This window comes from Spinacia oleracea, chromosome 5 (assembly GCF_020520425.1).
Source record: "Spinacia oleracea cultivar Varoflay chromosome 5, BTI_SOV_V1, whole genome shotgun sequence".
NCBI lineage: Eukaryota > Viridiplantae > Streptophyta > Magnoliopsida > Caryophyllales > Amaranthaceae > Spinacia > Spinacia oleracea.
The window spans coordinates 2,112,225-2,347,883 of NC_079491.1; the positions used below are offsets into that span (position 1 = coordinate 2,112,225).

Below are 235,659 nucleotides of genomic sequence, written 5' to 3' on the forward strand. Positions count from 1 at the left end.
CCGTGGCCTTGGCGCGCGCTGGGCCTGCCTTGCGGTAGGCCTGGGCGCTGCCTTGGCTGGGCTTGTGGCGCGCGTGCTTGCTGGGCGATGGCCCGGCTTCGTGCTGGGCCTTCGTCCGGCAGGCCTCGTCCGATGCTAATTCGTACGATACGCTTCCGATTAAATTTCCAGTTCCGGAATTTATTTCCGATACGAACAATATTTAATATTTCCGATTCCGGAATTAATTTCCGTTTCGAACAAATATTTAATATTTCCGTTTCCGGAATTATTTTCCGATTCCGGTAATATTTCCGATTCTGACAATATTTCCGTTTCCGGCAATATTTCCGATTCTGGTAATATTTCCATTTCCAATAATATTTTCCGATACGTACCATGTTTCCGTTTTCGGCAACATCTACGACTTGGATAATATTCATATTTCCGATACGATCCATATTTCCGTTTCCGGCAATATCATCGTTTCCGGAGTATTCATTTCTTGCCTGTGACGATCTTAGCTCCCACTGAAACCAAGATCCGTCGGTTCCGAATATTCATAGATGGAGTATTTAATACCATTAAATACTTGATCCGTTTACGTACTATTTGTGTGACCCTACGGGTTCAGTCAAGAGTAAGCTGTGGATTAATATCATTAATTCCACTTGAACTGAAGCGGCCTCTAGCTAGGCATTCAGCTCACTTGATCTCACTGAATTATTAACTTGTTAATTAATACTGAACCGCATTTATTAGACTTAACATAGAATGCATACTTGGACCAAGGGCATTATTTCCTTCATTATATCCGATACATAAGAATTCGAATGCTATGAGAAGGTATATTTGTTTTTATATTATTTTGTTAATTTATTATTTACTTCAATTAATACTAATATTTTAAACTCACTTTTAAAATACATTTACCGTCCAGCGAAATCCGAGTAAATTATAGGATATGATGATCAATCAATCCCGATACAAAATAATTGTACAAATTGAAATGTCCCGACCGATAATGAAAATTGAGAGAAACCTAAACATGTTATACGGTCTAGCTGGTATATTAACCTATGTCATCATATCAACAATAGATAGATTTGAAAACGATTTTAATTGAAAATTGAAGATTGATTTTTTTTTAATTTTGAAATTTCAATTAAACTATGTTATGACAAGGTTCAATTGAAAATGATGTATATATTGTTTTAAATAATGTTTAATGCGATATAAAACATCTAATTGCAATGACATTCAAATGAAACAAATTCACATTTACTAAGCATCCATATTCGTAGACATTTAATATTTTTGAAAATAATTTCGTAAATGATTTCGGGTAATTTGTCAACATATTTGGTTTTATGTCATTCACTAATGTAAATGGATTAGAACAAAAAAACGTACAGTTCACTTTTTTTTTTTTTTTTTTTGAATTTGAAACGTACAGTTCACTTTGCAATGAATGTAGTTGGTTTTTTTATCATTAACATGCGGTTTGTAAATTCTGTTTTAGTAAAGTTTTTAGTGATTTAAAAAAGAATAATTATTATTTTAATTTGTGATTGAGTTGCTACATTTAATTTCCTTTCAAAACAATATACTTTTATTTTACAAAATGTTTGACTACTATTTTGTGACAACAATTTTTTGTATTTGTCTAAAAAGATACAGAGTAGGTTTATTTTTGTTGTTCAAAATTGTAGTTATTATGACCCTAACTATTTAAGTAAATTGTGTTTAATTTCCCTAGTTTTCGCATCACCCTTTACGAGAACAATATTTGCTGATAGCGATTGCCTATCAGTCTGTAATTCTCGCAATTATAGCCGATTCAAAATAATTCAATTTCTATCAAAATGTATATGTTTTTTTATATTATTTTGTTAATTTAATATTTACTCTAATTAATATTAATTTTTTAAGCTCACCCTTGTATGCCATTATCGTCCAACGGAAACCGAGAAAATGATTGATCATACGGTCAATGCAATATGCTATGATGATCACTCAATCCTGATACAAAATTACTAGACATACAGATTGGGATGCCCGGATCGATAATGAAAATTGAGAGAAACACAAAACTTTTATACGGTCCAGTTGATATATTAACCTATGCTCTCATACCAACGATGGAGAGATTCGAAACCGATTTTAGTTGAAAATTAATAATTTCTAAATTATTATGGAGTATTTTATTTTTATAATTGTTTTCTCTACCTTTTATTTTTATTATTGGCAACTTTTTGTTTTATTTTTGTAGGTGATGAATTAAAAAGTGATACAAAAGTGCACGGTGTCTGTTGTTAGCAGATACTTAGCAAATACGGGTCGATCGCACAGGGACACAAGTTCAATTAGTTTTTTCCCAATGATATAAATTATTTCAATAAATGAAAGTTGATTTTTGATTATTAACTAATAAAACTAAAGCAATAATGTAAATGAGAATTTATCAATGAATTAAAAGTCCAGGGCGTCTGTTCGGTTCACCATGCTTATACCAATCCAAGAACACAAATCAATTCAACAATGAATAAACTAAGCCGAGTAATTAAAGTACGTGTTAATCCTACGGTCGGGTCTTAACACTTTCAATCCAACATATGCAGTACGGTCGCTAACATAATCAGAAATGTCAATTGCACCAAGCCTTTAAAAATACGATCTTTCGATTCTAATTCCTATTAGCTAGATCATCAATCCATGATATTGGCCAATTACATGAATCAACAATTAAGAACAAATCAATTAGAATTACTCAAGCATAATCTATAAATTAACAAACTTTAATGCATAACAATCATGATATAAACATTGCTTCCTTACTTAGCCCTAGAAAATGACTAATCGCTCATGATTAAATTATCAAGCATGAAATAAATAATAAAGACGAATTTCATAATCAAATGACAAATTAATCTAAGGAACGATGAATTAAAGCAAGAGAAATTATGATATTACCTCTAGATTAATGAATGAAAGAAATAAGAAACTAGTGTTCAACAATGGAAGAAATAAAATAAGAATTAACGTCTATTGAGAATTCTAAGAAAATAAAAGCATGAGGAAAATAAATTAATTCCCTTAAGTATTTATATTTTCTATTTTCCAAAATAAAATAAATAAATAAATAAGAAAATAAAAAATAGAAGTCGTCAATGATTGGTCGATGGAACGATGACGTGGCAATGAAACCCGATCACGACCGAACCGCCTAGACCACGCACAAGAGTTGACGAGGCATGGCAGCGAGGGATCTCGCACACCATCCCTCGCTGGCCTGGTAGGACGCGAATTGTAGCAAGGCGAGCGAGGGATCTTGCGCACCATCCCTCGCTGGCCTGGTGAAGTGTATAGCAAGACAAAGCAAAGCAGGGAGGCAGCGAGGGAGTTAGCGAGCCATCCCTCGCTGGCCTAGTGAGGTGCAGAGCAAGCAACAATGAAGCAACGAGGCACAACGAGAGATGCATCAAGCCAACGAGGGATCTTGCGAACCAACGAGGGATCTTGCGAGCCAACGAGAGATGCAGCGACTCTATGCACAAACGATACATGCATCGAGCTAATCATCCTGATTGACATAATCATTCCCGGAAAGCTCGATTCTCCGATCAAACACTTCGTCTTTGACTCAACCATCTGGTGATCATTCGACCCACCTCCAAACACTTCGAAAGCATCCAAATGATTGTAAAATCACATGAAATATAAAGGAAAACACAAACGGAGCGTAATATAGTACAGTAACGACGACTTATACAATTATGATTTAAATGCAACTAATATGAGACAAATGCCTAGAAATGCAACCTAAATGATCCTAAAATACCCTATACAAATATGATTCATCAGTAGGTTATGGAGTTTATGGCGTGCAGAAGGGAAAATATTGGTTACTGCCCAAAGAAAATGAAGTCGCATTTGAACAACACTTTATTGGCTAGAGAAAGAAAAATCTTGTAAAAATCAATTGTATTAATTAATTTTTAATATTAATCTATATTATTAAAGCAGAGTGGTGAGGAATGTGAGAGCTCCAAAACCCCAATCCTCACCCCTCATGCTTCGTTATTTAAGGAAACTTGGGAAATAAATAAAATTAACAAATCAGCAAAACCACCATACACACAATTAATGGGGACACTAAATTGGAAATAACAGTAATAAAGGGTAATTAATGGACATGAAAGAATAAAGAAATAATTTAGAATAATTATTTACTTTCAAATTTCATGACAAATCTATGGTACAAAATGAAAAAGTTAGATGTTTTAGCTTCTACCAAAAAAATAAAATTTAACATAGTTTAGCCACGGAAGATCGAATTCTACATAGTTACACAATACGAAAATAAAAATAAAAATATTTTAACTTTGGCAGAATTATACATTGAAAATCAAATTACACAAAATTACTTCATAGCCTACATGCACAATTGTACATATTATCAATAGCTCTGCATTTTCCACTTGCCGCGACATTTTAATTTCCCTACTATTGTAATATGCATGTCTATTTTCTACCAAATCTCATGCCATTCTAATCAAATTAAATCGGCGAACTCCAACAAAAAGGGAAAAAAATAACACATAAGAATATGAAGAAGAAAAAAATATCAACTGAGGATTAGATCAATTAAAAATAAATTTACAACTAAAGAAAACCTGAATAAGAGGAGCTAGAACTGAGAAGTTGTTAAATCTAGAGAAATGACGTTTCTCGATAGCAAATCGCCTTTTCAACCATCGAAGTAGAATTGAAACATACCCTTAGAGGGTTTTTTTTAAGGGAATGCTCTTAGTTTACCAAGAGTAAAAATATGTGCAATTACACAAGTCAACAAACCTATTAATTTTGTTGGCGTAAGGACGAGTAATTGTGTATAGATTGTTGAATATTGAAAGAGAAAACTTAGAAAGAGGAGAAATAAGAAATCTTATGCTTAATAATTTGAGTTAGATGTCATTTGACTAAACTTGGTATACCACTATACCACATAGATTTTTTAACACATGAAAAAACGATTATATTAACAAAACATTAAGGTAGGTTCGGTACAAAAACCAACTTCCTTTTTGGTGAAGCAAATATCGATAAGATCATACCTCCCTTCTACAAAATATCTCAATAACCTAGATAAACTTTGAGGCCACAAAAAATCTTGGTTATCTATACAAGCAAAAAGATGAAACACTACTAAGGCACTTGAGATAATTAATTGTTGGTGGTTCTCCATCTTCTATTTCAACAATGGTAATCAGATTATCCACTGTTGAACAGCTAACAACAAAAGGACTTAAGTCATTTGCCTTTGAAGAAGTGTCTTCTGCACATTCGAGTCCTTTGAAACCTGAATGGCCTCCTAACTATCGTACCAAAAACTATCTGAGACACATTTGACGTAGTTGCCACTTTGTTGGTTACTGCAGCTCTTGCTACTTCCTTTTTAATTTAATTTTGTTAAATATATGGCTACATTATTCTCGAAGAAACAATTAAGCCTACCTAAAACATGATCATTAATATCATAGCCAACTAAACATTAGTAAATTTGCGTTAGTTTGGGATGAAGGAATTATAGTAACGTGTGGTTGATATGATTAGAAAAAATAATATACTCCATTCATATCTAATAAATGGTGCACTTGACCGACAAAAAGTTTAAAGATGGTGAGTTAATTTTATTAAAATAAAAATACAAGTGGGTAAGTGAGGGTATTAAGGTATTCAAATAATGTAAAAGGTAATGAGAAATAAAATTAAGGTATTCAAGTCCCTTTTGTTGAATAGCCATTTCAAAGATAAAGCTCGAACATTCAATTATTTATTGGCATTCACGTCTATTGGCGGTAGAAATAATTGGCAACACCGTTAATGACGGTAGAGGCCCCTATGTCTTCCTCATAAGTGGTAGTAATCATCATAAATTGGGTCTTTAAAAGCCAAGGAACTTGCTAAAGTTTGCGTAATTGTACATTTATGACATTGATAATGAAGTTCAAAATCGCATGCATGTCGTAGATGGTTCTGAATCTTCTATGATAAGCCCCATAATCCTATATAAAAGGACTACAAAAATATTTGATAGTGTAAATCCATATGTTGCGATGTTTCGGGATGCTCGAACCATGTTGCTTGACCAATTTAAATATCGAGATTTACGGATTAGGATTATTCGGACTAGAGAAGGTAGAATATGTTCACATTCTTTTAGACTCTCATGAGTCATGAATCTATAACTTAATTTTGAATACTTTTTTAGTTTCTTACTTCTGGTTTTTTTGTGTTGCATAAGCGACATACAATATTTAGAAACGTTTTGATATTGCCAAATAATAAACATTGTAATTAACATAGTCATTTAAGAGTTTCTTTTTTATACTTCGTACTTTTTATAGGTAACCGTACAATAGCACGGGAACATACTAGTATTATATTAATTAAGTTTATGTTTGACTTTAATTCAATATTAACCTTTAGGGTTGAAGAAGAAAGAGTTGAAGGAATTGAAGGAGCAAGTTGAAGAAACATAGAACCTGATACTTTCTTGTTGGGCAGTTAACGTTGATCTTTTATTTTGAGATTGCGTTTTGATCAAACATTATCCTATGATCAAGCACTTTGTTAATTTGTGGGAACAAATTTTCCAAGCCCAAAATACAAATGAGGTGGCTAATACAAAATGGTTATTCAATTTATCACAAATTAGCCTGAACTTATTATAATAATTCATCTTTCATTATAAAACTTACCAAAATACATGTTTGTTGCCAATGAGTCAATAATCATGTCCTTAAAAAAAATGTTCTTTATATTATTATAGTCTCTCAATTATAATTCTTTGATGGCAAAGTTAAGAATGTTGTTGTAGTCCTTGCCTTATGTGCATTTGTGACCACTCTATGTTTCACACTTTTTAGCTTTCCGTTACTTATAACCTGCAAAAATAAATAAATAACGCGTACCATGTCAAAATAATAACTTAATTAATTCATTTAACGGTATTATTTGGGATTAAAAGGGGTACATATGAGGATGGCATTGGGCCAGACCGACCCGACACAACGAAGTCGTGGGTTGGGTTCAGCACGTTCCCCCCCCCCCCTAAAAAGCACAACAAGCTAGTCATAGTCTGCCACAACAAATCGCGTTAAGTTGAGTGAATGTAGGCTTAGGAACTACGACTCAACCGGACACATAGGTTTTGGCCATATTTCTTAACTTTTCGGCTTTTCTTAACCGGACCTGAATGGGCTTCACACAAGCCCAACCCGACTCCACATCCATCTTGTCGTGGATAATACTCCGTATAATGCGAAGTTCAAAGGACACCTTATTATAACTTCCAATGACGTCCAATAAGAGTCAATAAGATAAGTTCAGATAAGATAAGATGAGATAAAATAAGATATGTTAAAGGGTAATAAGATAAGATAAGATTAGTTCAGCACCAATAAAAGAAGATAAGATAGTATAGGTGAAATTTAGGTGAAGAAAACATTGTGTAAGTTAAGGTGGCAGAGGCTTATTGTATACTTTACCATTGTTTACAAACTTTGTTGAAGATCAATATATGTAGGAGTAATTCTAAACCAACATCTCTAAATTATCTTTGATCTTGTAAGGCTCCAAAATATTTTCAGGTTCCCCATGAGTGAGGGCTTTGAAAGTCTCCATAAACTCTGTGTATAGAAATTGCCTATAAAGTGGTGGATCGTCCACATTCACAAGAGCTTTCGCGGGTTGAATGATGCAATCTCTCGAGGGCAAGACGAAAAATGATACAGTAGTCCTAGCCTTATGTGCATTTGTCACCACTCTATGTTCCGCACTTTTTAGCTTTCCGTTACTTATAACCTGCAAAAATAAATAAATAAATAAATAACGCGTACCATGTCAAAATAATAACTTAATTGGTTTACCCGGTATTAGGATTGAAGGGGGTACATATAAGACGGCATTGGGCTGGACCGGCCCGACACAAGAACGATGTCGTTAATTAGCTGGGTCCAAACCGCTTTTTTTTCGAAAAATACGACAAGCTAGTCATGGTCTGACATAACAAAACGTGTTAAGTTGAGTGAATGTAGGTTTATGAACTACGGCTCAGCCCGACACATAGGCTTGGGCCATATTTCTTAACTTTTCTGCCTGTTTTGGCCCAACCTTAATGGGCTTCACATAAGCCCAACCCGACTCCACATCCATCCCTCTTTGGGCATGTAAAAGTCTTCCATGTACATCAATTATTACACAAAAGATATGACAAATGATAAATTCAAGAAAGAATTTTACTTCTTCCAAGGAAATCAACTTAAAAAAATGCGAATTTTTTGGAAGAAGTAAAAATTTCTTTGGATGATATATACCTGCATTTGGTAGCCGATGTTGACCATAAAAGCAGCTGGACAAGGTTGAACAATGAGCCATTCATTATCAACATAAACTTGAAGGCCAGGAATATCATCTTGAAGAAGCAAGGTAATTACATTAGGTCATTAGGATCACAATGTTTTGGTAACCCTAAAGTCAAACTTGGGTCAGGACATGGTGGATAATGGTTCACCGTTAAGAAGAAATCTTCATTGTAACCATTTGCAAAAAATCCAGATTCAAGTTCTAAACCTTCACCTATTAGGTCTAGAATTCTTGACCCGAGATCTCCCACTTGAGTTGAATACTCCTCTACCACCTCTCTGTGTGACAAAAAAAAAAATCAATTTTAATCAGTAAAAATCAGGTGAATAGAATATGACCTTGTCAGTTGTCTTTAAAGATGGTTGTAGGTCGGGCAAAAAAATCTCGTCCCGACACGAGTACGAAAAAAGAACGGCACCGCAAGAGCACAAAGTTGTGGGCCGTGGGCCTGGCCTGGGCCGAGTTTTTTAGGAAAAAGCACGGCACGAATCGACTTGGCACGACAAAACACGTTAAATTTAGTAAATTAGGCTTAGACACGACGACCCGACCCGACATGACAGCATATGGGCTCGGTTCGGGCCTGGGTCATGTTTTAAACTTTTCGGCTCGGCCCGATTCGGCACGAATCACGATGCAGAGTGGGTCTTGCTTGGCCCCGACCCGTTTAGGCCCACAACCCATGGACTCGACCCGAAGCCCGACAACCCATGAGTCCGGGTCTGGCCTGGGTCATGTTTTAAACTTTTCGGCCCGGCCCGACTCGACAAGATGCAAAGTGGGTCAGGCTTGGCCCCAACTCGTTTAGGCCCACAACCCATGGCGGCGACCCGAAGCCCGACCCGTCCCGACCCACGACCATCTTTAGTTGTCTCTTCATCATGCATTTGATATTACAAAAGTACCCTTTTTCGTCAAATTTAAAAGGGCAAATTAGCCCTAATTAAGTAACTAAAGATTAATCGAACAATTAAGTATAGTTTACCTGTATCGAGCAGGGTTTTGGGGCCAATAATGGATGCATTCTTTAAAAGGAGTACAATCATGGATCAAGCAATCCCTCCAATAGTGAATATCTTCAGTTGCATAATTATGACTACTTGTATAAAGTCTACACTTGAAATTACAATCCTCAGAATACAAGTGTGATTTCTCTTCATAAGGCAACTCAAAGAACTCCTTAAACACCTTCATTGCATCCTCCATTACTTTTTTCGCAACTCCATGGTTAATCACCTGTTTCACAAATCACAATTTAATCAATTTTTTTTAAGAAACATTCGTCACATTATTTAGAGACCACAAATTCTTATTTACATGGGGTGTACGATAAATATTGTACACCGAAGTTAAAGTTAACGCAAAATGCTTAAAAGTTACCCTTAATTATATACGTAAAAGTTATCTATTTTTTACTGATAAAATTTTTCATTTTAATAAAAAATATTTCTTCAAAATCACTAATAATGTATAAAATTTATCATTTAGCTCTTTAAAATGTTTATTTATCAACTTTTTTTTTTAATTATATAAAAGTTAGAGAAAACTGGGTAAAAGTTATATTGGTGTACAAATAAATTTATTGTACACCTTGTACATGCAAGACCTTTTGTTTAGAGATCTACTACGTAAGATATTACAAATCGATATAGAAAAGTACTACGTAGTACTACGTTACACATATTATTTTTGTTACATTATTGATATATATATGTTTTCCACATTAATAATATCTCATATCTCTAATACATTATCACTTACTACACTTATATACGTACGTAGTATATGTTATCCTGGTCGATTACGAGGATGGTACGTAGTAATACGTGTAACTTCATATCTTACATATATAGAAAAGTACCGTACTACGTAGTACTACGTTACACGTATTATTTTTGTTACATTATTGATATATATTTTCCCTATCGATAATATCTCATATCTCTAATACATTATCGCTTACGATACCTATATACGTACGTAGTATATGTTACCCTGGTCGATTACGAGGACGGTACGTAGTAATACGTGTAACTCATATCTTACATGTATAGAAAAGTACTACCTTACACGTATTATTTTTGTTACATTATTGATATATATTTTCCCTATCGATAATATCTCATATCTCTAATATACGTACTATCACTTAAGATACCTATATACGTACATAGTATATGTTATCCTGGTCGATTACGAGGAGCTACGTAGTAATACACTAATACGTGTAACTCAATAATTTAACAAAAATAAAATGAAATTCATTTTAAGGATATTAATTTTTAACAATATTAATTATGGGAAATTAAAATTAGGGTAAAGGAAAAAAAATACCTGAAAGAAACCAAACTGTTTAGCAGCTTGCATAATTTGCTCGACAATCTTTGCTCGATCATCACCATTTGTTTTGAAGAGATCAATAACCGGAATTTGGCATGTTGGAAAATAATTATTTCCAGGTCTTTTTTCTGGAGGAATAATATAACTTTTAGGCAATGATTTTCCATTAAACCAGCTTGAAAGTATCGTTTTCTCCATTTAAATTTTCACTAAAAAGAAAATATTGTATATGAATATGGATATGGATATGGATATGGATATGGATATGAATATGGGTTCAAGTTTATATGTAAAGAATCATTTCTTAATTGTAGTATATATATACACGCATGAAATTAAAAGGAGTAACTTCTATTAAAAAAGAGAAGAAAAAAGGAGTAACTTCTAAAAATAATGACTATTCTTTTTACCAATTTAAGAATATTGCATTAATTAGGCTATATACCCTCCTAATTAACATTATTTCACCTATAAAGTATTCTTTTTATAAATTTAGGCTATGTTCTATTAAACTTATTTTTGACTGAACTTGTATTATCTGAACTTATTTTGTCTTAAATAAGTCAAAAAATGTCGAACATAACAGAGCCTTAGTGTGGACCAGTAATTGAAATGGCATTCCATTAATCAGGGTATATCCTCCTAACATTTCACTTATGACTTATCTAACGCAAAAAAAAGGTTAGAAAAATTAAAGATAAGTTCCGATAAGTTCAAAATAATAATTTAATGCTAATATATAAGGGACTACCTATTATACAAGTTGCAACTAATTAATTTTCTATCAGACTGTAAGGTACTTATTTACTCCGTAATTGTTAACCATGCCTAATAGTATGTCATGCCCAGGGCCGGTTCTGGGGGTGTGCGGGGTGAGCGACGGAACAGGGCCCCCAATTTAAATTTTAAATATAGGGTATTTAGCTTCCTAAATGTATACAAATACTAAAATTGGAGTATTGATTAAGGTGATGAGCAAATATGGCAACAACTATGGTTCGAATCCCATAACTAATAAATTCTATTTTGATTTTCCCAAATATGACAGCTTGCTTCGACTACTTTTGTTTTTGGTTTTTTACAGTAAATTATTTTTAAGATTCCCATGTACAATGGAATACAAAAACCACCAATACATTCATGATTCATCCATTCTTCATTATTTCTCATCCAAATATCGAAAAACCTTTCATATTCAAATTGCTTATCAAATCTCGTTTTCAACGACTAAATTTTTAATGTTACCCTGATATGTTGATAATATTATAGAGTTGTTTCTCTCTCTAATTTCATTGTATTTTCAATTTAATTTTGCCAAAATTTTAATTAAATTATGCAAATTTTCATTAGCTTTTATCCATATTTTTCTTAATTTATTGTTGAAATTTTCATTAGTGTTTTTCTTTTTTATGTTTATCATTTCCGCAAATTTTATTAATCTAGTGAAGGTTTTTTGTTTAATAAAAACTGAATATTCATTAAAGTAATAAATACAGGGCCCTATTTTGGAAAATTGCACAGGGCCCATTATCATGTTGGAATCGTAGCCCCGGCACTGGTCATGCCATATGAATGTTAGATGGTACGTAGCTTAATTGTCTTCTTTCAGATCGTCTAACACTTATTTAATTGTCAAACTGCGAATGCCTGATAGTTTTCCATATGAATATACTATGGTAACTAGTCTTTTATCAGACTGTATGGTACTTATTTACTCCGTAATTGTTAACCATGCATGCCTAATAGTATGTCATGCCATATGAATGTTAGATGGTAGCTTGTCTTCTTTGAGATCGTCTAACACTTATTTAATTGTCAAACTGCGAATGCCTGATAGTTTGCCATATGAATATAATATGGTTAACTAGTCTTCTATCAGACCGTCTGACACTTATTTCATTGTCAAGCCATGACTAATACGAAGTAGTATCTATCTAGATATTAGATGGGTGACATGGCAAATAGGAGAAATTTGTGCGAATAGAACGCTAGCAAGACCTAATGCATGCAAGTTTAATTGGTCACGACTTAATTGTTTTTCCAAAACATTTCTGTGATAAACTATATGTCAATTAACAATCTAGGATATAATATACTATTTTGGTTGTACTTTTTTCAATCTAAATGTAGTATATATAATTACCTCATTTTCCCTTTTAATTTACCCATTTTGATCCAATAGCACATTTTTATTAGGATGACGTGAAGTACATTATATATAATTTGCAATTAATGGGTAACATTTTATAAATATATCTCATTATCACTTTTGATAATGACTAATGACAATGCAACTTGGAAGTTGGAAGAATTGTCCTAACTAAATATGGGAATTAATTCATTTTTATGCATTATTGTACCTTAAAATTTGAATCGAATAGATAAGGTTCAGCAATGATAGTGGCATCCACTGTGTCATAGAGAAAAACTGATGTAATTATATTAAGATACTTCAACTAGCCATTTCTAAATATGCAATGAACCAAACTTAAAGGAGGATTAAGAAGACCTGATCAACCAATTGCATGTTGGTTTAAGCTGCGTTCTATTCATCTGATTTTCACTTATTTTTTCTGAACTTATCTTATCTGACTTATCTGAACTTAACTGAACTTATCTGAACTTATTAAAACTTATCAAAACTTATTTTATTTACAAATTGTACTTGGTCAAACCTTATTTTTTCTGAACTTATCTTATCTGAACTTATCTGAACTTATTTTTCCTGAAATAAGTGGAAATAAGGTGAACAGAACATGGCCTTAGTATTGATTTGGGATGAACTTGGTAGGGAGAACCGCATGTTAGATCCCCGCTACTAGGTGTGTTAATCGGTCCAAACCCGGAAAGGACCGGACTGGACCGGACCGGACCGACCCGGACCGGACCGAACCGAAATTTTGATATTCAAGACCCGAAAATCGGACCGATCATGCTTGGACTGAACCCGGACCGGACCGAAAAAATCGGTCCAAAACCCGGACCGGACCGGTTTAGACCGGTTGTAAACCTATTTCTATATATTTTTTATTTTTTCTACAAATTATGGTAAAAAAAGAAAAGATATATATAATAAACCAATTGTTTAAGGTCTTTTTAAGATAAAATAAGATATATCACAATATGGTAATATTTACAACATAGCTAGTAAAGGAGAAAATTAAATTTTTGAATAGTTTATATTATATTTTATTAAGGAAATATCGGTCCGGTTCAAAACCGGGTTTTGGACCGGACCGGACCGAAGATCGAAGTTTGATATATCTCGACCGGAAGACCGGACCAATTGCCTTCGGTCCGGTCTGGGTCGGTCCGGTCCAGTCTGGATCGGTCCGGTCCGGTCTATTTTTTCGGTACGGACCAAATTTTGCACACCCCTACCTGCTACTACAATTGGAAGGGGACTGTAACCTATCCATCAATAATTTGCTCCGAATCCGGATTATCCCTAAAGGTGAATCGGGTGGTAACACCAAACAAAAAAAATGACCTGATCAAATGGCGGGCGGAGTGGAGCTTCGGCCAGGCTACATCAAAAAAATTCATTAATTACATTGGTTGTGCCGCTTAAACATCAGGCCAATTTGCGGTTCCCATAACCCACTATTTTGAGCCAAAAGAACGGGTTTTCCGAGACATTTTTAGATGGGATTAAATTTAGAACTATAAAATTTTAAAATCGGGTCGAACCAAGTATGAAACGCTACAAGAAATTGTACAATTAACGACGGGAAATCCCGTCGCGAAAGGCCAATAATCGTTGATTAACGACGGGATTTCTTGTCGCGAACCCGTCATGAAAGGGGGCCGTCGTTAATAGAAAATCTCGTCGTTAACCCGTCGTAAAAGACATTTGCGACGGTTGTTCCCGTCTTTGTTTGATTGTTAGCCCCATCGCAAAAGGCTTTTACGATGGAATTTTTAACCCGACGTAATTAAGTTGTCGTTAAAAATACAAATTTTTATTGTGAAATATGGCATAAAAAAAATCTGCCCAAAGCCCAAAATTTTTCGGCCCGGGCAGCACATGATCAAGTGTAGGACTTACCAAAAATGTTACTTCTTACTTTTATATCCTCAAATAGGGAAAGAAAAACAACCAAAATATTGCAATATTCAATAATATTATATTCGTTCCTTGATGATGTTTTCATTTTGAATCTTCAAAGGTTACATTGCAAATGAAATACGGCGTATAAGAAATAACATATTTATCAATTTATGCGCAGGGGCAAAGTTAGGATTTTTGAGATTGGAGAGTTTTTATTTATATTTTTTTTTATAGCGTAACATTCGTAGAAAATTAGAAAAAGTTACACTTTTAATTTAAAATGAAAATGTATATGGTCATATAAATCACATGACTTAAGAAATGCGGCTTGCATAGTAAACTCAATAAGAGTTCAGTGGGCTTGGCCCATTCTTATGCACCAAAAAAAATAAAAAAAAATAAGAAGAGTTCAGTGAAAATTTTCATAGTAAAAATACTTTTTCTCAAGGGCGCATAAAGTTGCGTTCCATTCACCTGATTTCCACTTATTTTTCCTGAACTTATCTTATCTGAACTTATTAGAACTTATCAAAACTTATTTTAGTTATAAATTGTACTTGGCCAACCCTTATTTTCCTGAACTTATCTTATCTGAACTTAACTGAACTTATCTGAACTTATTTTTCCTGAAATAAGTGGAAATAAGGTGAACATAACAAAAGGGATGGAAAATTGTGTAGCTCCTATCCTTTAGTAATACTTAAAAGGCAAAAACATGCTTGATATAAGAGGTTCATTCCCGAATCTTGCCATATTACAAATCTTTCAAAAATCCCATTACCACATTACAACTCTTGCAAACAATTAACTTCCGAAATTTTGGTGCAGCTATTTGTATTTATCATTTTCGTTGTATTTAATCTGTTCTATATGAGGGGGAAATTAATTAAGAAAATACTTGAACAGTTGGACACTTGGACGTACTCATCCTATGGAGTAATATTTAAGCATGAGATCTTATTTAATTCATCTCGATTAATATTTTAAAGTATCAAACTTTTCAATATTTACAGTATAAAGATATTAATACTTAAATGTTAAATACGAAACTTTGAATTATGAAAAACGAAATACAGAAACTAGATTAGGACGAGTTAATCTCTGTCCTTAGGATAATATTAGCCCCCGCTATATTGCTGATGGGATTCAAAGCCAATCTACCCCCAGGATTCCTAATCAAGAACGGATTACAGCAAATTAAACCATTCTCCATGAACAAGTATTTTTGAAGAAACTGACATTGTGATAAAATATGAAGGAAAACGTAATTAACATAATCAATGTGAATTAGATTAAATAGGAAACCATATGACAGTTACTAATAACCGCCCTTTGTTATTATCCTATTTAAAATAAATAATTAATTAATATCGAAATATTAATTAACTAGTAACCGCAAAAAGAAATAACTGTGCGCGTGCCGCGTGCTAAGTGCTAAGTCTTGATTAGTAATACATAGCTATATTACCAACCAAATACTAGCACACCAAAGCCCAATGCTCCATTTGGCCCAACAACTTAACCCACCACATATTTAATATACTATGCACATGGGTCTATTTAAAGACATCACAAACTTCATATTTCTTCCGTGTGGGAGAATACTCCCACACTCACAAATAGAAGACTATTATCTAACATTAAATTATGCATTAAATATAAAGAAATTTCCCCAACTTTTTTTTACGACCGCTTCTCCCCTCTCTTCCTCCTTTCTCTCTCTTTTTAGGATTTATAAAAATTAGGGGTTTTTAGGGTGGAAATAACCCATTTTTTCCGAAAATTTGGTTATTTCACTACAAAATTTTGTATCTTTTATGACAACCTAATAACGACGGGTTAACGACGGGATTTTCCATTAACGACGGCCCCCTTTTATGACGGGTTCGCGGCGGAAAATCCCGTCGTTAATCAACAATTATTGACCTTTAGCGACGGGATTTCTCGTCGTTAATAGTACAATTTCTTGTATTGTTTCCTCCCCTTCTCTTTCAATTATGTTGTGTTTTTTGCGTTAGATCTCAATAAAACTACATAGTTTCAGTGTAGTAAGTACCTCTATGGTGTGTTTGACTGTTTCAATGTAGTAAGTACCCATATGGTGGGTTTGTTTTTAGTTAAGTTTTGTATGTTTAGTTTAGTTCAGGTTGTTTCTTTGGTAAAGATTTATGCGGTATCGAAAAGGATGTCAATCTTTCGACTACAATTAGACGAATCAGAGGGAAATCATATTTGTCACGGCTACAACAGATCTATAGACCCGCTCGTCAATGAAGGCTGTAAATCACAGCAATATAAAAGAGGGTATACAGAATGTTTGATATACTACGATCGTAGCTATGGTGAAAGGAAGTTTTTATTTGATTCGATTGTTATGTATTTGTTAGATTTAAATCTTTATGTAGATGTCGTATGACTTTTTATCAATGAATTAATTTGTTTATAAAAAAAAATATAAAGAAATTTCCCCATCAATAAAAAAAATAAAAATATAAAGCACTCTATGTGCACGTATTGATCACCACCCCTTTTGTATAACAACTAGTTATTGCCCCGGGCAATGACCCGGTGACTATATGTAATTTGAAAATTAATCTTGATAAAATTTGAGTTAAATAAAAATAATTACAATAGTTTGATATTAAATACTTACATATAACATGAGATAAATATTTGTGCATAATTTATTTTTATATTTTATTTATGTAAGGGTAATTCAATATAAAATTTGGTTAAACATTTTAGTAAACTAAATTTAAAATGTAGTCTTTTGTTATGTGTAATACTCTTTTTTTATTGCTCTAGGTAAACTAACATGAACTGGCCTGCTAAAGAACGTAATTATAAATGAACCTAAATGAAAATGTAAATGAAAAAAAAAAATTAAGTATAGTTTAGTTTCATAAGAAAATTATTAAAATGTATAATTATGGTAGGCATTAACGTTTTAATACAAGGTATTAAACTATTAATAAACATAACTTATATGTTTTCGATTGCTTAAATATCATAAGTTTTATTATTGGATTAGTGGTTAAAGTTCTAACTTATGAACATGAAGTCAAGGGTTCAAACATTGATATTTGCATTTCTTCATCTTTTTGTAAGAAAATATTATATGTCAATGTGGCTATGCCATGACACTTGCCATCTAATGGTGACGACATGTATGTCAATGTGGCTATGTGTGTCACTTGCCATCTAATGACGACGACATGTAGCGAGATGGCATGAAATGCCATTGAGATTTAATAATAGTATAGATAAATAAATCAAGATGTTCCTTTTTATTTCGAGGGAATAAATCAAGATGTTCCTCTATGTGCTTTCACAAATTCTTATTTACAATGGTTGTACAATAATTATTGTACACCGGAGTAAAACTTAACTCAAAATACTTAAAAGTTATGCTTATATATGTAAAAGTTATCTAATTTTTAGTGATACATTTTTTCATTTTAAGAAAACTTATTTCTTCAAATCACTAATAATATATAAAATTAATTATCTAATTAACTTTTTTTTACTAATATAAAAGTTAATCAAAACTATGTTAAAGTTAAAAAAAATGAATTAAAGTTATTTTGGTGTACAATAAATTTATTTTACACTTTATGCGCGCAAGACTTTTGACGTACTTTTATACGAAATCAATCCAGATATTATGATCAAAACAAAACAAAATCAGTCAAGATATTATCCACACACAAAAAAAAAAATAAAAAAAAATCAGTCAAGATACTCTTCTAGGTGCTTTTTAAATGGAAACAAATCAATCAAGATAGGAAATTTATCCATTAATTACTATTGTTGTGTGAAAACAATGATATCTTACCAAAAAATCGTTACATCATCATAATCATGAAAGTTTCTTTGTTACATAAATACTAAGCAAATGGTAAAATTTATTTTCTCACAAATGGCAAACCTTCTCTCAAGTGGCATTATCGCAAATAGAGAAATTCCTAAAAAGTATGTGGTTCCACCTGGAAAAAGACATGGTTAGTATCAACTTTTTACAATTTTTATTTATAAAATAAATTATCGATGTTAATATTCAAAGTTATGCTTTAAAATATGTTTACTTATTCTGTATTAATTAACTAAGATGTGCATAATTAAACTCGTTGAGAATTCTTTTATATTATTTTCAGCTCAAGCAGGATTCATTGAAATACCAATCATTGATCTTCAAGACCAAAAAAATTCAACCCAAAACATTTTGAAGGCTAGCCAAGATTTAGGATTATTCCAGGTGAATGCTATCACGATATTAGTATACTACCTCCGTTTCATAAGATCTTTATATTTATTATTTGTACAAATATTAAGATAAGATAAGATTAGAAAAGTTGATTTAATCTAATAGAATATGGGATAAAGTAAGAGAAATGTGTAAAAATGTGGGTGGGTGTAAGAAAAAAAATGAATAAAGTAAGAGAAAATGAGTGAAAGCTAGTAAATATTGTGGGATAAGAATGGTAAGGTAGTACATTTTTATGTCCAAAAATAGAATAAAGAAAAGTGTAAAGAACATTATGAAACAGACTAAAACGGAGTGTGTAGAGATCATTTTGAAACGGATGTAGTATAACAATTAGAAAATGATTTTGACACTCCAAAAATTGATTTCTGCAATCCATTTCCATTCAGATGTAGGTGTGTCACACTACAAGAATTAGTATCTTTAACGACAACCTAATCACGACGAGTCAAAAACAACCAAACAAAGACGAGAACAACTGTCGCAAATGTTTTTTACGAGGGTTAACGACGGAATTTTCTATTAACGACGGCCCCCTTTAATGACGGGTTCGCGACAGAAAATCCTGTCAGTAATCAACGATTATTGGCATTTAGCGACGGGATTTCCCGTCGTTATTGGTACAATTTCTTGTAGTGTCAAAATCAGAATCTATGGCAATTTTTTAACTATAGTTTATTTTCCCTAAAGATTATAATGTTAATATTTTTTTATATCCATAACTCTAATTAATTAAAATAGGTGATAAACCATGGAATTCCAAGCAAGTTAATGAATGATGCAATGAAAGTATTCAAGGAGGTATTTGATTTACCCCCAGAAGAAAGATCGAAAATAAACATGAAAGAGGATCTTAATCAAGTGTGCAGAATTTATACGAGCAGCTACAACTACGATAGTGAAGAGTTTCATTTTTGGAGGGATGTTTTGAGGCACACTTGTAACCCTTTGGTGGAATGCATCAAGTTCTGGCCTCAAAAACCTGAAAATTATAGGTAATCACTCGTTAACCTTAAACTATACTAACTCCGTTTCATAAATTTCTTTACAGTTACTATTTATACGGACTCCAATGCAATATTTAACTACTAATATATCAAATTTTGTATGTGAAAAAATTATAAAAAGTTGATATTCTGAAAATGCACACCGAAACCAATCTAACAAGATCTTACATGTAACGTTTTGATGTATATAATAGTCGAAATTTACGGTCAAAGTTTTCATACTTTGGACACATTTTTCAAAGCGTAAAGAACTTTCAGAAATGGAGATAGTTTAACATTAATGAGGTCTTGATCTAGTGGTTAAAACTGACTAACTGTGCATAATAGGTCACAGATTCAAATCCTCCGCCCACATTTGTAATTTATTTGTTTTTGTGGCTCATTGGCAATAAAAGTATAACGTCTAGGCATGTGTGTTTACATGTGCGCATATGAAAGTTCCCCGTTTTAATACTTTTCATCCGTTTTTTTACTTGTACAATTTGTTTACTCTATTCACACACTCTGTTTTAACAATTTTCTTTTTGTGATTTATACATAATGAAATATATAGTCTTGTAAAGTTGTTAGATTTGTCTCAATATATATTTTCAAGTATCAACTCTTTATAATTTAGCTACTGTATAATTAGATATATTAAAAGATTCGCGTGAAATATCAAATGGTACAAAAAAAAAGGGAAGGAAGTACTCCGTATAAGTTAAACACTACGGAGTACTAAAGATTGATGTGACTCGGGACTGGCTGGGATTCGGGCTGAACCCATGTACGTGCTTTGGGCCTAAAAGGGCCCGCGCGGCCGCACCCACACCAAGCCTACTTGTTACTTGTCGTGTCGAAAGTTTAAAAAATGCAGCTCATGTCTGTCCAAGCCCACATGCCCTATTGTCGAGTCGAGCAAACCGTAGCCCCTAAGCATAATTTTATTCAATCTAAAGTGCTTTGTCGTGTCGGGGTTAGGCTGTGTCGTGCCTTTCTCAAAGGAATGTGGCTCGACCCCAGCCAACGACCCACAACTTCATACTCGTATCGAGTCGTATTTTTTCCTTGTACATGTCAGATCGTGCTTTTTTCGTGTCTGATCATGCCGTACCTTGAACCGACAAGACCAGAACCATACCATCTTTAATTAATTAATTTTTCAATTAAATTTTCAGGGAGATAGTTGGAGAATATGTTGTAGCCTTGAAGGACATGGGAAAGAAGATCTTAGAACAAATAACCCAAGGGCTTGGGTTAGAAAAAGGCTATTTTGCAAGTGAGCTAACTGAAGATAACATCTTAACTATAAATCACTATCCAATATGCCCGGATCCGAGTGTAACTATTGGACTACCCAGGCATAAAGATCCGACCCTTATAAACATTGTTCAAGCGGCACCCGTTAATGTTCCGGGGCTCCAACTCTTCAAGGATGGGCAATGGTTCGGGTTTGAGACGGCTCCTAATGCATTTCTAGTCTTTGTTGGCAATCAACTCGAGGTAATAAAAATTGTTCCAAATCACACATTGGTTTTTTTTTTTTTTCTTCTTCAAAATGATCTTTATATTTTTAGTAGATTAGATTATGTAAATACTCTAATTAATTATGTATACCATATATATTCTACCGAATATATAATTCAATATTCTACAGAATATATGCTATACATAAATTAATATAATTAGAATATTTACATAATACTTCGTATAATATATTACTTTCTGTTTTAATCTGTTTCATAATGTTCTTTACATTGTGTTTTATATAATTTCCGTACATTAAATGTTATTGTCCTACCTTTCTTACCCCATAACATTTACAAATTATTATATCCTACTATTTTCGTACATTAAACGTTATTGTCCTACATTTTCAAATATCTTTTACTTTATCCATATTTTATTATATTCACTCACCTTTTTACATACACTTCCTTTTTATCTTAATAATTTTGCAATAGTAAATATAAATATCATTTTAAAACAGAGGTAGTAGCTTTTATTTGTTTTTCAGATACGAAGTAGCTTTTAGCTGTTTCATTTGGTAAAAATTCCAATATGTGTGTCTTGGTAAATGACTTTTTTTTTTCTTGGCTTAAAAACCGACTTTTCCGTCAAAATCCAAAAGCCAGCAACGCTAGCTTTTTTTATTTTAGCTGTTGCCTTTTATATTTTGCTAATTACAATTTAATCTCTCATCACTGCCCTCTTATACTAATGTCCTTAAATGTTGTTTTGTACTCATGTAACAGTCCGTAGCCAACATTCAACTTTACCAAACACTTTTCTAAGAATAAAGCCTACCATCAAGAACCAACCTAAAAAGCCAACAAACGATCGTTCAAACAAGTCAAGTGAAACAGTCAAACAACCACCAACCACCGACGAAACCAATTGCCATATTAAACACCCCCATTTGTATTGTTACATTCTCCTTACAATATCCCCTTATTTCTCTTTACAATATCCCCTATCTCCTCGTACCAAACGCCTAATCATTATGTACGACTTGATACCAACGATGTCTTGTCCTAATAGTTAAGAATGAGAGCTCTGCGTACGATAGATTTCAGATTCGAATCCCACGACCCCATTTGTAATTTATATTGCTCTTGTGGCTCATTCAAACAACCACCCGCCACCGACGAACAACTAATTGTGAATTGCCAAACTAATCATCCCCATTTATATTGTTACATTCTCCTTACAATATCCCATATTTCTCTTTACAATATCCCCTATTTCCTCGTACCAAACGCCTAATCACTATGCACAACTTGATATCAATGAGGGGTCTGTGTATAATAGGTCTCAGATTCGAATCCTCCCGGCCCCATTTGTAATTTATATTGTTCTTGTGTGGCTCATTCACACCCTGATGCAGGTTGTTAGCAACGGGAAGATGAAAGCGGTGGTGCATCGAGTGGTGACAAACGCAAGTAAAGCACGAACAACGGCGGTGTTCTTCATGAGTCCAACAATGGATTGCATCGTTGAACCAGCTAAAGCTATTGTTGAAGCACAAGATTGTGGTCCTCTTTATAAGGCATTTCGATACAAGGAGTATTTTGATATCCACACTGGCCATGATGGGGATAGAGATACTATTCTTGAATCTTATAATTTTAAGATCAAACAATCTTCAATCCCATAGTTTATATTATAAATCTAGCTTGTTAATTATTGGATTGTATTTGTTATATGAAAACCCTGCCTTTTAATAATAATAATAATAAAATATTTGGATTTTATAGAATTTATGGAATTACAACTCTTGGTCCGACAATTTCTTATGTACATTTCAAGCTTATATATGATACAACCGTTGATACCTTATAAAGTTATAAGATACAATCAACGCTATTTTTTTACTCATTCAATGTAAGTTTTACAAGAATTGTAGTACGTTGGAACTTTACTAGTTTAGTACTCGTACAGGTATATAATTTCATCATTGTCGATTTTTATTTCTCTTTATACAACTCGTGCATCAAACAGGCCAATATTTCGGTTTTGCTGAAAAATATTATAGACGAATCTCAAAGTCCTACACACTTGTGGAGTTGTGGTCAATAAATTAAGGATGAAAGAGTAACTTTCATTTGCTCATTCGGAGTTCTAATAATTTTTTTTAATAAGTTCATTAAATAGAAATAAATCTTGTATAGGACTGTTTTATACGGAGTACGAAGTACTTCGTACTATTAACACAAAAATTATACGTAGTAACTATGGAGTATTTAACAATAAGAGTATAACTATCTAGTTATAAAATATAACTAATTGATCATAAAACGTAATTTTATATTCATAAGAGTCTAAGACGGTCTTAACTAAAAAGTATATAACTAATACTCCCTCTGTCCCTTAATACTCGCACCATTTTGACTTTTTGCACTATTCACATAATTCACTTTGACCCTATTTTATTTCTAATATATGAAAACAAATATTAGTATATAATATATTGTTGGCTTCATCTTAATATATATTTTCATAATATTGAAAAAAAATAGGTTTTTATAATATGTAGTTTAAGATATTGGTAGTCAAAGATGTGCATTGGCAAGCGTGTCCAGTCAAAACGGTGCGAGTATTAAGGAACGGAGGGAGTAATATATATAAGAGAAATTGCTTTTAGTTCTTCTAAGTTACGTAGTATAAAACGTAGTTAATACTCCTCTCTTCTTTTAATTATGGAACAATTTTTACATGTGTGCAACTAAAATAAAATTACACACAACCTTTAATTTTAGAAATAAATTATCAAGTTTGCATTAAAAAAAACAAAAAAGACACAAATCAATTCATTGAATTATCTTGGACTTTGCTACATCGAATAGGAAAGAAATCCCTATCAATAAGGATTTTATTATAACATAAGTATCAAATTGGATGTTATTATAACATAATTAAGTATCAAACAGATATTGATTTCATTTATAACATTGTGAAATAGGAAACATATCCATGTATTCACACTCTTTTTAATTGGATAAAGTAATACTCCCTCCATTTCTAAATAAGCGCAAAAATTTAATTAAAATACTACTACGTATATTATTATAACGTCTATATATTTGTATATATGTATATGTCATTACTCATTAACCAGACTTGAACCACATCAAAATTCTACAAACTACACCAATATCTTATTTACTAAATGGTGAACCTCCTCTCAGACTGCATTGCTGCAAATGGCGAAACCGCGAAAAACTATGTGTTTCCACCGGAAAGAAGACCACGTAAGTTTGTAGAATATAAAACGATTATTGAAACTTCAAATGGTGCAATTATGTAACAAGCCGAAATAAATATTAGGCAACTAACCTAGCTCGTTATTTTGTGTCTTTTAGCTACTTCCGGGAAAGTTGACATTCCGATCATTGATCTTCAGGAAGAGAATTCAACCAAGCATATTTTGAACGCTATCCAAGATTTTGGTGTATTTCAGGTTTCATATTTCAATTTTCGAAAACAATTATCTATAAGAAAAGAAAAAGAAATTTTAATACTTGCAACGTTTGTACTTTTTAAACTCTTCGCATATTCTACTTTAACTATTGTTTGAGATTTATGTTTAAGATAAAACATATTCATATAAGATCTTGTTAGATTCGTTTCAAATCTCAATGTTTATTTTCAAAATATAACTTCTTATATTTTTGCTTAAAAAGAATTAAAGATATTAATTATCAAAGTTGTGCATTGACATGCGTTAAACTGACCTACGATGTGAGTAAAAACAAACGGAGAAACTATAAGAAAAGAAAAAGGAATTTTATTTAATTATTTCAATTTTCTTACTTTATTGAATTTTTAAATTTTATTTTTTAAATTTGGAGCAGGTAATCAACCATGGAGTTTCAAAGGATATAATTAGTGAAGCAATGAAAGTGTTCAAAGAAGTATTTGAGTTACCACCAGAAGAAAAATCAAAAATAAATATGAAAGAGGATATAAATCAATTTTGCAGAATATATTCAAGCAGCTACAACTTTGACAGTGAAAAGATTCATTACTGGAGGGATGTGTTGAAGCACCATTGTAGTCCTTTGGAGGAATGCATTAACTTTTGGCCTCAAAAGCCCGAAAAATACAGGCAAATTCGCGCATTTTTTTTTACGATCCTATAATTAACTTCACACTTGTCTTTTTACGGTCTTTCAAAAATCTATGCAGGAAAAGTTGGATAAACTTTGACTTAAAACATTCACGCACGTGTGAAATTAAATAAATCTATACATAGTCTATACCTATCGATACCTAGTATTTTAAAAGGAAATTCATTGATGATTTGATGACATGTGTCACCCCCCATCATTCATCCACATAGGCAAATGCGCATATTTTCATTTTTTACTATCCTATAATTAACCTCACACTTGCTTTTTCATGGTCTTTCAAAAACCAATCCAGGAAAAAGTTGACAAACTTTGACTTTAAACATTAACGCACGTGTGAAATTAAATAAATCTATACCTAGTCTATAAAAAGGAAAACCATAGATGATTTGATGGCACGTGTTACCCCCATCGTTCATCCATACATTTATTTTTTGTTTTTTAAAATTTTTTCTTTTGTTGTTTGCTATACGAATTATTTTACAACTTTAACACCTATTCCACTTCTTCCTCAATATTCATCAATTCACCATTAATTCATAGATTTATTCAACTTATTTCACCCATCAATTCAACATCAAATCAACATTAAACATCAAATCAACATTAATTCATATATTCATTCAACACTCAATATTAATTGATCACCATCTCATTTATAAAAAAATTAAATTTTCAAATTTCACCACTATATAAATCATATATTCTCACTAAAATCGCAAAGGCCCTCAATAAAACTAGCACTTTAAAAGACGGCTTAACAACCAGTATAAAATTGCCCATTCATTGAACAAGGTCAAAAGCTAGTTATTATTAAAACGAAGTCGAGAGTATTATTAAAATGACAAGTTTAAATTGTCTTTCAGGGAGAAAGTAGGAACATATGTGACAGCATTGAAGGATCTGGGATCAAGGATTCTAGGGTTCATATCACAAGGAATTGGTCTAGAAAAAGAGTATTTTGCAAATGAGTTAAGTGAAGATAACAATTTGATTGTTAATCATTACCCGCCGTGCCCTAACCCGAGTTTAACCCTTGGATTAACTAAGCATTCAGATCCTAACCTTATCACCATTCTTCAAGCAGTGCCTCTTCATGTCCCTGGCCTTGAACTCTTCAAGGATGGTCAATGGTTGAGTGTTTCAACTGTTCCTGATGCATTTGTTGTCTTTGTTGGCAATCAGCTTCAGGTATATATTTTTGGATTTCTGCATATCAAAAGTTAAGTTTGTCATGTGAAATACAGTGATTAAAAGAGGGAAAATAAATAATGCAGGAAATTGCTACTATAATGACTTATTTTGACTTATTTTAGACAAAATAAGTTCAGATGATAAGTACATTTTCACACAAATAAGTTTATTTCAAACATTTTAACACACAAATAAGTTCATTCCAGACATTTTCACACACAAATAAGTTTATTTCAGATATTTTCACACAAATAAGTTTAGATAAAAATAAGTTTTTTCGGACATTTTCACACACAAATAAGTTCAGATAAAAATAAGTTTTTTCGGACATTTTCACACAAAAATAAGTTTATTTCAAGTTCCGATAAATCCAGATAAGTTCAGATAATATAACTTCAGACAAATAAGTAAAATATTTGATGCAGGTTGTTAGCAACGGGGAGCTGAAAGCTGGAGTTCACAGAGTGAGAAATGCGAGTGAAGCGCGAACAAGTGCTGCATTCTTCATTAATCCATCAAACGAATGCATTGTGGAACCAGCAAAAGAGCTTGTTCAAGCAGAAAATAATCCACCACTATACAAAGCTTTCAAATATGAAGATTTCTTTAAAGTTTACACAGGTCAGGAAGGGGACAGGCATACTATACTAGAAGATTTTGGTTTTAAGATAAAACCTTAATGTTAGAATTATCTGAAAAATTCTGATAATAAAGTAGCTGACAGTAGTCTTTGAAGATTTTGGTTTTAGGATCAACCCTTAATGTCAAGACTTATCTGAAATTTTGAGAATAAAGCAGTTGACAGTAGTCTTTGAAGATTTTGGTTTTAAGATCAAACCTTAATGTTAGAATTATCTGAAATTTTGAGAATAAAGCAGTTGACACTTGACAGTAGTCTTTGAAGATTTTGGTTTTAAGATCAAACCTTAATGTTAGAATTATCTGAAATTTTGAGAATAAAGCAGTTGACAGTAGTCTTTGAAGATTTTGGTTTTAAGATCAAACCTTAATGTTAGAATTATCTGAAATTCTGAATAAAGCAGTTGACAGTAGCCTTTGCAGTTGAAAGGGAGGGGGTGAAATGTATTTTTACATCAATTATAATCAAAATAACATTATTGTCAGGCAGTAAATAGCAAGTAATTAAGCATTAAGCAGAGCTAGCAGCAAAATATTCACAGTATTTTCTCAGATAAGGAATAATTATATACTGCAAAAGTGCAAATAATCACAGTGCAATAGAATGGAAAGCAGTATTCAATCAGAAAAGGAATGCTAACATAGTGCAAATATTCACAGTACCTTCCAATGTAAGCATATGTCTTTGTAGGTTTGAGTGTTTGACATGTCTCAATTGAGCATACACGATTAGGGCCAAGCTAGTGAGACATCGATGATGTTTTCCTTTGCAACTGTTGTGCTGTTCACTGCAGTCTTTCCAACTGCAAATAAGCCACCCCCAAGTAGTTGTAAATATAACCATCTTCAAAATGCTTGGAAGTTGGAACCAAAACTCTCTTTTGAGGTTCGAGTAAGGAATAACTTGTCGCCCTGCATAACCTTACCCATCAACTAGTGGAGTGACTTCCTTCAGAATGCTGATCTTGAGCTTCTCAAGCAGCAAACCATGTGCTCTCTTTAGCAAAGATTTTGCAGTTTCAAATTCATTTTTATGGCTCGTATTGTATAGATATCTCTACATAAGCCTCCGAGACTTCTAAGGATGCGTTTTATTCACCTGATTTTCACTTATTTTTTCTGAACTTATCTTATCTGATTTATCTGAACTTATTAGAACTTATCAAAACTTATTTTAGTTATAAGTTGTACATGTTCAACCCTTTTTCCTTAAACTTATCTTATCTAAATTTATTTTTCCTGAAATAAGTGGAAATAAGGAGAACAAAACAAAGTCAGGGCTTCAACTTTTCCTACTCGTCTAATATACCTGAAGCAATCCTATAGTCTAGACACCTCTTTGCATCAGAAAACTTCTCTAGACTAACCAATGAGACCCTAATTCCCTATGCTTTTTTCTTTCTACTGAACAATGCCCTTCAAAAATGTATAATCAGCATCAATCTCAGTCAAAGAAAATCAGAGCTACAACCCTGATTTTTCAAATTTCTGAGTTAGGTGCTTCTGCTTGAATGCCTTCTCATGCTCTCTATCCCAGTATAAATAACACCAAAAAACCGCCTATCACGAGCAGCATCTACTGAGTTATCCCTCAACAGTTTCATGAGCAACTCCAATGCGTTCAAACAATATGCCAAGGTTTCCTAGAAGTTCAAAATTGTAACACAAGCTTTCACCTATAAGCATTTCCAACTTCTCTTTCTATCTTCATCCAACAAAAACTCCTAAATCTCTACAAACTTCCCTCAAGATATCCAAACTCTCCTCTCTGTTATCCATAGTAGCCTTAGAATTAGCCAATTTAAGCTGAACAACATGAAGAATAGGTTTTAAATCCTTGGTATGGAAACTAGCCCCTTCCTCTAACCTACCCAAAATAGTATTAGCCTTATTAGGAAACATAAAAAAAAAAATCAAGTTATAACTTGTAGAACCCAAAAGCTGTCAAGTAATAGCAACTGGCAACCCCATACGGAGGGTGCGACAGCCATACTCCCCACACCACTCATATTCCAGGCCATCGTACCAGCTCTACTACACACCACAACACACTATATTCACCTCTACTAACCTAAACATGCTTATAAAGTTATCCAAGACCTACCACAGTTAGTTAACATACATTACCAAATTTTCAATGTTTAGGGAACGGAAAACAACCCACCAAATCAAATTAAAATATGAAAAGTCCAAAAATCTAAAATCTGTTATGTTACCAATATTGATCATAGAATTAAAACTACTCACATTATCATAAAGATCCCAGGTGATCAAAAGACACATTATTTGGCAATTTTTATAATAAAGACAGGGAATGATTCTCATTTAATTCAAATGTGGTATTAATCTAAGAATGTTACAAAAGTTGGATTTATCTTTGATTATTTGAAGAAAAAGGGGTTTGAAATAATGAAATGTATTTTGTATCTCAATTGTTATCAAAATATATTAATATGGAGTTCCAGGCAGTATTAACTAAACATCAAGCAGATCTTTCCGCAAAATATTAAGTGATGCAGCGGTTAACATTACCACAGGGGCAAAAAGAAAATACAAAAAAGATTGACTTAATCTAATATAGTTCATCTGAACTGCACCTCATTGCCTTGTACGAGTGTTTGGGGAGTGATTAGGCTGCAAGCTTCTAGTAGGATTGCTATTCTGAGGCAAGGGCAAGGCCTTTATCGGGAACAATTTGGAGGAGCCACCGAGCGCTTTAACCTTCAACTGGTCCAGAATTCCGCACGCTTCTCTAAGCTCATCTTCTGCATTTTTCCCATGACCACTCCAAGCATCAACTGCTTTTTGCTGAAATTCTATCGCAAGGGCATAACTGCAATTCAAAAAATGCAATCTATGAATACAGAGGGAAATTTTCCAGAAATCAATTCAAATTGAACAGCTCCACTTATACCAGCACAAATCAACTACTTAATGCCTAAAGTTAAATGAGTACATCAAAGTTTTGTAATAAAGAAATAGCAGTTGACAATTTTGTATGCTCATTCTTAGTTTTGCAGCAGTAAGCTTATGTTCCTCCCATTGAACAGATGTCCTTGAGAAGAACAGTTTCAGCATTTGGTCACCCACATTAAGACAGGAAGAAATTCTTCAAAGATAGGTCTATTTCATATAGAACAGATCATGAACCAGGGTGCAGTGGGCCAATTTTGGTCTAAATACACATTCAGGAGGTGACATATTGGAGCAGAGAATTCTGCTCGAATAAGACCAGGCAGTTTTTATCAGCTCTATTTTCTAGTTAAAGCGTACTTTCAACATGGTTCTTTCTCATCATTTAAGTGGTAAAGGAACATGGTGTCATGAACTAAATAGTAAATAGTAAAGGTTATAATGGGTAGTGCAAGTAGTATTAATACTAGTATCCTTAGGAAGAAGACAAATTAAGTAGTTAGAGTAAAGAGGATATAAATAAGGGCACATTAGGTTATGAGAGGCATGTGGAGAATTAGGCTTTGGTGAACAGGTGACAAGGATTATTGGGGTGGTATGGGACTTTAAAGTTAATGAATGTAATTGGGAAACTACTTCCATTAAACTTTCTAATAAAGATGAGCCTAGTTGGATAGTTCCCCAGAAACCATACATTTGGCAAATGGTGTACCATGTGTAAACTTGGAGGCGTAGGCTTTGGAGAGTGGTGACCTCAAGTCACTAAACTTGGAGATTGGTGGCCTCAAGTCACTACTTTCGTATCCCATTTTGTGTCAATTCATCTATCAACCAGATTATTGCATATTCTGCCATTAATTTTCTGCACCAAAATCTCAGTTCTTTACACATGGTACACCATTTGCCAAATGTATGGTTTCTGGGGAACTATCCAACTAGGCTCATCTTTATTAGAAAGTTTAATGGAAGTAGTTTCCCAATTACATTCATTAACTTTAAAGTCCCATACCACCCCAATAATCCTTGTCACCTGTTCACCAATTACATTAATTCTACATTGTAAAGAGCTTACACTTGTAAGGGGCGGGCAGTTTAGGCAACTCTAGGAAGGATATTGGTGAACATGAAAAAAGGTATCCATGAAAGAATATTCTGAAACTTAAAGAATATTCAAACAATTCTACACCGTAATTTGGCTCATTCCCTTGGCTATTAACACATCCAAACAGCTTATAGAATCTACGGCATGTTTCTTGGTGGAAAGCCAACAAAGTTCCAAAAATGAGCAACGGTTCAAATTAACAGAACATGACACTTCTTGACTCTAAATTCACTATTCAAGTATTCATTGTACCTTTCCATGGAAGTTCTTTCAAGGAATTCCACATTAATTTATTTACTTTTACTATAAAAAACGTATTTGCTCAAGATAAGGAAAGCTTAAAACTGCAAATATTCATTGTACCTTTCCATGGCAGCATATGCTTTTGAGAGGTTTTGACATGCCTCAATAGAGTCAACATGATGAGGGCCAAGTGAGACATCCATGATATCCTTTGCAACAGCAAACATCTGTGCAGCTGACTGATATCTTTCCAACTCCAAATAAGCCGCCCCCAAATTATTATATATATAACCAACTCCGAAATGCTTAGGACCAAAGCTCTCTTTCAAAGTTTCAGCGGCACTCTCCAAGTACGGGATAGCTTGTGTAACCTTACCCGTCAATAAAAGTAACCACCCAATCCTAGCAGAAACACTACCTTCAGAATGTTGTTCTTGAGGAAGCTTCTCAAGCAAAGCTTGTGCTCTCTTCAACAACGATATAGCAGTCTCAAATTCATTCATTGTCTCATATTGCATAGATATCTCCATATAAGCCTCGGAAGCTTCTAAAGGCTTCGACTTCTCCTTTTTGTCTAGTATACCAGAAGCGATCTCTAAACACCTCTTTGCATCAGCAAACTTGTCTTGACTAACCAAAGCTTTAGCCATTGTAATAAAAATTAAAGCACGATTCTCACTATCCTTTTCTGTTTGCTGAACAACACCCTTCAACGTGTTAATAGCTGAATCAAACCTACCAAGAGCAATATGCATATTAGCTGCATCAATCTCAGCACGAAGCAAATCAGAGCTTCGACCCCAATTCTTCAAAACTTTCTGAGACAACTGATTCTGCTCTAATGCCTTCTGATACTGCTCCATCCCTGTATAAATAACCCCGAGAAGCCGCCTATCATGAGCAACCTCTACCGAATTATCCCCCAACAATTTCGTGTGTAACTCCAACGCTTTCAAACAACACGGTAAACCTTCCTTAAAGTTCAAAATCGCAACACACGCCTCCGCCAAATCCCTATAAGCATTACCAACTTCTTTCCTATCTCCCCCCAACAAAAACTCCTTAATCTCAACTGACCTCCTCAAATTCTCCAATGCCTCCTCTCTCCTACCCATAGCAGTCTTAGTATTAGCTAATTCAAACTGAACAGCATAAAGAATAGGTTTCACATCTTCAGGTCTAAAATTACCCTCTTCCTCTAACCTCAACAAAACTTTATTAGCCCTATTAAGATACCCTAAAGCATCATTGAACTTTTTTAAGCAATAACTAGTAGAACCCAAAAGCTGTAAAGTCATAGCAACAGGTAAAGAAACTTGATTCTCACTATCAAAAACAGCTAAAGCTCTAATTGCATAAGATAAAACTTTTTCAGGTTCCTCACCTTCTTGGTCAAGTTTAAGACCAATTTTCAAGCAAGCTAAACCAAGATCTCTCTCATTAAAATTCGCCTCCATTTCTTTGAAAGCTTCAAGCATATCCTCTGCTGTCTTCGCCGCCTCAAAATCATCTTCAATCTGGGATCTTTCCTTGATTTTCCTCTGCCTAGAAGGCAAATTAGGGGGAATTTCAACTTGGGTATTGAAATTTCGAGATGGGGTTTTCTGGAATTGGTGGGTTTTTGGGGGTGAAAAGAGTAAACCCTTGGAATTGGAGCAAGAACTCAAATGGGTACATGATGATTGGTCAGTTGAACCTAGGGTTGAACAGATTTGGGTAGTTAAGTTGCGAGAAATTGGTGTGAGTTTGGAGAAAGAGAGGAATTTGATTGTTGCCCTTCTCATTTTGGTTGCAGATTGAAATGATTGATATGAACAACGGAGAAGAATACCTTAAACCCTTGCAAAACCCCTCTTCCTGTGATTGGCTGTGAAGGTGTGAGTGAGGAGAGGAAAATAAGCAAGTTTTAATTACATGAGTTTGATCCAATTTGTTTATTTTATGCATACAATTACAAACCTAAACCCCGTGATGTTGTTGGGTACATCTAATAATTTGATCGTGTACTAATCGTCAAGCAAGATGTATTATTATTGACTCGAGACAACTCTCTTTTACCAAATTATTGTTCGCTTACAAATAATTCACATTTGATCAACGATTTTTTTATCGGCTATTATTGAACGTCCTGCAAGATGTATTATTATCAGTTTATCGCACACTCGTGGCAACTCTCTTGTACCAAATTATTATATGCTTATTTCACCTTTAGTCAATTGTTTATCAGTTTATTACTAATCGAGTAATCGTCAAGCAAGATGTATTATCACGGGACTCGAGTCGTGGCAGCTCACTTTGACCGACGTATTGTTTACATTCAAACAAATCACCTTTGATCAACGATTTGTCAATAGCTTATCGTCAAGCAAGATGTATTATCACGGACTCGTAGCAACTCTCTTTTACCAAATTATTCGTAGCAGCTTTCTTTTGCCAAATTATTGTTTACTTATTTCACCTTTAATCAACGGTTTATCGGTTCAATGCTAATCGTCAAGCAAGATTTATATCAAGAGACTCCTGACAACTCTATTTTACCAAGTTATTGTTTACATACAAATAAGTCAACTTTGATCATCAATTTGTCTGTTTACTATTGATTGTCAAACAAGATGGGTTATCACGGACTCATGGCAGCTCACTTTTACAAATTATTGTTTACTTACAAATAAGTCACCTTTGATCAACGATTTGTCAGTTTATAATTCATTGTCAAGCAAGTTGTATTATCACGGACTCACTCACTTTTACCAAATTATTGCTTACATACAAATAAAGTCACCTTTGATAAAAAATTTGCTAGTTTATTTACTCATCGTCAAACACAGTTTATTATTCATCGTCAAACACAGTTTATTATTCATCGTCAAGCAAGATGTATTATCTCGGCCAGTAATATATGGGGTCAATATGACCAATTCACCTGTTATTTTCATTAGTGAGCACCAAATTGCATATTTCCATATGTACAAACCAAAATCAGGATTTTGTACAACCTAATTCAATGAAATTGCAAGTTATTTTTCTTTGTACATTTTCCAGAAAGAAACAGCAAGGTCGATTCTAAATGCAACCTTTTCATTGAAGCCATGAATTATGTACAACAAAAGAATTTCGAATTTACTGTTCTTCACTTCTCCTTGTACCAAAACAAAAAAGAAGAGAATAACCCTAAAAAACTATGTACGAAATAGACCCAATAAATGAAATTTAACAACCAAACAGCCTCTCATTTATCAAGGATCAAGAAATCAGCTCACATGATATTTATCATGGTCTAGATTCATATTGGGAGGTTCAGAAGGTTTATAAACATCATCAAAATGGAGCTTAAATTCTCCACCAAATTCATCTGGATCCGTTGTTCGAGATAACTGGTTATAATTCCCCCAATCCAAAGGTTGTTCGTCGTGTTCATCATCGATGCTCCTATCCGAATGGCTTTCACAGTAATTATCAGCATTATGATGGTTAAATTCAGGACTGTGTCTGAACATAGGAGGCTCGAGAAAGCTGGTTTGTTGGGGCCCACCACGGTGCTGAAACTCAGTAGGCTCGAGAAAGCTGGTCTGTTGGGTCCCACCACGGTGCTGAAACTCAGTAGGCTCGAGAAAGCTGGTTTGCAGGGGCCCACGCCCACCACGGTGCTGAAACTCAGTAGGCTCGAGAAAGCTGGTTTGTTGGGTCCCACCACGGTGCTGAAATTCAGTAGGCTCGAGAAAGCTGGCTTGTTGGGTCCCACCGCTGTGTCTGAACATAGGAGGCTCGAGAAAGCTGGCTTGATGTGGCCCACCACGGTGGTGAAACTCCGGGGGTTCGAGAAAGCTTGCTGCCTGTTGAGGGTCTGCACTGGTGGTTCCACCACCACGGCGGTTCCACCAGTGGCTTCTAGCTGAAGGAAGCATGGTGCTGCTGGAGTCGTTATGCCGAAGAACACTTTCCTCCTCCAAGAAGACGGGAGATGACGACGTGGAAGCTTCCGGATGGTTCTTTGACCGGTTGTCTAAGAAATTAGGCCAGCTTTCTTCTCCTTGGTTGTTGTTGTCTTCGTTATTTAAGGACGGCATCCAAAAATCATTTGTTTGTTCATTGTCAATGTCCAGAGAAACTGACGGGCCGTCGTTAGTGTTATTACCGATAACATGTCGGGCCCCGGACACATAAAACCAATCAAGAAGATAAGGGTGAGTCTTCGGGTCAGTTCCAATGAGCCAAAGAGAGCCCAAGTGACAGCCCGGAGCTTGACCGTTGTAGGGTGATTCCCTTCTGAAGTAGCTGTTTCGGGAGCTATGATCTCTAAAACGTGGACTCTGCTGCTGCCATCTTCTGGGTGGTGAATACGCGTAACCAGGAATAGGCCCGCGCAACTTTTCGTTCCGGAATGTTCTGAGAGTGGTTAGAAACTGCATCCCTTGAGCGTCTGGTTGCCAAGAAGGGTAGCTGGTTTGAAAGCTGTAGAGAGAGCAGATAAACAAAAAGGTCAGATTATCCCGATCAATTATAGCCCGGCCCGAAAAAAGTGTGGGTTTGGGCAGCCACAAATACACATTTTTGGACCAAAGCATGAGCCCTACCCGAAAATAACCCGCTTGGGCCAAAAAGCCCGCACAAAATTATGGGTTTTGGGCATGAGTTTGTGTTAAAGCCCAGCCGGCCCGAATTTTGATCACCTTTATCTCAGATTTAACATGAAAAACAAATAACACTAAAATAGGGTTCAAAACAAAGACGTCGTGAAAATTAGTTCAAGACGCATTTTTGGACCAAAGCCTGAGCACGGCCCGAAATAACCCGTTTTGGCCCAAAATCCCACACCAATATTTGGGTTTGGGCATGATATGTGGTAAAGCCCAGCCCAGCCCGGCCCAAATTTTGATCACCTTTATTTCAGATTTAACATGAAAAACAAATAACACTAAAATAGAGTTCAGAACAAAGACATCGTGAAAATTAGTTCAAGAAGAGAAAACATGCCTCAGAAAAGATTTTTCCATTTTCCCTTGGGAACTCCTCCGAGTGGGAAGCGAATTGTATGGTGAAGCGTAATTTCCATTGCCATGCTTTTGAAAATCAAAGACACTAAAGCTGCAGGGGAAAATGAGATACATTAGGTAAAACAGAAGAGGTAGCATTTCTCAAAAAGGCTAAACTGAATGTAAGTTGGTAGAAAAATTAAACCTGCAAACATCACCAACTCCGTCAATATATACCGTAAATTCAGTGATGAACTGCAGAATGTCATTCACTTGCTGCAGTAAAAAAAACAATGTGTAAGCTAAAAATTAATCCAAACCGACTAAAACACGAGTGAAGTAGTTAAATGAAAATAAGTTACAACCTTTGGGACAACAAATATGAGCAAATAAGGAGTGAGGAATATAGAGGCAATCTCCTCCAGCCACATCATTGCTGTATACTGCACAAATGCATAGTCTGTTAGGCGGCGTAAATAGTGATTGCCTATTTTACCCTTTACTAAAATCAAAAAAATCAAAAATAAATTAAACACAAAAAACATTGTATATTACGGAGTACAATATAAAAGGGAGTCAATTTAAAAGATATTTACTCAAATCACCAAATATTAAAACTAAGGAAAAAAAATATGCATAAAAGGGCAAAAAGTAATTAACCAAATAAGTATATCGTATGTGCTTTTTTTAAATTATAAGCACGCATCGTGTGCATAGAAAACTAGTAATAAATAGTCAAATAAAGAACACGGCAAACAGCATCATATTCTGGCATATGAAATTACCTGAAATAAAGTTTCAAACTCTACCCGGACAAACTCTGTGTTTTCTTTACCACGCCATCTCTTTGGCATGTGATGCGTATGCTGAACCACCAAGGACATTGTGCCATCTGGGTCAAGAACAAGAAGCTCATCTGTCACAGCTGCCCGGCTGATAGCCGTAATAGTTCCAAACACAGCAGCATACCAAAACAAATTACGGCCAAATATCTACAACAATTATAGCAAATATGTAAATATGTATGAATAATTGATTGTTTGCAACTGTAGCAACATAAGAAGAGTTTTAGATGAATAAGAAAGGTAAAAAAAACGAAAAAGAAATTACATGTCCCTCCAGCAAAGATTCATCCAGAAATGCAATAATGATCAACACAGCCGCAAAGCCACCGGATATGAAGGAGATGAATTTAGCAACAACTGAAATTATGGGAGATGGAAATTGTCTCAAGTAATCTGAAGCATGTACGATGCTGCTGTTTATGCGGTGCCTAAAGAAGTGTTCCACCTGGAAAAAAACCCAAAAAAAAGGTTTTATTTTTTTTAATTTTTTTTTGATGTAGGAGTGGCAAAAGTCAAACATCAAGAGATAATTGTACTAAAATATGGGAAATATTCGCTTAATATCTTGGAAAAACATTTATTAAGTATCGGATCAGGAAGTTTTTACATTTTCACTTCTGCTCATTAGCTAATTTAGCTTCTTTAGTGTCTCAACACAGCTCTTTAGACCCAAGATGAAGTTTATATTTCAAGCATAGGAGTCAATTAAAGCTTCAATACATCTTTTTCTTTCCTCAATGCTTCATATTTGATCTATGCAAACATGGACAAAACGGCCCTTCTGCCAGCTTAATAAATTTATTATCACCATAAAGTGATCCGTCTCCCAGCCCCCACAAAAAAAAAAAAAAAAAAAACTGGTTTTAATGGGCGTTACGTCATGAACAACATTAAGTTCAAGAATAGGTTCTCAATTATGCAGCTATCAGACAAATGATGCTTCCTTTTTTCATGTGTTAGTGTATCATGGTTGAAGATTTGCTATCAAGTATGATTTGCAGTCTTTTTTATTAACATAGCATGAAGGCAAAGTCAATCAACTGTAACACCAGCACACCACCAAGCAGGCAACCTCTTCCTCACTTGCATGTAGTTGATATACGCTCCTAACAATCAGTCCCTTTTAAATTGAGTAACAATACTCCCTCCGTCCCTAAAAGATGCCCCATATTCCTTTTATGGATGTCCCTTTTAAGTTTGCACCATACCTTGGTAAAATTTTCCACTTGTTCTCTCTCTATCTCTCGCCTCATGGGCCCACACTACCAACTCATCTGCATATTTTACACCCAATTCTTAATAAAGTGATTTTTTTTGCTATGGGTCAATCTTTTAGGGACGGAGGGAGTACTACCTACAGACAGTCCAGGCAGTAAATTTTATTTAAAATTACTTTCCAACTAAAATCGCAAGAGCTCCATCTCAAAGGTTTGTCTCCAACAGAAAATAAGCATTGCATCACTTGCTTGTGAACTACAACTCACTTGAGCTGCCTACTACTGACCAATTCTTCTTTTCTATACTTGTTTAGCAACTTTATTACCTAATAGCTATCAGCCTATCATAATTTATTCTCCCTGACCAATTTCAACAAAGTCAAAAGCCTACTAATTGGCGATCTTTCACCTTTTTTTTTTTACAATAGTATGAATCAAATGTCTCATGGAATTGCAGCTGACCTACATTTATTTGTGAAGAAATAGGCAGTTTGTTTCTAATGGACTAATGGAGTAACAACTAATAAAGACCTCCTTTCAATTGTAAGGATGGGTATAAATACATATAATGTTAAAACAGGCTGAAAATTGACATTCCGATTGTTTGTATGTTTAAAACAGGTTGGTTTTCCTTCCACTTCTTAGCACCCCAATCTCTGTATACCACTTCAATATTCACAGATTTTCAATACAACCTCATTTTAACCATAGCAACAAAACTAGCAACCTGCCACACCACATACAGAATCTAAGGGTGAAGAATAAACAGTAAGCAGCTAAACGTAAAAGTATTAAACATCAATAACGTTGAAAGGAGCATGATAAAGGATCAGCAGGTAAGCAATTATGTAACTATGTTCTACAATTCTATAACTGTGTTTCAATTTAGCCGTAGCAGTAATGTACCACATTGCAGAACACAATCCTTGTGCTACATGATCTGCAATTCTGTACTGCGTTATACATAGTACTTATAATAAACTATAAAAGGATCAAAATGTTAAGCAATAAACCCCAACCATACTTATCGGTTAGCCTTCAGTATAATTCTTAGATAAGTACAGAGTATAGACACAACCTATAGCCTACTCCAAGGGACAGTAATTTAAAACTAAATCAGTTACAAGTATAAACAGTATAAAACAAGATAAAAACTAAATAGATATCTTATTTCATCCAGAATTGCATCAAAATGTTCTCCTTGCTACTTGATTAGTACTCCGAAGCTCTATCCTATATTGTTCTCTAATTTTACTTTTTTGAAATCGCCAAAAGATTAGTCAAGTTTCTATTATTAATTTATTAAACACTAATGAACTTGAAGCTTCCATGAACCAAAATGGCAACTCTGTTCAAGAAAAGGCTGTGGAGAAGACAATGAAATAAAATATGTTTCCTTATAGTCTTTATTTTCCTAAAATGACATAATATGGGGTAGGGGGGAGTAATCGGAGATTCAGAGTATGTCCTAAACTAGTACCACAATTAAACTTACGTACGCAAAACGATTAGAACAAAGAAAACATGCCACGGACCAAAACTCCAAACAGAAGAAGTACTTGCCTCGTTAAATTCCCTAAACATCCACTTTGACAAATTCGACCATCTTCGAGATGATGCTGTAGTTGGATGGTTATAGAATTGTTCAGCGTGCCTCAAGAATAGATAAACCAGCATAAATATGACTAGAAACGGAGAGAGGAGAAGCATTGCTAGTCCAACTACTACAAGTCTTTTCCTCAAAGTAGCAGGATTTGAGACAAACTCCCCTCTGATACAGAATTTTCTGCAGGTATAAAAGAGTTTATCAGCAGCTGAATCACGAGAATAGCCATGTCCAAAGCTTCTCTTGTAAAGGAAGCTTGATATGGAAAGAAAAAAAAACACAATCCAATATACTAGCCATCTTAATAGATTTTTTTCCTTTTAAGTACTCAGCTTAATCATGCTCACATTACATCTATGTAGTTCACAAAAGAAAATTGCTATCATATGAGCAAAATAAAAACAGGAGCAGAAGTTTCAGGCCCGAAGTAAGTACCAACATCTACAAGCAACTTATCGTAATAACAAACAGATACACAATCAATCATCAATAGAAAACAGGAGCTAAGTTTACTGTGCATCCAATCATCTGCTCAAATGCAGGTAGTCTACCAGAACCAATCAAGGTTACTAGAAGCTAGTTTCCATTAAAGATTAATGACACAAATTAAAGCTTAGTAAATTTGTGCACACATCAGCAAGCAAAAGAAAATATATCCACCGATCAAAGAAGTGTAACATGATTTAATTAGACCAACATGCATAAGATTGACCAGTTAATAGCTAGTGTACTTCTATACCAAGCGCGAAGAAAATTCCTCATGAAAATGAGGGGACAAGAAATGGATGTAGGATTTTAAGGTTGTAACAGTCAAGGTTTTTATGCACACGATATAATTACGATAAAATAAAATAAAATAAAATAAAATAAAATAAAATAAAATAAAATATAATTTAGCTTGAGGAAATTATCACCTGTCAAACATGCTCTGCAAAATGGACCAATTTAAGGTCCACTCAAGCGTCTTTGTCAATATGAGGCGTTGACGACCCCTATTAGGGCCAGACTTGACAGTTGGACCAGCACCGGGGATCCACTTAGAGATAGGGAAAGCAAGAATCCCTTTGTTGATCATGCCAATCAAGTAGTTTTCCTTCCGCATCAATCGCATTACAATTTCATGAGCTGACAGATCCTTCACCACGCATAGCTTCTGTGAATTCTGAACACGAACCACTTTCTCGAGAATAGAAGGCCATGGCATGGTCTTCAACTCATCATCTGTAACATGGAGACTGCAAAGAACATCATTCCTCAATTACTGTAATTCCAAACAAAAAGGCATAATTTGAAGCAATATGAGGCGTGGGAGATTGAAGAAACAGTGTGGAATAAAGGAAATACAGGGTGGTGCTTCTATAAGCTTACCAGTTGTAATAAAAGTGGCGTATCCTGAGAATTTCCTTTAGCTGTGCGAAAAACCTTAGAAAACAGAAGATCCAATATATGGAGAAAATACCCAAATACCCAAGAATAATAGCTTTGGGAAGCGTGAGTGGGGTTAATGGGTGCGCATGCAGAGCTTCTATTGCAAGGTCACAGGGCTTAGTTCCAGATTCAACCGCATCAATTCCACATTTAGCGTTGCGAAGACCATCCCAGTCAACATATAGTAAGAAAAATCCCGAAAAACATATTGTGAAAGCAAGACTCAAGAGTTCAACTATCCACTTAACAATGATGCACCAAAGCCCTTTATCACAATAGTAGCTGTATAGCCTTTCAAAGAACAAGTCCAAATCAGCAATAGGTTCCACTTTCAGGCTCTCCCCGTTAAGTAGCTCAGAGGGGCTTTCACTACCAGGACTCGGTATTCTTCCATAACCGGATAATTCAATCTCAGGAGGGTTATCATTGAGTAGGCCAATGGAAAGAGAAGGATCACCGGGTTTCTTCCACTTAAATATGCTCAAAACATTCCTACCCCCTTGCCAACCGGACATTATTTGCAAGCAACAGCAGTAGGCGTGAATGGTAAGTCCATTCCCCGCATATGCTTTTATTGATCAGATGAAGTTCCTGAAATATATAGAACATAATCCACTCAATAAAAAAAACAAAAACCACAAAGAGCTCGTTGGGTGTCTATCAGTTTTTGTTTTTTGGTTTAATAAGTCATACTCCCTCCGTATTTATTTAAGAGATACATTTGGCCGGGCACGGGTATTAAGAAGAAAACAAGTGGGGTTGAGTAGATATTTTAATAAGAAAAATAAGTGGGGCCCATGTCACTTTAGGGTGTGGGGGTTGGGTGTGGGGTGTAGATATATTATTTAATTAGATTATGGGGTTGATAAGTTACTAAAAATGGCAAGTGTATCTCTTAAATAAATACGGCCGGAAAAGGCAAGTGCATCCCTTAAATAAATACAGAGGGAGTATAATTTAGATTAAACTAAAAAATAAGCATATTTATTGTTATCATGGACTGAAAAATAAGCATACTTATTGTAATCATGTTGATATTGGAAACTGGCAACAAAAAACTAGAAACTCGTTTTTGTGGTTTTCATATTTTGGTTTTAGTTTTGTAAAAAACAGAAAACTAGAAACAAAAAACGATACCGAACACGGCCTAAATTTAATGAACTTTTTATTCCATAAGTTGAACAAGCAGGGAATGAGAACCGTAGAAAACTCCTGATCACTCTAATGTTGTGATATGATAAATGTTCATCATCTAGAAGCTACAGAGAGCTTACATGTGCTCAGTGATCAAGAATCCATGAAATGCTCTCATCAAGAAACCTAAAGAACTGGACCAAAACTTCTAAACTTCGAACGTTCGAGCTAATATGAGCTTTCTTTCAGTAGGGTTATATAATCTGGCCATTTGCTAAACAAAGCATACAACCCAAACTGTTCAAATTTATCAAAATTGTAAGATCAATTTTTCATCCAATTCATTCAACATCCCAAGCCAAACCCCTTCTTTATCACAAAGCAAAATGTGGCAGCAAGATAACAAAAAACCCAACCCATAATATAATTAACAATTTAGAAATTTGCAAATAAAATCAACAGAAATATCGATTGTAGATAATTACCGAAAATAGCAGCACCAGAGTCCAGAAGGGGAGGTGGTCGGCAGATACAACTACAACTACAACCTAAAACTGTTCAAAATTATCAAAATTGTAAAATCCAATTTTCGTCCAAGTCATTCAACATCCCAAGACTTCTTTATCGCAAAAGTCAAAGCAAAGCAAAATGTGGTATCACCCTTGATAATTTTCAACAGAAAAGCAAATATTATGCTTCAATTATGTGCTTTGCTTTACAAATTAGCAAAGGATAATAACTACTCCGGACATTAGTTCGTCGATTAACTTATTTCTGAAGTACAAAATGGCATAAATATGCTAGAACAAACCCAATTACATGAAATTAAAATAAAATTGGAAATTACTATATTAAAATTAAGGGTACAAAATGCAATACTAATTCACTCAATCCCCAAATAATTTGATTAAAGTTGTAGTCTTTACTACGGATAAATTCTTGCTACAGCTAACCAAGAAAATTCAAACAAAAAAAGAAATAAACCATTTACCTAAGAACGATTAATTCTGGAATTCGATTTCTGGGAATTTACCCTTAATCCTTTCCTCACAATCGTCGTATTTGTTCTTCGAATTTGGGGAATAGGATGACAGACGGCCTTTTTAGACGGAAAACTGGAAAATTGAAATTGAAATTGAAATTGAAATTGAAATTGGGGAAGAAGAAGAAGAAGAAGAAAAGCAATATAGGTTTTTGAAGCCGAGTAATAGTAAAATATTAGGCGGTGTAACTTGTAAAGGCTTCTACGATATAATTAGAAAGACTAGGAACAAGAACAAGTCATGTTGTTTACTTATGTGGATTGTTTAAATACTTAGTTACTTGTACATATTAGTCTCCTACTTGGAATCAAATTGCTTTTATCCCTTTTAACATTTTGAGAATGCTAATTTGTTCAATCATTTTGAAAAGCGTTTGACTTGTGTTGCTGAAATGGTTAATTTACGAGAGATGCTGGTTAAGTGCGATCCTTATTTTTACTAATGAAAAAAGATTAAAGGGTGTTAATTGAATGATCACAACGAAGGAAACTTTCGGAAGTTAATTTGTCCGATCGTATTAAAAAAAAGTTTGAAAGTGTTAATCTTTTTTATCAACTTGAAAGGGAATTTGTCAATTTTTTCGGTTATGTTGAAAGGAGGTTATGGGATGTGAATTTGATCAATTGTATTAAAATAATGATGAGTGTTCGCAAAGCGTTCAATATAACTTTTAATGTGGAATAAACCGACTTTCTGAGTGGACCGTTGGGTGAATTAGTCGTGGTTCTAGTGAGCTTATTGAATAAGAGACCGTGAATTCCATGGTAGTTGTGTCATGTGTAGGGTTGTAGGTTCTCAATACCATAGAATCACATACCCCTCACTTTTTGTACAAGTTGCCAAAGCCTTGTATAGAAACGAGCAACATCACTTGGAATACATAGGGAATTTATGTAACGAGAACAATTATCGACTCTAGTTAAAAGAAATAACAAGTTAATATGTTAACATATTTTACTTAATTCATCATAGGACACAGTGATAGTGTGACACACTTTTAGTGGTTTTGAAATGCTACCCACCTTTATTTGAGTATACATATTTAATATTTTACCCATTGCCCTTTTACTGTTTAACTAGTCGTCTGACCCGTGTAAGGCACGGGCTATTCTTAGGATATAGGACGTCTTATATGTGTCTTACTTTTTTAATATTTGGATGGTTGGTGAGTGTTTGTATTTAGTTTTGTTTGGACCGCATTTACATTTTGATCCTGAAAGTACGGGGAGATGTAGATCGAGATAGGAAACATAAACAAAAAATAATTGACATATGTAGGTTTGGGTAAAAGTCATACCCTTTAAGTTATGATTGGCAAGGTACGTAAGAACTTGCAGGATGAAAAATAACTCAACTCTGGCAATAATCATCAAAGAAAGATGGAGATAGAGAAAACCTTCTATTTTCACCAAATGTTAAGATTTACCACTATACTCATGTTATCCAATTAAGGAAATTGAAGACTTAATTAACAAATTCTAACTATTGAACTATACTGGCAAAAGTTGTAACTATTGAACTATACTGACAAAAATTCTAACTATTGAACTACTGACAAAACTTCTAATTATTAAACTGTACTGACAAAAATTTTCTTATAGGAGAACTAAAACTAATTGTAAGTTCCATAAGAATAACAAAAATATGCAACTAAAATCCACCTAAAAGTCTCAAACCCCACCTTTAATTATTTGCATGGAAACCGTACATTAAAATTATCCTTATCTGCAAATTGAATTGCATTACTAAGCAAGAAAAATCAAGAACAACGTGCTTAGAAAGAGAGAGAGATAGAGAGAGAAAAGGGAGGTGGTACTACAACTTGAATTCCTGCAGGGTACAATTAAAATACCCTACAAACTCCTACCGTTTTAAAATGGATAAGTCAGAAAGTCTGTTAGTGGAAGATGGTTAAATTTTTTTAATGAATGCTACAGGAAAAAGGAGAAATGATTTGGTAATTGAATTAAATTGACATTAAAAATAATTAAGGTTGGAGAATTAATGAGAAGGTGAAGGTGAAGGAAGATGAAGGATGGGGAATATGAAGTACATGGGAGTAATAGATGGGAGTATGAGACACTTGTAAAGTTACAGATTTGTTAGATTTAATACACGTGTCATCTTAGGAAGAATGGTTATCTTTTTTAAATACTAGGTATAGATTCATTTGACACATTTGGCAATACACAACTTTGACCGTCAATAAATGTAATTATCTATAAAAGAAAAATCATAAAATGGAACACTTAATATATTTTATTAAAGGAAATTTATAGCTTTGTTTTTGGAAAAAAAAAGTATAAAAAAATCCCACCCCAAAATCGCTCTCAAATAATAAATTGGACTCCCAATTGTCAGTTGGTCCAGTGGTGATTGAGGCCGAGCTTGATAGGAAGAACCGCGTGTTCGATCCCCTACAATAACAATTGGGAGGGGAGTGAAACCTATCCACCCAAAATTCGCCCCTAATCCGAATTAGCCTAAGAATGAGTAACAAAAAAAAAAAGTAACAACTCTACATGCGAGTTGGGACTGAGTTAGAAAAAGGAGAGGAATGAGTTATACCACCTACATGGCTACATCAATTGGTTAGGACATAATCCTATCAGACTTATATGTGGTCAGACTCTTCTCCGACGTTTATAAAATTCATTAATTTCTACAAACTAGCAGAACTAGTCCTGCATTGATAATAAGTACATTTGTAAAGTTCATTAATTTCTACAAATTAGCAAAACTAGTCATGCGATATTTATGAAACGGATGAAGTTATAAAAAAAATCACTCTCAAATTATAATTTGGACTTAGTATCCATCAATCCATCATCCAAATGGACCAAATATACAAAAGTCCATAAAGAACTATCCAAAAGCCCATAAACCCATATCCACCCTTACAAGCCTTTTCAATCTAAACATCCAATCTAACTAACTGGGCCACGTAACAACAATCAAAAGCCCATTAAGAAAGCCCACAACATTCCCCGCGAAAAAACACTTGATTTGGCGGTAAAACTCCTTCGCGCCATAAAACCCTACTCTCCTCAGCTCTCTCATATACACCCCCATCTCCCTCCATATTTTTCCCACCATCACTCTTTCTCTCTCCTCAATCACACCTTCATCCTCTCAATTCATTCATTAGTTCTCAAATCAATCTATCTTTTTCTTCTCAAATTATTATCTATTATTATTATCAATGGATTCCTCAAAAACGCCATTGATGATCCCCTTCAAATCAAAGAAGCCACTCCTCACTACCCCCGTCAAGAAGAACAACAACAGTAACCTAGCAGCTGTTGCGACTCCGGAACGGGCTAACCCGAATCCCAGTACCCGGATCCGCAAGCAGAACTTCGCGCTCTCGATTTCAGATGTTCGGCGAACTGCCCTTCAGCTACAAAAATCCAACAATGCTGGGTCGGATCTTCCGAAGGTGGTGCCGGAGAAGGTGATCGGAAGTGGAATCGGTCAGAAGCTTAAGGGATCCGCGAAACCCTCTGCATCTTTACCCCAAAAGTATGAATTCTTTACTTAATTTTAGTTTTATTTTTGAGCTAGATTTTCACCTGATATGACTCCCCCCCCCCCAATTATTCTGGTATGGTGAAGCATCAAGCATGCAATGTTTTCTCTGTGGATTTTTTTTCATTTTCTGGATAATTTGGGGTTAATTTGAGTCCTGTAGATTTGGCGGTAAGAAACTGCGGAAATTAGGGTTTAAAATTTGTGCCTCATTTGTGCTAATTTAGTATGACCTGATTGTTAGCTTGTCCATTTCCTTAATCGTTGAGTTTTTGGTGTATTTGATTGAAGTTATGTGAATGTTGAGGTTGAATTGATGTCCTGTGAATGCTGCTTTAATCCCCGAAAATTAGGGTTTTACATTGCGAAGTAAATGTCAACGATGAGATGTTTGTTAATTGTTAGAGTAATTGAATGGAATCTACCAGGCTGAGCTTGTTATCGATTACATTGCCACTGTAGCTACAGATCCTGTATGCACAATCTGTATTAATCTGAATCTGATACTAATTGAATCTACCCATTTCACTGTCAATTGGAAGATCAATTAGTGAATTATTGTTTATTCTTCTGGTATGTGAACTAATGCAATCTGTATGAATCTACATTATCAGCATTTTGTAAAAATTGGGGGTAGATTTATGTGATAGTATTCTTAACTGGATTGTCTGCTTCTTGGTAAAATTTACAAGAAATGCATTGAGATTATTAAGATTATAATCATGTTTGTGTTGATCACTTTATACCAAGAAATGCTTCTTGGTATGTTGTAATTATTTGTCTAGAAATTCTGGAATTCAAAGAAGTTTATGCAGTATATCTAAGCATTTTGTAAAAATTGGGGAAGTTTACATGAAATGCATTGAGATTATTAAGATTATGGAACATGTTTGTGTTGATCATTTTGGATTGCACAAATCCTATATTACTATAATGATCACTTTATACTAAGAAATGCTTCTTGGTATGTTGTAATTGTTTCTCTAGAAATTCGGAATTTGAAGAAGTTTATGCAGTATATCTACCTACATTGTAAACATTTTGTAAAAATTGGGGAAGTTTACATGAAATGCATTGAGATTATTAAGATTATTGATCATCTTTGTGTTAATCACTTTGGATTTTACTAATCCTCTATTGCTATAATAACAGGTATGAGATGCTATGTGAATTCTTCAATGCAATGGTTAGTTCAATTCGGCTACTCCGATTGAAAAGGCAGCAATCAACTCTTACTAAGCTTGCGAAGAGTATCGAGTCTTTGACTGACAGGTAATTAGCACAAACCCTTTCTTTCCCCCTAATTTCCACTCTCTTAAACAGTTAAACTACAATTCATTATTTATGTATCTGAAATTTATTGGATTTCTATTGTTTGGTATAGGAGGTTTACATTGCATCACTTAGCTCAATTGAAGTACCTAATGCCACAAGTAATCGTGGCAAAGAAAATCCGTGTTCAAGATGAAGAAACAAAATGTATGAAGGAGGAGCTTCTTGTTTCACTAGAGGTTGTGGTTGTGGAAACTGACAAGAATGTCAAAGGTGGTGGTGGTGGTGGATTTTCCCAATTAAAGGAGATATTCCGGTCACAAATCATGGACTTTTACAAAACCCAACATGAGGTATGAACTGGGATTTTCTTGGTTTTTTTCTTGGATTATTTTTTAGGTTTTAATTGAAGGTTGAATTGATAAACTGACTGAATTTATGAACTGGTTTTTTTTTGCAATCAGGATGCTGATGTTCCTGAGGGAGAATTACCTCACCTATTCTATCAACCAAAACAAGAACCCGAAGAAAACATGAATAAAACAACACCTGCAACATTAGCAGCATCACTTTCTGCTCCCTCATTTAAGAGACGCTTCTCATCCATGGCAAACAAACCATCTTCTAGCTTTTCAGAAACTTTCACCAAAGAAACCACTTCTGTTGAAGCTAATGCAACACTGTGTGATTTTGCTTCAACACCTGCAAAACTTGCTTCAATTCCTCCATCCTCTAGCTTTTCAGAAACTTTCATCAAAGAAATCACTTCTGTTGAAGCTAATGCAACACTGTTTGATTTTGCTTCAACACCTGCAAAACTTGCTTCAATTCCCGCAGAACTTATTTCAACACCTGCAGAACTTGCTTCAACACCTGCAGATCTTGCTTCAACTCCTGCAAGATTAATGGCTGCCACACCTACATTGCGCCCTCCAAAACGCAGTTTGTTTTGCGATTCACCCAACAAATCATCTAAGCGTAGTAAATCCTTAAAGTTTGTGGAAAACAGCATTGATATTGAGGAGGATCAATTCAGCCAAGTTAATCCTACACAAAGCTCCATCATTTCAAAGGATGATGTCCTGGAAATACTTCCCGAAGGACTTTTACAGTCGGTAAGTGGAGTTTTTTACCTTCTTGAAACTTGATTGATTTTGATTGTTTGAATATCTGAAGATTGGTTCTAAAATGAGAATTCCTGTTGCAGTTGTTGGAGAAAGAAAGGAAGAGCATCGAAGAGAAAGACCCAGTTTTTGTACAAGCAAAGAGAAGGCAACAGTTGATAGCTAGTGTACCTAAACTCTTTGACATGATTCTTCTCTTGTTCAAGTCCATCAACCGATCTGTTATCACAAAAGAGGAACTTATTTACAAATTACTATCTGGCCATTTGGAAATTGTTGATAGAGGTAATGATTTTTTACTTCATTTCATCACTTTATTTATAACTGAAACATTCCCTCTTATTGCTGTTCTCACTGTAAAACTGTTCTGTTTTTTTTTTGCAGCTGAGATTGAAGAACAGCTTAACTTGCTACAACAACTTGCCCCAGAATACATATCTGAACAGCTCAGTATCAGTGGAGATACTCTCCTACGGTAAATTTCTTTTACACCTTTCTATACCGTTCATTACACTGTTTAGGAACCAAGTTAACTTGGAAATGTGAGGAAAAGTAAAACTAAGTAAATCTGAAGAAATATGTAGAAATCTCCAAATTTTAATTTATTTGGCTAATTATTAAGGAAAATTGGGGAAATTGGAATATCACTTCTTTAATTTTGTTTTCTTTCATTTTCCTTACTTTTTATTTAAATTACGAAACAAGCTAACATTAAGGAATTCCCTATTTCCACAATTTTATTCTCTTTCCCTCATTAAACTACAGTTCCCAAACATACTGTTAGCATTGAACAATCGGATTTACTCCTTACTGAGTTACTGTTTTATTACTGGTTGCTGATGTTTAAATTTGTTGGTTTTTACAGCCTGAACAAATCTTCATGTCATGAATCAATACGCAACAAGTTGTTCGAAGCGAAATGAAACTCAGAAGATTACCCAGAGTTTTGACAGTATCAGAAAAGTAGATGGTTTTTTTTTTAGTTATTTGTAAGTTATTAATCCAGTAGAAGAGCAAAGTGGCTGCTGTATCATGTGAGCTTAATTCCAGCCAATCCAGCCATATTGCATTTTGTACATGCCTACTGACTAAGTGACTAGTGACTATTGTGATAGTGTAATGATCCATTACCCTGATTTTGTATAGAGATTTTCAACTGATTATAATGGAATCCATTGATTATGTCTAAATTGTCTGTGTCAAGTTCTTTAATTTCCCATGAAGTTTTATATGCGCGGACTATTTTTGGCATACCAAAGTTGATTTAACCCACCAAAGTTGATTATGGAACACCACTGTGAAATGCAGTTTTGGCCATTAAAATACTCCATATCTGATGGAAAACCTTGCTTTGGGGGCATCATCAAGGATTATAGTAGTATTTTCTACTTATCAAAAGAAAGTAAATAGGAAAAATTATAATTCATGAATAGGTTGATAATTTTGATATGGACATAATGACTTAGAGCTGCAAGTCTGCAACATAATTTGTTGCACAATTGACTTTTCAATAAATGTGGCACGACTTCGTAGTGTCAAAATTTACCAGAAGATATATGGCCCTAATTAGCACAGTTGGATTTTCTAGGGGCATTGTGCTTCGTTTTGTTTGACATGTTTATTACTTCGTACTTTAATATCAGGCCATCAAATGCGTATACCTTATTATGTATTTCGTAGAAAAAACCCGAGCATGACTCAAATAATACTTAAATTTCCAGTTATTTTAGGTAGTTTCGAGTCAGCCGACATTTAATAACACCTCGGACATTGTCCTGATCAACTATAGCCCGACCCGACCCAAAAATGTACGAGGTTAGACAACCTCAAATAACCTTTTTAGACCAAGCCCGGGCCTAGGCCAAAAAAATCCCGTTTTGGAGTGAAAAGCCCGCATCAAATTTATGAATTTGGGTATGAGTTTTAGTGTTGAAACCCAGCCCGGCCCGGCCCAAATTTGATCACCTCTACTGGTCCGACATTTCTCGCTCAATCGTTATGCAAAGAAGACTACTATGGTCAGATTGGTCACCCTCTCAAATGCCACCAACCTCACAGAAAGCGTGGTAGCCATACTCGACAACTGCAAATCTCTCAACCATCTCAAACAACTCCAATCCTCTCTCATAACTCTTGGCCAATCCCAAGCTCAGTTCTTCGTCTTCAGACTCATTCGTTTCTGCACCCTTCGTCTTTCCAACCTTCAATACGCGCGTTTGATTTTTGATCATGTCAATTCCCCCAATGTATATCTCTGTAGCGCAATCATCAACGCTTATGCTTCTGAATCCCACCATGTTGAAGTTCTTACATTGTATAAGAACATGGTTAACAATGGCCGACGTAGGCCGAACCATTTCATTTACCCTAGTGTCCTAAAATCAAGTTCTGAAGTGTTTGATTCTTATGGAACGAAAATGGTGCATACCCAGATTTTTAAAACAGGTTTTGGATCGAACCCTATTGTTCAAACTGCTCTTGTGGATTGTTATACCAGGTTTTGTTCGGATGTTGGGACTGCACGTCAACTGTTTGATGAAATGTGTGAGAGAAATGTTGTTTCTTGGACGGCTATGATATCTGGGTATGCAAGATTAGGGGAGATGGGGAATGCGATTCTTCTGTTTGATGAAATGCCTGAAAGGGATGTTCCTTCCTGGAATTCTATAATTGCTGGGTGCAACCAGAACGGGTTGTTTCCAGAGGCGATTTATTACCTTAGAAGAATGTTGGGCTCATTCGGGTTGCAGCTTAGACCAAATGAAGTTACTTTAGCTTGTGCTCTTTCTGCTTGTGGGCAAACGGGTATGCTTCAGCTTGGGAGGGAAACCCATGGATACATTCATAGGAAGGGCATTGGTTGTGATTCGTACATGTTGAATGCATTGATTGATATGTATGGGAAATGTGGTTGTTTGAATGAAGCAAGACGAGTTTTTGACTCTACCCTGGATAAAAGCTTGACATCTTGGAATTCTATGATCAATTGTTATGCACTTCATGGACAAAGTAGGAATGCACTTGATGTTTTTGATGAAATGATGCAAACTGGCAACGATGTCAATGTGAGACCTGATGAAATCACTTTTATTGGCTTGTTGAATGCTTGTACTCATGGAGGCCTTGTTGAGAAAGGTTATTACTATTTTGGGTTAATGACTGAATTCTATGGTATTGAACCTCAAATTGAGCACTATGGTTGTGTAGTAGATCTTCTTGGTCGAGCAGGTAGATTTGAAGAAGTTATGGATATTATCAGTAAAATGAAGGTTAAAGCTGATGAGGTTATCTGGGGTTCCCTGCTTAATGGGTGTAAAATTCATGGCAATGCACATTTAGCAGAGTTTGCAATCAAAAAGTTAATTGAGATTGATCCCAACAATGGTGGATACTTGTCAATGTTAGCCAATTTATATGTGGGGTTGACTAAATGGGATGAGGTTCGTGGAGTGAGGAAGATGTTGAAGGAGAGAGATGCACAAAAGATCCCTGGCTGCAGCTGGATTGAGGTTGACTGCAGAATCCACCAGTTTCGTTCCGCTGATAAAACACATCCCAGAACAGAAGAGATATACAACATATTGGAAAGTCTTTTTGATTTTATTAACCAAGGATTACTACTAGATCATGTTTGTGATGAAAATATTAATTTGACATATCGATTCTGCTAAAACAAGATTGCGACATCTCTCTATCGGTAATATTCAAAGAGGGACAATGAGAATAAGTGAATTGTAAGTACTTATTCTGGTCCAACCTTCCTGAATATTTGTCCTGATAGGGTCAATTTATCATGCTGAATAATATGTGTGCTTTTTATGAGATTATCAGAATGTTGTCATAGCTTCATTCGACATATATTCCTGCATTTCATGCTCCTTTATAGTTAATATCATCTCTCAAAATCTATACCATGAAAAAAAAACAGTCAAGATTGAATAGGCAGTTGACTTAGCTTTTTGTATGGTAATACTTGCTTTTTTCATAAATGTTACATGAAAATCAACTTCTATCATTGTTATTTCTAGCTCTCTGAACTTGCGGTGATCTCTGTTTATTTCACGTTTTGTTCCTTTAGCTGTTCTATAGTTGCTAGAATAAGAAAATTTGAAGCAAGGTCCATATGCTACTGTTTTTTTCAGTTAGTTGGTGAGAATATAAGGATTCTTTCCACCTTGCAGTTTTCAGTTACTGATTCAATGACTCCCTTTCTATCACTGTCACTATTTGCATCTTCGGTTCATTCTGCTTGATGGCAGACAGAGATGGTTTCTTCTCGGATGTGATGATGACTACTCGATCTTTTGCTTTGCCCCATAGCAATAGATACAGACCTATGATGATAGTAACTCCTCCTACGATGCTGAACAACCAGTGATAATTCAGAACATCTAATCTTATTATCTATTCCTTATAGTAGCACAAAGAGCATTTTATGAGCTATGCTTACCTTCCCGTGTATAGCTTTTCACCAACAATGAAATATGCGAAGATCACCACTAGTAGTGTCTGTAGGGGACAAAACATAGTTACAAAGACAGGGCCTTTTTCTTTTGAAGACCATACGATCATGATGAAGTTTAATGCAGATGAAACCACTCCCTGAAATTCATAACCAAAAACTGAGGTTATTATGGACTCTTTCAGCCGGAGGATGGGGTTGTTGAAAACTGAAATTCACTCCTTTTATCCTGAATTTAACTTACACCAAATAGAATAGTTGCTATGTTGATGAAGGATTTCTGCACCCATGCATCTGGATGATGTCTAACAGCCAAAGAAGTGAAAGCAGCAGACTGTGCTGCTCCTATAAAGTTTGCCCATGTGGCTAATGACAGTGGTGCAGGATATCTTTTCAATGTGAATCCCTGCAAGGATCATTGTCAGATTTTCAATACTTTTTTTCTTAAAATCTATTCCACTGAATCCTTCTTTTTTCTTAATGCCAAACTACTATTATTATTTTTAATTATACATTATTGTCACTTTTTGACTGCATACACAAGCATTGTTCTATTCTGAATGAGTGGTTTGTATGAGCTCAAACAACCTGTAGTTCCATTTTTTTGAACCAATCTACGTGTGTATGGTGTAATTTTTCAGTTATTCCCTGTGGAGTAATCGGCATTTGTGAGTTTGTTAATAGAACAGTAGCCCTAACAGTACTCTCACATGTATTGTTATTTCTTAAGAATATCGGGATAGTTTTTTGTGCTATTGAAACATTAATTTCATTGTATCATTTCCATTTTAACTTGTTTTTAAAGCTTGGACACTTGATGTATGCTTGGAACTTTTTCTAACATCTACTTGTTCCATCATTTTGTGAAAATTTTGGCTAGGGATTGAGATACCTGCATTGTGAACCATATTGACCATGATATGCAACTTGCTAGTGAAAGTATTGGGCCTTTTATCCAATTTTTGTGGAAGTCACTTTTCATCAGGTGTATCAGAGGTTCCCACAAGCGTTTGATTGCTGGTCCTCTGTATAATGCTATGGTCATCACCCCTGCTAAGGTTATTAAAGTTCCAGTGGCTTTTGCTAATCCACGGCGTTTTCTCAAGTTAAGAGTCTCCAGCCTGCGAATAGTTGAGGAAATTTCCGCAAAGGTTAGTTTTTTATAATTGGACTTGCAATCTAAAAACATTTTACTTTAGAGGGTAAGATCAAGTCAGTCTTTAGAGGGTAAGATCAAGTCAGGTAAAGTACATAACTGTTAACAAAGAACATAATATTACCTGAATACCACTGCTAGTATAAAGGTCAAAGTAGGAATCGTGTTTACTGTTGCTGACAGAAATGCTGGTGAAGTGTATTTTAGGCTTGCAAAGTACATGTTTATTGTTAATCCCACTCTGGTTTCGGAGAAAGAAAAAAAAAATCCTTCAGATCTCTTTTAACCAAGATACGGTAATACAGACTGGAACTATAACAATATTACAAAGTTGCATTTGTAAATCATGATATTTCCTACACTAGGATCAAACATATTAGCACTGAGTAATGACTAACCCAAGTAGAGAATAGATAAAGATTTCAATGAACATGCTTAATGTCATCTTTGGCCTTGTTTTCCTGCACCAAGAGAAAATACTGTCAAGTTGTGAACTTTTCGAAGTGGACGAAGAAGATTGCTTTATGTGAACGCTTGGGACCACCGGGGGGGGGGGGGGAGGGAGGGGGAGGATTTGGAGACTAGAATGCACCTTTCAAGGAAATAGGCAAACGGAAATACTGCAATACCACCTACTAAGTGGCGGTAGGTGACGTAAACATGAGGATTCATCCCATGGTTGAAAGCAGCTTCGGTTATGAAATAAAGAAAAGCCGAGGCCATCTGAACTATAACCATGTATATGTGTGGCCTGAACCTTCTGCAATTAACCCTCAAACTTAAATAATCAACAACCATGGCTTTGTATAGTTTGATTGCTATTCTCCCTTTTAATTAACATAGCATGGAAGCCAATAATGTCTTATAACATTTATAGTGGATGTTTTAAAAAGCTGTTTGATTCTCTTGGTACATTGCCGTATCATGTTCTTGACCCATCCATGACCTTGCTTTCTATTTTTCACACAATTAAGAGAGGAAAAGATATAATATATTTCCAAAAGGAGAAATATTCTTAGTGCTCCTGCCTCCGCCCATCTTTTGAATACCCAGGATATGTTATTTTATCAATATTCCCAGTTTTTCACGTACGAGACTTTTGTAAATACATGTGATTAAAAATAGAAAGGGACTTTATCCTGTTCAATTGAAGTTCCTAAGCATTAGGTTCACTCACAGAGCAAAAAGTGGAATATTCAGTGGGTGAAAGGGAGCAAATGGCGGAAATGAAACAGCAACAGTAATTTTTTTTTGCTAAAACTGAAGCTGCATTTTTCTTATCGACCTCTGACTGTGCAGTCCACTAGGGCTCTTGCCTCTTCATTTTATTTTCTATTTGTTGTTTTTCTAAGCATGATGAGCGTTGATTCTATGTCCCAAAACTGTACGTAGTTGGATATTTAGGAAAAACCCTTGCGTTGTTTGGTGTTATTGAATGTTTTGTATTTCTACTTATAACATTCGTCAATTTTTTTTCCTTGAGCCAGATTTCGCATAATCTAAGTTCAGATAAGTTATGTTATAGTCAAAATAAGTTCAGTTAAGTTCAGTTAAGTTCAGCAAAAATAAGTTTTTTTCAGACATTTTCATACTCAAATAAGTTTATTTCAGACAAAATAAGTTCAGATAATATAAGTTCAGTCAAAATAAGTCCGTAAAAATGGAGCCTTTTTTTTAAAAAAAAAAACTTAAATCAGGTGTATTAGGATTTTAGAAGCACAGTCTACAGCAGAACCTTGTTTCTGTTTTCCTAGGAAAAGAGTCAGGAACTCCAGGCTGTTGCAGCTGCTGATAATATTGCACTGAGTAATCTAGAATCATAAGTCATCTCACAAATTAGGAATAACACATTGCGTTTATTACATGCAGGAAACTTCTGGAATTTAATTTCAAACGTATAATTCAAATGTGCTCACTATTGAAGATTTGTCTACCGAATTATACAAACCTACATGATTCTGCCTACAGAAATCTCAAGACTATGGAGGTAATAATATCTAATCTCTATTTGTTGAGTTTGATATTTTCTTTTGAAATTTATCCTTTTTTTTTTCTGAACTCAGAAACCTTTGGGTTCTAGTTGAAGAATGAATTGATTTCATATGCTTTATGATTACTTTTTTTTGTAAAACATTAAGATGCTTATTCTCCAATCTTCATAGTGGAAGATGTTGGGTTTTTTCCTTAGTGGCCAACTCTCTTTTTTTCACTTTTTGTGTTCCTGTTTAGACTTCTGGGGACTGGATGAAACCTGTGTACTCAACTCAACCAACTACTCATGACCTTGACATAAAACTCAAATCTGATACGAACACATGTGTGATGTGTCCGCTTAAAACATTTGTTGCGCTGTTCTTTTTGGAGATTACAGATTCCAAATTTCTGATCTGTTATAGAGATATCTGAGAATAAATTGACTAATGCTGGGTTTATATCGGGTACCGCTTACCCGGTTATGCTTATTTGATTCTTAAACGGGCCCTCCCCGCCCCACACCAAGCCCACTCTGCTTTGTGCCAGGCCAGGCTGAAAAGTCCAAAACAAGGCCCATGCCCACGGGCTGTCTGGCCGGGCCTAGCCGTCGTGCCTTAGCCTAATTGGCTAATTTTACTAAATTTAGTGTGGTTTGTCGTGGCGGATCGAGTCGTGCCGTGCCTTGTCGTGTTTTTTTCCGTGCTCATGCAGGCCGGGTTTTTTCGTGTTCTCTGGAGATTACAGATTCCAAATTTCTGATCTGTTATAGAGATGTCTGAGAATAAATGACTGATGCTGGGTTTATATCAGGTAGTAATCAGGTACCGCTTACCCGTTTATGCTTATTTGATTCTTAAACTCCCCCGCCCCATGCCAAGCCCACTCTGCTTCATGCCAGGCAAGGCCAGGCTGAAAAGTTCAAAACAAGGCCCATGGGCCGCCGAGCTTGGGCCAAATTTAGCGTGCTTTGTCATGGCGGGTCGAGTCGAGTTGTGCTTTTTCCAAAAAAATGCGGCCCTGGCCAGGCCCACGATTTTGTGCTAGTGCAGGTCGGGCCGGACTTTGTTCATCTTCTCTGGAGTTTACAGAGATTACAGATTCCAAATTTCTGATCTGTTATTGACATATCTGATGAGAATGAATGACTAATGCTGGGTTTACATCAGGTACCAGTTATGCTTATTTGATTCTTACACATGCATCCTTTTGGTGGATGGAGACACTCGAAACTTTGAATCATGATTCATGGCTAGTGTAGAATTGTAGATAGGTTATGTGTTTAATCTAACTTTTGGTTCTGGTTCGAAATGCTGGAATTCTTTTTTTGTGAGAAAGAAGTTGTGAGTGACAGTTTGGGGTCCCAGAACAAATATGGTGCATAGGTTTCAAATCTCACCTTTTTTTTTTTTACAGGAATCTAAGTTTTTTTTTTTGCTGGCAACCGTCATTTTTTTCAATGGATGGATGGTATAGTTTTCATCGTTTAGGGACTTTGGTACGAAACCGTTATAACGACCTTTTAGGCTGTTGGGTATAAGTTACAACTACATTTTTCTTACTTTTGTTTTGCAGAGATGTCATCTTACTGCTACGCGATTGTGTGCTGGATGGCAATGGGGCTGTGCGGAACGATGATTGTAGGCCGGGCTGGGCTTCGGGCCGAGCCCAGTGGCCATGTGCCTAAACGGGCCTGGCCCACGCCAAACCCACTCTGCTTCGTGTCGGGCCATGCTGGACCGGACTGAAAAGTTTAAAGCAAGCCCCATGTCCACGGGCTGTCGGGCCTCGGGCCGGGCTGTCGTGCCTGTCTAAGTTTACTAAATTTAGTGTGCTTGTTGTGCTGGGTCGAGTCGTGTCATTGCCTTGTCGTGCTTTTTCAAAAAAAAAAAGTATGGCGGTCCACGACTTTGTGCCCCTACCAGGCCAGGATTTTTCTTGCCGGATCGGACCTCGGGCCGGGCCACGACCATTTTTAGTCTTGTGCCAGCACGAAGGGCATTCTACACGGTCCTTGTGATTTCAAAGAAAGGACTGTGGTCTAGCATGAACTGACACGACACGTGCATCGTGCATTGGACTAACCCATTAGCCACTGCTCCTGGGCCGGCGGCTAGCCTACACAACACTGAGTACGCGACTGTTGTGAGTTGTAGATGTTAAATATGAACTATGAAGTTTATATGGAGTCTAAAATTTTCCTAGAATTTGTAGTTGGGCAATTAAGCACTAGTCTAGCAGTAGTGGGCATTGTGATATTTGATGGGACTTCCCCTCACAAATCACAATATTTGTTCATACGCTTTATGGTTGTCAATCTAACATAATTTCGTGGCTTTTAGCTCAAACTTAGCTTGTTTTTTTGATGCTAACTCTAGCTTATTTTGTGGACAAAGTTATTGCTTCTTCTCCACCATTCATAGGTGTCATTAGCGGCGTATCTTGAACAATTTTGAGGGTTATTAAACTGCACAATTTGTATCTTGAGCAGTTTTAAGCGGCGTAGCTTGAACAGTTTTAAGGGGTCTGATCCGCCATTGGTTGTGATTTGTATCTACACCCTTCATTTTACGAGTTATACAAATAACATGACATGTTTTTAGGGATTATCCTAAAATGGAAAATGAGGCATACAAATAGGGACAATCGAGAAAGGTTTCCCGAACAATACCATTTTTCGGTTTAATCAGTATACGAAGTACTCGGTACGTAGTATGTGGTCTAGGCTCCTGATGGCTTGTAGACCATAAGTCCAGTGAATTAAGGTAGATTAGGAATATTGAATTATTGATGACTTGGGTATATTTTCTTTTCGTAGGTAAGTTAGTAAGTTATAGTCTTGAAAAAAGACTAGATTATTTTTGTTTTCCTTTTCGGAAAAAATAAATAAATAAACAAATTATATTATTCGAATTCCATAAGCATCCTAATTAGCATAAGTTCTAGGCCTTGTTTGGTAGATAGAGTTTTGGAGAAAAATTAGAGGTTTGGGTCACTATCAGAGGTTTGACTAGTCGAACCATCTAATAGTGGTGTTTGGTAAAAGGAGGATTGAAAGAGTGGATTGGACTTAATCCTCCAATTTCAAATACGTTGCTATGAGCAGCGTTTTCAAAAGAGGATTGAAGTTGAAAAGTGAAAAGTCACTTTTATCCCCATCTTCATTCTCTTTTCCTCTACCTTGTATCCTCCATTAATAGATCTTGATTTTTTTTTCTTTAATGTTTTTGTAAATTTACTTCAATGTAAGGTTTAATTGTGAGTTTAGATTAATAATTGCTTTTAACATTGAAACAAAGAGGGTATAGATGAACAAAGCGTTGAAGATTAAGAGATAAATTAGATGGTACTTCGTATTAAAAATGACCTTTAAAAGAAATTGGGTGGAGCAAAGGAGAGGTAGAAGGACGGTGGTTTTTGTCCTTTCGGAGATTTTTTTTGGAGTTTTGATATTTTGTTATTTATTTTTCTTTGCTTTCAATTAATACAGAGAAGTATAAATTACTAAATGCCACAAATACAATTAACTAGTTGCACATCAGGTAATCATTTGCTGTATTGCCGGTTTACTAGTTTTTTTTCCCCCCAAAGTTACACTCCGTAATTAAATTACAATTCACGAGTAAAATATTTATCTTAATTATTAAGAAAATGTTAATGTTATTGAAAATCAATGTCTATAAATGTCATTTAACACAATAAAATAGTTACCAGCTTTTAGCAATCAGCTAAGTGTTACCAAACACGTTTATACAAATAGCTAGTCAAATCAGCAGTCAAATCTGCTAAACAAAAAGGTAATCAGCTAACTGCTAATCCAAACAGTAAACAACTATCCGCTAAACTCTGATTACCAAACAGGGCCCTAGACTTCTAGGTATTTTTTTTTTTTAGGATTTAAGATGAGTTTTCAAAGTGTTATTTGAAGTATAATAGCCTCTTGCCCCTATAAGGACTAGACCATAGGTCCATAGTCCTATAGTCCAAAAAAGAACGCTTTTTATGCGGAGGCCTCTATTCTTTTGCTGAAACTTCGACACTCAGAGAAAGAATCGAGAGTGCTATAGCGATAGGGTGTGAAAACGCCATTATAGAGGGAGACAATTTAATGGTGATCGATCAACTCGATGAATCAAGTATGGCTCCCATAGGTCCATAGTTCTATAATAAATTGATTATTCGATTTAAAGTATTTAATAGTTATTTATGATTTTAGAGCGAAATGTACAAGTGTGTTGTTCGTCTCACATCACAAAAGAAGAGTGATACTACGTATATAGTCGGTGATTTTAGTTCATTTAAGTTATGGAAATGGTACCCGTGATTTGAGATTGAATCTTGTCTACATCGTTTTTCTGTGATTCTTTCTGCACCTAAAAAGACGGAGTCACTCTACACTAGAGCATATTGCCAACTCGTGGCAACTTGAAAGTCTAATTCAACTTGTTTGTTGATTACACTTTCTTTCTATACTAACCTATGCACATTCCAATTAATATGTTTATCATTGTCGTGATAACAAACAACTTTTTCATAACTAAATGTACGAAGATAAACAAACACACCTATCAACCTCTCCACGAGTTAAACAAACAATTTTGTTCATAACCAATGTACGAAGTTAAACTAACACACCTACCAACCTCTCACGGAGATAAACAAGCTAACTCATGTCAGTAGAGGTATAAATGCGACGAGACTCTCAATAAACTATTTGGGTTCAGGCTTGGCTAAAACTCGTTTATGTTGGATTATTTAATAAATGAGCCGAGCTTGAACAACTTTGAAGCTCGTTTAGTAAACGAGCTCGAACATGAACATATGTATACCCGTTCATTTAAGTTCATGAACAACTCGTTTATTATTTATTTTCATGAACAAACTCGTCTATTTATGTTCATAATCAAATTTTCATACATAATTTTTTTTTTATTATAGACAAAAATCATATTTTGACTTTTAACATCAAAAAATATATATATCATAGAATAAAAATATTTTAAAAATAGAATTTAAATTGCTAAACTGTTACTCCCTCCGTTTTTAAATATTAGTCCTGTTTTGACTTTTCAACTCGTTTCAACTCAATATTTAAACGTAAATATCTCCAAGTACGTATGTTAGAAAAATATTAAAATTGATATTGTTAAACTACACATTAAGACGAACAAAATAAGATATCACATGAATATGTTTTGAAGTACGTATTTGAAAGAAATTAGAAAATTCTCTTCAATTGTGAATAGTGTCAAGATTCCAAAATGGACTAATATTCGAGAACAGAGGGAGTACACATTTCAAATTATGTTTCAAATGGTTGAACTCTAAAGCGCAAAGCTCGTTTATAAAAAGGTCATTTAAGAAAGAAAAAAAAAACTCGTTTATAAACTTAGCTCCAATAATAAACGAGACATCCACGAATCGTACATGCATGAACACAAAATTTCTTAGACTAACCGAGCTTGAACGTATTTTTAAGCTCGATTGCAAGCTCGGGTTCGGACTCGAGCTCGCCTAAATTGAATGATGAACAGTGTAGTACTCTGCTTGGGTCGCCTCGTTTGCAAAGTGCAGCCTAATTACTGTAGTAATCACCAGTTCATACTAATGGAAGTATGATTTTATTGATGCAAAAACAGTATTACTTGTCTAACCCTTTCTTATAGATTGCCTGATAACTAGATTGCATGTCTGCAAATCCAACAAAATCGGTGCGCAATAGTTTTCTTGTTACCTCTTAAGCCATCCTTAATTGACACTTGGAAAATCATCAATTTTCTCAAAAATCTACAAAAATAAAATAAAAATCCAACCTTTTATTTTTAGGAAAAGCATGTATTCATGGGGTTTTTACACTTTCAAATAAAAAGAACAAGCATGGTAATTAGATTTGCTTTCTTTGTAGTAGGGCCTTTTAATTTTAATTATACAATACAAAAGATTAAGAACAAAAAAAAAAACTTGGTTTGTTCAATGTATGGCAATCATATTAAATTATTAATCATACATTTTTGTCAAAATTAGAAATAATTAATATAATTAATATACAAAAAGTAAAATGGTGTTTTCAGTGTAGAAATAGCCAATATATATAGGTGATCATTGGCCTCATTGGATTCCTTATTATAACTTAAGATTTACTTAGTGGTCCCTATGGAAGTGAGATTTGTGAGGGTCATCAAGCCTCATGGTTTACTCATTATCTTTCTAGCATGGATTGTTAATCCCATACTCATCTTTGGTTTTTCTTAATAAATTTTAAAAACAAATTAATTAAACAATTCAATGAAGATATAATTGATTTTCCATTTTTCTTTTAAAGTTTTGGATTGTACTCCCTCCATTCTCATTATTACGGATTACTAATATAGGTTTTTCTCAATGTGATAGAAGTGTACATGCATCAATTTATGGGTTAAGATTTTGTATAAAGCAGATGTTGGAACATTTATTGGTTATCGGTCAGGGTCTGGTGTAGAACGGTAGTGCTCAACTCCAAAAAGAATTGTAGTGATATGGCAAATTAAATATTATTGGAAAAATACATTTTTCTGCAGGTTGTAGGTGGAGGAGTTGAGATTATAATACGCATAATATTAAATACCGTGCTTTTATTTAACTAGTGTTATTTATTTACATGAGAAGCTAAGGTAATTAATGATGTTATGTTGTCCTAGTGTTTTGGTAATCTAAGGTGTTATGATAAATTTCCATTATCAATGTTGTTTTCATTAGTGATTTTTCCATTAATAAAACCTAGCCTTTCATTTGATTTTCCCCAAAATAATAATCCATAATTTGTGTTTAATTTTCCTCAAGAAAAAAAAAATTGTGTGTAATAATTTTGATTGATTAATGGTAGATTGGTGCAACTTTATGTATTTCGTATTTGGGTTTCTTAAAAACAAAACATACACATACAAAACCACCACCAACAACAACAAAGGTGGGCTATAGGAATTTAGGGGAGGTGGAAGGTTGACTAAACTGGTTAGGCAGGCTAGTCAAAGTTTGAATGTAAACCTCATTACAAAATTTAAAAAAAAAAAAAAAAAACAATTGCCTTGTAAATTTTATTTTTCATCCTTGTGTATGCCTTGTAAATTTTTTTTTTAATCCTTGTGTAAGGTTATGCTACTCTTCTGTGTATCATTTTAATTTTATCAGATGTCTTCAAAGAGACTTACTTTTTATGTTAGTATCCACATAATTATAGCTAGGTTCGACCTTGACATATATACTTTTGGTTTCGTGTCCGGCTTCAGGCTAGGGTTAAAAACTTAAAATCCAAAGAATCAGGGTTTTCCCCCTAAATCGAGCCAGACTTTATTTTTATCAGCTCTAGTTAATTTCTAGAGCTGCATAACTTTGAAATCAATATGGGCTATTATGAAACTACTCCGGCCTTCTGTCTCTTTTTGTTCCTTACGTTTAATATTTTACACGCGTTTTAACGACTAATTAATGTATGTGCATTGAGATTCCTCTATTTTTTATTTAAACAAGGAAAATAACGATTGTTTATAATGTTTTCACTTTTATCAAAAATCCGATATTGGAAAAATGGGAAAGATTTAATGTCCAAACGAAAAAGTGTGAGAGATTAAATGACTCAATGAATTTAATTGGTTAAAATAATCACTGGACACAAATTTTGATATATTAAGGCATTTATGTGATAATAAAAAAGAAAATTTAAAGAACATTTTGAGACACCCAAAAAGAAAAACGTAAAGAATAAAAAGAAATGGAATGAGTAATTATCATGCTAAAAAGTAAGGGGTTATGAAGTTTAGCATTTCATTAATCTTATAATCCAACTTTAAAATACCTTTTGACCTTTAACTAACCTTAGCTAGGTATGAAGTTATTGTAGTTGACCTATCATGTTAGTGTACATAAGAATACTTAGAAGAGTTTTATCTTATATATATATATATATATATATATATATATATATATATATATATATATATATATATATATATATATATATATATATATATATATATATCTTACCTACCCAAGAAAACCAAAAGAAGAGTACATTATACTATACATATATTATACTCCTAATTAAACTTTAATCATCGCACCACCTAAACACTATTTGAAGTATACCTTCAATTCTAAAATGCAATCTCACATATTTTCTAAATTGGTAATCCATTTTCTCGCTTGATTATGTTGACTATAATGTGTTAAGAGAAGACATTAAAGAGAGAGAAAGAATGTGTGTTTTTTGTTTGTGGAAGAAGTACTTAATTGGTAGAAAGACTTAGAAGTCATCTCTATAGATTGCAATGTTGCTAAAAAGCCAAGCTACAAAATCTGGTTAACTTGATTTTGGTTCCCCTTCCTTTTATAAACAATAAGTAGGGAGGCTAAAAGAAATACAAAAGAATTTTAAAGGGATCAAAACCTAAGAATTTTCCATTAAAATGTTGCAAAGTTGGATATAGTTTGATTTTCATTTATGCATGTGTGTAACTTTGAGAGAAAGGGTGTTCCACTTTTTTTTTTAATAAAAGTTTGCCCGTTTGATATATTATAATTTGGTTTAATAAAGAATTTAGATGTTTAGATTCTTTTGAAATCCTTAAAAAGCAATGCAAGATTATCGTTTTATATATACATATTGAATCAGCATGCTACGCAGGTCAACACTTGAGAGCAGTACGTGAAATGTAAAAGCAAGAGCAGATGGTGAGACTCGAACTTGTAAACTCTAAGTTCGTGAGCTTCTCACTATCTCCACAAAACAAAGTTGGTGGTGTGGAGTATGTAGTTGTATAAGTAACTATCTAGACATGTAAATTGAATTTATACATAATAAATCGAATAATTATTATGCAGTAATTCATACAAGAATATTTAAGCGCGTTTTACCCATTAGAATATACGATTAATTACACAATATTTACCTCATAACATAATCTTTTTGACGGGACCTCATAACATAATCTAATTATAGCATGGTAGGAAAATGACTTGAAACAATGGACCAATCTAACTAGAATTTGAACACCTAATATTATGGAGTACTTCTTCAATTCGATCGTATAGGGTTGACAAAAAGAGAGAAGAATGTTGTATCATTGTCATTTGTCTCTTTGTACTCATGATCATCTTATTCACTTTTTTTATTCCATTTTTTATTATTTTTCTATGGTTGGAATATGACGTACCATTATTATTTTTTATACTTCGTATTTTCTATGATGGGATTAACAACTACATCCCTTTAATTAATTACTAGGTGTCTCTCTAATTATCACCTCAAATCAAGTGATAAGACTCTTTTTGTTCGAAATTAGTTGTCCAATTATCGTTATGACAAACTTTTACATAAAATCTCTTTGGAATACTCCGTAGTAATACGTTGTGTCCCCACCCTAGGAAAAGTAAGGGTGGAAGTCTTAATAAAAAAACCTTATTTTTGCATTTTTTATGAGGAACTGGTTAAGTAAGACAATTTACCTACTTTTTTAAATTTACAATATGTATAAACTAGAAATTTCAAAAGTATTGAATCGAGGCTACCGCTCGCCCCCTATATTCCGCCCCTGGTGATAAGTAATTATTTCCAAAATTAAAATGATGTTTTCGCTATTAATTTTTGACATAGCTAGAAAATATTATATTCGAATACTAGGTATTCAATTAAATTAGTAGCAATTTCATGCAAAATTTTGGTTTTGTCTTTTATATTAATAATAGAAGTCAATAAAGACCATACAATAATTAATTATCCCTACTTGATAAAGTTTATATTTCTTTTCTTGAAGAGTGCTTGTAAAAAGTTATAGTTGACATAGGTAATTTGGAAAAACAAGTTGACGATCCAAAAATGATGCATGTTGTTTTATGAGAGATATGTTTAATTATTATGGTCGATAATTCCTCCATAAAATTGTATTTTTCATGCTTAAGAAAATTGAAACAGTTTTTAATAAATGAAGTGATTTAAGTGATGATTTTTGCCAACAAATAAGTAGTCAATAGGTGTATGCCATTTTCATTTGTTACTTCCGACAAAGTGAATCTTCTTGATTAAAGCAATATATATATGTGATAATTTACCATGATTGTTTTTTATTTCTATTTTTATATGATTTTACTTTCTTATTACTATTTTTGTTTCTACTTCTACACAGCCATTAAGTTAAATACAATACAAGTTCTTAGAAAACATCGTCTGACATTTTACTAACTGTCAAATTATGAAATATCACGTACTATTAGTTAGACATGACCTGACAGTTAAATAAGTATATGACGACTTGATAAGAAAAGTAGTCGGAATTTAATTGATTACCTCAATATATACAAATATGAAGAGAAGATAAAAAGTTGGGAGTATGAAAAAAAATGATTAGAATTGATCAATGGTAATAATCATTATAGACCATTGTCATATTAATGATTATACTTGGAAGGATAATGTTGAGTTGGTGTGGTGCAAGAATAAAAACCATCAATACACCATGTCATGAATTATGGATTGGAGAAATAATTCAAATTAAAATTGCATTTCAAAAGAAATAGTGAACTTAACAAAATTCTAGAAGCTAAAATTTTTGGTGGTAAAAGAGTTATGAATAATAGGATTTGCATGCATGCATGCATTGGAGTACTATACTTGTTGTATGGGTTTTACTTATCTTGCTAACAACATTTCAAAGCTAGGTCAACACTAATTAAGTAGAATATTTAAATAATCTATAAAAGCTTGGTGTTTCTTTGATTTAACTTAATTATTTCACACAGAATAAGTTACGCTAACAATGGAAATATGTACACACACAACTAAGTTGTGCTATAATTAATGAAAATAAGTTCAGCTAATTATCATGGAGTATGAATTAAAGATGTTTAATAGATATACTATACTATTCCGTATAATATTTTCATTATTACCTGACTGTACTCTAAATTTATTCTCTTACAACGCTACAACATATGAAACAAACTAAAGGGGTTACAAAATATTGGTGAAGTAGACAAGTAATACTACATTCGTTTCAAAATGATCTTTATATTATTTGCACAACTATTAAGACAAAAGGAAGATTGTGTAAAAAGGTGAATATATATACTCCGTAATAAAATATGGATAAAGTAAGAGAGATGTGTAAAAATGTGGGTGTGTGTAAGAAAAAATGAATAAAGTAAGAAAAAAGTGAGTGAAAATCTAACACGTTGTAGGGTAAGATAAATTTGTAAGGTGATAAATTTTGATGTTCAAAAATAATACTACAACACAACATAAATAACATTATAAAACAGATTAAAACAAAAGATGTAAAGATCATTTTAAGGCGGAGGTAGTACATAACTACATATGCATGGAAAATTTGATTAAATGATGTCTAATGTGACACATTCAATTGAATAGGATCAATAGATATAGCAAAGGAAATAAACCAATAATTGTTTGAGAATAGTAAGATATAGGGAGTAGAGTGTTATTAGTGAATGTCTTTTGATACAATTTATGGTACAAACATTCTTTTCCTACAAGATAAGACTCCTAAACCATAAATCAATTATCATGTTAATGAGATTTCATCTTTACAAGTTTAAAACCTCAAAAAAATCCAAATTAAAAGTAAAAAACACATACACATGAAAACCATAGATTATAAAGATAAGGACAAAAGATTTAAGGTGGGTGGGTGTCACAACTTTTAGCAGTAAAATCATAGTTAGAAAAGTAAAATTAGAAAGTTTTGATTTTTTTTTTTTTTTTGTTTTTTTTTTTCAATAAAAGTTTTGATTTTTGGATGTGTAATAAGAAGAGTGATGTGAGGATAAGAAGCAATTCCTCACATTGGCATCATTTTGTTGGCCATTGATTCACTTCTCTTATGACCTACTACTCAATTACTTATTAGATTTCATTTTTAATAAAACCCCAACAATTTCCCCACTACCCAAATCATAAAAATTAAAATTAAATTTCCAACCAAAAAAAAAAAAATTAAAATTTCAACCTTCTCTCTAGAATCTCTTCAATTTTTTTTCTACATTTGTGGGTAAATTCACTATTCAAGCATAGTAAAGAAATTTTTGTGGTGATGTTTTTTGGCAAAGACTAGAGTGCACATGGTGCGCAGGATAAAGGAAGTGTAGGGGGGTGCGTAGTGGTCATGGCGGCGTAGATTAGAGATTGGCACTTCACATTGCACACTCAAAAGCTAGAAGGAAAAAAAAAATTAAAGAAAGAAAACAGAGCAATTTCAAAAAGCTACTCCTTTTTTTGTTTATTTAGTTTAATAAACAACACACAAAAAGGAGGCTAAAGATCAAAACTTGGCTCCAATTTTGCTGATTATTTTTTAACAAAAAATAAAGGGAAATTAAAATTTAATTCAAGGAGTCGCTTTCTCTTTCTACTTTTTGGGAATTTTCTCTCTCTTAAAAGGGGTGGGAGGTGATGGAATTGATTGATTTTCAGAGGATTGAGCTTCTTCTTGTTGTTGAAGAACTTGCTGTAAGAGAAAGACTCAAACTTTGAGCTCAGTCTTTTTAGAAAAAAAGTTCATTGCTTTCATCCAATTTGTTTACAGCTTCTTCTTCAGAATCTTGGTTTGCAACTGAAACTACTCTCCTTTTTCAGTTAATTTGTAGCTTCAATTTTTAATTTCTGTTGAGAAATTGCAGCTGTGTCTTCATCAATTCTTCATCAATTGATTCATATTTTTTTAACTAACAATGTCTTCTGATATTAGTTAAATTATAAGAATTATTGAGTTTTGGAGTGAACTTTAGATCTTTCTGGTGAATTTAGGTTATACCCATTTTTGCAAATTTGTGTGTATAAGTTTGAGGAAAGGTGTTTATACTTTATAGGGTGAATTGTGATATGGGTATGATTAGTTTTGTGAAATCCTTGTGTTTATAAGCTGTTATTTAGTGTAATTTGATTAGGAACTGCTACTAGGGTTTGTATTTAGGGTCTTTCTTTACTCCAATGGGGAGAGGTTGTTTGTTGCTACCATCTGTTGGACCGCCATTAAAGCGGCGAGCAGGGTTAAGGAGGAAACAAGCAGGTAGAGGTTCATATAGGGGAAGTTAGATTATAGAATTGAGGAATTAGGTTGGTTATTTTGTGTGGGAAATTGACATTTTTAACTAACAAAAACCCGAGTTAGCCCGGGTAGCCCGTGTTCTTAGTTTGGGAGGGGGGGTTTTAGAGAGTTTAGATTTGCTGGTGAGGGCTAAGATGGCCACTCACTTGCAACAGTTGCTTCGGAGCCTATGTTGGAATACCGAATGGAATTATGCCGTATTTTGGAAGCTCAAACATCGTGCTCGAATGTAAGTTTGCAATTTTCTGCTTGATATTGTGCTTTACTACTTCTCCATTGATTTTTTGAGTATTATTTGATTACTGTCTTAAACTTTTCTTGTTAGTTAAAACTTGTAGGAAAATTAGTGAAACTTTTAGGTGGCATTTGAGATATGATCGCACACTATTCTTTATCACCTACACTTGATATTGTGCTTTACTCCTTCTCCATTGATTTTTTGAGTATTATTTGATTACTGTTTTAAACTTATCCAGTTAGTTAAAACTTGTAGGAAAGATTAGTGAAACTTTTTAGGTGGCATTTGAGATATGATCGCACACTATTCTTTATCACCTACACTTAACATTGTGCTTTACTCCTTCTCCGTTGAGTTTTTGAGTATTATTTGATTACTGTCTTAAACTTATCCAGTTAGTTAAACTTGTAGGAAACATTAGTGAAACTTTTTAGGTGGCATTTGAGATATGATCGCACACTATTCTTTATCACCTACCCAAAAAACACAGTTGGTAAGAATAGGAAATAATCTATGTCACAGGCCTCATAGAATGTAATTATGTCACTTCGTTTTTAATTTTCCAAATAAATGGGTAAAGCTTATCAAAGAATGTCTGCTTTGTTCTAGAGTTGTCATTTTGTTTGGATCTCTCTTCCCAGTTTGATTTGGTTACATCTATGATTATGTGTGTAGAACATTTGACAAACTACTTGACATCTCAAATGTCATGTGTAAGACTCTCATCTTTACACAACTTGTTTAGCTTGAAGTGTTGCAATTTCACAGTAGAAAAATTGATGTTTTAACCCTAATTTAGTAAAAAAATCTCATTTTCTTTCTAGGTTCAACCCTAAAGAGTAAAGTCTTTGATGTGGAAATCACTGAAAAGTCTTGTCTGAGATGTCATTTTGTTTTTATATTGTTGCTACTTTGATTTTGTATGTGCATATGTCATTAGAACATTCTACAAACTTGTTTTGTGACACTAAGTTTTGAATGATAGATCATCTTTGAGTGTTTTTCCTAAAGTGTTACGATTTCACAGTTTACAAAAGTATCACAGTGAAATAGATGTTCTGGTTTTGCTTGAAGCAGATAAGGCTTTGTTTCCTTATCCTTCCCCTCTCCCTCTCCCTCTCCCCCATATATGTTAAACACAACCATTTACGAACCTCAATCCTACTTGTACGTAGACACGATGACATGTTTGTCAGTTAAATTCATTTATGTGAAACTTATTTCCAGGGTACTGACTTGGGAAGATGCTTTTTACAATAATCACATTGATTCTTCGGAGAGTAAAAGCTTTGGTGAAGCACTTGAAAGCTTGCATGACGGGCATGTTGCACATGACCCTGTTGGTCTGGCCGTGGCAAAGATGTCTTACCATGTATATTCTCTTGGTGAAGGGTAAGTTTTGCTAGATACTTCCTCCATTTTTTTTTATAGTTGCACCATTTGAGATTTCACGTTTGCCAATGCACTATTTTAACCGCTAATGTCTCTCATTATACAATTGAAAAAATTACAAAAAATTGATAATTTGTAAGTATATTTCGAGACGAATCTAACAAGATCGCACGTGAATATATTAGAATAGTGTTAAAACCCAAATGGTGCAATTATTAAAAAACGGAGGAAGTATAACTTTTGCAAAGAGTCTTCACTACGGCTCAATTTCCTTCTATGTGGAGTTTTATTTTTAACATGATTTCTTGAACAGGATTGTTGGTCAAGTGGCTGTTACAGGGAAGCATCGTTGGATTTTTGCTGGTGAACAAGCAATGAGTTCCTGCACACCGTTAGAGGTGTGTTGCCACTTAAGAATGGTATTTTAGCTTCATAAGCTTATAACTATGACTATATTTCCACTAATTACCTTTTGTATATGTTGTTTCTGTAACCAGCTCTGTGATGGATGGCAAGCTCAATTTGCAGCTGGAATTAAGGTATGTGTCTTCTCTGAGGTTATTCTAGAAGTTTCTAATGTTCCGTGTCTGCATTATGTTGGAAATGAACTTGCTTCTTTAAGAAATGGGCAATTATATTTTGATATACAAGTAACTTTTATTTACTGGATCGTAGTTTTTGCTCATTTTGAACTTCATTCTACTGCAGACAATTGTTGTCGCGCCTGTTGGTTCACAGGGAGTTGTACAGCTTGGCTCTCTGAATAAGGTGAGATATTAAAACTTAATTCATTTAGAATTCCACTTTAATACTTCTTCTGTTTCCTTTTGGATGGCCTGTTTATTTAGTCATGCTTTCCAATGTATAACTCCGACCACTAATATAATGATATCTTTAATTATCAATAAGTAAAAGTTTTTAAAAAATTGATATTTTGAAAATATACACAGAATATACACTGGGTCGAATCTAACAATATCCGACATGACTATTGTTTTTCTCAAGGATAAATCACAAAATATAGTCAAAATACAGTATGTGAATAGTGCAAAGATAAAAGCTGGTTGAGTTAAGAAACAAAGGTAGTATAAAAACACATTTTTCTACGGCCGTGTTGTTGGAAAAACTGTCACTAGTTTTGTCTTACTCTCTTACCAATACAGTTGCGCTCATTCAAAATCTTACACTGTATGCAATTTGAAAGTTATTCTCTAGAACTAATGAAATGACAAATATTTCATGCATTATAAACTTAGCTTGTTGCCCTAGACAGGCTCAGTTGGACCTAAAAGGTTAACACTTGTATCTTTGTTAGAGGCAGTAATTCCCTTTCAATCTCAAACTTAAAATGGTGAAGATGATTTCAATTCACTCATCTTCGTGTTACTCTCACAACCCGTTTGGTAATGTGTCTCCACCTTTAAGTTTGTGTTTTTCTTCCTAAATTTTCATTATCACTCAGTACCACCTCTAAACGTGGTAACGGAAATTTATGAAGAGAAACACGTACTTGGAGATACGGGGAGTTGAGTAACATGTATTGTAAATACAGAGTATAATTCTTATCTTTGTCTAACATGTGTTGTCTATAAGTTTGTCTAAGATGAAAATATTTGCTTCTTGGATGACATCATACATCTCTCTAATATTGGTTTCTATTCGGTGTAGGTCCAAGAAAATTTACAGTTGCCGACTCATATTAGATATTTGTTTTCCTCTCTTCAAGAGTCAGCATGCCATATCCAGACTCCAAATCTGCAGAATGTGTTGCAGATGGTATGAAAACTCCCTTCCCCCTTCCCCCTTTCTCCATTTATAGAATTATTCCTTCTTTTACACATTTTGAACTTATCTTTCTTCTTTAATCTTTACAGTCAGGTATAACACCAGTGAGAAATTTCGGTCCAGATGTCGTTCAACTTGATCTTGATAAAATTACACATAAAGAGAACATTTCTTCACATTCTCTTGATATTCAATCTTCCACTAGACACCTTGTTGATTCTTTTGGGGGCGAGGCAATGGAATTGATGTGGAAAAATGGACTAATCCAGTCAATGTCTGAAAATCAGCAATCTACTGATCTGTTGTTCAATGACGCGAATTGTGGAAGTAACATTTATATGACCCAAAACGGAGTTGCATCCTCACAAAGTTGCCTTACAGAAAATAGCTCTTTATATGATGTTAAACTTTCTGCTGAAAAGTCCAGATTTCAAAAACTGGTAGTTGAAAATAGTTTGGAGAAACAACCAGAATTCACATACTCTGCTGGAACTGAGCTGCATGAAGCTTTGGGACCCGCTTTTCTGAAACAGTGTTACCCTTTTTCATGGGAATCTGAAAATCAAGAAGAAAGACTAGCTTCTCAAATGCCAGAACCTATGGAAAGCAGCTTACTTACTACAGATTCTGGGAAAGATCATCTTTTAGAAGCCGTTGTAGCTAATATTTGCCAAAAGGATACCGGTTTTAAGAGTGCAAATGCAAAGTTACTTTCGACATCTGAATCTATGTTAACAACTGAAAAAATGCCAGAGCAGTCTATTAATACTACAAGCCATACAATTGGTTCATCATCATATTACTCAATTGGTGGTTCATCACTTCTAGAGGGAAGTACACAGAACAGCTGCTTGAACTCTTCAGAATCTTGTAGTATTAGGTCTTCAACTAGTTCATACAGAGATCCGGTAGCGAGGCCCGTTGACCCGGGTAAGGGTAACAAGAAGAGATCAAGACCTGGTGAAAGTTCTCGGCCTCGGCCTAGAGATAGGCAGCTTATTCAAGATCGGATTAAAGAGCTCCGAGAGCTCGTGCCTAATGGATCAAAGGTATGTCTCCCTCCAATTAGTAGAAGTTACACCAGGTTGCATGTAGCTTTACATGCAACCGGGTCGTTTTGTATTTTTAATCCTTCTAAAAGCACATTTTTATTGTTTCAAAGCACATATTTACCGATTAAAAGCACATTTTTACAAATAAATAACACAATATGTTTTAAAAGCACATATTGTTAAGTACAACACAATCAGTAAAATGAAAAGAACTTTTCTGAAAAAATGTATGTGCCTTTGAACAGTAAAAATATGCTTTTCAAAAATGTGCTTAGAACTGCAAAATTGGGTTTTCAAATTGAAAAAATGTGCTTTTAAACCGTAAAAATGTGTTTTTAACCGGGTTGTCTACATACAACCGGGTGAACCTTCTAATTAAAGTGGTTGTTAGCCTCGGCATAGAGATAGGCAGCAAAATCTGATGAGTGTGCAAAGTTAAACTTGTAAACATTTTTTGATTTGTTCCCTTATAATTGTGCAGTGTAGCATTGATTCACTGCTGGAGCGGACAATTAAGCATATGGTTTTCATGCAGAGTGTCACTAAGCATTCTGACAAGCTCAGTAATTGCGTTAAGTCTAAGGTAAAAACAATCTAACATAGCCCTCTTCAGTGTAAAATTTCCTCACATTTAATCATGTTGTTGCTTTGTGATATCTAAAGATGCTGTTTTTAATTACATGATCAACCGAATTTCCTGTATTAGCAAATTTGTGGGTGTATTTGATACATGATCAACCGTATGTTCTAAAAACTTATGAATGTTACACCATGTATTTGAACGTGTAGGGTTGCAGTAATGAAACGGGAGTTCTAGGATCTGGTTATGAGCAGGGTTCAAGCTGGGCTGTGGAGGTTGGAGGACACATGAAAATATGCCCCGTTGTGGTGGAAAATCTCAACACGAATGGACAAATGCTAATAGAGGTATGTGTGTATATCATTGTTTAAAGAATTGTTAAAGAAAGACATTAAATGGGAGTGCCTAAATATTTTCTTTTTATTATCATAGATGTTATGTGAGGATTGCAATCATTTTCTGGAGATAGCAGAAGCTATTAGAAGCTTGGGCCTGACTATTCTGAAAGGCATGACCGACAATCACGGAGATAAAACGTGGATGCGTTTTGTAGTTGAGGTAAAAAATCTGAACATATTATTTACCATATCATTACAAGGTGCTTGTAGTTGGGATTTTTTTTTCAGGAACAAGGAGAAACAAGGCTCCGTTATTTTGTCTGAACTTATTTCATCTGAACTTACCTGAACTTATTTTATCTTAAATAAACTTATTTGTGTGTGAAAATGTCGGAAAAAAACTTATTTTTGCTGAACTTATATTATCTGAACTTATTTTGTCTGAAATAAGTCTAAACAAATCGTACATAACGCAGCCTAACCTCTAAAGGTTTTTGTATAACTAAACACCGAGGCATCCCTTTGGAAAAACCAAGACAACACATGCCTAAAATTCAACATTTTACATGATTTTCTAACAACACAACTTAAATGATTATAGGATCTGAGCAGGTTTCGTTGTACTATCTTTTATCCTGTTTACTGAATGTTCTCTTGTTCTATCATCTATGTATACTTACTATACATGTATCTCTAACATTCATCTGTTCAACAATATACATGTATCTGCAAATATACAAAAGCTTATTCATTATCTGCCTAGATGTTGATCTAATAATTGTATATTCTTCATAATTGGCTTGTCTTTTTTCTTCCCCCGATTTTTCTGTAAACTATATAACACCTTAATGTATCCCTAAGTAGTTACGTAATTATTTGGTCGCATTTTCTAAGTGATTTTTATATGTTCTACATTTCAGAGTCAGGGCAACAGGAACTTGCATAGGATGGATGTCTTGTGGTCACTTGTCCAGCTACTTCAATCAAAAACTACTGTCTGATTCTCTGACGACTGTTGCCAGTTCGATGTCAGCAACTTCAACGCCGGCTCACTGTCTTTTTGAGGTTCTGTGAGTTGTTTTATGATGTTTTTATAACGAACACGTTACAAAGTAGTTTTATTTTTTCATTTTTGTGTGTGCGTTTGTGTGTTTTTTGGGTTTGCTTGCTCCCTTCAAGTATAAATAGAGTGTCACAGAAAAGAAACCCTGTAATTCTGAAGAAACGGGTCTTTTCTGCTTACTTTTTTTGTTGTGGTTTTACCCCCAAGTTAAAAAAAAATCCTGAAGTTTGATGAAACTCTTGTTAATGAATCTAAAGTAATAAAGTATGCATCTTTTTTCATCATTTCTGTATTCTTTCTATCCTTGTATCTTTTAGCAATACATGAGAAATCTCTGCACTACTTTTTATTAGAAATCTACTTTTATTTGATTACAAGAGAAGCAAAGAACTCTCTGCATTCTTGCATTCTTGTGACCCCTGAAAGATAGGGCTGACAATCCCTGGCCCGACCCTATAACCCCACTCGAACCCTATCTGAAGTTACTAAGAGAAACCCAAACCCGACCTAAACCGAACCCAAATGACCTGAAATCGACCCGATTTGACCCGTTTATCATATTTTGTAGTAATATTAAGTTTTACAATATTGTTTGACACAACCCGGAATCGACCCGAAACCAAACCTGAACCTGACCCATTGACCCGAATTTTCACCCCTACCGAAAGATATGAGTTTTATCACAACTCAAAATGGGGAAGGGCTGACTGTCCATCAAGTCCTCTTGCCCTATAATAGGTTAGATATTCGGTGACGCTTGTTCCCCTATACAAGGGTGGATTATCTTCTGATAGAAACTTCTCTATCGGTCTGTATATTTCGTTTTTCTTCTCGGTGCTCGGGTAGAAGAAACACGCGGCTGATACCCTTGGACAGTTTTTCCTTAGACGTACTCTGTGCTCAACGCTTTTGAACTTTGCATTTGTGATCAGCTGCATTTAGTCAAGAACATATGAAATTAGACTGTATTCCTGTTATGCTGGCTTATACAGGGAGAGAAGCTGATATAAGCCAAAAAACTGAACTGGTGTATATACTAGACCTGCCAAGATCCGAAAATATCGGGTCATGTAACCCGATTTTATCCGAACCCGAACATCCCGAGAAGTATTGAGTCAAAAAAACCGACCGATTGAAAATCATTGTAGTTATAGTAATAAATGAGATTATTTAGGAACTTTAAACACAGTAAACACGTTGTTGTTACTATTGTCGGTTGGGCCGTGTAAATGTGTAATATGATTTTGATTTTGAATTATACGTCATTTTATGGTTGAATTTCAACTAAATATGAACTTTGTGTATAAAAATTTGTTAAATTTTACGTATATTTTGTACGGAGTATAGATTTATTATCCAAGTTAATGAAAAATATAATACGCGTTTTAAAATCTCTCAACCCGTTGGGTCGACCCAAATGACCCGAAATCGACCCGATTTGACCCATTTATCATATTTTGTAGTAATATTATTTTTTTTTTACAATATTTCTGATATTTTTTGACACAACTCAAAATCGACCCGAACTTGACCCATTACCCGAGTTGCCACCCCTACGGGCTACGGAAAGATATGAGTTTATCACAACTCAAAATGGGGAAGGGCTTACTGTCCATCAAGTCCTTTGGTCCAATAATAGGTTCAAGAACCCGAAAGTTCTGGTTCTTGAACAAACATTTATAACCCGTGAACGCGAAAGTGACCGGCCTGAATTAACTCGAACCCGAAAGTAAATTCTTTACAACCCAACCCGGCTCGGCACGGCCCGTTTGACAGGTATAGTACTACTATCATACCATCCTGGCCTGTTTGGCCACATCAGAAGTTAAGGGTACGTACCTGCATTAAATCGCCGAGATGGACCAACAGAGCTCCCGGCCTAGGTTGAATATCGATCCATTGATCCCGGTGGAAGACTTCGAGGCCGCCGGTGTTATCTTGTAGGAGAATCGTCATGAAAGACGGATCGCAATGCTTCGTTGCACCTAAAGTTAGGTGTGGTTCTGGGCATGCAGGGTAGTAATGGCACACCAGGTTTGCAGTTCCCATGCATTCAATCTTGGTTAAGTACTCCTTTTCAAGTCCTAAAGCCATTGACATTGTTTCAGAGAGTTTATTCTTTAGTCTTAGTATGTTTTGAATGTACTCTGTTACTGCTTCCCTGCAAAAATGCACAAAGCAACATCAATTGTGGTTCTAAACAGTTAAATCTCTTGTACAGAGTTACTTGTTATAATGGTTACTCTGTAGTATAATCTGTAATTAGAACTAGTAACGTGACCAAGTAATCATGCATAGGGGTTGTGGCCTGGTCAGTCCGTAAAATAGTGGGCTTTCTGCATAATTTAGGCCCGCCTTTTGGGCCCGGTCTGATTAAAAAAAATTGAGTGGGTTTTGGGCAACTTAAAAGTACAGTTTTAGTTATAAATTTGGCCCGGAATAGCGGGTTTTGGTAGAGCTGATCATCACCGGCCAGCCCCGCTGGCCTGACCCGACCCCGCTCGAAAATTAAGGGGTTTTCAGCAGAATATTCCGGCCCGAACTTTTTAAAAAATTTGCGGGCTTTGGGCAACGTAAAACAACAATTTTAGTTATAAATTTGGCCCGACTCGAAAATGGCCCAAAAAGCCCGCTAATTTTGGCCTGAAATAGCGGGTTTTGGGCACAAAAAATTGGCCTAAAACTTGGCCCGGCTCGACATAATGGGCATATTTTTTCTCGGCCCAGCCCGCCTTTTTTTTTTTTTATCAAGTCTAGGTTTTGGGCTGTGAAATTCGGCCCGAAGTTTGGCCCAGCCTGACCTAAGGGATAGAATTTTCAAGGTGTGGCCCGACCCATAGTTGACAAGGTCTAAGATTAAAACGTAATACTATCTCTGTTTCAAAATGACCTTCACACTTTCAATTTTAGTTTGTTTCATAATGTTTTTTACACTTTGCTTTATTCTATTTTTGTACATGAAAACTTATTACTTACCCTACAATATTTACAATTTCCCACTCACTTTTTCATACTTTATTCATTTTTTCTTACATTCGCCCACCTTTTTACACATTTCTCACTTTATCCACATTTCATTAGTACATTCAACCAACTTTTTCCATTTTTATCTTAACATTTGTACAAATAGTAACCGTAAAGATCTTTACAAAACAAAGATAGTATGTAAGTGACATAGACTTTGATTTATATAAAGAGGGATGGAAGAAATAACCTGCAAACAAGAGGCAGTTCATCAGAATTCAAATCACCATCCTGATACTCAAAACTTACTGAATCCCTCCAATTAGCAGCCCTTGAAACCAACAGATCACCATTAGAGTAATACCTCACCTTATTATTAAACTCACGAGTATAGAACCTTCTTTTTTCAGTTACAGGCTGTTCATGGAACCTTCTAATCCCTTCCAACAACTCCTCCATAACTTCCAACTGTATTCCATGGTTAACTACCTGGAAAAACCCCCATGTTTCAGAAGCCTCGCGTACTTCCTCCACTATCGCGTCACTTTTAAAGTCTATTACCGGAAACTCAACCAAACGGGAAGAGTTTCCGTTTATGGAAAGGTTTTCAGGCGGGTGGATGAAGATTCGGGGTATTGTGGATATACCGGAGTCTGTAAGACCTTTGACTCCGGCTTTTGTTTGATCGAACAATTCGACTTCTTTGGCTCGATTGTAAGTGAGTTCGTGGTTGGGAATGGTGGATATACCGGAGTCTGTAAGGCCTTTAACTCCGGCCTTTGTTTGATCGAATTGTTCGACTTCTTTTGCTCGATCGTAATAAGTAAGGTTATCATGGTTGGGAATGGTTGAGTTTTTTGCCATGGAAGTGAAGTGAATTGTGTGAAGACAATGTACTATAAGGTGGAGTTGTTTGGTATGGTATATGTAGTGATGGTTGTGAAGTAAAAGACAAAGACTACCTCCTTAAGTTACCTTGGATTGTCAAATGTATATTGATGTTCATGAAAATACAAAGTTTTTGGACAAAAGACCAAAAAGAAGAGATGAGGTTACTAGTTTGGCATTTTCCTCTTTTGGAACCAATCATCAATTTAAAACTTTTAAGAAAAAAATAGCAAGTGTGTTCATTTTTCCAAGAAGTGGTTACCTAGGTTGCACAAATTCGGGCTACGGATACGGTCCATACAAATATGTACGGGGAAACGACAAAACGAGAACCAAAGGTTGATACCGTAGGGTGATAAGCATGTAAACACGTTTCGCTGTGTCGGAGTGTCGCGTGTCCGACACGTTTTGGAAACGGTTATAGTCATATTTTTGTCGTGTACGTGCACCATAAGTGGTTACATTATATATATGGTACAACACAAGAACATACGTGAAACCAATTTCACTCCAACTTTTTGATGATACGATTACTAGCCAGTCGATCGAGCCCTTGGCCTTTTAGAGCATGAGCAATGGCAAGCAACAACATTTGTTGTTTTGCTTTGACACATCAACTCCTCAGACCAAAGTACAATATCTCACGATGGTAAACTACAACATTATTAGCTTTGGTCGATCCCACGTGTCAGTTTTTACTCTCTAATGAGGTTGCTTGGGATCACTTAGAACGTACAAGCTTTTCCCAAGCTACAAGCTTGCATGTTTAGCATTGGTTGAGCTTGTAAGTTGTAACTCTAAGTATTTACGTAGTAGAAATTACAAACATGCCTTTATTGACAACCAATGCAGATGCTCTTACAGTATTTTTGTATTGTTGCAAGGTGATTTGTTACGTGTCTCGGGGTCATTTTTTCGGATATCAGATATGTGTGGCAACCCACATATCAGCTGAAAAAAAAATAGCTAAAGACAAAAAAAGATGTTCATTCTGCAAAAAAAAAGTACCATTTTTGTTTAAAAAAGTACCATTCAATTTATTTTTTGCCTTTTTTTTTCTTATTTTATCTTTTGCTATAATATGCATTTGCAAACACATATTAGATATCCGAAAATACTCTCACCTATAAATCGAAGAAACCGTTACCCAGAAACGTTGAATGGAGTCGGATGTAGTTGACAATAATCATGCAAAGCCGAAATATATATGGTAGTGGTTACTTTCTAGCCGAAATAAGCTACAAAGCCAAAAGAGGAAACAAATAGTACGGATTAGAAGATACTCCCTCCGTCCCGGAATACTCGACCCGGTTTGACCGGCACAAAGTTTAAGGGACTTGAATTGACTTATTTAAATTAATAGGTAGTAGTTGATAGTGGGATATTATTTTAATGTAGTTAGTGGGAGGTGGGTTAAGAGGTGGGGTTGTGGGAGAGTAGGGGTCGAATTTTTAATTATTTTTTGTATGAAGTAGGGGGTAGGTGGGTTAATAGGGGTGGAGAGAAATAATATAATATTGTTAGAATATTTCCATTTTTAGAAACAGGTCAAGTATTAAGGAACGACCCGATAAGGAAAACAGGTCAAGTATTCCGGGACGGAGGGAGTATATTACAAGTCTTTTCAACGTTTTGTGTATGGTTGCCCTAATCTGCATGTGATCTGCATAGCTAAGATTTTGAAGGCCTCTCAAAGAGTTAAAATTTCATTTTTGTTCGAGTAATTGGACTCTTGTGAGGCAAGAACTCTTATGTTAGGATAATGATCCCAAAACTTATCCCGAATTAGTATTTCAGATACCTTCATATTGTTAGGTTGGCAAAACGGGCATAATTTCACGTACAGGTATAATATGTTAATATATTTGTAGGAACGGTATAAGTTCAAACCAAATGAACCTGAACCTAGACCCACTTATTAAAGGCGGTAGCGTTTCAACTTTTAAAAGTATGGCAAGTCCGGCCTAGCATGAATGTGCCAAAAATGTATCTCTTTCTCAATAAAATGACATTAGTTGTGAAAAGTTAACTGTGTTTTATGATTCACCTAGTAATTACTCTGTATTAATTACGTTGTAGATATGGACGTGTTAGTTCTTTATTTTACTCGACGCCTTATTGTAAACATGGATGTGGGCCAAGATTCGTGTTGAGCCCACGTGTTGGGCCTGAACATGTTAGGTGTTGTGCCAAAAACTTTAAAAATGCGACTCGAGCAAGGCACAATCCCACGAGTTGAGTTGTCGCGCCTAAGCCTAATTTGACTCAATTTAACGTGTTTCGTCGTGTCACATCATGCCTTGCTGTACTAGCTTTTTCCAAAAAAAAAAACCGATCAGACGCAGTCACAATTCACGACTTCATGCTCGTGTCGGGTCGTGTCGTACTTTGGCCCATCCCGACCCAGCCCAGTGACATCTTTACGTTACTGTGACAAATATGTATAGAGAAGTGTTTTGTGGACAGGAACTTTTGTGTAAGAACGCCTTACCGAAAAGACCGCTTTGATTGCTTAACTAATTGGTTCATTGCTTAACTAATTAGTTCAATTGTTTAACTAATTGGTATTATTGTTTAAGTAATTAGTTCCACTGCTTAACTTAGATGACACCAAATTGATCTTTTGTGTGAAATCTACCTTATATAAAAGTTTGTATTTTGCGGAAGTCAATGGCCCCTGTTCTTTTAATCATCAAGTAGTACGGAGAATAATGAAAGTAAAGCTAGATTAAACAACCTCCCTCCCCAACAAGGCAACAAAAGAAGCTTATCTTGCAACAATAATTTTCAGTGGAAAAAAAACAATTCCAATATCAAGAATATATGCAAAGTTAAACATATTTATTTATTTTATCTTGTTGATTTTATAACCAAAAAAATCAAAATTATTTAAGTAAAATTCTAAATCTCTTTTTTAATCAATGAAATTCTGTATCCAAGTGTCATTTGACTACATAAAGAGACCAAATCAGTGCAATATCATAAAGAGTATGGATCCTATCTTAATTTCTAGCTTTTCACCCTTTTCCTTGAAAGGAAGTTTTGTGAAATGGAGTTAATTTGTAGTAAGACAAGGATTCCTTTTGTAAGATATATAGAGTGACCTTAACATTAACCAAAGGGATACGTGCACGTGACCGTGCATGTGCGTGCGTTCACGTGCGTGAGCCTGTTCGTGTGCTTGACTTATGTTTTTTTGTTGCGCGAATGAGCCATGTAGGGCAATACAAATTGTAAATAAGATAGTGATATTCGAACCTGGAACTTATCGTACACATACCCTAGGTTTTAACCACTAGATCAAGACCTCATTGGTGTGCTTGGCATATGGGTGTGCTGTGTGCAAAGATGGTCGTGGCCGGGTCAGCCCGAGCTAACGGGCCATGGGCCTAAACGGGTCAGGTCCACGCTAAGTTCAATCTCCATCGTGTCTGGCCGAGCTGGGATGAAAAGTTCAAAATAGGGCCCATGCCCACAGGCTGTCGTGCCTAAGCTTAAATTTAACGTGCTTTGTCGAGCCGTGTTGTGTCTTGTCGTGTTTTTTCCATTAAAAAAAAAGCGGACCGGCCCAGGCCCACAACTTTGTGGTCGTGACGGGCCGGGCTGGGATGAAAAGTTCAAAATAGGGCCCTTGCCCACGGGTTGTCGCGCGTAACCCTAAATTTAGCGTGCTTTGTCGTGCCGGGTCGAGCAGTGTTGTGCTTTTTCCAAAAAAAAAAAAGCAGCCCACAACCCACAACTTCTACTTGGGCCAGGCCGTGTTTTTTTCATGCCAGGTCAGGCCGGGCTGGGCTTTTTCGTGCCGGGCTGGGCATCTTTAAGAATAGCACAGTTGCGAACTTGGTGTATGTGTGTGTGTGCAGCAGTTGCAACTTTTATACTGTTAAGTCTGTGATTACAAGTTCTGTGAATTACAATAACAGCACCAGATCTACATTTACAGAGCAGAAAACAGTCCAACAATTGAAATAAACACTTGATTTTTAACTGAACTGAATATCAAATTATATGGGGGTTTCTGAATTAACACAAATACTCTCACAATGTGGGGAAAGAATTGAACTTTTCTAAGTTCAATGATTATTCCTGTTGGTACAATTCTTTAAAGCTTGATATGAGGAAGAACTTTAGTACTGCAACTTCCATGTAAACTGAAAAGCTTGAGATATTCAATCTGTGATATTTCTTTGTAAACTGCAGGATTTTTATCAGAAAGAAGTTCCTGTATTGGTTCATATTTTCGATTGTTATTTCTGCTATTTGGATACAGAAAACATGCTGCTGATAACCTGGGTCCTTTTCGATTTGCCAGTACTCTATGTTCAGCACTTCTGAACATATCATTGCTTATCACCTACACGAAAAAAAACCAAATGGGAAAGTTTAGTGTGTGCAAGTAAAGATGGTTGTGGGTCGGGCCGTCGTGCCTAAGCCTAGTTTTAATAAATTTAGCGTGCCGTGCCTTGTCGTGCTTTTTCCAAAAAAAAATGTGGCTCAAGGCCGTGCCTGTTTTTGAACTTTCGGCCCGGGCCGGAACGAAACATATTCAAATGTGTGGGCCCGACTCGGAATGATACAGAGCCAAATGTATGGACCCGACCCGTTGGGCCCATGGCTCATAGGCTCGGCCCGAAACCCGTACGGGAACGATACAGAGTCAAATGTGTGGGCTCGACACGAAATTATACCGAGCCAAATGTATGGGTCAGGCCCATTGGGCACATGGCTCACATGCCCGGCCCGAAGCCCGGCCTAGAATGATACATAGTCAAATGTGTGGGCCCGACCCGGCACGATACAGAATCAAATATATGACTCGTGGGCCCTGCCCGTGACCATCTTTATGTGCAACAGCGCAATAGTAAAAGCTTTTTTTTTTTTTGTGTATGCCAAAATAAGGCTTTGGAAAACCTTTATCTGAACATATTTGAGCTTATTTTGGTTTTAAGGTGAAAAAAAAAACGATGTCTTACCTGCAGCATATCACCTATCATAACGATAAGCGAACCCTCCACCGGCGGCACGTGTACCCACTGATTCTGATGCAAGACTTGGAGTCCGTCTATGTCGCCTTGTAACAGAATGGCTAAAAAATAAGGATCAGTATGGTGCACCGTGCCCAGAGTCAAATGCGGCTCGGGGCAAGGTGGGTAGTAATGACCCACCAACTTCCGAGCTTCCATGCATTCCATTAGTTCAAGGTGGTCACTCTCTAACCCTAAAGCCTCAGAAAGCAACTTGCATAACTTCCCTTTCAATTCAACAATGTGTTTGACATAATCAGACATAGGCTTCCTGCAGAATTCAATACACAACAATACAAATGTTATATTAATAGAGCTGGTAAGCTTACCCAACCCAACAAACCGACTCGAACCCAACTCAACAACCCAACCCAAACCAAACCAAACCCAATAATAAAGGGTTGGTCAAGTTTTTCAACCCATTTAATTAAATGGGTCAACCCAACTCAACCCGTTTAATTAAATGGGTCAACCCAACTAAACAGTCTAAACCCAACCCGTTTAATTAAATGGGTTGGGTCGGGTTGAAATTTTGAACCAAAAAACAACCCGCTTAATTCATATAACTAATTCAGTCAGGTCAACCCTTAAAAAAAAAATTAATTTTGGGTCTTTTTAGCTTTTATACAAATTGTAAATATGAAAAACTTAAACTAACGTCTACCAGCCACCAATACTTATTTTTCTCTCTATATATATACATATTGGAGTACTCCCTCTGTATTTTTTTAAGGGATACACTTGCCTTTTCCGGCCGTATTTATTTAAGAGATACACTTACCATTTTAGTAACTTATTAACCCTACCATCTAATTAAATAATACATCTAATATACCCCATCACCCACCATCCTATTAAACTAATATTTTCATAAACTCACCCCACCCTCCACCCACCAAAATGACATGGTCCCCACATATTTAATTATTAAAATATCTATCCAACCCCACTTGCTTTATTATTTTAATTCATTCAATTATTCTTCTTAATACCCGTGCCCGGCCAAGTGTATCTCTTAAAAAAATACGGAGGGAGTATTAGTTTTTGTTTTTTTAATGAGATTTGCCTCGAAAAACTGATCCCTTTAGATATAAAATTCAAAGAAACTTGCACTTAAAACGGGAAAAAAAACTTATACGGGTCAACTTCGGGTCAACCCGGAGTATAACCATGTCGGGTTGGGTTGAGAATCTCAACCCGTTTAAGTGGTCATGTTAGGTTGGGAAAATCTCATCAGTCTATAAATGGGTCAACCTTATTCCAACCCAACCCATTACCAGCTCTAGTACTTAATACACCCCAAAATGTATAGATTTTCAGTTGTTAAACTAAAACAGAGAAGAAGAAGAGTTACTAACTGAAACCTGCAAATTTTAGGTAAGGCTTCAAAATCTGCTGTCAAGTTCTCAAACTCACAAGCAATTGTATCTTTCCAAAATGCAGCTCTAAGAACCGGGTGAATAGTCGCATAATACCACACCTTCCTCGAAGAATCATGTGAATAATACTCCTCCTTCATCTCTTTCGCCTGCTCGTGAAAATCACAAACACTTTCCAACATGTTCATCATCACATCTGTTTGAACTCCATGGTTGATAACTTGAAACATACCCCATTTCCTCGAAGCTTCTAATACTTCATTAACAATAATCATACGCCTTTTACTTTCATAACCCTCGAGATTTATGATTGGAACTTGATTCTCGATACCATCATTATCAGAGTTCGCTTGCTTCAGATGATTCCTGTCAGAAGAAACAAACATTTTGGGGATTTTAAGGATACCAGAATCAACAAGTCCTTTTACACCTGATTTTGTTGACATAAGTTCACTCAAATCTTTCTCCCAATCATAATCATGATCATAAGTAGTACCATTACTCCCCATCTTATAAATCAGTATGTGGATTCAAAAAATGTCAGAAAATGTTACAGAATGATTTTATACTCATCAGATGTAAAGCATATTGTCTTTAATCAACCCATAATATTAGTGAAAAGTTGATGAAATGTTAAATATATGTTTAAAAAGAAGAAAGCAAAATGTTTCTGCAACTTTTTAAAGATTCACAAATTTCTGCAGCAGATACTGTGTTTGTCTGTAGTAAGGGACTGATTGTAGGAGAATGCTTAGTTTAATTTGCACCCCCATAACGGATATATTTTTCTAACAAAGCATACACTGTCAACATGTTTTTATATATTCCTGATTTTTACACCAAAAACAAAAACAAGAAAGTGATTTTTTTCGGATAAAACTTGGCTTTTAGGACTCACGAATGAATACAGTCATATACAGAGATGAACGTATGACATGATGTCGTAGTGATCTAGGCTCTGTTTTCTGAAAGTTCTTTACGCCTTGAAATATGAAATATGTGTCCAAAGTATTAAAACTTTTGACCGTAAATTCTCACTATTCTGTACATCAAAACGTTATCACGTAAGATCTATTTAGATTGATTTCGGTATGTAATTTTAGAATATCAACTTTAACATACGAAATTAGATATATTAGTGGTTAGATATTGCATTGGAATCTGTGCAAATAGTAAGTGTAAAGAATTCTAAGGAACAATCTAAAATTTGTAAACACATGTATTATGTTTACAAATTTGGTTAGGTTTATCACCGTTTTCACATCCAACCTAGACCTGGTCAAAAGGCGGGTCGGGTCGGGCCGAGGGCATAAAAGTCTGACCATTATGTCGGGTCGGGCCAATTTTAGCGCCATTTTGGACCGGGCCAAATTTATAACTAAAAATGTTGTTTTGCGTTGCCCAAAGCCCGTAATTTTTTTAAAAGTTCGGGCCAGGCCGGCCAAGATACTCTGCCCAAAACCCGCTAATTTTCGGGCCGGGCCCATGAAGATCAGCTCTAATCCAACCCTATTGTGATCAGTTTGCACAAAACTCAAAGCAAGCACATGAAAATAACATCTATAGTTGTACTCTTGTATAACAAAAGGTGGAGTTTGTTGGTTTGTTTCACCTGATTGCAAATTTTGATTGCAACAAAGAGCTGGAATTTGGTAAATTTTGATAATTATACAGTTATACACAACTGTCAGCGGTATAACTTGTCTATTGTAACTTGTCAGTTTTGCCTCTTTAACTCTTAATAATTAATCAAAAAGACCACAGAATTCCAACCTTTCTGTTTTCTGCTCTTTTGTTAGGTACAATTGTGTTGCATCTTGTTCTGCAAATCTGCAAAAGACAAAATATATACTCTGATCAGTGATCATACATTCATACCAGTAGAATCCTGCTTCCTAACTTAGTTGGCTGAAAAATGAAAAAAGGAAGGAAATGTAACAGCATTTTACAAGATCAACAACTGTCATAAAAGATGTCACATTTCTCACACAGAGTATGCACAGAAATACAGAATGTATTGAAGTCTGATTAGTGAATCAAGCTAATTAAAAGCAACTAATTAACAAGAAGTTGCCTAAAACAATAATAGTATTACTTCTGATCTGAGCACCAACTAACTTGTCATTTTTATTAATCTACGGAGTAATATATTGTTTCCACAGGAGAACACAATACAATGCTAAATGTGAGCCGTCTTATGGCATAAACATACAATAACAGTAGAATGCTCTATAATTCAGTAGAGAAGATTTGGCATCTTTACACTTAACATGAGTATCTGCAGGCTGCAGCATTGTAGATTTGTAGCAGTTGATCTTTGTATGAAAGCAGTAACCTTATGTCCAAAATCAGATATTACCACTGTATCAGTTGATATTTTCTTTCTGAAATTTACAATAAGATTATTGTGCAGAGTTCCAAGCTCTAACAATTAAAAGGGTAAATTACCAGAAGATTGAACGTGAGCCGAGTGTTGCCACCAAAGTACATCAGAAACAGAAAGTAAGCAAGCAGTTGTCTGAACAATACAATCTGAGCAGTGAGCACCAACTCATCAAGTGCTTAAGAGAAACTCTTCAACTCTATCAGACTAGACTACATCACTACAACATATCTGAAATCCTTTTGAGAGCACAACTTCTGGCACTGACATACAAATGCAGTAGAATTCTCCATACTACAGCACAGAAAATGGAGCATCTAGTTACTCCGTAATATGCAGTATTGTAGATTTGTCCTGAATCATATGTGTTCCGGTATGAGTTAAGAACGGTTGGAGAGGTCTTGCTGGTTGAGTGATTCTGATTCCGTGATGAGATCCTCCACAAGTGACACTGGTAAAACTAGCCTCGGAGGTGATTCGAGGATCCCAAAGTCAGAGAACGGTTGGAGAGGTCTGAATCCAAGCCAAGATTGTACCTTAAACCAATTCAGCAAGTTCATTTCATTTTAGTCTAGTTGGTAAACAATCTGAATCCAAGCCAAAATTGTACCTTTAACCAAACCAATTCAGTGAGTTCACCTCGTTTCAGTCCAGTTTGTATCGATGTTCTAATCCCCAAAAAAAGATTGTGCCTTTAACCAGTTCAGTGAGTTCATTTCGTTCTAATACAGATCAAGATTGAAACATTAACCAGTTCAGTAAGTTCATTTCGTTCTAATACAGATCAAGATTGTAACTTTAACCAGTTCAGTGAGTTCATTCCGTTCTAATACAGATCAAAATTGAAACTATAACCAGTTCAGTAAGTTCATTTCGTTCTACTCAGTAATACAGATCAAGATTGAAACATTAACCAGTTTCAGTAAGTTCATTTCGTTCAACAAGATTGTAACTTTAACCAGTTCAGTGAGTTCATCTCGTTTTAATCCGGAAAAGATTGCAACTTTAACTAGATCAGTGAGTTAGTTTCGTGTTCGGTTTTCGTTTGTTTAAGTGGTTCATTTTGTTCATCATTTCATACGATTTTAACAAATCTGTTCAATCCAGAATTTGCAGTTTCATGGACCTTGCAAAATCTGCAAATTTTTGCACAAAATACAGGTGAAATGACAGCCATCCAAAATTCCAAACAAAGCATTCAGCAAGTTAAACAAAACCAATCAAAACTGTTGTTTTCGAAATGATTTTAAACCCAAAAAAGCGCAAGAATTTGCAAATATTCGTCATTACTTCAGAAATTTTCCAGCTAATTAAAAAGAGCTAGAAAAACATTGCAACGACAAATTACATAAAAATCAATTTTGCACAAATATTGAGCTCAAACAGAGATTTAATTTACCCGGTCAAGCCTTCGATATGTGCTTCTCTAAAAGCATTTTGTAAATCCCCAAATTATTAAATAAATTCATCAAAATCAAATCCCAGAAAAATACGAAAAAATGGAGAATGATCAGACAGTACGAATACATTTAACACCATCATTCTGGTGAATCAAACCAATAGGAAACAATTGTTCATCACTTCATTCTCTATTATTTTCCACCAATTTTATAATTTATTCAGATTCTACAAAATTGGGAAATATTTTTTAAATAGTGTAGTCGCCATTAAAAAGGAATTCTCAAGCAATGAAATAAATAAATAAATGAACAAGAAAATCCCTAAAAATGGCGACCTTAAAACAATCTAGCATAACAAATGAGCTTAACAAGGTACTGATATGATTTAACCTATAAAGCACTCGAGTATGCATTAATCTAGCAACAAAATAAATTAAAATCAAGAATAGTTTTAGGGGGAAAATAAAAATTAACTTGGAAGGAGAGAAATTAGGATCAGATAGAGCTAATACAAATAATCGCCATCATACTGACGGATCATCCCAATAGGGAAAATTTGCTCGTCATTTCGAACTCTCAATCGCAAAAATGATCGAAGAAACTTTTGAAGAAGACAAGAAAATAATTAAATTGAAAAAACTGGAGGAAGATGAAAACGATTTGTAATTGAAACTTGGAAATTTGTTAATTTTATAGAGGAATCTTGATATTGCGGCGTCGCGTGTTCGGAGAACAGCAAGGTTGTGAAACCCTAATTTCCGATAAACCCTAATTCTGGAGAATATGGGTTTTGTGGGTTTGAATTTAAAAGGGTACAACCGTACAACCCTTGGATCAAGCTATTGATGGGCCAAGCTTGAGACATCTGATATTGAAAATGTGAAATTTTGTAAATTTTGAAGGCAATGAAGTACATATTTTAATGTCTTTTTCTTTATGATTTCTGCTTATTATACGGTCATTTAATTACTTATCTAACGCCCACGATTGCTTGTTATTGACAAAATAACGTCTAACTCTTTAATAATCGCACAAAATTGACAACTTAAGTATTGATTTACTTTAGGTTGATAACATTTTAGTTAGCGATTTATGAGTTAACAAATCGACAAATGAGTTGACGATTTAATATAGAAACATCTCATTTTCACGTCAATTGACGATTTTACCAGGAAACTGCAGATAAATAAAGAATCTCACCAATTCAAGTTCGAGTGTTCGTTGGCAAACCAAGAAAAGCAATTACAAACTTGGGCTTACTCAAATGGTAGATTGAGAAATTTACACACAAAAATAAAGGTGTATTTACGAATTTTGACATCCAAAATTGTACTCCCTCCATTCCTAAATGATCTTCATATTTGGAGTTTGGGGTGGAAAATAAGAAAATGGAATCTTGTAATGATTGGGTGTAAAAGAAAGTAATAAATAAATGAAGGAAAGTAATAAAGAAATGAAGGAGATAAAAGATTTTCACAAATTCTTATTTACAATAGGTTTACAATAAATATTGTACACCGGAGTAAAAGTTAACTCAAAATGCTTAAAAGTTCAGCTTTTATATGTAAAAGTTATCTTTTCTTAAGTGATAAATTTTTTCATTTTAGTAAACTTATTTCTTCAAAATCACTAATAATGTATAAAATTAATCATTTAAAATATTTATCTATCATTTTTTTACCTAATATAAAAGTTAATCAAAACTATAATAAAGTTACAAAAAAAGGGTTAAAGTTATCTTGGTGTACAATAAATTTATCGTACACCTTGTGCGCGCAAGACCTTTTGAAATATATTTTGTTTAAAGTAATAAAAAATCATAAAAGTGGGGTTGGTGGGTGAATGGGGAAATGTGAATGAATTAAATAAGGGATGATGGGGAAATTTATGGTAAAAAGTCATGTCCGAAAATAGAAATAGAAAGATCATTTAGGAACGACATTTATAGAAACAGGAAGATCAAAAAGGAATGGAGGGAGTATTCTTTTTAAATTAAAAAGTACTCCGTATAGTGTGAAGTCAAATACAAGCTTGTGATGTCAACTACAAGAGATGTTTACAACTCCCCCCTATAGATGGTTGTGGGCCGAGCTGGCCCGAAGCCCCGACCGGCACGAAAAAAGTTCGGCCAGTCACGGGCACGAAGTCATGGGCCATAGGCCGGGCCTGTGCCTTATTTTTTTGGAAAAAGCACGACAGGGCACGGCACGACAAAGCACGTTACACGATGGGCCAGCCCGGCACGAAAGCCCGTGGGCCGTGGGCTTGGGGGCCTGGGCCCTTTTAAACTTTTCGGCCGGCACAACACGGCACGAAACAACGTGGGCCTGTCGTGGGCCGACCCGGTTATGCTCGACCCAAAGCCCGGGCCAGGCCGGGCCACGACCATCTTTACCCCCCCCCCCCCCCGCCCTCTCCCTCGTATCTCTCTCACCCCCTAACATCTATTAGTGAATCTTATAGAGACGTAAAGATGGTTGTGGGTCGGGTCAGCCCGAAGCCCGACCCAGCACAAAAAAACCTGGCCCGGTACAAGCACAAAAATAGCACGGCCCAGCACGGGCACAAAGTCGTGGGTCGAGCCTGTGCCTTATTTTTTGGAAAAAGCACGACACGACTCGACCCGCCACAACAAACCACGCTAAATTTAGTAAAATTAGCCTTAGGCACAAAAAACTGGGGGCTTGGGCCGGGCCTGAACCCTATTTTTAACATTTCGGCCCCGTCCGGTCCGTCACGAAACAACATGGGCCTGCTATGGGCCAAGCCGGTTAGGCCCACGGCTCGACCCGGCCCAGCCTGACCCGCGACCATATTTACTAAAGGACGTCCATTATTTTGTACCGGTGAAAAAACGCATCTTTTTCTTTTTTGCCTTTTCTTGTGTAATAATACTTGGTAGACATTTGCTTCGAATATTAAACGCAATCAGATTAAAATCATTCTCGCAACTATAACAAATCGTCAAGATTACCGTGCTAGATCTACCAAACAGTCAATTTTTTTAGAATTATGTTATGATTTTCGAATGGAAGAACAAATTCACTCTTAACTAAAAGTTAATTTAAACTAATCAAGATTTGAGTCAGCCATTTATGAGTTAACAATACACACTAGATCATTATGCCAAAGTTTGCTTATACCTAATTATTCTGTAAATGCTTGCTTACACTCCATGTATTTATTCTGTAAATGTCCAAGTATTCAATTCGCTTCAACAATGTCACACAGTAAATACTGTATAATTAACCCAAATCACTGTATCCTGATTATCAATTTTTTTAGAGTCCAGTAATCTATATCAATGAATAAATTACGTCATATTTATGGTATGCATTTATCGACCAAATTGCAACAAAATTATTGATTGACGAGACATCTCACATCTCCCGCACAGGCAATGGTTTCAACAGGGATAATTTAGTCTTTTTAACTGCCTAGCATTCAATCCTTTGCCAAAAATGGTAGCCATTAAAATTAATTAAGTAACCTTGATTATTCATTCATTCAAGGTCAAGATTGTTCAATCATGAAAAATAAATTAATTATAATGAGTTTGTTTAACGAAAACCTTTTTTTTATTCTGAAAATAGAGAACGATCAGAGTACGAATACGTGAATTCGCCATCATTCCGGCGATCAAACCTTGAAATTTCAAGGATTTAATGAAAATGTTCATCAAATCGTTCGATTTTATAGAAGAAAAGAAAATTAATTAAAGAAAAAGCTGATGAAAATGGGGGAGATGAGTAATAGGATCAGATAGAGCTAATACATTGTTGCCATCATATCGGCGAATCAAACCAATAGGGAACAAAATAGTTCAATCATCATTTCAATTACTCTCCGTAAATTCTAACTTTATAAAAATAAATGAATCAAAACTTCGTAGATCTGAAAAACAAAGCGAAAAAGAAAAAAATTAAGTTTTGAAATAGAAGGGAGATACGATAATGGCGACAGAGGATGAAGGGTGGTAGTGACGCTACTGTGGAGGTGGAGATGAGGTTGAAGATGATGAAACCCTAATATTTTGATCGGGAATTTATAGGATATGATGAAGTTGATGCCTGGGTTTTGAGACCCTAAATCCCTAATTAGGGCATATGGAAGTGGGCCGGGTGTGACTATTAGCGCATTAATATATCTATTAAGGTCCATATAGCCAAAATCTTAGGCCCAATAACATTTTTAACTTGAAGACCATTTACCAAGCTCTACCAATTGCTTGTTGGTTCAGTGGTGATTGAGACTGAACTTGGTAGGGAGAATCCGTGTTTGATCTCTCGCAGCAACAATTGGGAGGGGACTGGAACCTAACCACCCAGAACTCGCCTCGAATTCGGATTAGCCCTGAGGGTGAACAGGTGCTAACACCAAAAAAACCCATTTACCAAGCTCTTAAAAAATGGGTGAAATTGAATCAAGTAACAAGTATTGGACCAACAATAATTATTGTAGCATTTGGTGTATAATAAATATATTGTATATAGGGTAACTTTATCCAGTTTTGGGTTATTTTTGACATGTTTTTTATTAAATTTTTTATATTGTTAGTAAATTTTGATAGATGATTTTTGTAAAGTGTTGCATGGTTATGTTTATACATTATTAATTATTTATCATTCAATTAAAAGAAAATACACAATAGTTTCTCATAATGATGTTTTGAGTAAAATAACATTCGATAATTGATTATCATCTGATAAGATAAGTGAGCATTTTCTTTTGAGGGAAAGATAAGTGAGCAAACTAGAACCTGATAAAAACCAGAAGATTACCATGATCACCAGCTTGCTGCAATTCTAGTGGATGTGACTGCTTTGCTCAAAAGAGATTGGAACGTGACAATTCAACATGTGAACCGCGAAGTTAATGGTGTAGCACATGATCTTGCTGATATTGGCCGCAACATTGATGGAGAACGCACCTATTATTTCCAGCCACCGAAAAAAGTCTTGCAGACCTCTCTTCAAGAGATCCACCCGCAGGGGAGTCTTAGCTGTTTGAAATTCAATCCGATTATGAACTCAGAAGTATTTTGTTGTAATATATCTAACCTAGCTTATGTTGCAAAAAACAATCCAAGTTGGTTATTGGTACTCCATGGCTTGGGGGTGTTGTAATATAGGAAGCCGTCTGATCTTATGCGTAAGTAGTCTTACTAGCTATGGTTAGATTTGAAGGTTTTTGGTCTGATCGGATTCATAATTGGCCTTTGTTTTTGCTGGTCATGTTAAAAACATTAGGTTCCTTTGGAGCCCTTTTAAATGTAATATAAGCTAACTTCGTTTCTGCGTTAAAAAAAGTACCGGCTACGCTGTACCTCACCTTAAAATTCTGCCTATTAGGTCGGGTCGGGCTAGACCGGGGCAAACTTCGTGTCAAAATGTCTGCTCATAACCTGTTATTTTGGGCCAAAAGTAGCGGATTTTTGGGGTCATTTTCGAGCCGGACCATACAAAAATTTCAACTTTGAATTTCCCAAAAATCATGTCCAAATCCGCAAATTTTCGAGTCGGACCAGAGGACCGGGCTCATGATAATCAGGTATAGAGCAAACTAAAATACCGTATTTCCACTCTTAAAGACGTGGAAATGGGCCAAGGAATCACGAATAATGAGGATCATTTTTTTTTAATTTTTTTTTGGTGTTAGCACTCGGTTCATTCTTTTGGCTAATTCGGATTCGGGGTGATTTCTGGTGGTTAGTTTCCAGTCCCCTTCCAGTTATTATCGCGGGAATCAAACACGGGTTCTCCTTACCAAGTTCAACACCAATCACCACTAAACTAACAAACAACAGACGTTAATGAAGTTCATTTTACAGATGTGTCAAGTTAACGTAGCCCAAAGCGGCACCACCGTCCACCGCGCCTTTTTCTCTCTCTCCCCGTATCAAAGCGGCACCACCGTCCACCGCGCCTTTTTCTCTCTCTCCCCGTATCGTCTTCTTCTTCGTCTCTACAAACACATTACGAATAACACACAGTAAACACACAAATTGACAATACTAACCTCAAGTATTTCAGATAATCCCTTCACCATTTTTTCCGTAACCAACCTCCTTAACCCCCTCTCACTCTCTCACTCTGCACTTAATCGGTGAACAATGGCGACTTTTTCATTGCGCCGTATTTTACATCAATTCGGTAAATTCCCTATTTTTTGTTTTTTCAATTTTCATTTCCTTTTTTTTTAGTGAATTGGAATTTGCATGATCTTTTTTTCGCTATTAGTAACTCTAATTTTGTATGATTTTGGCTGTGTTTTGTGATACTTATGATCATATATAGTTAAAATGCGAGTAACATAATTTGTGGAATTTCAAGCTCAATTGAAGATTAATTTGGTGTTGTTAGAATGCTAATTTGAATGTTGGATTGAGTTTTCAGCTTCAAAGAAGGATTCTTGTGGTGTTAATCAGTTGTATGTGTAACCAATTTCAGTTCTATTTAGTTATGATACAACAGTTGAAATTGAAGGGTTTTATTGTTTTTGAATCTTCAATTTGGAAAATTTGCCTGCTTATAATTTGAAGATTTTGATTAAACAGTTGCAAATTATCCTTGCCACGCCATTCTCCGTCGTATGAATGACTCTCAGTGTGTGTGTGTGAAACCAAAGGGACAATAGGGTGCACACAATTTGAAAACTTGAAGCTTCAGGGATAGTTATAATGAGGTCGAGTTTGACTTTGATTTGGAATCATTTATTTGTGAGTGCCCGACACGGGTAATTTTCCAAGTGCCAAACACTGTTTTATGGAAATCATGCCTAATTTTGGCCAAAAATGAAGTATCATAGTGTCGTACTTATGTTTGACTGTCGAGTATTCGACTATTCGGCACGGGTACTTGTGGTAAAATGAAGAGTCGCAGTAACATAGTGGAGGTTTCTTCCTGAAAGTAATGCATGATTGTATAGGTATACTTTGTCCATTTATGAATACTATGATGCCTCGAGTGAGATACATCAGAGTGTACAATTTCATTGCATATGAAGATTTAAGTGGTCTTGACGCTTGGGACTAGTTATTATAATTTGCTCCGTTTTGATGTTGGTCTATATCGCAGGCCTTGTGTGTTTGGAACTTTAGATCTATACCGTTTGTTGTCTTTATTCTTTGTATTTCAACTAGAAGTTAAGTCACCTACCTTTTTCAACTTAACTATAGAAAAATGGTACATATTAAGTATTTAAGTCATATCCTTTTTGTATCTTGATCGATTGCTCTATGATAACATCAGTAGCTGATCACAGTTGTTAGTAGAAAAAAATATTTCAGAAACTTCTGACCCGAATGGAATTTATAGGGGAAAACCCTAAACATTTAGTAGTGTAGGGGTTTCTTTGTCTCAAACCATACATCTGAACGTAACGCTTCCTAGAGGACTCTTTCTTTGACTTGGAATGTAAGCATTAGTTAGATGCTCAAAATGCAACTTCTCTTCCTGCTCCATGATTCTATCCCATGATTGGCCCTTATTTCTTTCTGCTGCTTGATTTTTGCCTTCCATTGGTAAATCTATATGGTAGCTCAGTGTGCATACCTTCTTTTATATAACGTCAAACCAGTTTATTTATGCCATTTTGGTCGCTTTTCTACCACGATCTTTGTTTTGTTACGCTGAAGCACTTAGCCTGTATTTGCTCGTCCTAGTATTCTGATTTCTTCTGTTAAATCTGATTATTATAATTTTAAAATCATCTGTAGATAAGCACATACTAAAGAAACATGAATCATATGGAATGCTCGTATATGGCGCTCTTACCAGGTATCGGTCACTATCGTCAAAGTCTGAAAGCAAAGGTTCGTGTGATATGTCTAAGAGGCCCGAGCTCATTGATAGGACAGACTTTGATCGCGCAGTTGGAAAGTACAGCTCTGATGATGATGAAGTGAATGATAGTAAGCGGAAGGTGGAACTTGCATGGCTTACAAAGGCACTTGAACCTGCACTACAGCTTTGTAGGTGGGCTTTCCCAGGTCTGGTAATTTTTTTTTTGTTGTTATTTGGATACGAGGCTTTTTATTAAATGGAATAAACGTTTAACTGAATGGCTAAGTTGTTAGTCAGGAAGTTGTTAGTCAGGAAAGGGATTTCAGCTTTATGTCAAGGGTTTATTTGGAACAACTTCTTTGTAATTGTTTGTATAGAATTGCTTATATTCCTGCTCATTATCCCTCCGGGTAGAGGAATTGACGGCCCGTTTGGTAGCCGGCGATAAATGGTGTCAATGGGTACGAATTTGTAAGGAAAATCAATATCCATTCCCTTGGTAATGCTAATTCACTCAAAATTATCTCTTTTTCTTTATAAATTTCCATTACCATCCATTAAAATTTGGGGAGTGGTATTAGGTGAGAATGCAAATTTATGAAGAAAAACACAAAGTTTAAGACAAATTTCATTACCATGGACATCATAATGTTATTTTCTTGCCAAATAACACTAAGATTTATTCTCACCCCACCATTTAGTAGCGGCTAGCAAACGGGCCCTGAGAGTAGTGGCATTAAAGCTTTCCATATGGCCTTATTTATGATTTCTTTTAGAACAGTTATTTTTGTCATGGTGTCATGTTGACCTTACTTAAAAATTGCATAATGCACATATTTAATCTCAACCGTTCCAACTTAACCAGTTAAATACAACCACAAGCTTTTGCTTGCCGATATCTTTGTTTTTCATTACCATCAAAAGAAGATAAAATTCATCAAACAAAAAGAAACTGGCGAGGCATTGACCATGCTACGCCGTGGGATTCCCTTTTTGTCGGAAGTTCAATTTTTGATTGTTTGTTTGTATGGGGTATTCTTTGAAGTGTTGTTCATTCTTTCAGTTGGTAACTGGGGCAGTTGTTTTACGTAGCAGGAAATGGTTCTGAAAGCAAGATTCCACCTAGTAGTCATTCAATTGCTGAAATTATTGCCAGTATCCAGAGAAGTAAGACTGGAATACAAGACTGGAGCCTTGCTGATCTCACAATTGGACTGTACCTTATGTATCTTCGTCAAGCATCTGCAACTCCACATGAAGATGTCAAGGGTGCTCAAATCACCTCCGAATCCGTGGTAATTTTAGAATTAATGTCTTTATATAAATTTAAATTATGTTAATCAACCAATACACCAGTTGCTGCAAGATTCACACTAAGCTGTTCTATTTTTGTTTGTGTTCTATTTTTGTTTGTATTAAGATTATTAACTATCTCTCTTCTTGATGCTTATGTGAACTAGGTAGAAGACCTTATATATCACTTGGAATTAGCTAGAGGATCGTATAGGGACACACCTGCAGGCCTCGCCAGATTAAGCATGCTTCGAGAAAGTAATATCCTGAAATTTATCAGGAATTCCAGCGTGATGAGACCTGGCTATTACATCGGTATCGATCCGCGCAGAAAACTTGTAATTCTTGGCATTCGTGGAACTCATACAGTATATGACCTTGTAACTGATATTGTGTCAACAAGTGATGGAGATGTCACCTTCGAAGGCTACTCAACCCACTTTGGTACTGCTGAAGCTGCTCGCTGGTTTCTGAATCATGAAATGGGAACGATAAAGAAGTGCTTGCATAAACACGAGGTTGGTGAAGCTTTTTCTGTAGCTCAATTTGATATCTGTTTTTTTTCTGAGTTTTTTTTAGGATTTTTTCATATTTAACACCTACAAAGTTTCACTTTTTTTTGTTTACCACCTTATAAGTTGGAATTTTACGCTTACCACCTAAAACTTATCAAATGTTTTATAATCACCACCACTTAATGGAATCCATCCAATTTACCATCCATGTGGGTCCCACTCAACTAACTACGTTGGTTTCACTCCTAACCCTGAACTTTGTAGGTGGTAAACATGAAAAAAGTGAAACTTTGTAGGTGGTAAATATCAAAAAAGTAATGAACATGTTTACATCTTACCTGCTCCGCTTTGTTATTTTGGCCTGATTCCCTTACAGGGTTATAGGTTGCGGTTGGTGGGGCATTCTCTTGGAGCTTCTACAGCTTCTTTATTGGCAATGATGCTTCGTAAAAAATCAGCCACAGAACTAGGATTTGATCCCAGTACTGTAACTGCTGTTGGGATTGCTCCTCCTCCTTGTGTGTCCAAAGAGCTTGCTGAAAGCTGCCGTGACTATGTCAGCACTGTTGTCATGCAGGTAGGCATTCTGGGATCATTAGGAGAGTCTTTTCCCACACGTTTTCAGAAGTAAATTATTTTAGAGTAATATCTGTCATCTTCTTGCAGGATGACATTGTTCCTCGGTTGAGTGTCGCTTCTTTGGCAAGGCTGAGAAATGAAATAATTCAAACCGACTTGTAAGCTACCGCCCCTATTTTCCAAAACTTCTGCCCTTATTTACCTTCCACCCTTATTTTCTTTGAGCGATTCTGACCTAAAATTTCCGTGACTGCAATTTAAGTAGTGGTGAGTTTTCTCTTTGCTTAATGTTATTTGGAAGAACTTTTTTTCTCTTGTTGGTGTCATCTAGGAAATGGTCTTGTCTATGTCAGTTTCTGAAAAAGCGCGTTTAAGGCGTGTCTAGGTAATAGGGTGTAAGCACTTTTTTAGTTCCAGGCGAGGCACACTTAAAGCGCCAGAGGCGCACTTCAGTCAAAATTTTGATCTTCATAAAGTGCGCCTCATTTCAACGAGACGCACTGAAGCGCGCCTAGGGGCAACAAGACCCTATCGCCTTGGTGCACCTTGAGCTTTTTTACGCTAACTCTTGTAAAAAGGTTTTTTCCTTTCTTTTAAGAAATAGAAACACATTGAAAAGATTACAAAATTAGATCAGTAACTTAAACATTTTGAACCTTCTCTAACCTTGCCTATGGACTAATGGTGAGACCCATACTGAAATGATGTTGCTTTCCCTATAAAGAGATGTGCCAGAGGTTGCTGTTTTGTGGATCCTTATTTGAGCAATTAGTGAACCCTTTCGTTGCTAGGAAAGGGGTCATGGTTGTCGACAGATCAAAATCACCAGGCCTTTTGTTTGCAATTGAACCGGGTGACCCTCGTGAGATATTGGAGTTATAAAGGAGAAAAAATTATGGAAACCAATCATAACTACTGAAACACAAAAATCCAAGAAGAAAACAATATTTTGAGCTTTTTTTTGTTTCGTGTAAATTAACAAGTTTAATTAGAACACCTTTACAAGAACTGGAAAAAGATGCAGCATTTTGATGGTGACACTTATGATATATTATATTTATAGAGGAAATAATTATGGGAACCGATCATAACTACCGTAACACAAAAATGCAAGGAAAAAATAGTAAGTTTTTTCTGGTTGTGCGTTTGGGGTAATTTATTTTCAAATGATGCAATTTCTCTGTGTTTCTATTTGGGGTTTCTCTATGTATAAGAGTTGAGTTTTTTTTTCTTTCTTTTTCTCATAGAGCTCTAGAAGAAAAGTTGTACAACTTGGAAATAGAAGTTACAACTTATAAGGAGGTCAATACTCTTTCGGTATGTGTTAGGGGTTGTCTGTAAATGGATCATCGTTTTGAGAGCTCACTTTCCCCCGGCCCTAGTGAATATAGGTCTTATTTTCGGGTTTCTAATTTAGAATTTCCAAAGACTAAATTCATATTATATGTCCAGTCTACTAGAGTCTACACTGCTTGTCTACAAGTGTACCTCCTGTATTGCCCTTTCTTTATGCCGATTCACTATCTGTTATCATTATACTTATCATTATACTGTAGCAGTTAACAAAATTCGTGAGCTTCTTTTATTATTCTGATTTTCAAGTGTTACCATTATCTTATTGCTTTTAGAGGCTCTCAAGTGTAGAGAACTTTACATTTTTCTTGGCTTGTTACACCCAGTGGTGAAGTATTAAGATGATGCGGAACTTTTTAGAGTTGAGTACTTAAGTATCATATATGTGTGTCGGGTCTTGTACTCTCGTGAAATATGGCATGTAATTTTTAAGGATTTGGCATGCTATTTGTGAATATATGGCCTTGTAGGGTGGTCAAGAGGGTGGATTTTCTCCCTATGTTGACATGAGGGTTTGCTTCAGCCTCTTAGTGAAAATTAGTCAAAGGACAACTACAAAGGGGTCCTTGTTGTCACGTGCTACTCGGCTAACACGCTGTATACTAGCGTCACACTCACTACTAGTCAAAGACACTCTGATGCTTGGCTAATGCTTAGTGATGCTACAGAAGTATAAGTGTGAAAAGGCTAAGTGTTTATGGCTTTTAAGAATGCTTTCTATTGCTTGAGAGAATTGTACAAGTGTTTGTTGATCTGTACAAATGAATGCCAAAGCCTATTTATAGGCCCTTAAGGTCCTCTAGACTTCTATGTCTAAAACAATCCATAACCTTCTTGATAGAGTGTTCCCTAAACTTCTAGAGAGTTCCCATCTATAAAGGAACCTTAAGATACAAGGAGACTTCTAGAGAATACTTCACAAATATGTACAAAGGTGTTCTAGAGTCATCCATGCTAGAACACTCTAAAGAAAAATAAGCTAGAATACCCGAGAGCACTCTAGAACCTTCCGGAGGTATCCCGAGAAGTTTGCTGCACCATCGGGCCTTTGCGGGCCACAAAACCTAATTCTGGCCCGACCATTGTCTTTATTAAGCCAAAATATGCGGGACCCCAAGTTTCTTCCCGATCCATGTTCGTTTGACCTACCAAACAACCCATTATAGAGTTATTGTCAAGTGGGTGTTCACTAGGAAATTGTGACTAATTCAAAATAATCCTCCATAGGGGGTGGGTGCTCCTCGTGCTGTCAGTGCCAGGCGCGTCCCCGTGGCCCATGTTGCTGCCTTGCCGCTTATCGATAGCGCCCATGCGATGACTTCCGTTGCCTTGTTGCCTTGGTGAGGGGATTTTAGAGATGGCTCGTGACATTGTGCTGACTGGCTTCTCACTTTTCTCACGTGCTCTCTTTTTTTTTTTCTTCTATCATACTGTTTCCGAGCCTGAGGTGAAACTGTGTTGTGTGGAGGAAGATGGATGGAAAAGGTTAATAATGTCTTTAGTATTATGTTATTGGTTTGCTCAAATGATGATCTTGTCTCATGATGCTATTGTTACACGCACAAAGAAAGTTGGAGGCTGAATGGCTAATAAGTGAGTATTAGGTAAATAGAGTTTGGACAGGAAATTTAGAGAGTTGGGGCATCATCTTTCGTTATATATGCTTTTGAGCAAGCTCATGGAATCTATATCACTGGATAGCTTCTACTGATGTTTTCTTGTTTTCCTTTTTTTTTCCCTTTTTCTTTTTCTTTTTCTTTTTCTCAACCTTCTTTTTGTAGGGTCGAAAATTCTGAGAATACTGGGGAAGGTTGGAAAGTGGGAGTCATATTTTCCTTGTAATTCTTTAACTTGAGTATGAACCAATGATGTAGCTGTGATAATTGGAGCCTTGAAAGATTTGGATTTGTTGGATGTGATGTATACAAGGAATCCCTTTTTGTTCTAATACGTCTGAATTGATTATGCCCAACAGCCCTAGCATGTACTAATGTGTATTTTCCAGTACATACGTGTTAAATACACATATGACGTGGAAGGCTGAGGAGTTGAAATCCTCATTAACAAGAATCAGTAATGACTACAACGAGCAATGGGTGAGTGTTTGACTAACAACCTCTTTTCCTTGATAACTTAAAGACTTTAGAAAGTTGTATTGAACAATGTGTCGCCTACGTAGATTGATTTGTTTATCGAATATTGACGTGTTTGGAGTACCAGAGTTTGATAGATATTTATGGTGCTTGAGGCTGAAAAGGAGGGTTCCTTTTGCTGGTAAATGTTTACCCTTTCCTGGCGTTTGGCATGTGGTAATTGGACTTTGGGACTTGATGGTGGGATAGGGATTGGAATGGGATAGGGATGGGATTGGGATTGGGATTAATATATGGGAATTCATCGGCATATTGCTCGTCCATTGTTTGGGGGAATAAATAATAAAATTACCCAAAATTTCTTATCAAACCACCCTTCCTTCTCTTCAGAATGACATTTTAGTCAATTTGTGCCCCTCTCAATTGACCTCCTCAAATACCTTAACCCCGCTAAAGGTATTTAGAAATTGGTTCAGCCCTTCCAACTCCCATTCCCCTTCTATCCCCCCAAAACAATCAAGCATTTTAACAAAGAGCAATTAGAAAATCCAAGTCCCTCTTCCATTTCCCACAAAACAAATACCCTCTTTTGCGTATTTGCTAATTGTGTTTTTCTTCCTCTATATCCCTTTAGAGAATAACAAAAGAGAGCATAATTTTTCCCTCCTTTATCTGCATATGCATCCAGCATATATGTTTGCTTAATATCCCAGATGCATTGGTAATATAGTTGATTTCCATTCTTCGGTAGTGTACTATCATACTATGTCGTCATCCTAGTGTAAATCTGACAAGTCATTCTGTTTTAATAATACGCTGTAATATAAAAGAAAGTTATTTTGTGTATATATACTGGTTTGCCCTTGTCGACTGTCATGAATCACGGCTAGCCATTTTGATTTCTGAATCCGTCTCCTGATCTTCTATAGGATGAGTGTTTTGGAGAAGGAAGATTGGAAAAGTGCTATGGAACTCCTCATGAATGCAAAACTGGTCATGTCTTCAGTACAAGATGTAGCTCGGAAAGTGGCTGATTATGCAAATTTTAGAAGCAAAACCAACCACTCTGGTATGACCCCGTGTCCTTATAAAGTTGTAAATATACCCATTGGAAACAGTTACTGTTTCAATTTATCTGTAATTTTCACCACTGAAAATTTGGTTTTCTTAATATAAAAATCACTACCATCAATCATACTCACTTCTATAGGTGGGTGAAAGTGCTAATGGGAAATAAAATAACCAAAATTTGCTGTTTTTTGTAGGACATTCATATTGGACAAAGCGTAAAATTGCACACATCCTGAAATTGTTACTTCATATGTAGTTTATACCATCAATTGGCTTAATTCTTACCTTATTTGCTGATTTTGCTGGTTTGCTTTTATGTGTGCTCACCGTCTAGGTGACCTTGTGTTTGAGCTCAGTATTTAAGGCAAATGAACTTTAGTTTATTAAGGAATTCTTTGATATATGCTAGAATTGTTATTCTCTTTCATGAGTTTAGTCTTTTGGTGATTTCGCCATAGGTTTCCCTAAAGTAGCCAAGAACGGGGTTTGGGTTTTCTTTTCAAGGTTTCCACTTAGGGTGAGTTTATCACTTAGACTCTAACTCCAGACTCTGCCACATCAACTTTCCACTAACTTTTACCTTCTTTTTCATTATCCAGAGTTTTCAGACTGACACAAGACTCTCCCTATTTTTACACATTTTCCACAGACTCACCTTAACTCCTACAAAAAAGATAATTGGTAGGATAAAATGTAACAATGTGGCATGATTTGATTTAGTTGGAGAAAAAAAGTAGAATTTTAAGTGAGTCTTGAATTTTCAAACTCATCTCTAGACTTGCTAATAGTATTTTACCATACTATCCCAAGAGTCTAGCTCCAGAATCCCCTCCAGACTAGGGATAAACTCACACTTTTGGGGGTTAAGGTTTGACTGCATTGTTTTGATATGCTGCCTTGAGTGGTGAAATATGTAAGAAGTTCAAACATCAAACTATGGTAATTACTATTTACGTGATAAGTAGAAGTTGCGTCTTGATTAACAGGTATATTAACAAGCAAGGATTCACTTGCCGGGACAGATAATCCCCCAATCTCCAAGCCAACTGCTGTTATCAGAACTAAACAACAAAATCCCGCTTTGGTTCAGCATGAAGAGTTGTTTGTTCCTGGCACCGTATACTATCTAAAGAGAAATCCCGATACCCAAACCAGTATCAGCAACAATGGAAGCAAAGCGAAGGAGTTCTTCACACTCTGGAAATGGCCGCCTGGGCAGCATTTCCAGAAAATATTACTGTCGAGCAACGTAATTTCAGATCACAAATGCGAAAGCCATTATAATGCTCTCAGAGATGTCATCAAAGGCTTGCCTATATCATCTAGTGATGATTTTATTTTTTGATGACTAAAAATGTTGTGTAATATTGAGTTCATACGTTTTTGTAAATAATTGTAGAAGTTGTATAATTAAGATCCAGTAATTTTTACTTAACAGGAAATTATCCTAGTTGGTGGTCGGTTTTTTTTTTTTCAATTTTGGCCGCCTAGTTAAGATACGATTCTGGATGTTATTCAGGTGTAAGAATAATGCTGTTGTGGAAGATTTTTTTTTTTTTTTTCATTTTGAATTTAATGAAAATGACTTTATAGGGGTAAGGTTGTGTACGTTTTGACCCAGTTGGTTTTGTTAACTAGGAATAAGTTAGGTATGACATGTGGGTATAATTTTATGGATTCCGCACCGTACCCATCACGATTAGAGCTATATGGGTATGACTTTGGTCGGTAGTGGAAGGATATGAATGTTAAAAGTCTTACCCGTCATGGTAATGGGCGGGTGGGTAGAACTTTGTGGATTTCACACCGTACCCTCCCTAATTGGAGCTGGTATGGGTATGACTTTGGCGGGTAGTGGAGAGTGTGGACGTTAAAAGTCATACTCGCTATGGTAGTGGGCTAAGTGGTGGATATGAACTCGATCATACCTGCTCCAAATCCATCCGTTTGTCCAATTCTTACTCAATACCCACAACTACTTGATAACTTTTAACAAAAAATATTCTTATGCGGTTACTCCGTATAAAAAGAGTATACGCGGATAGTAGGAGGGCATAACTCATAAGCAGATGTTATATGGGTCGGGTAATGGATACCTACTTGGATGGTCACCTAGGCGGGTATGGATATTGATTCTGTATCCGACATGGATGATACGTGATGGTGAATATGGGTATGGAGGAGGGGTATCCGCACCTGCCCCGTCCGTGCACGAGGAGTGCTATTTTAGCGTCTTTTTAAGCATACGTTAAGCTTCTTTTGAGATTGTTAGGCACCAATTTGCATCACACAATTACAGTACTAAATAATAAAGGCTAAGATTGTTAAGTATATTTGAAAAGATCGTTGTTTTGTGCTTTAAAGTTTTGATTAGACTAATTGGTCCTAGCTAGTATAGCCCATAAAGGCATAATCTGGTTCTCTTGTCTTGCCATTTTCTACCCCTTGAACAGTTGATCATTGACAAACACCTGTAATTAAAAGTGTCTTTATAAATAACACATACGACATTTAGTAGTTGTTTGGTTGACATAAAAATGCATATGAAGTTTATGGTATTGAGAAGCTTAAATTGTTACATGCTTGGTTGACATAAGGAAGTGCCTTAACTATTCTCGATTAGATAAGTAGAAGTTTTATTTCATGTAGTCGATTAAAAGTATATTTGTATTTCCTAGGAAATGCAACCGACTAGAATAAAAAAAAAAGTTGTGTTACGTTCAACCAAACAACCCCTTTTACGGTCATCGGTGTTAGTGCACGACTATTTTAGGCATAATCGAATAGTTATTGGGTGTAGAAAATGGAGGAAGTCTTAATCTATACTAGGTATACCATTGAAATGGTATACTAACATTCTGCATTTTTATTTAGTACCAAACTTCATAGTTTGGTACAAGAAAAGTAGTTGTATTTTCTCATGTGATACCAAACAACATAATTTGGTAACATGGATTCTTTTTTATTTGATTCCAATCAACATAGTTTGGTACTCACAAGTCAAAAATAAATGTTATTTTTCGTGAGACAGACTCAATTTATTACATGAATTTACCATTTAACCCTTAATATGCCAATAAAAGCTACTATTTTACCCTTAGTATACCTTTTTTAATGGTATACCCAGTATAGATTCAGAAAACCTCGTAGAAAATGGGTATCACGGAATTCCCCATTATAGAATTACGAGAACTCAAATTCCAGAAACTATAATTAATTGCAGTATTACAAAAATAGTGTCAATATGATTGTGATTCAGAGTGAATTATGTGGTTAGTAGATTTGATAGTCATGTTTAGTTTACCAAATATATTGATTAGATGTAAGAGTCACCAAACATGTAGGTAATTGTTTTGATGACATTGTAGAGTAAGTGAGTAAAAACCTATGAGTAATTTCTGGGTAAATCAATTAATAGAATTAAAAATTGTTATTTAGGTAATGATTAGAAATAATTGAGCAAATTAAGCTAGCTTTCTATATTAGTGCTAAACCCTTTCCGACCATGGGCAAATGACCCTAATCTTAATTAGAATGCTATTAGCTAGCAAAAGGTCTTGCATGCACAAGGTGTACAATAAATTATTGTACACCAACATAACTTTTATCCAGTTTTCTCTAACTTTTACCCAATTTTCTCTAACTTTTATATTATTTAAAAGAAGTTGATAGATAAACATTTTAAAGGGCTAAATGATAAAATTTATACATTATTATTGATTTTGAAGAAATATTTTTTATTAAAATGAAAAAATTTATCAGTAAAAAATAGATAACTTTTACCTATATAAGGGTAACTTTTAAGCATTTTACGTTAACTTTAACTTCGGTGTACAATATTTATCGTACACCCCATGTAAATAAGAATTTGTGATTAGCTAGACTCAATTAGCTGTATTAGTTGTGACATTTACATATTAGAGTAGGCTTTAGCTAGGGTTTTGTAGCATGTAAGAAAATTGCTTATTTCTTCTTTTCATGTAAAATAGTACGTTGGTGATTTTTTTTTTTTTTTTTTTGGTGAAAATGAGTTACTTGATTACTTAAATATTAGAGTGCACATACATAATAAGTTTTCAGCTAACTCCACTCCGTGTGGAGGTCAAAATACAGGCACATATCGCCCAATTACTTTGAAGCAAACATGCTCCCAAAAAATTAGTGTCATTGTTTGATGAGATATCAGTAGTTAAACTGGGGGGTTTCTAAATCACTGCCTTGATCCAACAGACTCAGCCTGTTGGTGATAGTTTCTCTATGATTAATGCACTCGTGTGATCGATGTAATTCTTGTTGTATTAATCACCACCGTGTAGACGTGTAGTGGTAGATTTTGACCAAAAAATATAAGTGACCAAAGTTTAGAACTTCAACTTTAATACAAGAGTGTTTAGTTAATACTCCCTCCGTATTTTTTTAAGAGATACACTTGCCTTTTTCGGCCGTATTTATTTAAGAGATACACTTGTCATTTTTAGTAACTTATCAACTCCACAATCTAATTAAATAATACTATCTAATATACCCTATCACCCACCATCCTATTAAACAAATATTTTCATAAACCCACCCCACCCTCCACCCATCAAAATGACATGGTCCCCACATATTTAATTATTAAAATATCTATCCAACCCCACTTGCTTTATTATTTTATTTCATTCAATTATTCTTCTTAATACCCGTGTCCGGCCAAGTGTATCTCTTAAAAAAATACGGAGGAAGTACTAGTATTCTATACGGAGTATGTCACAATATTTTATATGTATTGAAAATACTATCCCCGACCCGAACACAATCAAACTTTTGTTGACCCAATGGATAGGTATCCGGGTCGTCCCCTTTCCCCCTACGTTCTTCAATTCTGTGTTTCCTCCCTCCAAAAACTTCAAACTCTCATACTTTCATCACACTGAACCAAAAACTGCGCACAAATCAAACGTCAATGGTTCCTGCACTCGGAATTCACTTCTTCAACTCTAACACACTCTCCCTTTCACTGTCTCTCTCATGTCCAAAAGACTACTCTCTCTCATCAAACCTCGCCAAAATCCCAACTCAAAACCAGCAAAAATACCTCTCTATGAACCCCATATAAAGAAATTGGCCAATGAAGCATGCAATTTACTTAGGACCCACCAAAATTGGGAAAAATTACTGGAACCCCAACTCGCTGAAGAATCAATTGAAGCTTCAGAAATAGCCCATCTTGTGTTTGATCGAATTCGTGATGTTGGTTTAGGTTTGAAGTTTTATGAATGGTTTTCTCATCGACAATATTGTTCTCCTCTTGACGGGTATGCGTTTTCTTCCCTTCTTAAGCTTTTAGGGAACAGTAGGGTGTTTGATGAGGTTGAAAGTGTGTTAATTTGTATGAAAAATGAGGGTATTTTGCCTACTATTGAAGCTTTTGATGTGTTAATTCGAGCTTATGCTGATGCTGGGTTGGTTGATAAAGCTAGGGAGTTGTATAGATTTGTAAATGATAGGTTTGACTGTATGCCTAGTGTTTATGCTTGTAATTCGTTGCTTAATGGTCTGGTGAAAGTTCGTCTCATGGAGGTTGCACAAGAGGTGTATGATGAAATGCTTAAGAGAGATGGTGGTGGTGGGAGGTGTTGTTTGGATAATTATAGTACGGCAATCGTGGTGAGGGGTTTTTGCGAACTAGGCAAAGTTGATGAGGGCAGGAAAATGATTGAGGATCGGTGGGGAAGGGGTTGTGTGCCGAATGTGGCATTTTATAATACTCTTATTGATGGGTATTGCAAGAGAGGTGAGACTGCGAGGGCGAATAGGCTTTTACAAGAGATGAACTTCAAAGGGTTTTTACCTACTGTGGAGACATATGGAGCTATGATAAATGGATTTTGCAAAGAAGGGAAGTTTGAGGAGGTTGATAGAGTTTTGGCGGAGATGAAAATGAGGGGTTTGAAGGTCAATGTTCAGATTCATAATAACATAATTGATTCCCAGTATAAACATGGTTGTTTAGTGGATCCTTACGGCGTGATTAGAAAAATCAAGGGGAGTTGTTGTAAGCCGGATATCATGACATATAACATTCTAATTTCTGGTTTATGTAATATTGGGAAGGTTGGGGAAGCTAATGCACTTCTAGTTCAGGCCATGAAAAGGGGTTTGACACCTGATAAATATAGTTACACTCCTTTCATTCATGTCTATTGCAAACAAGGCGACCCTGACAAGGCTTTCTGTATGCTTATTGAAATGACAGAGAGAGGTCATAGACCTGATATGGTTACTTATGGAGCACTTGTTCATGGACTTGTTGTTCGGGGTGAAATTGAAGCTGCATCAAACATTCAGAAGCAATTGATTGAGAGGGGAGTTATCCCTGATGCTGGAATTTACAATGTTCTTATGAGTGGATTATTCAGAAAAGGGATGCTCTCTGCTGCAAAGCAGTTGTTTTGTGAGATGCTTGACCAAAATGTACATCCCGATGCATTAGTTTACACTACATTGGTTGATGGATTTTCTAGAAACGGTAATCTAGATGAAGCAAAGAAGATCTTTGAACTTGCTGTTGAAAAACATTTGGATCCTGGTGTTGTGGGATACAATGCCATGATTAAGGCATACACTAGACTTGGGAGGATGAATGATGCAATTCTATGCTTCAAGAAAATGTCACAGAGACGTATCTCTCCTGATATATTTACTTATTCAACCTTAATAGATGGCTGTGTCAAGCAACATGACCTTGATAATGCATTGAGGATATTTAGAGAGATGGTAGAAAATAAACATAAACCAAATGTGGTCACTTATACTTCTCTGATTAATGGGTATTGTCGCCAAGGAGATACATTTGGTGCTGAGAAAACTTTCAAGGAGATGCAATGCCATGGTTTGGCGCCTAATGTAATCACATATAGCATACTTGTAGGTGGATTTTGCAAAGGGGGCAATCTTGTCAAAGCAGTTTTCACCTTTGAAGGGATGCTAATAAATAAATGCACCCCAAATGATGTTACATTCAACTATTTAGTAAACGGATTTACTAATGCCGTGCCAGCTGCAATATCTGAGAAGGAAAATGGATCTGAAAAGCATGAAAGTTCTGTCTTTCTGGAACTCTTTAAAAGAATGATTTCAGATGGTTTGCCTCCAAGAAAGGCAGTATATAATTGCATTCTCATCTGCCTTTGCCATCATAGAATGCTCACAACTGCTTTGCAGCTGACACATAGATTTGTGAATAGGAATATCCTTGAAGAATCATTTGTTTTTGTTGCCTTGCTTCATGGTATTTGCCTGGAAGGAAGGTCAAAGGAATGGAGAAATTTGATCACGTATAAGTTGAACGAGCAGGAGATCCCGATTTCTTTAAGATACTCAAAGTTGTTGGATATGCACCTTCCCAAAGGGATATCGCCTGATGCTTCATTCATTTTGCATCAACTGGCTGAGGATTGCAAGTTCAACAGTCATGAAAAAGAACATCGTACGGCTTCTGTGGGATAATGTGAAGGAAACTTACATTCTAATTCTGTATAGACCAATCAATGAGTTGGGTTCAAGTGAATGCTGGTGCTGTAATATCCTTTGCGGATTTTCCCGTGCTCTTGTTTTCATTTTGATATAAGTCTTCATGAACTCAATGGATTGGTGGTTGAAGGAGACATTTTTGGAGGAGTCGGGTTATTGTGGTCCTAAGGTCATCGTGCTCTTTCCTCTGCGGGTGCAGCTTTTGGTATGTTTTGAAATCCTATTGATTGTTCAGTTTTTTTCTTCAACCTTGTCTTTTTTGTAAGACATGTAGATATTTTGGTTCTTATTGTCCTATTCAAATTATATTAACTCATGAAGTAATGTCCTAACATCCAGTAGCTGATCACAGTTGTTAGCAGAAAAAAATATTTCAGAAACTTCCTGACCTGAATGGGATTTATAGGGGAAAACCCTAAACATTTAGTAGTTTAGGGGTTTCTTATCTCAAACCATATGGACTGTAAGCATTAGTTAGATGCAATATTACCTAAATCCCTATTCACCCCACGAGTCAAGAACCGAAAAAGCGAATTACAACATGAAAATGGTATTTTTTTGCTTTAATTTAGCAAATTAGGTAGCGAATTGAGAACCCGTACCCAATCTCATACTAGCGAATCAGGTAACAGTTGTTAGATGTTTTTATATTGCAGCTTCTCTTCCTGCTCCATGATTCTATCCCATGATGGCCCTTTCTCATTGCTTTCTGCTGCTTGATGTTTGCCTTCCATTGGTAACTTAAATCTATCCGGTAGCTCAGTGTGCATACCTTCTTTTATATAACGTCAAACCATTCTACTGTTTTCTGTCCACATGTTTATTTATGCCATTTTGGTCGCTTTTCTACCACGACCTTTGTTTCTGTACGCTGAAGCACTTGGCCTGTATTTGCTCGTCCTAGTATTCTGATTTCTTCTGTTAAATCTGATTATAATTCTAAAATCATCTGTAGATAAGCACATAGTAAAGAAACATGAATCATATGGAATGCTCGTATATGGCGCTCTTACCAGGTATCGGTCACTATCGTCAAAGTCTGAAAGTAAAGGTTCGTGTGATATGTCTAAGAGGCCTGAGCTCATTGATAGGACAGACTTTGATCGCGCAGTTGGAAAGAACAGCTCTGATGATGATGAAGTGAATGATAGTAAGCGGAAGGTGGAACTTGCATGGCTTACAAAGGCACTTGAACCTGCTCTACAGCTTTGTAGGTGGGCTTTCCCAGGTCTGGTAATTTTGTTTTTGTTGTTTGGATACAAGGCTTTGTATTAAGTGGAATAAACGTTTAACTGAATGGATAAGTGTATCATAAAGTTGTTAGTCAGGAAAGGGACTTTCAGCTTTATATCAAGGGTTTATTTGGAACACCTTCTTTGTAATTGTTTGTATAGAATTGCATATATTATTCCTGCTCATTACCCCTCCGGGTAGAGTCATTTACGGCCCGTTTGGTAGCCGACCATAAATGGTGTCAATGGGAATGAATTTGTATGTAAATTTGTAAGGAAAATCAATATCCATTCCCATGGTAATGCTAATTCACTCAAAATTATCTCTTTTCTTTATAAATTTCCATTACCATCCATTAAAATTTGGGGAGTGGTATTAGGTGGGAATGTAAAATTTATGAAGAAAAAATCAAGTTTAAGACAAATTTCATTTCCATGGAACTCATGATGTTATTTTCTTGCCAAATAACACTAAGATTTATTCCCATTCCCACTATTTAGTAGCGGCTAACAAACGGGCCCTGAGAGTAGTGGCATTAAAGCTTTCCATATGGCCTTATTTATGATTTCTTTTAGAACAGTTTTTTTTGTCATGGTGTCATGTTGACCTTACTTAAAAGTTGCATAATACACATATTTGATCTCAACCGTTCCAACTTAACCAGTTAAATACAACCACAAGCTTTTGCTTGCTGGTATCTTTGTTTTTCATGACCATTCATCAAACAAAAAGAAACTGGCGAGGCATTGATCATGCATTCATGCTAGGTCTTGGGATACCCTTTTTGCCGGAAGTTCAGTTTTTGATTGTTTTTTTGTATGGGGTATTCTTTTAAGTGTTGTTCATTCTTTCAGTTGGTAACTGGGGCAGTTGTTTTACGTAGCAGGAAATGGTTCTGAAAGCAAGATTCCACCTAGTAGTCATTCAATTGCTGAAATTATTGCCAGTATCCAGAGAAGTAAGACTGGAATACAAGACTGGAGCCTTGCTGATCTCACAATTGGACTGTACCTTATGTATCTTCGTCAAGCATCTGCAACTCCACATGAAGATGTCAAGGGTGCTCAAATCACCTCAGCATCCGTGGTAATTTTAGAATTAATGTCTTTATGTAAACTTAAATTATGTTTATCAACCAAATAGACCAGTAACCAGTTGCTGCAGGATTCACACTAAGCTGTTCTATTTTTGTTTGTATTAAGACTATTAACTATCTCTCTCGTCTTGATGCTTATGTGAACTAGGTAGAAGACCTTATATATCACTTGGAATTAGCTAGAGGATCGTATAGGGACACACCTGCAGGCCTCGCCAGATTAAGCATGCTTCGAGAAAGTAATATCCTAAAATTTATCAGGAATTCCAGCGTGATGAGACCTGGCTATTACATTGGTATTGATCCGCGCAGAAAACTTGTAATTCTTGGCATCCGTGGAACTCATACAGTATATGACCTTGTAACTGATATTGTGTCAACAAGTGATGGAGATGTCACCTTCGAAGGTTACTCAACCCACTTTGGTACTGCTGAAGCTGCTCGCTGGTTTCTGAATCATGAAATGGGAACGATAAAGAAGTGCTTGCATAAACACGAGGTGCTGAAGCTTTTTTCTGTAGCTCAATTTGATATCTGTTTCTTTTTTGAGTTTATTTTTACGTACATGTTTACATCTTACCTGCTCCCGCTTTGTTATTTTGGGGTGATTCCAAATCATCTATAACTGTCATTGATGTAGTACAAATCACATGGCAAAATCGTAAATAAATAGACTTTCGACATATACATTTAACTTCAATTTTTATTCATTTAAGATTTTAAGCTAACCTTTTATTCTGTTAACCTCATATTTTATTCATTTAATTCACTTTTTTCGTTTCTTTTTTTATTTCCACCCTTTTTTTTAGTTTTCCTACCGATTTATTTACGAAAATGCCATGTTATTTGCATTATTCCCAAATAACAGTTATTGATATATACTTTTCTGTTATTTTCGCATGATTCACTTACAGGGTTTTAGGTTGCGGTTGGTGGGGCATTCTCTTGGAGCTTCTACAGCTTCTTTATTGGCAATGATGCTTCGTAAAAAATCAGCCACAGAGCTAGGATTTGATCCCAGTACTGTAACTGCTGTTGGGATTGCTCCTCCTCCTTGTGTGTCCAAAGAGCTCGCTGAAAGCTGCTGTGATTATGTCAGCACTGTTGTCATGCAGGTAGGCATTCCGGGATCATTAGGAGAGAGCTTTTTCCCACACGTGTTCGAAAGTAAATTATTTTAGAGTAATATCTGTCATCTTCATGCAGGATGACATTGTTCCTCGGTTGAGTGTTGCTTCTTTGGCAAGGCTGAGGAATGAAATAATTCAAACCGACTTGTAAGCTGTTGCCCCTATTTTCCAAAACTTCTGCCCTTATTGTCTTTTATCCTTATTTTCTTTGAGCGATTCTGACCTAAAATTTCCGTGACTGCAATTTAAGTAGTGGGGAGTTTTCTCTTTGCTTAATGTTATTTGGAAGAACCTTTTTCCTCTTGTTGGTGTCATCTTGGAAATGGTCTTGTCTATGTCAGCTATGAAAAAGCGCGTCTAAGGCGTGTCTAGGTGATAGGAAGCACTTTTTTAGTTCTACCAGAGGTGCACTTCAGTCAAAATTTTGATCTTCATCAAGTGCACCTCACTTCAAATGAGACGCACCGAAGCGCCCCTAGGCGCAACAAGCCCCTATCGCCTTGGTGCAACTTGAGCTTTTTTTTTACACTGGTCTATGGCTAAGTTTTTTTTTTCTTTTTTCTTTTTAGCTTGTTGTCATTTCTTCTTCTTGCAGAGTTCAAAATGTTTAGGTTACTTTACCCAATTTCGTACTCTTTTCAATGTGCTTCTATTCTTATTGTTGTTTTTGTTATAAACTTATAATTATAAATTATAATCATTACATTGTTATTGTTATTATTACTATTTCTATTTCTCAAAAGAAAGGAAAAAACTTCGTTTTTTTAACAAGAGTTTGCTTCTTATAAATTTCTTCTATCTTCTATTCACTATCTATTTTCAAGAACATGTACGGTTGCATTTTTAGCATCTTCTCTAACCTTGCCTATGACCAACGGTGAGACCCAAACTGAAATGATGTTGCTTTTCTGGGTGTGCATTTCCCCCTATAAAGAGCTTGTGGATCCCCTATTAGGGCAATTAGTGAAGCTCGTTGCTAGGGAGGGGTCATGGTTGTCGATAGAGCAATCGCCTTGAATTTATTTTTTTCCAGAATAATAGTAAAATAAATCTTGTTTTTTTTGGTCTTTTTAAGTTAGCAAATTACCAGTTTTAATTAGAATACTTTTACAAGAACTGAGGCCTTTTGATTGCAATTGAACCGAGTGGCCATGGGAACCAATCATAACTACCGAAACACAAAAATACAAGAAGAAAACAATATCTTGAGTTTTTTTTCTTGTGTGTAAATTGCCAAGTTCAATTAGAACACCTTTACAAGAACCGGATAAAAGGCGACCTTTTGATCCCAATTGAATATAACAACCGGGATAGAAGGCGGCCTTTTGATAGCAATTGAAAAGGATGGACCCTTGTGAAATAATGTATTTATAGAGGAGAAAATAATAATGGTAACAATCATAACTACCGAAACACAAAAATGCAAGGAAATAACAATTAGTGTTTTTTTGTTTTGTTTTGTTGTTGTGTGTTTGGGGTGATTTATTTATAGGAGTTGAGAAATCTATTAGTATAATTTTTTTTACTCCATAGAGCTATAGAAGAAAGGCTGTACAACTTGGAAATAGAAGTGATAACTAATTCAATATTCTTTTAGTTTTCGGTGGTGTGTGCTGGGGATTGTTTGTAAATGGATCATCGTTTCCTGATTTTACAAGTGTACCTTTCTGATGATATTTCCGATATGCTGATTCACCACCTGTTTCTTTATAGTGTAGTAGTTAACAAAATTCGTGAGATTCTTTTATGATTCTGATTTTTAAGTGTTACCATTGTTAGTATTATATCCACCCCAGCCCTAGCTAGGTAACTGATGTTCTTGTCCCTTGAATAATTATATCTTATTATTCTTGGAGTAGTTCTCTCTATTGAGGAATACAGTTGAGGATGAGATGCTGCAGGATTTCAAGTGTGAAGAACTTTACATTGTTCTTGGCTTATTGCAGTTAGTGGGGAAGTATTAGAGATGATGGGAAACTTTTTAGAGTTAAGTACTTAAGTATCATATATATATATGTGTGCTGGGTCATGTACTCTTGTGAAATATTTAAGGATGTGACATGCTACTTGTGAATATATGGCCTTATATGGTGGTCAAGGAGGTGGTCAAGGAGGGTGAATTTTCTTCCTATGCTGACATGAGGGTTTGCTTCAGCCTTTAGTGGGAATTAGTCAAAGGACAACCACGAAAGGGTCCTTGTTGTCACGTGCTGCCCTTTTTCCCTCGGCTAACACGCTGCTTACTAGCGTCACACAGCTAAGTGTTTAAGACTTTTAATAATGCTTTATATTGCTTGAGAGAATTGTACACGTGTTTGATTATCTGTACAAATGAATGCCCATGCCTATTTATAGGCCCTTAAAGTCCTAGAGACTTCTATGTCTAGAACAACCCATAACCTCTCTAAAAGAGTGTTCCCTAAACTTCTAGAGAGTTCCTACCCTCCAAAGGAACCTTAAGATACAAGGAGACTTCTAGAAAATACTTTACAAATCTGTACAAGGGTGTTATAGACTCATCCATGCTAGAATACTCTAGAGAAAACTAAGCTAGAATGCCCAAGAGCACTCTAGAACCTTCCGGAGGCATCCCGAGAAGCTTGCTGCACCATCGGGCCTTTGCGGGCCTCAAAACCCAATTTTGGCCGACCATTGTCTTTATTAGCCAAAATATGCGGGACCCCAAGTTTCTTCCCAGTCCATGTTCATTTGACCCACCAAACAACCCATTATAGAGTTGCTGTCAAGTGGGGTGTTCACTAGGAAATTGTGGCTAATTAAAAATAATCCTCTATAGAGAGTGGGTGCCTCCTGTTGTCAGCGCCCAGGCGCGCCCCCATGGTCCATGTTGTTGCCTTGCCGCTTATCGATATCGCCCATGCGATAACTTCCGTTGCCTTGTTGCCTTGGTGAGGGGATTTTAGAGATGGCTCGTGACATTTTGCTGATTGGCTTCTCACTTATCTCACGTGCCCTTTTTCTTTTTAATTTTTTATGATACTGTTTCTGGTTGAGCCTGAGGTGAAACTGTGTTGTGTGGAGGAAGATGGATTGAAAAAGATAATAATGTCTTTAGTATTATGTTTTTGGTTTGCTCAAATGATGATCTTGTCTCGTGATGCTATTGTTACATGCACAAAGAAAGTTGGAGGCTGAATGGCTGATAAGTAGTATTAGGTAAATAGAGTTTGGACAGGATATTTAGAGAGTTGGGGCATCATCTTTCATCATATATGCTTTTGAGCAATCTCATGGAATCTATATCACTGGATAGCTTCTACTGATGTTTTCTTGTTTTCCTTTTTTTTTTCTTCTTTTTCTCAACCTTCTTTTTGCAGGGTCGAAAATTCTGAGAATAATGGGGAAGGTTGGAAAGTGGGAGTCATATTGTCCTTGTAATTCTTTAACTTGAGTATGAACCAATGATGTAGCTGTGTTAATTGGAGCCTTGAAAGATTCGGATTTTGTTGGATGTGATGTGTACAAGGAATCCCTTTTTGTTCTAATACGTTTGAATTGAATATGCCCAATAGCCCTAGCATGTACTCATTGTATTTTCCAGTACATACGTGTTAGATACACATGTGACGTGGCAGGCTGAGGAGTTGAAATCCTCATTAACAATAATCAGTAATGACTACAACGAGCAATGGGCGTGTGTTTGACTAACAACCTCTTGTCCTTGACAACTTAAACACTTTAGAAAGTTGTATTGAACAATGTGTCCCTTACGTCGATTGATTTGTTTATCGAATATTGACAAGTTTGGAGTACTAAAGTTTGGTAGATATTGACGGTGCTTGAGGCTGAAAAGGAGGGTTCCTTTTGCTGGTAAATGTTTACCCTTTCCGGGCGTTTGACATGTGGTAATGGGAGTTTGAGGACTTGATGGTGGGATAGAGATTGGGATGGGATAGGGATGGGATTGAGATTGGGATTAATATATGGGATTCATCGGCATATTGCTAGTCCATTGTTTGGGGGAATAGATGATAAAATTACTCAAAAACTCTTATCAAACCAAGTCCCTCTTCCATTTCCCACAAAAACAAATACCCTCTTTGCTTTTTTTTTTTTGGATAAGTAAAAGGTATATTAGACTTCAATCTAGAGGAGTACAAACTAAGCCCAAGACTAGAGAGTAAACCATCTAGGATGGGCTCCTCTTCTAGAAGAGAGCACCAATAAACCACCAACCTAAGAACAATTTCAACCACAACTTTACAGATTGTTAAACCAATTACTATCTATAGCACTAATCTTCCTAGGAACTATATTCAGAATTCTAGTGTTCACTATATACTTAATCTGTTGTACAGTATAAGCCACTGTCTGGACTTTTTGTGACCAAAACACCACACTAAAGCTGCTGTAGTGGCATACCAAACCGATTTTCTAAATTTGGACCCATGACTTTTTGCTTATTTACTAATTGTGTTTTTCTTCCTCTTTATCCCTTTAGAGAAAAACAAAAGAGAGCATAATTTTTCCCTCCTTTATCTGCATATATTTTGGGACTAAGGCTTTGTTGTTGTTGTTGTTGTTGTTGTTGTTGTTGTTGTTATCTGCATATGCATCCATCATATATGTTGCTTAATATCCCTAATGCAAGTGGTAATATAGTTGATTTCCATGCTTCGGTAGTGTACTGTCATACTATGTCGTCATCCTGGTGTAAATCTGACAAGTCATTCTGTTTTAATAATACGCTGTAACATAAAGAAGAAGTTATTTTGTGTTTACTGGTTTACCCTTGCCGACTGTCATGAATCATGACTAGCCATTTTGATATAGGATGAGTGTCTTGGAGAAGGAAGATTGGAAAAGTGCTATGGAACTCCTCATGAATGCAAAACTGGTCATGTCTTCAGTACAAGATGTAGCTCGGAAAGTGGCTGATTATGCAAATTTTAGAAGCAGAACCAACCACTCTGGTATGACTCCGTCTCCTTGTAAAGCTGTAAATATACCCATTGAAAACAGTTCTTGTTTCAATTTATCTGTAATTTTCACCACTGAAAACTTTGGTTTTCTTAATATTCACTTCACTTCTTCCATATAAAAATCACTACCATCAATCATACTCACTTCTGTAGAGTGGGTAAAAGTGCTAATGGGAAATAAAAATAACCAAAATTTGGTGTTATTTTGGACATTCATATTGGACAAAGCAAAAATTGCACACATCCTAGAATTGTTACTTCATATGTAGTTTATATCATAGTGGCTTAATTCTTACCTTATTTGCTGATCTAGCTGGTTTGCTTTTTATATGTGTTCACCATCTAGGTGACCTTGTGTTCGAGCTCAGTATTTAAGGAAAATGAACTTTAGTTTATTAAGGAATTCTTTCATATATGCTAGAATTGTTCTTCTCTTTCGTGAGTTTAGTCTCTTGGTGATTTCGCCGTAGGTTTCCCTAAAGTGGCCAAGAAAGGGGTTTGAGTTTTCTTTTCAAGGTTTTTTTTTTTTTTTTTTTGGAAAGTGAAATTTTATTACTTGACCCAACTGAAAGTTTACAAGAAAGGAAAGAAGTATAGACATGTCTCTACCCATCTTCCTAAAACAACAACTTATACACAGGCACAAAAGCCAAACAACCTGTAATCACCGATTAGGCAATTACAGAGACTGCAAGTCTGCAACCAGTCCCAATCAGATTAAGTAATCTTCTTCTTCAGCAGGAGGTTCACTCTTTCCTTCACGCAAAACTTGATCTCTTGCCCTGTTTATACACTCCCGTTATCTCGGAGTTCCATAGAACATTATTCCTCTCCTTCCGGATCATATAACCTGTAGCCACAACAGCAGAAACAATAATCTCTTTTCTAAATCGTGAGCCTTTATATCTTCTGTGAGCCCAAGACAACAGTTTGGGGAACTCTGTGGTAAGCGCCCTTATGCCAAGCCACTCTTTTATCAGCTTTATACACTGAGAACTGTAATGGCATTCAAAGAACAAGTGTTTGTGTGATTCAGAACTATGATCAGTTGATCACAAGCAGCCTCTCGTGCATTATCAGCCACACCACAAATCTGTGTTTAGGACAATTTTAATGATTCCACACTGGCTTACACCAATGCAGATTTTGACTCGGCTCAAGTAGTTTAGAGTACATTTGAGCAACTGAGAAATTACTTTGATTTAACCAAGTATTACCTAAGTGTAGGTTATCTCTAGCCTTGCAAATGTGCTTAAGAGCCCAACTGGCGTAAATTACTTCTTTTCAAGGTTTCCACTTACTATATTCAAAGAATTTAGTTGACTCCACATTTTGGGTTAAGGTTCCACTGCATTGTTTTGATAAGTTTCACCTTGACTCGACTGTATATCCATATACTGCCTAAGCGGTGAACATGTAAGAAGTTCAAACATCAAACTATGGTATTGGTAATTACGGTTTTATGTGATAAGTAGAAGTTGCGTCTTGATTAACAGGTATATTAACAAGTGAGAATTCACTTGCTAGGGCAGATAATAATCCCCCAATCTCCAAACCAACTGCTGTTATCAAGAATAAACAACAAAATCCCACTTTGATGCATGAAGAAGAGTTGTTTGTTCCTGGCACCGTATACTATCTAAAGAGAAATCCAGATACCCAAACCAGTATCAGCAACAATGGGAGCAAAGCGAAGGAGTTCTTCACACTCTGGAAGTGGCCGCCTGGGCAGCGTTTCCAGAAAATTTTACTGTCGAGCAACGTAATTTCAGATCACAAATGCGAAAGCCACTATAATGCTCTCAGAGATGTCATCAAAGGTTTGCCTAGATCATCTAGTGATGATTTTATTTTTTGATGACTAAAATTTTTGTGTAATATTGAGTAATACGTTTTTTTAAATAATTGTAGCAGTTGAATAATTAAGGTTTATAATTGGCAAATTTGTCAAGAAGGACCTTTTATAGCTCAAAGTTTGCGAGAAAGGAACTTGGAATTTTTTTTTGGGTGAAGTCAGACCTTAACATATTTCCCACTTTCCTGCATTGACTTTGATTTTTCAGGTATTGACTTTTAGGAAAGTGGTGTCAGGTTGTCTTTCACAAATAAATTTGAGTTAAAGGTCTGACTTCACCAAAAAAATGTATACTGTAAGGTCTTTTCGCAAATTTTAAACTATAAAAGTTCATTTCTGGTAAATTTGCCTTTATAATTGTTATTTCAAAAGGTCTTGTTGTACACCAATATAACTTTTACTCATTTTCTTGTAACTTTAACCTAGTTTTAATTAACTTTTATATTAGTAAAAAAAAGTTGATAGATAAACATTTTAAAGGGTTATATGATTAATTTTATACATTATTAGTGATTTTGAAGAAATTAGTTTTATTAAAATGAAAAAAAAAAATTCACTAAAAAATAGATAACTTTTACATATATAAGCTTGACTTTTAAGCATTTTGAGTTAATTTTTACTCTAGTGTACAATATTTATTGTACAACCATTGTAAATAAGAATATGTGTTGTTATTTTGTGAGAATTTAGATAACAGAAAATTGTCCTAGCTGGTGATGGTTATTATTTTTTTAATTTTAGCTGCATAGTTAAGATTCGATCCTGTATGTTATTCAGGTGTAAGAAACCAAGAATAATGTTGTAGAAGAAAGAAGTTTTTTCATTTTGAATTTAAAGAAAAAGACTTTAGGGAGGTAAGGTTGTGTACATTTCGACCCAGTTGGTTTTGTTAACTAGGAAGTGGCGGACGCCGGTCGGGTTTAAAATAGTTGCAAAGAGTAGCTCTCAATGTGGTTCCATCTAGTTGGATCAAATTAGTTACTTTATACTTTGGACAAATTACGAAAATTAGCCAGAACTTTAACCCAAAATAGTTCAAACATGATTCAAATTAACGCGATCCAGATATGGAAAGTGTTTAATTAAAGAATTATATACAAGGCTAAGTAATTAGGGATGATAGGTGTGTATAATTTTGTGATTTTCACAACGTATCCACCTGGAGCTGGTATGAGTATGACTTTGGCGGGTAGCGGAGGGTATTGATGTTTAAGTCCATTATTATCAATGGTAGTGGGCAGGTGGTGGATATGAACTCGATCATACATGCCCCATTATCCGCTTACGTGCTCCAAATCCATCCGTCTGCCCAATTCTTACTCACAATTACTTTATAACTTCAAAAACAAAAAAAAAATTCTTATGCGGTTATAAGAAAGTATACGTGGATATGTGGTCGGGTAATGGATACCTATTTGGGTGGTGGAGTGTGTTTGGATTAACGTTTACACCCACTTGGGCGGGTATGGATATTAATTTTGTATCCTCAATGGATGATGGATAATAGTGAGTATGGATATGATAATAGGTTATCCGCACCTGCCCCGCCCGTTTGACATCCCTAAGCAGAACAGTACAGAAGCAGCACTACGCAGATGGTTGGACATGCTGGAAGAATCCATGCACGAGGAGAACTATTTTAGTGTCTTTTTAAGCATAAGTTAAGCTTCTTTTGAGAATGTTAGGCATCAATTTGCATCACACAGTTACAGTACTAAATAATAAAGGCTAAGATTGTTAAGTATATTTGAAAAGATCGTTGTTTTGTTGCTTTAAAGTTTTGATTAGACTAATTGGTCCTAGCTAGTATAGCCCATAAAGACATAATCTGGTTCTCTTGTCTTGCCATTTTCTACCCCTTGAACAGTTGATAAAACCCCTCTTAACTAAAAGTGTCTTTACAGATAACACTGACTATATACTGTGTAGTAGTTGTTTGGTTGACATAAAAAATCACATAAAGTAAATGATATTGAGAAGCTTAAATTGTTTCATGCTTGGTCAACAGAGGAAAAGCCTTAACCACTCTCGATTAGATAAATAGCAGTTCTAAAGTCTGTTCTGAATTCAGGCACGACCCACCTGTCTGCTTTCCCACTCGAGCGGGGTCAAAGGAGTTGATGATGAGTTCTTCTCGGGACTTTTTGCTTGAGCGGGGCGGCACGCCTGTCCCGCTGTCTCCGGCATGGACCCGGTGAAACTGAATTCTCCGTTTTCATATTTTCATGTACGTAGTAAATTAGAAATATTTGTATTTCTTAGGAAATGAAGTCAACTAGAATTAAGAAAGTCTGTGTTCAACCAAACAATCACTCTTACGCTCACCAGTGTGAGTGCATGATCGACTATTTTAGATATCATAGAGTAGTTATTGGGTGTAGAAAAAAATACTAACTCTGTTTCAAAAAGATCTTTACACTTATTATTTGCACGGACCCGGTGCAATGTTTGACCGTTGATATATCCAATTTTGTTTGACAAAAAATTATAAAAATTTGATATTTAACAAGATATCTCATTATAATTTTTGTTAGATATAATAGTGAGAATTTATGGTCAAAGTTTTGATTATTGAACACATTTTTGAAAGCGTAAAGATCTTAATGAAACGGATGCAGTATTAATTATGGAATTTCTCTTTATAGAATTACGAGGGTCCAATTCAAATTCCAGAGGCCGTAATTGATTGCATTATTACAAAAATAGTGGCAATATGATTGTGACTCAGAGTGAATTATGCGCAAATTTTTGGCTATACCCGGGTACAGCCAAAGCTGGCTGTACCCCCATCCAAAATGATGTCGTTTGTGTTGTTTAAAATGAACATTAATATACTGGTACAAAAATGAACATTTACTATTTCGGAAATGAACATTTATTTATTTATTTATGAACATTTACTATTTTGGAAATGAACATTTTTTTATTTATTTGGAAATAAACTACAAAAATGAACATTTACTATTTCGAAAATGAACATTTTTTTATTTATTTGGAAATAAACAATATAGGCTCTTGTAAAAACATAAAAGACCAATGAAGTGAACAATTTCATTATGAACATTAACCATATATTTATTGTGAACAAACAAATAAACAAGAAAGAACAAATAATTCAACAAAAAGAACAAACAATATAAAAAAGAACATAAAATTCCAGAAAAAAGAACAACCAATACAACAATTATGAACAATTTTATGATGAATTTTAAAGCCAACATGAAAGAACAAACAATACAACAAGAAAGAACAAATACTGGTACAAAAATGAACATTTACTATTACGGAAATGAACATTTATTTATTTATTTGGAATGAACATTTACTATTTTGGAAATGAACATTTATTTATTTATTTGGAAATAAACTACAAAAATGAACATTTACTATTTCGGAAATGAACATTTATTTATTTATTTGGAATAAACATTTACTATTTTGGAAATGAACATTTATTTATTTATTGGAATGAACATTTACTATTTTGGAAATGAACATTTATTTATTTATTTGGAAATAAACAATATAGGCGCTTGTAAAAACATAAAAGACCAATGAAGTGAACAATTTCATTATGAATTTTAAAGCCAACATGAAAGAACAAACAATACAACAAGAAAGAACAAACAATAAAGCAGATAATTATTATGAACAAACAAATAAACAAGAAAGAACAAATAATTCAACAAAAAAGAACAAACAATATAAAAAAGAACATAAAATTCCAGAAAAAAGAACAAACAATACAACAATTATGAACAATTTATGATGAATTTTAAAGCCAACATGAAAGAACAAACAATACAACAATAAGTTTGATGAATACAAGAAAGAACAAACAGTACAACAAGAAAGAACAAACAATACAAAAAGAAAGAATAAAAGATTAATGAAGAGTTTAATTATGAACATTAACCATATGATTATTATAAACAAACAAATAAACAAGAAAGAACAAACAATATAAAAAAGAACATAAAATTCCAGAAGAAAGAACAAAAAATACAACAATTATGAAAATTTGATGATGAATTTAAAAAACAACATGAAAGAACAAACAGTACAACAAGAATGAACAAACAGTACAACAAGAATGAACAAACAATACAATAAGAATGAACAAACAGTACAATAAAAAAGAACAAACAGTCGACAAGTATGAACAAACAATATGAGCGCGTCGTTTTTGGGGGGTACAGCCAGAGCTGGCTGTACCCGGGTACAGCAGTTAGCGATATTTATGTGGTTAGTAGATTTGATAGTCATGTTTAGTTTACCAAATGTGTTGATTAGATGTAAGAGTCACCAAACATGTAGGTAATTGTTTTGATGACATTGTAGAGTAAGTGAGTAACAATCTATGAGTGATTTCAGGGTAAATCAATTAATACAATAAAATATTGTTATTTAGGGTAATGATTAGAAATAATTGAGCAAGATAGCTTTCTATATTAGTGCTAAACCCTTTCCAACCATGGGCAAATGACCCTAATCTTAATTAGAAGGCTATTAGCTAGACTAACTTAGCTGTATTAGTTGTGACATTTACATATTAGAGTAGGCTTTAGCTAGGGTTTTGTAGCATGTAAGAAAATTGCTTATTTCTTCTTTTCATGTGAAATAGTAGTTTGTTGGTGACACTTTCTTTCTTCCCCTCCGTGTAAAATCAAGACGTGCGCTTGTTTTCCTTTGCAAAATGATTAATGCATTACTCAATCCGTCCCGGAATACTTGACCTGTTTTCCTTATCGGTCCGTCCCTAAATACTTGACCTGTTTCTAAAAATGGAAATATTCTAACAATATTATATTATTTCTCACTCCACCCATATTAACCCACCTACCCCCTACTCCATACAAAAAATAATTAAAAATTCAACCCCTACTCTCCTCCAACCCCACCCCTTTACACATTTCCCACTAACTACATTAAAATAATTCCCCACTATCAACTACTACCTATTAAATTAAATAAGTCAATTCAAGTCCCTTAAACTCTGTGCCGGTCAAACCGGGTCGAGTATTCCGGGACGGAGGGAGTAAGACAAAAGGGATGAAGACTTTCGCGCTTTGCTCTTAGGTATATAAGGGCAGCGGTGGATTTTGATCAAAAGATACAAGTGATCAAAGTTTGGAACTTCAACCTGAATACAAGAGTGTTTAATTATACGGTACGTGTACGTAACTATGTATGTCACAACATTTTATATATGCATATTTTAGCTGCTGATCATCACATCAACCAATGTTCTCTCATCAACTCAATACTTTTTCCTACTTCCTTTTTTTGGTCCATTTTCAATACATCATTTATTATGCGTTCATTTCATAAATATTTTTAATTGTTAGAATATGTCTTGAATTAGTTAATTTTTCTTTTGAACAACTTAGCACGAGGATCTCATTGTATTCTGTTATTCAAACAACCCAACAACATATTTTGTAGGTCTTTTCCGCATCTGTGTGCAAAGTGATACACAAACCATTTAGGTCATAACCTAGTTACATTCTGAAATATGTATTCCTCGCAATTAATATAGCTTTTCTCTCCCCCTGCATGTTAACGAAAGTAACAAAATATTACTGAACTACATTCAATATTCGTGTTCTTTATTTACGTTCGTAATTATCATTCTCGCTTGTGTGGTAACATTAATCATAATCCCACGATGGATCCAAAACAATATGCGTAGTAAAATATCTAAGAACAACGGAAATACATGGTTGTATCCCGTAAAGTTGCGCAATTAATTAAAACTTTATTTTGTTTGACTTATTTTGACTTATTTCAAACTAGTTAAGTCAGATAAGTTCAGTTAAGTTCAGATAATATAAATCAAACAAAATAAGTCGAATAGAATAAAATTTAAATCCTCAAACAAATCTAGAAATTCACTTGCTTGAATTACAAATTTAAGAACCATGACCAATGTCATGGGCAGAAAAAGACTAAGCAAATTCAAACGTTCCACAAATATCAACAGAAGTTAGTCAAACAATAATCCAAATTAGCTTATCCTAAGTTGTCTCCAACTAATATGACTATCTTCTGCATGACCAATTATGTTTATGTACGTCTTTGTTTTGGTGAAACTAGTTAATCTTTTGCTAATTAGCTAATTAATTAGTCTTCTTAATTAATCGACATGACCATCTAAATTGTCTTTTGTGTAACTCATTTCTTTGCAAAAGAATATTATCTACTCTCTATCGTCCTATATTTAAGGTTGAGACTTGGAAGAATTGCTTCCTATTCAAACTACATTTTCAATTAAATTATGATTTGTGTACGTAACTTACAACTTTCTTAGATTATTACTAATTATATTAATTATAATAATGATTAGATTTAGTCATACAATCTTGATCGAAAATGAACCACACTAAGTAACTTGTGTCTCAATCATTAAGCAAAGGCCATTTCCATCACTTTTTTCACCAGTTCTTAAATGGACTTGGTCCACACTAAATTTATTGTGGACCATGCCTTAAAATAAAGTCAACAACTTATTTCTAATTTATTTTGGCATTTTATTAAGATTATTAAGGGGAAAAAAATATCAAATTAGTGTCGTCGATACATGTTATGCTTGAATAATGTGATTTTAAGTCATAATTCGTTTTTAAAAACATAGGGTTACTATGATTCAAAAAATGGTTACTATGTCTAAGAATTTTGGTGTTTAATTTATTATAGTTACTATATGAACAATAAAGGTCACTTTAAGTGTAAAAAAGGTGCTACAGAAAACTATTGATTTTTGGTCCACACTAATGTTATTGTGGACCAGGTCCACGCAAGAATAATCCCACTTTTTTTTGTGTCATTGCTTCAAAATACCTTGCTCGATCTAGTAGTTTTCTGGTTGCTCCTTTTGGCTGAAAGAAAACATGGATCCTTATATTAGGGTTAATATTGCAAGTTGCAAATTTTTTTTGGGTGCGAATGAGCCACAAGAGAAATACAAATTACAAATGGGGTGGGGAGCTGAGATCTGAACATGTAACCTATTGTACACATACCCTGACTTTTTAACTATTACGCCAAAACATCATTAGTAACACATGTTGCAATTCATTTGATTATAATAGTAACATATAAGAGTCTTAATTACGTTTATTTGATCATCATCAATACAATAGCAATACATATTACAAATGAGGTAGGGGGATCTGAACGTGTAACTTATTGTACACATACCCTCACTTTTAACTACTAGGCCAAAACATCATTAGTAACGCATGTTACAATTTATTTGATTATAATAGTAACCTACAAGAGTCTTAAGTACGTTTATTTGATCATCATCAAAGATCAAACATTTTCGACTATAATTAATTAGTTATCAAGCTTGTGCGATTTTTTTTTTTTTTTTTCACAAATTGTGCGTGAAATCGTGAATCAATAGATTAGGTACAATATGTAAGTTTGTGCATTGTTATAGGTCGATCATTTAAAACTACTATTTACGGGACATTTTTCTACTCATTATCCTCATTATTGACCATGCATGCATTATCATGTACGTTATTCTAATATACACAACACATTTACATGTAAATTTACTCTTATCGATCAATAAATGTTTTTTCAATTGTTATTATTTATTAATTCAGACTCGTATATTAATTTTTTTAATATTTTTTTTTTTGTTATGGATTAAGGGAATTAAGGATAATGATTAATTCGATAAATAAGAAATGAAATATATCATAGAGATGGAATTGAAGCAATGATAGATACACGTGCAATGGGTCCAAATAGTTTTAGGTATAAATGGGAGTGTCGGTTTGACTGGCCCATGGAAGAAGACATGTCTTTATTATTCTCCGACACCATCGTTATCTTTACTACGCCATTTTATACTAGTCATAGTTAGATGCGGACCCGATCCGACCTGATCCGGCACGAAAAATCTCGGTCCGGCACGAGCGCGAAAAACAACGGCATAGCACGAGCACGAACTTGTGAGTCGAGGGTCAGGTCTGAGCCGATTTTTTTGGTAAAAACACGACATGACAATCACGCTAAATTTTGTAAAATTAGGCGCAGGCCCGACGGCCCAACCCGACCCCGACAACCCGTAGGCCCGACCTGAGCTTGAGCCCTGGTTTGGAATTTTAAGCCCGACTTGATGTAAAGCCCGACCCGAACCACGCCCATCTTTAAGTTAGGCCTCTTCTTCAAATCTTCAAGATTAATGCCTTAATGTGCCCTCTAAATTAACTCCCACTACTATTATTTGCTTCACCATTAGTTTAATTAGGTACACATATATATATAATATATATATATATATATATATATATATATATATATATATATATATATATATATATATATATATATATATATATATATATATATATATATATATATGATTTATTTCATGCTTCGATCCTTTTGAGTCGCGTTTAGGTGACTACGATAAAACGCTCATCTAGTACGAGTTTTCTTGACACATACCACTTCTGTTTCTTTAAGTTCTCTACGCCATGAAAAATGTGTCAAACAATTAAAACTTTGACCATAAATTTATCACCATTATATCTATCAAAAAGTATCATGAGATATCTTGTTAGATTCGTCTCAAAATATATTTTATAAATATCAACTTTTTATAAATTTTTCGCATACAGATTTGGATATATTAATGGTCAAATATTATACCGGAGTCCGTACAAATAGTAAGTGTAAAGATATGTTTGAAACGGAGATAATACATATAAAAAAAATGTTAATTACGTAGTAGATCATTATGATCAAAGATATAACACATAAGTAAGTTTTGCTACGCGGATCTATCTAAAAAGTTTATAGTTTTCATGCACGATCCACACATAGAAACACCTACTCCCTCTGTTTCATAATGTTCCTCATGTTTACTGTTCACATGGTCAAAGTTTAAAAACTCACTAGTATAATTAAGAGTAAAAATATTAACCCATGGGATACCATTGGATTCGTTTCAATATAAATTTTCTAAATATCATTTTGTTATAATTTTTATTAATGTAAAAATAAAACTATTAATGGTCAAAGTAGTGCACTGAAGACCGCGTATAATGGAAAAGTGACAAACATTATGGAACACCGAGAGTAGTTATTTACAGCACTATAAAACATAACATCATAACGTACTTATATAAATGATTGATTTTTTTGACCTAATTAATAAAATGGTGAAATATTTAAGTAATGAGCAGAAAGAAGATTAAGAAAAAAGACACCTGTATAAGCAGTTCTATGTTCTTCTAAAAGCCAAACAGGAAGAATATATACACACCCTCATTAAAGTTTAAAGTTCATTTACAATTGTAGTCAAAAAATAAAAAATACAAATTGAAATTAAGTTTATTTCATTAGTTTGTTTAAAAGGACATACCGATAATTATTTTACCTTTCCAAGTTTTTTTGTTAATTTTAAAATCCGAATTAAGAATTTAAGATAAGAAGTTAGATTAATTAATTTATAATGTTTACTTATATAGTACTCCGTATAACCCAAATTATTTTCAGCATTATTTATCCAGGTAGAAAATTGTAGGTCCGTACATTATAGAACATGATTACCACTTAAAATCTATCAAATGATTGGATAATAAAGATCAGGTGGGATTTTGCGTCATACGATTACAATTAATATACTAATCATTTGTCTTTAATTCGTAAATTCTAATTTAAGTGTGGTGTACAATAAATGGTGTACATCGAAGTAAAAATTACTCCTTTCGTTTCTTTTTATTTTTTATGTTTTTCTTTTTTGGTGTCTTAAAAATGTTCTTTACATTTCTTTTTATATTATCACATAAATGCTTTAATATTCTATTAAAATTTGTGTCAAATGATTATTTTAACCAATTAAATTCATTGGGTCATTTAATCTCTCACACTTTTCTATTGGGTCATTAATTTTTTCATTTTTCCAATATCAGAATTTTGATAAGAGTGAAAACATTATAAATAAATGTAATTTTCTTATTTTAATAAAAAAAATGGATGAATCTCAATGTACATTAATTAGTCGTTAATAAACGTGTAAAAGGCCAAACGTAACGAACAAAAAGAAATGGAGGGAGTATTTCGGTATAACATGAAGTTATCTATTTTTTTAGTGATAAATTTTTCGCTTTAATAAAAATTCTCCCTTCAAAATCACTAATAATTAATGTATAAAAGTAAACCCTTTAAAATATTTATCCATAAAAAAATTATAATCTAAAAGTTAATATAAACATGTTAAAAGTACGTTAACAAAAATTGGGTACAAGTTATTCCGATGTACAATAAATTTATTGTATACCTAGCTAGTGCGTGTAAGACCTTTTATTTACCTTTTTCAATGTGAACATGCAGGGTAAATCTCTTATAATTACTGCTAGGCCGTCTGACTCGTACTTTTGTCACCCCGTGTGCTTTGGGGACGGCTAGATCTGACCCATTAATAGCATATGTGTCGTGTCCGACTCGTGCTGTGTTGGAATTTTTGAAGCCCAGGTGGCATCGATCGATCATATATATCATCGTATCGTGGCATGTTTGTGTGTCTAATTTAAGTTTTGTTCATTTTATCATGCTTTAAGACAACAATTTAGGACGCTAGTTTTTTTTTAATGATGGGTGATTAGTCTTAACAATTATCTAATTAATTTGTAGGTTGTAGACCGAAATAGGCTTATCCTAAATGATTGCGAAGGCTAAACAACTTGTAAAAATCTTAGGAAATCTACCATAAGTCCATAACACTATATAAGCTAGGGTTAGTGTACGTGTGCCCAACTACTCAAATTTTCATTAAAATATCCACACTTTGTAACACGAGCGGATATATATTCCTAGTATTTGATTATGTTTGTGCAAACGAATCCGATAATTTAGAGCCTACTAGAATTCGGCTATTCAGAATTGACGAGGCTCCATTCTATTCGAATTATTTTGACTGAATTTATATTATCTGAACTTATCTGAACTTAAGTGAACTTATATGAACTTAACTGTCTTATCTGAACTTAAATGAATTTATCTAAACTTATTTTGTCTGAAATAAATCAAAATAAGTCGAACAGAACAGAGTCCGAGCCGTGTCAGACGACTCTAGCCGAGGGAAATTAGCTTCTTTCTAAACAAACTTTGAATAATCAATATGGTAAATACGGAGTACTTATAAGTTATAAATTAGCTTTTTTTTTTCTAAACGGGGGCACATTTCCTAATGGTCAATTATTAGTTTATTATATATGATTACAAGTAATGAAATTAATTAGCTCATAAATCATAATATAATAATTATGATTAAAATGGAAGCATATTCAGGTTCCAACAGAAGAAGCTGGCACGAACATATAGACAAAACCCATCAATTATAAATTTATAATCATGATTCTAATCATGTAATTAGTACGGAGTACTATTTAACATATGAGATTAATTAGTGCTAATTACATGTACGTAACAGCTCACACGAATGATAAATCTTCTCTGTTATAAAAGTTAGATTTTCTGTAACATAAAGCCTAAACACATTATTAGTGAAGAATTTTAATTACTTCGTACGGAGTACTACTTATAATATATGGAGAATTAATTGGAGATTATTATTGTCAATTAATTAACAATCATATGCATGTAAAAAGAAAAGATCGATTGACAATAATTTGCACGATTGCATTTCTATTGATCATTGCACGCTTGCATATATAGCATTATGTAACAAACTTAAACTAAATAATTGAAACTTCAAATTAAATAATGCACATAGATTTTATGTAGTGTTTATATTAGTTGGATGCTAAGCTAGGTGTTCAATTGGTTAAAAAAAGAGAAATGAGTGAAAATTTGTAAATGTTAGAGAAATATGAAAGGTAAGATAGTAAATTTTTCATGTCCATAAAATAACATAAAGTACAATGTAAAGAATATTATGAAACAGACTAAAATGAAAAGTGGAAATATTGTTTTGAACGGCAACTTTTGTGTAAGCTAGACCGCCTTACCGGAAAGACCACTTTGATTGGCTAACGAATTTGTTCCACTGCTTAACTAATTTGTTTCATTGTTTAACTAACTAGTTTTAGTGTTTAACTAATTAGTTTCATTGCTTAACTAATTGGTTTCAGTATTTAACTAATTAGTTTCATTGATTAACTAATTAGTTCCAGTGATTAAATTATATGACACAAATGTGGTATTTTGTGTAAGACCGCCTTATATAAAAATTTGTACATTTCGAAACAAAGGTAGTATACAGTATGTTCCCCCGCAATATACAAGGTAGGGTGACTTTTATTTATTTTATTAGATGACTTAATTGATGCACGTCTTATTTATCAATTAGATGATCGACATGCATCTCTCTTACCCATAATCAATTATTGTTCTATATTATCATCTACACAACTAGACAGACAAAGAGATTTTCATTGGACATTAAACTAGAAAAATATATGGAATTAGTTAGGCAATGATACATTTGCTTTAATTTTATACTTGTTGAAAATCAATTAGATGGATTCAACTTGTTAAAAAATAATTAATTAGAAGATAGAGCAAGCCTAATTAAAAACAGCCAAAAAAAATGTGTCAATACTATTGGAAGATGAAGTGTCATTTCTAGTATGTTTTGAAGAAACAAACAAAAAACTTGTTTATGGTTCAAGTTCGTCTAGATTTAAAAACTTGCCTTAGATAACTATGTACGTTGAATACTTGAATGTTATACGTACTATGCGGTGTGCATTATATAAAAAGTTCGAAGTTATTTATATTTATGTGTAATAAATTAAAAATATATCTAATTTATTTGCTAATATAGTAATATGATAAGAATTCAACTTTAGATGTACATATCTTGCAGGGGACACATGTATACTCGAATTCTATTCCACGTGACACATAATACTTTATTAAGAACGATTTTTAATAAGTTACTATTTTTTGGGCCCGGGTGATGTCCTACGTTACTACATTAATAACATTCATAATTAGTTAGATTTATTTTGCGATGATAACATGAAACATGTCATATGCTAGTGATAAAATCTTTATTATTTAAACTCAAGATCGGGATATACTCCGTAGAATAGATTATAGATTTAATATAAATAAAAACAAAAATACTAGAAGTAAGCTAATTGGATTATGCAAAAGTCCATTTTTATGAGTTTTTCTATTGAGTTATATAATGGTTGATGTGTATAAAAGGGTGTACAAAGTGAATTTATAAGTAGATTAGATGGGGCTTGTGTTGGTGTTCTCTTTAGAGGGTGAGTTGAGCCCATGCAATTACAAAAACTATTTATCTAAAAGTTAATTAAAATTTTAATTAATTAGTTAAATAAATCCATCTTTTGATCGAACATGCCTTCTTGTCTGTAAGATAATTCCAACCTTCGAAAGCTAAAGTGGCAAACAAGTACACCTGAGCACGAAAGGTAACAAAGGGCCACAAGCTTCCCCATCTTCGGATGTTGGCTATGCGTACATCACTACATATATATGCATCATGTAGAAACGAGTTGAACGTAACTAAACTTATTGGATCTTAACCGAACATAAATAAACCGAAGTTCGAAAAAAAAAGTTCCATAATAACGTACCTTTCACTACAAGAATTTGTATCTTTTATGACAACCTAATAACGACGGGTAAAAATCCCGTCGCACACAAAGACGGGAACAACCGTCGCAAATGTCTTTTACGACGGGTTAACGACGAGATTTTCCATTAATTACGGCCCCCTTTTATGACGGGTTCGCGACGGAAAATCCCGTCGTTAATCAACAATTATTGGCTTTTAGCGACGGGATTTCCCGTCGTTAATAGTACAATTTCTTGTAGTGGAATTTGTTGTAGACCTGATTAAAAGGCGAGCCATGGTGGGTTCAGGACGAGTCGTGACCTTAATATCCTGCCCATTGTGTCGGGCCGGATCGGACCGAGCCAAGCTTCAGGCCAATTATGTGTGCCCAAACCCGCTATTTTGGGCTAACTTTATAACTAAAAGTGTAGTTTTACGTTGGCCGAAACCCGCCAATTTTTTTTAATGTTCAGGCCGGGCCCGAAAATATGGCCTAAATATTCTGCCCAAACCCGCTAATTTTCCGGACAGGCCGGGCTCATATTGATCGGCTCTACTTTGTTGGCTTGATTCTTAGACTTTAGAAGAATTTAGCCATTTATTCATTTACTCCTTAATTTATTTCTACTCACTCTAAAAAGTAATTAAGTTCAGATAACAAGAGTCCATGTTCTTTTGGACATATTTTCAAGTCTCAATTAATTTACAAGTATTCACTTCAATTCAATTCAATTCACTAGCATTTAAAAAAAATATCTATAACAACCGAGTACATTAAAAAAAAAAAAAAGATGAAGTATTAACTTTACAACGACGTACGAACTACGAAGTAGTGAAGTACCAACTAAATGGATGATGAGTGGAGTGTTACGGAGTACCAACTAAATGTGGATCGTTTAATGTTAACCTATCACAAGATTAAATGACTCATTTTTATTCACTAATTCCACCTTAGAGAAAACATAAACAGAGAAGAGGGACCATTAATTATATATACAATTATTTTAAGTGGGGTCAATTCCAAAATGCACATTTGGGGTAAGGTCTTTTTGTTGGATGCCAAACCATTTATATTGTGTGACACAAGAAAGTGATTCAAAATATAATCAAAATTAAATAAATAATTAATTAAGAACTACTCTACTTCTTTTGTCTCTTTTTATTCTTTATGTATTTCGATTTGATCGGATATCTCATTTTATTTTTTAAGTTTAGAATATTTTCTGTTGTATAATAATATAAATTCTCCTAATATTTCTATCAAAAACTGTACCAAGTGATTATTTTAATTAATTAAATTCATTGAGACATTTCATATCTCACACCTTTCTATTGTCATTACAAACTATTGTACCATTAAAAACGGGAAATTTCGTCGCTAAAAACCAATAATCTTTTTATTAGTGACGGGATTCCCTGTCGCGAACCCGTTATAAAAGGGGGTCGTCGTTAATTCAAAATTTCGTCGTTAACCCGTCGTAAAAGACATTTGCGCCGATTGTTCCCCGTCTTTGTTTGGTTGTTAGCCCCGTCGCAAAAGCCTTTTGTGACGGGATTTTTGACCCGTTGTAATTAAGTTCTCGTTAAAGATACAAATTGTTGTATTGTGTGGAGTTAATTTTTTTTTCACATTTTGACTATATTTGATTTTGAATAACAGTGAAAATGTTATAAATAAACGTAATTTACATTATTTAAGTAAAAAGAAAAAGTGAAAGAGGGAGTATTAATCCAAATTAATTAGATCTCCCGTATTGCTCGACAAGCTGTGACCCTCCTGTACATAAACAAATACACACACGTACACACTTGAATTATACTATCAAAGTGACAAATCTTTTGCTACTCTTTTTTTTTTGTTTTATTTTTTTTGTTATATTATTATTTTTCAAAGGGTTCTATCTTTGTGTCACTATCTTTTGTTTTGTTTCAGTTTTTGAATAATAATATGCTTCCATTATTATTATTTTGCTTAATTTTTCTTCCGTTCTATTTTCACTTTACACTTTTATTTTCTTATTATTACATTTTGTGTTGAGAATAACATGGTGGATCCATTGCCATTGACCAACAATATAATTCAACATGACTAGAAAATGAACTTTTAAACTCTGTATTAATTAGGAAAATGTTTGAAATATTAAATAGATAAACGATATCTATAACTTAACTGTTGCATATAAGAAGCTAAAAATTTAAATATTAATTTAAACAGAGTATTAAACATTTATTTATACCGATCGACAAGTGATTTGACACGCATTTTTAAATTAATTCTAATTTAAATATTTATCAAATTATTTATTTACAACCCTTAGAAATGCATATATCTTTACCACATACTCTGTATATTGCATTATTTTGACTCGATGTCTGAATTGTGGGACACTGTTAGAATTAAAGTTAATGGTTTCATATTAATTAATTACTCGATAATATAATAATTAATTATCCAATTACAATTTCCTTATGTTCCCTCTTTATTAGAAGGATCTTTTAATTTGTCTAATAAATAAAAATTGATTAATTAGTGGGACCAAAAACTACCCTGTAAGTTTGAAGTGGCAGGGGTTTATGTCAGAATTTTACAGTAATAAAGCTTAATTATATGCTCTATGATGAATTAAGGTGATAAATTATGTTTAATTTAAATTTAATTAGGATTATTAGGACAATGCTGATTTCACAATGTCATTTTGTGTGTCCTTTTGACTGTTCAAACATAGTTTAATTTCCTGATGTCTATTTCTCTATCTTTTTGTGTTTGGCATATAAATCTAAATATATTTCTGTTCAATAATCATTTAAAGCTGCCCATTATTTGGTCTTTGGACTTTTGGCAGTTGGCATTGTCCAATTTATTTAAAAATTAACAAAATAAATTCTTCTACTAGTAATGTAGTTATCAGCTGATCAAAAGCTGAGTCATCCATTTAAAAAATAAGAAAATAACAAAATTAGCAATATAGTGTATTTACGCAATTTAGAAGGTGGACCATGGTGCACATAGAGTATGGTGCACCTTAAGAACATTAGTATATAATTAAAAGAACATCTGGTTACGTAAAAAGAACATGGACATATATTTGTATTTTTTTATATTTTTAATAAATTGTGATTTTTTATAACAAAAAGGTAAAATATTATATTACATGTTCTTTTGTCGTAGTGTCATGTTCTTTTGTTTATGCACATGTGTTCTTTTGGTGCACATGGTGCACCATGTTCTATGTGCACCATGGTCCATAATCCACGGATTGGTGTATTTAAGACTAATGACCATAGAAAATGAACTAATTTCATTAAATAAAATAGATCAATTTTATTGCTCCATAATGATCATGACAACAAAAAAATGACTATGTTCACGGTTACACGAGTTTGCGATACAAATAAGACTAATTTTTAGCTATTTTACTCCGACTGTATAGTGAACGACATGTATCTTGACGAACTACAAACTACCTATCAAAAGTCTATATCTTTTCTCTAGAAAATGGTAAAGATTGACCTTTCATTTTGATCATTCGAGCCAAATCTCATTTTCCAATAGATAATTTAATTTGGTCGGTTTGCATAGAAAAAATGTGTACTATTACTAGAAATTTACTCCATTAAAATAACAATTTGGAAGTTTGCACAAAGGACATAGAACGTGTACATTGAAGTTTTTTTTTTTTTTTTTTTACTATTAGGCTAAGGTAACTATTTGGAAGTTTCCTCTTAGGCCCTGTTCTGTTCACCTTATTTCCACTTATTTCAGGAAAAATAAGTTCAGATAAGTTCAGATAAGTCAGATAAGATAAGTTCAGGAAAAATAAGGGTTGGCCAAGTACAATTTATAACTAAAATAAGTTTTGATAAGTTCAGATAAGTTCAGTTATGTTCAGATAAGTTCAGATAAGATAAGTTCAGGAAAAATAAGTGAAAATCAGGTGAATAGAACGCAGCCTTAGTGAAGCCCAATTTAAAAACACCTACATTTCCAACATGTACATTTGAAGACTATAAACAAAATTAAAAATGGAATTATGAGTAAAATTTAATTGGGTATGATTTGTGTTCTTCCTTATTTAAAAAAAAAAAAAAAAAAAAAAATCAGTAGTCAATTTCTTTTTAAACTGCTTGACACTTATAATTGTCAAACGATCTTTTATATGAATTTGTATCATATATAAAAAAAATAATTGATACATTAATTTAGATCCAATAGATATCAAGATAGATACATAAATAAATGGGGTTTGGTTTGGTATATGCCTAGCACTTGTCGTTTAAGGATGTTGAATGTGTGAGTCTCTAATTAAAGTGTAACACTATTATTAATCATTAATAATATGATCTTATAACAAATGGAGGGGGTAAGCTAAAAAAAAAAGCCCTTATAATTAGCCAATTAATTAATCTACTTTGTAGGCCATTAAGGGAACACAATGTAATTAATTAAAGTATTCAATTATAATATACTACTACACCTCCCTCTTCCAATGGTGTTTATAAACATGGAGTTTCTTCTTTCCTTTGGCCTTCAAATCTCTCTAAAACAAGTAACATTTTCACTAAACTTTAATTAAGCATAAACACTAATTAAAAATAACATAAAAATTTCAACAATTTTTTTTAAAATGACAGGAACAAGTTCACCTTGTGGTGCTTGCAAATTTTTGAGGAGGAAATGTGTAAGGGGTTGTGTTTTTGCACCTTATTTCTGCCATGAACAAGGTGCTACTCATTTTGCAGCCATTCATAAGGTTTTCGGGGCGAGTAACGTGTCGAAATTACTTGCTCATTTGCCGGCTAGTGACCGGAGTGAGGCGGCTATCACCATTTCTTATGAGGCTCAAGCTAGGCTTCAAGACCCTATCTATGGTTGTGTTTCACACATTTTTGCCCTACAACAACAGGTAAATTTTTTTTAATATATTTTTCGCGATTTTAATCCATTTTGTATCTTTAAGTTCTGCCAAATATAACCTTAAAAAGTTGTCACTTTGTGGGTTACAATCTCAAACTTCAATTTTTTGAAATTACAACTTGGAGATATAGTTACACCCGACAGTAAAAACTACAACCCCAAGTCAGATTCAGAGAAACAAATGGTGTTCATGATTTTCTATATTTTTCGCAATTTTAATCCATCCTATATCTTTAAGTTTTGCAAATATAACCGTGAAAAACTGTCACTTTGTGAGTTACAATCTCAAACTTCATTTTTTTTGAAATTACAAACGTATCTGGAGAGTTATCCAACAGTAAAAACTACAACCCCAACTCAGATTCTGAAAAATTAACCAAAATTGATTAACACGGTCGTATTTGACAAATTTCCCTTTAGTAAAATGGTGTTCATGATTTTTTGTGGCTCTTTGTAGCCCTAATTTATGATCTTTTTATTGAGTGAGGAATTAAAAGTTTTTGTCTAATTATGCAGGTTGTAAACTTACAATCACAATTAGCAGGATTAAAGCAATTACAAGCAGCTCAAGGGTTATTTAATGGTGGTAATAATTCAACCCAAAACCCTAATGAGAGATCTTCTTCATCTAACTACCCACAAGATGTTCATAGTTGGTTGCAATCCGAATACCCACAAATGGTTCCTCCTTTTAACCCGAATCACATCAATTGTAGCTCCGAATCTTCAACAATTTACGGGTCAAATAATCAACATGGATATGTAAACAATCATAACCATAACTCATCAATGGTTTTACAAGATGATCAAGATGTTTCTTTAGCTAGCTATGAAGCGTCTTCTTCGCATCATTCGGCTTCTATGGCTTCTCTAGAGTTCGAGAATAAATCAAAATGGCCGTATCAAGAAACCGATTGTGATCTTCACTCTATGGCGTTTGGCTACCCTCAATATTCATGATGAAAAATGATAGAAATTTTTGAATGATTTTGAAGGTGATCAAAGACATAAAATTTGGATTTTAATCCAAATTTTGAGTACATCTTTTTGTTTTTCTTATGGATCAAAGTTGCAAGCTTTGGCTATAATGGTTAAATAGAATCCCTATATGAATCTCTACCTTAATTAGGTTCTAGATTAATATATGTTAATATCTTTTTTTTAGAAACCCTAATTTCCAATTATTATTATCTACCTCAACTTCTATAGTAATGTTTTCTTAGACCTTTTGTGTAGCCATGGAATTGAAGTTGTTAGATCAATGATGATAATAATGTGATTTTTTTCTTTTCTCAAGAATTCAAGTTTTAGCTTTTTTAATTGGACCTAGCTAGCTAATAATTATAAGAACCTATAGCTTTGACCTAAGAAATTTACCTTTAATCTTTTGTCATAAAGGGAATAGTTTCCTCTTTGTTAACCCTAATATTTCTTCCTCCCTAATTAGCTACTTTGGATTTCACCAGCATCATACCATAAATCTTCTGTTTATAAATTATCAAACTAATACTTCGTATTTAGTTTGATGATTAAACCAAATTCGATATTTTTGTCAGGCCGTGAATGAGCCACATGGGCAATAATGCAATATAAATTACAAATGGAGAGGGGGATTCAAACTTGTGACCTATTGTACACAAGCCATCAGTATTAATTAACCACTAAGAAAAAAAATGGTACCAAATTCGATTATGAACAAGGGGAAATTCAAGATGTACATAAGTCACTTGTATATATGTATATATGCTTGATTTTTTAATTTATTATCTTGTCATATTTCATAAGGAACATATTGACTCCATTTTCATTCTAGTCCACAAACTCAAACTAGAAAATAAGAACAAAACATTGAAATTAGAAAGGAAAATGATACTATAAAATCAATCCCAAGAAGATAATGAAGCTCACTATCCTAGTTTTGTAGGGGCTATCAAAATATTGTTTTTACTATGGCATAAAGTTAAGCTACCAGTGTGAACTCTAAGAGCACACAATCAAATCAATCCTACTAGGGAAGGTGAATTAGTTGTATTTTTTGTGACTTTTATTATTTATTATCTTGGTATTTGGTTCATTATTTAGGGATCTGTTACATAATTATAGATGGGGGGTTTCAATTAATTGTCCTTATTAGGTCTCACAATGTTAACAGTAAAATTGTTTATTTAAGGGATATGAATTGAATCATATGGTAATTAATTAACTAAGATGCTTAATTAGGCTTTAACTAAAATGCTTCTTTGTAAATAGTAATCTAGCTACCATAGGGTAGAATTTGGTGGCTTCTTATTTAACCATCATGTTTTTTTTTTGACATGAGGGGATTATATTACTAACAAATTAAAGTAACAAGGATAGTTTTTCATTTAAATCTTCAAGCATAGGGGCTTTTTATCGCCCCATACACTTAATTCCTCTAATCGCCAAGTTAAAATCAGTGATTATTCGGTCTGATGGACTTAGAGGTATCACGAAAATATTCATTCATGTCTGTTGTGTAGTGAATAAGAGTTAAATAAACCGGATCTGATTATTTATATTACGTTGTAGACAAAAACTAACCAGATCCAAGATGACACTGTACTTAACATGGAACCTTTTAATAGATATATATATGTCAAAAAATGATCACAAAGGGTTTGTTAGTGTCAAGTGCATGTTCAAGAAATTTGACCAAATCCACAATAACATTGTACTTAACATTTGTGTGCTTTAATAGATATGGCAAATTGATTAAAAAGGGGTTTTTTTTTGTTTTTTTGATAGGATTACAAAGGGTTATTTAGTCAACATTTTTTCAATTAATTTGACTAAATCAAAACTCTAGCATGAGAAAGGTGGTGCTGAAGTAAACAAGTAATATTAAAAATAGTTTGAATACACTACAAGAATTTGTATCTTTAACGACAACCTAATTACGACGGGTCAAAAATTCCGTCGTAAAAGCCTTTTGCGACGGGGCTAACAACCAAACAATGACGGGAATAACCGTCGCAAATGTCTTTTACGACGGGTTTACGACGGGATTTCTATTAACGACGACCCCTTTTATGACGGGTTCGAGACAGGAAATCCCGTCGTTAATGAATGATTATTGGCCTTTCGCGACGGGATTTCCCGTCGTTAATAGTACAATTTCTTGTAGTGATAGGTTGATGACTCGATGAAGTGTTTAAAAATAAGACAAAAATTGCCACAACGGCACAACCACATCAAATTTGGGCAGGGTGCATGGATCAATACAACCTGAAATTAAAGGAGATGAATTTCTGAGTTGAATTTTAAATTAGAGTACGTTCACCTCATAGTTCAATTTTAGGTTTTTTTTACTAATCCAACGAACAACTAAATTTTCATATTGTTGTTGAATAAGCCCTAAATCTAATGAATTCAAACTTCACGAGTATTTTGAGTTTTAACAATATCTAACTTTTAACTTGAGATCCAATAGTTATCCAACTTAGTGGCGAATCTTTGCCAAAAAGTTATGAGGGGTCATATCAAGTTTGATAACATCTTACGAATACAAATGCAACCAGTTAACGTATAACCAACATTTTATGTGAATATTTTAGCTTCTATTAATAAAAATTTTAAACTTATCAGAGTCTGGCCTCGAGTAATCCCGGTAGAACATCCTCCGTTGATCCAACTAAAGTTTCTAAAGATTCCTAGAATTTGGTAGTGTACATCCATTCAAGCTCTCTGCTTACTTTCCATTTACACAATTATTTAACATATATCTATTTGAAAAGATAAGTATATTTATATTCCATGCAATTACTTATTACTAATAAATTGAAGCATTTCAAACAACAAATTCAACTAATCCAAAAAAGTTTGGACATCAAGGAGGAAAAACAGGAACATGTACAATTCTTTTGTCCATAAAAATCTAATTGTTCATATGCCTCCAAGAACATAAGTTACTTGCAAAGATTTCTAAACTTATGATTCAACACTAACATCAACATCAAGTGACAAATTAATTAAACACCATACCATTGTTTACGCCACGCGTCCGAATTCGTTTCTGTAACTAGCTATACAAGAAGTAGATTGAAAACAAAGTACCAAAAACATTGTTAACTGTAGTAATAATATAATTAATTACCATTATAAATTATAAAAGCTCTAATTAAGTAGTTAATTTAAGGAGTAAATTTGTAGTAATTACCTTTTTGTGTTGTTGATTAGTATTGCTGAAATGATTAAGCTTCTAATCTGAACATGAATGCAAAGCCAACTTGATGAAATTTGAAAATTTTGGCAAATTAAGTAAAGAAGAAGATCATATATTCATATATTATTGTTAACTCTAGTAATAATATAATAAATTACCATTATAAATTATAAAAGCTCTAATTAAGTAGTTAATTTAAGGAGTAAATTTTGTAGTAGTTACCTTTTGTGTTGTTGATTAGTGTTGCTGAAATGATTAATTGTCTAATCTGTACATGAATGCAAAACATTTAACTTGATGAAATTTGTAAACTTTGGCAAATTAAGTAAAGAAGAAGATAATGTATTATTGTTAACTCTAGTAATAATATAATACATTACCATTATAAATTATAAATTATAAAAGCTCAAATTAAGTAGTTAATTGAAGGAGTAAATTTTGAAGTAATTACCTTTTTGTGTTGTTGATTAGTATTGCTCAAATGATTAAGCCTCTAATCTGAACATGAATGCAAAACCTTTAACTTGATGAAATTTGTAATCTTTGGCAAAAAAAATTAAGAAGAAGATTATATATTTATAGATATTCGAAGCTAGGTTTAATAAATAATACTCCTAATGAATGATACTAGGGTTAATTAGTGGCAGAAATTGGGCAACTATGATCAGTGGTGCTGGTTTTGTACACGCTGCCCCCATGTTAAGTCTATGAACAAAGTAACATTATGGACTTATGACGTAGTAATTACCAAAGCCCTAATTTTATTTGATTGAAAAGGGCATAAGGTTATTTTGTAACAAAAACAACAATATTCTAGAATTTACCTTACTTAATTTGGAAATCCCTTATGCCTCTCTTAGCCAAATGGCGTCGCCAAATAACCTCAATCAGATTAACCCATACGAAGTTCAGACTCAGTAAAATATTTTTCTTACCATAGTACATTTTTTATGCTTATACGTACAATTAGTCTGTTATACCGGCTTTTTAAATCATCAAATGGAGGGCCTAATAGAATAATAAACTTGTATTTTTTTTCTAATGGGTAATAGATTAATAGGATTAGGCACACGAACAATTAATGAAATTATGATAATCACTGGGGCATTAAAAAAAGAAAAAAAAAAGGCAAAACAGGAAAAAAGAAAATTAAGAAAAAAACAAAAAAATTTGCGGTGAGCGTGGATCGAACACGCGACCTTCAGATCTTCAGTCTGACGCTCTCCCAACTGAGCTATCCCCGCAAGTTGAAATAAATTAGATCTTCAAAATATTTATAAGGTAAAGACGTTTTAAAGCTTGGTTAATGGGCCAAATAACGATTAACAGTTTAACAGGTATAAATGATAAATCTCTTGCTATTGGGCCCAACTAACTTTTAATTACGATGGGCCATTTTCAACCATCTTTTCATTCATTGGGCTTCAAATCTTCAACCGAAGTCCAAAGTTAGTAGGACTTCTAGGATATTTGTTTATGTTAGACTGAATAGATGTAGTCAGTTAGTGTCATTAAGGGTATCTAATGCGAGAAAATGAAACCTGAGGGGTACCTGGTGGATTACTGAAACAACGAGGGTACCTGGTGAATAAACTTAAACCTCGGGGGTATCTCATGAAAAATCCGTATTTTTTAACTTATTTTCTTAACTTTGATATTTATGATCAAAATTATAAATTGGTATATTAACATGAAAATTATCCAAATGATTGTAAGTAAAAAGAGATTTGTAGATAACCGGGAAAATAAAATAAAACTTACCACAACATCTTTTACAAGAAGTCACCTTCGCATAATATCTATTTTTTATGTGATCGGGTGATTAAGAAAACATATACACCGTATTTGCAATCAAGTTCGCTTTTCTTTTATTTTCTTTTTTAATTATTCGGCGACTTTTGTGTAAGACCGCCTTATCGAAAAGACCGCTTTGATTGCTTAACTAATTGGTTCTATTGCTTTACTAATTAGTTTCATTGATAACTAATTGGGTTCAGTGCTTAATTAATTGGTTCAATTTTATTGTTTAACTAATTGGTTCTATTTCTTAACTAATTGGTCATACTGCTTAACTAATTGATTCCATTGCTAACTTATATGACACTAAGACGATTTTATGTGTATAAGACCGCCTTATATAAAAGTTTGTATTAATCGTTATGTTCACGTCTAATTATCTAAAGTTAACCTACTTTGCATTATAAAAGAACTTTGGATGATTAATGACAAGATCCTAAGTAAACGAGACAATAAAGATAGAAAAAAAACAATACTATTAGAGTCCCATATACCGATATACGGAGTATAGAGTACTCTCTCCGAATCTAAATATTTTACCCATTTGTAATTTTGATACTATTTACTATGGAAGAGAATCTCTTGAATTACTATCAATATATAAGAAAAAAATATAGTCATATGAGATCTTGTTTGATTCGTCTCAAATAGTACTTTGACAATATGAAAATTTTATAATTTTTAATAACACTTAAGGTTGTGTTCTATTCACCTGATTTTCACTTATTTTTCCTGAACTTATTTTATCTAAATTTATTTGAACTTATCTGAGCTTAACTGAATTTATCTGAACTTATTAGAACTTATCAAAACTTATTTTAGTTATAAATTGTACTTGCCAACCCTTGTTTAATTTTTCCTGAACTTATCATATCTGAACTTAACTGAACTTATCTGAACTTATTTAAACTTATTTTTCCTGAAATAAGTGGAAATAAGGTGAACAGAACAGGGCCTAATAGTTAGAGATATTAACGATGTAAATAAGCACTAGCAAATGTGCCAAAGTGAAATGGGAAAAACATTTAGATTGGAGGGAGTAGTATATATATATATATATATATATATATATATATACACGTAGTAGCTAATTAATTACATACGAGTACATATTTAAAAAACAATTATTTCTTTGTTAGTCCCAAGCTAAATAAGTAGGTAGTAAACTTGATGCAGCTGCAATCTGAAGCTAGCTAGAGAAGTATAGTAATTTTGAGCATTGGAGCAACAAAGTCAACCAACCCAAAATAAAAAGTCAATCAAACATTTTCATAACAAACACTAGTTACCACAATTCCACAATTCCCCATCTTCCTATGTAGCCTTTTCATTCACAATTATTTAACTTTAATATCTACTTGAAATCTTCAAATTAAACAATCCGTTTAATATTACATATATGGAAGAAGTAGATCATATATTATTTTCCACAAATGGACAAGCTAAGCTAGGAGAGAACCCTCAGATTTGTTCACGTAATTTTATTTTGCATGATTAAATTAAAGGTATGTATCGATTTAATATAATAAGATATGTAAATTATTGTTGAGAACTATAACAGACATGTGAGTGACACATACCATTGATACCAATCCGTAACCCCAAGTACTGGCTAGCCCCACACCCCCACCCCACAGGCCCACATCAAGCTGTATATGACTTGAGTTTGCTTCATCTCTCGTTAAACAATTAGGTCAATTTATAGCCATGTTTGACAATTAGCGGTAAGTTGTTAACTGTTTGACTAGCTGTAAGATGTTTGTTGCTTGTATTAGCTGGTTTGACTAACTAGTTGAATCAGTTGTGCGCTTGTGCAAAATGTTTGATAAATAAGTTGTAAGATACTTCGAATCTTCGATACATATTATGGAGTAGTTGTTTAATGTGTAATATGATCATTAAGGATATTGACATAAAATAACGTACATAGGTAGGTAAGGGTTATAATGTAGTCAATAATAGGACAAATTTGTTATTATATATCCACTTCTTCAAACTTCTACTACCCGATAAAGCTCTTATTTGTGCTTTTTAAAAATTAGCTTTTTCATCACAAAACTCTCTTACAAACCTCTTCTAACCAAACTTCTGTAATTCTGTTAGCTTTTCAAAATGCTCATACCTTTAGTTCAATTCAAAAAACTATTTTTTTTTCTCTAAACCCCTCTTAACTAAACACCCCTATATATTACTACGTTACCTATAATTTTTTATATCGTAGCTTAATTAAATTGCCTATAGAATAAATGAGATTGTACGTGGGACATAACCTTTTATTGTGTGAAGACTACTTTCTTTCCTCTTTTTAAAGCAATCTAATCCTTGTAAGTTCTAATTTCATGATGCTTACGACTTCTTTTCTTTTTGAGTTTTAAAGTACTCCTTTTCTTTTCTTTCTTGACTAATCAGTCTATCAGTCTTACTGTTAAACATAATTAAAAACTAATCACCCTATAAAATAGTAATTAATTAATTAATCAAGCTTCCAAAGAGCATTTGACGTGGTCCAATCATTAGCGAGACATACTGAGTTGCACACACATGCGACCAATTTATTTGGATCCAACCTTTATTTTCCTTTTATTTTCAGTTAAATAATTTTATTTTCAATTAAATAATTTTAATTGGAGTGATGTATGAAGTTAGTCAGCTTGTTTGACTAAGATCAACGGTTCAAACTTTAATTTTGGTGCTACATAAAGTTTATGGGCTCGAAAATATCGAACTATTTAGTCAATTCCACTTTTTCTATTTGTAATCATCCACATTTTGGTTTTATTATTGCAATTAGATTCAACAATTCCACTAACAATTATCAAGCTTAAAAGCAAAGTACAAGATCAATGTATACAAATTATATATACTTTATCTGTTCCTAAAATATTTTTCTTTTTAAGTCGCATGTAAAAGATTACTTCATTCTCCTTTTTGTTAATACTATGTCCGGTCGTACCATTTCTCTCTACTTATATTTAGCACACTAAAAGAATTCTTTTATACGGAGTACTAATTAAAATGAAACGGTCTTAATTAAGGAACCGGGGGATACACTACAAACATAATGTGCATTATGTTCTTAGTTTATGTTACTTTTATAATACATGAATGCATGTAATTTTATCACAGTGTCATGTTATTTTTATGTCTTTTTGACTATGACAATATTTATTATGAACAAGGATGAAATTTGATTTTTTTTTTTTTTTTTGAACTGTAAGGTCTTTCGAAAGTATGAAGTATCAAGTGCAGGAGTAAATATATTGTACATATACTTTTATACTTCGTACAAAAGTTACCTTATCAACAGATTCTTTTTTCACAAATGTACTATTAATTATTATACTGTACGTCTGTACCTGTACTAATGCACGAGAAATATTTGATTTACATAGGTTTAATATTTGATTCATTAATTTCTTCACGGGTGGTCAAATTTGCAACTAGTTATAATTTGGAGAAGCTGCTGAAGCTCCTGACGTTAGATGTAGACTTGTGCTTTCAATTAAGGGGACCGTTTGTCCATTAATTTGTTAACAAATGTGATTACATTTCTAATTTGTTTTTTTTTTTTGTTTTTTTTGTTTTTTTTTTGACAAGTGCTAAACAAATTTCTAATTTGTTATTAAAAAAAAAAAATAATTAGATGGCTTATGTTGGGCAAACCTACTTATTCAAACATATTTGCTCAAGGCAAAAGTTGGGGTCCACTTATACACAAACTCTCTAGAATTTGGCCTTTGCTAAGAGCCCAAAATTGTAACTTTTGCTTTATTTTAACTCAAATCTAGAAGTGGAAATATATACACATAACGGAATTATCTTGACGTGTCTGAACGGAATTATCTTGACGTGTCTGAATTTAATATCTTGTGAAAGTAACTGGCTTTTCGATATATATGACGAGAAGTAACTCATTCAGCAGCGGAAATATCTTAACGTGTCTGAATTTGATGTCTTATGAACACAGCTGACTTCTCCTGATATATATAACGCGAAATAACTTGTTCAAATTGATTCAACAGATGCTTTGCGAAAAGTCTTAGTATGTACACCGTGACTCTTAGCTTAAGGGTCCAAAATTTCAACTTTTGCCTCATTTTAACTCGAACGTGTACACTTTAAACTATTTTTTGAATTAAAATTTATAAGAATAAACTTTTTGGGGCTAGCTTAATAAATTAAAATAATGTAAAAAGCTACAATGTTGGACTTGTGATTTGCAAAAAGGACATGGATGGGTGAAACGTATCTCGATGGCCATACGTGTGATTAAGTGTACTAATCGCATGGGTTAATTAGAAATTAGTAGCAATCATTATGGAACCTCCCTCCCTAACTCTTTACTTTAGCATGGAGACAATGTTAATTATTGTAAGGAGTCTTTAATTAAATAAGTTGAAACGAAGTAATTATGTGCCTGAGTGATGCCCCGAGTCATTGATCATTGCAGGTAATATGGTATTAAATGTTTTAAACAAAAAAAAACATTATATGTGAAAAATTAAAATTTTAGATGAGTTGAAAATGAAATAGTTTCGTGATAAACAAAAAATAACTTTGTTGATTGGTGCTCATATATTTTACCCATTGTTTAAGTTCATTTTAGTCTTTTTTTTTTTAATTTAGAAATGTAATATATTAAAGGTTGGGTTTAAATAATTAACATAAAAGTTATGTAGCTTAGATGGTAATTCTTTCATATAAGTAATGAGAGGTCGTGAGTTTAATCTTGTTAGAGACATTTGTGTTAAACTGGATGGATAATTGGAATTCATCGCGCTAAAAGCGTACTGCCACGTATTCGCTTATGAAATGCCATGTCATGTTGTAAAAAGAAAGACATATAGAGGTATGACATGTCGCCTTGAAATTTTTATAATATTATAGATGACACTTACTTTGAATTCAAGGAAGTGTTCCTCCGACCACATAAAATTTAAGTAATTTGTGACAATAAATGAAGTAACTCATTAATCTTACTATGTACGAAGTACTCGAATATGCTAACCATTCTTTCAATCCTTAACTCTCCAACATGGGACGATGAATTAGGTCCCAATTCACAAGTCGTTTATTCTCTCTACTACAATTTCAAAGTAAGTTCGACAAAATCATATACTCATATGTTAAAGGCATTATTATTCTTAGTTCCGTTTGATTAAGATATCATTATATATTATTAACACCTCTATTAGCAACAAAAAAACAATAATTACGTATTCAAGATGTTGATCAACTGATAATTGTATGGATCAAAAGAAGAAATTCAAAAAAAAAAAAAAAAACATAATGCCATAAATTAGGGTGTACCTCATCTTATAATAATGCCAAACATTGTATTTTTATACTAAGCACTAAAAATTAGCTAGCTAACTCTGACAATCCCTTGTTATTTACAATCATTTGTGGGATTATAGTCATTAAACCACCATCACCATTTTTCTTTTTTCTCATCTCTAATTTCTTTAAAATATAAAAAAAAGACAAGAAATTAATTAATAAAATAAAAATCAATTTCTCATCATCCTAAGGGCCAATTCTTGAAGCTCACCCATATCATTATGTGTTCTTTTCTTTCCAATAATACCCTCCGATTTTGCCTGAATTACTCCACCATAGTCTTGCATTGCCATTACCATCATTCCATGATGATCATGACTTACATTTTGTTGATCAATTGAGTCAAGTGAACTTTGTGGAGATATTGGATTATTATTATTAATGTAATTGTTGTTATTATTGTTATTTCTGTTGGTTGTTGTTGTTGTTGTTGGGCAACTTTGTGTCTGAAAACCTGCTGTTTGAATAATGCCTGGATAATTCCCATTTGTTGTTGTTGTTGTTGTTGTTGTCCATTGATTTTCTATGCTTCTGTTGTCTACCAAAGTGTTGGCTAGTTGTGACTTTGCTTGTACTAATTGTGCTTGTAAATATGCAACCTATGCATACATAATAAAAAAAATGAGTCAATACACAAATGTATTACTATCACCTGACAGTGACAGATCCAGAATAATATTAATACGGATAGTAGGTGTAAAATATTATTTTCTTTATTTTAGTGGGTGCATTTGTGCAAATAGCCAAAATTGAACATGAAAAAAAGGTACAAAATTTCTGATTTTATAGAAAAAATTAGCAAAAATCTACATTCAAGGAGGTTCAATTCAAATGACCCCACATCTTAAACACTAGTTTCACCTATGTATGTGGATTTTGTTTGTGATTATATTCATCATTGTAGGAATTGATTTTTTGGAATTTATTTTAAAAAAAGTAAATTAACGTAGCATGTAATCCGGCGATTTACAAATTATCAGACAAAAAATTTGTATTAGCTCTTTATCTGAAGATCATTTCCTATCAAAGAAGTGATGTTTTGAATGCAAGAACACTCAATATTTCACTACCAAACAAATTAAAATTTTACTCAAATAATCATGCAATGGTTACTTATTTACTTACAAATACACCCATAAGTTATTTTATTTTTTAAAAAACAAATTAAATAAAAGTAAAAACAAAGAACTATGGATTACGTAATTTTAAAACTAAGATATCCCTTTCATTTCTTAATCGTTTTAAGTGATTCAAAGCTGATACCTTTTGTGTTAAGATTTCATAGACATTTTAGGTCATGAAAAACATAAAAAACAAAGTGTGAGGTGTTTAATATTTGTGGGGATTACAATATGATAAACTCGATCATTTTAAAAACTAAGATATCTCTTTCATTTCTTAACCGTTTTAAGTAATTCAAAGCTTATTCTTACCTGTTGTTGCAAGGCAAAGATATGGGCAACACAACCATAAACCGGGTCACGGATCCGGGCTTGAGCTTCATAAGCAATAGTAACAACAGCCTCACAACGGTCATGCACAGGAAGATGTAAGAGTAGTTTAGACACATTACTAGCTCCAAACACCTTATGTATGGCAGCGAAACGGGCCGGGCCTTGTTCGGAGCAGAAATACGGGGCGAAAATGCAATCCGACGCGCATTTTCGGCGTAAAAACTTGCACGCTCCACATGGAGATCCTGCTCCTGTTCCTGCTGCCATAACAAGAAGAAGAAGAAAGAAAGAAGAAGAAAGACTTTTAGTTAGAAGTGTTTATTAAGCACACGAGTGTACTAGGAAATGGTGCAAAAAATATAAGGGGGTGTTTGGTTGTGTACTAATTAGTAGTAGTAGCTTAGGAAATAGGAAGTGGGGTTGGGTGATAATAAGAGGGGGTTATATAACAAGGAAGAGTTAAGACATTTGAGGGGTCCCTTAATGCAGGGTTTTAAGGGGACATTTGTTAATGGTTTTATGTTAATTAAACTAATTAATTAATATTTGGAACAAATTAAATAAACTATATGTAGTTTCTCTTGTGTGTTATACTTCTAAGAGGCTTACATTTGGATATTAAGTTAGGCTTGAATGCACCCAAGAGATACTAAGGGTATGTAAGTCTGTTTGTTTCAACTGATTTTAACTTAGAGTGTGTTTTATTCACTTGATTTTTACTTTTTTCTTCTTATTTGGACTTATCTGAATTTTTTAGAACTTAACAAAACTTATTTTTGTTATAAGTTGGGCCAACTTGGTCTTATTTTTCTTGAACTTATCTTATCTGAACTTATCTGAACTTAGGGTGCGTTCTATTCACCTGATTTTCACTTATTTTTCCCGAACATATCTTACGTGGACTTATATTGACTTATCCGAACTTATCAAAATTATTTTAGTTATAAATTATACTTGGTCAACTTTATTTTTCCTGAAATAAGCGAAAATAAGGTGAATAGAACATATCCTTATTTTACTTGAAATAAAGTGAAAATAAGCTGAACAGATCATAGCCTTATTTCAGCAAAATTAAGTTCAATTGAGATAAGTTTCATTCACCATAAATAAGTTTTTTAGAAAATGTATACACACAAATAAGTTTTTATTTTTTTTCAGCAAAAATAAGTTAATTTCGGTCAAATTCAGCTGCATCAACCAACACTTACTTAATTCTTTTTATTAGACAAAAAAATATTAAAGAACATGGAGTAATTAACTTATTACGGAGTAATATTTCAATTACCACGTAATACAAATCGTGCAATCTGATTAAAAAATTAAGTAGGTTAAATATATAAAGTGGATGGAGTAATAATTAAGAAATGCATTAGAATTAAAAAATAGGGTTGGACTGAAAAGAGTGATTGATTGACCAGTTTAGTTAAGTTGGTATTGATTACACTTTTAGATATTAGTACAAATGTACAATTTGTATATTAATCTAAGATAATGATGTATCAATTTATAATGGATTATAATATTTATTTTTATTGGTATATAAAAGTGGTGGTGTAGTTTATGGGTGGTGATTTTTAAAATAATGACAAGTTTGATTTTAAGGTCATCTTTTCACTTCATTTTTCCGCCGAACGCCGCACCTGGGAAACTGCTGTCATTTCTTTGTTTTCTGGCCATCGTCCACCTACACGTGTCCTTGTTAAGTTTTTATCAACTCGTCTCCTATTAGACTGTCTAATACAACGATATTAACTAAATATCAGACAATATGATCAATAGTGTATTGGTTCGGTAAGAGTTTGCTCAGTTCAATGACATGACATGTGATCTGACAGTTTACACCTTAGTATGAATAAATGTTGAACAAAATTTTACAAGAAAATATTTTCTACTCAATTAGTTAACTTATTTTATTTATAAACCATAGTATTGTTATACATTTTTTTTTTGTAGAGTAAAGTTATATGGAAAATAATTAGTATTCACGAATGCTTAAAAACTAAGAAGAAATAAATAAATGCATCTTGGTTTATGACACAAAAATTAGTTTCAAAATAATTATTGCGTCATATTACCTAAATCGTGTGTCGATAAGTGTAATCCCGAATGATTAAAAACTAAGAAGAAATGAACAAATGTATCTTGGTTCATGACACAAAAATTAGTTTCAAATTAATTATCATGTCATATTACCTAAATTGTGTGTCGATAAGTGTAAAATTCTAAATTGATGCACGTAAAAAAGAATAGAGGAAGTATTATAGAATGATAAGCAATCAAAGAGAAGGTGAGTCAAAGTCACAAATAAATATATATACTTAGATAGGGGCCAACTTCCTTTCATGGAATTCTTTTAGTGTTGATTACTTGAAAAACATCTTTATTAGTGATGATTTCTAAGTCCTTCAACAATCAAAAGAGAGTTTGTGAATCTTTTGACCTTGGAATGAACCATGTATCTATGGTGCAATGATTTTTAAAAAAGGAAAGACTTTGTGCTTTATTAAATTATAATAAGTGGGTCATTAGAGTATAATGCAAAGTGTACAATGTCTATTAACAAGAAGCCAAGAAGCATACTAAGATCTATGAAGTCTTAGTCTAGTGATTAAGACTGATAGTGATTAAACAAACTATTTTAATGCAAAATGATTAAAATTAATACGGAGTATTTTAATTTATGTACGATGGTCTTAGACTCGAATTCCACATCCATCTTTATAATTTTATATTGCCCATCTGACTCATTGACACACAAAAAACAAAAAGCATGGTAATAAATACGGAAATTAAAGGTGTCCGTAAAATTAAAAACATTGGAAATAAGTGTTGGTTTTGAGCACTTAACTTAAATTTGTAACCTCATTAAGCATCGTCCCAATGTATGGGAGTCAGCTACAAATGTGATGGAATTTTGAGCACCTATTTATTGCTACCATAGTTTTCCTTTATGCACTTACTACCATTTTAGATGATCTAACAAAACCTAACTTCATCTTTAACATTTTGATCTCAAATCCGAAATATATCTCGACTCCGTTCGTCAGTGTTTTTTTCTTTCTAGTTTCCAGTTTTTGTTATCAATCTTTAAAATCAGTATGACTATAGGTCATAGATAAGCTGTTTATGATTCAATCTAAATTGTACTCTGTATAATTTTAGAATCATAAAGCCGGATTTATTTTATAATGAACGGGCCTATAACATGGTTTAATTTGATTTAAATATGACTAAGGATCAACTCAAACTAGCTCTACTCAATTTGATTTATATACACCTAATAATTAATATTGTAACCTAAACTTTAATTTACCCCTCCGAAAAAAGTGTGTTTTCTTGCTCAATTAATTGGTGTTGACTAACATGGCCTCAAATTTGTTGCCTAATTAATTTGTTGTACTTAAAATACAAACTTCAATGATAATACGTGTATTTGTTTTTAAGAACAACAAATTTAGCAAAAACAAATACGTGATCTTTACTTCACTTTCTACTAAAACCTTGTTATGTTCTCGATCACTAAAATCAACCTTACTCCAAATTAAATACGACCATATATATTGTTAATTTCAACCGTCATATTTTGAAAATTGGCGATACATATTGCCATTCAACATAATTGGACTCTTTCATTCAATAGTATATATTGAATATAGTACCAACTGGGAGGTCTCGGATTCGAGTCTTATGTATGGAAAAAATTTCAACTGGGAGAAATACTGCCCTTCGAGATACCCATGTAAACTCCCGCGGAGGATTATTCCACTCGCCGAAGACAGTGATAACTCCCCGTAGTAGAAGCAAACAAAAAAACTGGTATACAGTGGTTTATCTTGAACAATTTTACTACCGGTACTAGTGTAGTACAATTTTATAATTATACTCAAATTTTAAGGGGACGAGACTAAAAATACACTACTAAATTTCCAACTTGGGAGGGCCAGGCCCACCCATGCCATCACTAAGATCCGAGTTGGTTGCGTGTAATACACCCTATGTATTTTAAGATCTATTTTAGTTTGTATATGAGGAAGTATTTTTGGATATCAGATATGTGCTTGCAAATACATATCATAGTAAAAGATAAAATAGGAAAAATGACTAAAAAGAAATTAAGTGGTACTTTTTTTTACAGAATGGTACTTTTTTTACATGAATGGTACTTCCTATTTTGTCATTAAGGTATTTGTCTTTTAGCATATCTGATATATGAAAAAACAACCTCGTTTGTATATACTTCCTCTGTTTCATGATAGATGCATCATATTGACTTTTCCCAATATTCATTTACTAACTTTGACCACATTTATTCCTACTACGTAAAGACAAATTTTGTATTTTTAATTGTTATTGGGTTAATCTCAATATATATTTTCAAAATATCTAACTTTAATTAATATGTAATGCGATATTAAGTGTCAAAGTTAGTATATAAGTGTAAAAAGTCAATATGATGCATCTATTGTGAAACGAAAGAAGTATATTTTACCGAGTAACGACATCATATATATCGTCACATCGATTAATGAGGGATGAAGCCATATGCTATATTGTTGCATGTCTCCAAAACCCTTAGACAAGAGAAGAAAAAACAAAAGATAGAGTCATGAGATGCACTTATAAACTACAACGTCCTTTGTATTTCGTCATCTTTAACCAAGGAAAATGGCAGGATGTATTCATAATGAATCAAAACCACTAATTTCTTAATTAAAACTATTATCAAAGAAGAAAAAATAATTAAGGTCAAATGTTATTGTTAGCAACGGTCTCAAACTTTTTATGACGTGTTACAAAATTTTATTTAATTGAAATTCAAATCCAATCTCGTCATTTTGTCACATGGTATACATTAGAAGCTGAAATTTAGATAGATTTTTCTTATATTGATCCGAGTTTTATGACATAATAAAAGATCCGTTTAAATCCAAGAATAATTGAACCTAAACTTTTGAAGAGAATGATTTGAAAACAGTTGTATGCATCCTTCATATCAATAGTACCACCGTACAAAAATAGAGGTGGTAGACGAGTCAATTAGATCTACAAAATCCAGTTACGGTTATAAATGGACTTGAAGTCATTCTGTTTGGTTTCGAGGTATATTATTTAAGTTTAATTTATTGTCAATAATTTATTATTATGTTTCTAGCATGATATAAGTTGATCAACACTAATTAGCCAATGTAGGATTTGCTATGTAGTTTTGATCGGGAAAATGAGTCATACGAGTCAGTTTTACCGAGTCTTCTAAGATTGTACTATGTGTAATAATGGTGCGATAAAACTTTATGATTGTTATAACGGATGCAAAGAAAGATTAAATAACGTAATTAAAGAACGCAGAGATTTAACGTGGTTCACTAACAATGTGTTAGCTACGTCCATAGGCAGAGGGGCGGGAAGTTTTATTGATCTTGAGGAGTACAGATTACAGAATATAACTAGGTTATGACTTAGAGAGTTTATATAGTACTCTTTAGACAGATGCCGAACAATGATAAGATCAAAGATGCATGAATGCACACAATAGAAAACAAGAAATGTACGTACGATCAAAGTTAAAGGTTTGAGCAACAAACATAAGTGGCCGCTTAAGCCGTATAATTAAATTAATTATGGTTGTTTTAGTACTATAATAAATTAATTATGCTAATTAATAAGGAATCTTAAAATCTTTATATATATGTGATGAATTAATAATGGTTAATTTATATGTGCAATAACCCAAATTCTTATATGAGACTGTCCTCACCATCAACTGATGGTGAGACCAGTTCACACTTGCGAATTTAGGTATGTTACTTCTATAGTTTAGACATGTTACTTTTTTTTATATAATTTTAGAGGAGGTACTTTTTTTTAGTTTAGGTATGTTACTTCTATAGTTTATACATGTTACTTTTTTTATACGGAGTAGTTTTAGGGGAGATACCTTCTTAGTTTAGGTATGTTACTTCTATAGTTTAGACATGTTACTTTTTTTTTAATAATTTTAGAGGAGGTATTTTTTTTAGTTTAGGTATGTTACTTCTATAGTTTAGACATGTTACTTTTTTTTATAATTTTAGATGAGGTACTTTTTTAGTTTAGGTATGTTACTTTTATAGTTTAGACATATTACTTTTTTTTATACGGAATAGTTTTAGGGGAGGTACATTTTTAGTTTAGGTATGTTACTTCTATAGTTTAAACATGTTACTTTTTTTTTTTATAATTTTAGAGGAGGTACTTTTTTAGTTTAGGTATGTTACTTCTATAGTTTAAATCTGTTATTTTTTTTATACATAATTTTAGGGGAGGTACGCTATTGGTTTCGCGCTCGTCACACCATCAAGTTGATGGTGTGACTGATCTCACAGGAGACGCGCTGGTGCAATAATTGGCCCAAAAACATTTTGCATTAGGTTAAGGAAACATCAATAATGCTTGATAGTACAAATTACAGAACAATTACGATTATAGCGTAAATCAATCTCACTTACTTAACACGTGCCACTCGAAAAGCTCCAAGAAGATACATGGAGGATGGAGATCAACATCTCACCTATGTAAAAGGACCAGAAACAGTGTATTGATTACTCCCTCTGTCTCTTAATACTCGACCTGTTTTGATCGGACACGTTTGCCGATGCGCAACTTTGACCACCAATTTCTTTAACTACATATTATAAAAACTTATAAAATATTAATATTTTGAAAATATATATTAAGATGAAGGCAACAATATATTATATACTAACATTTGTTTTTATATACTAGAAATAAAATAGAGTCAAAGTGAATTATATGAATAGTACAAAAAGTCAAAACAGGTCGAGTATTAAGGGACGGAGAGAGTATATAAAGTTCATGTACATATAAAGAGTTGGTAAAGTTTTTTACAATTTTTGTGATACAAGCACAAATATAACACAAAAAACAAACTTGACATGAAAGTAATTGTACGTTATATTTAGTAAAATGAAGGAAATTACTTAGCTAATACGTCCATTAAGTGTTATTTGTACACAAACTTCTGCTTCTATTGGGGTTTTTCACCTTTGAAAAATAAGTATAATTTTTAATAATTGTGAAGAGCTTAATAAGTTAAGATAAACAACGATAACTTTCGAAAATCTAAATCTAATTTGATCATTTTATTTGTTAGTGCAAATCTTTGGTTGATTCAATTGTTTTGTTTGTGTGTGTGTGAGAGAGAGAGATAGAGGAGAGAAAACTAGGGTATGTAAATCTAATTTGATCATTTTATTTGTTAGTGCAAATCTTTGGTTGATTAAATTTTTATTTTATTTTTACTTTTATGTGTGTGTGAGAGAGAGAGAGATAAGGAGAGAAAAATTAGGTTAAGCCCTCGAAGTTGGCCAACCTAAAATATTATTTCGGATGATAAGGGAGAGGGAATAATCATAAGAAGAGAACCAATGTAATTCATCCATTCGGGTGATTAAAGTTGTCCGTCTTGTTTTCTTTCCTAATCAAAAAAAATAAATATGAAGAGAACTAATAACGAAGATATGGAGTAGAACGCCCCGATTCATCATGAAGTCTGGTTTCTTTTCCCCCGAAAACAGTGATGTATAGAATAGGAACCCAAAACACGGTCCATCTGTGCATCACAAATAATATTGTTAATCTCTCGTGGTATATGCCAAACACGATGAATCAAATTGATTATGATCAAATTTTGATACCAAGAAACAAGGCCCCTTTGAGGCATTCTCTGAGGCCCATGGGCCATGGGTAAGTCAAAGACTGTAATACTAGCCTTTGGGCTAAACTACTCCAGAGGCCCAATACTCTCGTTTCTTATGGCCTACCACTTCAAGAACCTTGACCATAGCCCATAGACCATTTTTATTAGCCCATTTAGTTGAGGCTTGGCCTCCTTCGTGACTTATTTTGATTTTTTGTACTCATGGGCTACTTTTTTTGGGGTTTTAAAAATAGGGGTGTCAAATGGGTCATCCGTTGGTTACGGATCGGGTATAATCAGTTCGAGTATAATCGGATAACGTAGTTGTACGAGGTTATTGTGCTTATACGGATTGAATGTGTGAATTTTGTTTTTTGGGTCACTTCGGTTTTTGTCAGAAATCGGTTGGATCGGGTCTGTTTTTGATATCCCTATTTAAAACACTGGGTTCAACATCATTTTGGGTTAAACTTTTATTTTATATTTCTTTTTAATTGGCGAGGATAAGAACCATACTGAACCATCACATCTTATATGTCCGTCAATCTAACTATATATGTCAATGATTGCGAGTAGGGGGTAATGGAAGACAATATCCACTCCAGAGTCCGAAGAAGATGGAATTTTCAATAGTGAAACCAATTGGTAATAGTAAGAGTAATTGCTAAAGTTTATAAATTAAAGTGCTTTTTTCGTTTAACGTGGAACATCTCTCATATCTCAAACTCACAAGGTATGGTGTTTAGAAATCTAAACGGGAGGTAGATGTGACACATGCCAAATCAATATAACCAAATACATGGTATTAAAAATTAAGTTTCAAACTTTCAACCTCATACAGAGTCATACCACTCTACAAACCAAACATACCATAACATGATCGAGATACAGATAGATAAAAATATACTCCCTCCGAATCTAAATGTTATTCCCGTTTCCTTTTTTAGTGTCCCAAAATAATCTTCCCATTTCTTTTATTTCCTTTTTAATCTCTTCCTTGTAATTTTAACTTTGTAATTCTATTGGTTTATCAATAAAAAACCTTGTAGTCTCATTGGTTGGTTTAAGTTTGGATGGATTAATGAGTTGGCATTTTTATTCCTTAAATTCTATTGGTTCAACTATTTTGTTTTCTTGTGAAAATGGAATAAAAAAGCAACAATTCCCCATTAAACTACATTAATAATAGTTAATCTTATAATGTTTCTTTTTCCTTAATAACTGCGTAAAATGACAAACGGGAATAACATTTAGGTTCGGAGGGAGTAAAACTTAAGAGGAGTTTACGTGATACGTACGTCACAAGTTGACAAGTCAACTAGCGGGGAAGAGGGGGCATATATGTGAAAGACGACTTGAGAGAAAAACAAGAAACCTATGAAAGTTGAAACCGTATGAAAAAGGATAGGGAGACAGAACATAAATACAATTGATTTCTCATTGAAAATGACTGAGATTTGCTCTGAAATCTGACTTAGTCAGCAAGATTACTATGGTTCCATTTATAGCCATTTATAGCTAATCTCTTTTTGATAGTTACTACCTCCGTTTCAAAAAGATCTTTACACTTACTATTTGTACGAACTTCGGTACAATGTTTGACCGTTAATACATCCAATTCTGTATGATGAAAAATTATAAAAAGTTGATATTTATAAAATACATTTCAAGACGAATTTAACAAGATATCTCATGATAATTTTTGATAAATATAATAAGTTTTAATTGTTAGACACATTTTTCAAAGCGGAAAGAACTTAATGAAACGGAAGTAGTACTCCGTACATGCTATTGATATTAGTGGTTAACAAACAGTCGTCTAAAATGGACTCATTAAACAACCTGTTTGATGTGTATGTTTGTTCAATTGTTCGTACATGTATGACTCTAATTATATAAGTTTTTACCCGTTGACATTACAAATTATTATTGTTTCCTCCAACCCATCCCGTACTTACTAGTCATACTTACACACTAATATTACATTATATCGGTTGATCCTTATGTTTATCGCCTTAATTATTGTATCCGTTACGATGGATAGATAATAACACCCTATCATATATATCTACGTAGTATTTTGTAAAATATATTAAAGGGAAAAACTTGTTTTTTTTGAGATCAACAATTGCTTATTTATGAACGAATTTTTTTTATTATTTCCTACTCATATATTTTACTTATTAGAAAAATACTTTTCTCACATGGTAATTAAGCAACATGATATTTTTCTCAAATGTTACGATATCGATAATTAATAACACCCTATCATATATATCTACGTAGTATTTTGTAAAATATATTAAAGGAAAAAACTTGTTTTTTTTGAGATCAACAATTACTTATTCATGAACGAAAAAATCTTATTATTTCCCACTCGTATATTTTACTTATTAGAAAAATACTTTTCTCACATGGTAATTAAGCAACATGATATTTTTCTTAAATGTTACATTGTCTCCATTCAAAGGACTATTCTAATTAACTTTGTGTGTACACAAATGTGTAGTTTACTAGATTGACTTATGTCTAGTATAGATTTCGTGATCCAAAAAATTTGAGATTGATTTTTATGCCTTTTTTATTTACCTTTTATTATTTCCAAGCATCCTACATTAGTACATTCCTACGTTTACATCATCTATAAATTCAACCAAAAGGAAAACAAAGAAGTATTCAAATTACTACCATAATATGCATTCAAACAAAGAGTAGACAATAATGGATTGAAAAAGATACAATCATACATATATTGATCGATATGCTAAATTAATGCGCTGATTAAGTCTTATATTTATTAACTAAGTAATATGAATTTTTTATATATTTTTTTTTATTTAATTTGCAATTTTGAACATTTAACATATTTTTGGCACCTCATATATATATATTATCCTAAACGATTGAGCTAATTAACTAGTACGTGCATGGGGGAAGTTCCCATGTGCCCATGTGCAGCCATGCGTGATTCGAGTTGAACTAGCGGCTGCGCGGCAGTGTAGCATGTTTATTGCATGCGTAATTGATGAGGCGAGGTGCTCCCAAGTAGACCTGATCAATTATAGTGCGGGCCTACAAGTGCGGGTTAGAGTAGTCTAAAATATGCATTTTTAGATCAGAACCCAAGTACGGCCCGAAAAGGCCCGTTCGGCTTACAAAATCCACACAAAATTCATGGGTCTGGGCATGATTTTTTGTGTTAAACCTCGACACAACCCGAATTTTGATCACTGCATACGGAATTAACCTCACACCTTACACAACAAGGGCGGATCCAGAGAATTTATACACAGGGGTCTAAGAAATTTATGATTTTCTTTCCTTTTATATAATGGGTTAAAGTTGAAAAGTAAATAGTCGAAATATTATAAACGCCGTAATAAAATGTGTGGAGAATTTATGAATTTTAATTTTTGGGTTTTTATAACAATAAAACTCAACACCTTGTCCAAATTACAACAATAACTTGGCACATTTCGATTTAAATGGAAAAAACGAGTTTTCCATACTTTGAAGGAGATTTTTCATATAATAACTGTCACTGAACAAATATCACATAGAGACACTACTAAAAAAAACATTGGCCTTTATATGAGAATAGATACATCATTATAAATCCATAAATCATTCTCGACGCTTGTGAGGCATTATGGATATTATAAATCTATATATCGGTAATTGAGTATTGTAAATTATTTTTTAAAATAAATCTAGTGGTATATTGATCGAGGTATTTATTTTCGAAATGTATTATTTCTTACTAATAATATGCAAAGAAAAAGTCAAAGTTTGTTAAATTTGACTCCAAAAGTACAACATTGGCCTTTATATGAGAATAGATAGGTTATTTGACTTAGGACTAAATGATTTCACACCTATACATACCACATTATCACATTATATTTCGTATTATATTTCTTTCACTAATACTCGTTAAAAAGCACCGCCTTTAGTGCACGGCGAAGATTCGTACACCCTTCTCACTGGATATCCACATAAAAATCACCTAAAATTAATAAGATATTTCAATGATAAGTTCCTTAATATGACATCATTAATAATAGATCAAAATAAACAAATGTTGACCGTATTTTGTGACTAATATATATAAGAAAAACATTTTCATTTGGATCTTGTTAGATTCGTCACAATGTATATGTTCAAAATATCAACTTTCTCATAATTTTTACAATTACATAACTCGAGACAGTGGCGGATGCAATTAAGCAATAAAGTGGTCAATTAACACCACTTAAATTGTGAAATTTTGATAGTTTTCTTTATTTTTTAGGATTTTCTTCAAATTTAGTTATAAAAGTAACTGCTTGACCCCACTAAAATCTGTTTTTTTATTTTGCACCCACTAAACATTTTTCCTAGATCCGCAACTGACTTGAAATATTTTTTTACGCATAGCACACCCGGTTCACCGGAGCTTAGCTCCGACTACATCCGGATCCGACCCGTGTCGCACACCTTGCTTATGGTGGGTGAGTCTCCCAACAAGAGTTTCTGCATACGGCGAGGCTCGAACCCGAGACCTCCCTTAAGCGACATCAAGCTGCTTACCACTTGAGCCAACTCTATGTTGGTAACTGACTTGAAATATTAATGGTATTAATGATACATACAAAATATGTATTGGAGACCGCGATAAAAAGATTGAGTCAAACATTAAGAACCAAAGAAGATATGTTTGAGAATGTAAACATTACGAAATAAAGGGAAATATATTTATTTGTCTACATTAATAGAGAAATAATGATGGCGAAATTATTAATAAAAAAAAAAAGTTTTATACATAAGTATTTTCCACGCAAATACAAAAGGTCAATGTCAATTAGACCAAGTTAAGTCATCCGTTAATTAATGAGTCAATCTAGCTACCGTCGATCTTGAATCTCAGTGTGAGATTAATGATTTTTGAGATTCCATTTAATTATTTTTGTCCATTATCAAATGTTCGTACATTTCTGAAATTTTCTCTTTAATTAATTAATCTAGATTTAAATTATCATTAAAGTTAGTATATATAAAGCTCAAGTTTCCTTAATCATCATTTCATCCAACACAATTATACCATTCAACACTTAGCTTATCTGCTTTCTACTTCCAAGTTTCAAGCTATTCACATATACTTTGGTAAGCCTCTCTTTTTTCTCTTAGCCTCTTTCTTAATCTCTTTGAATTTAGCAGTCACGCTGATAGTGTAATTTAAACCAGCGACAGGATTATGTTTTTCTGATCGAATATAACAATGTTCTTACTTGTGTGCTATATATTTGTTTCTTCTTCTCTATTTAAGAAGGTTGATCAAGAACAAAGATTCATCCAATAATAAAGTACCTACCTTGCTAGATGAGTAATTCAATGGAGTTAGAGGCAAACATCGAACCCTCGAGTGATGAAGGCAATACCTCGTTCTTGAAGACGTTATTCAATGGCCTCAACGCGGTCATAGGTACGTGATCCTCTCATCTAACCTCGGAACAATACTACTACCTCCGTTTCCAAATGATCTTTACACTTTCTGTCTTAGTGCGTTTCATAATGTTTTTACACTGTCATGTATTCTATTTTTCAACATGAAAATTTAATACTGATTTTACCCCTATTAGTACTTTTACCCCACAACATCACAACTTTCCATTCAATTTCAATTACTTTACTGATTTTTTTCTTAAATTCACCCACCTTTTTACACATCTACCTTACTTTATCCATATTTTATTACATTCATCCACCTTTTTATACACTTTCCCTGTTTTTCTTAATATTTGTGTAAATGGTAAGAGTAAGTATTATTTTGAAACGGAGGTAGTACATAACTGACATTGCTTACAGTTACATGTTCCATACTAATTTCTGTTCTGGTCCATCTGACTTGATCCGGTATGAATGTTTTCTATGAGTGTTTTTTACTTACAAGTTCGATTTTCGTTTTCACTTTTATAGGAGTGGGAATACTATCAATGCCATATGCCCTAGCCTCAGGAGGCTGGCTAAGCCTAATCCTCCTCCTAGCCATCTCCGGCGCAGCCGGCTACGCCGGCATACTAACAAAACGATGCATGGACGCGAACCCGAAGATCACAACCTACGCCGAAATCGGCGAATTCGCGTTCGGAAAATTCGGAAAAACAATCGTATCAATCGTTCTATACGTAGACCTTTACTTAGTCTTAACAGGTTACTTAATCTTAGAAGGGGATAATCTACACAACTTATTCCCAGAAATGAACATTCATTTACATGGTGGCATTAACATTGGTGGGAAACAGAGTTTTGTTATGATTATAGCTGTCGCACTTCTTCCGACAGTTTGGATTGATAATCTCAACATTCTTGCTTATGTTTCCGCAACGGGTGTTTTGTCTGCTGTTTTGATACTTGGATCGGTTGTTTCGGTTGGGATTTTTGACGGCGTTGGGTTTCATAATAAAGGTGAACTTATTAATTGGAAAGGGATTCCAACTGCTATGAGTTTGTTCATGTTCTCTTATAGTGCTAATCCTGTGTTTCCTACGTTGTACTCTTCCATGCAAAAGAAACACCATTTTTCCAAGGTATGTACTTATATGTGCTTGTAATAATTTGACATTCATGCTTACTAAGAGATCAGTTTTTGGTATACCAGGTGTCTTAGCCCCACAATTTTACTTGCCCCAAAAATTGACTATCACGCTTACTAAGAGACCAGTTTTAGGTGTACCAGGTCTCTTAGCCCTCAGTTTTACTTTCCCCCATAATTGATTGTGTCACGTGACACGCAGAGACACTTAGTAGTTCTGCCACGTTTACCGGTGACCAAACCAATTCATCACATTAACTATAAAAAGTTGATATTTCTAACCAGTTGCTCAAAAGTTTATTGTTGTTATGTTTTTTATAAACTTTAGCATGTTAGAAATGAAATTGAATTTTTTTTACATCAAATAAGTTTTTAAAATGCATGTTTTGGCAATGTTTTGTCCACCTTATTGTTGTTTATTTCAGGAAAAATAAGTTTGGTAAAATTAAGGGCTCCCCAATACAATTTATAACGAAAATAAGTTTTGAAAAGTTTTTAATAAGTTCACACTTTGTATAAGATATGTTCATTAAGAAATAAGTAAAAATCAAGTAAATAGAACACACCCTTATTACCTCCATTCTATTTGACATTCGTTACATAGATTTTGACTCTCTTTCGGTCAGTACTATCTCTGTTTTTAAATAGTTTCACCATTATTCACTTTTGACTTTTGACCATAGTTTTCTACTCAAAAATAAAATTAATTTTTATTATGTAAAATGTTATTGAATTGTGTCAATTTATATTTTAAATACATCAATTTTTTATAACATTTACCAGCTAAAATTACGTACGTACTTAATTATAACTACTGATGGTCAAATTAGGTTTTAGTAAACGTAAAAATCAAAATGGGATAACTATTTAGAAATTGAAAAAAACATTAATAAATGGAATATGTGGTTTATATTTGGCACTAATCATGTTTAATATTTGGAATAATTGTACTAATCATGTTTAATATATTTTTTTGGTGTGATAGGTACTAATCATCGGATTTGCATGTGCAACCATATGTTATACAGCAATGGCAATAGTAGGATATCTAATGTTTGGTTCAACGTTACAATCACAAATAACATTAAACCTACCAACAAATACAATAAGTTCAAAAATCGCGATATACACAGCATGGATAAGTCCATTATCAAAGTACGCACTGATGATGGAACCTGTTGCAGCAACTACTGAGAGTTGGTTTCCAAAGTACCAGAAAAACAAAGGTTTTAAGATAATAATACGAACTATTTTAGTCGCGACACAAGTTGTCGTGGCTATTACGATTCCTTTCTTCGGGAGTCTCATGTCACTTGTTGGAGCTTTACTTAGCGCGACAGCTTCAATTACGATTCCATGTTTGTGTTACTTGAAGATTTCGAAGAAGAGTCGAAGATCTATTGAACATATGTTCATCATGTTGATTGTAGTTCTTAGTTTAGGGATTGTTGCACTTGGTACTTATACGTCAATACGTAGTATAATTAAGGAAACAATTAATAGACAACATCGTCATTAGGTATTAATTAATTCAATATTTAGTATTTATATATACTAGGAAAATTTGATTAATTGTAGGTTCTATATATGGGATTATGATCGATACTCGCTCTGCTCGGAATTAATTGTGTGACAAATAAACTTGGAGGGTGGGAGTATTTTTTTTATCTCAATTGTAATAATTTTTTCTAGATAAAGAATAAAACAAGACAATTCTATTTAAAAGTCTGAGCTATTCCAATTGAAATTATTTTTAATTATAACTTTTTTTTTTTTTTGAGGGGATGCCCTTTTATTATATTGTCATGTAACATGATAATGTACTTTAGAGTTGGTCAAACAAAATAAAAAATTGATTATTGTGAATCTTCTCGTTCGGAATTTTGGAGTAACGTAACACATTACAGAGCATAATTGATTTATTAGATTCCTCAACATAATACACCCTGTGAAAATAATGCCAACAAATTAATGAGAATGACGAATAATAATTTCACATCTTTTTATGGATAACGTGTCATTATTTATTAATGTACTGAATTGATTTGAGGTAAAAGAAAAAACTCCAAACATGCATATTACCATAGTTGTTCTTAGCTTAAGCAAACGTCAACTAGTTTAGTTGGCAAAGTTTTGAGAAGGTGATACTTAATATATACTTAAATTGAATCCCGTTTATATTATTTGACGTCTTTTTCCTTTATGACTCTCTCTACACACACAAAAATAATAAAATATATTAGCTTAAAATCAAATACATGCACATGAAAATAAATGCAAAAGATCCTAACACGATACACGAAAAATAAGGCTTTAATCATTAAGTCAAAGTGGATAGTAGTACAAAACATCAAGTCAAATTGGAGAAAATATAATATATAAAATTTTAATATAACATATATATTATATAAAATTTTAAAGCAATTTACAAAATCACCCATACTCTTCAACGGCCTCGATCAATACAATTATAGGTCAACTATACTCTTATTCATCGACTCGATTTACAACAACTATGAGTTTATACATGTTTTCTTATAGCGTCATCCCGATATTTCCTACCTTGTACACTTCCATCAAGAAGAAACATCAATTCTCCAAGGTACTTATTAATTACTAGCTTATTCTCCGTTCTCTTCACCTGTTCTGGTATGATTTTTCTAATTTCTGGCCTAAATATTTATAGCAAAGAAAAGTCATTTATTTATTGCCTTTATTTTGGCCATTCATTTAATATGTGAGGCAAAAAGAACCCGGTGCATTCTTTATAGATGGTCTATTCTCAAACATAATAACAATTTTGTAAAATCTCACCCTTTTTTTCTCTTTATATAGGAGTAGGGGTGATTTTGTGAATGGCTTTAAAATTTTATATATTATATATTATATATACATATATATAATATATAAAATTTTAAATTTTAAATTGACATTGTTTGAGTTTAATTTACTTTTCTTCATCACTATTTTTCTGCAAAACTAAAGTACCAGAACTTGTAACGTCAAATCATGCTGAGAAATAAGGAGAAGCATATCATAACATTCGTAGGGAAATTGGGAAAATAGAGTTTAATAATCCCAATAACTTTAGCCAATTTTAAATGAATAATGCATAATTCTTGAATGTTTTAACGAGAGAAAATGATGATTATGGCATTTCTTGGATGGTTAACGAGCTAGAAAAAAGGAATAATAATCCACTGATTAAATTAAGATAGAATACGTAGTATATAATAGTGATCTTAGGAGTTTAAATTATTTGTCACAAATTTACAAAAATTCCTCTAAGTAGCTCATATTTGTCACAAATTTAAAAAATCCTCTAAGGAGCTCATATTTGTCACTTACAAATTTACAAAAAAGGATCTCATATTTGTCACAAATTTACAAATTTGTCAAAAAGGTTAAAGGAGCTCATATTTGTCACAAATTTACAAAAAGTCCACTAAAAAAAACACTAGTAGATTATCATGCATGGAGGTGAATGCAAACATTAGATCATCAAGTGAATGTCACACTTCATTCTTCAAGACGGTATTCAATGCCCTCGATATAATTGTAGGTACTCTTATATTCATCGTCACATAATTAAAATAACACTCGTGTATATAATGGACGTACACCCGAGTCAATCTTACATCTAAAAATTGAATATCCAAAACAGAATATTCAAAACATTTGTTATTACTCACATATACTTTACCCTAACCCTAATTACAAATTTTCACTGATTTTATTCAATCATTTTTCATGTAGGAGTGGGTATACTATCAATGCCTTATGCCCTAGCTTCAGGAGGATGGTTGAGCTTAATCATTCTCTTCTCCATCTCCGGCGCATCGTGCTACTCCGGCTTACTAACAAAACGAAGCATCAAGTCTTACGCCGAAATCGGAGAGTTTGCGTTCGGAGTACTCGGAAAAAGAGTGTTTGGGCTCCCAATTGATTCTCAATTGGGCCACTAAGTCCAAAGCCCAATGGCTCTAAACAAACAGCATCAAACCTACCAAATGGCTAGTCAGCCATCCATCAAAGCCCAAGGCCCAATAGCAATAAATGACCTATGGGCATTTATTATGCAAACACTATAAATAGGCCGCCAAGGCTCACACCTCAAGGTACGTCCAATTTATCGCCTTAAGACTACTCTTCTAGAGAACTTCTCTCTAGAATCCGAGCATCATTCTTACTTAGGCATCGGAGGGGCTTTCCTCGGAAACACCCCCGAGGCTAGTGACTTTGCTCTTGTGCAGGTGAATTCAGACTCTACTCATTCAAGCAAGCAAGATCTTCAACACATACAAAAGGGCCTTCATTCGAAGCCCATTGTTTCCATCTTTACAACACCGGAATAATTTGGCGCCGTCTGTGGGGAAGAACACTTCAAAGCCTTTGAAAGACATCAATCACCTCTTTCCACGAAAATGGTTAATGATGTTATTAACAACAATGATGACGATATGATAGTGCGGTCAGATTCAGAATCTGACCAAGAGGAGCACCCTCAATCGATAGCGAGGTCACAGCCGAGTAGGGCTACGACCGCCACAAACCCAGGACCTCCAATTCCAAGTAGGGAGGAGCTCACGGCGGCCATGACCATCATGCAAAACTTCCTCTTCAATGAGAAGCAGCAGGGATTGGCAAAAGACAATAGAGAAGAGAGGAGGACCAAGCGGAGGTTGAACGAGCCACCCAGTGTAGAGGTGTCCAGACCCGAACGAGAGCTCCCTCCCTTGACAGGAACGCACCTGACGTCAAGGTGGATGGAAAGCACGTGGGACACCCAAAAAAGGGCACAACAACAACCGGATTGGTTCACAAGACCATCACCCACTCCAACAGCTCTCCAAAGCGAATCTACCACCCCCAAATCCCGGATCCGAAGCTCGGTGCTCAGCAGGTTGAGACCCTCGGTCCACTCAAGGCTGAGACCTTCGATTCACACGAGACTCGGGGTAGGCGAATCAAGCAAATCTGGCGAGCGACCCGAGGTCAGTAGCCGAGAAAGAAGAAGAGACAGGAGGCATGATCGTACCCCTAGCCCCCATCGTACGCCCGAACGTTCTAATCACAGAACCTCGGCAAGCGAAGGCATCAGGGCTAGACTCGGGAAAAGAATCGAGACTCCCACGTCATCCCCTTTTTCGGACGAGCTGATCATGGAGGAAATACCGAAGGTAAGACTCCCAGCACACCTGACGTATAGCGGAATCACAGATCCGAGGGATCACGTGATCTCCTACGAACAGCAAATGTTCTTGGGCCCCTACTCCGAAGCATGTTGGTGCAAATATTTCCCAACCACGCTAACCGGAGTGGCGGGAGAGTGGTTTAGATCGTTGCCAAAGGGATCGATCAGAAGCTGGAAGAAGCTGAAAAAGAGGTTCTGCACACAGTTCGTGAGCAACAATCGCCCCGAACGAACCACAACAGAACTGACCTCAATTCAACAAGAAAGAGACGAAAGTCTAAGAGAATTCATGGCCAGGTTCATGAAAGAATCAACGAACATACCAAACTTGCAGCCAGACGTGGCCATCTTCGCCTTGAAGCACGCGCTCCAGGAAGGGAAATTCCGTGACGAACTCTCAATGAAGAACCCCTCCAGAATAGCCGACGTGCTCCAAATGGCTGATGCGTTCATCAGAACCGAAGAGTTCAACAAGGCCGCTGCAAGATTGAAAGGATCGTCGGATCCGAGAGACACAAAGAATGCCCAGAGCAAGCCCGAGGGCAGCTCAAGGAAAGGGAAAGAGAAAGTAGGAGGTAGAGAGATGAGCCCGAAGAAAGACGGAAAAAGGGGTGAACTTCAACCCAAATACACTAACTACACTCCACTAGCTCTGCCCCGAAAAGAGATCTTTAGCCTCAACAGAAATGATGAAAAGTGGAAACTACCGGGGAAGCTCAAGTCCAACCCAGCTCGGAGAAACAAGAACAAATGGTGCGAATTTCATGACGACTTCGGTCACCACACCGAAAGACAACATCGAGGACCTCGTCCGCCGAGGTTACCTGAAACAATACTTGTTAGACCAAAGGGAGGAAAAAGAAAAGGCCGCCAGTGGCAAACAACACGAGCAACCCCAGAAGAGGGTCTACGAAGCAACAGGGCACAAGAAAAATGACATCCTAGTGGTGTTCGGGGGGCAGAAGTCTGGCCAGGCCAGCAAGAAACACCTAAGAGCCCTCTCCCATCGGGTCAACTTCAGCGCAGTGGGAGATAACCAGCCACACCCCCCGAACATGACCTTCACTGCTGATGATTGCTTCGGAGTCCAGTACAAACACGACGATCCTCTAGTCATTTCCATGGACCTCAATAACCACAACGTACATCGAGTGTTAGTCGACGGAGGAAGTGCCGTCAATATCATCTTCAGAAACTGCTTCGAGCAGCTGATCCTTGAAGAGTCAGAGGAAGCACTGACGAAAGTCAGTTATCCTCTGATCGGATTCAACGGATCCGCAGCTATCCCTCGAGGAAAGATCACCCTGCCAGTCACGGTGGGTGAAGGCCAAGCAGCAAAGACCCTTCGGGACGAATTTTTGGTGATGGATTGCGATTCCGTATACAACGTAATCATGGGAAGAACCATGATTCACAAGATGCAAGCAGTCCCCTCCACATACCATCAGCTGATGATATACGTCTCGGACGCAGGGTTCGCCGAGCGAATTAGAGGCGATCAAGAGGTCGCAAGAAGAACCTGCCACACTGCTGTCCGAAAGCCCAAACTAGGGGACGGCCCCGAGGAAGAAAAAGGAGCTACAGGAGAGGAAAGCGAGGCAAAAAGGAGAAGAGCAAGCACGAGCAGCCTATCTCCCGCAGAAGTTGATGCCCGCCCCGAAACCCTATCTCCCGAACCAGATCAAGAAATGGAGGATATCTTCCTCGAAGAGGATTCAGACAGGAGCGTCCGAATAGGCAAGGGCCTAAGCTCGGGGCTCCGAATCGATTTGATCCGATTACTCAGGGATCACAAAGACATCTTTGCATGGTCAGCAGCAGATATGCCAGGGATAAATCCGAAGCTGATTTGTCACAAGCTGGACGTCAACGCTGAAGCTCGGCCAGTCAAGCAAAAAAAGAGGAACTACTCCTCAGAGAAAAACAAAGCCATCGCCGAGGAGGTGAAAAAGTTGCAGGAGGCCGGATTCATCGAACCATGCATGTATCCGAAATGGCTGGCCAACGTGGTGATGGTAAAGAAAGCGAACGGCTCGTGGCGAATGTGCGTGGATTTCACAGATCTGAACCGAGCCTGCCCCAAAGACTGCTATCCCCTACCGAGGATAGATCAACTGGTGGACTCCACCAGCGGCCACGCACTGCTCAGCTTCATGGATGCCTTTTCAGGCTACCATCAAGTATTCATGCACCCCGACGACAGGGCAAAGACAGCATTCATCACAAGCGCAGGAGTGGTCAACTACAAAATGATGCCTTTCGGCTTGAAAAATGCCGGAGCCACCTACTAGAGGCTAGTTGATCACGTCTTCGCCGACCAGAAAGGGAGGAATGTCGAGGTCTATGTGGATGACTCCATCGTAAAAAGCATCAAGGAGGAAGACCATGTTAAAGACTTGGCAGAGACCTTCGGAAATCTGAGGAAATACAGCATGAAGCTGAACCCAAAAAAATGCGTCTTCGGGGTGAAGTCAGGGAAGTTCCTCGGATTCATGGTGAGCGAAAGAGGAATCGATGCGAACCCAGACAAAGTCCAAGCGGCATTGGATTTACCCGAGCCGAAGACCAAGAGAGACGTGCAGAGGCTAACCGGCAGGTTAGCCGCACTAGCAAGGTTCATATCAAAAGCCTCGGACAAGGGAGCCCCCTTCTTCAAAGCACTGAAACCAAAGAACCTCCCCGGGGGAGAAGCAGAACCAGTCAAGAAAAAGGGGGTCCCGAGGAAGGTGGATCCCGAACTGATATGGGAACAGGAGCAAAAAGAAGCTTTTCAGCAACTCAGAGCCCACCTAGCTCAACTGCCGACACTGGCCAGACCAAAGGAGGGGGAAACCCTGTACTTATATGTCGCAGTCATCCCTGGAACCGTCAGCACAGTGCTTCTTCGGGAAGAAGAGAAGAAGCAACAGCCAATCTACTTCACCAGCCGAACACTCACAGGGGCCGAAACTCGGTACCCGCTCATCGAGAAGGTCGCATACGCAGTAGTGGTAGCTGCACGAAAACTGAGGCCATACTTCGACTCCCACCAGATCACAGTACTAACTGACCAACCGCTCGAGAAAGTACTCGACAAAATAGAGAGGTCAGGAAGATTGGCTGCCTGGGCCTTCGAACTATCAGAGTTCGGCATCAAATATCAGCCGAGGACCGCAATCAAAGCACAGGCGTTGGCAGACTTCTTGGCCGAGTGCTCATACCAGGAAATGTTGGATGATACGAAAAGCACTTGGGAGGTCTTCACTGACGGATCTTCCACAATAAACGGCTCAGGAGCAGGAGTTGTACTAATCCCCCCGACGGGGAAAAGCATAGAATATGCATTGAAGTTCGGCTTCAAAGCAACTAACAACGAGGCCGAATATGAGGCCGCAATCGCAGGGATAGAGCTTTGCTTATCCCTGGAGGCCGAGCATGTTTGCCTCAAAACTGATTCCCAGCTTGTAGCCAACCAGATCCGAGGGGAATATGAGGCCAAGTGGCCCAGCATGACAGCTTACTTAGCAAAAATTAAATCCTTAACGTCAAAGTTCAGATCCTTTGAAGTCATTCTCATCCCCCGAGGACAAAACGCGCAAGCAGACGCACTGTCAAAACTCGCAAGCTCAACACTCGTCGACCTAAACAGGTCGGTCCACGTGGAAGTTCACCAAGAGAGAAGCATTGACTTGCTACCCACCACAGTATGCAGTTTACGTACCGAACCCAGCTGGATGGACGCAGTAGTTGCATACAAAGAAAGGGGAGAACTTCCCGAAGATAAGCTGCAGGCGAGAAAACTGAAAAGATTCAACAAGTGGTTCATCATCAACGCCGAAGGAGAGCTCATGAGGAAATCATTCTCCGCTCCGCTGCTAAAATGTGTGGGTCCAACAGACGCTGACTACATCCTAAGAGAAATCCACCTCGGGATATGCGGAAACCACATCGGAGGCAGGACATTGGCACATAAAGCCCTTCGGGCCGGATATTGGTGGCCCACTATGGTTTCCGAGGCAAAGCAGATGGCAAGGAAATGCGAGAAATGCCAAAAGTTCGCACCAGCCATCCATCAACCAGCTCAAACCCTACAATCAACACTGTGTCCCTTACCATTCGCACAGTGGGGGTTAGACATCATTGGTCCCTTCCCCTCAGCTACGAACCAGAAGAAGTGGTTGATTGTAGGAGTCGACTATTTTAGCAAATGGATCGAAGCTGAAGCTGTCTCCTCCATCACCGAACCTCAGGTCCGCAAGTTCATATGGCAGAACATCATCACAAGGTTCGGCATACCAAGACTGATGGTCTTCGACCACGGGACACAGTTCGACAACACCCCGTTGCAAAAATGGTGCAAACAGTTCGGCATACACCTAGCTTACTCGGCAGTTTGCCACCCACAAAGCAACGGGCAAGCCGAAGCTGCTAACAAACTCATCCTCAATGCACTCAAGAAAAGAGTCGAGGATGACAAAAACAAATGGTTAGAAGAGCTACCCGGAACAATATGGTCCCTTCGGACCACTGAGAAAGAAGCTACCGGGCAAACACCGTTCCACCTTGTATATGGATCCGAAGCTGTCATCCCTGTGGAAATCGGAACAGAAAGCTTGAGGATCCAGGCATACAACAGGTATGATGGGCTCCAAGGAGAAAGCAACAACCAACTTCTGTCCGAAGCTCTCGATCTACTGGACGAAGCTCGGAACGATGCGAGGACACTCAACGCAGCTTATTTGCAGAGGGTCAACAAGCATTACAACCGAAGAGTCAACGCCAGACCCCTAAAAGTCGGTGATCTAGTACTCAGAAACGCCGCCTCGGTTCAGAAAGGACGGATCCATGGCAAACTCTCAGCCACTTGGGAAGGACCATACATCATCCATTCCGAAAAAAGGCCAGGCACGTTTATGCTGAAACAGTTAGATGGAACAATTTTGAAGAACCATTGGAATACCGATGTTCTCAAGAAATATTTTGTATGATCTCTGTCTGTAAACCAAGTAAGTCGTTTAATGAGAAGAGGAAAGCCATTGGCACCATGTGTTTCATTAAACTTATCTCTATATTTATTGTCCCTTTATATATACATGCAACCTCGGATCTGATCAATCCGAGACTAAAAACAGGTTGACTTTGCCCATTCCTTGATAAAATGCAAGAAATGACCAAATCATACACTTCAGGGAATCGTCCAAAATCCTCGGATTCGCGATACCCAGATAAAACTTGTTCGCAACAAACAGTCGCTCGAATCAAGTTATAAAACTTCGGCTCAGATCCACGGATCGCCGAAGTCATAACTAAGAGGCAGACTAACGATCTCTTGCCCAGGTTTCCGAACCACAAGAGATCGGAAGAACAATCCAGACCTCTGAGCAGATCGACGGATTTGAAGAGTCTGGAAATTAAAGAGTCTCTTAGCAGATCTACGGATTTGAAGAACTCGCAAAATTAAGGAGTCTCTTAGCAGATCTACGGATTTGAAGAACTCGCAAAATTAAGGAGTCTCTTAGCAGATCTACGGATTTGAAGAACTCGCAAAATTAAAGAGTCTCTTAGCAGATCTACGGATTTGAAGAACTCGCAAAATTAAGGAGTCTCTTAGCAGATCTACGGATTTGAAGAACTCGCAAAATTAAGGAGTCTCTTAGCAGATCTACGGATTTGAAGAACTCGCAAAATTAAGGAGTCTCTTAGCAGATCTACGGATTTGAAGAACTCGCAAAATTAAGGAGTCTCTTAGCAGATCTACGGATTTGAAGAACTCGCAAAATTAAAGAGTCTCTTAGCAGATCTACGGATTTGAAGAACTCGCAAAGTTAAAGAGTCTCTTAGCAGATCTGCGGATTGGAAGAACTCGCAAATTAAAAAGTCTCTTAACAGATCTACGGATTTGAAGAGCTCGCAAGATCAAAGGGTTTTTAGCAAGTCTACAGAAAGAAGAGCTCGAAAAGTCCACGGATTCAAAGACTTAAAATTGCGAAAGTACAAAATTGAAAAGAAGCAGCCAAGTAACAAACATTCATTTTTCATTCAATATTTGGGGGAAGTACAAATACATCAAACAAACTCGGTACATACCCGAGGACCCTCAAAAATTGAAAACAAAATGAAACAGTTAAAATCGGCAGCCATCAACAGACAATACCGGCCTACCGAAGTACTAAGAAAGCAAAAAGAAATGAGTACAACGCAGCGCCGAGGCAAAAGGGGGAAAGGCAAGCACACATTCGGAAGTCCTCAACTGGAACCGACCGACTCTGAAGAAGACGACTGCCCGAATCCCTAACTCTTGGGAGTCTCAGGAGCAGCCCATAGGGGAGCATCCTTCGAAGAACCCCCAGCAGTAGTATCACCCTCGGAAGTCGCCTTCTGGGCCCGAGCCTCTGCAAGAGCAGCTTGGCGTTCAGCTTCAGCTTCGTCTCGATCAGCTTGGCATTCCACCAAGTGGTCCTGGGCCTGCATCCAGAGGGGAACTTTCTCGTTCCAAGGGAAATGAGGCATGTGCTTCGCAAACATGCGCCGAGCACCCAGGATACCATTCCAGTATTGCTCTCTACACTGATCAGCAGTATAGAGATCAACTCGCTCTTGCTCCAACCTCCGAATGTAGTCGTCTTTTTCCTGGAGCTTCAGCCGAAGAACAGGCACCTTATCAGCTTGCTGCTGGATCAGCTCCCGATGCTTGATAAAATGGCAGAGCCTCAACTCTGCCTCTTTGCTCTCCTTATCGGCCGCTTCAAATTTAGACTTCATCTCCTGTAAGAGTCTATCTTTTTCTTCAAGTTCGCTAGCGAACTTAGCGGCCATGTCCTTCTTTTCCTCATCGAAGGAAGCTATCTTCTCAGCATCCTCTTCAACTCGGAAGATAAGCTTGCCAACCTCGACCCCGATCTTCTCAGCAGACTCTCTAGCCTCGCGACTATACTGAAGGTATAGCTGCTTGACTTCCACAAGCTCGGAGAGGAGTTACCCAGCCTTCTGGTCCAAGATAGGAATATCACGAGCATAAGCCTCCCGATATTTCCTCAGTTGTTTCTCCTCAACCGAGCTGCACTCGGAAGCGAACGAGGACCAGAAAACAGCCTGGGGGCGAAGGAAAGATGAGCAAAAATAGGAAAAGAATAAAACAAAAACACAACTCAAAAGGAAAAATCCAGAAATTACCTCGTTCAGATAGTACTGGGCCATCATAGCCGGATTCCTCTCTTCAGCCCCAGGAACCCTCCACTGCGGGTTAGCACGAAGAAGATTCTCCCGAGCAGCTTCGGGGCCCACCAAGGATCCCACGTGAGCCAGGGGGTCCTCTCCCAAAACCGGAGCCCTGGCATACCGAGCCATCGCCTCCCTTACTTCTTCGGGGATCCGTTTCAGCGGAACATCCGAACAAGGGTCAGCATGGATCAGCCTATCCAAGGCCGAGGTAGAAGTAGAACCCAAAGTTGAGTGGCGCCTCTTCCTCGTCAGACCTTTCTCGGGCTGCTCCTCCTCTCCAGCAGAGGGAACCTCTTTCTGGACCTCGAGAACCGCAGCATCGGGGCCCGAAAGATCTACCATCTCCTTGTCTGGACTCTTCTCTCTTTCGAAAGGAAGATCAGCAGACTCCTTCTTCTCCTCAGCTACCTCAGGGACATCCGAGCCAGGAGCAAAATCGGCTTCAATCGCCTCCATCACCTTGGTGATATCCTGGATTTCGATCCCCAAAACAGCAGATGGCTTCAGCGGAGAGGGGATGGTATCTTCCTCGATCAGCGGCTGATCCACGGGCGGCGGTTCAGCAACCACCACACTCTTTAACTTCTGCCCTGGCAAGGGCATGAAGTGAAGAAGATTCTTAGGAGGAGGCATGACTTCCGAAACCGCTTCCTACATGGCAAGCGTTCAAAGATCAGTTTCGGAAAAGGGGAGGAAGGATTACAAGAAAACTCCCAAGTCAGAGACCCCTTACCTTCTCCGAAGGCTGGGAAACCTTTGCCTTCTTCGGATGCGCAGATGACCTCAGAAGAGTGCTACCCTTCCTTTTTCTTTGATCCTAAAAGAAAAGGGAAACCGAGGGTCAATAAGCTTAAGAAGAGGACAAGGGGGAAATAAAGAAAAAACAAGGTGAAATACCCGGTTCCTAGATAAAGAAAAATCTATCCGGGCCGGAGACGAAACCGAAGGAACGGCACGCGGCACAGCGTCAGTCCCAGGACCCTAGAAAAATGGTCCAGGACCAAGACGTTAGCCGACGGCCAACCAAAAAGAAAAAGACAAACAGAAACCGAGCCTATAAGTAAACACTCACCGGATCCGAAGTTGTCTTCAACACAGGAAGCACAACCTTCACGGGAACAGCTTCAAAAGAGGAGGCAGAATCACACGGATTAGCTCGAACTTCGGATATCCGAGCAACACCCGAGGGAGACAACACGTAATCCTTCAGGCGAGGATTACGAGGATTATCTTTTCCAAACTTGTACTCAGGAGCCGGGTCGTGGATAGTCTTCAAATCCAAAGAAATGCCCAACTTCTTAGGATCAATGCAGCTAAAGCCGTACTCTGCAAAAACAAAGCACAAAATATGTCAGTAAAACGAAACAGGAAAGAGAAGGACAAACTCACTGAAAAAACGGTCCCAGCCGAAGACACCTACCCCTGTCAAAAATCCTGCTGAGAACGGCAACAGCAAGAATGTCCTCCCGCAAAATGTAATTAAGGTTCGGGAGCCAGCTAGACGGCAGTCTATAATTATCCCCCTGAGCCAAGAACCACTGAAGGAGATCCACATAGTGGCGATGATTCCGATCCGGAGCTGCCACGCCCCTCATATCAGGATCAGGAGCCACGAACCACTTTGGAGGACGATAAAAATTGGGATGCTTCGGATCCGTCGGCACACGAACGAGCAACCACTCCGTCTTCCAATTGTGGTCAGAGCTAAGGTAAGGGTACGCCGTAATGTAGTTCGGCTCCCCCCTCTTTCGGGACTTTTTGTTGACGATGGTCCACCAACCATACCCATCACCCTTGGAAGCATGATTGAGAACCAGATCATGAAGATCCCGAAAAACAGCGACAGAGCAAGGGAAATTGACAAAGTCACACACCCCTCTAAATCCGATTATGTGCCTCATAGATTTGGGTGTAAGCTGGGCCAAACTAATGTTGTACGACACCAAGAGCTCGGATACGAACGAATCCAAGGGAAAACGGAGACCATTATCCAAATGATGAGTGTACACGGAAATGAATCCTCTCGGTGGATGGGTCACCCGAGGACGCTCCTGTTCAGGAAGCTCGCACCAGTACCTCAAGGCATGCTGAATTCCGTATAGCTCCTCGGCCTTCCGATGATAATTCCCCAACTTCGCTTCTACCAACCAGTCACCACTGACCGATTTCTCCAACGGACCATCGATCTTGGTGGTCTCGTGCAAAATTGAGGCATACTTGCCCTTCGGATCAGCTTCCGTCCAATGAACTGGAAACTCAGGGTAATGACGACGAACACCCGAAGAGCCGGCCTTCTTACCAGAAGTAACTCGTTCGGATACACCAGAACCGCCAGCGGCACCATCTCTAGAAGCATCCCAACCACTTGAAGACTTATGTACCTTCCCCGAAGGCACATCCTCCTTCTCACCAGAGGACTCAACGACGAACTTACTCTTTCCCCTATTCCTTGCCATGGCCGCCGTGCTTTCGATCTAGGGTTTAGATTGAGGAGTAGAGGAAAGATCAAAAAAATAAGTAAAAACTCAGAAACAAGTTACCTTTTCCCGAAGCGGAATTCGCCGACAAAACGAGTGACACAAGTTCCCGAAGTCTAAAGCTGACTGAATTCCGTAGATCTGAAGAAACTTGAAAACTGCGATCGCCGGAATTTAGAGAGAGAATGGGTTTGAAAGAAAGAGTAAAAAGTTCGAAAGGAGCAAAGCACCCAGTATTTATAGAAAAGAAAGGGGGCGCATCAACTTCCTCAACCCACGATCTCCACGACACAATACAAATCCCAACACTTGTCATCAATGCAAATCATCCCTTTTCAAAAAAAAAAGAGGGAACTTTTGGACTTCTGACAATTGGAAACCCACCCATTTAATTATAAATGGACCGGGTCTGGGGGGCATGTTGTTTGGGCTCCCAATTGATTCTCAATTGGGCCACTAAGTCCAAAGCCCAATGGCTCTAAACAAACAGCATCAAACCTACCAAATGGCTAGTCAGCCATCCATCAAAGCCCAAGGCCCAATAGCAATAAATGACCTATGGGCATTTATTATGCAAACACTATAAATAGGCCGCCAAGGCTCACACCTCAAGGTACGTCCAATTTATCGCCTTAAGACTACTCTTCTAGAGAACTTCTCTCTAGAATCCGAGCATCATTCTTACTTAGGCATCGGAGGGGCTTTCCTCGGAAACACCCCCGAGGCTAGTGACTTTGCTCTTGTGCAGGTGAATTCAGACTCTACTCATTCAAGCAAGCAAGATCTTCAACACATACAAAATGGCCTTCATTCGAAGCCCATTGTTTCCATCTTTACAACACCGGAACAAAGAGTATTATCAGTAGTATTATACTTAGACCTTTACACGCCAAAATGTGAAGAATAAGCATAGATATTTATAGCAAAGAAAATGTCATTTATTTATTGCCTTTATTTTGGCCATTCATTTAACATGTGAGGCAAAAAGAACTTGGTGCATTCTTTATAGATGGTCCATTACTCACACATAATAACAATCTCGTAACATTTCACCCTTTTTTCTTTATAGAGGATCGGAGTAGGGGTGATTTTGTGAATGGCATTAAAAATTTATATTTCCTCTGATCTTTTTTATATGACACAATTATTTAGGCATGTTTTCTGATGCACGATTTCAAACATTATTATCTTTAATTATGGATAAGAAAAAAATATAAAAAGTTTTTATTTTAAAAATGTTCATTAAGACGAATCTAATAAGACCCCACACGATTATATTTTTTTCTTAAGTATAAATCATAAAATGAAGTCAAAGGAACTTGTGTGAATAGTGTCTGAAACCAAATTGTATCATACTCCGTATCAACAAGAACTGAGGAAGTATATATTATATATATATATATATATATATATATATATATATATATATATATATATATATATATATATATATATATATATATATATATATATATATATATATATATATATATATATATATATATATATATATATATATATATATATATATATATATATTATATATACATATATATAAAATATAAAATTTTAAAGCAATTCACAAAATTCACCACTACTCCTCTTCAAGACTGTATTCAATGGCCTCAATACAATCATAGGTAAACTCTACTCTTATTCATCGACTCGATTTTACAACAACTATAAGTTTATATATGTTTTCTTATAGCGCCTACCCGGTATTTCCTATCTTGTACACTTCTATCAAGAAGAAACATCAATTCTCCAAGGTACATATTCCTAGGTTATGCTATGTTCTCTTCACCTGTTTTGGTTTGATGTTTCTAGTTTCGGGTCTGGTGTGGTTAAAATTTTGAATGATTTGAATAGGTTGAATCTTCTAATGATGTTGGTGGAACTTATTTCAACAGTTTGATGTGTTAAACTGTTAATGATGTTGGTAGAACTTTTTTCATGGAAGATATTACTCATTGGATTTTTCTGTGCAACAATATGCTACACATCAAAGACAATGCTTGGATATATGATGTTTGGTTCATCATTACAATCTCATATAACATTGAATCTTCCAACCCATAAGCTAAGCTCAAAAATCGCGATATATACAACATGGATAAGTCCGTTATCAAAATATGCATTGTTGATGGAGCCAGTTGTAGCAACTACTGAGAGTTGATTTCCTAATTACCAGAACAATAAGGGGTTCAAAACGTTGCTAAGAACTTCCTTGGTTGTTTCACAAGTAATCGTTGTACTAACAATTTCGTTCTTCGGAAGTCTGATGTCACTGGTTGAATTGGAGCCTTGATGAGTGCGACATTTTCGATCGCAATTTCATGCATTTGCTATCTAAAGATTTCGCTGAATAACTGGAGAAGTAACCGAGATCGGTTAAACGGGTGTTCATCAAGATGCTTGCACTTATGAGTATTGTATTTGTAGTACTAGGTACTTATACATCGTTGTGAAATATAATTAAGGAAATCATTATAAATCATAAGGTATAAGAATATAATCTTTATTTATTTAAGATGGATTCTGGCATGGCTTCAATTTGCAAATTGTTGCTTAAGTTCAAGCAAAATTTATCGAATAACTATTGATATTACTAAATAACTATTGATTTAGTTTTAATATCATTCCAATTTAAGTAAACTATTTACGGTGTTTATGTAATTAAAATAGTTATATAAGCATTGTAAAATATAAGGAATATAACATATTATATTATATATTATACAAAAAACTATATGTTCGTTTATTATATATTATTTATGCACAATTAGCCCAATATCCTAACATATTCTGTTCCTGATTACAAAATTTTCACTGATTGTACACTTGACCGGTTATTCTTAATTGACCTTAATAACCTAGACAATTAATGCATACAAATTGAAGTATTAAGTATTGAAAAATTAACAAAAATTTAATTCGAGTTACTATTGATTAAACAAATTCATTCAACAAAATACAAACCACACTACTCGTGCATAATTATACTACTGATTAAACAAATCATAAATTATACAACTCAGACATAATTAAGAACAAACCAAAAATAAAAAGTAAAAAGTAACTCAAAAAACAAGAGGAAAATTTAAGTAATTAAAAAATTCTTGTAAAATATGTATATGAATTTTTTTTTTCTTCGTAATTATCACCTTATAAAGTTCAATTTATTTTAAATTTATACAATTTTATTTCAAAATTACCACCTTATGCTTATACAAAACTTTAAAGTTATCACCGCTTAACCAAAATATATACACTCCCTCTCTCATTTTTTCTTTAGTAAAAAACACTTAATTAGCAGAAAACCCTGGATGCTCATGGTCATCATTGCAAAAAAAAAAAAAAAAAAAAAACAAAAAGCCAACTATAGTCCCGGCTAATATTTTATAAATAGATTTCCAACTTGAAACTATTTTCCTATTATCTTATAAATAATATTATTTCCAATTTCAAACAATTTATAATACATATAGAAAACGGTAATTTGAAGGGTAGGAGAGCCCGTGATCCTATATAAACCCCACATCAGCCACCCAGATGACCGATGTGGGACTTAAGTCCCATAACCTTACAATGGACCATAACAACTTATCACATAAATGCAGGCTCAAGTATTTTCAAAAGAACTTCTAAGCCACTATTCAAAGACTGATCAAACTAAAGCATCAAGCAAAATAAAATCATGCATTAAAGGTTGCGTCAAAAAGATGAATGGATGCAAGAGAATAGCATAAATAATCGACAAGATCATGGTGTGGAATAAAGGAAGAAGAATTAGGATAAGATTAAAAGTGAAAATAGGAGAGGAAAAAAATGAAAAAATAAAGTAATAGGCTCCACAAACGGAAAACGTAGGACTCGTTCGGTATTGCTTTCAATATCATAATTAGTTTTGTGCATAAATCTGTTGAATGATCGAGTCACTACAACAACGACAAAAAAAAGACGTTAGAAAATACGAATTACACATTATATATCAATTCACCACGCAAAAGTACGATTACATCTTGATTCTTTATATTATATACGTAATCCATAGCAATTTAATTGTTCTAGAAACTATAATAATTATATTTTTGGTAGAACTTTAATGTTACTGGAATTCTATTCCTTATAAAATTATTATCTTATTTAAATACTAAATTTAATAATCTAATTATTCATAAATTATTTTGTACGTGCCACTTTAATTAGTTTTTTTAATTCTAGAATAAATTGTATATTTGTATTTTAATTCGACGAAATTTAATGAGACGCTTATGTAGACCATCCCAACGCTCGTAATAAATAAATAAAAAATAAAAAAAACTCCTCATTTATAGACGTACATATTAGATTAGATTGACAAGAGAAAAGGATTAATAGATTAATTAATCAAATTAACAAATAAAAAAATCCCTAAAAAAAACAATACGTTCTCTCTCGTTTTGTTTCTCCTAAAACCCTAGCTAGTAGACTTTCATGGAGGTGGATAAATTCATTAGATCATCAAGTGAAGGTCACACTTCATTATTCAAGACGGTATTCAATGGCCTCAATACTATCATAGGTAAACTATATTCTTACTCATCGACTCGATTTTATAAATTTCGTTAACATTCACCCGTGTATATAATGGACAGTTGAGTCAATTTTATATCTGAAAATTGACATTGTTTGAGTTTAATCTACTTTTCTTTATCATTGTTTTTCTGCAAAACTAAAGTATCAAGAAGTAGACCTGGTTATCGGGCGGGTCGGGTCAGGGTCGGTGCGGGTCAAAAGAGGGTCGGGTATTGAAAGGGTCGTTTTTAGCGGGTCGATAATGGGCGGGTCAAAAGCGGGTCGCGGGTCAATAGCGGATCATTAGTGGGCGGGTCAATAAACGAGCAATGAAAAATGAAAAACAAGAGAGCCATGTGCAAGTACAAGTGAATACGAAACTATACACGTAATTTTTTGTATCATTACTATTTTAATTTTCAAGAACTAATTGAATAATGCAGAATTCTTGAATGTTTTAACGAGAGAAAAGGATGATTATGGCATTTCTTGGATGGTTAATGTTACGATAGATTAGCATCCTAATCAGATAAATATTCTAAGGGGCCGTTTGGTTCACACGGGGTAAACGGAATGGAATCAAGAAAGGGTTTGAAAAGGAATGGAATGGAAAACCCTTTCTTGACACAAGTTGTTTGTTTTGCGAAAAATCACAATGAAACGTTCTATAACACCACCACCCCTTTTTCTTCAATCGACAAAAACCACCACCACCATCCCTCTGCCACCTCTACATTCGGTTGATTTCTTCCCTTCTTCCGCCTCTACTACCCACCGACGGCCTGCATCGCCATTCGTTGCGCGCGAATTTCTCTCCCCTCCTTGCGGCGCGATTTTCTCTCCCCTCCTGGTGTTGCTTCTCTCCTTGCGCCGCTGCTTCCCTCGGCTCTCCTCGCGGCGCAGCACGCTTCACAGATCTATTTTTTTTAAGATCTCCTCACGGCGCGGCTTCATCGGGGGTGGGGTGGTTGTTTTTGTGGCAGGTAAGGTGGTTATGGTGGTGGTTGGATGATTTCGGTGGGGATTAGGGTGGTTTCGGTGAGGGTATGGTGGTCTTGAAGTGGTTGAGTAGGTTTGTTTGGGCGGCACAGGTGGTTGAAGCGGTGGGTCAGGTGATGTTTTGGTGGAGGTGTTGGTCAAAGACGGTCAAAGTGGCAGTTAAGTTGGTTGGATGAAGAAGAGTTTGGGGGTTAGCCTGATTCCTTGGGGTAGGGTGATGAATCAGAGTAGAGGGAAATAGGGGAATCATAAGGGTAAAGGGAATGATTAAATTGATCAATCAAACAACAACAAAGGGAATCAAGGTAGTTGATTGCCTTTCCCTTTGTTGAAACCCCCCAACCAAACGCCCCCTAAGCATATTAGTACTAGGAATACCAGTACTGTACGTTTTATAATATATTTGAGTAGTACTCCTAAGTTAGATTGAGTTAATTAGAACTCCTAATATGTTTGTATTATGTATGTTGGGAAAATCAATGATAATAACCAGACTTTGATCAATATTTGTCAGTTAACGAGCTAGAAAAAAGGATTATTTAATCAATGGATTATTATTTGTCACGAATTTACAAATGTGTATTGCTAAATGCAGAAATTAAAATGACCAAAATACCCCAAAAGATAAAAAAAAAATATATATTAGTGTCGCACTTAACCAAACCGATAATTGATTTTATAGATTTGAACAATTAAACAAGCGTACACAAATTTACAAAAAAGGATTTCATATTTGTCACAAATTTACAAATTTAATTACAAATTTTTACTAATTTTATTCAATCATTTTTCATGTAGGAGTGGGTATACTATCAATGCCTTATGCCCTAGCTTCAGGAGGATGGTTAAGCTTAATCATTCTCTTCTCCATCTCCGGCGCAACATGCTACTCCGGCTTACTGACAAAACGATGCATGGACGCGAATCCTAGCATCAAATCTTACGTCGAAATTGGAGAGTTTGCGTTCGGAATGCTCGGAAAAAGAGTATTATCAGTAATATTATACTCAGACCTTTACATGGCATTAACCGGTTACTTAATTTTAGAAGGGGTAACTTACATGATCTTTTCCTTAATTTAAGATTAATTTTCATGGGATTAAAATTGGTGGGAATCAAACCTTTGTGATGATTATTTTTGTTGCTTTTCTACCAACAGTTTGGTTAAAAGATCTAAGTGTTCTTGCTTACATCTCGGCCACCGGTGTTATTTCTGGTGTTGTTATCCTCGCATTTGTGTTATGGGTTGGAGTATTTGATGATGTTGGTTTTCATTGTAAAGGTGAATTAAGCAATTGGAAAGGTATTACAACCTCTATGAGTTTATATATGTTTTCTTATAGCGCCAACCCGGTTTTTCCTACCTTGTACACTTCCATCAAGAAGAAACATCAATTCTCCAAGGTACATATTCCTAGCTTATGCTCTGTTCTCTTCACCTGTTCTTAGGGCTGTGCAAAAATTGGCCCAGGCCGAGAAAATGGACCGGACCGGACCGAAGGCAATCGGTCCGTTCTCCGGGTCAAGAAACATCAATTTCTGGTCTTCGATCTGATACGGTTTGGTCCGGTCAAAAACTCGATTTTGGACCATACCGATTTTTCCTTACTAAAATATAATATAAATTATTTAAAAATTTAATTCTCTCCTTTAATATGTTGTAAATATTACAATATTGTGATATACTTTATTTTAGCTTTCAAAAAGGACCTTAAACATTGGTTATTTTATATATTATTTTTTTATTTTTAGTAAAAAAGAAAAAATATATAGATATAGGTCCAACTGGTCCGGTCTGGGTTTTAGACTGATTTTTCATCTCTGGGTCCAGTCTAAGTATAATCGGTCCGGTCTTGAATTATCAACATTTCGGTCTTCGGTCCGGTCCGGGTTGGTCCGGTCCGGTCCGGGTTTGGACCGATGAACACCCTAAGTGTTATGGTCTGATTTTTCTAGTTTCTAGTTTGATTTTTCTAGTTTCTGTCATGGTGTAGTTAAAATTTCGAATAATTTGAATAGTTTGAATGTGCTAATGATGTTGGTGGAACCTTTTTTTCATGGAAGGTATTACTCATTGGATTTTTTTGTGCAACAATATGCTACACATCAATGGCAATACTTGGATATATGATGTTTGGTTCAACGTTACAGTCTCAGATAACATTGAATCTTCCAACCCATAAGCTAAGCTCGAAAATTGAGATATATACAACATGGATATGTCCGTTATCAAAATATGAATTGTTGATGGAGCCACTTGCAACAACTACTGAGAGTTGGTTTCCTAATTACCAGAACAAAAAGTGGTTCAAAATGTTGCTAAGAACTTCCTTGGTTGTTTCACAAGTAGTCATCGCGTTGACGATTTCGTTCTTCGAAATTCTCATGTTACTTGTTGGAGCATTAATGGGTGCAACATCTTCAATCACGATTCCATGTTTATGTTATCTGAAGATTTCGAGGAATAACCAGATAAATAACCAGAGATCGGTTGAACGGGTATTCATCAAGCTGCGTGCACTTATGAGTATTTTCGTTGTAGTACTAGGTACTTATACATCGTCGAGAAATATAATTAAGGAAAGCATTAGGCAACATAAGGTATATGAATCTAATATTTATGCACTTCAAGTTTTGGATTTATGGCAATTCAATTTGCAAATTGTTGTTTAAGTTCAAGCAAACTTTATAGAATACCTGGGAAAAACTGAGCAATGTCACAGAATAAGATAAATATGAGAGAAAAGATAGTCATCATTTCCTTTCCTCTAGCTTCTTCATCTCTTTCCAAATATCTAAACAACATAAAAAAATTATTGCAATTACAAATCTATAATCAAACTGATAATGAAAAGGAATTTTTTTTTTAAACGTCATTAATGTAAGTGATTAATTATAAGCCTAGGTCGAAAACAAACCTGAAAGATTAATGAGGATGAGATCTGAAAAATTAAGGAACTTTAAATTGGAAGATGGGAGGTCGAGTAAACAGGAATAAATAAAATGGTTAGAATTTTCATGAGAGAAGTTTAAATCAATTGTTTCAAATTTTCAATGGCTTGAATTCTGGAGAAAGAGCGTCATGAATGTAAGAGGAGGACATGTGTCTTGCAAACTTCCCTATTATATTAAATACTAGTCTTATATGCACACAATGAGTGCGGAAGTATTAAAATAAAAATAAAAATTGTATTATCATATATATCACCACAGATTCCAGGCAATAAAAATTGTCCACAAAGTTCATTTTATAAAAATTATGCATTATATAGATAAAAAATTAGTAAGTTCATTGATTGGATTCTCATAAAAATAGGTGTGATATAAATGTTGAAAGAAATATTTCTATTTGGTTATCCGTTAAAAATACAATCATATAAGTATATAATATACCAAGAAATATTTTGCACCAAAAAAATATACCAAGAAATATTTTGCACCAAAAAAATATACCAAGAAATATTTTGCACCAAAAGAATATACCAAGAAATATTGAAGGAATGTTAATACAAGTTAGTAGGGGTGTTTTAGTCTATTCCAAGGGGACACCAAAGGTGGATTTAACTCTTCACTTATAGAATAGAGAATATAATAAGAAAGATAACATTAAAGTAAGAAAAACATAATCTTCAATGTATGTTCAAAGGAAGAAATTTGTATGTTCAAAGGAAATAGTTTCAATACTCATTTGTGTCTTTCAACCGCAGAAGATCTAGTCTCTCTGATGTCCTTTTCCTTGTTAACGTGGTTAATAACAATCATAAGCACGCCAACATAATTATTATACTTGAAATAAGTGACAATAAGGTAAGAGAGAGGGTAAGATGAGCATACCCAAAAGCTGAAGCGCTCAGGATATTATGAAGGAAATATGTCCTTCACCCAAGGTGCATTAATCTTATATCAAGGTTCAGAATAATTACGAATAATTAATTCAGTGAGATCAAGTGATCGGAACGGCTAGCTGGAGTAAAGTTCCCGATCAGTAAGTTCTAATCCTTATTCGGCTCACAACTTACTCTTTACTGAACCTACAAGGTCACACCAATGACATGTAAAAGATCGCCGGATTAAATATGAATCGAAAATTCATTTAATGGCTTTTCGGGAAGTTAGTTTGAAAAACATAATTATACGATTAAACTTTGGATTGTAAATCGTATATCGTATTGCGTATATTCTTAATCTAGGCGAAACGAGTAATCGTATCGTAGAATGTTGGACTGTATCGTACATTACGATAAACAAACGTAAGGCATTGGACGCAAATACGAGAAGGGAACGCTGCCTGCCCAACGAGCCTAGCGCGCAAGCAGGCAAGACCCGCTAGGCGCAGCAGGGCGCGCCAGCACGCACAACATGGCCCAAGCCTTTCGTCTGGGCGCGCGCGGGTAAGGACAACAACAAAGAAACGCACAACGCAAGCCCGAGGCCCAAGGGTGTGGCTGCTTGCGTGATGTTGCTTGCACGGGCCAAGCTGGCCAACCATTGGCCTTAGTGCCTTGGCCGGTTGGCCTTGTGTAAATAATAGGTTATTTTAATAACCTATACACAAGGTTTTTCTAACAATTGACATTCATTCTAACCGCAATGAGTTTGTGAGAACCCTAATTCTCATTTTGCCTCCATTAGATTGTTCTTCCCAAAAGTCACAAAACCTTGAATTCAATCTAAGCTATCAACCTCAAGATGGATCTGACGTGTCGGTGAACCCTGTAGAGGAACAACAATTGGAGTTCTTGTTCGTGTTCGTATACGTAAGAGGAAAACACACTACAAATGTATGTATTTCTTAATTTGTACTTTTCACATGTTTCCTAGCTTTGGGGTTATGTCGCTATCATGTTATGTATTTAATTGTAAACCCCTACAGTCGTATCATGAGCGTCATGTGAATTAAGTACTTTTTAGCATATTTTATATGTTTGTCTCCTCTCAAAATTTTCTGAATTTTTTTGGTTACTTTTCGAATTTTTTCTTGATTATTGGATGAATCGTTGAATAAGGTATTGTGTTCGTAAAGTGTCAGAATTTCAACTTTTTTGACCTTAAACCAATTGGGAACGAGTTTTAAAATGAACCCGTTAGATAAGAATGTCAAAACAGCCCCGAAGTTGGATTTTTTGGGCGATTTCTTCGTTAATTCATGAATTAAATCGTTAACTTTGACGCGTTTTTTAATTAATTATATGAGAAAATAGACTTATAATTAATTTATATTTTGTCATAATGTTTTATATAATATTATGAACCTAAATTAATTTTTTTGTTCATTAATTTTAGTTATAAACCCTAATCCCACTTTAACCTAAATTAATGAATTTTGATCGAAAATTAAGTTATATTAATTGGTAAGATCTGAAAATTTGTTTAGTTAATAAGGGGAATATGATTTCATGTTTAAATGGATTATTTAAAAATTCAAGGATTAAAATTTTGATGGGATTTGTTAATTTTAATAGTTCACTTAAACTAAATTTGATAAAAAATCTGAAATTTAAATGTTTAGAACGATTTAAATGTTTGGATTGGATTATAAAAGTTATTCAAATTTTCGTTGATGTTCATCGTTTGTTAAGTTTTAATATTCGTTAGCCTAGATTTATAAATTTCATAAATTGGATTGTTTAAAATTTTATTAAATCACCCACTTTAATATTTTTCGTAATTAAAACGATTTGAATTGTTAATATTATGAAAAAATATAATTCGTGCATTTTTTCGTACACTAAAATTGATTTAATGATTGGACGAGCAAGCCACTCGCACTTGGAGAGGGGTGGTTGCGGTCCATGCGAGACGAAAGGGTCAAGCGCCGCGCGGCACGCGGGCAGGCCCATGGGTGTTGGCCTGGCAGGTGCGAGCTGTGCCTGCAGGCAGCGAGGCCATGGGCGAGTGTCTTGCAGCAAGCAAGCATCGCTGGGCGATGCAGCAAGCAACAAGCAGCGACGAGCACTTACGCTCGTGCACAGGGGCGCGCCAGCGTGCCCTGTGCGCTGTTGTTTGGGTCTTGCACGACGTTGTGGGCCTTCGTGGCCTGCGCGTTGGTATGTTGATCCGATGCACAACACATCGTTTGTGCTGGGAGCTTGCCTAGCCCACAATGCATCAAATTGTGTATTTTTGCTTCGTTTTAATTCAAGGCCTAGATTTTGATCTTTGGGCTTATCTTTGAACGAAGGGGCTAACAGTGGACTTTTTCATAATTTTATTTTATTTGACTTGGGACGGGCTTAAAATTAAAGGTCCAAAATAAATATTGGTTTAAGTGGGAGTCGTTTAAATAAAATTGTTTAAATTAATTAATTTTAGTAGGACATTTATTTTAGTTAAATTAATTATTTGATTAGAATAATTATTTGATTAATCAACTGGAAAGGTATTACAACGGCTATGAGTTTATATATGTTTTCTTATAGCGTCAACCCGATTTTTCCTATCTTGTACACTTCCATCAAGAAGAAACATCAATTCTCCAAACATATTCATAGCTAATTATGCTATGTTCTCTTCACCTTTTATGGTATAATTTTTCTACTTATGCTTTAATTTTTCTAGTTTCTGGCCCGGTGTATAATTTAAATAGTTCGAATGAGCTAATGATGTTGGTGGAACTTTTTTTCGTGGAAGGTATTACTCATTGGATTTTTTTGTGCAACAATATGCTACGCATCAATGACAACACTTGGATATGTGATGGTTGGTTCATCGTTACAGTCTCAGATAACATTGAATCTTCCAACCCATAAGTTAAGCTCAAAAACCGCGATCTATACATCATAAATAAGCCCGTTATCAAAGTATGCATTTATTGATGGATCTACTTGCAACAACTACTGAGAGTTGGTTTCCTAATTAACAGAACAAAAAGTGGTTCAAAATGTTGTTAAGAACTTCCTTGGTTGTAACACACTAATAATTCCCTGCCTTTATAAAATCATTTTCCAACTTAAAATAAAGGAATTACTAAGATATTACTGCCATCGTGATAACGGTTAAGGTTATTACCAGAATTACGCAGCAAAATTAACTAACTTTCAAACATAATTAACAGTTAATGGCCTCCATACAAATCAGAACCATAACAACCCAAAACCAAAATGTTTAAGTAAATAAAATCCATTAACTAACGGTTTAAATAATTGAAATAGTCTAGACTAATAAAACAATAGAGTTTAAACAATGCAGGAGAAAACTACGCTTAATCACCATCCCCATGCTAGATAACTTCTCCAGCAAGTTAACTCTACAAACCTGTTATTTAAAATCTACTCCCCAACAACGCAAATGCAACGGTGGATCATCATAAGGTCATTAAGGCAAAGGCCATGACCAAAAGAAACATGAAGCATGAAGTCAACGAAAGCTGAGTACGAACAAGCTAGAATGAAATCCTAGTCTAACATGCTTCACTCAACAATAAAATAATCCACATGCAAAAACCATTTAATAAACAATTAATCATGGAGACAAGACTCGACTTTTGACATGACTCTTGACTCATAGATTAATTAAGAATAAGCTTCAAACAGGCCTAAAAGACATATCCATAAAAGGAAGGGTGTTGGGAGCCCACCAAACACCAAAACAAAATAAAGTAAATTGTCGGACCATACCGGCGGAATTCCAACGCATAAAGAAAATGAAACAACGTCTTGTATCATTAATAGGAGTACAAGTTTTCCGGCAAGACTCCCCCCATTGTTCATACTCAAGGTATATACATTCCAAGAGTTTTGAAGCTTTTTCTCGTTGCAATTTACGTTAATTAATATTTTCTGACCAAGTGAACTCAAGACACAACACAAGGCATATAATAAAAGCAACCAAACGACACTCATTTTTAATCCATTCTTGTGATCAAACATACAAGACTCACGTGATATTACTCCCATTGTTCCTTCTCAATATACTATTGAGATAACCCGACATGCCCATTACGGGGTGTGCACGAGGCATGGAAAATCCTTAATTCAATTCACATACACTTTTCAAACATACCCTACCGACGGGGTATAATAAATAGTGCAACGAGGCACGAATACCTGGCTCAAAATATGCTAGACATTAAGTACAATAACATAATAGTAATCCCTTGCATGTGAACCAACCATACATGCATAATAATACTTGATCAACATGCTTAATAATAAATTCAACGATTATAAATAATCATAACATGCTTGTTCACATAATTTCATAAATTCAACAATAATCCACAACATGGTTGTTCACAACATCAAACATGAATCCATAATAATCCAAATCATATGATTCACAATATAAATTATCACAAGTAATCTCATGTAAACGGTGGTCATCCTAGGCATATACGTACCTCAAATATCTAAGTACGGGGGCCACTTTACGAATCAAGGCTCTAGATTAGAAATCACCTCCTATCATTAAAATAATGAAATTTAATTATTATTCATGCGCACTAAATTTTTAGCAACTTTTATAAATTCTAAAACATTTGAATTAGTTAGAAATTAATTTTCGATTAATAAAATAATAGTCTCAATTGAAAAACTAAAGCCCTAGTATGAAAACATTAATTTTTCACCCTTAAAATCATCAAAAATTGACACTTTAATCCTTAAAATAGTTCTGAAAATTTTAATTGATTTCCATAATTGAAATTAATATTAAATTATGCAAATCAATCAATCATTAAGTCGGGATTAAAACCCTAACCTCAATTCAACATAAAAATCAATTTAAACCTTTAAAAATCGACACTTTATTGAATAAACGAATCTGAAAATTATAGTACTTCGAAAAAATATTCCTCAATCATCTAAACACATAAATCCTCAAATTCGGTGTTCATAACCGTTCCCAGCAGCTTAATAAATCAATATCAATAATAATAATAATATAATTTTAAAATACGGAATTAAAATAGAATAGGTAAAGAAGAAGAGAATTATATCAAACCGACCTATAGCACGGTATAATCACGAATTGAATGTGAATGGGCGTAAACGGATAAAAAATATACGGAGTATAAAAGTTGAGGATTTTGATGCATTCTCAACACTTGTTTAATTAAGAAGGCTTTATTAAGCGTTGATAAATGACGAATACCCAAGCCTCCCATTCCCCAGGGTAGATTTATTCCTACTAATCCAACGCATTCCCTTTTATCCTTGTTTAGCCCAGAAGAAAATAGCAATTATTGAATCTATTTTGTTCGAAAATGTGACAGGAATTTCCAAGCTCATCATAACATGAGAAACCGTAGAAACTATGATGGTATTAATTAAAACCAACTTTTGAACCAGAGATATCAACACCCCATTCCATGAATTGATCAGATCAACAACCTTATCCGACAAGTAAATAAAACGTGAACGTTTAGAACCCATACAATCAATAGGTACACCCAAATGTTGGTCGAACTGATGAACTTGTGGCATTCGTAATATAGATTTTAAAAGTATTTGCTGCGGAAGAGAGGTACTTGGAATGAACTTAACAAAGGATTTAGCAAGATTTAGTTGTTGAACTAGAAACTCGACAATAGCGATCCAAAATACCACCTATATTTGTGCAAGAACTTTCCGTTGCTCGGAAAAAAATCAGAGCATCATCAACAAAGAAAAAATGTGTAAACGTGGGTGTCTGCCTTGCCAATCTAATCCCTTGGAATAACTTTATATCCTGTCCTAATGTTAGCATTCGTCCTAGAATATCCTTGCAGAAGAGGAACAAGTACGGGACAAAGGATCCCCGTGATGTAAACCCCACTTAGGTTTGAAAGGAGGCGAAGTTTTCCCATTAATAAGTTATTGGTAGAACTTTAATGTTATTGGAATTCTACCCCTTATATATAAAAGTATTATCTTATTTAAATACTTAATTTAATAATCTAATCATTCTCACATTATTTTGTACGTGGCAAGTACTTTAGTTTTTTTAATTCTTATATTCGTATTTTAATTCGTCAAAATTTAATGAGACGCTTATGTAGACCATCCAAACGCTCTTAAAAAAACCTATCATTTATAGATGTACGTATTAGATTAGATTGACAAGAGAAACGGATTAATCGATTAATTAATCAAATTAACAAATCAAAAAATCCTCTAATAAAAAAAGTACATTCTCTCTCGTTTTGTTTCTCCTAAAACCCTAGCTAGTAGACTTTCATGGAGGTGGATAAAATCATTAGATCATCAAGTGAAGGTCACACTTCATTATTTAAGACAGTATTCAATGGCCTCAATACTATCATAGGTAAACTCTAGTCTTACACATCGACTCGATTTTATAATTTTGATAACATTTACCCGAGTCTTATACATCGTCATATAAAAGTACATATTTCTCTAAAAGTTTACATTGTTTGAGTTTAATCTACTTTTCTTCATAGTTGTTTTTTTGCAAAACTAAAGTATCAAGAACTTGTAGCGTCAAATATAATCATGTTGAGTAATCAGGATAAGCATATTATATCTTCGTAGGGAAAATAGGATTTAATAATCCAAATAACTTTAGCAAATTTTAAATAAATTAAATGTAGAATTCTTGAATGTTTTAATTAACGAGAGAAAAGGATGATTATGGCATTTCTTGGATGGTTAACGAGGTAGAAAATAGGAATAAGAATCCATTGATTTAAATTAAGATAGAAATACATAGTACTTATATAATAGTGGACTTAGGTGCTTATATTTGTCAAAAATTTACAAAAATTCCTTTAAGTAGCTCATATATGTCACAAATTTAATTTTTTTTTAAAAATCCTCTAAGGAGCTCATATTTGTCCCAACTTTAAAAAATTTTAAATTTTTTTCTAAGGCGCTCATATTTGTCACAAATTTAAAAATTTAAAAAAAACGGAGCTCATAATTGTCACAAATTTACAAATTTTTCAAAACAAGGAGCTCATATTTGACACAAATTTACAAAAAGATCCTCTAAAAAAACACAAGTAGATTTTCCTGGAGGTTAATGAAAACATTAGATGATCAAGTGAAGGTCACACTTCATTCTTCTAGACGGTATTCAATGCCCTCAATATAATTGTAGGTACTCTTATATTCATCGTCACATAAAATAACACTCGTGTATATAATAGACGTACACCCGAGTCCAGTGGCGGAACCAACTGTGACCAAGGGTATGCAACTGCACACCCCTCATGTAGGAAAAAAATCAGCTAACAATTAAAAAAAAAAAAAAAAAAAAAAGAAGAAAAACTAAAGTTAACAACTACTCCACTTCACGTGAAAGGCTACCAAATTAGAGTTTACTAGAGTACAAATTCTGAAAAGTGGTCCCATACTTTTCTGTCCAACTTCCCAAAACTTTAATATTAAATTAAAATTAAATTATTTATCAATACCCTTTGACCTTTGTAAAATATTCTATGACCTTATTTTCTTTTTACCCAAAAGACAAAACTTGGGATTATTTTCATCTTCTTTATTTGGCTGTTTTCTTCTTCTTCATTGTCCCTCAATTACTCAGTTGCTCGCCGAGTCGCCGGCTTCAGCTCCTAGGTTTGTTTTTCTCTTAATTGTTCCCTTTCTTATTATTGTTAATTGTGATAATTTGAATTGTAATTTTTCCAATTTCATTTAATTCTGTTGAAGTTGTTTATTTTTAGGGTTTGTTTTTTATGATTTTTTTTTTCTCGTTCGTTGAATTACGGTTGATTTTTATCTAAGGTTTGAATGTGGATACAACTGAAGTTGTTGGATGTCTGAATTGGTGATTTAGTTGGTGAGATTGAATTTAGCTGGTAATTTTGGGTGGTGATATTGAATTTTAGGTTCTTGTTTCAGGGTCTAAATTAGTCAATTAGGTTCTATTGTTATTTTTCTAAATTTTAAATTTTTAACTATGAAGGATATTCAGTTAATAATTTCATAAATTAGGTTTAATTGTTATTGTTTAAATTTTAACTTAATAATTAAAATTCGCAGCTTCTATAATGAATGAGAATGATCGATCAATGAAGAAGAAAGTAAGGATTAGTACTTTAGAGTCCTATTTTCATAAGAAAAGTAAGAATCAAGGGGGTTCTTCATCATCTCCGATTGCACCAATTCGAAGGGATGATGAGTCTCCTCCAAATATTGTCCCTCCAACTAGGGAAAGAGTAGTCCAATTTGATATAAATTCTCTTCCACATGATCCGGGGTTAAGGAGAAGGATTCTTGATTATCATCCATCTGACCATGAAGCAATTAGAAGAGAATATATTCTGAAAGAACCCTTACAACCATATGAGCACGATTTTTGTCAAAGAGAAGTTGGAGGTGCAATGCGTCGGTTTAATCCTGAATGGTTTGATACGTACAAGAAATGGCTTGAATATAGTATTGCAAAGGATGATGCCTTTTGTTTTGTATGTTACTTATTCAAAGATAATATCGATGTTCTTAATGCTGCTAGCCAGGGTCATGATGCTTTTACCAACAATGGGTTTAGGGGTTGGAATAGACCATCATCTTTTCTCAAGCATGTTGGCCAAGTTAACAGTGTTCACAATAAGTGTTTAGAAAAGTATGAAGCTACAATTGATCCAAATACTTGCATACAGAATGTCATTGATCCAAAAACTCCACAAGCTAGAAAAGAATATCAAATTCGTTTGACAGCTTCACTTCATTGCTTGAGGTTTCTCTTGCTTCAAGGTTTAGCAATTCGGGGTCACGATGAGAGTGAGAAATCCAGTAATCAAGGAAATTTTCGTGAACTTCTAAAGTGGTTTTCTCAAAGGAAAAAGAAGGTAGGAAAGGTTCTTTTTAAAAATGCACCAGGAAATAATCAGATGACTTCCCCATTGATTCAGAAAGATCTCATTAATGCTTGTTCAAGAGAAACAATTAAGGCTATTATAGAAGAATTGGGTGACGACTACTTTGGCATATTAGCAGATGAATCAAGGGATGTTTCTTGTAGGGAACAAATAGCATTTTGTTTACGATATGTTACTAACGGAGGTGTAGTAGTAGAACGTTTTATTGGTGTTGTGCATGTGATGAACACTACTGCCATGACTCTCAAGAATGCCATTTATTCTATACTTGCTGAATATTCACTGAGTCCTTCTAGAATACGTGGTCAAGGCTACGACGGGGCTAGCAATATGAAGGGTGATATTAATGGGCTCAAAACTTTGATAAAGAATGAGAGCCAATCTGCATATTACATTCATTGTTTTGCACATCAACTACAAATGACACTTGTTGCTGTTTCAAAGAAAAATTCTGATTGTGGTTGGCTTTTTGATATTCTTTCCATTATGCTAAATGTGGTTAGTGGTTCTTGCAAGAGACAAGAAATTATGAAGGAGGCTCAGGCTAAAATATTGGCAAAAGCATTTGAAAATGAGGAGCTTAAAACAGGAAAAGGTTTGAATCAAGAGTTAGGTTTGGGGAGACTCGGTGATACTCGGTGGGGTTCCCATTATAAATTATTGGTGAATGTCATTCTTTTGTACCCTTCTATTCGTGAAGTACTTGACATTATTTTTGATGATCCACTACATTTTGATGATTAGCCAAAAGTCGACCATGTTGGTTTTGCTATTGAGTCATTTGACTTTATGTTCATGGTTCATATGATGAAAACTATATTTGGGTTGGCTAATCAACTAAACATTGCTCTGCAAAAGAAAGACCAAGACATTGTTAATGCTATATCACTTGTGAAGCAGACAAAGGAAAGATTACAACAAATGAGAGAAGACGGATGGGAATCTCTTTTAAACTTAGTTACTTGTTTTTGTGACAAGAATAAAATTGGAGTTCCCAAAATGGAGGATGAATATCTAACTCGAGGGAAAAAGAAGCGCAACAAGGTATATACCACTAATATTAATCATTTTAGAGTTGAGGTTTTCTTTGCAATTATTGATTTGCAAACTCAAGAACTTAATAATCGATTTGATTAGGTAAGTATGGAGTTACTTTCTTGTATGACTTGTTTGAATCCTGTTGATAACTTCTCTTCTTTTGACAAGTTAAAGTTACTAAGACTTGTTGAATTTTATCCGAATGACTTTACAAGTGTTGAATCATCGTATCTTGAGGATGAACTTGATACTTTTATCTATGACATGCGAAGAGATGACAGATTTCATGGTTTGAAGGATATGGGTGAACTTTCTGTGAAGCTTGTTGAGACAAAGAAACATGAATCATATCGGCTAGTTTATTTTCTTATTAAGTTAGTGTTGATTCTTCCGTTGGCTACGGCAACTGTAGAAAGAGCATTTTCAGCGATGAGTATTGTAAAGAACAGGTTGCGAAACAGTATAGGGGACCAGTTCTTGAACGATTGCTTGGTTACTTATATAGAGAAAAATGTCTTTTTGAAGATAAATGATGAAAATATTCTCAATCGGTTCCAACGCATGAGAAATCGCCGAGAGCGGATGTAATTTCTTTCTTTAGAATATTTTTAATTTGAACATCATATTTTATCTTATGTATCTTATATTTTTTGAATTATATGATCATATTTCGTGTTCGGATGTTATAATTTTTTCACCGTTATAATTTTACACACCCTATTTTGAAATCCTGGATACGCCACCGCTCGAGTCAATCTTACATCTAAAAATTGAGTATCACAAAACATAATACTCAAACCATTTGTTATTACTCACATATACTTTACCCTAATTAATCATAATTACAAATTTTACCCTAACCTTAATTACAGATTTTATTCAATCATTTTTCATGTAAGATTGGGTATATTATCAATGCCTTATACCCTAGCTTCAGGAGGATGGTTGAGATTAATCATTTTCTTCTCCATCACCGACGCAATATGTTACTCCGTCTTACTGACCAAACGATGCATGGAAGCGAATCCTAGCATCAAGTCTTACGCCGAAATTGAAGAGTTTGCATTCGGAATTCTCGGAAAAAGAGTATTATCAGTAGTATTATACTTAGACCTTTACATGGCATTAACCGGTTACTTAATTTTAGAAGGGGATAACTTACATGATCTTTTCCTTAATTTAAGATTAATTTTCATGGGATTAACATTGGTGGGAATCAAACCTTTGTGATGATTATTGTTGTTGCTTTTCTGCCAACAGTTTGGTTAGAAGATCTAAGTGTTCTTGCTTACATCTCGGCCACCGGTGTTACTTCTGGTGTTGTTATCCTCGCATCTGTGTTATGGGTTGGATTATTTGATGGTGTTGGTTTACATTGTAAAGGTGAATTAATCAATTGGAAAGGTACTACAACTGCTATGAGTTTATACATGTTTTCTTATAGCGCCAACTCGGTTTTTCCTACCTTGTACACTTCCATCATGAAGAAACATCAATTCTCCAAGGTACATATTCCTAGCTTATGCTCTGTTCTCTTCACCTGTTCTTAGGGGTGTGCAAAAATTGACCCAGACCGAAAAAATGGACCGGACCGGACTGAAGGCAATCGGTCCGTTCTCCGGGTCGAGAAATATCAATTTCCAGTCTTCGGTCCGGTCAAAAACTCGATTTTGGACCATAGCGATTTTTCCTTACTAAAATATAATATAAACTATTTAAAAATTTAATTCTCTCCTTTAATATGTTGTAAATATTACTATATTGTGATATACTTTATTGTAGCTTCCAAAAAAAGACCTTATATACACACCCTCATTAAAGTTTAAAGTTTAAAGTTTAAAGTTCATTTACAATTGTAGTCAAAAAATAAAAAATACAAATGGAAATAAAGTTTAATTCATTAATTAGTTTGTTTAAAAGGACATACAGATAATTATTTTACCTTTCCAAGTTTTTTTGTTAATTTTAAAGTCCGATCGAATTAAGAATTTAAGATAAGAAGTTAGATTATACTACGTATTAATTAATTTATAATGTTTACTTATATAGTACTCCGTATAACCCAAATTATTTTCAGCATTATTTATGGGGATTACTATTTACCGCCCCATATTACTCAAAATCGCCCCATTTATTTACCCATATACCCTTTTCAATTTACTTCCCTCATTCAACATTTACCCTATTCTTCCTGTTTGGCTTTTAGAAGAACATAGAACTGCTTATACAGGTGTCTTTTTTCTTAATCTTCTTTCTGCTCATTACTTAAATATTTCACCATTTTATTAATTAGGTAAAAAACATCAATCATTTATATAAATATGTAATGATGTTATGTTTTATAGTGTTGTAAATTACTACTCCCTCTGTTTCATAATGTTCCTCACTTTTCCATTATACGCGGTCTTCAATGCACTACTTTGACTATTAATAGTTTTATTTTTGCATTAAAAAAATTATAACAAAATGATATTTAGAAAGTTTATAATGAAACGAATCCAATGATACCCCACAAGTTAATATTTTTACTCTTAATTATACTATTAATTACCGTCAGTTTTTAAAATTTGACCATGTGAATAGTAAACGGAGAAAGCAAGTGTTTCTATGTGTGGATCCACTACTACAAAATAGGGAATAGAAAACGCTAAATAGAGAACTGTTAAGGTTGCTAAACGTTTTCTAGGAGTATAGAGAACGCATTTCTCTAATAACAGTTGTGTGAAGAAAAGAATAGAGTACGGTTATCTTACCTAACCGTCTTGTATTCTTTACCATATCAAAAATAAATAAATAAATTTTAAAATACTTAATACAATAGAAAGCTGTGTCCAATATAACGGTCTTTTAATCTTTTACAAAATTATTTTACGATAAAAAAATAAACCTTAATTTAAAACCTTTATTTTTAATTGCGTAAAGAATAAAGACGTTGTTTTGCAAATCATTATCCTCAATAAAAAAAATTAAACCATTTTTTGAAAAAAAAAATTAAACAATTTAAAGGACAAATTGTTTTTTACCACCTATAAAAATCGAAAAATTGTTTTTTACCACCTAAAAATTTAAAACTTGTATTTTACCACCTAAAAAGATATTAAAACTTGTTTTTTACCACCTGAAAATGAAAAAATGGATGAAACTTTTATGTACGATTACCTAATTCAATTTTCATCCAATTGTTTACACTCCTTGTGTGATTTTCTTTAACTCTATCACCTTCACTCTTTACTTTCACTAAATTTTGTCAATTTTATGAATTAATGGTGGTGAAAATTTATGTAAATTCATGGAATATAAGGAGGCGGGGGAAGAGAAAAGAGTTAAATACATGAAATTGTGGAAAAATAGAATATATTAGAAGTATTATCGTTATTGTGGCTCACCACATAACATTTTCATCTATTTTTTCATTTTTCAGGTGGTAAAAAACAAGTTTTAAAATTTTTTTAGGTGGTAAAATACAAGTTTTAGTTTTTTAGGTGGTAAAAAACAATTTTTCGATTTTTTTTAGGTGGTAAAATTTTTTTTATCCCAATTTAAAAGGTAAAAAAATCAAAATAAGAAACCTATTGAAGCAGCGCTGAATTAAATTGCTTAGTGCTTATTCAATTAAAACCCTCAACCTACTGAATTAGTCCAGCAAAAACCCACAGAAGCAGCGCTCCACGCACTTAGAACCGCCGCTACACATCTGCACCACCGTTCCGTTGCACCGACCGCCATCTGACTGCCTCAACGATTCTGCTTGATTCAAGTTTCCCAAGTAATTACACTTTCTCTATGTGATTCAATTTTTGTTTTAATTTAATTTCGATTTCAAATTCAAGTTCATATGGTCGAATCACTCTTGAGATGATTGGTTAGATGTTCTTTCCATTTTATTTGATTTGTTTGTCCCGAATGATCGATTTTTATATTTATCTCTATCGGTTATACTTTTTAACCTAATTCGGTCGTTTATTTTTCCAGATTTCATACCTGATTTTAGTTTTGATTACTGATTTCTGAATTTTAGTTGCTCAACTCTTGTTCAGGATCTCTCAATCTCAATTTCTCTGATTTTGATTCCAATTTTAATTAGTGATTTTTATTTTGTGAGTTTTGAATTAAATGGGTATTTTATGGGTTGATATTGGTGAATATATATTAAATTCAGGTGTGATTCAGGCCCTGAAGTTCGTATCCTTTCTGGTCCTTTCTGTGTCAAGTTTGTTAGATTACACAATGAAGTAAATTGAATAATATCTGCTTTAAATTAGGTGTGGGAAGCTCTTGAAATTCTTGATGCTGCTGTTCACCAGATGCTTCACCTGATATGTATATCCCTTATCAGACTTTTTCTGAATGTTTTGATACATTTTACTACGTAATTGAATCATACGAAGTATCATTGAAGATATTGCTAAATTATCTTATGTAGAGTTGAAATCCACTCGGCCGGAGTTGTTCCAAAGCTTCTAGCTGGAAAACCTGAAGGCTGGAACAGTGAGTGATTCCTCTGGTTCTGTCGGTGTATCTTCTGATTTTTTTGAAGCTCAAGTAATGTCCTTATCTGTCACAGATCTGTTAGCGTAATTGATGTAATAGTTTCTACAATGTACAATATAAAAGACGCATATGCTTGCCAGTGAGTTCACATCTTTTGTTTCTCTAGTTTTCCTTTGCTTTAGACAAGCCTAAGACTTGAATCGGCGTCTTCTTCCATTGCGATTTAATGCAATTTTTCATCTTATTCAATTGTGTGTACATTGATATCAGTGACCTTCCGGTCTTTTTTCAGGAGAGTATCTATGGCCTCGTTCGTATGGGCTAATGTGTAGGCGTTCTCTAACTGATTTGCGTGACATTTGTCCAGCTGATACAAATGGTATTAAGTTGTAATCTAATTGCAGTGAAGCAATAAATCATACATTGATCGACGTTTGTAGAGGGAACAAGTATTTTGGACTGTACAATGTTGGATTAACACACTGTGAAGCCTGCAAATAAGGAAGTTGCTTCTTACACTGAAATAGATATGAATATTGAGGGATTTGTCCAGCAGTGTCACATTGTCTTCCAAATCTGCTATTCTTGGTAAGTAGCTCTGTTGTTGTATCTTCTAATTCTGTTGTTTCTGCTATTGTTGTCTTGATGTTATTCCTGTTGTTGTTGTTGTTTCCGCTATTTCTGTTGCTGGTTGTTCTTCTACTGTGTTGTACATGTTTCATTTTTGTTTCTGATCTGCTTGTGAAAATGGGGGACTTGGTGTGTGTTGACAGCAAGCTGTTGACAGCAAGCTATAGAAATTCATAGGAAGCTTCCTAGTACTAGTCATCAAGAAAAGGATCAACATGTATTTTTGTGCACATGACTCTCTTTTGTCACCTTGTGTGTGCTGTCCCATGTGGTGTACTAGGTTAGAATAATTGATCAATGATTGTAAGAGGAGCCGCACTATTTAAGAGGTGTGCTCAGCAACATTGCAGCTTGATTTGGAATGAAATGAAATCAATGCTGATTCCTTCCTACATTTCTGTTGTCTTTCCTTCTCTTCTTATTTTCTTACTGTAATTCTGTCTTCATGGTATCAGAGCTATGGCTCAGAAGACTGCAGAATATGTAGAAGCAAATGATTCATATATCCAATCATAAACACACAAACACATTTCTGAATCTTCTCCCTTCTTTTCTTCTATCTTGAAAGCTTAAGCCTTTACTAGTGAAATGGCTACAATAGATGTTAACAGTCCACTGTACCTTCATCCATCTGAAGGATCTCACTCAATAAATGTGGGAAAACTGACTGGACCATCTGATTATAGAACATGAAAAAGATCCATGGAAGTAACCCTCTCATCCAAAAGAAAGCTTGGATTCCTGAAAGGAACTGTCATCAGAGAAGCAGCAAAGGCAGAACAATGGGATACCTGCAATGACATGGTAATATCCTGGATTTTTTCTTCTGTTTCAGATAATATAAAAAAGTCCATTATGTTTCTTAGTACCACAAGAGAAATGTGGATAAATCTGGAACAAAGGTTCTCTGTTGTGAATGGGTCTAGAAAATACAAGTTAAGTAGAGATCTGTATGAATGTAAACAGAATGGAATGCTTATTAATGACTATTTCACTAGTATGAGTGTAATATGGGAAGAACTGGAATCCTTGAACATTCTACCTAAATTTACTGTGTATAATGCTGAAATCAATGCCTTTTTGAAAGCCTTAGATGCTCAGAAACAAGAGCAAAAACTATTTCAATTCCTTAATGGCATAGATGAGGAATATGGACCACAGAGGAGTCAACTGTTGTTAATGAGTCCTCTACCTACAGCAGATGTAGCCTGTGCATCTTTGCAGCAAGAAGAACAACAGAGAGATGTTCTAAAACACACTAAATTAGACATTGAGTCTGCAGCCATGTGCAGCAAACACACTGAAACATCTGCTATGTACAGCAAAAACACTGGTGACAGTTGCACTGCTTGTGGTGTAACTGGTCACACAGCTGAGAAATGCTGGACTATTGTTGGTTATCCAGCATGGCATCCAAAATCTAAGAAGCCTCAAAGAGGAAGGGGAGGTGGAAGATTCTCTGGTAATAGAGGTGGTAACTCAGGTCCATACAGTAAGTGGCCAAAGGGAAAGCATAATACAGGCTCAAACATGGCTCAAAACAGTCAAGGAAGCAGTGACAATGGTGCTATGACAAGTCAACAACTTCAACAACTAGAGCAACTCATTAAGTTGCTCCCAGTTACTTCAAGAAATACCACTCAAGGTGGATCTGAAACTGAAGATGAGATTGATCACAACTATGCTGGAATGGTGTCATGCTATCTGGCAACAACAATAATGAGTGAGTGGATCATTGACTCTGGTGCATCTGATCACATGATCAGTGATTTTAAAAAATTGAGTGATCCAGTGGTGGCAATAAATAGTCCAAAAATCAACTTGCCTAATGGTGAAACCTCCACCATCAGTCACACTGGAAATGTAACTCTAAGCAATGGTTTGAAGCTGAAAGATGTTCTCTATGTGCCAGAATTTAAACACAATCTCCTATCAGTTAACAAGCTTGTATCTCAGGGTGATTGTAAAGTTCAATTCACACCATCTGCATGCATTATTCAGGATACAACTACTGAAAAAGTGATAGGAATTGGAAAAGCTCTCCATGGCCTTTATTATCTGATAAATGAACCCTTGAGTTGTATTGTTCAAAAAATCAGATCTCAAGTTGAACACAAAGCTGATGATGACTTGAAGAGAAAGACTCAAGCCAACAATGTCAATCTGAATCTAGGAATTTCAAGTGTAGCACCTGACACAGTTAAACACTCCAAATCAGTATTATGGCATCACAGACTTGGTCATGCACCAATTGAAAGAATCAAGCATGTGATTGCTATTGACAAAAAGGATACTCAAAGCAATGGAGTCTGTGTTACTTGTCCTCTAGCAAAGTTCACTAAACTGCCATACAAGGAAAGCAAGTCTCAAGCTGAGAATCCATTTCAGCTCATTCACTTGGACACTTGGGGCCCATACAAAGTCACAACCAGAAGAGGTCACAGATACTTCTTGACCATTGTGGATGACTGTACCAGAACAACCTGGGTACATCTGATGAAATTCAAATCAGAATTCTTGGAAGCACTGAAAGAATTTGTGAACTTTGCTGAAAAACACTTTAACAGGAAGATGAAAATTGTGAGAACAGATAATGCTCTGGAGATGGATGATGAAAAATGCAAGGAATTCTTCAAAGAAAAGGGGATCTTACATCAGACCAGTTGTGTTGACAGACCACAACAAAATGGAAGAGCAGAAAGAAAACATAAGAACATTCTGGAGATGTCTAGAGCTTTGAGATTTCAGGCAGGATTGCCATTGAGTTTTTGGGGAGATTGTGTGCTTACAGCAGTACATATTACTAACAGATTACCATCTGTAGTTTTGAACAATCAATCACCTTATGAGAGATTGTTCAATTCTAAACCTGACTACTCACAGTTGAAGACATTTGGTTGCTTGGCTTTTGCTTATAACCCAGAGAAACACAGAGACAAGTTCAAAGCCAGAGGAGTACCCTGTGTTTTCTTGGGATATCCCATCAAACAGAAGGGATATAGACTTCTGAACCTAATGAACAATCAAATGTTTGTGTCCAGGGATGTGAAATTCCATGAGCACATATTTCCATATGGTCTCACTGCTGATCAAATGCACAGCTTACTGCCCCAACAAAACACCAATGAGACAGAATGCAACATAGAACAAAGAAGAGATTGGGTTGATATTGATACTGTTGATGATGTGAATGGTACAAACAATGATGAAGATGTTGGAATGGAAACTGATACAGCAGTACCAATCACTCAGAGTAGCTTACCTGCTGCAATCGTGAGAAAATCTTCAAGAAACACTAGGAAACCTGGATGGATGGATAATTATGAGATCAATTGTGCTTCCAAAATTGAACAAGTAGCAGAAACCCCAGCTAAACACTCTTACTTCTGTTTCTTGGCAAGAATCACTCAGAAAGACAAGAAACCTGATCCATATTACTTTAAACATGCAGTAAAGTCAGATCACTGGATACAAGCTATGAATGAAGAGCTTGAAGCTCTTGAAGCAAATGGAACATGGGAGATAACTGACCTACCCAAGGGAAAAAGAGCTATAGGAAGCAAATGGCTGTATAGAACAAAGTACACAAGAGATGGAGACACTGAAAGGTATAAATCCAGATTGGTTGCTCTTGGAAACAACCAAAGATATGGTCTTGATTATGATCAGACCTTTGCTCCTGTGGCAAAACTCACTACTGTGAGATCTCTTCTTGCTGTTGCAGCAATGGAAGGATGGTATGTAGATCAGATGGATGTAAAAAATGCATTCTTGCATGGAGATATTAAAGAAGTTGTGTATATGAAGTTCCCTCAGGGATATAGAGGACCAGGTAAGAAGATAATTTCAAATCAGGGGGAGCATGTCAGCTACTGTGAGGAGAATCCCACTAAGGTCTTCAAACTCAAGAAATCTCTCTATGGTCTTAAACAAGCACCTAGGCAATGGTTTGCTAAATTATCTTCTGCTTTGCAAAGTTTTGGCTTTGATCAATCAAAAACAGATTACTCCTTGTTCACAAAGTACAGTGATGGTCACTTTGTTGCCATTTTGGTGTATGTTGATGATCTAATTTTGGCTGGAACCACACAGGAAGCTATTGATGAAGCAAAGTCTCTTCTATCAGCTAAATTCAACATGAAAGATCTTGGTGAACTCAAGTACTTCTTGGGAATAGAAGTAGACAGAACTCAACATGGCATATTCTTGTCTCAAAAGAAATATACCATGGACCTTCTGCAGGATTTTGGTGCATTACATTTGAAGCCATTAAAGCTACCCATGCAGACACATCAGAAACTTCTAAAAGATTCTGGTGAGCTACTTCTTAATCCAGAAATCTATCAGAGGTTGGTTGGGAAACTAATCTATCTCACCCTGACTAGACCAGACATTGCATATACTGTGCATGTTCTTAGTCAGTTCATGCACTCTCCAACTGTAACTCATTACCAAGCTGCAAGGAGAGTTCTGAGATACCTAGTGGGTTGCCCAGGACAAGGGATTCTTCTTGCTGCAGACAACAACACCATTCTATCTGCTTACTGTGACAGTGATTGGGCTGGATGTCCAGTTACAAGAAGATCCACCACTGGATTCTGTGTTCTCCTGGGTTGTTCACCCATATCTTGGAAATCAAAAAGGCAAACAGGAGTAGCAAGATCTTCTGCTGAAGCAGAATACAGGTCTATGGCTGTTACAACTTGTGAAGTTCTGTGGATTTGTGAGCTGTTAAAAGAACTAGGTATGAAGTGCCTACATCCTACTGTTCTCAAATGTGACAACAAAGCTGCAATCTCTATAGCTGCAAACCCTGTGATGCATGAGAAAACTAAACATGTGGAAATTGATTGTCACTTTGTCAGAGAGAAGCAACAATCTGGACAGATACAACCAGAATACATTTCTTCTAAGGAGCAAGTAGCTGATGTTCTTACCAAAATCCTACCAGTGCATCAACACAACTATCTTTTGCACAAACTTGGAGTTATGCCTAAACCTCCACTCCAAGCTTGAGGGGGAGTGTTGACAGCAAGCTGTTGACAGCAAGCTATAGAAATTCATAGGAAGCTTCCTAGTACTAGTCATCAAGAAAAGGATCAACATGTATTTTTGTGCACATGACTCTCTTTTGTCACCTTGTGTGTGCTGTCCCATGTGGTGTACTAGGTTAGAATAATTGATCAATGATTGTAAGAGGAGCCGCACTATTTAAGAGGTGTGCTCAGCAACATTGCAGCTTGATTTGGAATGAAATGAAATCAATGCTGATTCCTTCCTACATTTCTGTTGTCTTTCCTTCTCTTCTTATTTTCTTACTGTAATTCTGTCTTCAGTGTGGGATTGCTTTAGTTTTGGATATTTGATGTTGGTGTTAGAAATCTTTTGAAGCATTATAGATTTTTATGCTTCTACTTGTCAAAATTATGATGTCAGTCATGTCACCATCTACGAAATCTATTGCAAAAGGGTAGTTGTTTGATGCCTATCATGTCATCACCTATTGAAACAAGGATCTGAACTTATGTTTCTTTCTCTGAAGTTTATTGTCTGTTCTGTTTGATCTGTACTGTTCTTGGTGTTGATCTGTTGTTGTATTGTTGTTCTGAGATGGTTTTGCTGTGAAGTCTCAGACTTACTATTCTGCTTCCTTGTCTTATGCATTTTGGCACATATTGGCTTGATTTTTTGTTGGTTAAGTGCTACTTAAATGCCTCCTCTTTGATATGATATGTACTGCTGCTGTACTAGGTGTTGTTTCCCGAAATATTGGAATCTCAGTTGTATAGGTAGTTTAGACCTAAGTTGACTTTCTAGTTTTCTTTTATATTGTCTTTTTTTTGTGCCTTATCTTTCTGTTATTTATTGAAAGGAAATTCTAATTGTTATTTGTTACCGGGAAAAGTATTATTTGGCCGTGCCCAGCTACCCATGTTGATAATCTGTGATGAATGACGAGGATACTGTTACTAAATAACTAAGTATCAGATATTCAGATCAACCAAACTGAACAAAATATATTCAAATCAGCCTTTCATATGTTTATGATCTATATTTTCTTGTGAAACTTAATGATGTTTCTTTGAAATTACCGGGTATTGCTGTTGAAGAAAAATCTTTCACGCAATCATTAGTTAATGTTCATTTTGGTATTGTATCGCTTGTATGGTCTGTTGTCAGCCTGCACTGCACTGAATTATCTAGTTGTCAGCCTGCATTGCACTTGCATGATCGAAACTGATCCTTTACATTAAGATCTTAAATGACTGATCTACTACTTCGTTTTTGTGTGATTTTTGTTGAACCAGAACCTCTGTAGCTTTTATGTTCCATTTCTGAGAAGCTTGGTTGTGATGTATTACAAATTTCAGGGAATTCCGGAGTGCTGCAAGCTGAAGTTCCTCCAATCGCGTAAATACCGACCTTTTGCTGCTCCTACCGATGTACAGGCTCATTCAAGAACACCACATGCTGATTTTCTTGCTTGATTAATGAACCTGTACAAAGAAGGGAAAGATATTGTTGCATCATGTTTTTTTTCCCTTTCCATTTTGTAAACGCATAGGAGTAATTGTAAAACATATGTTATTTTTTAATATATTTAATGCTTGTTAATGCAAAAAATATATATGTATATTTTTTTTATAAAAAAGAGTGGAATAGAGGACAGTTATCTAAGAAAACTGTCCTCTATTTTTATGTAAAAAAGGAAGAATAGAGTACGCCTATCTAAGCAGTTGTCCTCTAATTTAATAAATACATAACAGTTAAGTGTCTCAACGGTTCTCAAGGGAATAAAGAACGGTTAGCTCAGACCACCATACTCCATTTATATGTATATAGAACGCCTATCCCAACCGTCCTCTAAACTATAGAGATCGCTTAGCAGGAGAACGCTCTTCAGGCGTCCTCTAAAGCCTATTTCAACAGTTCTCTATTCCCTTTTTTGTAGTAGTGATCGTGCATGAAAACTATAAACTTTCTTAGATAGATCCGCCTAGCAAAACTTACTTATGTGTTATATCTTTGATCACAATGATCTACTACGTAATTAACATTCTTTTTATATATATTATCTCCGTTTCAAATATATCTTTACACTTACTATTTGTACGGACTCCAGTGTAATGTTTGACCATTAATATATCTAATTTTGTATGCGAAAAAATTATAAAAAGTTGATATTTATAAAATACATTTTGAGACGAATATAACAAGATATCTCATGATACTTTTTGATAGATATAATAGTGATAAATTTATGGTCAAAGTTTTGATTGTTCGAGACATTCACTACAAGAATTTGTATCTTTAACGATAACCTAATTACGACGGGTTAAAAATCCCGTCGAAAAAGCCTTTTACGACGGGGCTAACATGCAACCAATCAAAGGCGGGAAAAACCGTCGCAAATGTCTTTTACGACGGGTTAACGACGAGATTTCCATTAACGACGGCTCACTTTTAAAACGGGTTGACGACACAAAATCCCGTCATTAATCAATGATTATTGACCTTTAGCGACGAAATTTCCCGTCGTTAATAGTACAATTTTTTTGTAGTGATTTTTCAAGGCGTAAAAAACTTAATGAACCGGAGGCCGTATATGTCAAGAAAACTCGTACTAGATGAGCGTTTTTATCGTAGTGAAAATACACCTAAACGCGACTCAAAAGGACCGAAGCATGAAATAAATCATATATATATATATATATATATATATATATATATATATATATATATATATATATATGTGTACCTAATTAAACTAATGGTGAAGCAAATAATAGTAGTGGGAGTTAATTTAGAGGGCACATTAAGGCATTAATCTTGAAGATTTGAAGAAGAGGCCTAACTTAAAGATGGTCGTGGGTCGGGTCGGGTTTTTTATCGTATCGGGCTAAAAATTTCAAACTATGACTCAAGCTCAGGTCGGGCCTATGGGATTTCGGGTCGGGTTAGGCCGTCGTGCCTGCGCTTAATTTTACAAAATTTAGCGTACTTGTTGTATTTTTACCAAAAAATCGGCTCAAGCCTGGCCCACGAGTTCGTGCTCATGCTATGCCTTCTTTGTCGTGCTCGTACCGGATCAGAACTTTTCGTGCCGGATCAGGTCGGGTCGAGTCCGGATAACGATGGTGTCGGAGAATAATAAAGACATGTCTTCTTCCATGGGCCGGTCAAACTGACACTCCCGATTATACCTAAAACTATTTGGAGCCATTGCACGTGTATCTATCATTGCTTCAATTCCATATCTATGATATATTTCATTTCATTTCTTATTTATCGAATTAATCATTCACAAATTCTTATTTATAAAGAATGTACAATAAATACTATGATAATTTTTTAACATGTTCCTTTCTAATAGTCATTTCAACAAATTATATTTTGTGAAGATGACAATATTAAAATTGATTTTTATATGTGGATGAGAATATGTGGGATGGAGGAAATATTTAGAGCTTCTGGAGCAATTGAGAAGTCCAACGGAACACTCTCAGCTTGTGGATATAAAGGGTAGAAGCTGTTTAAAAAAAAGGAAAAGAAAGTAAGGAAACAGCATGAAACATCAACACTGCCTATTTAAGAACAGATATTAAGCTGTTACGTATCAAGTTTCTCCTTTTATTTTTTTATTTTTTTCTTTATATTTCAGTTATAAATATATGACTGTATGATTTTCATGTCATCAAATAATAATATTATTTCAGATTAACTAAAAAATAAAAATAGATAAATAAGGTAAAAGATAATAAGAGATAAAAATCTTTAAAAGATAAAGACCCGGTAAGAGATAATAAGAGATAAAGATGAAGCGGTTAAAGATAATAAGAGATAAAGATGAATAAAACTCAGTAAAAGATAATAAGAGAAAATTAAAAATAGATGAATAAAGACCCGGTAAAAGATAATAAGAGATGAAGATGAATAAAATTCAGTAAAAGATAATAAGAGAAAAATAAGAACCGATAATAGATAATAAGAGGAAAATAAAAATAGATAAGAGATAATTTTTTAAAACATTAATAGATAAATAAAGACCCGTTAAACGGTCATACTACTCATTGCCATCACTATCTTAACTATCGCTTAAACTGAAAAAAAAATTCAAAAAAAGAAAATGAATTTATTTAAATCTAGTTTAATCAATAAGATAAGGATTCTCCTAGCTAGGGTTAAAAACAAATCGGAATCTAATAGTTTCTTTCTGACTTTCTGTTATTATTATCCCTAAAAACCTCAATTCACCAACAAACTACTTCAAATACTTCCATTATAAATACCCTAATTAATTAATTAATCTCTAATTACGTTCATTTGTTTCTAATTAATCCCTCCTCTCTTACTCTCATAGTTAAGCAAAGAAAAATGACGAACGGTCCAGAATGTAGTCAAGCATCTTCCGAGCAAAGGAACATTGATGATTGGTTGCCTATTTCTTCGAGTAGAAACGCGAAATGGTGGTATTCGACATTCCATAATGTTACCGCCATGGTTGGTGCCGGTGTTCTTAGCCTTCCTTATGCCATGTCCGAACTTGGATGGTACGTAGATTAAAAGTATAATTATTAATTTGTGGATAACATTGGATTCGTTTCAATAATATAAATTTTCTAAATATAAATTTTTTATAAACTATTAAAGCTCAAAGTAGAGCATTGGAGACCGCCTATAATGAAAAAGTGAGGAACATTATGGAACGGAGGGAGTACTATATAATAATATAATATATAGTGTGACATGAAATTATAATATGGTGTACGTTCATTTGGTATATATATAATATATGTACATTATGGTTAATTGTTTTTGACCTTTGAAATAATTTTGATCCGTATGAATTGAGATATTCACATTAAATTGTAGTTGTCATATACTTCTAAATTTTATTGGTATTATAATCATCACATATTACATGCTTTTGTTGATCGAGATTTACCAGGCTCTGAATTACACCGGTTGCATGTAGAACTACATGTAACCAATTTGTTTTATACTGTTAAAACCTCAAAAAGCACATAATTATAAATTTAAAACACTTTTTACACAAAGTACATTGTTACAGATGAAAAGAAACTTTTTGCAAGTGAAAACAACGGAAGATATATAAATATGTGCTTTTAATTTTTTAAATCGTTAATTAATGTGCTTTTAAATCGTTTAGATGTGCTTTTAAACCGTAAAAAAATGTGTTTTTTTAACCCGATTGCATATAGAACTACATACAACCGGGTGCAAATTTGTGCATCACTTGCATGTGCGTGTTGGTGTTTGAAAATTTGAGTTGCAAGCATGTCATTTTGTCGTTTTAGATCTTGCTTAGCTAACTCATATCATATTAAATTTATAATATTTAGTGAACTTTTTTCTATGGTTGATTGGTGTTGTTGTGTGTTGAAGTTTACCAGGCTCAAGATTACCAAATGCATTTCCATGTGTGTGTTGGTGTTGAAAATTTAAGTTCCAATAAGCATGCTATTTTGTCGATTTAGATTATGTTTAGCTAAATCATATTATAACCCTAATTTATTTATTTAGTGAATTTTTTTTCTATGTTTAGTGTTGTGGCTCTAGATTACCAGATGAATTTACACGTGCGTATTGGTGTAGAAAATCTGAGTTGCAACTTGCAAGCGTGTCATTTTAGTCGACTTAGATCGGATTTAGCTAAACCATATCAAACACCTAATATATTTTTGTGAATTTTTTCCGAGACCGTTACCAGATGCACTTACACGTGCATGTTGGTATAAAAAATTCAAGTTCCAAGCATATATTTTAGTTTATTTAGGCCGTGTTTAGCTAAATCATATCAAAACCCTTATTTATTTTTGTGCAAATGTTTGTTTTTTAGGGGTCCAGGAGTAACAATAATGACATTATCATGGATAATAACCCTATACACCCTATGGCAAATGGTGGAGATGCATGAGATGGTTCCGGGGAAGCGATTCGACCGGTACCACGAGCTCGGCCAACACGCTTTCGGGGAGAAGCTAGGGTTGTACGTGGTGGTGCCGCAACAACTGGTGGTCGACGTGGGGTCGGATATCGTCTATATGGTCACCGGTGGCAAGTCACTGAAGAAAATCCATGACCTATTATGTGTAGATAATTGCAAGCCAATTAAGTTGACTTACTTTATCCTCATGTTTGCTTGTGTTCACCTTGCTATCTCACACCTTCCTAATTTCAACTCTATGTCTGCCATTTCCTTGGCTGCTGCTGTTATGTCATTAAGGTAAATTAATCTTATCCCTAATTAATTAGTCCCTTTTCACCTTTTGTATATGATTATCCACGTAAGCACAATACAAAGTCTTGTAAAACACCGTCTAACGGTCTTCTAAAAATAAAAAATAAAAAACACCGCCACTCACTGACAAACTATTGAGATGAGCATAGTCGTGAGTGTCAAGCAATCTGGTAAGAGACGGTTATGTATATGCTTTTTATTTGTAAAAAAATGAGATAAATAAATTTGAAATTATAGCATGTAAGTATTTTTTTCGTTGGAAATGTAACCTCTAAGTTAGTTGTAGTCTTTTAAGTTTTTATCCCGTTTAAGTTAGTTAGGAGTACTTGTTATTGTTATATACTCCGTTTTCTAAATGAGTGTCTCATTTAGTGAAAAACACGGGTATTAAGAATTGTAGAAAGTGTATAAGAAAAAAATAATTGTGACCCTTTTTATAAGAAAAAGGGAAAAGTAGAATTTTTTTATTGATAAAGTACAGTGGATGTGTAGATGGAAAAATGTAGAATGTGTAAGAAAAAAAATCATGATTCATGAAAAATTGGGAAAAGTGTATGTCCAAAAATAGAAAACATAGACACTTAAATAGGAACGACCGATTAGAAATACAAGACATTTATTTAGGAGCGGAAGGAGTAGTGAGATTCTTTGTTTTACTTTTTTTTTTCTTAAAAAATCCTCCCTTCGTTCCTAAACAAATGTCCTGTATTCTATTTCCGGCGTTTGCTAATAAGTGTCATATTTCTATTTTTGGACATACATTTTTCCCATTTTTTCATAAATCATGATTGTTTTTTTTTTTTCTTCATACATTTACATTTTTTCACTTTTCTATCTCCACATCTACTCTTATTTGTAATTTACCAATAAACAACTATTTATTTTATCACTTCCCAAAAAATACTCAAAATAATTATTTTTTTCTTACACACTTTTCAGTTTTCTTAATCATTGCTATAGTGGGGACAAAAACAATAATCAACATTTAAACTATACGAAAGGACCTTCACCTAGTAGTTAGTAAACTGTTAAATCACATAACACAACACCAAATGATAAGCTATTAAGCTGAATACAGTTTTAAATCTAACTAAGTGTCAAATGGTTTGATAAGAGACGAGATTTGTTATGGTAACATTACTAATAAAACTAGTTATCATTCACAGTTATTCAACAATAGCATGGGTAGCATCCCTAGTGAAGGGAGTGCACGAGGATGTAGACTACTCCCCAAGAGGCGCAAGCTCAGGCGCAAGGACAATGAACTTCTTCACAGCATTAGGTGACATTGCGTTCGCCTTCGCCGGTCACAACGTCGTCTTAGAGATTCAAGCAACGATGCCGTCGTCACCGGAAAAGCCGTCGAAAGGTCCGATGTGGAAGGGAGTGATGTTAGCTTACGTTGTGGTGGCGTTTTGTTACTTCCCTGTGGCTTGGATTGGTTACCATACTTTTGGTAACAAGGTTGAAGATAACATTTTACTTAGTTTAGAGAAGCCTGTTTGGCTTATTGTTGTTGCTAATGCCTTTGTTGTTGTCCATGTTATTGGGAGCTATCAGGTAAATGTCTATATTTCACTTTACAATTACTATTTGCACAAATCTTAAGACAAAGGTAGAAAATTTAGTTGAACATAGTAAAATATGGATAAAGTAGAAAATTGTGTAAAAAAGTGGCCAGGTGGATGAGCGTAAGAAAAAATGAATAAATAAGAGAACGTGAATGAAAAATTGTAAATATCATGAAGTAAAAAAGGTAATTTAGTAAATTTTCATGTCAAAAAATACAACTAAGATCCGATTTGATACGTAATATCTAATTTCTCATACTAGTCGTTCTATTTATGATGTCATTTCTACCATATTAGCTAGCATGAACACATATTTTTAATTTTTCCCTTGGACTTTTGATTGCCAGGTATACGCCATGCCGGTGTTCGACATGGTGGAAACTTTCTTGGTGAAAAAGATGAAATTCAAGCCCACTACCACCCTCCGTTTCGTCACTCGCAATTTATATGTTGGTATGTAATATTCATGAACCCCAAGTGAATGTCATCCTTACTAACGAGTAGTCAATAACGTTATCCTAATTACTAAATACGTGTACCAATGATGTCTTGCCCTAGTGGTATAAGACTGAGGGTTTGTGTACAATAGGTCTCAAGTTCAAATCCCCTGTCCCCATTTATAATTTATATTGCCCTTGTGACTCATTCACACCAAAAAAATCAATATAAAATCTTTTATTTATTTTATTTTAAGGGTGAAAGAACGCGCCTACAATTTTATTTGTGGACTTCACTAACATAATTTTATTTTTTGTTTTTTTGTTTCAGTTTTGACAGCATTCATTGCCATAACTTTTCCTTTCTTTGGTGGTCTTCTCGGATTCTTTGGAGGATTTGCTTTGGCTCCAACAACGTACTACGTAAGCTTCAATTAATCCTTCAATTAATCTTTAACTCTTAACGAGTACACCAAATCGATTTAATTTCAAATTAGAAATTTATACTTTTTTCATTCCTAAATAATTATTGATAACATACTCTTTTCGTTTCTGAATAATTACTAATTAGTAATGTGTTTTATTTTTATTTTTATTCTTTACAGCTTCCCTGTATCATTTGGTTGATTATTTACAAGCCCAAAAAGTTTAGCTTGTCATGGTGGACCAATTGGGTATGCACATCTAACTAATGTCTTCTTTTCTTAGTCCTTTGTAAATTTTCTTGATTTACGTAATTAATTTTCGATATGTTGTTTCTTTTTCCAGTTTTGCATTATAGTTGGTGTCCTCTTGATGATTTTAGCACCTATTGGAGGGTTAAGGACTATAATCCTTTCTGCCAAGAATTACAGTTTCTACTCATAATTTCCCATGAGAGCAACAATTTCTTCGACGACGACGATGAGCCAACGGCTATGGAAGAAACGGTGAAGATTGGTTTAGGATTTTGATTGTACATAAGTGTATGGTATTTAGAAATAAACCTCTGTTTAGTATTTACGTAATTGTTTAATTTGAGAATGATTAATTCTATTTTTAATTCTACCTATAGTTTATTCTGGAATAATCCTAACTATTATATCACCTCTCTAATAGTCCAACATTAAGTAACCTTTGAAACCGGTGAATACATATATTCTTTAAAAAAATAAATTTATTTCAAATCATTCTTCTTTCTTCCTTAGAACCACCATAGCAGAATCACACTTGCCAAACTCCACACCGCCACTTGACTCGCCAATACGCCCCTCTTACACCGTTCGTCCGTCTTAAGTCAGGTGGTTACACCCAATTTCATTCATCTGATTTTCCTATTGAAAAAAAAAAAAATACGAAGAATTTCTCGAATTTATTGCTGAAATAAGCTTAACTTCTCTTTCTTATAAACTTTACCCCATTAATTCATATTAATTAACTAATTAGTTAATTAATACTTAACTCCAAATTAAAAGTTTTACCAAATTCCCTTAAGTTTCAAATTTTATTTATTCTTCATCCAACCAAACTATCCAATCCCTTGTATTTCTCTGTCTTTTTCAGTCCATTTTGCATATCCAACCCATTCTCTCCCGCCCCGATTTCTGAGATGTATGTCCTGAAAATACCCATTTATCTTCATGATTTGGTCGTCTTCTAGAGGAGGAATTTGTGGCGACATTATCACTATCAGTGGCTCAGCGTGTTAATAAATGAGGGAGACTGTTTCAGAAAGGGTCTCTACATGGTTGAGATTATTCTAGAATAAACTTAAATTGGGATTAAAAATAGAATGAGGAAGACTGTTTCAGAAAGGGTCTCTACCACTTATATCTGTAACACCCCGACAATTCTCTCTTTTTTTTAAAAATAACTTTTTAATGTAAAACGTAGAGAATTATCAAGGCATTATCGCCCGTGTGAAAACGTAACGGCTTATTCAGAATTTTGCAGCGGAAAAAATAAAACTAACTTTAGGTTTATAAATAGTAAATTACAGAATAAATCTCAAAAACCAATCGACGAGAATAGGAAATGAAAATAGTATGAAAAGTTTAAAGTCCAATTTAACAACCCAAGTCACTTAGCAAAACAAAATAGATACAAGCTCTCTAATCTCGGTCCCAATGATGCATCATCTTCAAATCTGTAGATGGACAATGCTTATTGATCCTTAGAGACTGCTCACCAAAATGGGTCATCACAGGATCAATAAGGCATAGCCATGATCAATACACACAAACAAAGCACGTAATCAGCAAAGCTGAGTACTACATTCTAACACAATAATAATCCTAACATGATTCTATTAAACGAACCATCCTAACATGATGCTAATGAAACATAAGTAAGGGCAAACAGTACATATTAATTTGAAGAACACACTTGACTAGACTAGGCTAGACTGGACTAGACTTTTATAACAATAACGCTATTTTAATTGAGATAGTCAATGGACCGAGTTTTCCAGCTAGAAACTTCTTCACTAAGGAAGACGAGGTACGGGCGCGACTCCGTAAACCCCAATGACCTGCGATATCGAGGGACTTTTGAATAAAATAGAACACGGTGATCAATCCAGTCCGAGAAAAGGCCATGGGCTACCACCATGAACCCAAACTCCTGTTTGTTCGTCACTTCAGACGTGCACAGTCTAAAGCTATTGCTACTCAGTTTCACTTTACATGATTTACAAATTGAAACTCTGTCATGACTCAACAATCACATAAGGCATACAATCCACATTTATTCACAGTTGTTTTTACCTTGGAATTAAGTAAGTGATCACAGAGGCATCAAACAAGACTCATTCCAATTAAATCCAACCTTTCCTTTAATACTTATCAGCCCCTCTATATGGGTATAAGGTTTCAACTTACTAAACAAGGTCCACGGCCCTCATAAAGTAGTGAAAAGCTAAAAGGGAACAACGATCAATCAATCTGAATCAATATATATAAATAATCTAGTGTTCCCAATCAAACATGTTTGCATCAATCGTCTACTAACATGTTATAATCCTCATAACGAAATATATATGTTCAACATGTCCATCCAACAATATTAAACATGAGATTCCAACATAATCAAGTCCATCAACAAATTTCAACTTGGTTTCAACAGATAACACACATTCCAAGCACACAGGTATGTACGTACCTTGTGTAAACAAACTGATAGACCACTTAAACGAATTCAAAAGTCGCCTACAAAGAATTCTCCGCCTGAAAACAACCAATAAAATTCCCCAATCAATATCCAACAATTTACAACAATACTAAAGTACTCTAAATACACCCTAAACATATTTTGAACCATCCCCAATATCGAAACTTAACCAAATAACCTCCAAGCATAATAACTATTAAACTAATGATCCCAAAACGTTCTAAACTCCAATAAAACATCCCTTTTAAAATTTCCAGCAATATAAAATAATTTCAAACGTCCACAAAACATAATCAACGTTCTTAAAATCATAAAAATAATATCTTTAATAATATATAATCATTCTATTATGATTTTAGAATATTAAAACCTTAAAAATCCATGCTTTAATAATTAAATTCCTTATTTCAATTCAATTACATAATCTGAAAATTAAATTTATTATTTAAACATAATATATAATCTGAAAATATAATTTAATCATAATAACTTATAATTTACATTCAATAATCATGAATTAAATCACTAAACTAATTAAAACCCTAACATATATATTAATCAACCAAAAACTGAAAATAATTAATTTATAACATCAACACCAAATCTGAAAATTATAATTTAACTATAAAGATTAATAATTTAATTCAAGAAACATATATTGAAATTAGTAAACTTAATTAAAAGATTTAAATAACTTAGGGTTTAAGAAATAACCAAAAGGAGAAAGAGAGAGGAGTTGGCCGGCGGTGTGAGGCACGACTGGAAGTGGCGGCGTCGCGCGGTGGGAGCAAGGTGGTGGTGGTTGGCTGCGGGAACGTGCAGCGAAAGAAGAGGGGCAATTAAACCACAGGAAACTAAATTAAAAGAAAATCTTTAACCAAAAAAAGAAAGAAAGAAGGGGGGAGGCTACCGTGCGGTGGCCGGCGGCTGTGCTGGCGGCGAGGACAGACTCGCGGAGTTTTGTGCTGCGCGAAAATCAACAATGGGAGTACGGTTAAGGAAGGACGAAAAGAGAATGAAAAAGAAGGAGAACGAAGAAGGAGATCGAAGAGTTACCGGCGTTAGACCGGCGTTAGGGATCGCTGGTGACTGTGGCGGCTGGGACGACGACGTGGAGAGCAAGGCAGAGGAACCATAGTGAGAGAGAATTGAGGGAATGAGGCTTGGTGTTTCACGTGAAATAGAAAGGGAGGGTTTTGGTTGCTTTGGGTTCTACGTGAATTAGAGTAAGGGAAGGAATGGGTTTTTATTTTGGGCTTTTAGCATGTGGGCTAGGATTAGGACTTGGATTTTAGTGTTTGAGTCAAACCGAATAGGATTGTTTTTCCGAATTCAACGAGTTTTCCTAATTCAAATTCTTTTCAACATAAAATTCCAAAATTATTTTTGATTGCACAAACCGTTAAAATATTTAGAATATATTTAAATAAAATTAAATATACATTAAATATATAAATATAATAGAGTTCAAAAATCGTTAAATATTTAGAACGTACTTAAAATAAAATAAATATACGTTAATTATATATTTATTACTAAAATTCATAAATTCTATTTAAATATAAATAATATACGTTAAAATATATTAATAAAATTTATAAATTTATGGGGGATTATAATCTACCCCTCTTAAAAGAAGTTTCGTCCCGAAACTTGACACGAAATTTCCCACATTTTCCCCAAAAGCTTTTAACTTATTCTTACTAGAGAAGTACTTGTACCACCTATGTGCACTCTTTTGCCAACTCAAAGTTGTTTTTGTGTTACTCATGAACACCTTTTCTTATGCGGAGAATTATTTGCTTTGCACCAACTTGTAAAATTTGCTAAAATGAGCATAAAAATGCATAAAAATGCCATAAAATAGGTGAAAATCGCGAATTTCTATCGCATTCTACCCCCTTAAAGAAAACGAGTTACGCCCTCGTAACTCACCTCAGGGAATAACTAACCAAAATTCTCTTTCGACGAATTCTATCCTCAAAATTCCTATTTCACTAAAACTACTAACTTTAGACTTTTCACAACAGATGACGAAACAAAAGAACAAGTCGCCACGAATTAAATAATGCTCAACTTGTGCGGAGTTAATAGAAAAAGTACCAGAATCTATATCGGCAGATCGTTCATCCTCATTCTGATTCATCATGTACAATTTTCCTGGAGCCTTATTCGGGTTGTTGTTATCATTTGCAGGCTTATTATAGTTCTCTTGATTGTTTTGTGCCCCTCCAGGCTTTGAATTTTGACCTCCAGACTGGTTAAACCTCACTTGGTTTCCACCTCCCTTACTATTTTGTTCTTTCTGTGCTTAGTGAAGCACTCATACTCCCTATGCCCCCTTTTCTGACAATAGTTGCAGGTCACTAATTCTCCTTTGCAGTTCTTACTAGGGTGATTGTTACTGCACATCTTGCAATGATGCACTCTCTTAGATTGGTTCGAGGTGTTGTTGTGCCCCTGATTGTTTCCTCCTTGGAAATTTCCATCTCCATTTCCGTTCCTATTCCTTTTAAAGTTCTCTTAGTTCCCCCCAGTATTAAAATCTTTTCTCTTTTCCCCAATTACCACAGTTTTCTTGTCCCTTCTAGACTGCAGACCATAACTATGAGCAGCTCTCCCATACACAATGTCTAAGGATGTAAAGGTTTCCCCACCTAATCCCAGTTGGATCTCATCGGTCAACCCCTGCTCAAACCTCTGAACCTTTAGCTCCTCAGTAGCTACCACCTCAGGTGCAAACCTCGACAAAGCTATAAACTTGCTATAGTATTCAGCAATAGTCATATTCCCTATCCTAAGGTTGATGAACTCTTGCGCTTTCTTCTTTCTCATAAAATGAAATTTATGACCTGCTACTAAGGTCGTAGGTAAAAAGTATTGTTTTGAGAAGATACACCTCAAAGCTTGGATTATTCCAGAATAACTCAAATGTGGTACTGTTTTTAGAAGAACGGGCAAAGGTTGGATTATTTTTTACAAATTTTTCTAATTTTTATTGTCTATTACATTCCAACCGCTAGTTTTGCCAAACACTTATACTATCTATCAATCGCCACTGTGACAGCTAACCTCTACCCGCTACTGTTGGCCGCTACTCGCTACTCTGACCGCTACCCGCTACTCAACCGCTAAAAGCTACCCGCTACCGCTAGTTTTGCCGAACAGAGCCTTAGTCAAAATATGAACTTGAACAAACGAGCCTTAAATGTGCATAATTTCGACAAAGTAGGTGATAATGAGTCTTAGAAACATTAAAATAAGTATATAAAACATGTAAAACGTTTTAAATACTCATTTAGTTTCATTAGTTGAAAGTTAGGAGTAAAATAAGTCAATTTAGTCAAAATATGAACTATATTGAACTAACGAGCGTTAAATGTGCATAACCTGACCAAAGTGGGTGATAACGAGCCTTTGAAACATAAAGCTAAGTGTATTAAACATGTAAAGAGTTTAAAATACTCATTTAAGTTCATTAGTTGAAAGTTGGAACCGAAATAAGTCATTTTAGTCAAAATGTAAACTATAATGAACAAACGAGCCTTAAATGTGCATAACTTGACCAAAGTAGGTGATAATGAGTCTTTGAAACATAAAACTAAGTGTATTAAACATGTAAAGCATTTTAAATACTTATTTAATTTTATTAGTTGAAAGTTAGGAGCGAAATAAGTCATTTTAGTCAAAATATGAACTACATTGGACTAACGAGCTTTAAATGTGCATAAATTGACCAAAGTGGGTGATAATGAGTCTTTGAAACATAAAGCTAAGTGTATTAAACATGTAAAGAGTTTAAACTGCTCATTTAGGTTCATTAGTTGAAAGTTGAGACCGAAATAAGTCATTTTAGTCAAAATTTGACCTACAATGATCAATCGAGCCTTAAATGTGTATAATTTGACGAAAGTAGGTGGTAATGAGTCTTCGAAACATAAAATTAAGCGTATTAAACATGTAAAATATTTACTTATTTAAGTTCATTAATTCAAAGTTAGGAGCGAAATAAGCCATTTTAGTCAAAATATGAACTATATTGAACTAACGAGCCTTAAATGTGCATAACTTGACCAAAGTGGGTGATAATGAGTTTTTGAAACATAAAGCTAAGTGTATTAAACATGTAAAAGAGTTTAAAATACTCATTTAGGTTTATTAGTTGAAAGTTGGGACCGAAATAAGTTATTTTAGTCAAAATGTGACCTATAATGATCAATCAAGCCTTAAATGTGTTTAACTTGACGAAAGTAGGTGATAATGAGTCTTTGAAACACAAAACTAAGTGTATTAAACATGTAAAACATTTTATATACTTATTTAAGTTCAATAATTCAAAGTTAAGAGCAAAATAAGTCATTTTAGTCAAAATATGAACTGTATTGAAGTAACGAGCCTTAAATGCGCATAATTTGACCAAAGTGGGTGATAATGAGTCTTTGAAACATAAAGCTAAGTTTATTAAACATGTAAAGGGTTGAAAATACTCATTTAGGTTCATTAGTTGAAACTTGGGAACGAAATAAGCTATTTTAGTCAAAATGTGAACTATAATGAACAAACGAGCCTTAAATGTGTATAACTTGACCAAAGTAGGTGATAATGAGTCTTTGAAATTTGTATTAGTTTGTTACAAAATATACGAAGATATTCTAGTTTATGCCGGGTCTTAATACCTTCTATGTATTCCTTTTCTTTTCATTAATAACCGACGCATAGTGAATCTGTAAGTGTTTTTGAAGATGTTGTATAAGTAAATGCAATCATTATTTCTGCTAGTATGGTGTTAAATTCCCTCTTGGTTTGCAGTATGGTGTTAAGGCTATTATTGTGGTGTAGAGTGGTGGATTATTGCAAATCATTTTTTTAGTCTCTTAACATAGTCTGCAGTGGTGCTTCTTTTCGATTCTGCATCAGGTGTGATGTTTTGGTTAGGGAGCCTGTTGGCTTGCTTCTGCTGTTGTGTTTATGCTGAATGCAGACTGTCACTATACTGCTGCTACTTCTGGTTTTCTGGGTTTGGCTGCTGCTGTTTGGTATGTTGTGTGCAGGTTCTGCTTCTGGTTGAAGGTGCTCTTGGCTGCTGCATCTGTGACTGTCTGCAGGCTTCTACTTCTTCTTTGATTTTGCAGACCTCCTGCGTGTAGTCTAGGGTGTAGGCTCGTTTTGTGTACAAGCTGGTGCCGGTTGGAAGAGCTGCTGCAATTGTGAATAGAATGCTTCAAAAAAAGGAATTGCCGGAGCTAAGTGAAGGATATCCTCGAATCACTATCTGCCCGAGTGAGAGCGATTTAGAAGATGCTCGAGCTATATTTGGGTAGACAAGTAAAATAGGTATACTTCTCTGTTGATTTGTAGTTGTCGACATTGGAAATTGTAGAAGCTATAATAGGGGTTTCCTTGTTGGAGGTTTTGGGTGATGTTCATGAGATTAATTGCAGACCCAAGTCTAGTATTTAATTTAGGTTATACTCCTTAAACATGGAGCCTGGGAACTTTCAATGTCTAGAGTTCTAAAATAGATTTTGAATATAAAAAAATAAAAAATAAAGATTTGACTGATTTTGTTTAGTTATAGTAACATTGTGGCAGAGCTAATATATATTAGCCAAGGGAATTGCTTGAAACCTTGTTTAGGGGACAATTAAGTAGCGACGTAGAGTACTCAAGTTAGGGTTCTGCTGTTTGAAGTTTCTTGGTGGTTCCTAAATCAGCTTTGCTTACTTATTTTTTTGCAGTAGTCACTTGTGTTGTGAGAGGATGGAACAGTGAACTTGTAAATTTCATGTTTTTCCTAATCAAGCCAATTATGTTGAAATACATGTCTAAATCAAAGTTCTACTACACTTTTGGATGGAGAATGTTTGTAAACTTGAAAAATGATTTGACAATAACTTTTAATTCTTGCATGTTTTGCAATTTTCTTAATGGAATTGTGGATATCAAACTCATGCATTCCGCCCTCCCCTTTTAGAGAGCATATGTTATTCGAATAAAAATAGTTCATTGGGCCTTGACAATTAACGATAATCACAGACCCTAATAATGGTGACGGACGATCCGTCGTTACAAACCCTATTCACACACACGAGGTAGCTAGACTGCGCCCACACCATACCTTAAACACTAAAAACACTAGTATCATACACACAATTATAATCCATACAACCCCAATACATTGTTTGTCGACATGTAGCAAACAATTACATTATTCTTAAAACACACTAACCATAATCAAAACAAACTATTAATGCAGTCAGAATTCCCGGATTCCCGTAATTACATTGCAGTGCATTGTATCTTCCAATTTAGGTTTGAATCATCTGAGTCCATGGCGAAATTGTTGAAGTCAGTGTCAGTAGGAACACTAAGCAAGTCGTTGCGCTCATTTCTAGAATAATACGACCGAGATGCCTGGTCCCACAGATCACACACACACTTATACTTAATGCGTGTGAAAGTATCATCAGCCTCTTTGTACTCCAAGATCTCATAATAACGGAAATTGACAACACAAACTCTTTGTGAAAATTCAAAGTCAAAGTCTGGGTGGAAGTATTCCTTGATCAGTTCCATAGCCCATTTCTTACATGCGAAAACTGAAGTTTCCCTTGTTGGTTTATCCATCTTAGACCATATTATACCCATCAGATCAACGTCCCCCGCAACGCTATTCGCGCTCATGAATGATGGTATGGGATGGTCTGGTTCAACTAACGGATTGCCAAACTTACGGCTAAGGTTGATTTCAAATATTTCTATGAGATTTGGTTTACGTGCAATCTTATGTTGTTTAGAAATATCAAACCGCAAATGGTGATTAGGGCACACTTTTTGATATGTATTCGCTGAAACAGCCATTGTATGATGTTGAAGTATTTTGGAAATAGATAGATTGATTGTAAGATGGGAGGGTGGTGAGGGGTATTTTTATAGGGTGATCATAGGATACGTCGTTATATAGTTACTGGAAACCGTCATACTGAACTTCTCTCATTTCTATCTTTGTGTGTTCTATTATATATCATTATACTCACATTTGCAATCAAATTTTTTAGACAAAGATGTATGTAGTGGTATAAAAAGAACACAAAGACAGAAATGAAAGAACACTAGTGATAAAGTTGATTGGAAAATAAAAAAACATCTAATTATTTTATAATGAACAAGAAAAAGGATAAAAAGAACATGAAGATGTGAATACATAATACAAGAACATCAATATGTTGAAAAATAAAAAGAAGTTGTACAAAGAACATGCATGTCTTCCTAACCTTGAAAACAATAACAAGTTTGGAAAATAGAATCTTAATGTGCTAACAAATTAACAATCGGAATAAGATTAAATTAGATGAAATGAGAATATGACTTGCCTTGTTAAGTTTTAATGCAAACAAGCTCGTCTATACTTATAGCAATTCCACTTGCATGGACCCGGTCCACCATAAGATTACCATGGACCAGGGTAATTAGGTAATTTTAACAATGAGTAAATTATAGAAACTGTAGGTTCTGTAAAGTAACTATATCTCCAGAATAATAACAATGAACATAATAATGATAAGAATAACTATTCTATCCAAAGAGTAACTATATCATATAGAAAAGTAATTTTAACTGTAAAACAATTACTACTATGTATTCATTCTTGCGTCTAAAAAGGATTAAATTATAGAAACTATAGGTTCTGTAAAGTAACTATATTTTCAGAATAGTAACTATGAAATAAATAATAATAATAATAATAATAATAATAATAATAATAATAATAATAATAATAATAATAATAATAATAATAATAATAATAATAATAATAATGATAATAATAATATATTAATTTCGATGAGAACAATTATTCTATCCAAATATTAGCTATATTATATAGAAAAATAACTTTAGCTGTAAAACAATTACTATATTATAAAAATAAACAATATGATATAGATGGTTTAGAGGTTATATAGTAATTTTTTCTATTATATATCACATAATTACTGAAATATAAATATGTAGTTACTATTATACATGATATAGTAACTCTTAATATTAATGATAGTCATATACGAGCAAGGTTGTAGATATAGTTATTGTTATGATCATATAGTTGTTGTGATCATAACATAGTAACTCTTATTACTAATAACATAGAAGACAACAAAGAACATTATAATATACATAAAAAACTATACCAAACATATAGTTACTATAATACAAGATATAATACCTATAAATATTATTGATGGTCATTTAGTCACAGAGTTGCAGAAATAGTTGATGTGATAATAATATAGTAACTATATCCATAATACAGTAACTATATCATTAAAAATATAGAATAACATAAAAACATGCACATAACATAATAAACTAACATAGTACCTATTTCAAAAATATAGTAACTATATAAAACGTACAATAACTATTAAAGAAAATAAACATATGAACAAATCATGATAAAATAAACATAATATCTATTTCAAACATATAGTAACTGTATAAATAATATAGTAACTATATAAATAATATAGTAACTATTGAAGAAAATAAACATATGGTAACAAATCATGATAAAATAAACATGGTACCTATTTCAAACATATAGTAACTAATATAATAATAAAGTAACTATTGTACACATATAGTTACCATTATAATCACACAACTACTAGCTTAACATATAGTGACTATTATTATAATATAGTAACTATTGTACACATATAGTTACCATTATAATCACACAACAACTACCTTAACATATAGTGACTATTATTATAATATAGTAACTATTGTACAAATATAGTAACCATTATAATCATATAGTCACTATCTAAGAAGCGGACAAATACATACTCTAAATAACATAGTACATAATGTAATCGTATAGTAACTATTATTTATCAAAAAGTCACTATAAACTGTTCATAACATAATAATAACTATCTTAAACACATAGTTACTGTTTTAAACTAATAATAATTTTCTAAAAAATATAGTGACTATTTTAAACACATAGTTACTGTTTTAAAGTTATAGTAACTTTTAAAAAAATATAGTTACTATAAAAACTACTACTAACATAAACACAACGAACATTCCAGTGACTATTAAAAACACTATTTCGCAACATAAATTAAAGGTGACTATATCATTTATATACTAACTATGTGAAACACTAACCCTAATTTCAACAAAACAACAAACATTTCGAATCACTCAACAAAATAATAACTATTGTACACATATAGTAACTGTTGTACACATATAGTAACCATTAAAATAATATAGTAACTATTGTACACATATAGTAACCATTAAAATTACATAGTACCTCTTTAAATCATATAGTTACTGTATTACTTATATAGTTACTATTTAAAATCATGAAGTCACTGATCGAATTTGCGAAGTGAAAACGATACTTCGGTAAAACACAAACATTAATTTCTTCAAACAACAAATATTTTCAATTTTAAATAAAAGTAGACTTAAAATTCTTAAAAAAACAACAAACCGAGATGTGATCTCTAAAAATTCTTGCGAAGATTTGTAGGCGAGCGCAAATTCTTCGATTCGATTTCGGCAACGACGAACCTCCTTCTTGATCTACTACTTCCTCCAATTTTTCCTCATCTAATAGATCCAATCATAAGAATTACAAGATAATTACAAAGAAAATCGAACAAAACCTAGAAATTTGGGCTAAATTTTGAAAAGCATAGAGAGAAAATGAAGAGAGAGAAAATGAAAGAGAATGAACAGAATGTAGATCTGAAATTTTGAAAAATAAAAAAGTTTAAAACGTATATAAAGTGGGCTAGACACAAATCGCATTAAAGCTCTTCAAAACACATAGTAACTCTTTAAAATACATAGTTACTGTAATACGCATATAGTTACTATTTAAAATTACAAAATAACTGTCACGTGACAGTTACATATGTTACCCATACAAATTACTCCGTTGCCCTGGTCCACGCTAAGTTAGCATGGACCAGGTTTATATTAGTGTAAATGTACTTATAGATGACGGGTACTAGATTTTCTTTATCTTTCTAAAAGTTGTAATGCCAAAATACTGAAGTATATTGTAGATACTGAACACAATCATCTAATATTTTGTTTTTTAAATACTCAAACCAAACTGGTTCACTATTTAAAAAATATCAAACCGGTTCACTATTTTTTTAAAAAAATATCAAACCGGTTCACTATTAAAAAAAATATGTATCAAACCGGTTCACTATTAAAAAGAAAATCAAAGCGGTTCACTATTTTAAAAAAGCTCAAACCGGTTCAGTATAAAAATAAAAACTTAGACCGATTCATTGCTTTTACTTTAAAATTAAAATTAAAATATAGCTAGTTTAAAATCTAAATAATAGCTAGTTTGGGAAATAAAATCAAAAGATAGTCATTTTGGTAAATAAAATTTTAAAATTAGCCACTTTGGTAAAAGATCCTTGTAGATAAACAAAAGAAATGGCACGTATAGAAAGACTGCACTCTGAAATTTCATATAAGTGATAAACAAGCTCGTATATACTTATAGATGATGTGTTTTTGAATTGACTTGTCGTGTAAAAGCATAAGATTAATGCTAACACTTTTAATTTTGATCGTGAGAATTGACTCTTGAGTATTATAGCTGCATACCTTAGGAAAATCACCTTTATCATGCCTTGAGTTTCATGGCAGTGTATGTTATAGTAGTGCCTTGTATGTATGACCAATAAAGAAATGATCTTGTGTCATATGTTTGCACCATTTGGCAATTAATT

The 235,659-nt window shown here is 34.7% G+C and overlaps 17 protein-coding genes, 1 long non-coding RNA gene, 4 other non-coding genes and 2 pseudogenes across 44 annotated transcripts; 13 read left to right on the forward strand and 11 right to left on the reverse strand.

Moving 5' to 3' along the window:
* Nucleotides 1-7,445: 7,445 nt before the first annotated feature.
* Nucleotides 7,446-11,019, reverse strand: LOC110782034 (hyoscyamine 6-dioxygenase-like; annotated as a pseudogene).
* A 7,613-nt stretch (nucleotides 11,020-18,632) lies between these two features.
* On the forward strand, nucleotides 18,633-23,290 carry LOC110782026 (hyoscyamine 6-dioxygenase-like). Its single transcript, XM_021986087.2, has 5 exons — nucleotides 18,633-18,801; nucleotides 18,955-19,055; nucleotides 19,806-20,059; nucleotides 21,229-21,553; nucleotides 22,938-23,290. Exons 1-5 carry the CDS (start codon nucleotides 18,696-18,698, stop codon nucleotides 23,205-23,207), a joined length of 1,056 nt encoding a protein of 351 aa, XP_021841779.2. The 5' UTR covers nucleotides 18,633-18,695; the 3' UTR covers nucleotides 23,208-23,290.
* A 1,429-nt stretch (nucleotides 23,291-24,719) lies between these two features.
* On the forward strand, nucleotides 24,720-27,554 carry LOC110784338 (hyoscyamine 6-dioxygenase). The gene is made up of 5 exons (XM_056828303.1): nucleotides 24,720-24,801; nucleotides 24,913-25,010; nucleotides 25,405-25,658; nucleotides 26,547-26,871; nucleotides 27,300-27,554. The coding sequence occupies exons 1-5, from the start codon at nucleotides 24,720-24,722 to the stop codon at nucleotides 27,552-27,554; spliced, it is 1,014 nt and encodes a 337-aa protein (XP_056684281.1).
* Nucleotides 26,467-33,727, reverse strand: LOC110784286 (protein KINESIN LIGHT CHAIN-RELATED 2). Of its 4 annotated transcripts, none has more exons than XR_002532287.2 (4): nucleotides 31,892-33,727; nucleotides 30,111-30,346; nucleotides 28,177-28,316; nucleotides 26,467-26,889 (listed from the first exon to the last, which is right to left on the reverse strand). XR_002532287.2 is itself a non-coding variant. In XM_056828498.1 (3 exons), the coding sequence occupies exons 1-2, from the start codon at nucleotides 33,553-33,555 to the stop codon at nucleotides 30,112-30,114; spliced, it is 1,899 nt and encodes a 632-aa protein (XP_056684476.1). In that variant the 5' UTR covers nucleotides 33,556-33,690; the 3' UTR covers nucleotides 26,467-26,889; nucleotide 30,111. The 4 variants fall into 4 exon arrangements, 2 of the variants coding, with proteins under 2 accessions (XP_056684476.1, XP_021844425.1); XR_008921012.1 differs by having other exon boundaries at nucleotides 28,177-28,425; nucleotides 31,892-33,690; XM_056828498.1 differs by lacking the exon at nucleotides 28,177-28,316 and having other exon boundaries at nucleotides 31,892-33,690.
* Nucleotides 33,728-34,828: 1,101 nt separating this feature from the next.
* LOC110784346 (autophagy-related protein 9) lies at nucleotides 34,829-44,251 on the reverse strand. The gene is made up of 10 exons (XM_056828497.1): nucleotides 43,966-44,251; nucleotides 41,781-42,431; nucleotides 41,327-41,647; nucleotides 40,370-40,592; nucleotides 37,855-38,034; nucleotides 37,530-37,736; nucleotides 37,110-37,187; nucleotides 36,950-37,020; nucleotides 36,746-36,856; nucleotides 34,829-36,223 (listed from the first exon to the last, which is right to left on the reverse strand). Exons 2-10 carry the CDS (start codon nucleotides 42,353-42,355, stop codon nucleotides 35,023-35,025), a joined length of 2,967 nt encoding a protein of 988 aa, XP_056684475.1. The 5' UTR covers nucleotides 42,356-42,431; nucleotides 43,966-44,251; the 3' UTR covers nucleotides 34,829-35,022.
* Nucleotides 44,252-47,088: 2,837 nt separating this feature from the next.
* Nucleotides 47,089-51,131, forward strand: LOC110784300 (CDT1-like protein a, chloroplastic). Its single transcript, XM_021988744.2, has 7 exons — nucleotides 47,089-47,539; nucleotides 48,698-48,817; nucleotides 48,930-49,170; nucleotides 49,282-49,932; nucleotides 50,025-50,226; nucleotides 50,326-50,416; nucleotides 50,807-51,131. The coding sequence occupies exons 1-7, from the start codon at nucleotides 47,220-47,222 to the stop codon at nucleotides 50,862-50,864; spliced, it is 1,683 nt and encodes a 560-aa protein (XP_021844436.1). The 5' UTR covers nucleotides 47,089-47,219; the 3' UTR covers nucleotides 50,865-51,131.
* A 798-nt stretch (nucleotides 51,132-51,929) lies between these two features.
* On the forward strand, nucleotides 51,930-59,865 carry LOC110784355 (pentatricopeptide repeat-containing protein At1g33350). Its single transcript, XM_056828499.1, has 4 exons — nucleotides 51,930-53,675; nucleotides 55,284-55,554; nucleotides 57,429-57,546; nucleotides 59,106-59,865. The coding sequence occupies exon 1, from the start codon at nucleotides 51,957-51,959 to the stop codon at nucleotides 53,610-53,612; it is 1,656 nt and encodes a 551-aa protein (XP_056684477.1). The 5' UTR covers nucleotides 51,930-51,956; the 3' UTR covers nucleotides 53,613-53,675; nucleotides 55,284-55,554; nucleotides 57,429-57,546; nucleotides 59,106-59,865.
* On the reverse strand, nucleotides 53,721-57,046 carry LOC110784316 (WAT1-related protein At5g07050-like). Its single transcript, XM_021988758.2, has 7 exons — nucleotides 56,152-57,046; nucleotides 55,958-56,020; nucleotides 55,684-55,800; nucleotides 55,296-55,524; nucleotides 54,648-54,809; nucleotides 54,392-54,543; nucleotides 53,721-54,304 (listed from the first exon to the last, which is right to left on the reverse strand). The coding sequence occupies exons 1-7, from the start codon at nucleotides 56,355-56,357 to the stop codon at nucleotides 54,130-54,132; spliced, it is 1,104 nt and encodes a 367-aa protein (XP_021844450.2). The 5' UTR covers nucleotides 56,358-57,046; the 3' UTR covers nucleotides 53,721-54,129.
* A 9,613-nt stretch (nucleotides 59,866-69,478) lies between the features above and the next one.
* On the forward strand, nucleotides 69,479-77,356 carry LOC110784275 (transcription factor bHLH155). The gene is made up of 11 exons (XM_021988723.2): nucleotides 69,479-70,853; nucleotides 72,090-72,254; nucleotides 72,568-72,652; nucleotides 72,752-72,793; nucleotides 72,963-73,022; nucleotides 73,923-74,030; nucleotides 74,129-75,088; nucleotides 75,573-75,674; nucleotides 75,881-76,018; nucleotides 76,104-76,229; nucleotides 76,930-77,356. Exons 1-11 carry the CDS (start codon nucleotides 70,759-70,761, stop codon nucleotides 77,008-77,010), a joined length of 1,962 nt encoding a protein of 653 aa, XP_021844415.2. The 5' UTR covers nucleotides 69,479-70,758; the 3' UTR covers nucleotides 77,011-77,356.
* Nucleotides 77,357-77,396: 40 nt separating this feature from the next.
* Nucleotides 77,397-81,055, reverse strand: LOC110784309 (1-aminocyclopropane-1-carboxylate oxidase homolog 11). Its single transcript, XM_021988751.2, has 3 exons — nucleotides 80,287-81,055; nucleotides 78,912-79,233; nucleotides 77,397-78,004 (listed from the first exon to the last, which is right to left on the reverse strand). The coding sequence occupies exons 1-3, from the start codon at nucleotides 80,898-80,900 to the stop codon at nucleotides 77,753-77,755; spliced, it is 1,188 nt and encodes a 395-aa protein (XP_021844443.2). The 5' UTR covers nucleotides 80,901-81,055; the 3' UTR covers nucleotides 77,397-77,752.
* Nucleotides 81,056-84,904: 3,849 nt separating this feature from the next.
* On the reverse strand, nucleotides 84,905-88,066 carry LOC110782392 (1-aminocyclopropane-1-carboxylate oxidase homolog 1). 2 transcript variants are annotated; one of them, XM_021986540.2, is made up of 3 exons: nucleotides 87,307-88,066; nucleotides 85,898-86,219; nucleotides 84,905-85,278 (listed from the first exon to the last, which is right to left on the reverse strand). In XM_021986540.2, exons 1-3 carry the CDS (start codon nucleotides 87,834-87,836, stop codon nucleotides 85,027-85,029), a joined length of 1,104 nt encoding a protein of 367 aa, XP_021842232.1. In that variant the 5' UTR covers nucleotides 87,837-88,066; the 3' UTR covers nucleotides 84,905-85,026. The 2 variants fall into 2 exon arrangements, with proteins under 2 accessions (XP_021842232.1, XP_021842240.1); XM_021986548.2 differs by having other exon boundaries at nucleotides 87,313-88,063.
* A 3,148-nt stretch (nucleotides 88,067-91,214) lies between these two features.
* On the reverse strand, nucleotides 91,215-91,298 carry LOC130462296 (small nucleolar RNA Z102/R77). The gene has a single exon (XR_008922392.1). It is a non-coding gene; the product is annotated as a small nucleolar RNA Z102/R77 (small nucleolar RNA).
* Nucleotides 91,299-91,599: 301 nt separating this feature from the next.
* On the reverse strand, nucleotides 91,600-91,684 carry LOC130462297 (small nucleolar RNA Z102/R77). The gene has a single exon (XR_008922393.1). It is a non-coding gene; the product is annotated as a small nucleolar RNA Z102/R77 (small nucleolar RNA).
* Nucleotides 91,685-94,861: 3,177 nt separating this feature from the next.
* Nucleotides 94,862-94,951, reverse strand: LOC130462295 (small nucleolar RNA Z102/R77). The gene has a single exon (XR_008922391.1). It is a non-coding gene; the product is annotated as a small nucleolar RNA Z102/R77 (small nucleolar RNA).
* A 1,979-nt stretch (nucleotides 94,952-96,930) lies between these two features.
* LOC110784265 (uncharacterized) lies at nucleotides 96,931-107,397 on the forward strand. Of its 3 annotated transcripts, none has more exons than XM_021988702.2 (8): nucleotides 96,931-97,262; nucleotides 98,828-99,100; nucleotides 99,990-100,189; nucleotides 100,355-100,705; nucleotides 101,079-101,279; nucleotides 101,369-101,439; nucleotides 105,657-105,796; nucleotides 106,785-107,397. In XM_021988702.2, the coding sequence occupies exons 1-8, from the start codon at nucleotides 97,223-97,225 to the stop codon at nucleotides 107,141-107,143; spliced, it is 1,635 nt and encodes a 544-aa protein (XP_021844394.1). In that variant the 5' UTR covers nucleotides 96,931-97,222; the 3' UTR covers nucleotides 107,144-107,397. The 3 variants fall into 3 exon arrangements, with proteins under 3 accessions (XP_021844394.1, XP_021844403.1, XP_056684450.1); XM_021988711.2 differs by having other exon boundaries at nucleotides 98,889-99,100; XM_056828472.1 differs by lacking the exon at nucleotides 96,931-97,262 and having other exon boundaries at nucleotides 98,869-99,086.
* Nucleotides 107,398-110,644: 3,247 nt separating this feature from the next.
* Nucleotides 110,645-124,036, forward strand: LOC110778899 (uncharacterized). 13 transcript variants are annotated; one of them, XM_056828644.1, is made up of 10 exons: nucleotides 113,290-113,518; nucleotides 114,269-114,329; nucleotides 114,410-114,527; nucleotides 115,433-115,632; nucleotides 115,791-116,141; nucleotides 116,557-116,757; nucleotides 116,849-116,919; nucleotides 120,111-120,167; nucleotides 121,567-121,706; nucleotides 123,212-124,036. In XM_056828644.1, the coding sequence occupies exons 3-10, from the start codon at nucleotides 114,458-114,460 to the stop codon at nucleotides 123,571-123,573; spliced, it is 1,452 nt and encodes a 483-aa protein (XP_056684622.1). In that variant the 5' UTR covers nucleotides 113,290-113,518; nucleotides 114,269-114,329; nucleotides 114,410-114,457; the 3' UTR covers nucleotides 123,574-124,036. The 13 variants fall into 13 exon arrangements, 12 of the variants coding, with proteins under 12 accessions (XP_056684622.1, XP_056684623.1, XP_056684614.1 ...); XM_056828645.1 differs by having other exon boundaries at nucleotides 114,425-114,527; XM_056828636.1 differs by having other exon boundaries at nucleotides 114,269-114,541.
* A 17,647-nt stretch (nucleotides 124,037-141,683) lies between these two features.
* On the forward strand, nucleotides 141,684-143,327 carry LOC110778898 (LOB domain-containing protein 29-like). The gene is made up of 2 exons (XM_021983438.2): nucleotides 141,684-142,050; nucleotides 142,578-143,327. Exons 1-2 carry the CDS (start codon nucleotides 141,772-141,774, stop codon nucleotides 143,019-143,021), a joined length of 723 nt encoding a protein of 240 aa, XP_021839130.1. The 5' UTR covers nucleotides 141,684-141,771; the 3' UTR covers nucleotides 143,022-143,327.
* Nucleotides 143,328-147,415: 4,088 nt separating this feature from the next.
* On the reverse strand, nucleotides 147,416-147,488 carry TRNAF-GAA (transfer RNA phenylalanine (anticodon GAA)). Its single transcript has one exon. It is a non-coding gene; the product is annotated as a tRNA-Phe (tRNA).
* A 5,651-nt stretch (nucleotides 147,489-153,139) lies between these two features.
* LOC110782019 (LOB domain-containing protein 16) lies at nucleotides 153,140-155,229 on the reverse strand. The gene is made up of 2 exons (XM_021986074.2): nucleotides 154,815-155,229; nucleotides 153,140-153,980 (listed from the first exon to the last, which is right to left on the reverse strand). The coding sequence occupies exons 1-2, from the start codon at nucleotides 155,100-155,102 to the stop codon at nucleotides 153,552-153,554; spliced, it is 717 nt and encodes a 238-aa protein (XP_021841766.2). The 5' UTR covers nucleotides 155,103-155,229; the 3' UTR covers nucleotides 153,140-153,551.
* A 12,256-nt stretch (nucleotides 155,230-167,485) lies between these two features.
* On the forward strand, nucleotides 167,486-170,958 carry LOC110784216 (amino acid transporter AVT1I-like). Of its 2 annotated transcripts, none has more exons than XM_021988651.2 (4): nucleotides 167,486-167,673; nucleotides 167,840-167,992; nucleotides 168,487-169,097; nucleotides 170,088-170,911. In XM_021988651.2, exons 2-4 carry the CDS (start codon nucleotides 167,890-167,892, stop codon nucleotides 170,619-170,621), a joined length of 1,248 nt encoding a protein of 415 aa, XP_021844343.1. In that variant the 5' UTR covers nucleotides 167,486-167,673; nucleotides 167,840-167,889; the 3' UTR covers nucleotides 170,622-170,911. The 2 variants fall into 2 exon arrangements, with proteins under 2 accessions (XP_021844343.1, XP_021844338.1); XM_021988646.2 differs by having other exon boundaries at nucleotides 167,595-167,673; nucleotides 167,837-167,992; nucleotides 170,088-170,958.
* Nucleotides 170,959-190,344: 19,386 nt separating this feature from the next.
* LOC130460762 (amino acid transporter AVT1I-like) lies at nucleotides 190,345-192,323 on the forward strand. The gene is given in 3 exon segments (XM_056828304.1): nucleotides 190,345-190,583; nucleotides 190,585-190,933; nucleotides 191,594-192,323. Coding segments are annotated over 3 exon segments (1,197 nt in total). The 3' UTR covers nucleotides 192,203-192,323.
* A 7,360-nt stretch (nucleotides 192,324-199,683) lies between these two features.
* On the forward strand, nucleotides 199,684-204,892 carry LOC130460763 (amino acid transporter AVT1I-like; annotated as a pseudogene).
* Nucleotides 204,893-206,929: 2,037 nt separating this feature from the next.
* On the forward strand, nucleotides 206,930-215,137 carry LOC110785286 (uncharacterized). 4 transcript variants are annotated; one of them, XR_008921372.1, is made up of 6 exons: nucleotides 206,930-207,108; nucleotides 207,605-207,662; nucleotides 207,766-207,830; nucleotides 207,907-207,972; nucleotides 208,126-208,421; nucleotides 214,835-215,136. It is a non-coding gene; the product is annotated as an uncharacterized lncRNA (long non-coding RNA). The 4 variants fall into 4 exon arrangements; XR_008921369.1 differs by having other exon boundaries at nucleotides 207,766-207,972; nucleotides 214,835-215,137; XR_008921371.1 differs by lacking the exon at nucleotides 207,907-207,972 and having other exon boundaries at nucleotides 207,766-207,884.
* Nucleotides 215,138-217,752: 2,615 nt separating this feature from the next.
* LOC130460955 (lysine histidine transporter-like 2) lies at nucleotides 217,753-222,913 on the forward strand. The gene is made up of 7 exons (XM_056828798.1): nucleotides 217,753-218,014; nucleotides 219,325-219,711; nucleotides 220,893-221,286; nucleotides 221,645-221,750; nucleotides 222,066-222,157; nucleotides 222,340-222,408; nucleotides 222,503-222,913. The coding sequence occupies exons 1-7, from the start codon at nucleotides 217,839-217,841 to the stop codon at nucleotides 222,599-222,601; spliced, it is 1,323 nt and encodes a 440-aa protein (XP_056684776.1). The 5' UTR covers nucleotides 217,753-217,838; the 3' UTR covers nucleotides 222,602-222,913.
* The last annotated feature ends 12,746 nt before the right edge of the window (nucleotides 222,914-235,659 follow it).

What these genes read in the sequence shown, in the direction of transcription:
- LOC110782026 (XM_021986087.2), top strand. Translation starts at nt 18,696, where the DNA reads ATGGTAAAATTTATTTTCTCACAAATGGCAAACCTTCTCTCAAGTGGC. An exon ending in CAAAAACCTGAAAATTATAG is followed by an intron (nt 20,060 to 21,228) that starts GTAATCACTCGT and finishes TTAAATTTTCAG; the next exon opens with GGAGATAGTTGGAGAATATG. An exon ending in TTGTTGGCAATCAACTCGAG is followed by an intron (nt 21,554 to 22,937) that starts GTAATAAAAATT and finishes ACCCTGATGCAG; the next exon opens with GTTGTTAGCAACGGGAAGAT.
- LOC110784338 (XM_056828303.1), top strand. Translation starts at nt 24,720, where the DNA reads ATGGTGAACCTCCTCTCAGACTGCATTGCTGCAAATGGCGAAACCGCG. An exon ending in CAAAAGCCCGAAAAATACAG is followed by an intron (nt 25,659 to 26,546) that starts GCAAATTCGCGC and finishes ATTGTCTTTCAG; the next exon opens with GGAGAAAGTAGGAACATATG. An exon ending in TTGTTGGCAATCAGCTTCAG is followed by an intron (nt 26,872 to 27,299) that starts GTATATATTTTT and finishes TATTTGATGCAG; the next exon opens with GTTGTTAGCAACGGGGAGCT.
- LOC110784286 (XM_056828498.1), bottom strand. Translation starts at nt 33,555, where the DNA reads ATGAGAAGGGCAACAATCAAATTCCTCTCTTTCTCCAAACTCACACCA. An exon ending in GCATATGCTGCCATGGAAAG is followed by an intron (nt 30,347 to 31,891) that starts GTACAATGAATA and finishes TTTGAATTGCAG; the next exon opens with TTATGCCCTTGCGATAGAAT.
- LOC110784346 (XM_056828497.1), bottom strand. Translation starts at nt 42,355, where the DNA reads ATGTCCGGTTGGCAAGGGGGTAGGAATGTTTTGAGCATATTTAAGTGG. An exon ending in TTGCAGAGCATGTTTGACAG is followed by an intron (nt 40,593 to 41,326) that starts GTGATAATTTCC and finishes TTATACCTGCAG; the next exon opens with AAAATTCTGTATCAGAGGGG. An exon ending in GGAGTTGGTGATGTTTGCAG is followed by an intron (nt 36,857 to 36,949) that starts GTTTAATTTTTC and finishes TTTCCCCTGCAG; the next exon opens with CTTTAGTGTCTTTGATTTTC.
- LOC110784300 (XM_021988744.2), top strand. Translation starts at nt 47,220, where the DNA reads ATGGATTCCTCAAAAACGCCATTGATGATCCCCTTCAAATCAAAGAAG. An exon ending in TCTGCATCTTTACCCCAAAA is followed by an intron (nt 47,540 to 48,697) that starts GTATGAATTCTT and finishes CTATAATAACAG; the next exon opens with GTATGAGATGCTATGTGAAT. An exon ending in CCGAAGGACTTTTACAGTCG is followed by an intron (nt 49,933 to 50,024) that starts GTAAGTGGAGTT and finishes TTCCTGTTGCAG; the next exon opens with TTGTTGGAGAAAGAAAGGAA.
- LOC110784355 (XM_056828499.1), top strand. Translation starts at nt 51,957, where the DNA reads ATGGTCAGATTGGTCACCCTCTCAAATGCCACCAACCTCACAGAAAGC.
- LOC110784316 (XM_021988758.2), bottom strand. Translation starts at nt 56,357, where the DNA reads ATGGTTGTTGATTATTTAAGTTTGAGGGTTAATTGCAGAAGGTTCAGG. An exon ending in TTTATCTATTCTCTACTTGG is followed by an intron (nt 55,801 to 55,957) that starts GTTAGTCATTAC and finishes CTCCGAAACCAG; the next exon opens with AGTGGGATTAACAATAAACA. An exon ending in GAAAAGCTATACACGGGAAG is followed by an intron (nt 54,305 to 54,391) that starts GTAAGCATAGCT and finishes CTGGTTGTTCAG; the next exon opens with CATCGTAGGAGGAGTTACTA.
- LOC110784275 (XM_021988723.2), top strand. Translation starts at nt 70,759, where the DNA reads ATGGCCACTCACTTGCAACAGTTGCTTCGGAGCCTATGTTGGAATACC. An exon ending in AATTTGCAGCTGGAATTAAG is followed by an intron (nt 72,794 to 72,962) that starts GTATGTGTCTTC and finishes ATTCTACTGCAG; the next exon opens with ACAATTGTTGTCGCGCCTGT. An exon ending in GTAATTGCGTTAAGTCTAAG is followed by an intron (nt 75,675 to 75,880) that starts GTAAAAACAATC and finishes TTGAACGTGTAG; the next exon opens with GGTTGCAGTAATGAAACGGG.
- LOC110784309 (XM_021988751.2), bottom strand. Translation starts at nt 80,900, where the DNA reads ATGGCAAAAAACTCAACCATTCCCAACCATGATAACCTTACTTATTAC. An exon ending in GAACTGCCTCTTGTTTGCAG is followed by an intron (nt 79,234 to 80,286) that starts GTTATTTCTTCC and finishes GCATTTTTGCAG; the next exon opens with GGAAGCAGTAACAGAGTACA. An exon ending in ATCTCGGCGATTTAATGCAG is followed by an intron (nt 78,005 to 78,911) that starts GTACGTACCCTT and finishes GACTAAATGCAG; the next exon opens with CTGATCACAAATGCAAAGTT.
- LOC110782392 (XM_021986540.2), bottom strand. Translation starts at nt 87,836, where the DNA reads ATGGGGAGTAATGGTACTACTTATGATCATGATTATGATTGGGAGAAA. An exon ending in CCTAAAATTTGCAGGTTTCA is followed by an intron (nt 86,220 to 87,306) that starts GTTAGTAACTCT and finishes TGAATTCTGCAG; the next exon opens with GAAGCCTATGTCTGATTATG. An exon ending in TGATAGGTGATATGCTGCAG is followed by an intron (nt 85,279 to 85,897) that starts GTAAGACATCGT and finishes TTTTTCGTGTAG; the next exon opens with GTGATAAGCAATGATATGTT.
- LOC110784265 (XM_021988702.2), top strand. Translation starts at nt 97,223, where the DNA reads ATGGCGACTTTTTCATTGCGCCGTATTTTACATCAATTCG. An exon ending in TCAGCACTGTTGTCATGCAG is followed by an intron (nt 101,280 to 101,368) that starts GTAGGCATTCTG and finishes ATCTTCTTGCAG; the next exon opens with GATGACATTGTTCCTCGGTT. An exon ending in AAGCAAAACCAACCACTCTG is followed by an intron (nt 105,797 to 106,784) that starts GTATGACCCCGT and finishes CTTGATTAACAG; the next exon opens with GTATATTAACAAGCAAGGAT.
- LOC110778899 (XM_056828636.1), top strand. Translation starts at nt 114,304, where the DNA reads ATGCTCGTATATGGCGCTCTTACCAGGTATCGGTCACTATCGTCAAAG. An exon ending in TTGTAGGTGGGCTTTCCCAG is followed by an intron (nt 114,542 to 115,432) that starts GTCTGGTAATTT and finishes TTTACGTAGCAG; the next exon opens with GAAATGGTTCTGAAAGCAAG. An exon ending in AAATCACCTCAGCATCCGTG is followed by an intron (nt 115,633 to 115,790) that starts GTAATTTTAGAA and finishes TATGTGAACTAG; the next exon opens with GTAGAAGACCTTATATATCA.
- LOC110778898 (XM_021983438.2), top strand. Translation starts at nt 141,772, where the DNA reads ATGACAGGAACAAGTTCACCTTGTGGTGCTTGCAAATTTTTGAGGAGG. An exon ending in TTTTTGCCCTACAACAACAG is followed by an intron (nt 142,051 to 142,577) that starts GTAAATTTTTTT and finishes CTAATTATGCAG; the next exon opens with GTTGTAAACTTACAATCACA.
- LOC110782019 (XM_021986074.2), bottom strand. Translation starts at nt 155,102, where the DNA reads ATGGCAGCAGGAACAGGAGCAGGATCTCCATGTGGAGCGTGCAAGTTT. An exon ending in TCTTTGCCTTGCAACAACAG is followed by an intron (nt 153,981 to 154,814) that starts GTAAGAATAAGC and finishes ATGTATGCATAG; the next exon opens with GTTGCATATTTACAAGCACA.
- LOC110784216 (XM_021988651.2), top strand. Translation starts at nt 167,890, where the DNA reads ATGAGTAATTCAATGGAGTTAGAGGCAAACATCGAACCCTCGAGTGAT. An exon ending in TGGCCTCAACGCGGTCATAG is followed by an intron (nt 167,993 to 168,486) that starts GTACGTGATCCT and finishes TCACTTTTATAG; the next exon opens with GAGTGGGAATACTATCAATG. An exon ending in AGAAACACCATTTTTCCAAG is followed by an intron (nt 169,098 to 170,087) that starts GTATGTACTTAT and finishes TTGGTGTGATAG; the next exon opens with GTACTAATCATCGGATTTGC.
- LOC130460955 (XM_056828798.1), top strand. Translation starts at nt 217,839, where the DNA reads ATGACGAACGGTCCAGAATGTAGTCAAGCATCTTCCGAGCAAAGGAAC. An exon ending in ATGTTATTGGGAGCTATCAG is followed by an intron (nt 221,287 to 221,644) that starts GTAAATGTCTAT and finishes TTTGATTGCCAG; the next exon opens with GTATACGCCATGCCGGTGTT. An exon ending in TGGCTCCAACAACGTACTAC is followed by an intron (nt 222,158 to 222,339) that starts GTAAGCTTCAAT and finishes TATTCTTTACAG; the next exon opens with CTTCCCTGTATCATTTGGTT.